This window comes from Plectropomus leopardus, chromosome 24, assembly GCF_026936395.1.
Source record: "Plectropomus leopardus strain MGB_pleo_1.0 chromosome 24, ASM2693639v1, whole genome shotgun sequence".
Lineage (NCBI taxonomy): Eukaryota > Metazoa > Chordata > Actinopteri > Perciformes > Serranidae > Plectropomus > Plectropomus leopardus.
Window position 1 is genome coordinate 4,249,226 of NC_142199.1, and position 288,358 is coordinate 4,537,583.

Below are 288,358 nucleotides of genomic sequence, written 5' to 3' on the forward strand. Positions count from 1 at the left end.
TCGGGATGACAAACAGTGGGCGGCTGATGCTGAAGCTGAAAGTCTCTGACCAGTGGCGTCATTAGGCCTGTGCGTCCGAGGCTTCAGCCCTGAATGCTTTATCAATAGTCCCAGATCTAAATATGTATCTACATATGAATAAATATATACTTTCAAAAATAAGAATAGACTTTAGGACCGTTGTTTATTTTATCTTTTGTTGTTTTTTTATCCTCCCCAAAGCTAAAAATATTTGGTGATTTTTGCTTTAGTGGTCTTGCAGGTTCGGAAGAATTGTTTTCTCTAAAAATTGCAAAAAAAAAGAAAACAGCAAAGAGTTTTAGAAAAAAAAAGGGCCAGAAATTTGACAAAAAAAAGCAACAAACAAATGCCAAAAAGTAAAAAAAAAAAAAGACACAAACGTTTTTTCTCCACTCCAAAATTTTAAAGGAAATAACAATCACTAAAAGTTTTTAAAAATTACCAAATTTTTTTAGATAAAAAAAAAGAAAAAGAAAAAAGAAAAACAAAATCCCCCAGAATTTTTAAAGAAAAAAAAACACCTTTAAAAAGAAGAAAAAAAATGCCAAAAGTTTTAAATATCACCAAAAAATATAAAGCAAAAAAGAAAAAAATACCAAAATGTTTTAAAGAAACAATGCCTTCCATACCCACAGGGCTGTTTTATTAAAACATTTTACCGATTTCTTTTCCCTACAGAGGTTCAGGCTAAGCTCCCAATGTCCTCAAATTCTAAACACCCCTGGCTCTCATGCCCATGCAGCACATTATAAACAAGTGTATTTAAGTAAAGTAAACACACTATAAAAAGAAAATGCAAACTCAAACTGACATCTGGGATAGAGTTGATTCAACATATTGTGGGCCACGAGGATCGGTGGCAGCGAGGAATCTAGGAGTGCCCTGCAGAGAAGCCAATGGAAAGCAGAGCGGCGGTGGCTCCCGGCCGGCATAAAGAAGTCTACTTGGCAGTAAAGCCGGGAGGTCATGTGCCTCCATTTAAATGAGAAGGCAAGAAAAGGAGACGGAGGAGGCAGGGAGAGAAATACAGGCTGAGCTAAGAGGCTGGGGACGCTGCCAAGCCAAGACACTTGAGGAATGCATCAGCAGCGGCTTCGCAGTAATACCATTACTGCTATCTGAGTCAGGAAAACAGCTCCTCTACACTGTCAGAAGTAAAGGCCCCAAAGGGGTTCATCCCGGAGGGCTAAGAACCATTTGCTACTGAAGAACCCTTTTTCCAAGAAAGGATTAATACTTTCATTGAGAACTAAAACTATGGTTACAGGGATAGAGATTTATGGGTAATGGCATAAATTGTTATTTTTAGAATCCCCCCTTGGTGGGCTCGAGATGAAACCCCTGGAGTATGACAGGGTTCTCAATAGAACCCATTGGGTAGGTGTTAGAGTAACCCTTTTTTTCTTTTCTTTTGCTTTATTCAGAACCCATTGAACAAATTGGCTTGCTTTTTTTTGAAAACAAGCAAAAAAAAAAAACAATAAGCAACTTGGCAAGAAGTGTGTTACAAATTGCAAGAAATTAGTAGATTGATTTTTTTATTTAAAAAAAAACTAATGTACAGCATCCAAAAATGTATATATTTCTTTTTGTCTTACTTAAATATTTAAAATATTTTAATGTTATTTTTATTTTTTAAGCACATTTCTTTCCTTGTCATTTACTTGTTTCTTTATTTGTGCTTTTTTCTTTGTTTTTTTTTTCATTTGTTTCTGCTAATTTTTTAGATATATTTCTTAGACTTTTCTTTTTGCTGATTTTTTGGGTACGATATTATAGCAATTCTTTGAACAACAAAACAATATTTGCCGATATCACAAAGACTGCCACGATATGATTTTGATTCGATATGATTTGGGGAACAGCAATTGTTATGAACCAATATTATATGCTCATTTGACAAATGCAAATGCCTTTGGACAAAAAATCAAAACATGTACATAATTGACAATAATTAAAACCGGTTCATTGTGTTTCAAAACACTTTCTGGAAAAAATGTTTTCATTTCAATTCAAACAATGATTTCTTTCCCCAAAATGACAGGACTGTCTGACTTGAAGATAAACTACTCACAACATCCTCAAAACGTGGATTAACAACAAGATTTTTTGACAAAAGTATATTTCTCGGCTAAATAATTAATGTCGAGGTTAATAGACGAAACAGCAACCTTTTAAAAGTCGTGTTTCCCAAACATATACAACATGCTAACAATATTAGCATAAGCCTCTAGCATTTTACATTGTTTACATTAGCTTAGCGGCTAACGGACTTTTCCTTTACTGATAACGTAACCAATTTACATTTATTTCTTATACTTTCTCTTACTCACCGCTGGTTTAAGTCACTTCATCTCCAGCACAGAACAGCACAGATGGTTTTCAGCCCGCATTCACGTCTTTTCAGCCAAACATTTTCGAAGCGGAGCAGCTAATGTTGCTGTTAGAAGTTAGCGAAGTGAGATGTCCGGCAGAGACGCGACACTTCCTGTCTGTTAACTTGTACTATGTCCAAAAATAAACTATCCATTTATTCCAGAGTAAATAGTGTTCTTCTCGTCGTCTTTCTCTTGTCCGCTTGTCATTATTGAGAGGAGTCTACCTGCAGGCCTCCACTGTGTCATTATCTGCCAATGCTGTGTGAAGGTGACACAGAATTTCAAAATAAAAGCGCATGTAAGAAAAGGATGATATGGATCGATGTTTAAACTTTGCATTCATGATGAATGATCATCCCTCATTGAATGAGAGAGGACAACTCCAGAAATTCTTGAATCTATGTATGGATTCTTAGTAGAACGAAACTCTTGGAATAGAAAGGGGTTCTTGATAGAAATTGTTTATTTAGAAAAAAATGTCCAAGCTAATGTCCTAAAACCCTAGAAACGTCCTAAAATTCTAGAAAGGTCCTTAATTCCTACTAAAATATTAAAATCCTTGAAATGTCTAAATTCCTAGAGACGTCCTTTTAAACATCCTACAATCCTAGAAACATCTTCAAATCCTACAAATGTCCTAAAATCCTAGAAATGTTCTAAAATCCTTGAAACATGTATAGGGCCAATGCGACTGGCCCCTGGCCTCCTGACATTTCTACAGAAGTAAGTATAGTATCCCTGACCTATGGAAGCAAGCCGTAGAAACCTATATGGTTCTAGTTAGCACCTTTATTTCTAAGAGTGTCGGCTAGTCAGCAAGTCTTGAAGCCAGAGTAAACAGATAATAGGTAACACCAAACTGACAGAAAAGTCATCCTGACAACGAAATTTGAGATTTCAGGCATTTTTATTTTTGCGTGTTTGCAAAAAAAAAAAAAAAAAAGAAGAAGCATGCACGTGTCAAATTATAGGTGCATGTCTCTTATCCAAATGTCTCACACTGTCTTGTCTTGTCACTGCATGTGGAGGTGTGTGTGTGAGGCATGCCGTGTGTGACTCCTGCAGCTCTGGCAGTTAGTTAATAAACACAGGCCTGTCAACAGCTGCTGGTGATGTAATGTGGAACTTCTCCTTATCCTCCCTCCCCAAACCGCCTCCCTCCACCACCACTAACCCTCCCATCTATTTACAAGTCTTACTGGGTGTTGCTGCAGACTCCCAGCACCGGCAGCACAGATAGTGAGTTTAAAGAGAGTGTGTGTGTGCTTCCCCCTCTGTGCAGCACTTCCAGGGGAATTTACGACAGCATGTTTTCAGCTGCCATCAAAGGAAATTCCACATCATCAGGTTGTCTTCCCAACCAAAACACCTCTGAGAGTCTGGGAGCTACAAACCTGTTGAGTGGAGAAGATCCGGCCGACGCACAGTGAGTTTAAACTCCTGCTTGTTTGTCTTCTGACACTATGAGAGGCTGAACTGATTCACCTTCACTTATAGAGAGGGGACAAGTGGGTGCAAAGCATGATGGGGATTGGTGGCAATTAAGGTAAATTGGCGGCAGTGTGCAAAGCATGTGACAGCTTAATTTGTTTAAGTTGGAGTTCATCTTGACAAAGGATGCAATTTTATCAAGAAAAACAACAAATGCTGGCGGTTTCCCTCGGTGAGTAACATTATATATTTATGCGAGCTCAACTTTAGCATATTTGGTTGTGTTCAAGCACAGAAGCTGTTATAAACGTTTAACATGTGTAAAAAAGAGGTCAGAGCTTTAGAGTGCTTTAAACATTACAAAATGCACAGCTAAATTAGTGTTAGCTAATGTTTTTGTAGAAGTTAACACCCAAAGGGATGTAGCTACATAGCTAATAAGCAAGCTAGCTAGCTGCAGCTAGCTAACGTTAGCTTCAAATTTACACGAAATTAAGCTTTCAAAATTATGCTTACACCCACAAAATGTAGCCAGCCAGATACACAGATAGATAAATAATGAACTAGTGTCCTTTATTTCAAGATAAATGAGAAGGGAATATTGAAAATGAGCTAATATTAGCTAGCTTTAAAGTTATCCTTTCACACCCAAACAAATTTAGCGTCTTATTTGATACTCCAAAACCATTTCTGCTTTTATTTCATCTGTATTGTATTTGCCTGTTCCTATCGGTCTAATCCAAGATTTCAAAGGCACATTTGTACATTAATTTTGTTAAATCCTAAAAATCCCGAAATTCTAGAAAAGTCCTAAAATCCTGGAAATGTCATACAATCCTGGAAATGTCATACAATCCTTGAAATGTCCGTAAATCCTAGAATGATCCCAATTTCTTTGAAATGTCCTAAAATTCTAGAAATGTCCTAAAAATGATAGAAATGTCCTAAAATCTTAGAAATGTCCTAAAATCCTAGAAACATCTTAATATCTTTAAAATGTACTAAAATTCTAGAAATGTTCTAAAATCCTTAAAATTCCCTAAAATCATGAAATCGTAAAAATGTCCTAGAATCCTATAAATGTCCTGAAATTGTCCCAAAATTTCCCCAAATCCTGGAAAGGTCCTAAAATTCTAGAAATATCTTACAATCCTAGAGATGTCCTAAAAACCCTAGAAATGTCCTTAAATCCTAGAAATGTCCTAAAAACCCAAGAAATGTCCTAAAAACCCTAGAAAACTCCTAAAATTTTAGAAATGTCCTAAAATCCTAGAAACATCCCAAGATCTTTGAAATGTCCTAAAATCCTTAAAATGCCCTAAATTCATAAAATTCATAAAAAAATGTCCTAAAATTCTGGAAACATGTAACATGCCAAGTTGATCCCTGATGTGAAGCATAATTTCTAGATTCAGACATTTTTTAAAAGCACAATAAACTTTAAACACACAGCATAAAACCATATAAACAAATCATCGCTACCAAAACAACGTCTTTATAGAAACCTCCCCCAAAAACACTTCAACTGGCGAAAATACCTTTAAATATTTCTTTTCAATGGGAAAAACTGATTGTTTGAGCATGGTTTTAAAATGCTGTTAACACTTCTCTGTGACAGCTGAACTTTTCTGTGAGAAAGAGCACACAGGAAAACATGCAGAGAGATAAACACACACAACACACACTGCTGTTTCTCAAGCTGTCAGCAGCAGCCTGCCGATGAAATGAGTGTGTTCATGTGTTATTTAGTGAGCTGCCCGTCGCATGATGCTCACATACCAAAGTGAGAGGGGGGCACGGTTGTGTATTTTGATAACGGTCGGAAAATTCCTCTGCCCTCTCTTGGCTTGCTGCATCACCCCCTGGGCCTTCTGAGTATATTTTTCTGGCTTTTTTCTACCTGTAGCGCTATCATGAGAGAGTTCAGCACGGAGTCACGCTGTCGGCCGAAGCACGCTGGGTTACAGCAGAGGGTCCCTCGACAGGAAGCACAGTTGATTTTTTTTTTCCAGGATGTATATTAAAGCATCCTACGCATCTGGTGGGATAAGCGTAGGGAATTGCAGGGACTCCCCTCATGAACAGGATGACGACATTGTATTCATTGTTTCTCTTTTTTCCACTAGACCTCCAACCCCTCCCGCCTTTTTAAACCCCCACGTTAAATTACCCGCTAAGTACTGCTGACTAAACGAGATTTAAAGCTGCTCAGACAAGTCCCGGCAAGATTCTTTATCATTAAAGGTGTCTGAGAAACACATTTTCATGTTGGCAGCTTGTTTCCTACAATGGAGGATTAGGGCCACGTTAAAGAAAAAAGTCATTAGATTGTGAGAATAACATCATATTGTTATGAGTGTAAAGTTTCAAGAAAAAGTCGGAAATTTACGAGAAAAATATCATAATATTGTGAGATTTAACCTGCAAATTTATGAAAAAAAAGTAGCAACATTATAAGATTATATCTGAAATTTACAAGTAAAAAAGGTTGTAATATTATGAGGGTAAACTGGTAATTTTATGAGAAAATAAGTCACACATTAAGAGCAGAAAGACAGGTAATATGGTTTAAAAAGCGATAATATAATAATAATAATAATAATAATAATAATAATAATAATAATAATAATAATAATAATAATAATAATAATAAATAATAATCATGACTTTATTAAAGAAAAAGGGCCAGTGTACTATACAAAAACAGACAATAGTTAATATATATAAACACAATAATGCAATAATTGCTATTAAAGAAAACAATAAATATACAACTATGCATTATCCAAGTTAATTTAAAAATGACAAAATTCAAGCGGCTGCACTCACAAACAGACTGGAGCGCTCCACAGTTTGGATGAAAACTGGACTGAGCTCAGCTCAGGGTTGGTAAAATATAAATGAATGATCAGAAGTGATTGATGAATGGTCAAAATTATGAGATAAAATGTTGAAAATATTAGATAAAAATGGGAAATTTTGGATGGGGATTTTACCATATTACCCAACTCCCCAGTCTTACTCCGTGACTTTATTTCTCATAATTTCATGAGTTTAATCTCATAATGTTTTCTAGTAAATGTATGATTTAAATACCGTAATAATACAAGTTTTCAAAAATTAAATTAATTACTTTTTTTCTTTGAATTGACTTTATTCTTGTAATTTTATGACCTTATTCTCAATATCTAACCATTTTGTTTTCTTTGACGTGGCTCTAATCCTGAGTCATAGTTTTCTTTTATCTTGTTTGACATTATCTTGGTTCGGAAGTAATTTTGGTGTTTGCACAACATCTGAGAACCAGTCTGTTCGGTTTTCTCTGAGTACTGATTGAATGGAGCATCAGTCATGCTTGACAAGTAGGCCAAGTCAAATATTGATAATACACTCTTCAAAGAGACAGAATGACGGCGACGGTTGCATGAAAATTTTGTCAAATCCGTCACTTGCCAAAGACAACATTAAAATCTCAATGTGGATGACAGAACCGGAGCATCTGGTGTGAATATGAGCATAGTCGATTAAAAACTGCAGTGCTAGGTGTCACATATTTGTCTGCTTATTGCAAACACGCAACAGATGATTTGCAAAAGCCTCACAGTCCTCCTGCATGTCTCACAGCTTTGTGAAAACACAAAGAGGAGCTCCATTTGTTCCTGATTAAATATACAGGATCAAACTTCACTCCCTCAGTCATGTTGTCCCTGGCATGAAGCGTTTAGCAGGAGCATGGTGGTCTTGTTGCCACAGTGAGTAATGGTTCATTGAATATCTTTGGATACCTTTGGAATATTATGACTTTGTAAAGCACTTTTCATACAAATGAACTGGAATACAAAGTACACAAGACAAACCAGGAACTGAGGAAAGGCTGCCATAAGCGTGGAAACACCAGAGGCATGATAAAATCTATAGATTAAAAAAGTAAATAAATTAATAATGAATAATGAAACTGAATAAATACATAGATACATAAACAAATAAATAAATACCCAAACCGTAAATTAGAGATTAATGACAGGATAACAGCACAAAGTAAAACAGTAAATAAATATGTTTTTAAAAAAATACAGAAAGTAGTAAAACTGTGAAAAAGACTAAAATATATAGATAAATAAAGTTCAATTAAAAGCCAAACTAATGTCAGAGAGGGCCCTGATTCTCCTGTCTGCTCTGCGTGCAGTCAACACAGAGTTTACATACATATGAGGCCCTGCTGCTTGTTACACTTTCTCCTGATTTACCCATGTCTCATTATTATTATTATTATTATTATTATCATTATTATTATTATAGGGGCTACCTGAGTTTATTCTAATGAAGGAGGCGCTACCAATAACAGAGCGTTAGATGCAGTAGGATTCGACCAATCATGGTGCATTTAATAACAGATGACGTATGGCATACGTAGGCGGATACAAAGCATCGGCTCGTCTTCCGATTGGTCGACAAGACCAAAACAAACCGCTGACCTCTCCATGGAACCATGGGAAACCAATATGGCGCTTAGCATCGATGCTAATGCACTTTTACCATCAAAATATGGATAAAATTCTGACGGAAGACACTCAATATCGGATCTATTACTATGTATTTATTGAACAAGGTCCCGTAAAAATATCCGAATTCCCAGACTGGATACTGAGGCTTCTAAAAGAGCTACGATGCATCGGAGTCATCTCCGTAAACGGCACAGACAGAAGCTTTCACCGGAAAAAAGTAAGACGGACCGACAAACGGTCTCAAAATTATTATTATTATTATAAGACTTTTCTCAATTATAAAAATTTTAGAGGTTAAGAAAAGACTATATTTAGTAAATATAATCTATAATGGATGTTTAGGATTCTTGAATCGATTCTGAATCGTTAAAGACGGGATTTGAGATTTTTATGTGAATTGATTTTTCCCACCCTCTTATAATCAGATCATGGAGGTGGCATAATAGCGTGATATTCCCTCCTTGAAAAGAGAGTGTAATTGTGGCCACAGACTCTTATACAACTCTTTTAATATAATCCCAGTGTCATTATTCAGTTGTGTGCTCAGTGCTTCCCCAAAAAACAGCCTTTCCTAAAACTGAAATTAACCTATGCTTTCTTCAATGCCAGACTATGTTGATAAAAACAGTAATTTTACCGTGCTGAACACAGGAGGTACTGATGTAATGCTGCCTCAGTCAGATAGTTTGTTTGTGACGTTGTGTGACTTTGGTGTTTGAAAGGCTTATTTCAGATTTATCAAAGTAACACATAACACAAACTTACTAACTAATCAAAGCAGCGTTAGACCAGCAGCTCCTAGGTTCAAGGAGCTAAAATGACTGTTTTTGTCAATGAAGTCTGGCTTTGAAGAGAGCATAGAAATGTTTCAATTTTAGCTCAGTTCCCAATCAGAGAGCTGTGTCTGTTTGGAAAGTACTGAGCATACAACTTGATAAATAAGACCTGAATTAGTCCGAAAAGGTTCATTTAGTCTCCACTGAAACTTACCAGACTAATTATTTTGTTATCTACAACAGCTGACAGGATACATCACAACATTATGTGACTCTTCTGAGGAAGACAGCTAGAAGACAGCAGTCGAAACATGTCAAGGTAACAGAAAACAAACACCTTAGTAGTCGGCCGATAAGACAATAATTAGTCTAATAATACCTGGATTATACTGCAGGAGATGTGTGAGAGTTTATAAACTGATGTTTTGATATAGTTTTGTTAAAAGTTCTGGCATCTTCCTTCACCGTGAAGGTATGCGAGAAAAACAGTGTAACGGGGGGTGAGGTGAGTAATTGACATACCAAAGGTCATTTGGGGGCTGAGGTATTCCTTTAAATACCTAACATGCACACAAGCTCATGCAGTATGATCTTGAAGGTGATAAAGATTTGCACATGTTCTGCCTGGTCTTGATTAAGACACTCCTTTAGTTGCATCATCAACATTAATTTTGAAGGGAGTGTTAAACTGACCCATTAGCCTTGACGATAAGCCTCTCATTTTCACGCTCATGTGATAAATACTTTAAACTTGTTATGATTACCAGCATGGTTTGAACACTGAGTGAGCACACACTGGAAAAATTCAGAAAAAAGACATTCAGCATAATGACTGGTTTGCTGACAGCAGAAAAACAACAACAGAGCAGTGTAAAATATGGTTTATTGTTCGAGGCTCCCAGACGCTGTAATTCCACGTTAGGCCATGCCAGGCTACAGTTGGTCGTGCCAACTGTACCGGGACACATGCAGAGGCAGGATCAGACAGGCCGGCCAGCAGAGGGACTCAAAACATCCGATCAGCGTCGACCATCTGTGCTGTGAGAATACAGATGGACCTCTCTCTCCGCACATTAAGCCCCACATCAGACACTTGCATGCTTCAATTTTCTCCTCAATGAATGGAAAGTAATGGCACCCCCTCACCGTTCCCTCCCACTTCCCCACCGTGTAGTGGGCGAATTAAAAAGCGAGACTCAAACGTATAATCTTCCCGGTCATTCATTCTTCTCCCCGGACATGGCAATCTGGATGAATCATTCAGAAGAAAAATAAAGAGAGAGCTAGGCTCCGCACCGGTGGGGGATGCCTCTGCGCTGACCCCGTTTCAGGCTCCCCCCTCATTCAAGGCATGGAGACAAAATGAATTGGTTCCTGGGGCAAAAGGGGGTGCACCAATCAATGTCCAATCCCATCCATTTTCAGGCCCTGGCACTTCCTGGCATTGCTCTTTTTTGGGGCGTTATTGATCATAGAATTTGGCCAAGAGGCTTTTCTTTCTTTGTGTTTTCAGCAGGTTTATAATAAATGTGAGCACTAATTGAAAACTCATGAGGCCTGGAATCCCCTTCTCTCAGGCCAGTGATACTCAACTTATGGCCAACGGGCCAAATCTGAACCCGACTGGGTGCTGTGCGGCCCCTGAATCATTTTGAAATTTACATTAAAAATGAAGTGATCCACACTGGTAACTTATTTTTGTACTTTTAGTTTACATAAGGTGCCAGAGTGCATAAAACAGCATCAATAATAGAGCTGGTTTATCAGAAAAAGTGCTAGTGAAGGATCCTCTGCAACCCCAGACAGAGGCCTGAGCTAAACCCCTAATGTCCTAAAAACCTAGAAATGTTCTGAAATCCTAGAAATGCCCTGACATCCTTAAATCCTAGAAATGTCCTAAAATCCAGAAAATGGGCTAACATCATAGAAACATCCTGAAATCCTAAAAAAATCTAGAAATACCCTTTATTTTTTAAAAAGGGTTAACCCTTTGAAACCTGGATTGGCATCACTTTTCTTGTGCTGCATTCAGATGCCTTTACAAGTATTTAAACTTTTGAAACTAGAGTAAGCTTATTTTTATTCTTTTGAAAACATGGGAAAAAGCCAATGGGCAACCTCACAAGACATGTCCTGCAAATTGCAGGGAATTATTACATTTGAAAAATTATTTTTGAAAAAGTTCAGACAAAAATCTATACATTTTTTATTGAGAATTAACATAATTCTATATTTAAGATCTTAAGAAATAATTAGCTTTTTCAAGCATTTAAAAAAAATGTTTATTTTAATGTTTTTTCCCTAATTTTCAGGTAATTTTCTTGTACATGTTACTCTTTTTTCCTATTTTTTTGGGTTATTTTTTGCTCAGTTACTCATTGCCTTTTTTGAGAAATCAAGCCAATTTTCTCAGTTTGCAAAGGGTTAATGTATAACCCGTGACTAAATCATTTCACAGCAAAAAAAAACAAAACAAATGTAGGACATTCATTTATTGCAAATGTCACTGCAGTGGGAGGTTTTGTTTTATGAGAAAAGGGGGCGAAGTTCAAGCCGCACACTTCACCCACTTGATATCTGTGTGTGAACGCACCATGACAAAGATTTCTCACTTGTGGCGACTCTTTACACAGTGTGAAATGAGAAATGCGTGGGTGAATGCCCGACTGTACTGGGTACAAAGGGCAGTATTGTCACTTGTGGCAGAGACTCTGTAACGCTGCGGAGCCAAAAGCCAGAGGGCGGAGCAACAGTGTGTCTTCAGCGGACCTTTTACTGTATGTGCAGGATTAGTCCTAAAAGGTTGGTGATTGCAGTTAAGTGCACAGCTGCCTAATTCTTCCCAGCTTTACAAAGGAACAGTATCAAACCAGAGCCATGACGATCCATATTCATGGACAATCTGGGCTTATTATCGGCGTTTATCCATGAGGCTCACAGTCTGTTTTCTGCGAGGCGATCTCTCAATGGGTTTAAGTGTTATCATTAAGCTGTTATCCCCTCACGTTATCCCTCCCTGTTGTAGTTTGGAGCTGTCTGGGGCTGTGTGACCTCAGCTGGGCCCTTCCTTGTTCCTGGAGCAGATGTTAAAAAAGGGAGTCCCCCCTTTATACCTCAAACAACCTCCCATTCTGTTCTCTCTCACACACACACACACACACACACACACACACACACACACACACACACACACACACACACACACACTATCCCACCGCGCCTCCTCCCTCCACCCTGGCATCTAATTAGGCCTACAGCACAAAGACTCCCAGATGTCAGCGTCCTCCTGGCCTCCTTTGATTATATCCTTTCCACCCCACTGGCTGGCTTGCCGACTGGCTGGATGGCCGGCTGGGGGCCGTGTGGACCATAGGCGTTGACGCGTGTCACTCCGCGTAGGTCAACACCGAACGGGTTTAACATATCTGTAATTGCTTTTGGTGTAAATCACAGGGAATGTGGAGGGGAGCGAGGACAGGCCTGCGCTGCGCAGAGAGGCAAAGGAGCCTTTAAATTTGTCAGCTATGATAGTATCTTAAAGGGACACATCATGCCAAAATCAAAAATACGTATTTTTCCTCTTAGCTGTTGTGCTGTTTATCAGTCTAGATAGTTTTGGTGTGAGTTGCCGAGTGTTGAAGATATCGTCCGCAGAGATGTTGGTCTTCTCTCCAATACAATGGAACGAGATGGTATGCGGCTTGTGCTGCTCAAAATGCCTAAAAAAGGAAGTTTGAAAAACAGTGATGTCTCTTTCCAGAAATCATGAATCAAGAAAATCTGCAGACTTTGTTGTGAGCAGTTTCATGTTGGAACTATTTTCTTTCAGCTTGCAAACATAATGCAAGAAATTAGAAAATTTAGAAAAATATATTCATAACTATCATGATTAAATATTTACAATTATCTGAGTTATGATAATATATTTTAAGGACCTTTTCTAATTTATTTCCCTTTTTAAAAGGTAATTTCCTTTTACTTTTTACTATTTCTTGCAAACATTTTGCTTGTTTCTGTCATTGGTCATTGCCCTCTTCCTGTGTTCAAGCCTGTTTGCTTTGGTTTCAAAGGGTTAAACATCTCAGCTGAATTCATTGACTAATATGAGACAGATTGTCTCTAGCTTTGATTTTCTGGGTTTTGAAGGGTAACAGCACAGAAAAACTATGAATAACTGCCTTTTTCACTGAAATCAATGGGCAACTATTGCATTTGAATTTATTTTATGATCTCGCATGCTAAAGCTTGTTGGAGCTTGAGGGCGGCCGACAGCAAAAAGACTAATTTGGTTTGTTTAATTGTCAAAAGCGGGAGTTTGCTTGGCTTTTATCGCCTGCTTTTATCCGAATACCCCTGATATCTGGCTTCTAATGCGTTTGCTTAATCTTTATCACATCCGATCCATCCACTACCTCATCCCTCGCACTTTCTATTCCCCGAGGAAAAGGGTGTCTGTGTTTTAGGAATCGGGTCTGGGCAATCAGGCACACGGCTATAATCCATTTTAATCATTTACTCTCAATTTCCTATAAACCCCCCACCTCCTATCTCTGCATCCAGGGGTTTTACTTCCTCTCCTAATCTCCAGCGGAAAGGGACCAAACTGAAATGCAATCTAAACATAGACGATTTCTTCTGATGCAATACGCTTGCACAATTAGTCAAAGGCCAACTTAGAGACAGGCAGGAGTCTGATGTTTCTGTGCCATTAAAGACACAGCATTTCACATCCTGTTCACTGATTAGGCCACTTCCTTACACACTGCATCACCCAGGGGTATTCAGAAATGGGGCAGAAGGAGACTGTGTCATGTTCAGAAATCTAGCATCAGTTCTGGATGAAAACGTAGCGGCCGATCGGGTGTCTTCGGCCTCACGTCGATCCGTTTTGACTCCCCAGATTGGCAGTGGATGGAGCGTGTCATGTTGATGTGTGGGGATGTTTGACAAGTGCAGTCACGCTGCTGAAGCTTCAGACAGGGTGTAACAGATATAGCCTGCAGCAGATGCAAAAGGCACTTTGGGACGCTGTTTGGGGAAGTGTGGTTGCATAAGTAGGTTTGTGAGGCAAGTTAACTCAACTGACCTGAAAAAAGTGGGATGAAACACAGTTCAGCCTCGTTCTGAACCTCGTGGCACCAGTGGATCTGGTGCTGAGGGTGGCATGAGATGATTTTAGAAAGTTTGCGATGGTAAAGTGTTTGTTGTAAGTGTTTACTTTGGAAAATACCTTTAGATCATTTTAAACTAAAGGTTCACTGTCCTGTACTCATGTTGTTGGCCAGAATATATGGATATAGTGTTTTTGAGCCATACTCTGCATGATGACGCAGAAGAGATAATAAATTAAACTTTTAAATTGTCATCTATTTAATTTTTCATTACTGTGATAAGTTAATTATGATGGTTCATTCTAAGTAAAAAAAATAAATAAAATATATACATAAAAATAATCTTACCATAAAAAACCCTCCAAGATTAAAATTATACATTTACTAGATAAAACCTGAATATTTCCTGAGATTAAAGTTGTAAATGTACGAGATAAAAACTCAGATATTCTGACATTAAAGTGACAGTTTCACAAGATAAAAAAATTTGGATACCTTTGAGATTAAAACGGTAAATTACGGAGGTAAAAACTTGGAAATTCTCTGAGATAAAAGCGGCAAATTTACAATTGAAAACTCAAATTTAAAACAAAAATTAAACATTATCTGAGATTATATAGTCTTAAGTTTGCAAGAAAAAACTTGGAAATTCTCTGCATTTAAAAAATGGGAAAAATAGCAGTACAATCGCATATAAAACTAATCGATGCACAGATTTGCACACATGGTTTTTCAGTATGTATTTATTGATTGATTGTGTATTACAGTTCACTTGCATCTGATGTTTTCACAGCTGTTCCATTCATTCGCTAGTGAACAAGCAAAAAACATGCAAATGACTCAAAAGTGACAAAATATTTGTTAATGGAGGAGTATAACTGAGCCCTCATCGAGCTAATTGTCAAAGTAAACTGCTGTTCTTCTCCCAGGGTGTTCCAGTAAAATAATTCCTCGGGGGTTTGCACACCTGTTATTAGTTCCTCGGGTGGGAGGGTAAGGGCTAGCGGGAAGTGGGTGGAGGTGGTTTAGACACCTAAACATAAACCTCATAAATACCAAACATTTTTCAAAAATGAAGTCATTTATGGTCTAATTTGATTTGCTTATTATGTTTTATAAATGTACTGTTAAAGAGAGTGAGATGGTGGTGGCGTCCGTGGTGCAATGAGGTTTATTCAACCTTGCAAAATAGGGAGGCACAATATTGACCCATCTGGCTAATAATCGATATCGATACATCCACTTTTTTCATACGCTTATCATGATGGCCCACCTGCAGATGGAGACATGAAATACGATGCTTTTCAATGTATGTAAAATTAATTCATTGTGCAAAATAAGGAAAAGCGTGTTTGCTGATTCCGATACTTTTCTTCATTTTCGATCTTTCTAAGTCTTGGTAACTTCAGTGAACCTTATTGTGCTTTATATCTGTACTCTGCCTGTTGCAAACCAGTCAGTCATATTTGTATTTTCTCAAACATGGTCAAAAAGATGTCATAATTGGCATGAATCCTCTTTGTGATAATCAAGTGAAGTCTGACTAACTTTGTGTACTGAAATTGCTGTCACTTAGAAAGAACAAGGTGATTCCACTTGCCATTTTTAAGTTGCAACAACATCACAAAATTAAGTAAATACATTTAAATTTCAAGAAAACTAAGATTTGTAGTTATATTTACTTTACTTTACTTTCCAAGATTATAACAAGTTACAATGGAATCTCTTTCTTATATACATCCAGGATTTCTTCATGCACATCTGCACTCGGTACCACAGGTTGTGTTGTACAGACAAGGTCTCTGACCCTGACGCGTCCATCAGCTGACCTTTGACCCTGTCCTCACCAATGAGGAAATGGTGTGCTTACTCTGTGCGCCACCGCAGTGACACTAAAGCCCGGGCTCTTTGTAAGGGAGTAGTATGCGTGAAGTGAAGTGTTTATCTTCTGCTGCGGCCTCAGTCAGACCAGGTCGGACTGGTTCCCAGCACTGTTTGGAGAGGCCTAGAAAAACAAAAGGGCTGAAGCTCAGGGTCTGAGGGCGGGATGCCTGGGTGACGCCGAGAGCAAGCAGTAAGATCTAACTGGAGTTTTATGATCTCAGAGTCCTGTCAGGCCCTAAGGAAAAGTCTGCACTTCCGCTGTTGTCACAAAAGTGTGTCTGAAACTGCTGCCTCTTCACTTGGACTCTGATCTCTTTAAAAAGGTGAAAGCCCCCCCTCTAACAGCTGAAACGTGACCCACCGGACGTGAGGTGTTCCTTGTTGACTTTCTCCCTCTCCCCGCGTCCTCTCACTCCTCCCCTTTTCCCTCCCTCCAGGGCTTCCCAGGTGTGCGGATCGCTGCAGGGCCGAGGCAACATGAACAGACACCTGGAGCGGAGAGAGCAGTTAAAGAGACTGTCTCTTGACAGCAGCCTGCCGGTGAGTCAATACCCGACACACGCTGTCTTAAGTTGGTCACTTAGTCAGGAAGGAGACGTCGTGGTATGTCCTCATTTTGTCTTGATGATGTATTGCTGCACTATGGATCTCATCCCCAAAAGGAAATTCTTTAAGTTTTTGGAATTTAGGCTTAGCTTGGTGTAGACTGCAGGAAACTTCATCAAAAGATTTCAACCATTAATCGCTCTACCTGTCTCCCCCTGCCTCCCCACATCTCAACAGTCATATCCTCTATTTGTATTTGTGTTATGTATGTTTTCTTTTTGAATTTCATGTAAAGGGTATTTGAGTACTTAGAAAAGTGCTATATAAATCTTAAAAATTATTATTATTATGATTTCTGTGTATACTGTCTATCAGATCTCTTTTTTGTTGATGTCCTTGCGACCATGCTGTCATTGCTGTGGCTTATTTGGAGTGCGCTTCCCTCTGATTAGGGAGGGAAGTAGGGAGTTTGATTTTGATTTTGAGAATCATTTAAGTTTACTGGTTTTGATATTGACTGCTAAATCAAAGTCAAAAAGTCAAAGTCATCTTTATTGTCAATTCTGACGTGTTTGTTAGACATACAGGAATTGAAATTGCGTTTCTCTCCATGCCCACGGTGCAAACAGTAAAAGGACAAAAAGAGAATACAGAAACAAAGAGAAAAAAGCTAAAAATATATATGTCCATAAATTAAATGCAACCATATGTTATGGACATACAGACAAAATATGTCCCGAAGATATCGAGCGCTTGCACTTACACGTACTCTGTTCCTCAGCAGTGGACTCGCTTAGTATGAAAACGTTTAAATAAATGGATGTTGGGAAATATGAAGGACATATATACATACAGACTGAAAAAGACTCTTTGCCTTGTCACTGGGTGCCACAGATGCAGAGATTCAAGCGTTAACATCGAGATGAAAGTGCACACAAACACACACACACACACACACATCCACGTGTCAAGCAGCATCAGAGAGAAAAAACAGCCTCCCACGACTGTTTGTGAAACACAGTGTGGCCGCCGGTGATTGACAGGCTTATCTCCACGCCGCGCCGCTCTCCCGAATCACAGGAGTGGAAACTTGTTTTGGCTGAGGGTTAACTGAAGGTGAATCTGCTCACAAGTAGCCTCTTTGGAATGTCAAGTGCGGACGTATAGCGGCTGCTGTGTTGTGTCTGTGTGGTAGTGCAGAAGCTTAATTCCCCTTTGGTGCGTACAGTGTGCAGTCAGTGCACGGGAAATAATACACAGAGAGTCTTAAAATAGCACTCTGATGTAGGAAATGCCATTTAGGACACATTAGTTGCAGATTAAATGTCTGAAATGCGCTGATAGCAGTCTCGCACTGTAACTAATTAGAAAGAGCACTATATAGCGCTGTAAAACCGTGAAGTAAAATACAGTTATATGCTGCAGTTCTGGGGGAATTTTGGTTTATGGTGCATTTTTTTGCAGATGTCACTGACTGTGAGGCTTTAATGAAGCTGAAAGATGTCAACACTCTGTATTGACTTGACCTGACTTCATGACCTGTGTTAACCCACTGCTGACAGGCAACAGAGTCGCAGTCATTACAGCTCTGGTGACCTGCTGAACTGATTTCATAGATCCTGGATATCTTTTTGTCCAACCACAATGTTTTACGTTGTGTCTGTTTTCCCCTGTTTAAGCTGATGCACATATATTCACTTTTAATCCAGCTGTCCGTGGTCACACCATCTCACTGTATCTCAAAGTGCACTCTGGGAATTGTATGAATTTACTGTTTGGGATGAAATTTGAATTTTGATGAGAATCTCACTGTGTAACTGCTGTTATGACCTTCGTCTGCTAACCAACCAACAGAAATGCAGCATGAAATGAAGCACTGATCAGCGTAACACTGCTAAATACTAAATGCGAGTAGATACTAATATACTTTGAGCTCTCAAAAATTGGCGTGCCAAGTTGGTCTCTTGTCCTCAGTCATGACCGCATCGACGTTCTCCCCCTCCTCATCCTCTTCTTCACACTTTTTTTACACATATAAATATCACTATAGCGTGGACTCAATTTGTTTGTTTACATTTTTCTCTTCTTTCTCTTTCTCATTCGAATTCATGCCAGTTTTTCCCAAACATCTATGCTTTTTCATGTCATGTGTCATACGACGTCAGAGTGGTCCCTCGAAACTACAGAGCTGCTAAAGGCCGCCACAGTCACCGGCTAACAGAGCCTGACTGCCAGGCGCTTTCTGACAGGGACTGCCTACATTTTTAACCCTTCCATGACAGCTGTTGTTTTGAGGTACTAACAGAGATATTTAAAGAGTAAAAGAACACATTTTTTATGTGCATAAGATGAGAAATATCGATAGTCTTTGACAATTAGGCCCATTGTGGTGTCATATATTTTAAGGCAGGTGGTGAAGCCGAGTAAAATGTTAGCTGACAGCGGTTTGAGAGCAGCAACATGATTGATCACGGCAAAATTTGAGCGATCCCCCATAATGAGCTGATTGGGAGAAGCAGAAGGAGTGAGATAGAAAGAGAGAACTGTGATTGAATGACGCATTGAGAAAGACTTCCTGATTGAACAAATTCCTGTCTCCCAAATGTGACATTTCTTGTTACACTTTCAATGTGTGTGATGTTTTTGGTTGCATGTGAGGCAGAAAGATTGATTGAAATCTAAACATAGTCATAGATACACCAAGAAACTAAATCATAAATATCCAAAATAACAAAATAACTTCTGTGATCCACAGAACATCAAAAATTAATCAACTGTCAATCATTTCTTTCTTAAACAGCGACATGAGAGTGAATCTAGAAGGAGCACTCGAGCGACACACTTGAATCCTCTTGGCGAGACGAGACACCGCCTAATTCATAATTTATCCACAGCGGTTTGTGAATATGTAACTCGCCGTGACACATTGAACGATTGCTTTTGTGCTTGTTCTTATCCGACGACTGTGTGATTCATAAAAGCTTTCCGAACACTATCGCCGTCATTAACAGTTGATATGAAGTTTACTGTGGTTTTAATTGCTTTAATTGGACACAGCGACCTGATTTACTGTGAGGGAAGTGAAACTAGGTCATATTTGTGATATGGGTTTATGATTCAACATGCGCACATTTGTCCACTCGACTATCCATGCATGCACTTTTTCTCCCTTTTTTCCTTCTTTTCGCCTCTCTTGTGCACTCATTTGACTTTCTCATTTTTGTCCTCTTTTAGCTCTCACTTTCTCTCCTCTTGCACCCTCACTCACATCTCTTTGTCTTTACCTTTTCCCCCTTTTTTGCTCTCACTTGTTCCTCCCCCAATGACTTGCTCTCACTCGGGGCAGCAGGAGCAGAAGGGTGCTGGGTTGTTTTAATAGTGGGACATGAGGAGGCCCGGAGCATTTTGGGAAAGGTCCAGCATAGATCTGGTGGCAGTGTGCAGATTTGATTCCATGGCATGAGCAGCCATGAAAAGTGCATGCTGCTTTTGTGATTGGTGAAGCAAATTTAGAGTTGAAGACGAAGTTTCAAAGTGTGTTTAAAGGGTTAATGTAATATTTTTCGACCTGGACCCTATTTTCCCATGTTTTTGTGTGTAAGTGACTATCGGGAACAATTTATTTTCAAAAAATTGGTCCAGTGTTCAGCGATAGAGCTGCAAAATTAGCTGCAGTGCAAGCACTTGGAGCATTTGTGCACCGTCAGTTTACGTCCACTTAAAGTGCCTGTTTTTGTCACTAATAGGCTCAGATTTCAATAATCTGAATCAATTAAAAAAAAGGCCATTAATTATTTAGGAATACATAGGAAACTCAGGGCCAGGTTGAAAAATACCAAACTTTCCCTTTCATATATACATGTATGTTGTTCTTGGTGTTCACAAAGGCAAGGCTATCCAAAATCAGTGTACTTGATCCTAGGATCAAAACGTTGTCCTTATTAAACTTGTGTGGCAGGAGCAGGTGTGCAGGCGTTACTTTTTTCCTCAGGAAATATCACTTCCACACACCATAAAAGACAGATTCCCCGTCGTAACATTTTATCTGAAATCATTTTATTTAATCAAAAGAAGCATTAATTCATGCTAAATCCATGACACAGACGTCATCATCACCTGACTCACTCTGTGATTTATGTACCACAGATGTTTTAAAGTTACAGTAATTTAAAGACATGCTATTTGTGTTATCACTGGTTGCTATACAGGCTTTTGTTCAGCCACTAGTCACTCAGTTTGAGGCCACTGAGTTTGTCTCTTAAATGTGGATCTTTATCCTTCCAGTGCTGATGGGGGACTTGATGTCTCTGGCCCTTGTGGCCCTGCTGGCCCTGGCACAGATAAACCTACTAAGTCCTGTAAACACTCCTTTTCCTGGGAGGATATGAGCCTCCGATACATTTATTTTTTCAGGCATCTGAGAAAACACACGAGGCCGTCTCTGACATTCCGTCAGACGCCAGGCATGTTCAGCTTTCCCCCGTGTCACCTGCAAACCAGTTTCATCCAGTCGTCTGAAATTTACAGAGACAAGTCTGCTAACGATGCACTTTACAGAACTCGGCGTATGACCTGCACAGATGACCCTACGTGATCCAGCGTTTTGACAGAGTGCTGCTCATCCCGTTTTGTCACAGGCTTGGGGTAGATTACACTCTTGTTTCACACCGAAAATGTTTGGCTTTGCTGCTTTCACAAGGCATTCCATGTGTTTCACGGCCTGTTAGGATGATGAACAAGAGAGCTTCTCCATAAACTGTCCATAAATCTCTGAAAGAGACATAAACTAACCAAAAAAAGATACAAAATTACCTCAAGGAGACACAAAATGACTACAAAGACTCGCCAAACGACACAAAATTACCTCTAATAGACACGAAAAAACAAATAGGATACAAAATAACTTAGAAGACTTACATAATCAAGTCAATGAGTTACAAAACGATCAAAAAAAGACACAAAATTACCTTTAATAGACACAAGGTTACCTCAAAGAGACACAAATAGACCAAATTTGTCAACACCAGAAAAAGACACAAAATTACTAGAAAGAGGCACAAGATCACCAAAAAAAATCCCACAAAATGACCTTGAAAAGAGAAAAAATTACACCCTAGACTTAAAAAAAAATCTTAAAGAGATGACCAAAAAAAACCCAACCCAAAATTACCTTGGGATTACCTTAAGAGACTTACAAAATTATGTCAAAGAGACTCAAGAGGACCAAAAAAGATACTAGATTTCCTCAAAGAATAACAAAATGACCAAAAAAGATGAAATGACGTCAATGAGACACAAATTGGAAAAAAACGACACAAAATGAAAAAAAAAAAAGACAAAGAATGACCTCATGGAGACACGAAGTTACTTCAAAGAGAAACTAAACAAATACAAATAATAAAGAATTACCTCACAGGGACACCAATTGTCTAAAAAAGGCATAAAATGTTCTCAAAGACACAAATTTAAATCATGGACCTGCACAGATGACCCCATGTGATCCAGCGTTTTGACAGAGTGCTGCTCATCCCGTTTTGTCACAGGCTTGGGGTAGATTACACTCATGTTTCACACAGAAAATGTTTGGCTTTGCTGCTTTCACAAGGCATTCCATGTGTTTCACGGCCTGTTAGGATGATGAACAAGAGAGATTGTCCACCGGGGACGCCCCTGACAGATTTTCACTTCACACTCGAGCACAAAGCTCGAGACAAAATACCATATGTCAGCCGAGGAGCAGGTAAAATATTTATGTCTGCTCCTCTTTGGATGGATTTCATGGCCTAGCTTCATGCAAAGCTTCTATCAATCGTGTGTGGGTAATTTGGTGAACGTAGGGCCTGAATGTCAGTCAGGACCACTACCTCACACATGCATAATGTATCGAGCGAGCATATGTTTCCTCAGTGTATGCAGGCGAGGTTTGAGGGAATTTTCCTCAGTGTGTTTGCGCCAGAGCTGCTCAAAGCTAAGTAATTAACCCTTTGAAACCTGAGCAAATTGGCTTGATTAGTTTCAGTAAAAACAAGAAGGCAAAACTAAACAAGAAATGGCCCCAAAATTAGCAAGAAATCAGTAAAAAGTCATTTGTGGGATATTTCTCTTGGTCTCAGGTTTCAGAGGTTTAAATGCTGTCAAAGGGTTAACTGTGTGTTTGTTTAAAGTGCTTGTGGTCCTGCACATTTGTAAATGAATTGGATCCTGAGTCAGCATTCCCAGCACCTTATCGATGCGTTTTATTACCGCGCTCGCCTCCTGCAGCATGATGGGTGACACCATCTAATCTGGATCAGCTTTACAGCACATACAGCCATGCTCCCGAGTAACTGGGGCAACATTTGCATTACATAACCGCCGTGTTGCTGGGTTGATTCTCTGCCTCTATTTATTTTTATCATTTGATGCTCGCCCGCCCGCGGATGAGACTCTCTTCGTCATGCAGGGACGCGCACGGTGAGCCCGATGGCCGTGGACGGTCTGTGAGCTGTTGCTAGCTGCTGCCAGCCAGCTTTAACTAGGTCACGGCAGAAGCTCTGTCAGAGGTCTATGCTATACAGTAGAGGCTATCACGGGGTCTGATGCAGCATTTCCATGGAGGGAAACATTGGAATAATCAGCACTGAGGGGGGTCATCCACAGAAGCAGGGGTAGATGCTAAAAGTTTCTGCGCTAGGGGTCATGAAGCCCCTAAATTTGGTGGTGAAAGTACTTTTTTTTGGCCCAATTGCAAACTTAGGTAAAAACAATGCAGCAAAGGAAATTTAATGCACACTGCCCTCCTTAACTGTGACACCTCAATAAATGCAAATATATTAACAGAATAAAAACAAAATAAAACTGAAAAAGCAGCAGAAAACCTACAGTACATATTTCCATATGTTTTGTTGCTGTTTCGTTTTTTCATAGTCTGCCTCTTGTGCTTCTGGTTCTTCTGTAAGATTCACGTGAGCAGTTTAACTGTTTCAAGGAAATTAGTAAAAGTACAAGAAGATTCTCGAAAAAATTGTAAAATAAAAAAAGGGAAAGAAAATAAAGAGTAAAATAACAACTAAACAAAAAAGAAACAAGGCACAGAAGACCTGGAAAAACATGCTTAAATTGTTATAATTCTGTAATGGTTTTAAGTATGTTATTAAGGTGATTATAGATATAGATTTTTCCCTACTGTTTTCTATTTTCCCTAGACATTTTTTTTTTAGGTTTTTTAAAAGTAATTTTCTAAAAATTACTAATTTCTTGCAATTTGTGGAACATTTCTTACCAAGTTGCTCATGTAGACCACAGGGGGCAACCTAAGGGGAATATTTGTGGACCACGGAGTTGGTCTACGTGCCATTTTTTTGTATTAGCAGTTATCAAATAATAACAAAGACTAAAGTTAATTGCCGTGTTTTGACATTTTATGGATGCTTGACGTGAAAATGATTCTGTTGTATTTTCCGTGCTCTCAAACTCCCGCCACAATTTCTCACAAATGCTCGGTTGCACCTTTAACAGATTTGAGAGGGAAGCGAGATAGCTCATATTAAAACTACTTTTATTGTCCACTCAAAAAAAAAAAAACAACAGCAGCTTGTTAATCTAATTTTTTTACCACTTGCCCAGTTAGGCAAGTTAGTTGCTAGATTTACCAGCTTGGCATTTTACTTGCTCTGCGCAATTAGGCAATAAAATAATTTCTCTTATTTAACTGAAAATGCATTTACATGTAAGAAGCATCTCTGTGTGCGCACTTTAATTGGCAGGAATGTGGAGAGAAGAACGTACATGAAGCTCTGCCCATTTTTACACCTATATGCAGGCAGCCCGACTGTAAGATTTGGATTTTTGGAAAGTTGGCAAAAAACAGACATCCTTAGTCCAACCCGAGATGAAAGACCCCTCTAAACTGGCTAAATGGATGTGATGAGTGTCATGTCACATTCTCAGACAACACTGGATGCTTATCTTTTCCAAAAATCCTCTCTCATTACCCTCTTGTCCTCTTGGCTTTGTCTTGGTTCGTCTGGAGCAAACGCTCTTTTCCCTCCAACAAAAGAGCCGCATGAGTTCTGTCTAAGATTTGCAGTCTTTCCTCAATCTGTGAAGTAATACTCATCAACCCGAGGATGCCTAAACTGCTGAATGCACATCCTTGTTTTCTCTTCCACACCCTTATCCCCGCCGACATTTATAATGTGTGCAGCCGTGCAATCATGCTCAGAGATAATTGATAACAAAAGGCCAAATTGAAAACTCTCTGCAGGGGAGGGTTAATAATCAAGTGCTCTACATTACTGATTAAACGCTTGCTGCATAGTTGTGAGTTGTATTGAATAAACAGCATGTGGTAGTGCTTTCCTGTTTATCTCCAAAGCGTTTTGGGTTTAGCTAAATCCCCCTGGCTTTTGTCGGGCCTCCTCCTCGTATAAAGTCTTTTACGTGCTGATTCGCTGCCATGCTGTTATATCAGGCTACAACTTGTTTCACTGGCCCAGTTGCCACCGGCAAAACTATAAAATTGTCCCAGAAACAAGCTCCACAACAGACAAATTAGTTTGGTTTATGCTAAATTTAAGTGCAAATGAATTAGATGGTAAGCCAGCATGGAGTCCTCTTGGCAGGTCTGGATTTCCTCCTTCTTCTCCCCCCGCAGCCCATTACAGCTGGTTGTTACGATGCAGAATGGAGACATAAAACTTAGCAGGGGAGCGGGCTCTGTAGCTGGATGGGAAGAAATGCTCAGTCTAATCTGATTGGCTGCCACATCGTCAGGCAGACAAACGGCGAGGTTTGATATTATTACTGAGCAGCTCAAACTAATTGAGTGTAATTATACAGTAGAAATCCACCGACAATGCCGTCCTCTGCAAGGGCCCTGTTCTCACGCCATGTGTGTTACAGGATGCCAAGCTCAGGGGACGAGAGCTCACTCAGTGTGTCAGCTTGATTCTTGAGTAACTGGTGTAAAGTGCGGCTCTGAGGCCGAGGCGGATCGGACAATTTGGATGGGAGCTGGTTACATAAAGAGCTTTAGACTCTTCTTGGAGCAGCTAGAGAGCTCAGTTGCTCACATGGTGTACTTCAAGAGGACACAAAATGACCAAAAAGACGTTACAGTACCTCAGATTGACACAAAAATACCTAATACAGAGATGTGAAACTACCAAAAGACACAAAATTATCTCAAAGAGACTCAAAAAAACCAATAAAGACTCAAAATTTCCTCAGAGACACAAAATCAACTGAAAAAGACACAAAAATGGTCAAAGAAGGACACAAAATGACCTTAAAGAGATCAAAAGCAAAAGACACACGAAAAAAGAAACATTACAGACAAAATTAACTCAAAGAGACACATAATCAACCAAAAAAGACACAAAATGATCTTGAAGAGATGCAAAAGCACCTCAGACACAAAAGCAACCTGAGAGGCAAAAATGCCCTAAAAAAAACCGTCAGACAAAAAACGACCAAAGATGACACAAAATTACCTCAGAGACTCACAATATTGACCAAAAAAGAAACAAAACTTCCAAAGAAAGATACAGAATACCCTATAAAAGACACAAAGTGTCCCCAAAGAGACACAAAAACAACCAAAAAAGACAAAATCAAATCAGAGAGATAAAAAAAAGAAAAAGACACAAGAAATGTCAAAGAGACACAAAGCAGCCAGAGCGCTCAGTCTCTCACACTTCATCTTGAGTGTTTAAATCAAGTTTCTCAGCAGGGGTGTACCAGCTTCTGGCCGGGCTCTGACAGCTCCCTCAGTGTGCAGGTGACATACCACACATACCTGGGCTCACCGCGTGGGTAGCCACGGGGCCCGCAGGGTGTGGGAACCCGGCAAACTCTGGGCCACTCTGGGTTTTTCTCTCCCCTTGTCTCATGGGAACTCTCTCATGAGCCCGTCGAGGAGTGATTACAGCGTTGGCTTTTCCCTAGACTCCAGTCTGAAACCAAACGGCTTCCCCCATGTCCAACCACACGCTGTGGATAACACTAAGCGGCCTCCATCCGCTTGTAAAATTGGTTTAATAATTGTCGAGGCTGTTTTGATATGAGCCATTCGTCTGTTTTTCCAGCCTCCACGTAATGAGATTTGGCAGTCCCCAGTTAATACCTAGCCTGTGTTTTTATTGGGGCAATTAAATCATATTTTATGGATCTCGGCATCACATGTAGCAGAATTAAATGCCTCTTTAGTTTTCTTGATCGCAACATTTTCCCCAAAAGAAGGTGAAGAAGTACAATCACTTGAACATGTCAGAAACTTCGTGCACTGGTATCTGCAGAGATGTGCCCATAGATGTGGGCATCATGGGCACAGGCCTAGGAGCCCCAAGTATTAGATGACCCCCTGACCTTCACCTATGAGATGAACTCACTCAAATTAACATGTACCGCCCAGGCAGAGACTCAAAGTGGCCACAAACAGACTCAAAAAGTCCACAAAGAGATGCAAAGAAAGTGTAAAGAGACACAAAATAACTACAATAACGGGCAAAAAATCACCACAGAGACACAGCATGTCCAAAAATAGACAAAAAATGCCTCTAATAGACTCGAAAATACCGAAAAAGCGACAGGATTATCTCAAAATTATGTCAAATAGACAAAAATTCATAGAGAAACAAAACAAATTAAAAGTGTACAAAATGACCTAAAAAATGCACAACATAATCTCAAATAGATACAAAATGACCAGTAAAAGATTCAGAATTCCCTTAAAGACCCACAAAATTACCTCAAAGATACACTTATGGAACAAAAATGTTGCAAAATGATTCCAAAGATAAATGAAAGGCCCAAAAAAGACACATTACTTTAAAGAGAAACAAAGGGGACACAAAATTACCTGAACGAGACACCAAACAGACCAAAAAAAAACCCCCTCAAATTTCCTCAGAGACCAAAACAAACAAACAAAAAAAAACTGAAAAAGACATCCAAAAGAGACACAAAATGACTTTAAACAGCCACTAAATGACCAAAAAAGACACAAGTTTAGCTCGGAGAGACACAAAATGACTTCAAAGAGAAACAAAACAAATAAAAAAATGTACAAAATGACCTAACAGGGAGACAAAATGCCCAAAAAAGGCACAACATAATCTCAAATAAACACAAAATGACCTCAAAGAGACGCAAACAACAAGAAGAAAGAGACAAAACCACCACTAACTCTGTGTGTCTTGCTCCTATGTAGCAGAGGTGGTGGGGCCTTTTGCATATCTGTGCCCAGGGGCTCACTGTCACACAGTACGCCCCTGAGTGAGTACAGCAAAGCATCACCACACTGTGCTTTGGGTGACACTGAGGCCAAACAGAGCAGCTGACCTGCTTCCTCTCAGCTTAGCATGTGAACATTTTCTGTGCCTGCCAATGACTAACTGATGTGTGCTAACGTGTGCTGAAGTCTCTGACCCGTGTCACACGTTGCGTGTATGTTTCATGCCTCGGCAATGATGATGCATGAATTGCACGCTTGCCTGCTGAACAGGTTAATGCTGTTATCTTCGAGGGTTTATCGCTCGCCGCTAAATCAAAGACACTTTAATAGTCGGTTGGGGAATAAAAGAGGAAGCTTTTGGGTCTGATCCAAACACAGTGAGGAGGCTTTTACTTTGAGTTTCTGTGTGTCGCCTCTCGCTCAGGGCTTTGTGCCAGCTCTTATAATTGGACGTCCATTTTCCCCGCGTCCAATGAAACCGTCCTTTGTGCCCTTTGAGTCGTGGGGCCGATTGCGGTCTCTCGTCCCAATCGTGATGGAGATCAAAGCTGAAGCCGTTACCGCGTGCAGTCCGAGTCACATGCGTTATTCTCCAAACATTAGCGCTTACGTTCACCCTGAGGTTTCCCTCAATAGAGCGGCGCGCCGGGGACACAGAGGGTTTCTGAGAGGACTGAAGTCTGCAGGGACAAAAAGAAGACAAGTCCTCTTTATCTGTTATCTCCTGACAGATCAAACAACCACTCAGTGTGTCTGCAGATTTACTCAAGTGGAAGTTTATCAAGATAAGAGAGTCACGCAGTTAAAGAGTAAATGTGTCGTGAAGGTGAAAACAGGAACTGGTTATATTTCACTTAAAATAAGACTTTGATGACATCACATGAAAAAGTGTGATCAGATCAGACGCCCCGAAGAAGTTATGTAATTACGGTTCTTGTGACTCTAATTCATAATCATGCATTCGTCCTTAATTTAAATTCCAAAAAACAGCAATTGCATTCATTTGTAGCTATAAATCAGGTTTGGTTTTATATCTAGAAATCAAAGTCTCTTCAGGTCAAGTTTTTCACGCAATTATGCAAAATAGAGAGTTGCACATTGGTCATTTTAGGGCTGCTGAGGTGATATTTGTGCCAATAGTGTACGGTTCGGGATGTAACACACACAGAAAGCTTTCTTGCTGATAAATACTGTGAAATATTATGCTATTGAGTATATTTTCCATTTTCTTACATTAGAATAAAATTAAAAACAATACGTTCACTCAAAATTAAATTATTTAGACTGTTTAACCTTTTGAAATCTGGGCAAATTAGCTTAAAAAAAAAAAAAGTAATCATTTACTGCCTCTATTATATGGGAGCTGGTCTCGTCCTCTGATCGGAAGGAAAGGAGCTCCTCTTTTCTCTTTTTCCCAATCTGGTGGCGGCGCAATTTTCCTGCTTTGAAGAGGCAGTAGAAAAGGGGCCATCTCACACATAGCATGTACATGTCATCTTGGTTTTATTAATATGGTCATAGATTATTAAAACCAGGCAACAAAAATAAAAAAATTAACAAACCTTGAAAGAAAACTGTATATTTTTGCAGTTAATTCACAAATCAAGCTGGCAAAGTGTGTAAAAATAACACATCTCTCCCATTTAAAACCCACAGTGTTATTTTTCGGGTTCACTGTGTTGAAATAGCGGCTTGTCTGAGCAGAGAAACTTGAAACCTGATCCAAACCCAGCAGTCAGCAGAGCTTATCTCGGGGTGTTAACCCTGTCCACCTGGCGTGGACGCTTCGTCTCCGGGGATGTTTGTTTATCGCATGCAGATGAGGCACCATCTTTGGATCCAACGTTGGCACTGCAGGTTTGGGTTTGAAGCGGGCAAAACTGGCAGAGGGGCGGCTAACAGGATTGGACGTGCAGATTAAGACCCCGGTGTGGTAGACGGAGGAGGGGCTGCATCTGTCAGCAGCGCGGGGAAGCCCACCTCCTCACCTTGCAGCTGGGGCGGACAGGCTCCCTCTGTGGCGTCCTGGCAGATCGGGTGTGGGTGTGAGAGGCAGAAGGTGGTGCGGTGGCGCGTCCTGTCTATTCTTCGGCACAGTGGTCGTCCTGTGATCACATCCTACTCATCAGGCGCAGAGCCAGACCCTCAGCTGGGACCTGACAGAGCTCTTTGATGCTCCGTTTTCTGAGTCCATGGTGAAGAAAGTGAAGTCCAGGGTTGCTGTTTGTCTATAAATCAGGGTTCATATGGTTATGAAAAACTTGTCAAGGAATTTGAAAATAGCAATTTTCAGGCCTGGAAAAGTTTTGGAAAACTAAATATACCCTGAAAGTTTTGGAAAAGTCATGGAATTTGGTTTTACAAACATTGTGTGTTCAAGGAATGTGTGAAATTTGACAGTCCAATGATAATTTCTGTTTTGACAGTTTCAGGCTGTGATAAATAGTGTTATTTTTATGCCAAAGCATTTTTCCTTAAACAAACAAACAAACTCACAAAAAAATCACCAAAAATTAAAAAAAGCCAAAATTATATTTTAAAAAAAGAAAAAGAAAAACAGCCTTTTTTTCTTTAAAAATCTCTTTCCACGACACACCTTCAATGTTGTGCCTTTTTTAGAATAAAAAAAAAGAAATACAAATTGTCAAAATAATTTATTTTTTCTCTTACAAGTAAAAAAATATAAAAAAAATATTGCCCATATTTTTAAAGAAAGCAGTCCTTAATAGGTGGTAAAATAAATAAAAAATACCTTTGTCTCCTGTCGAAAAAAAAAATTGACATGCCTCTCCCTTTTTGTTTTATAGTAATGAAAAAGAACTGATAAAGAGTGTCAATGGTCAATTCAGAGAATGTATGGTCTTTAATGTTTGCCTCAAAATCATGGAAAGGTCGTAGAAATGTATTGGTAAAAATGTGTATGAACTCGAGTAAGTGCCTCCGAGGGTTTTTAAAGCGGCGACACACATCCTGAATGTTGTGCTGCTGGAAAACAATGGATTACACGACCACGTCCACAAACAAACAGAGAATTATCACCCGTTTTTGCAGTTCTACGTCATGTTTCAGAGTCTTCCCAGGACTCTGTGTGGGTTGGTGGTCTGGGAAGTGCCACAGCGATCCTCTATACCCAGTCCGGGGAAATATTTACATGTTTCCGCATTAGCTGCGACCGCTGAGTAAATACATACAGAAACCACTTAAAATCTAGCATGTGATATATGGCTCCACATAAGTGCTCAAGGCCTCAGTTGTTTGTTTTGATACGAGTTGATTGATGACGACTGAGCGTGTGTTTGTGTGCCAACATGTGCATGAATACGCTTACCAGCATTTCTGCATGCAATTAATGCCTGCCATACACTGGAAGACTTTGAAAAGATGTTTCAAAGAGCCTCTCACATCTAAAGACAATCTTTTAGTCACACACTATAACATTTTGCCCAGACTGGGATCTTTTAGGGTCATAATTTAGACCAAAACTAGATCCTTTTAGAGATTATTTTCCATCCTACTCCTGCTGGAAAGTATTACACTCCATTTAAGAAAAACAAAATTAAAAAAAATCCTTATGCGTCTGCAAAAACATATAACTCAAGAAACATAAGATAAAAGACGTAATATGCCGAGTATGTATGTATGTACAAGCGCTTATTTTAGTGAGAAATCTCCATATTTAAATGGTTCGTCTCTCATTCCAGACCTTTCTCATTCAGAAGTCTTCAAACATCGCTGCTTTGTCAGTGATTTTGGTGTGATATTGATGGAGTACGATACGCTGCTGGATGGCGTCAGATTGAAACGCTGCCGGTAACGATGTATTATAAGGAGCTGGATGGTCCCTATAGGGCTCGAGGTGCGGTGGACGAATCCAACAATCTCCAGACTTTCAGCAGACAGCCCGTTGTTCACTTCCCACGCGCCAAAACATAATGTTTTTTCCAAAATCAGAATCCGGTGTTATTGCCAAGTACATTTACATATACAAGGAATTTGTGTTGATGTTTTGGTGCAAAACAATTAACATAAAGGAAGAATAAAAAATATTGAATTTAGATAGTATAAGAGAAGCAATTTGAAAATATAAAGTGAAAAAACAGAAAATAAAGAACATGAAATGTATGCACAAAAGGTGCAATGGTGGAAGTACAGATGTGCAGAAGTTGGTTTTACAGTGCAGATATCGACAGTCTAAACCTCACCTTGTGCCTCTGTTGCCTAAACCTGTCCATGTGCTTTTGTTAACATCGTGGCATACTGGGGAATCAACAGCTGACACAGGAGGATACCTAGAGCTTAATATGTAGACGCGAAAGAGGACAAAGCGGCGATATGTGACTGTGCAAATGTAATATTTGTACGCAAATACAGTTTATCTTTACTAAATATACTGATGACGAATTGAAGAAATTCTGTCAACATATGACGCCTTTTATCGTGTTTCTACAGTTATGTGTTATTTGAACACGTAAGGGAATGTCAAAATGTCTTATTTCTTAAAGAGGGTTTGGTGTGATATTTCCCAGCAGGAGCAGGATGCAAAATAACCTCAAAAGGGATCTAATTGGAGTCTTAACAGTAATGCTGCGAGATCCCGCACCTTTGTAAAATCTTTAAGTGTGTCTTTAGTCTAATCGTTTTAAAAGGCGTTTTATGTTTTATCTTTATGTGACTCTTAAACGGGGTTATTACCACACATGTTTATCCCTGAGGACACTGGGACTCTTTATGGTTGCAAAATAGATGCCTTCCAGCACAATCATCTCAACCAGTGGAGGCTATACTGGTCGGGCTGGTATGGCGAGTTCCTACCAGGTGTTCACACAGAGGAGTGGTGCTTCCTCGCACCTGGTGACCTCGTTGTTTTTAAAGGGTTAGGGGTTAAAGGGGGTCGGTTTTATTTTTGCTCAGCACATTCTTACCGACATTGACGCAACTGCTTTGGAATTTCGGCACCTTGTAATTTGCAAATAGTTTCTAACTTGACAAATGACAGAAATTATTTCGTTATTTCTGCCTCAGGTTTCTCGACCGCTCCAAACCACAATGATTGCCCTTAATTTGTTAAATTATATTTGTGTGATTTCACCATTAATCTAATTGAGGCTTTGACAAATGGACCGTCTCATTTGCTAAAGATGCATTTCCAAAATAGTCAGTGATTCCAGAACAGATTCAATTTTCTGGCCAAAATCATTATATGAGTATTAGTGTCATGATGCCTTCGCGCTGATAAATGAAGCGTCCATAAATCACCAAAGGATGCATTATTAAAACCGTTCTTATATAGACATGGCTGCTCATTCAGAGCGCTCATTATGTCTTCTGCATAGACTGGTTGACTGCCGTTATAAATGGTTTATACTGGTCTGATACACTTATGACTGGTGGCATTAGCGTCAATCGAATTGGTCATCTTTAAACCAGAAAACACAAAAGACATTTGGCAGAAAACAATTAGTCACTTACAAGAATGTTTTTCAGGGCAGGGCGTTGATTTTTACACCTGCATCACACAACCTGGCCTCCACGAAGCGTCATAAATTCCTCAGCGCGGCTCGCCCAGGCGCCTGCTGAATGACGAGTTAGTAATCTGTGTTTGAGCAGGAGCACCACCTGTCATTCAGCAGCCATCAATCACAGTGATAGCCACAGGGCACAGGCTCAATTCTCCACGGGGAAAAACACAGCTCATGTAGGTCAGCGGGAGCAGAGGATTCATATTCAAGGTCTGCGAGATGGAGATGTGTTACCTGGTGGAAATGGCACTGAGACATCTTTTTTGATCATACAGTGAGCAAATGAACTCTAGAGGATGGGGTGAGAAAAAGCTAAAAGCAACAACAACATTCAGGGAGCCTATCGAGTCCTGAGCAAGCCAACAGGAAATGCTTTCGCTCTGAAAATAGTGTGGAGGTGCACGAAGCTTTGCCAAAATAGAGACGTGGCGAAGGGCTTTTCAAATAAATGACACATCACTTGTTCGCTGACATACCGGGTAGGTAAGGACATCATCTTTGGGAAACACTGAACCAACCGGATTGCTCTCACTTTCACAACATGTCCAGTAAGGACGAGGTGAAAGGACCAGGACACACTCGGCCCTCGGTGAGCATCGGTCACCTTACTTTTGGCTATTTGTCCCAATCGGTGGCACTAGTCTGCAGTTGTTGGTTGTTTTTCAGCCAATTTAGCCAATTTAGCAATTTAGTTAATGAGTGGTGGAGCCTGTTGGTGATAAAAAATCATTTTGATTGGCAGTTTAGTTCAGTGCACGAGAAGATAAACGAGCGTGGGATCAAAATGAACTTGTTCTATTAGGTTTGGTTATTTCATTTTTATCAAGCTCTTTAGCAGAAACAGTTTGTAGTTGTTTGTGTTATTGTTTGTATGTGCACAGTAAATATGACTTAATATAATTTCTCTCCATGTCTTGAATCTGTCCTGTCACTCTTCTGGTTTCCCTTTTTGTATGACAAATACAAATGACCGCTACCTGCTGGTATGGAGAGATATTACCTCTCTAAAGCCCAAAAATCAGGCCGTACCCTTTAAACCCAAACCCAGGCCATAGAACTGCACCGTTTCTGTTGTCCGATCCAAGCCCCTGGTGATTTTCCTCCTTTGCTAGTTGTTTCTTGCGTTTTTGGTGACCAGAAAGGTATGCTTGTTCCATTGTGCTGACAGTTACACTTGTAATTGTATGTATACAAGTACACGGAGCGACCTGACTCTTTTACTAACAGTATGCAGTTGTAATATGGTAGCGAGGCACCGCTGAAGGTTTTTCGAGGCAGTGGCGGTTCACTGTGTAGTGCCTCTATGGGTTTAAAATTTTGCCAGTATGAGTGGCCATTGGGGTGTCTTTTCCAGAAATGTTTTAGATCCCTAAACGATTTACTGTTTTGCCTCTCCTGATGGTGCGCCACTGCACGAGCCTGGCGGCAGTTTTGGGCCTGCATGTTACACACATCTCTCACAGAGCCACCTTGCAGCCCCTCTCTCACTGTTTCTTTCTCTTTTTCTCTCATTTTCCATCTCTCTTGCACGCTCTGTGGCTGTCCCCCACTTCTTCACAATATTGCTCCGTATTTCCATCACTCTCCCCCTTTCTTGCTCTTTCTGTCTTGATTCAGTCCAGCGCGACTCTTGCTATTTACATGCGAAAACTGGCACTTAATAAAAACAACAAAGGGTGGTAAATTGACAACCCAATTCAAAACTCGTGAAAATATTAAATTATAGCAGTTTCGGCCCAGTTGAACTTGGGCGGAGAATCAAAGCTCCAACCCTTTCACACCGGCGCAGAATGTACGTGTTAGTTTTCCGTTGGCCGTCGTCTTTGCGGTGTCTTCAAGAGCATCTTTTTGGGTGACATGAGGCAACACAACAATCAGCCTCGGTCACCACTAGTTCTTTGAGGACGGTTTGGTGTGTTGGGGCCTGAAGTGGCTCGTAGTGCGTAGACTGCAGATAAAATAGCTCTAACTGCTTTGTGTCTTGTCAAAGTGTCATCCAGTGAGTCCGTACTTTTCATCATAAGTCCCTGGATAAATGCACAAGAGACAAGATCTGCCCTCCCACTGTTATCCCCCATTGAGCCACATGTCTTCCCAGTGAAAAGTGAATTGACCAGTACAAAGTAGCTGGATCAAGCTCCTCTCTTTTCCTGCCAGAGCTCACGAGTCATACAGCATATTTGATGTCAAACAGTGAGACGGGGGGAAAATACCCCCGAGGCAAATGTCAAGGAGCCCTTTCATTGGCTGTTTGATACTCCTGTCGCTCTGCCAGTCAGCTGCATGAACACACACACACACTTTTTTCTCACTTTTTCGCTGCCAAGTCTGTCTTTACGTTGCCTCAGAGTGTAGTGTTCGAGAAGCAGCCAGTGTGCAGAAGCCACATCATGCCTGAGTGTGAGTTTTGGACGGAGTCTCAGAAAGAGGAGAAACACTCCGAATTAGACCCCTCTCTTGACATGTGTTAATGTTTTATGTCTTTACATGCGTGCACACACAAAAACACACACTCTCCTGGGCAGCAGACCACTGTCGGTCTTGCCCAGGTGATTTAATCCGACCCGACTTGCTGGTTAAATATTGACAAGAGCTGATGTGGCCTCGCTGAGGAGAGATTCAGACGCTGCTTTTCGCTGCCAAGGCTGCACGACTGCGTGCTGCATCATCATTCCAGCACACATACACACCGCTGAATGCACACATACACACAGCGGCAGGCAGCAGCTGAGACTCAGTTAGGGCAGAAGTGGGGAACGAGGCGGAAGAAGAGGAGCAGGATGAGCCAGTTTGCGGACCACGGCGTTGTGTCGGTGTGCGGGAGGATCCGAAACGTCCCCCTGCTAGAGCTGCTGGCGGTGAGTTCTCGATCCATACGCTTCTCCCTCCGGTCCCTCCATCCCTCCAAGCTATCCGTCCGTCTAGGAGGTATCTGGGGCAGGAGGCAGGCTGTCTGGAAGTGGAAGTAGGTCTGACTGGGGTGATAATCAGGCTAACATCCTGCCCTGCGGTCCGCCCAAATTCACAGCCACCTACATCGCTGGGGTGGCCCAGACAGGAGGCAGGAATAGCCCGGGGTGAGAGATGCAGGGCAGCAGGAAAGGCAAAGTTCAAATTTATCAGGAGGAACTTTTGGTGAGTGAATGCTGTATTTGCTGGGCTTAAATGAATAGGTGACAATTTTGATTGATTTATTGTTGAAGTCAAAGCAAAATGGACAAGCACTTACTGCTTCCAACTTCTAAAATGTGAGAATTTGCCCCTTTGCTTCTCTTTAAATGAAATGTTTTCAATTTTAAGTATTGGTTGGACATTTGGTACATTTCACAGCTAAAATGATTCATTTATTTTAAAAAACAACAAAAAACCAAACATCTATAGATTAGTTTTTCTTGGATTGCGTGGTGTGTACATGCAGTATTTACACTTTGTTTTGTATTTTTGTGTGTTTGTTGTCCTAAAAACAAATAGTGGATGATTTTTGATTGATTTAATGGCAACGTCAAGGAAAAAAAAAGACAAAAAAGTTCATGTTTTGCCATTCCATAGACAAAATGATTCACTGATTTATTCAAAAACAAATTTGGTGCACACAAAACGAGTAATGGATGATCAAAAAACACTTAAAAGGACTCATTCGTCGGAAAGGTGATAATTATTCTGAGCTTTTTTGCTTTGCGGTCCAACACAGTGTGTCTTCTCTTGTCAAGTGTACAGGAATGCAGAAATCCTTGACTGTGTGCGGAGCATCTCGCCACGTTCCATATGTAGGTCACTCGTCGACAAGCCAGTATGACTACCACTAATTATATGCAAGAATCGAGCTTGTTTCACGTTTTCCGATACATCTCCAGAATCTGGGGACCCGCCTGCTGTCTGCGCATGTGGTTGAGCTGGATTGTGACATTTGACAGTTTATTACAAGGTCGCCTAATGAGCAGTTTGTGTGTGTGTGTTATGTGTGTGTAGACTGGAGGGGGGAGAAGCCGGCATTTGAATGTGTAGCAACAGCCAGATCTAAAAATATCACCTAGGTTTGAGGGTGTTTTTAAGAGCTTTGGCTCTTGACTTTTATTTCAGTTTTTTTGCCTTCATGCTGGCGATTGTTGTGATCAGAGGCATTATGTTTTCGGGTTGTCCGTTTGTCTACCTCATTCTGGTGAACACAATGTTTCAAAAATGCTGTGAGGGAATTTCTTCAAATTTGGCACAAATGTCCAGTTGGACTGAAGTATGAACTGATGAGAATTTTGAGGTCAAAGGTCAAAAGTCAAAGTCACTGTGACCATTTGTTATTTGTCTAATTCTCGTGAATGTGATATCTCAAGAATATTTTGAGGGAGTTTCCTAAAAGTAGGCACAAATGTCTACTTGGACTGAACAATAACTTATAGTTTGGTGGTCAAAGGTCAAGGTCACTGTGACATTGCATCTGTCTCATCTATATGAACGCAATATAATAAGAACACGTTGAGGGAGTTTCCTCAGATTTGGCACAAACGTCCACTTCATTTGAATTTGACAGTTGTAGGTCAAAGGTCACGGTGATCTCACAAAGCATGTTTTTGGCCATAAAGAATTTATATGCTGATTATGACAAAATTTAACAATAATATCTAATAAAATAAAAATTGTGATGTGAATTGTGACATTTTATATCCATAAAGTCAAAGGTCAACTTTAGTGCGAAGTCTTAATGTTCTGCAAAAACACTTTTCTGTCCATTATGAAACACGACATTTCAGAAATAGAAGCGGAGACAACTGGTGAGATACTGAATTGGTGACACTTATCTTGGGGGTAACTTGTTTTTATATTTTATATTTGGGATCTTACGTGCTTCGAAAAAGTGATTTGTGTGCTTCTGGAGACATGGCAAGATAAAAAACAAAAGAAAATGGATTATTTCTGTCTCCGTCCGTCTTTCCCTCCACTTCTGAATTATTGAGCCAGAGGTGTTTTGTGGAAATCCAGGGGTTCTTAGCCTCTGCCACCGCATGGACGCAATTATGCAGACAAATGTCTCCGCCGAGCTCCGAGGCTCCATATATCCTTTATCTAATTACATTAACAGGAGCTGGATAGTGACTAATGGCTCGTGGAGGAGAGGAGGAGGAGGAGGAGGGGACACGACGAGGAGCTGGAGAGGCCCGGGATGCATGATTGCATTTTTCCATCTTATTTCACTCTCTTGCTTCTCCTCGTGCCCAGATCGCTCCCTGTGCTCCGTTTAGAAATCCCCCCCAACAACCCCAAACCTACACACACACACACACACACACACACACACACACACACACACACACACACACACACACACACACACACACACACACACACACACACACACTGACCCACTGAGCCTTTTTCCAGCCTGAAAGACTTAAGCAGCAAAAAATACTTAAAGAAAGATTTCTTTCTGTCGTTCTTTTTGGCTGGAATGCATTGTGGCATGGATGTTGGCATTACGGCTGATGTTCTACACTGTCCATCACATTTCGGCATTGCATGAGGCAGCACTCAAAGCCTCAAACAAAATAAAGCTTTGTCAGGGCCACAAGAGGCTGTTAACATTGCTTTTACAGTGAATTGAATAAAAGTGCACCGAGGCTGCGAGCGTGGCGTGCAAACCACCTTGAAGGTCCAGGAGTGCTTTTTCTTTTGCCTGTGCTGCCAAAAAAAAAAATCAACCAAAAATGCCTTATCAACCTGCCCGTGGCAAAATGCACCACTCCTCATGGCTGAGTCATCCGTTTTAGTCATCGCAAAGCAAATCTCTTTTCAGGAGGAGCATAGTGTTTTGCATGCTCTAACCCATTAGCTAATAAGTACATAATCCAAAGCATACCATATGATATTAGACTGATTAAATTCCTTCAGTGAAGTAATTGTTTTCCATTCATTATATATGGACTTGCTCAAACTTGCCCGAGAAAGGTGAGGTTTCATTTTTAGAGAAAGTGATCTTATCTCATTGTGGTAAAAGAGTTGCAAACAGCTTCTGTTTCGAGAATTTCGTTGGCTGTGTAAATCAACCGCAGAACCTGAGCCGTGGCCTAAATTCACAATACATGCAAATCTTGAGCAGGTTTTGAGTATTTAGTGAGTTCATGTTGTCACAGAGTAAATAAGCACATTGGAACAGTTTTTTGGTTGCTGCATTTGTTCCCCTGATGAGATCCTTTATTAAAGACAAACTTTTCAACTTTTCCCTCGGTAGCAGAGGTGGAACCAAGTCATAGTTTTGCAAGTCACAAGTAAATCTCAAGTCTTTGCACTCAAACTCTAAATCAAAGACTGACAAGTCCAAACCACTAAGGCCTGGAGCACACTGCATGCATGATGGCAGCTCCACTGAACTGCAGCGTCTTTCACGCCGGCGGTGTTCACACTGGCAGCGTTGTTGCTGTAACGCTTCTGCTGCTATGAGTGCAGTATTTCCACTTTTACAAGTACATTTTCCACTAATTTATGAAGTTGTGCAAGCTCCTGCATTGTCAGCAACGTGTTCCTGCAGATATTTCACAATAAAATGCCTTAATGTCATAAACTGAAGGGATTCTGTTGAGAGACGTTATCAAAGGACTTTTATTTTGAAACGGAAACAGGAAAGTTAAAGTAAAACAGATATGTTTGTATTTCCGTGTTTCTGTGACTTTTAAACTTAATTTAAATGTTGTATAGAGTTGATATAATTATTAAAATTCAGTGTTCACTTTTTATTTGTGCTGACAATCTTTGTGTGACGTGGAATAAATACGTGAGCCACTGTTTCTCTAGATATGTTCTCTCCATCACAGCTTCCCAAAATCCTTGGGAACAAAAAGAGACACGAAGAAGAATGATTACTAACGAGCCCAGATGCGTCACATTTAATAGATGCAGAAGCGACTGCCGTGCGACAGTACACCTGGCAGTGATGATGCAAAATAATGATGATTCATAAGAGTCTAAACTGTCAGCTCACAGAGTATCTGTTCTAGGAAAAAGTGACACACTCTTGTTTTTTGTTTGTGCTGTCGTGCCACTTTGCAATACAGAAAGACAAAAAGATGAGCTGCTCACAGCTGCAGAACATTAACGCTAATTACCGTATGGTGGTGAGACGGCTAGAGGAAGATCTTGGAAAACAAAATTATTAAATCTTTGGAAAAACATTTTGCTTTTTTCTTTGTAAAATATAATTGGCAGTGGCATCCAAAGTCACGGTTTGATTGATGTCTGTCTGTGTATAAAGCATCATTTCATGTTTCTACAAAACGAAACCTCATCTGAAGCTTGCTTGAACATTGTTGTTTTAACAGTATTGTAAAGTTTATACATCAATTAGTGATATGGTGATTTAAAGCTTGGGTAGGCTGTTTAATTTTTGTGTCATTGGGTAAAAATCCCACAATAAACATTAAACATCTTATAATTTAGGTTGAGTGAAAGAAAAGAAGACTTCTGTACCTCTGCTTGGCTCTGTTTTCAGACTTAAGAAAAGGAGACTTTGGCGTTCCCATGGGCTCTTTTACAGATTTAGTTGCATGTGTACATCCCTTTAGATGGTGAAAGCCTGATTCAGTGGCAGAGAATCCTGCAGAGAAAGTTGCTTTTTCAGGAACAACTGTCTACACTGCAAAGCAACCAAAAAATAAATAAGGAGACTTATAAGAAAGTAGATCTAATGCTGCATTCACACTGAATGAAACTGTCAGACAGAATGGCAAGACAGTAAAACAAAATGTTGTGAGAGTGATGCTTTACAAAAGAGGAATATGAACATATTGCATGAAATAATTTCATCTTTAATAGTTTTTGTAATTTTAATTGTCCAATTAGTAAGTAAGTAATTGTAATTGTAGTAAAAGTAATTGTAAAATTGTAATTGTAAAAGTAATTGTCCAGATCGCGTGTTTTGTCTTTGTGTGAAAGAGCAGCCTGTTGTCATTTTGTCACATACTGCTGCTTTTGCAGTGCTTTCGGCATAAGATCCAGATGCCAAAAGCCACCTTTCACGTCCACATGATATGCTGCTGGACGTCGTCAGCTGAGAACACGGACAGACAGAACTATTTACAATGTTATTATACGCCGCCCGTAGGCTGGGCGCCACCTGCTGTGGCAGATACATGGAGTTGAGAATGCGGCCAGATGGACACTTTCGTATCCGCGTGATACGCTGCTGGACGGCGTCAGGTTGAAACGCTGCCGGCCCAGTAACGATGTTACATTAGAAGCACGAAGGTCCCTGTAGTTTTGGCAGGAGGGATGGTGGATGGGTCCAGCAAACCCCAGACTTTCATGTGAGAGTCCAGTGTTTGCTTCCCGTCTCAATGTGATGTTTTGTTTTTTTTTTACAAGACAGAATCTATGCGAGATACCACAGATGAGATGACGTAACTAGATCATTACACTTGTGAACTGTCAAAATTAGATGAGAATTGTTGTAGCTTCTGTGCCGCAGTTGTGTTTATACATGCTCTATGAAAAAAGTGGTCATCCATCATGCCGGTGCAGCATAAAGTTTCACTTCAATGAATTAAGCTGGCTATCTTAGTCAAATATCAATTGACCCCGTGTTTACTTTGTCCATTAACTCAGAGACGAAAACGAAGAGATGGAAAACTCTACAGCAAACAAACAGAGCTCAGGAACAGGGAAAGAGAAAGAGAAATGATGGAGATGAGAGAGGTACTGTCTGCCCACCGTTCACAGGATTAACATTATGTTCCTGTTTAAAACTGAGACATTTAAAGGAGTAAAAGGACATATTTTATTTAAGACATGCAGTGGAGGAAAAGTAAAAGTTTGCAGAAATACAAATACTAAGGACAAAGAGGGGAGCGCCTCAAATTGTGCTTTTTCTAGATTTCTGCCTGCCCCAGCATTAAAACTGCATCATAAAAATGATATTTTTTGTTATTGTTTTTAGTCCGTGCAGCATCAGCAGCTAACGCTGTGGTCAGTGAATAAAGCAGGTGTCAGTAGTTTCCTGTTTGTTCCTCAGAGGTTTGCACCGAGGCCTACAGGAGCTCAGCAGTCTGCTGGCTCACATTACTTTATGCTAATATCCCCCAGCTGCAACCTGCACCACCCTCCTGCCTCCTGCCTCCCTGCCTCGCTCACTCTGTCTCTCTCACACACACACAAATGCACACATACACAAAACACACACTCGTACAAGCCCCCGGGACAGTCATGGGAGGGCCGTGAAAAGGAAGCCGAGATGATTAATTAACTCTGCCCTCATTTTGATACCGCCTTATTGGCTTTCAGCAGCCGAAATTCAGCTTCAGAGCTTTGCATGGATTATCTCTCCGCCGCCGCAGCTACCACCCAAAACAGACACACAAACACACTTCTGAAATATTGAGGTCACGCTGTTACTCATGCTACGGTGAATTTGCAACATTGGTTTCTGGGCAGGTTGTGTTGCTCAGCAGAGAGCGAGGTGTTGGCCGTGTTGAATGTTGGTTTTTCACTAATGAGAAAGAAGCGGCTCTTACAGGAAGCTGGCTGCAGACACTGACAGATTTACTGGTTGTAATTATAATATTTGAGGTTGATTTAATGACGTGCAGGTAAATGCTCAATATTCATCACTTTCCAGCGAAAAGATCACACACACGTTACGACAGGCTGATTATGTGCTCTTCCACAGAAACAAGGAATGGTAAATACACTGTTACACAATTCCTCTTCAGGTGGCGTCAGGCGGAAAAATCATAAGTGAAACCAACTCATCCTGCTTCTCAGCTCAGGAGTTGACAGCATTTTTTGCTGTTTTTCACAAAAGTTGACTTTAAATTGTGCTCTAAATCGAATGAAGTAAAAGGCCTTGAGGTTTTTGTCAGTTTTGACAAAACTGTCACTATATTCTGACAGCAGTACACGAGACTGTTAATCCATGACAAACAGTGTCATAATGCTCCTTCTTCTCGCAGTGTTTTCACTTGAATTTGCATCAGTCAGCCAGGCCTGAACAAAAACAACCAATTCGATTCAAGAGTCACAGTGTCAACTGTCAAACTAGGCAGCGCTTTAATGTGAGCCACGCTTTGTTACTGCATTGACTATTTCCTGCTTCAAGTATTTTCAGGCACATAATATAGTGTACTGTTTAGCTGTAAAATGAGAACGTAAAATGAGTCCCTTCGTTTACAAAATTGAGCTGAGCAGAAGCACACTTTCTCATTTTACACCTTAACAGGACACAAAATATATTACTGAAAACGTTTAGGTTGAGCAGTGGCAACGTGATCTCATCCTTATTTGTCATATTTTATCTGAAGCCCGGAGTTGTTACTAAAATGACTCGGGGGCAATCCTCTGCGTTTTGTCTTGAGGCAGAGGGGATGGCAGTAAAAAGGGATCAGTGGTTATGTTTAGGCAACAAAACTACTTGGTAAAGGTAAGGAGATGATTTCAGATGTTGCTAAAAAACTCCAAGCTTTGAGTGACACAAATACCACAACTGTTATTGTTGTTTATTTGCTCTCCAAAGTCCAGTGTTTGTTGGACGCATCCACCTCCCTCAGAGGAGTAGCAGCTTGTTGCTAAAAAAACACCCGGCTTTGGGAGCCACAAACAAGTCCAGAAAGGCAACGACAGGTCGCTAAAAAACACTCAACTTTGAGTGGTGTACCAAACACAGCCTAAATTGCAGAGGCATACCACAAAAAACACCCCGCATTGAGTGCCACATACAGAGCTGAAAAGGCAGCGTTGTGTTGCTAAAAAACCTTACTCCTGAGTGCCACAAACACGGCCAAAAAAGCAGCATTATGTTGCTAAAAACACTTGGCTTTAAGTGTTACACACGTGGCCAAAAAGGCACCGGCGTGTTGCTAAAAACAACCCGCTCTGAGTGCCATAAACGTGTTCTGAATGGCAGTGGTGTGCCACTAAAAACACCAGGCTTTGAGTCCCCCTAACATGGCTGAAAAGGCAGTGGTGTATGGCAAAAACATCGTCACAAACGCAGACAGCGCGAAGTGCTACAAATTCAGCTAAAAAACACCTGTGAGTGTGACAAACACGACCGGGATGGTAGTGCCGTGTCGATAAAATGTCACCAGAAACACCCAGTTTTGTGTGGCACAAAAGACTTTACGGTCTCAAACACCACTCGGCTGAGTCAAAGTTGTAGTTCGTTTTTTTTTTAACTCGCCCACCCTCAGCAGACCTGTATGTCCTTTTAAACTTCGTCTGTTTCTCTAAGCTGCTAATAATGACCTACTCAATGAGGATTTACACTGGAGTTGGTAGAAAGCCCAGTAACCTCACACAGATGCTAAACGGTGCCAATGGCATCATAATAGCGGCATTTTTTTCTTTTATGTCGCACAAACTATCTGTAATCTGAAAAAATGTGTCTAACCTCAGTGTACAAGTGATACGTGTACATGCCTGCTTATGTGTGCATTCATGTGGACTCACTATCAGTGTTCCCTCGTGTGTAAGCAAATATATATGTTTAACATGCCGGGTGAGTGTTCTCCCATGCAGTCACCTCACATGTAGTTGTGCTCGTGCATGTGTGTGTGTCTGTGAGTGTAAAAGCGAACACCAGGTGCTCCAGCTGGTCATGTCCCCGCAGTGTCCTGGCCCTGACCGACCGTCCTCTGGTCCCCTGTGCTTTTTTTCTATTGATGACAGCGTCTGAGTACAGACAGCTCGGCAGCTTTAAAGGGCCTGTCAGCTCCCTGCAGCACAGCCAGACACAATAGTGCTCCTGTATGTTGTCTGCACACTGGGGAAAACCCTGCAGCACAGCTGTCTTTCATTTTTGTGTTTTAAACTCTGTTTGCTTCTGCTTTTCTCCGTCCTGTCTGTCTCACATTGTGCACACACAGAGAGTCATCATCTCTCTCCCAAACAAAAGATCACCTGCCCGGCTGCGTGATGTGTCACAGGGAGGGAGCCCTGAGGGAGAGCCCGCAGCCTCATGTGGAAGTTTGTTAACCCTTTCAAACGTGGGCATATTAGCTGGATTTCTGTCAGCAAACCTGGGAAGAAGGCAATGACCGAAAGAAATGAGCAAAGAAAAATGAGTAAAAATCGCAAGAAAATAACCTGAATAAATGCACAAAAAACCCAAACAAACAAAAAAAAAGAAAAAAGACAAACAACAGAAAAATAACAGATAAGTTAAAAAACTAAACAGAAAAACAGAAAACCTGGAAAAAACTGCTGAAAAGTATAATGATTATGTAAAAATAATATTAAATATATAATTGTGGTACTTGGAAATATAGTTGAATGTCATCTGAATACAGCATAAGGAAAGTAACATTGATCCAGGCTTCAAAGGGTTAATACTGAGTCATAATGGGCTCCTATTATCTCCCAGAATGCACCACAGGCAATTTTACCCACTTGATGTTGTGTTTGAACGTGTGCGTCACACTTTTTTTGTATTATTTGGTGTAGCCTCTGCCCTTTCTGGTGTGTGTTGCTCGTCGTGAGAAAGCGGTTTTAATTCTGTCTGACATGTTTTAAAGAAATCCGCCGGTGGTTATTTTCAGGGCATGAGCCATTCGCCTCCACAATATCCTGCGCTGGAACTCGCTCGTATGCAAACACGGCAACAAAGCAGAGAGATCTGCCTTGCCTCAAACTGCTGCAGTGCGCTGCATTGTAATAAGGTGTTGTCTGCAGGGAACCTGATTTCGTCTGACGTGTCTAATGCGCTCTGTCAGAAGCGTTTGCGGCTGATGCTAGCCTTGTCTCCGCTCTGCGAAAAGTCTGCGAGAGGGAGTTCAGCTCACCACATCCGCCTGCCGGCAGTCAGGAGGCGGTGACCTTCATGCCACTCCCACTGTCTGAGGAGTCAGGTGCTGTCAGGGCCGATAGGTAGACTGTGTTGATCTTTTCCTGCCTGCTAACACAGTTCTCTAATCACACTGCAGGTTTGATATCGAGCCGGCAATTTGCAATTTCCACATGGTCTTCAGTTGTGTTATCTCAGGTCGCAAAGCGCTCATCATAACTGCCGACACATTATCTCAAATGCCAAATATCAGTATGAGGAGAGCAGAGTCGTTACTGTGATTAGTAAGAAATTCACGCAGGAGCTGTTTGATGGTGCACCGTTACAAAGAGTCTGGAAGATTGGGCGTTTGTGCAGATCCAATTTTACAATGCAAGAAGTCCTTTGGTTTCATCAGCAGGGTTCAAGAGAAAATGTGCAACATAAATAAAAAATTAGGTAATGATATCTGCTTTGAGGATTTTAAACTCCATTTTTTCTATGATTTAATCAATTTTTGAGGTGCCTTTCCCCCACCGTTCAGTGATATTTTCCAGTTGGAAAAGCACAATAAGGATGTAATTTTGGGTGAGTTTACCTTTGATAGCCCAACATCCATAAACCAGAAACTAGTAAAGTAAAATAAAAAAAATACCAAAAGAAATCTCCACTATTAAATAATCAGTAAATAATACATGAGTGTAAAACAAAGGGAAGAAGAAATTATAAGTAAATAAATAAATAAAATAAAAATAAACCAAAGAACATCACAGTTTAATATTGCTAAAATATATTATCACTCAATTAGGGATATTTTGGAAGTCCTGTTCTTCTGTGTACTCGAAAAAGGGTCCCACGTCATGAAAAATTTTATCTTCTTTCCAGTTTGTCTAAATTAGGGACTTCCCTAGTCTGTTGAGTGTGCAAATGATGTATTGGAGACTTCCACTTGAGCTTGCTGTGCATTTCCAGCCTTTAATATCGCTCATTGATTCTTGAGATGCAGTCATCTGGAGGCTTTGAAAGGCAGGCTATCCTCACACAAAGATCTATGAGAGGAATCAATATCATCTGCATGTAGCAACATTTGTCGGCGTGAGTCATCCGGCGAGCTGGAGCCACTCACATTATAGAGTCTCAGTCACTTTCTAAAGAGATAATATGATCTGCATGCCTTTCACAAGTCCATAACTCAACTTTATGGTGATGTGCTCGTGGCGCTCAATGATTTTCCGGGATCCTCTCTCGGCGGCGAGACATCAGAAGAGTGATTGGGGTTTTATGAGGCGTGCTGAGCCTCAGGTGAGCAGGATTGAATGAGGGATGCTCTGCACGGGACCGTTTGACCCTCAGGGCTGATTGTGTGTGGTGTCAGTGGTCAACGACTGCCTTTGTGTGTGGTCACGGTGGCCACCGAGGGGCTTTTGTAGGAGCCCGTGGCAGCCAGGGGGCAATCGAGCCGCGGCGTATACGTCCATCTGGCACAACAGCTGGAGCAGGAGACATCCACACAGGAAATTATGCACGGCAAACAAGATTCCTATGATTATTTAATTACGTTCATTTCTTCAGGATTATCATCATTTTGCAGGAAATGGATCAGAAGTGCTAACAGCCCAACAATCTGCATTTACTCTTTATTAAATATTTCAGCACGACCCCGCCCCTCCAATTCATCACATACAAACAAGCTTTATTTTGGAGGCATTTCCTGTCTGGATTTTCTGTCTTCCCCGCCCTTCCTCTGTCTCATTTCTGCCTCCAACCAGCTGAATTAGTGCATTATTAAGCCTTTCTCCCCCGACTGCTCGCATGGCTCGACTCCAGCTCGGGGTCTGTGTACACTGGGAACATGGGAAGCTTTTGAATGGTCTCAGGATACGTTTCCCTGTAAATGGACCTCTTATGTGCAGCAGAGAGGATGCTGGAATGAGGGGATGGTGAAAGCTCTTCATTTTCTCATCAGGCGTCCATTCAGAAAGACTTAGTCCCTTTCAGGCCTCAGTGCGCAAACAGCGCGATCAGGTATCACTCTGTAATGTGCAACACAACAAAACAGAAAAACAGCAATTTGTTCCTTTGTGAAAAGATGGTGAAAGATACATGCTGCTCATTTACAGCTGAGTGCTCCCATTATTGTAATTTAAAGGAGCTATGTGACATTCGAAACATTAATATAATAGCAAATTATCATTTGCCTTGTAACGATGTAACGGCGTCCTGAGCAGAGAGTGAAGTCACGCTCCCGCATGATGAAAAGTGTGATTCCCCGAGAAAAAGTAATGCATCAAAATTTGTATATAACCCAGGTAAGCAGGATATCATAGGCGATCATATGAACAGTTGTATGTACGGTAGAGCAGGGTTGGACATTTTTTGTCCGTCTGACACTGTTTCTGGTGGATTCCAAAATCTTATTTATTTATTTTGCTGGTTTATTCTGCTTTTTTTTTTACTAACAGTCCAAATCCCCAAAACATGCAAAAACAGTGACATATTCCCTCAATGAGAGGCTTTAATCATTAAATATATTGCACTTTCACTGATAAATGGTTGAACTTTTAAAAAATGACCCCTTATAAATGCAAAACCCCTGAAACATGCGTTCACTGACATTCAGTGTTTTTTTTTCCACATTTAAAATATGTAACAGCCATATTTTTACCACACAGAGTAGATATCTTGTCTGTTGACCTCCATAAATAATACAACCAGTGCGGTCAGTCCAACTTCTGACCTACAAGTGGAACAAAGCAGAAGGCTCTGGTACAATGCCCCGCGGTAAAACAGGACGTGTATAATACCATGACTCATGCTGAAGGTAATGCTTTCAGGGGTCGGGGGCATCTGATGGGCGAGCTATTGTAACCCCTCAGAATGAAGCCGCTCGTCACTTCAATCAGCCTATTGGAGGGAGAAACCGCTTCCAGAGGGTTCGGAGAATGCGAGCGCGTCGGCTAAAAGGGGGGCTGCCCCAGATAAAGAGGGTTAGCCGAGTAAACAAATAATAATGATAGAACAGTGTTGTTATTGTAAGAGCAAATAGCTGGCCTAAGCAGAGGAAATTTGGGCCCTTGCACTGCGACATTTTCCCACAGTAGCCGAATTATCACATCTCAGGATATGAAATCCACAAAGTTTCAACACAAACAAACAGTTGAATCGAGGTTCCTGTCAGTTATGATAACGATGGGAATTTCATTTATTTATCAGATCGACCTCTGACGCCCAGTTTCATATTTTTTTAAACAGAGAAATTCAATATGTTTAAATCAGAGAGAGATTATTCGAGTCCACTGATGTCACCCCGTCTGAGAGGCTTAAACAGAAACTGATGTCAAATTCTTCCCCCCCGCTCCCATCTGGAAGAAATAAAACAAATATGGCTGCTAAAAATAAGTCTCCACTTGAGATGATAACAAGGATTTAGTGCCATTAACTGTGTAAATACAGTGTGTGGTTGGCCCCGGATTCATATTAAAATTCCTTCCCAACCTGGATGAGCCCTGACTGTAAAAAGCCCCTCGAAATAGGCTGCAATAATGCCTCTGAAAAGTCGATGATGGTGGATTTAAATATTTTATGCTGCTGAATTACTGGACTTTCAGTCCGCTCGCAGATCACTTGACAGAGTGCGGCGAGCTTCTGCACTGAGAGGTCTTTGTTCACATTAACCCACCAAATGGATGCAGCCAAAGTAGAGTGCAGATGATCTCTTCAGCTGAAGTATAAAGAACAAAAAAAACTTCCTGTGAGCTTTGTGGTCTGTCTGCTGTACGGGAAACCTGTTTTATATGCAAATGGTTGCACTATCATGTTTCATAAATGTCACTCGCAACTTGTAGAAACAAACTCTACGGTGTTGTTTCATGCTTAATACGTGGGCTGAAAGTATGCTTTTTTTTGATAAGTTAAATGTGTCAAAATGCATGCTGTCAAACAAAAAACCAAAGGTCGAAATGCACAGAAATATTGTAGGAAGAGGTGTTTGTTTATATGTTTGCAGGCACAAGATTTTAAGCCATCTCATGTCATATCTTTTTTTTCTTCCATCCTTTCTGTTGTTCGGTTTATGTTGCAAATTAAGTTTTATGACCAGTAGATTTCAGTAAATGTGTCATGATGGATGACCACGGACTGTAAAATAATGGATGTAGCTACTGTAATGGCACCAGTCGCTTTGTCATCTCCTGTTTTGAAGCCTTAAGTTCGGCATTACGACTGTCAACATCTTGGTTTTTGCGGAGCCAGAAGTGACGATATTTGGATGAGAAGGTAGAGCTGTGGAGGAGTGAGGGCTGGATCTGACTCACAGGCTGTAATGAGTTTTCAGGAGTCTGGAAGATTAACTCAACTAAAAATATTTCATGTTTAGCTTATATGTTCCATTTGGTTTAGTTGGGACTGTAAATCTGCACTTATCAGGATATTTCACATAAACAGTGGGTCTCTGCTTTGCAGGTTATTCGCATGGCTTTGGCTAAAAATATCCGTTTTAGTAATTTGGTTAGTGTGACCATTTAAAAGTGAAATTCTGCACTTGTGATCCTCACATGCTCACTGTGTTGTTTTCATCCAAAGCTCTGCAATTTAAGGTTGAAGCTTCAGTGAACCTTCACAAAATAAGCCATTGTCTAACATGTATTATTTAACAAGGCAGGTTCACTGAGGACATTTTTATTTACAGCGGAGCCTCGGGGCGGGGGTTACCTAGATTTACACCACCTACTCCTGCAGTGTTGTGTGTAATGTAGGCTACTGGGTGACTCCACTGGTTGCACATATCTGTTTAGGGAAGTGTGTGCATTACTCATTCACTCCCCCCACGCAAATTTGGTAGTTGGCCCTCAGATTCAAAGAGGCAACCTTTTGGCCACAAGTCTGTTTTGTTAACCCCGAGGCTGCTGCCACCCCCACATCTGTCTGGGAAGATGCGCCGAGCGAGACCGGCGATCACCGCCTCTGCAGAAATAATTCATGACCACGGGAATAATCACAGTGCCGAGTTCTGCAGCAGAGGTCAAAAGTCACCACAACCCATCTCTTTTTCATTATTATTCCTCCACCGCCCTCATTTTAAAAAAGAAATCACATTGATCCGCTCTCCGTCACTGTCAGGTCAGATAGGAAATGTGGATCTGATAAGCATGAGTGGCACAGGTGGGTTCAGAGATGACAGCAGCGCAAATAAACAGCGTCTTCTTGTCACATTACCATTTCTCCGGTTATGGTTGCTTGCATGCCCGCAGGCGCTATCACCGCTCCGCATCCTGAGGCAGAGGAGAAAATCAGAAGCTGACGTTAATGCTGTTCCAGGCAGGAATGCAACGCCTCGCCCCGACATCTGCGCGGCACCTGGGTCGGCAGGCTCGGCGCACAGACAGGCCCCGTCAATAAATCAGCCTGTGGATTAAACAGAGGAGAAGCCGTGATAAAGCTGAAGCCTGGAGCGAATGCACGAGAAATGTCAAAGAATCTGACAAAGAGTCCCGGGCAAGAAATATCTCAGAGAAAACACACGAGGTCACGAGACTGTTGCTGTTTGTGGGTTTATCCTCCCGTGTCCTCACAGATGAACTTTAGCAAGTGAAGTTAGGTTGATTTTTTTATCGGTTAGGGCCACAACACAAGATCGCTCTGTGCACGGGTTGATTGTAAGACAGCGGGCTCCTTGGCACTGATATGCAAAGGCCCCATGACCTCTTCAACATAGAAGCAACACACAGACTTTGTGGTGTTTTTGCATCTTTTTTGTTGTTACTTGTATCTTTCAGATACTTTTGTGTCGCTTTTTGTCATTTTGTGCCTTTTTGAGATCATTTTGTGCCTCTTTGAAGTAATTTTGTGTCATTTTATTTTACTTTGAGAATACTATGTGCCTCTTTGAGGTTGTTTTGTGGGTTTTTTTAGGCAATTTTGTCTCTTGTCTCAGGTTGTTTTGCGACTCTTAATAGTTTTGTGTCTCTTTGAGGACATTTTGTTTGTCTAGGAGGTCATTTTGGGTTTCTTTAGGGTAGTTTTTTGTCTTTGAGGCAATTTGTTTCTGATTAAGGGAATTGTGTGTCTTTTTAAAGTAATTTTGTTTCTCTCACTGTGTCTCTTTGAGCTACTTTTGTGTCTTTTTGAGTCATTCTGTGTCTCTGTGAGCTGGTTTGGTGCCTCTTTGAGGTCATTTTAAGTCTTTTCCTTAGTGACATTTTGCAGGTAAAGGCCAGAGAGGCCCCTGACACTTTGGGCCCCTGGACCTTTGCCTGGTAGGGCTCTGGCTCTGTGCGACGTTTTAGGTTTTGTTGGGACGTTAACGTTTCGACAGTATCTGAGTATAATTCTGGGCCCGTAGGAAGCGCCATTGACAAACCAGTGAGCTGGAACAAAACTACTAAAGCGTAATGTGAAGTAAGCATTGGCCAACATGATGACACAACGCATCAAACTGTAATGAGAAGAGGCGAGAACTGCTGGAGAGGCGAGCTGTGCGCTGCAGATAATGCTGAATGAATCCTCTTGAGGGCTTTTTACTCGATCTATAATGTGCCTAATTTCCCGTGAAGGAACACTGCTACTTGATCAGCTCTCTCTCAGCTCTCGCAGGCTACAGTGTTGCTCGGTAAGGTGGGGCGCCTGTCCGTCAAGGCCTGCATAAACAGAAGCCTAACTTCCCCTGTGAACCAACCAACATCTGTTTAGTATCAGCGCTCCGCTCTGATCTGCCCTTCCCCTGTCACTTTCCAAACTCTCGCTCTCCCGTGCTCTTTGTCTCTTTCCCAAGTATTCCCTTTGATCCGGGCCGCACTGATGTTGGGATTCAGTCGTTGACATCATCGACAAAGTGTCACGGATATTGTTTATGTGTATGACATAATAACAGCTGCTGTTGTTTTGTCATCAAGTCCCGCTTTTGGGCTACTTTGCTGATCCGTTAACCCTCGACATCACTTTTCATGTGCTGCATTCAGATGCCTCTGAAAAGTATTTAAAGCTTATAATACTCTGAAGAAAACTGGTCTGATTTCTCCTAAAAATATGGGAAAAAAGCCAGTGAGGAACTTGATTTTGTGTATCATGCTGCTTGGTCTTCCGCCAGAGCAATAACACCACCAGCAGTTCTGTATTCTTAGCTGAAGCCATCCAGCGGCAAATCAATGACACATTTCCCCTTATATGAATGCAAAAGGTGGCTTTTGATGGTTGGATTGTACGCTGAAAGCACTGTAAAAGCGGCGGTACGGGCTGACGTCCTCCCGATTGCCATACACCTTTTGTCCTCTGGGGTCATTCTGACCCTGCCCTTGTTTGACTGTTTAAAGTGAATTGTATAAATTGTCAATCAAGTCTGTGTTACAACTTTCGTCTTACATCAGCCCAACCCATTACCACACATTTTTCCCTTCGTTTTGGAATTTAGGGCCAATAAACCTTGTTTTCATAAGTATAAAAAACATATTTTGATGGCAAAGATTTCATTTGGGGTCAGAATGATGCCAAGGACAACACGAGGGTTAACAAAGCAGCAGCGACTAACATCCAGCATCGAGCTGACTCTGTTGCTAAACCCACAAATGACCTTTTATGTTCATGCCGCTCACACTACGGCAGCAGCAGCTCGTACAGTTCATGTTTTGATGAAGTGAAATGGGGTGTTCAGTTCGGCGTACCATCGAAAATATGGCTATTCTACACGTCACTCCAACTGATAACTGCGGGGGACTCATCGGTAGAATCCACACTTCGTCTCTCTAACCTCTCTGATCCTTTCTGTCTCTCTGACAGCAGCCTCTCTGTGTCCCCTGTGCTCCTGTGGGTTGCCAGGTCCAGGTTTCCTTTTCATTTCTGTCATCGCCACTTTCCCTCCCTTTTCCAAACTACACCTGGCTGAATATTGGCCCCAAGATGATAATAAAACCCAGCAACCCCCAGGCTTGTAAAAATCTGGGCAGGGGCGCACGACAGAATCCCCCCCCCGTCCGCTCGCTGTTTCCTCGATTCTCATCCTGTCTGGAAACATCGGTACGAGCATGGACACACCGTGTGTTTGTTTTTGTTCCTAAAAGCGGCATTCCTCGAGCGCTCCTCCCTCGTGTGTGTTTTTGCAGATTAAGGCTGAGAGTGAAAGGGGAGGGAAGACATAGTGGAGACAAAGGAAACAGAGAGACGGATGGACATCGTAACTGGAAAAACAAGTAAACGTGTGCGTGAGAAATATTATAACAAAGATTGATTCATTGGATTAGCACAGGGAAACTACACTTGCTTTGCTGAAGGGCCACAAAAATGACAAAACGACAGGAGGCCAGGGGCCACTCGCATCAGCCCCATTTATGTTTCTAGGATTTAAGAATGTTTTTTGGATTGTGGGACATTTCTACGATTTGAGAGCAATTCTAGGATTTTAGCATGTTTCTAGGTCTTCAGATTTATAGGATTTTATGACATTTCCCAAATTTAAGGACTTTTCTCGTATTTTGGGGCAATTGTCAGTTTTTAGGACATTTAGAAGATTTTAGGACAATTTTAGGATTTTAAAACATTTCTAGTGTCTTAAAGTGTTTTAAGAGGTTTTAGTGTTTTGGGACATTTCTCAGATTTAAGGACATTTCTAGATGTTTCTAGCGTCTTAGGACAGTTCTAGGATTTAGAGATGCCTCAATATTAGGATGTTTCTAGGATTTTAGGACATTGCTTTTTATAAATAAGTTCTATTTTGACGTTTTTTTTATGCACTCTTGAACATTATGTGCACTAGAAGTAAAAAAAACAATTTCCAGTGTGCATCACTTTATTTTTATTGTGACTTAAAAATGGCTGGGAGCCACCCAGCACCATATCAGGGGCCAGATTTTTCACCAGGTTAGGGTGGATTACATTTGGATTTTGGGATGTGAAATCAGAAACAAACAAAGGTCAGAGATAAAATGAAGCAGATATGACGAGCTACATGGCAAGCTCTTCATACCTTTCTCTGTTGATTGTTATTTGTTGGGGCTTTTATCTTGAAACTCTAAGATATTGCCACCCAAATTCCCCTGCTTGGGATGAAAATGAACATGACTGGTCTGTATTCAAAGACTCAAAACTGCACATTCATGCACCCGCGTAGATCTGTGACTCCTTCCACACAGGTAGCTCTGTGGAAGAGATCGAATAGCGATGTCAGCTCCGATGTATTTCATTCCTCAGCTACTTTTTCACCTCTCCCCTGTGAGATTTGCACGGCGAACAGCTTTGCCACTGTTCCCCACAGGCATGAATGGCCCGCTCTGTCAAACCCCAGAGCGGAGGAGGAGCCCGAACAGACGGGGGGTTATGTGAGCGTTGGACGTATCTTAATGTTTGGAAAGATAATCTGCGGGGATTTGGATTCCTGACGGTGGCGAGGTGTTGATGTTTGGGCTGGGCCGGGCCGTAGGTGCTGCTGGAGGAAGAACATCAGATAACCCAAACTGCTGAAACTCTCCCTAGATGATGAACAGGCTCTCTTTTGTATCTGCAGTAATCCATATTCCCCGACACTCCTCTATGTGGAGCAGGTAGGCAGATGAAGAATATCCTGCTTACTGGAGGCATTTGTTACACCAATGTCCTCCACTCAATAAGGCTTCTGTGTGAGGCAGCTTCACAGTCATTGAGCTTTTGACTACAATTAAGCAGTATAGTGCTCAGCTCAGTTTCAGCTTCATTTATTGAGTGACGCTGTATTAGTGGTGAGGTTGTAAGAGCTTTATTATTATATAGGGTGCCTTGAACGTCGGTAACAGAAGCTGAGGGTCACTGAAGAGGCTGCCGTATTTGACAAATAAGACCGGGAGGCTTTTTCTGAGACAGTAAAATGAGGAGCAGAAGAGAAAGTCTCTGCAGATAAATACACGACCACACACGTCATAAGTGATGACTGAGAGGGATTAGTTCTGTATGAGACTGTACATTGTTTTTTCTTATATTCTACATAGTATATCTTTAAGGTTAAGCAACTAAAACACTTGAGAAAGAATTGTGCCTACGAACTTAAATCTATCAACAATTTCCTTTATGAATCTATTAAATCACTGTGATACAGGAAACAGCCTTTGCACGACAGCGGCTTGATAAAAACATCCATCCCTGACACCGAGTCATACGTTACAGATCAAGCTGACAGCACACAGATCTCAGTATCTTTTTCCCAATTGAAAAATCAGACGCATTAACCCGAGGAGCTGCCCCCTCCACTGATAAAAAGCGGGGCTATCAGCTGAGTTATCAGGCTCTGAGGATATGAGAGCTCGATGGCTGGGCTGATTCGATGACACCAGGTCTTTGGGATGTGAGTAACGACCTCGGAGTGAAGGATCATCAGCACAGAGCCTCAAAACATGCTGATAAGACTAATGAATTTAACTGGTTGATATGCGGAGACCTGCTACAGGCTGAGGCAGGTTTCTAAAAATCCAAGGCCATTAGTCATACTGATTAGTTCATTACCTCGCTGCGATAGCACCACGGTCATTTTGAATCATATTGGCAGACGGGAATACGTTTTCATTGATTGAATTTGCTGCGTCTTTGCTAACGATGCCCGCATAAACTTTGGAGTATCTGGCTGCAAACCAGGGCGTATCTTTGGCAGGAGGCCAAGACTAACAGCCGTATCAGATGTGATATACCGCCGTGAAAAAGTCACTGTCATAATTCATTCTCAAGTGTGCCGTAAAAATACACCCAGAAAGAAATCTTAAATTCTATTGGCATAACCTTTGACTCGCAGGAGCCCGCATGGGAGCTCCACTAACTGTCAAACCAGTGGATTTTACAGTCCCAGAGGCGGCGCTGGCATGTCATCAGTCTGTTTGTGGCAAGCAGAGATAGTTTGGGGATGAAGTGGGTAGAGCAGTGATACTCAGCTTACAGCCAGGTGGCCCTCCAACTGTTTTCGAAATCAAAAGGAGCATAAAGTGATTCACTGGGAGCTGATTTGTTGTCTTAGTATACATAAGATGTCAGAGTGCATAAACCGCATAGCAATAGAGCTTGTTTATCAAAAGTATCAGTGAAGGACAGAGGTCCTGGCTGAACTCCTATTGTCCTAAAACTCTTGAGACATCCTAAAATCCGAGAAACATCTGAAATCCTAGAAATGTCCTAAAATAGGAGAAACGGCCTTAAATCCCAGAAACATCCTAATATCTAAGAAATTACGAAAAATCCTAGAAACATCATAAAATCTGACAAATGTCCTAAAATCAGAGAAATGTCCTAAAATCCCAGAACCTTCCTCAAATTCAAGAAACGTTCTAAAATCTTAAAAACAACCTGATAAACGTCCTAAAATACTAGAAACATCCCAATATCTGAGAAATGTCAAAAAATCCTCAAAACATTATAAAATCAAAAGAAATATCCTTAAATCCTAGAAACATCTAAAATCCGACAAATGTCCTAAAATATGAGAAGCTGCCTTAAATCCGAGAAACATCCAAAATACGTAAGCCCTGAGGGGCAAGTAAGAAACTTTTTTTTCTGGTCCAAAAATTATTTTTTTGTATGAAATAGAATGAAAAAAAAAATTTTGTGAGAAATATTTTTTTTAGAAAGATTTTATTGTTTTGTTTGTTTTGGCGTGAATTTGTTTTTGTTTTTGTGAGAAAAACATTTTTTTTTTTGGGCGAGAAAAAAAAAAATCTGAAAATCCTTGAAATGTCCTAAAACCCTGGACACATTCTAAAATCCAGTGTCGTAAAAAAAAACAAAAAAAACCAAAAAAAAACTCAGATCCTTGAAACATGTGTAGGGCTGCTGCGACTGGCCCCTGGCCTCCTGTCATTTTGCAAAAGTGGCCCGCAAGCGAAGCATGTTGAGTGTCTCTGGGGTAGAGGTTGACCTTGTCTTTGACAGGGTTTTATCCTCAGAGCTCACTGCAAGGTGTCTTATCTGCAACGCCAGCCTCTGATCTATAGACACATCACGGTGGTGGAACCCATCACAGCACGGACCTGGAGGAAACCTGACCTCCGCTGCAACTGGGTCAGAGTTTTATCGAGCTTAGGGTTTATTTGTTTTCCCCAGTCAACTCCAAAGACGCCTGTATGAGAACCAGACGCTTTTTTAGGATGTGAATCCATCCTGCTTAATCTTCAAGAATGTGCGAAAGCGTGCTAGTGAGCCTCAAACGGATGAATAATGCATCTGATGTTTTATTACTGAAAAATCTGGACCATTGATCTTAAACAGATTGCATTGGGTTTGGTCTGTTTGTGAGTCTTTTAACAGAAGTGTGTTTTCTTTTTATTTTTCTCTCCCCCTCCCTTTCTCCTCGGAGCAGTGGGGGACGGCGCACACTTTTTAAAATTTCATAAAGGCACACGAGCAGTTGGAGGGGACGGGATGTGGGACTCTAGCCGCGAACAAGGCAGGGAGCACTCTCCCCTCGGCAGCTACCGAGCGCCTCCTTATCAAATGCTCTCACACACATGAGTAAACATGGCCGGATAAACATCAGTGAGAAGCTGCGGTCATAGAGGGGGAACATCAGCAAACACATTACCTGCCAGGTTAACCCGGCTTAGCCCCTGCTCGCATCATAACCGCAGAAATCTATAGCCTGTCAGATACCGGCTTTAATTGAAATTTTGTGAAATGTGCAGTTTCATCTACAGCTAGATGGGCCATGGGTGACCTTGCTGTAAACCCAACACCTACAAAAATGGCATTTTATATCATCAATACAATTTAAAGGCAAAAAGTGAATTTACTCCCATGCAACTGGAGATGTATTTCTCCCTTAGGGAGCTGATAAAATGAAGTACAAATTTTAACAAAAAAGTACAAATATGAAGAAGTACTTACAGAAATATGAATTTTTGCCCTCTCAGAAATTACAAAAATGAAATCCAGTAGGTCGTTGTCCATAGCATAAAAATTTGGACATTTAAAGCGCTTCACCAAAATTATATTATTTTTGTGTAAGTTTGGTATTTTTCCAACCTGGACCTAATTTTCCATGTTTTTGTGTGTAAATGAATAATTTAACTTGTGAAACCACTTCTGAAATTGGTTCATGATTGGAACAGGTTGCAGTGTAACAACTCCAATTATGTTTGAACTGTCATTTTAAATCAAAAAGTGGCTCAAAAAGGCTCAGATTGTTATTTTAAGTGTCTGTTGCATTATGGAAAGGATCCATTCAGAGATAAACCTTTTTGTTAAAGATGAAGATCATTTCTTTTTAACTAAAAACAGCCCTGGAATTGCTGTCGATAAACCTGCCAGACTCCATTTTAATAAACAGTTATTTTAGCATGTATGGAGCCAGCGTATTTTCACATCTAACTGGGTGAATTAAGGGTTTATTCAACCAAACCAGAGTTGGCGATTGTTGAAATACTTCAAAGACAAACCAAGAGGGTTTTTGTGAGTTTAATTCTGTTTTTCTCAACATGTAATAAAGTGTGTTTTAGGATGATGAAATTGCTTTTTTAAATTGTTTTTAATGGAATCTGGTGGGTTTAGCTATAACAATTTCTGTCTGTTTTGCTGAAACAAAAAGGATCATACTCTTTAAAAAAGGTATATCTCTGTAACAAATCTTTTCCTTAATGTTGTCAGACACTTAAAATAATCTGAGTCTGTCAGTGGCAAAAGCAAGCACTTTCATTGGACGTCAGTTGACCATGCGAACATGCCTCAATGGTTACTTTGCAACTGTCTTGATCAATACTGGACCAGTTTCAGAAATTGTTGTTCCCATTTGTCCCATGGACACAAACATAAGGCTGAAAAATCTCAAAATTAGTCTTTAGTAAAAAAGAAATCACATGTTGATCAAAAGCCCACCTAATTCAGCTTCATTCACCTCAAATTCCCCTGTAAGTCTTCTCGCTGTCTAGTAAAGTATATAAGGATTTTTTAAAAACCTCTTTATGATTTAGTGTACTTTGCAGGTGATTACGTTCTCCTTATGAGCTTACAGCTCTCAGGACGTTTTAACCACGGTAAGGAATTGTTGGCCTGCTCTCCACGGCTCCTAAGAAATATGCGTCCGATAAAGTCTCCAGTCGGTAAATTCAGTGTTTTTTTCGGTCTCCACGTGAGCACCTGGTCCTCGTGGGAGCGGTGCAGCTTTCACTCGTGCCATAAAAGCGTCAGAAATAATGCCTGGCTGAAGATATAACACGCAGCATTACATACATGAGTCATGCTTTAAATCTCTGCTTTAAAGACCCTGCCATTTCACATGACAACAAGCACGCTGCATTCCCTGCATTCCTCCATGTGCGCCCAGGATTATTTCGGTGCCCTGTCATTAGGAGAGGTCTGTGCGATGACAACACAGACTCAGGCAGCTTTACTTCATGTTTGATGTGGCCTGTAAATATTTCTCCTGACATGGGGCTTTCACAAAGAAGGTTCCCCTTTGTGCTGCAGCCGTAGTCATTATGGGATCGTGTTGCTAATGGTCCTTCGGAGACAGACGTTTTACCCCAGACAGTCTGAGAAGAAAGTCACACATTTTTCTTGATGAGACGGCAAAGCGAGAATGAGGGTTTCAAATGTGTTCTGTAATTAATAATGCAGGAGGCCTCGCTGTTACTGCTGAACAGAAGTCTCTGATATTTGGAAGACATTCTGCGAAACACATTTCACAGCAACCAGCTTCAGCCCATCCACCCACGAACTTAGAATTCAGAAGAGCAACATAAGTGTCATTTGTTGTTGTTTTATATCCTGCAACAGCCCCAAGAACGCCTTTGGGAGAATTCTTTAAATTTGGCACAAATGTCCACTTGGACACAAGTACTCAACAAAGAACTTCTTAGATTTTCATGATCTAATGTCAAAGGTCAAAGTCACTTTCACACTTTTGTTTATCTCATTCTTGTGAACGCAATATCTCAAAAACACCTTGAGGTAATTTCTTTAAATTTGGCACAAACATCCACTTGGACTCAACAATGGACTGATTAGCTTTTGGTGGTCAAAGGTCAGGTTCACTGTGACGTGTAGTCCAACCATTCTTGCGAATGGGAAACCTCAAGAACATTTTGGGAGATTTTTTAAAATTTAGGCACAAACGTTAACTTGTACTTAGCGACGAACTGATAAGATTTTGTAAGTAAAAGGTAAAATTCACTTTGACCTCGTTTCTTTCTCATTCTTTTAGACACGATGTCTCAAGAACACCTGAAGTTCTTTCAGTTTGGCACAAACATCCACTTGGATGTAACAATGACGTGATTAGCTTTTGGTGGTCAAAAGTCAAAGTCACTGTGACCTTGTTTCTGCCTCATTCTCATGATGTCTCAAGATAGCCTTGAGGGAATTTCCTCAAATTTGGCACAAATGTCCACTTAGACTCGAGAAGTGATTTAAACTTTATGGTTGAAGATCACTGTTACCTTGCAAAACATGTTTTTGGCCATGAAGTGATGACATTGCAACTTCACAACCTCCCATTATTTAATGCCATGTCTCAGAAACAGAAGAAATTTGAAAAGATACTAAATTGTTGACACTTATCTTGAAACTGTGCTGACTGTATGGAAATTTGCAGCTTTTTTGCTGCAACATCTGAAGCATTGCCAACTGTCATGGTTTCATATGAGTCTGAACAGACTCGAATGTAAACGCTAACTTGATTGGTTTGCAGAGGCAGGGAACTGTGAGGTAGAAATTCTAGTTTGCTATTGATCAGCTGCTGTTGGAGCCAACGGTAAATTTAACTTTGGGAACTTAGCTGAGCACTAATGGCCTTCCAGCTTTGGAGTGAGTGGCGCTCTGGCTGCGTGCTGTGGCACTCTGAGACTAGCAGATGGCTTTGGGGCACCGTTGCCCAACACTGCATTTGGTCACTTTCCAAACATGAAAGATTTGTCACACTGGTTAAGTCGAAATTAATGATGATGGAAGAGATGATGAAAAGATTATTTTGTTGTCATTTTCTTTTAATAGTGGAAAGTTTGACAGGAATTGGAAAATGCGGCACCACGCTGAGAAGCATCGATCTGTTGTCGAGCTCTGGCGTCGGCCCCTATTTGCCTAATGGTCGCCCAGAGTGCCCTTGACTGGCGACTCGGCAGGACGCCTGGGCTTTTGCCATGTTCTGCTGGCATCGAGGGGCAAGCTGGTGGTGATGGGTGTCTTTGAGTCGAGTGGCGGTCTCAGATGTGAGATTAAGTGCGATAATTGCTTGAGAAGCAGCAGCGGGAGAGCGGCACCCTGGGAGGAGCGGGGAGACAAAACAACGGCACTTACTGTATTTACACCAGCAGCTTGTGCTTGTGAACATCTGGACTAATTTGAGTTTACACTCAAGGCCACAGGTTAAAAAAAGCCCATGCAGTGATAGCATGAGCACTTAAAGTCTGGTCTGGCCCCAGAGGGGGTCATAGAGAGGTCAGAATCTGACCTAAAGTGAATTATTAAGTTTTTGAGCTGGGTTAAAGGCTTGAAAATACATGTACATATACCCTATGTACACTTTGTATTATAATGCATCTGGGTGATTGGATCAATAGAGTGTATGTGAGTATGAAAGTCCAGGTGTGAACGCATCTAAAATGCAGTTAGGGACACGTTGTGGATACAAATGCACTTGATTTTTTCAATTTATATACAACTATTTGGGCATTTATTAATATTATTTATTTACATGTCCCTTTTCATAGACATAGTCACTAAGTGCTTTACAAGAGCAATATATAACTTAAAAGAAAGACGACATACAAAGTCAAGCAAACACCTAAGCCACGTAGTTAAAAGGGCAAAAGTATTCGCACATTAGATAAAGGACGAGGTGACAGGTGGCTGCTGTCCACTGACAAGTTGCTACCACAGTCACAACATTGCCTAAGTGTCATGAGTTCATGACAGTTAAGACCCTCTACGGTTGCGTTTCCAAACCTGTCCTACAGTACCACTTGTCCTGCATGTTTCAGATGTCTCCCTGCAGCAGCACAGCTGATTCAAATGATCAGCTCGTTATCAAGCAGCTTCAGGAGCTCCTAACGAGCCGATCGTTTGAATCAGCTGTGTCGAGGCAGAGAGAGATCTAACACCTGCAGGACTACTGTTACTCCAGAGACTGGAAACACTCGAAGGAGTTACATTTTCAGTTTCACCAGAAAGTACATTTTGTTTTAATGGTTTAAGCTTCTTTTTCATGAGTAAAAATGAACTTTAGCATTATTACAGCTAACCAGAGCTGTAAATGTTCTGTGCTTATCAAAGAAGCAGTGACAGCGTTGAGGTTATTTCCACCTTTACATGTAAATATGATTACATCTGGCTCCAAAACGCAAGATGGCAATTCAAGCCCAACCGATATTGGATTTTTGGGGCCAATGTCAATACCAATAATGTGGAATAGAATATTCCAATATTGATATTCTGGCCAGCATTATTTCATATATGCAATTATGCAACGCAGTTATCCCTTAGATATGGTTAGCAAATCCAAACATATGAAACTGAGGCAGAAAAGTTTACAGTTTAACAAAAAACTTTATTGTCAAAAATGACATTATTGCACTGAAACCCACTGCATCATATTATTTTAAAAATAATTGTTTAAATTGCGCATATTGGACAACATGTAAGCCAATACTGATATATCTGTTATGGGCCGATATCAGCTGATAAAATCTGCTGACAGATATAATGCCAAACTTAAGACTTAAGACTTAAAAACGAGTCAACAAACCAGTGAGTGACACACAGTCTACACTTAAATCGTATCTTGACAATCAAGATATGAGATGCATTTTAATGCAAGGTGTAAAAGGGGGTCATAAACATTTTTGAGGCTGTTGTTTGTTGTGTTGCTGTTTTTAGTTGCATTAAAAATTCACAGCGCGGTTCCCCAGAAATGTGGTTTGTTTTGACATCTCTGTTTTGATGTTGTTGTTCCAAAAGTCGCATTTCCATACAGACCCAACTGCTTTTTGTGCTTCGTTCTCGTGCTATAACAACGGGGGGTCCTCTGAAAAAGTTGCTGCAGGCACAGTGTTTGTTTTTCCCGTGGTTTCAAATGTTATTTTTCAAAAAAAGAATGTGTTTGTGTTGCACAGATGGGCTTTATTTTTGCCAGCGACTAATTTGAGAAGGGAGATTACAACAGCAGCAAAGAAAAATAGATGCTCAGGGGCAGGAAAAGTGAGCGAAACAGAGGAAATAAATGGCTCACAGATACTACTTTTTCCTCTTAGACTGAGATTCCTGGCCTAGTGACCTCTTCATGGGAATCCCCATAATTCAATTACACTCTGCGAGCACATGACCAGAGTGTCTAGAAATCAATGGAGAGCATCTGTCCCACTGAGATAAGCGTTTACCCAGGAGATGTGTCATGAGCTGTCAAGCTAACATCTAATTAATTAGTCTGAAACTTAGACCGCACAGATCTGACAGCATCGAGTCACAGCCGGCTGTGTTATGTACTGTAGGTAAACCTCAAATGTCTGAAAACCCAGATGGATGAAGTATGGTGCCTATGTGGCCTATTTCTTACAGTCGCACTTCCCCCTTTCGCTTTATGTAGTCGGACCACGAAGAGGCAAATCATTAGGCCGCAGCCAAGAAATCCTGACATCTGTTTTTTCCATTCTGCTCTCAGCCTTAGCTCATTTCGTCCGCGCTGTAACTCAGTAGCACACGTTTTGTGAGTGCGGGCTATTCCCAGCTGACATTACACAGCTGGGCTCGCTTCTGGGCCAGCCGTTAGAAGTTACCCAGAGGTGCTTCTGGAGTTACACGCACAGAGAGGAGAGAGAGAAAGAGAGGCTAAGCTGATTAATTGCAAAAAAATTAATTATTTTTTTTTTAAAGGACTCCTGTTCTCTGTTACTGTTTTTTCACACATGTATGAGAAAAAAAAGGGGAGGAAATGCACAGTAGAGTCATGTTTTTGCACCATCTCACGCAGCACGCTTAATTTATAACAATGATTGGCAGAATCTGCTAGTTTTATTTTATTTTGTTGAAAACAACTTTACTTTCTTTGCAGTAGAAAGATGCAAACACTTTTAAAGTTGGTGCTACATAAACAGAGAACAGTAATGTGAGCTCATTCATTTTGACACAGAATAATATGATGAAAAAAAATCTTGATTACAGTGAAACAAGTGCACAAAATATGTTTGTGAGAATTATTTAGCCAGCACAGTAACAGAGTTTTGGTTTATATTTGATCTGCACTGCTTAGTTTACTGTTTGATCTTAGTTTTTTCAGCCTCTGTTTTTACAGGTATCATGTCATAACATGAAAGTTCTGGGTTTGTTGTCCATCCAGTGCCCCTCACGCCCACCAAATGTGGACCTTCATACTGCTTATATTTTGTCATTTGTGGCAGCATTTCAACCTGACGTTGTTCGTCGTGCAGAGGTGACACGTTCTACCCAGCTTCGCTGTAAAGTGACACCGCCATCATGCTGCCGCAGCAGGTGCCAACTGGCTGTTTGGCGGCATTTAATAACACTGCGAACGGTTCTGTCTGGCTGTGTTGTCATCTCATGCGGTGGCAGACAGAAAGGTGCCTTTTGATGTGGCGCTCTGACGCCAAAGCACGGCTTTGACAGTGCTCTTATGCAAAAGCACTGTCATGAGGATGGGCTGGTCACTGTTGGTTTGTTTGTATATATCTGTGTGAACAGGAAGCAAACCACAGCTAAAACACAACACTTTCTTTTCTTTTTTTTTTTAGCCTGGTCTGGACCAAACAAACCAAACTGCAGGTGTTAAAGCATCCGATGTTTGTAGAGGCGAGCGTAAGAAAATGCATAAATCTGTGCTTACTTTGTAGTTTGATCAAAAACCCTCGACCCAAACGCAGCATCTGATGTTCTGTCGCCAGTATGAGCATTTGCACACTGGCTACATTGTTTACTTTGGCTTTTCTCGTCTCTCCCCGGCAGGAATACATGGACGCCAACAAATGCATCGACGAGCTTCTCAAACAGCTCGAGGAGGAGCGCCGAAACGTCCGAAGGTAAGAGCTTCTTAAGATTTCTGGGCAGATGTTTTATTGCGGAGCGGACATCAGCAGCTGCCTGCAATCCATTCCCGACCACAGGCAGCAGAACAATGTTGTTTGGTTTTGAGCTCGAGACAAGCTTTGTACGCCGTTCTTGAGAAATGCTTTTTGTGTTGGAAGCACACTAAAAAAGTGGCAGACAAAGGGGAGACTCTGGTCCCAGTGTGGGGTGGACCGGGAGCATTTCTCATGGAGGTCTTTTGGAGCAGATTTTGCCCAGACAATGGGAATGAAGAGCTTATGGAGATGCCAATCTAATGACCTTGTCCCCTCCGTGCTCCTACCGTCCTGGCCCTTCCAGCGATTCTCTGCCCCCAAAGAAAAAAAGAGACAATTTTTAAACTTCACCCTCTTTTGTGCGGCCCTCTCTCCATCTCAATGGAGCTGTATTCCCTCGGCTCAAAGTAATTTTCCCCCTGAGTGAGCAGAGAGGGGCTGGGGGTTGGACTCTGGGGTTTAGGGGTCTCAGGGTGGGTGGCTGGGGGGATGGATGACCACTGACCGTCCCCTTTACTAGGCCAGGGCAGCCCCTTCATAAAGGAAGTGATGTGTAAAGGAATGACCCTCTCGTCTGTGTCGTCCCCACCCCTCTTTATAAGACAGGGGAGTCATCTTTGGTGAGTGACCTAATGGTCACTTAGAAGGACCACGGTGTCTGTGTCGGGACTGACCCGTGATAGCACCACAGGAGCGACCGGTTACAAAGCTGTGAACTTGTAATGACTCCAATCTGACGGCTGTTGTACCTACTGTACAATACTTCAAAACCACAGACATTAATTCAAAACTTTGATGTGTAATTTTTGGTTTATGTGCCTTTGCCTTTTAGATCTGCAATTGTTCTGTCACTTATTTCAAAATTTAAATAGGATTTTGTTATTTAAAGCGCATACTTCAAAATGATCAAGCTGCAGACCACTGTTTGGGACTAACAAACAAAACATTTCTTATTTAGCGAGTAATTCCTGTATTTCCAAAAGTTTTTACTCACCAAACATGGGTGTTTTGTAGCAACCGGCTGCTGTTTTTCTTGTGGCAATATTTGCAAGAAAAGTGGTTCTTTACCAAGAACTCACAGTTTTTCTGCTGGTGATAGTGGCACAAACAGTGGTTGTATTCTTACAGCTATCGCTGTATTTCCTGCCAGGATACTGGAATAAAGAAGCGGTTGCTTTTTATTGAAAACGACATTGCTTCATTTCCTGCTGGGAATGTGGCGTGAAAAGTTTTTACTAAAACATTGCTGTTTTCCAGTGGGGAAAGAGGCACAAAAAGTGGTTGTTTTTACCAAGATATTGCTGCATTTCTTGCTAGGAAACTGGCACGAAAAGAAATAGATTTTAACAGAGACATAGCTTGTTTTCCTGCAGCTTTTTAAGGAAAAAAAACTACTTAAGTGTTGCCCATCTCTGTTTTTACCACAAGGACAGTGCCACCTAAAGTGCCTTTTACCAAGACATCAGTGCTTTTCAAGAGGGGATAATGCCACAAAAAGCAGTTGATATTGTATCGAGACATTGTTGCGTTTCCTGATGGGATAGCAGCAAGAAAAGAGGTTGTTTTCTACCAAGACATTGCTGCGTTTCATGCAGCTTTTTAGCAAGTAACATGGATGTTTTATCGCAAAGTGTGGCTGTTTGTCATGCTGGGATATTGCCACAAAAAGCAGTTGTTTCTTACTGAGATATTTCTGTGTTTCCTGCCACGATATCAACAATGAAAAGCAGTTGACTTTAACTCAGACATTTCTGAGTTTCCTGCAGATTTGTGGCAAACTCTGTCTTAAACTATAGGTAAACTTAAGCTGTTGTTTTTTACCGAGACATTGCTATATTTACTGCCAGGGTATTACCACAGAAAGCTGGTATTTTAAACCAACACATGATCTTTTCCAACTCTTAACCAAGTGTTATTTTGAGCCTGAATCTAACCACGTGTTAACCACAGCTTTGTTAAAACATGAAGTTTCACGGTATTCGCTACAGAATAACATGTAAATGTATCTGTGGTTTACAGAAACACACAATGCCAACATTTATTCTGGCAGTTGAATTGGTTTTTGGCAGGTTTTAAATATGAAGACAATACCAGCCTCCATTTGGCACCAGCGCTTCCTTCTGTCTTCCACAGGAAACAGTGCCACTTCTGCACCATTTAGATGCAACAGCCATTGTAAAGAGACCCCCACATATTCAGTCAGTGCTCTCAAAATCCTTTTAAAGCACAGATTTTTTTTTAGAAACAACATACCACCAGACTTGGATTTGTACTCATTTTTTTCCAGTGTTGGTCAATTCAGGGTGTAGACAGTGATAAATGACTTCACAAAGGCTTTTGTTCAGCTAAAACATAGGCCACAACTAAGAAAACGCCTCCTTCCCCTTATTAAGCAGCATCTCACGGCGCTATAGATGTCTCCCCCAGAATATGGGGCCCATCAATCCGTCAGTCGGAGAAAGAGAAGCCCTCACATTCCTCCAGTTCTCCGCATCCCTACTTCATGACCCAGTGACCCGCTGCATTCATGTCTCTCATTGTAACGTATTATGGGGTAGTTTCACACTGTTGAGGTACACAGATTTGACAATCATGACTTGTTTTTAAACCAGAATACTTTTTTAGGGATAGTAATGATGTAGTTAAATCAGATATTCCTGTCAAATAAATACGCAGGACATTTTTCTTTGTTTTCCTCTTTTTTTGTGGTTTGTATTTTTCTCCTTAAAGAGGACCTATTACAATTTTCCTTATTTTCTTTGATATATATAATGTCACAGTGTTAGACGTTAATATATAACGTGGCCACATTCTGAATACATCCGAGGTTTTTTCTGCTCTCAAGAGAAGACGTCAGCTCGAGATGCATTTTTTCATTTGGTCATCTGTTCCAGGCAGACTTCTGCAAGTGTTTACGTAGCCTTCGCTGCTACATGTAGCTCCATCATAACGTCAGAAAAACATGTAATCTTGCTCAGCGATATTATTAATTTGGGACCTTCCCAAAATTCTGAAGCCCTTGTAATCTGAAAAATGTCCAACTGGACCAACAGCCCATTATCCCAAAACAAAACCCATGACTTCAAAGTACTATTTCCCCAAAAATACACACTTCCTGCTGTTAAACAACTAAATTACCAGAAATGTTTTCACACTGTACGTTTCTGTAAACCACAGATATGTTACGTTTGTCAGCAATGCTGTGGTGAATGTGTGGTTAAGTTTAGACTCTAGAAACCATGGTTATGGTTTGAAAAAAAATTATGTTTTGGCTTAAAAGACCCACATTTGATGGCACAAAAGTTCCGAAAAGGCAGAGATGGGGGGTGAAAAATACCCAGGTCTGGTGGCTTAAAGTCCACAAGGAAACGCTGCAAACGGTAAAAACACCTGGAATCAGCGTCTCAAATACTGTCGGTGAACTGAAACTAACTACAGGAAGTGTGTATTTTCAGAGAAATTGGTAATTGGAAATTGGGCTTTCAGTACAATGGCACATTTTTCAAACTAATGGGGCTTCAGAAGTTTGGGCTGTTGGAACAAAGGCATGGCAATGTTCATTTCCGCCCGATTTCAGCTCAGATTCCTGCTGAAACATGTCTGGTTGTAAAGATGGTGATTGGTGTAGAGGCACTTTTTGGTGATTTTTAATGGAAAGTCCTGCGATACTTGATTGCAGTCATTCCCACAGCTATGATGGCAGAGCAGGGGCGCCCTTGATGCGTTAATTTAGCAAGTACATAGTATTAGCCAATCATAGCACAGTAGGGCGCAAATAGGCGAAACATGCTTGTAGAAGGAAAAAAAAAGAGAGATGCAGATGACCCGGAAACGTTGACCAATCAAAGCAGACTAGGCTTTTCCGGGAGGGGTCCTTAAAGAGACAGACAGAGGGTGCATACAGGTTTTCCAGCACAGACAGTGTGAGGAAACAAAGTGTTTTTGAACATTAACATGAACATGTAGTAGTAGAGACCCAAAATACATGTATGAACCTTAAAATTAACATAATAGGTCCCTTTTATGAGCTGCTGCCCCACCAAATATCCATCCTCTCATTCCAACAGTCCTTTAATTTCAAACCTACAGGTGTCGAGTATTTAAAATAGAAAGGTATAGTTTGAATACACACTTAAAAGTGTTCAGCTTGTTTTTCAATTCTATGTCAAAATCATCTGCTGCATCCTCAACATCCCAAAGCCGCTCACACACTCACGCACACACACACACACACACACACACACACACACACACACACACACACACACACACACACACACTCACACAGTCCCTGGCGCTCAGTCGCAGCATCATTGCTCGATGAAGCACAAAACCCCAGTGGGACGCTGGCCGGGCTTTCCTGCTCCCTCTATTCAATGTGACCACGTCCTTGACAGACGGAAACAAAAGCGCCGCGGCACAGTGTCAACATCAGATGGAGCAAATCCAAATTTGGCAACAGTAGCTGCAGCGTACAGTAGGACGCTGACCCGGGGTTTCCAGTTATTCAGTGTTTGTTTGCAGCCATTAAATATGATTAAATGTCTTTTTAAAAGCTTCATTAGTGGCGGCAGTGAAATGCTGGTGACGCACAGTTGAAAGTTAGATGGAAAAATGGAGTTTATTAAAGACTTCTGCTGAGTGACGGACATGTGTGGGAGACATATGGATGTTCTGCAGCGTTAAAAAGCATGACGGGCGGGGAGTGAGTTTGCGCGACCTCTTTCTGACAAGCTGCTGTGTCAAGGCACCGTGACTGTGTAATCTTCCCCGTGGATTAAAACAATGCAGATTAGATTTTTTTTCTGCTACCACCCATTTTCCCACTCTTGATGAGCTGGTCTTTGTTTTTCCCTGAATCTTCCTCTGACCTTGTTTAAAGTGGGTCGAGCGCGGCCAGCATCAGGTCACATGGCTCCGACGCTGGCCTCACCTGCCATTTTCTGCCCGCCGGAGCAGATGGCGCTTGTGCATGACCCCTTCCACACCTTGGAGGACAGGGAGGAGGGATGAGGAGGGTGGCCGAGAGGCAGGGGGCCCTGCTTAGAGGGACGGGGAGGTGTGGAGGCGGAGGCAGGGGACTCAGCTGGAGATCCACTGGGTTTAGCACAGGTTGTGTGGAGCGGGCAGCTGCAACCAAAAGGACATTAGTGACGACATCTGCTGATCAATAAGCTATTTGTCGTGTTCATAGAGCAACAACGCTTTCGAAGATGGCAGAAAGCGGAGGTCGGATCAGATGAGCGCTTAGCTGAGGGATTATAGGTAATAGGACTTTCTTTGTGTAAGTGACTTTGCTTGTGGGTTGAATTGAAAATTGACCAGTTTTGTCCTGTAACTCAACATTTCTTCTCATTTACCTCTGTCTGTTCAGACAATTTGAAAGCAACTGTCAAAAACTGACTGAAAATGTTGTTTTTTTTTGAACAAACCTGAACAAATTGATCTGATTTCTTGCAAAAACATGGTCTTAAAAAGATTCGCCTAAGAAATGAAACACAAGAAAATTACCTGAAAATAAGCACATAAGAAGTAAAAAACTAAGAAATTGAACCCAAAAAGTGCTGAAATAATAAGAATATGAATTGTAAGTATATTTCGTAAAAGACTATATGAAACTGTATATTTCTTGTGAATTTCTTAGTATTTTTTGAAAAGACACAATGAAACTGTGTTGGTTTCACACAGGACACAAACACAGTTCTCCTTGGAGAAAGTGCTGTGTTTGTTGGACCTTTCCAACCTGCGTCCTTCTGCAGACTTTAGCTCTTTAAACTACTTCCTTCTTTACTCCTGTTAGTCATTACGTGATTGAAGTCTTCACCATTATTTTGGTTATATGCAAAATAATTTGTACAAATTGGTTTACGTATGAACCGTGCATGAGAACAGCCTGTGTATTTTATTTTAAAATGTCTGTCCTTTATCAGTATTAATCCCTTTGTGGGATTAACTCATTTCAAATATTCCTAGTTGTTTAAGGTATTAAAATTACAGAGCCACTAATCACTTTAGTCAACACAAGTGAACTGAAGTTTAAGACTTCAAAAATGTCTCCAAAAATCCTTTCAGTGACTTTGAGTGTTCCCTAAATTGGTCAATTAGGATGTAAGAAAATGTCCTTGCACTCCTGTGAGGACGGCAAGGTTAAGTGAGGGGGCGAAAAAAATGTGTGAGTGGATACACACGAGAGAAAGAGACCACAGGAGCTCGGAGCTGGGAAACAGCTTTACAGATCTGGACCTTGCTGATGTTACTACAAGGCATATCTGGCCTCAAAGACGCCTGTGTGCTGCCGGCGGTCTGAGCGAGATGAAAGGCTGTAATCCTCGGCTGAAGTATGTGGCGAGGCCTGTTCTGTCGATGAGGAGGTGGATAGGGTTCAGCCTCCCGCAAACCCTGCAACGCCCCAAGGCTGTGCCGTCTCGCTTGGGCGAGAGCCATGCATTTTACAACTTTAATTGGATAAGTTGACCGGTCTAATGCAATAATTTGATCATGCTAAGCTCCAAAGAGATCTAATACACTCCCAAAGTATGTTTGTGTGCCCTCTGAAGTGAATGACTGAGCCTAATCCATCCATTAGAGGTCACTTTACGGCCCAGGAGTCTAGACTCTGAAATATCTCAAAGGAGCCATCAGTGGGCGAATAAATCAATCCGTGAAACCTTCATCGGAAACCTTCAGGCACTGCTGGAATTTGGTAAACAGAGCGTTTTAGCGTAGCAGCGGGTGTTTTTCCCTTAAATGTTTTTTTTTGGGGGGGGGTTAACTTCAAAAAATGTATTAAAATCAAGCGCCTCTGGTGCTGAAAAATGAAGCCAACTTGGAAGTGCCAAAAACTGCTGTTTCTCGAAAGACCACTTGAGGCTGTCTCCAAAGAGAGTCAATCCCAGTAGACCCAGCATGTTAAAATGCCCAACTTGACAGCAGAAATAAACATGATTACAGCCTGGTGCAAAAATTGATTTTGATCTTTATGACTAATTTGAACATTCAGGGCAGCTGTATGGGTGGTGAAATCTTATATAACTCATCCATTTAAATGTTATTACGGCTTAAAGTTATGCATAAATCAGGGTCTTGTTCAGTCTTTGGTTGAACTAAAAGACTGTCTGAGGAGTCAGACGTTCAGTTTTTCTGGTAAGTTTATTTTGCTTCAGTGGTTTGAAGCCTGTTTTTCACTTGCAAAAATTTGTGAGCCATAGTGAACCATAGCTGGAAATGCACCATGCTAACCAGAGATTTCAATGGTTAACTGCCAAGAATGTTTTGAGCATATATACATGTCAGTCTAGAGATTAGTTTTGCCATTCATCAGTTTCCTGTACTGTGCACCCGTGTGGTGGGAGCTAGTTAGTAGCACCTCTCATTTAGCTATTACTCAGTCATTAAGGATTTAATTGAGCATGTGAAATTTAGTTGATTAATCGATAAAATGCCGTCAAAATATATGCAATATGTTGCTGTGAGCTTTGACTGAAGATAAAACCAGCTATTACCACCAGTAACGCTGTACCGACCCAACAGCATTGCTGTGAAAACATTGTGAGCAACTTTGAGTTTCCCATGAGGTTGCCCCGGTTAGTAAGCAGCTGAGTTTTGTTTGGTTTTGGTTGCACTAAACCTCTAAGGCAGCGTTTCCCAAACCTCTCCTCGAGGAGCACGATTCCTACATGATGTAGGTCTCTCCCTGCTGCAACACAGCTGAATCAAACGATCAACTCGTGATGAACTCTCGAAGGTGCCCTATAACGAGTTGATCATTTGATTCAGCTGTGTTGCAGCAGGGAGAGATCTAAATCATGCAGGACAAGTTGAACTCAAGGAGATTATTGGGAAATGCTGCTCTGAGGAGTCGAATGTTCAGTTTTTCAATTAAGTGCATTTTTTTTCACTGATTTAAAGCCTTATTTTTTGTAAACACAGTAAACAGAAATTTTGCCCCCTCAAACAGCGACAGAGATTGAAAATAATTTGACATAGTGGTCAAACTGCGGAATTACAACTTCAGTTCATCACGTCGTGGATGGTTCACTGAACAGGCCTATCAGGCACACACCCATGGGCCAAAAGTGTCAGGGGCCCCTCCGGCCTCCACCTGCAAAATGTCATTCAAATTAACATGTACCAACCAGGAGGAGAATGAAACTGACCACAAAGAGACAAAAAATAACTACAAAGAGATACAAAATAGCTACAAAGACACACAAAATAACTACACTGAGACACAAAGCAACCAAAAAAGACAGATGTACATCAAGCAGACATAAAATGACCGGAATTGAACACGAAACCACTAAAAGATCTATATAAAGAGATGCAAAATAACAAAAAAAGAGGCAAACTGCCCAGTAGTCTGCGTGTCCTGCTCTAGCAAAGGTGGTGGAGCCTATATCTGTGCCCAGGGGCAGCACTGGCTCAAAATCCATGTGCATCACTTAATACCATTAGGCCCCAAAAGCCCTCTCCCCATATTTCCTCACAGACATCTGTAAATCAGAGGATGTATTTCAACCTTTGTGAAATGACTTGTTTTACTGTCAAGATTTGACCCATTTAGTCCGATAAAATTTTGAAAGTCCTGAAGAGCAGCACGATTCAATCATTTGTACCTCCGTTCAAGTCCGCCACTTGGTCGGCAGAGGTCTCTAGTGCGCCTGCTCTATGGGCTGCAGAGGATTCTGGTTATTTTAGACCCCAGAAGTCAACCTTTCTTGTCTTCATGCGCCACTGAGCAACGTGCAGTTCTCCTTATACATCCATGACCCAGATGTACGGTATTCTAACCGAGCTAGCAACTTGCGTAGGGAGTTGTTCTACCCTCTTTTCTAAATATTGTCACTTCTGGCTCCTAGTTGGCAAAGGTTGAAATGCCAAACTTGTAGCAAACCAATAGGTTACATTTTACACAGTCTGTAATTAAAATCTACCTTACCTAGGTTGTTTGCAGATTGGCATCTTGTTTATTTTCTCTCTACTTGTCTGTCAGTGAGGACTTATTATGATGATGAACTCCCCGAAGCAATTAAGGAGGCGACTTGGCCGCTACCCTGTGACACAAGTCAATGCTCACTAGTTTATCTCCGCAAAGATTCACTAACTCTGTCTGGCTTTGGACACAATCGTCTCCCGAGTCCCGTAAACGCCAAACGCTGCAGCCCTGATTCATGCGCAAAGTCCGAGCTCGGCTAAAATACATGCATCAGTTTTATGGAGCTTATGAGAGAAGAGGTTAATCGAATGGGTTAATGAAGCTTTTTACCGACGTTCCCTCAAGGTCGTTTCATTGCTGCATTCCCACACTGAGTGCTTCAGCAGTGATACGCTATGGCTGTCCCCACATACCGTTCACCACAAACCTTCATGTTTTTTTTTAGTTTTTGTTTTTCTGGTGCGTTCAAGGTTTACCCTTTACGACCTGGACCAACATCACTTTACTTCAACATCACTTTTTCAAGTATTGGTTTGCTTTCTTTTGAAAACACGGTGAAAAAAGTTAAAAATGAGCAACTTGACAAGAACTGGTCTGCAAATTGCAAATGTTCCCAAAACTATATTCAAAATGATCATATATATATATATATATATATATATATATATATATATATATATTTTTTTAGATTTATTCAACTGAATTATTTATTTATTTATGTTGTTGTTGTTTATCCCTTAATTTTTAGGTAATTTTCTTGTACTTTTTAGATTTTTGAAAATGTATCCATTTTTATTACTATTGAAGTTGTTCATTTCGTTTTTCCATTTTTTTCTTTTGTCAAGAAATCAAGCCAATTTGCTCATGTTTCAAAGGGCTAAAGCTAAGCACTTATTCTGAAAAATCTATACTTAACGTAATGGATCTTGCCCTGCAGCTACAATGTTGCAATCAACAGTTTTTGTTAGCGGTTTCACAACATGGATATTCAGCATTTTATAGGACTTGTGACACGTACTCTTGGCGTTTGGATTGAATGGGGTATTATCTGCATTCCTCGAAGCAATTAGCTAAGTTTAAGAGCTGAGTCTTACATAATGGCTAATTAGCAGTGTTGTTTGTCTAAGTGAGTTCTCAGACACTAATTTGAATGCATTGTGCTGCAAGGAAAAGCACTTTTATTATGCATTGTTTCAGAATATTACATTTTTTATCTGATTTCCAGTCACTCTTGTCAGCTGCAAGAAACACTCAGGTCTATTAACTTCCGTTGAGTTCTTCTCTCCTTTGTGCAGTGAATTTCTGTTATCAAGATCAGCTTTGGAGAATTTGTGATGACTCCTTTTGTGCTCCTGAAAGCGTGCAGTTATTTTGACTAATGTGTGCACCGCGAAGAGTCTCTGGAAAACATCCTCACATCAAGATAAGACGAGCGATAGATCCTGTGTGGTTTTTTTTATTGTTTATAGATCCTGTGTGGGTTTTTATTGTTGAAAGATCCCGTGTGGTTTTGGCTGGTGGAAGTCACAGTGGTTGCATCCACGCTATTTACCTCCAGCTCAGGGCTCTTTGGAAATGTCCTCTCATCTCTCTGAGGGAACAGGAAGGAGTGAAAATGTGTGAAAATCATAACAATTCAGACATAAGAGGGCATTTCCTCTGTCAGTGAGATGGTGATTTATAAAATCTGATCTTTCTTTTAAAACCACTGGAGATACATAACGTCATGCCAAAACCTCTAGATTGCATTTGGGAATCCCGTACAGAGGTAGATTACAAATGTTTTGGAAGATTTAAACTCTCTTGCTTCAAGTATGGCGTTTAAAAATATCCAGCTACTACCACATTGAGTCTGAGACATAATTGGTATTGCAGACTCATCTATCAGTCAGTGCATTTTAAGTTGCGTCTACTAACTGGTCTGATTTGGGAGGAAATCTGCTCAGTTGCTTTTTGGCACAAAAGAATGATTCTTTGACTGACTTGATTGAAGTATTTCATTTAAACATCAATAAACTGCTACCACAATGAGTTTTAGATAACATTGAGGCTGTTTTTATGCATGTTCATTCATATACCTACGACAAGTAATGCACCATAATTTTCACGTCACGTAGAAGACGCTGCGATAATGTGACCGACGTGTTGACAGAAGTAAAGAGGGAAGTAAAGAGGCAGATTTTTGGTGGTGGACGGATCAAGCAATCACAGGACTTTCCCTAGGAGACCAGTGTCTGTGAGTGTTGTGTTTTTTTCATGTGTGAAACTTAGTCAACTTTGAGTTTTTTTAAGGTACGTTGTCACCAAATATCTTTTCCTAAACCTAAACAATGTAACTTTACTTTACAAAACTTAAACTATGTAACTTTATGTTAAGTATTAAACATAACAACAGCATTTGTGGGGTGCCAGTTCTTTAGATATCATACCGAAAGAGGTATGTGCCTTTTTCTAACATATAATATGAACCATTGTATGAGGAGAACTTGCATAACATTTATAGCCAAATCTCACGTATTTACATCAGTCTTCTGGGGACGTTTTTTGTCCCCAGACTTTACTGCAGAGTGAACGCTCTCGACTGTCAAGCCACTGTGCTGCAAGGCTCAGAGATAACGTTATTTCCTCTCCTGTATTTAGAAGTGGCGAATTTGCAGCTCACAGAAACTTAATACAAAACAGACTCTGGCTTTTGTTTGATATCTAGTGTCGGCAAGAAATGTTGTTGTGCATTTGCGATCCCTTGTAGCTATTTAACTACACCACATGAATGTTCAAACTGTAAAACAATATCTGGAAAAACAAACAAACCACAGTATTCACATTTAACGGCTAAATCTTTGACTGGAATAATTCTGCATCGGGTACAGCCCTAATACATGTAATCTGTGAGGAGAGCATTGAATTGAATCTAAGAATAGATCTTCCCCCATCCATACTGTACACTGTTTCACATTGTGTACTCTGCTTGGTTACTTTACGGCACTAAATAGAATAATGGAACAGTTTCTAATGCTAGCAGTGAAAAGAGTAAATGCAAACGGAAAAACAAGGACCTCGTTGTGACAGGAAACAACAGGCTTTTGTGACTGTAAAATGTGGTGTTAATTTGTCTACAACCAAGAGTACCAGTGGTGAGAGATAGAGGATGCCACTGGAATTAGTCATGGTATAATGGCCCCATTTGTTTACCGTAATCACACGAGGAATGCTCAAGTATTTTATAAGATTTACACAAGATTAATTAAAGATTAACTCCAGCAGCGTTAATCCCGCTCATTCCAGCCTCCATGCCTGTAAGCTTTTCCTGAGTTCCACAAGAAATCTCGCCGGACCACCATCTCGACTAGCGTTCAGCCCCCATCCCCCTGCTTAATGAAACATGACGGAGGTGCATTATCGCGCTCGTTGTATTACACTCCTCATTTTGCCACACAGAAGTTAAATGACACGCACACGTATGCACAGTCTCTGGAGGGGCTCTTGCAGCGTGACCCATCATGTGATTTGCATCCGTCTGGGCGTTTTTAGCGGTGCAGATCCTGTGTTGGGTAAACAAACATGCCGCCTGTCTACAGCTTGGCATTTCCTTTTACTCGTCTTGGTGCAGAAAACACCCCCACCCCCTACACCACTTCCCAAAAGGAGTCTAGCCATGTTGACAGCTAAATATCTCCTGGATGGATTGTGAAGTACCTCTGAAGTGTTTCCAAACGATTCTACACCCCTTACTTTTCCTCGGCATGTCTAAGCTTAAACACAGCATAAATGCTAATCGTCTTTAGGGTGCTAAAGAGACGGGAAGTTTTTCTTCTCCTGTGTGATTATGTCTGTCTCGGAACACACACCTCGACCGCTCGAGTAATGAGCTCAAGTGACGCGTCTCAGCCTCCCCCGGCCGCTTCTTCTGGTCGCTCATCTGTGATCAGGCTGCAGGAGATTAATCACAGAGGAAAGTGTGGCTGGTGGCTGCAGCCCGGACAGGATGTTTGTGCATTCATATAGATCTGTTCAAACTTGACAACATAAACATCCTAAATGGGTCCCTTTGTATTTCCTGTTTAAATGATCTAGAAAACCGCTGTGTCACACACATACAAATTAACCAATGAGCAAACGAGGGCAAGAAACAGTGTAGATATGAAGAGAAAATGGTTATGTCTTGTTGTGTTTGAGGGTGCTGGGTGACAATAAAGAGTGGAGAAAGTTGCAGGCTTTTCTAATTTTCTGTTGCGCCACAGAATAAAGAAAACAGCAGCTTGATTTACTCGAAACTAGCTGTTAGATAGATAAGTGCTTTCTGTAAAACACAGACAGGTAACATTGTACATTATTATGCAGCGCATATATTGAAACGTTGTGTTTCAGCAATGCTGTGGTTAACTCATGTTTAGGCACAAAAACAACTTAGTTATGGTTAGGAAAAGATCATCTTTTGACCTAAAACATGCTCCAATCGCTGTGGGGAAAACACTGAGTTGCATGATGAAAAAACACCCCATTTTCGTAGCACACACGTCAATGGGACAGCTAAGATGTGTGGCTAAACAGAAACATTTTGGCGGCATGAACATCACTGGAAACGATGCAATGTGTAGCTATAAACACCCTGCTTTGGTGGCACAAACTTCAATTTTGTTTTTCTATTTGGTATGCCACCTGACCAGACAGCACTTGATGTTGTTGCATTGTGTTGAGGGAAACCTTTTTTGTCGGGTTAGTCTTTTAAAAGAGTCCTTAAAAGACTTGAAAATGATACATAAACTTTGTAAAACCTTCCACATAAGCTGCCAAGTATACAATTTACATACGTAAAAGGATCCATACTTGTAATGGCTGAACTGCTACTTTCACTTCAGTAAAGCATCTAAATACTTCTTCCACCACTGAACACACACCACCACAACCACCAGCATCCCTTTAACTCGAGCCACTCTACACCGCACTTCAAAGGTGCTTAAACTCACACGTATCCTCCGTGTGCACACACATGTGCACGGATTCACCACCACAACCACGAGCATCCCCTCCCCTCAGACCACCCTGCACCCCCATCACAAATCCATATCGACCCGCCGTCCCTCCAGCCGCTGTCCCAGCACCGTCCTGTCTCCCCCTCCTCCCTGAGGAATGCTAACCTAGCCTGAGTGTGTGTGTATGTGTGTGTGCATGTGTGTGTGACAGTGGTGGAGCCAGGCTGGCTGTGTGGGCGGCCGAGTGTTTCCAAACAGTGGAATCTGTCACTGACACCCCTGGCAGAGCAATAAGCAGCGCCTTAATGAGCTCAGCAGATCACTCAGCACACTGAGCCGACACACACACTCTCACACACACGTGCACATGCTTATAGCTGCACGAATAAATATTACGAATACAGACACACACACATTGTCATAAATTGACATAATTAAGGTTGTGAGAGCCTATATACACCCATACATGTATGGGCTGTGAACACAAATACACATCAGTACACACATTTATCGTTGCATGCATGCACAAACCCATACTTTGTATATGCTTTATAAACCCCCGCGCACACACACGCACATACACACACACACACTGTGAGTACACAATGACACACACACTCGCAGCACTATACAAACACCCAAAGACTCTCATTATCCAGTTAAAATGGGAGAAAGTGAAGCTAAACAAACAAACATCGACTGTTTTCTGATTAAAGGAAAGAAGCTGCTGCGAGTTTTTCTGACACAAACACCACCGCTCCCAAACTCTGTTGTCTGTTTGGCTACAGTCTGCAGGCAAATCAGATTTTCAAATCAAATCTTTAAGACAGACTGTTATTTGCAAGTAATTAGATCAGATTTGTGTTTTCCAGACATCATCAACCCATCTGCAGGGGTTGCTGTTTTAATGGCGTATCAGTAACTGCATAGCTGGTTGTCTCGCAGAGCCAGATCTAACGTTACAAGCAGTGCTTAAAAAAGGTCTGGAATCATTATATAACTATTCTGCTGAAGGAGAAAAAAAACTTGGGCTTATTTTTGTTTCTTTAAACCAATCACGGTTGTCCTGGGCAGTGCTAAGTGCAGGATGCAGTAATGGTGCGCGTGCAGAATAGTGTCGGGGAGGAACGCAGTGACTGGGCTAACTCTGCATCACACGGCAAACTTAACTTAACTTAACAGGTATTCACTGATTTAATAATAGAGTCTAGACGTTTTGGTATCTCCGAGAGTTTGTTGGGACCATGTAACGGCTCAGACTGTATAAATAATCGATGTAGCGACCGTAACGTCACCCAGTGGTTTATGGACTGCTATTTTGACGCCTGGAGTTCAGGATTTTGGCTGTGGCAGCAGTGATGCTGGAGCTGTGAATGAAGCCGAGGACACTATTGACAGGCAGCCTCTCACTTAAAATGGACCTTCCCTTAGTTATCCTTAAGTTTGGGGCTTAATAAAATGTAAACATGCATGCCATAGACGTTGAAATTAGCTATAGAAACCAAAACCATTTTTTTTGTACCAGACTGTTTATTTCTGTTAGGCAAGTTAGGCAATAAAGTTGGCTGACTTGGGTGGTCCAAGATGCGACCCCCAGCCCCAAAAGGACCATATTCAGGTACTATTTGACTTAAGACATTTGAAAAAGATGAGGCAAATGAACTCCGACTGGCCGCGTCAGAAAATGGATCAACATCGAGCATTACAGTCCTGCGAGAGTCCAGGTCTCTCCAAGGTGCATTCACATGTATTTTTTTTAAATTTGTTGTAGATCTTTAAAACAATTCACCTGAAGAACAAAGTAGGCATGTCTTTTTGCACGGTGCAAATCTTCGTCAAAACTGGCCATGTTCAGCTTGTTGTTAGCTTGGAGATGGTGGTTCCTCGTTTCGAAGGGCATTTTGAAAACAGAAACACCCAAAAAGTGGAAGGAGGGGAGAAAGGTGGTTTGACTAACCAGCCAATGGCCGGTTTTATTCACAATCTACATCCCTTTAAACAGACTACATAGCTATCTGATGACACAGATACATTAAAAGTCAAGGTTCCTTAGTTTTTTTCCTCCAAACAATTAACTGTGATGTCTATGGACGGCTGTCCCTCATGTTGTCCTCTGTAGAGTTTTGCTAGTAGCAGCAATAATCTGCTCAGCACTTTTGTCTCTCTTGATTTGACATAGTGACTCTGAGTTGTGTTCAGAGACACTTTGAAATCTGATTTAAGAGTCCAGAGCATCCTGACTGAGATGCATCTGTAAAAATCTGATTTGTGTTTCTCTGCTCGCTCCTAAAATCAATCAAGACATGCAAAAAAAAAGGACCGGCTGCAGTCTGAGCAAGGCCTTGGTCGCCCTGCAGACAAGAGCCATCGCTCAACAACCGCTGATCAAATTAGAATGGAACACTGCCTTCAATATTTCTCGATTACGCCGCGCATGTATATGTTAACGCTGACTCAGCCTCACATTTGTCTTTTTTACCCAAATGGCACAATAGTGTCTAATTGGTGACCACCTGCTCTTAGAATCAAATCACACTCGCTCTGTATTCAGATTTCCCCGCGAGACAGCTGCGCTTATGATAAACACAATTACCCCCTCTGCATGACATTGCACCCGCACGCGCAATAATCAGGCATCATGAATCTATCTCGAGTTTTACGATGACAAATGTGGCGGCCAGCTTTACGAGACGTCTGATAACAAGAACGTGACGGGACGTGTCGATTTTTTATGATCTCCGTTGCCAGATTTTCCAGCGTGAAATCTCCAAACTGGAGTGACATCGCTGCGTGTTTATGCTTCCCTCGACTTCCACACCCCCTCCTCGCACTCTCCTGCAAACTAATTTTCTCACATGGTTAGTGTCATTGTTCATTTAGGACATTAGTGACAGTGAATGTGGGGCAAAGTGGCAGCGATGGCCCCGGCTCTAAGTCAGCCCCGTCCTTTCTTTCCCCTCTTTAACTGAGCGCTCCTGTCACAGGGACCCTTTTAATTCCCCCTTTCACCCCTCCGGTGCCCGCCCCCTCTCGCACTGGTCCTATTGGGAAGCAAACAATAGAAAGTGTCCCCCCCCCCCCTTATTCTGCCTCCTCATCCCCCCTCTTCTCATCTCCCTCGGCCCTTGCAGGCGTCCTGCCTGGTTGAGACTCCGGGCTGCAGTTTGTCACAGCCATTCAGCTGAGACTGATTGTGATTGCGGCAGATGGGCTGGAGCCTGCGCCGTCACTCGGCCCAGGCAGACCCAAGCACTTCACTCTCCGCTTTTTTCTCTCCTCTCTGGCTTTCAGATTGTGTCCTTCGCTCTCTTGATCTCCTCCTCGGTTGTCTCTATCTGTCTTTTGTCAGTGTCTTCTCTTTTTTTTGCTTGGCGTTGTTTTCCAACAGTTCTGTGCCCCTTGTGCAGACTAAACTCGCAGGCAGTGTTTTCAGTTTGTTTTTCAGGTTTCAAAACATCAGCTTTGTGAGAGCCAAAGGTCCATTTTTAAATTAGGGCTTTAGTGTGCTTTACTAGAAGTGCTTGTCATATTGTCTCAGAATAAAACAACCCTTTGTGCACCTATTTTAGGGTGAGGACAAATTTGAAGTCAAAGAATTGACCATTTTGATGAACTTGCACAGCCTCTTTGCGCAGTGGTTGGCCAGGTGGTGCATCTTCTGAGGTTTTCTTTACAAAATGCCTTCCATGACTTTTTGTGTGGGTAGCCTGAAACATACCCTCATGCTACATTAGCACCCATCAAATGACATTGTCATGTTATGTACTTTACGTAAAATCATGTAGGGTAGGTTTAGGGACAGAAATATGCTGAAGACATACCTTAAAATAACCCAAAGTTCACCTGGTTTTACACAATTCTGAACACTGGCCTCCTTGGGGAAAGTCTTGTGTTTGTTTGTCCCTTCAACCACCACAACCTGCCTCCTAATGGAGATTTCAGCTCTTTATACTACTTCCTTGTCGTAGGTGCACATATAAACAGTGCACAAGAACAGCCTGTATCATTTCCACGTACATGTACAGCTGTGGACTTGTACTAGTCTCATGAATGGTTTCATTCAGGTAACAACTGATGGATGATCTGCAGCACTTTTAAGTTCCATGCATGTGCATTCCCCGCCCCATATTACAGTTGGTGGCGGGAATGCACCATAATGGCCAACTGACGTAAAAATCAAGACAATATGGAGCCTCTAAAGTCCTGAAAGGAGATATTTTTTGTGTCTCATGCACTTGTGAAAACAGGTTATTATCTTGTGCACACACGTCTTTTATCGTGTGCAAAAGTAAGCCTATTATCCAGTGTGATTAAGATAATTACTTGTTCCAGAGAAGATAATACCGTCAAGATAATTGTGCGCATAGTAACTTGTTTCCATTAGTAGCGTATGTGGACAAATAAAAAACTAATACATTGTCACGACTGCAGGGGCTTTGTGAGAAGAAGCATGCATCAGGAAAGACATTTGCAACGTTGTGACAGCAAGAAGAGCTCCTGTGATTGTAGTTTATGGCTGAGCAACAAGAAAAATGCAAAAGGAGAAAATATAACGTGCATCCACTTTGCAAGAATCGGACCAGTGATGAGGAATTTAGTACATCAGTGCAACAGTCTGCACCGTCAAAAAATTTTGGAACATCACGGACATGGGCGGATGACGAAATTTACGTCACTCGGACCCTCATAGACATGCAGAAGTATGAACTTTTCTTAATAAAACACCATGGAGGCTGCTGCATTCTTGCTCCTCCCTATAACGGCAGCGTTTAAGCTCTTCTAAACAAGTGTGGCTGGTCAACACATCATGCCTCGTGTGTTTTTTTCTTTAATGTGGAAGTCGGTCTTTGTTTTTGTTTGTTTTTTGGCTCTTCTGATCTCCTCTTCTGTCCTTTTTGTCACCTTTTCTGCCTCTGTCTCTGTGCTAAAAGAGCCCAGTTAGTGGAACATCACAGACTGGCTGCCTCTTCACGTCCCCTTGTTTGAGTTAAACCCCCCTCATCACTGTTGTCACCCCCCTAAAAAACTCCTCCTCCGCTGTACAAACCCCCACCCCAACCTCGCCTCTCCTCCCCTGAGGAAAGAGCCACCTTCAGAGAGGCAGCAGCGCAGCCGTCTCCCTGAACACATGTTAAACGTCCCGCAAACCCCGAGGAGGAGGGACGCAGGCAGAGACACACTGACAGACAGAGAGAAAGAAGCAGACTGAGGAGGAGAGGAGCATTCGGAGAGATAAAGCCAGGAGGCGTGTTGGGCGAGGGGGAGGCACACAGCGCTGTGTGTGTGAAGAGGAGCCTCGGAGCGTGTGTGTTAGTGAGAGAAAGCATAGCGCAGAGGGAAGGAAGAGGAGAGCAGCGTCAGGAGAGTCAACGCATGTTGCCAGATTGAGAGAAGAACGAGGACTAAGGAGGAGGAGAGGGAGCGTTTCGAGTGCTTGAGGGAACGTAGAGGAGAGAGGCAGGGAGGAGAGGCAGTTTGGTCTCAGTCAAGTAGACAGGCAGGCAGGGAGCAGTGTAGAACCGGCAGTGCTGCATTGTGGATGTAAACTTTATCATCTGCGGGATCAGCGGGGAGCAGCTGCAGAGCAGGAGGAGAGCGTGCCGGTGGATTACCATGTGTGTCCTCTGAATGCACCAGGATGCTGCATCTCCACCGGGGTAAGAAGCGACAGAAGAGAGTCGTCAGCGTACAACATGACCCAAAAATGCATTATTTCTCCTCACGCTACAGGATTATTCTGTGTTTTTAAGCTGTGTACATTTTTCTTGTGTATGTATCTATTCAAATGTGACAGTTGAATACATGCACACTTGCTTAGTCAAGAAGGCTTAATGATTTTCTTCCTGCGGCTGCACCTCCTGCAGCTTTCTCACTTTGTCCCAAGCTGCAATTTTATTATAATCCCCAGAGGAGGGGGCATATTTCATATAGCAGCATTGTACACATGTGCAGGGGATGATCTGCGCTGAGCCCGATTAGCCAGGAATTGCGTGTCCTGTTGCTAGTGGCAACAGCATGTGGCGTAAAGATTCTCATTGATAACAAGAGAAAACAGATATCCGTCGTTTAGGTAAAACAATCAAGCGTTGCAGGGGATTTGTATGTGCAGGAATGTTTTTCTGCCCACTGCTCCTTTTCTTTCCCCTCTCAGGCAGATTAAGATTTCACTAATCCCACACTGGAATGACTGGTGTTGAACTGGGTACAGCAAAGTGGTGGCGAATATGGATTACCGGGCCTCTCTGTTATGATCAGCTTCTCTGCAGCTCTTTATTAATGTGGCGTGAAGTGCTGCAGCGCCAGTGTCCATATGTCAAAGTCACAGCAGGTCAGAGGTCTTTCCCCGTACTCAGCCATATTTACAGGACGAGGCTAGGATGCTGACAACCAGCATGTCAAGGATGCCAAATGTAGGATTCAGGACACTGGCTTTGTATTTATAGCTGGGTTTGTTATCTCTAAAAACAGAACTGTGAGGGAACATGAAAATGAGAGCATGGGAGAGCATGGGAGGTATCATCGCTCTCTGGCTGGTGTTGTCAAAGTGCCAGAGAGAAATGCCATTCCCTGTCTTTTTTGAGTTTGAGTTTTGGGGATTTTTTTGCCCTGGGAACTGGTGCTTCCCAACACAAAAGCAAAAAATAGAATCCACAGTGGAGTGGATGCTTTATAATGGGATGGATGTTGGCAAGAGTAGTCAAATAAAAAGGGGAACAAAAGCACCGTGTCCTTCTGTAGCGATACTCAATAGCTTTACAACAGTTGTGTTTCGGAGAACCTCAGCTGTGTTTTCTCCTGTGTTTGTGGGGCAGAAAATTGCTGGGATTATTTTTTCATGTTCTTTTTTAACAAATTTGGGTGTTATTAGCGCCACATCACAGCATTTCCTGTCACTGTTTGGCCCACTGAACCTGGGTGTTTCTACCAGTAAATCACAGCATTTCTTACTGGAGTTTTCTGGCTGACTTTGAGCCACTCAACCTGGGTGTTTTTCAGCATCATTACGGACTTTAAACCTTTAAACCTGTATTTTTTAGTGGCATATTGTAGATTATTTCTCAGTGGTGTTTGAGACACCAAATTTGGGTGGTTACAGGCGAACATTGTGTTGTGCACATTGTGTTTTCCAGTGCCATTTGAGCCATAAAACTTAGGTGTTTTTCACCAACACATTGCAGTGTTTCCGAGTTGCATTTGAGCCAAGAATTTGTGTATTTTTTACCACCACATCGGGATGTTTCTTAGTGCCATTTGTGGCATCGAACTTGCGTGTTTTTCACAGATACATCACAGCATTTCCCAGCACTGTTTGCGCCAGTGAGCTTGGGTGTTCTTTTCCAACTCTTGTGCAGCTTTTGTGCCACTGAAAGTGGGGATTTGAAGCCAAAACATGATCCTTTTCCGAGTATAACCGAGTGGTTTTTGTATCCGAACCTAATCACACCTTTACCACAGTGTTGTTGAGAAAAATTTCAACACTTCAAAATACAACATATCCGTGGTTTGCAGAAATGTACAATGCCAGCTTTTTTTTCTGGCGATTGGGTTGTTTACAAATCCAGCATTGCCTCATAGTGAAAGTTAATATTGGACCGACCTTTAACCCAAAAAGCTTTACAGTGGTTTCACTGGAAGTCATACTCACAATATCAGCATTATAAGGGGCCTCGAACTGTGACCTGACCTCACACACCAAGTGTCATCAACAGCAAGCATGTGACCAATCATCCCTTGCGTGTTTTGGTCAGTTATCTGAGGGGAATTCCTCTGTAACTACTGTACATCCTTCAATAGCACCATTACTGTACTTCCCAAAGGCTACAGTTTAGGCATTTGGTCCAGTTTCTATTTGTCCATTTTAAGCCTTTATTGGGAGCAGGGCAGCAGCCGGTGATATCATCCCGCCGCCAGGGCAGATGTGTCGCTGCGCTGGGCAGTTTGAGCCCGCTGCCCTCTGAAACCTACCTGGGGATTACGGCATAAGAGGATTGCCAAGTGGAGGGATTTGATTTTATAGAATTAAAACTGTAATTCTCTCCATCCCGAGCATGCACGCTGCAGTGCAACCATTTCTCCACATTATTATTTTCCCCCTGCTGCCATGTTCGACCGACACATTCCATTACTGCATCATTTGTCCTACATTTAAGCACTTTTGATTTTACATTTGCTCTGTGTTTTAGTGGAATGTCGCAAGTCTCACACAGACTCTCTCGACAGCGATGGATATTAAAAGTTCATCACTGTGTACTGGGACATTTCTGACGCCAGTTGCTCTGCCAGTTGGCTATACAAATGTGATAATCATTACCCTAGATACCAAATTAAGACTCACACATCTGATATGCAAACCAATAGCCAAAATGAATGTTGGCATTGTGTGTTTCTGCAAACCATGGATATATTACTTTTGCCAGTTATTATGTAGTGGATACACTGAAACTTTCAACTCTGCTGTGATTAATGACTGGTTTTCTTTAGGCACTAAAAGGACGCGGTTATGGTGAGGAAAAGACCAGGTTTTTACTTAAAAAGTTTGGTTGGTGGCACAATTCTGGCAGGAAACACAGTCATACCTCAGCAAAAAACAACCAGTATTAGTGCCACTATCCCCGCTGGATTCACAGCAATGTCTCAACAGATGTTTTTGTGCCAATACCGCAGCAGGAAACGCAGTGATGTCTTGATAAAAATGAAGCATTTTTTCTGGCTTTATCCCCACTGGAAATGCAACAATGTCTTCTCTTAATGGCCTCTGGAAATGCAGCGATGACTTGTTAAGTCATGATTGGTTTTGTTGTTTTTTGGACTCAAAGAGTGGTCTGCAGATTGGCAGGTGTCTCGCGTAGGTTATACACCATCCCCTCCACCTCCAGTCAGTTCATGTACTCCGTCACTCATGGAACATTGATATGATACGTATGAAAATGTAAAATTTTCATGGTTTGCAGAAATGTACAGTGTCAGCATTTTCCTCTGGCGACTGAGCTGTGATATTCTTGCCCGTCACTTTGCCGCCCACTCCTCTACATCCGATTTTCCCAACTTTTCCTCCTCCCCTCTCCTCTTCTCCCCGTATGTGGCTCTGTGTATTCGGTGACCCTCAGCGAGCATATTTGGTCCAGGTCAAACTGAATTACTGAGGAATGTTCCCCTGTTCAATGGCCGGCCCAGTGGGCCTCAGCATGGGAGCACTTCCCCTTCATTGACAGCCAGGGGACTTTCATTTTCAAGGAGGGGGAGCGGCTCCTTCCAGACAACTTTCCCATATAATTCCCACTGTCTCCGCTTTGGTACTGAGGAGCCATGAGCCAAAGCAGCCGGTTTAATGATGTGTACGTGTGAGGCACATCTCAGGATCTCACCAAACGGAGCCTTGTTGAGACGCTCTGCCTCTGTGACTGCAGGCCATCCAGCTCAATTAAGGGTGCTTTGAATGCATTCCTCCCTTCAGCCTGCTCTACATTTATCTTCCCCCACGAACAGCACGTGGGAACTCTGAAAAAGAGTCCTGCAGAGGCTGGTATGAACCTGTTTTTGCAAATGCAGCATCTGGAAAAAAAGAAAACAAAATAGCTCAATAAAGGATTTTGACGTTTTGCCAGGCTGCGCATTTTTGATGCAGAGAGCCAGAACATTCAAGCTGAAGCCTCATGTGTTCACTAACAAGTTCAAAATCCCCCAAATATGTGACTATCAGATGTCTTTTCTCTGTGTGTCTCCTGTTGGCTCAACTTGGAGAAGTGTCACTCAGGAAAAACATAAAGTTTAATGGTCCGACACAATTTATAACCAATAAAAGGCTTTTATTTGCGAGCTATCAATGGCTTATTGCATGCACTGAGTGTTTTGCCTGGAGACAAAGCTTTGTCCAGACACTCTCGGTGACTGTTAAGTGATGTCATTAGAGACGGAGCATTTTTGTGGTTTCTAAATGGATGAACTCGCTCCATGTGAGTTCAGCAAGGTGCGAAGACTTGTGGGCTGTTTTTGCAGTTACTGTGTTTAAACTGCCTGTTTTTCAGTCAGGTTTAACTCTTTAAAAACAGACATCCCGACTGTTGATGACTGCTGTTTGCATAATCCTGTACAAATATTGATCTAAAATAAGAACCATAATAGCGTGAACATTCATTCTTTTTTCCTGCCAAAAGCTAAAACTTGTGTCTTCCATGTAAACACATTGTTTGCTCAGGATAATGTCATTATTTTGGGTTATGTGTGGTGCAAATCCATGCAAAAACATGTGGTGGTTTTTTGAAGATACTAAAAGAAATGACATCACAACAAGCAAAAGTACCAATGACGGCACTTTTGGACCATTTCTATTGCACTATTTAAGCTCTAAATAGCATGTTTTCCAGTCAGAACTGCCTTAAATGTTATTCATCTTTGTAACAAAGCAGATATAAACTTGTTATCTCGTTATGAAAGGGTTTCGGTTCTTGGAAAATTGGATTTGTTTTTTAGGTCATCCGCCTGCATGCCAACAGTTTACAAGATAATATGGTGTTGTCCTTGTTTACTATACACGGCCTTCCTGCTGACACACTTTCACAGTCGCATGCATCTCACAGTTTTTTAGATGAAAGCAGCTTTCACTCGTTTCATATTTCTTTCCCTTTCACTGTGATGCTTTCAGCGGAGCAAGTGAGGTCGTAAAGGGGGTCAGAGTCGTATTTGAGGTTGCGCAGGGCAGGGAATGTCAACAAACTTCAGCTCCCCGCTATCTGGGCTGTAAATCACGGGATAATAGTTGGAGAAACATGTCGACCGGTGGCTGGAGGTGTTGGCGCAGCTGGCGGGGAAATGGATGGAGGCTGCTGGAGAGGCTCACCTGCAGTAAAACTCTTTTCCAAACACCCCTCGTGTTGGATTTTAGTTTTAGAGTGAATTACAATGAGTGCAGCAGCTTTTAATGACTTTATTACCAGCATGCCAGAGAGCCAGAAAGGGAATGCTATGGTGATATTCCTGTGACAGACATGTAGGAGAACATATTTTCCCTTTATTTCCATCTGTATATCTTGCAGTTTGCGCCCATAAGCAAAAAGTGTGACTAGAAGTTATAAGGTCGATCTAAATCACCGCGTACATGCACTCGGGTGTGTATCAGTAGCAACGGCAGCCCGTGGTTTCAAGTGCTCCTGTTTACCTTACCTTTGTGTCCATTGTGTGTGAAGCAGCCATTTGTCTGCGGCTGTAAAGGGCTACTGTTTGTTCGCCTCTCTGAAAACGATGTGTTGACAGCCGGCATAAAACAGCCTATAGCCGGAGCGCAGTCTCCATGAGTCAGCAGAAGCTTCCAGAGTTACTGTACAGTAGTAAATGTTGATGCTCTGCTCGCCCATTACTGTAACCCAGGCAGCCGGGCTGTAAATACAGAACAATGGATGAAACGTGTGACTTGACTGAAGTATGTGTGTGCCCTTTTACTACTGAGCACGTCGGGCTGAATTAGCGTTTGTTTTCATTAAGCTGACAGAAATTTTAGCATCTTTGGATATAATGATGAAGTGGAAAGGGACAAGTTTGTGGCTTTTAGTTTCATTATGAAATAAATGTTACACAATTGCACAATGTGATGGCTATAGAATAATGACCATCAGCGCGATTGGTTCCCAACGCCACCAGGTACCGAATGAAGGCCCGATTTACGGTGCAAGACAACAACAAAACGACAAGTTGGCATCACATGTCCTGTGTGCACGGTGCAGTAAGTGACCTACCGGTTCTCACGGCAGCAATGGGAACGCTGTGGTTCAGTCATGTTTTGGTCAGAAAGTTATTTCCTCTCCTGCAGGCGCAGAGTGTATTTGCTTGTGGCCATTAGCTGCTGTCTTTGCAGTGTGTTCAAGTGCAACTGCTAGGCAACGTGAGGCGACTTAACAGTCGGCCTACTTCGCAATGACTCTGGGCCTAAACATGTTCAGTTCAAACTTCTGTTCCAACCCTTTTCTTGAAGGAAGTTAAATTGGTCAATCAAGATTTGGAAGGTGTGTGCATCAACTGCCTATAAGAGCAGCAGTATGCTTCATATAAAGTGCAGATCGTCAAACAGCATGTGAAACTCCCAACACCCTGACCTTTGTCAGAATTCAAAAAGCTGCTTACAATAATTTTCATGACAAAACAAACGGTCCATCAACCTCGCACAGCACTCGGCCACGTCTGCAGAAAGATGTTACCTTCTCTCTCAGACGACTCATTCAAACACGTTCATTTCAACCATCATTCTGTGCACTCATTTGCTGAGACACTCAAATGAATCTTTGCAGAAATAGAAAAGTGTTTGTGTCTGTGTCTCCACACAAAACAGGTAAACTCCTAAATCATGAGGTAATTGCAGTCCAGTGTAGAGGGAGCTTTACTTAAACTCAATTATGTGTCAGGGTGTGTGATTCAAACGAGACGATGACTGGAAAACCGAATGCCTTTTGATAACATCCATTTCAAAACATCTGACGGTTTCTCTGTATCAACAAACTTGATCATATCTGTGGTTGTTCAGGTCCAGCAGCTGCGTATCCTTTCATTTTGGACTCATCTCTCTTTCATGATCTGGACATAAAAGATTCACAATCGTGTGAGTGTGTATGCATGTCTCTGCGTGTCTTTGCCAGTGTGTTTGCACATGTGTGTTCATGCATGTGTTTGCAAACGCCCCTCGTGTGTTCACTTCTAGCCTCTCCTTAGCAAGCATGCTGCGGCCATTTTTAAAACACATCTGCTGATCCGCAGCGTTTCGTTTCGTCTGGACAGGAATGCGGCTCGGGAAACAATTGAGGTCAGGCCGCGGCTCGCAGGATGAGAAAACATTTCAGACAGACAGTCAGGGCAGGGGTAATCCACGCATTCCTCCCAGCTGCAGGAGGAGTCTCGGAGGATTCCTCATGTCTGATTTTTGCTGCTTCAGAAGTTGCATTTGATCTGATCTTGACCTACAAAATGATGCATTTAAATCGTTACCCTCGCTCTGATTTTGCAGATTGAACCCATCAATCACGTCCTCTGAGATCATGTAAGTCCCTTTTCTCGAAAAACTACAATAACGTTGCACCAGTGTAATTAAGACTCCCCTAAAGTGCTGATGTTATCGCAGACGGAAAGCATAAACAACTCGGAGCATTCAGCATGTTGTTGACTTTGGATAAATCTCGCTAATCACTTCAACTTGTTGGACTGCATTACTCAGAGCGGCGCACACGTGTCCAAACAAACTCCATACATTAGAAAGAAGTATGAATCAGGGTTGAGTTATGTCAGGGGATTTACATGACCCACATTGTCACGAGACATTCAATTCACGTAGGAAAACCGCTTTTTTTTGTGGCATAGGAATCTACTTCAGGGTTTGTAGGGTTATGAAAAACCCGAAAAAGCCATACAATTTGCAAATAGCAATTTTCAGATCTGGAAAAGTTTTGTAAACTAAATATACCCTGAAAATTGTAGAAAAGTCATGGAATTTTGTGTCACAAAACTGTAAAGTAACACGATATGTTCAAGGACCACTGAAAAACGTAAAAGTCCAACGCCAATTTCTGTTTTTATAGTTTTTTACTGTGATATATGGTGTCATTTTTGGTGATTTTTAAAAGAAAAAATGCCTTTAAAACCTGAAGTCCCGTGGGTTTAGAAAGCATTGTCAAAAATTGTCAAAAATTAATTAAAAAAACAACAACACTTAAATGTTTTCATTTAAACATTAAAAAAAGCTATGTTTTTTGTCAGTAACCAAAAAAATGCCAAAAAATGTTTCTTTAAAAAATATATGGCAATTTTTAAAGAACAAAAAAAGGCAAAATGTTTTCATTTTTCCAAAGAAAACACACCTTCCATGATTTCTTTAAAAATCAGCGATAAAAAATAATTTGAAATACAGCCATTTAAAGTTGTATGCTCCTCCCCAAAGTCACTCGCCAGTGCTTAAAAAAATAATTGAAATGCCTCCCTCTTTTTGCAACCCGTCCCCTCTCATAAATAACAAACAGTCCCTAAGTTTTGTTTAAATATTCAGTTCTGTTTTGAACTTAATCATATTTTTCTCAATAATACACATTTTAAAAAGCTATTATATAGTAATGAAGAAGACAGATAAGAAGTGTCGATGGTCGTTTCAGAAAATGTATTTGCCTCAGTCATGGAAGTCTTGGAAAAGTCATGGAAATTTATTGGTAAAAATGTGTTTGAGCTTTTGAAAATGTGATGAATTTTCTTCGAAATAGGAAAAACAAAACATGTTGATTAGAAATGTCCTCCTCTTTGGAGTGAAGACATCTCAAGGCCACATGGCGGCATGAAAAGGCGTGTGCTCTTTGTGCCTCATCACATTTCACCTCGTCAATAATTGATGGTCTGCCGCGGTGAGGTAAAGCTCATTGTGCCTCTCTGCCTGCCTGCCTGGGTGGGTGCGTTGGGTGTGTGGGGTGATGACATGTGGCTCCTGTTTTTTCCGCTGCCCTCCGGTGCAGACGGGGTCCGTTGCTGGAGACGGGGAGGTCAGGAACCAGCTGTGGGCGAGGCGGTGGAAACAGACGCGGGTCAGGCGGCCGTTCAGCATCGTCTTGGTGATTGATTGGAGCTGCCTAATGCGTTGGGACCAATTGAGCGGTCACAGATGTGCGAGCCCCGCCCCTCAGATGCTTGGAGCTGTGTTTACAATGAGGGCTGATTCTCTGCCATTTCGGTATTTGGTGTTCGATGGCAGAAAGGCTCATTAAAGCCTTAAAGAAACAACACTTTGCTGATGTGTACGGCTGCATACTGTCCACATTTGGCACCTAGAATTCGGTGCCAGCGATGACTTTTTTGTTGGTACTTTACTCTTTCTGTAATGACAAAAAGGTAATTTTTGAACAAGATGCAGTTAAAGGATTCTGCTCTTTTCTGTTTACGCACAGAGCCAAGTCTCTGTCTGTCTACTTGCTTGTGTGAGCTTTTCACTCTCGAAGCCAAAAACCAGAGAATAAAGTGGCGGACTTGTTTTGGGTGTTTAAAGTACATGAATGGAAGCCTGATTTCGTTGAAAATTTTTGTTTTGTTTTTATGCCCAAACTTCGTCTGTGAAACAGCTCCAAAATTTTTACTTGATGACATCACAAATTTGAGTTTTGGAGCTCTAGTTTTGTTTTGTTTTTGTTTTTTTTTATTTGGGAGAGTTTTTCATGTTTACTTCTATTTTTGGACTGTCTTAGACCAAAGGAATGATATGTATGAATTTTGAAAAAGGGCCTAGTTTGCCTTTTAGGAAGAATCCATGTGTGAATCGCCCCCAAAACTTGAGAAACTGCTCATCTTTTGATCTAAAAATATAAACTCAGACATTTTTAGAGCCTCGAGCTGACAAAGCAATTTCTCATCCCATCTCGACTGTTGTCACTCTGTTTTCCTGTCAGCCTGGGTTGGATGTTATAACTTATCAAACGCCTCGGTAAGCTCTTTGTCCCGCACTGGGGACTGGGCTGAAATTTTGGAATCGGTGCAGAAGGTTACATAACACGGCCGTAGCGGGATTAAGGATGGGAATGACCGGTCCGGAGTCAGAGCCAAAACATGGTCCCTCTGAACAGGATGCCCTGCGGTATGTGGGCCACGGGGGTTGCGTGCACGTCAGGGCTCTTAACGCAGCAGGAGTGCAGACGCTAATACATAAATGCATGGCAGCTCTGCTCTCATCCAAACATTTATGCATCCCTGCCGTCCGCTCTGTGTACATTTGTGGTTCGGAATGATTGAAATGTTTAGCTCGCCGTAAGCCTCGATGACAGTATTTGAAAGATATTTATGCATCTTTTATACATCCTGATGCTTTTATGTCAGTGTGAGTAACTGCTGAAGCTTTATGTGGTCTTTCCGCACAGAGCAGAGATTAACCACACTTGATAATAAGATGGCGGAGCACTTTTTTTTCTTTCTCTTTCATTATGTGCTTAACAGCAAACAATGTACAATGGATTAAACCACCTGTATGCTGATAACAGTGATGAAACCTCCCACAATGCAGTTCAAAGCACATGGGTCCAACGTGTCGGCTCAGGTTGGCGAATGTTCTCCTCGCGATTGATCCTCCCTCAGCCCCTGACAGATCGTGTCTTTGCACGCCGCCGTGAAGCAAACAGTCGGCGCGTTGTCTCAGCCGGAGGGGAAAAAAAGGCGTTAGAGGGGTTTGCAGAGTGTCTGAGCGAGGAGAAATGTGTGGAGGAAACAGGATGGTGTCATGATCGCTCTGCGCTCTTCTGTCTGTCTTATCTCAAAGGAAGGGATGTCGAGCTTTTGATGCTGCAGGATTTGCATTTGAAAAGGGAAATTATTTTTGAGGCCGTGTGGGTGGACAGCAGATGGTGTCAACTAAAAATAAGAGAGGAAAACTTTGTGTATGTATTTGTGTGCAAGCAGAAGAACAAACTTAGTGTGGGTTCCTGTATAACAATCCTGAACATTTGCCAAACCTTTGCTTGAATCCCTGAAGTGTCAGTTTTTAGGGAAGTAAGAAAACCTGTCTCTTTTGTGTCTGATTTGTTTAAACTTTACATTCAGTTATTCTGTAGTTAACGTGTGGGTATGTTTAGACACAAGAAAACATTTTTATGGTTAAGAAAAGATCATGTTTTGGCTCACATAACTGTTTCTCCTGGCACAGTTACAGTTGTAAATGCTGACTTTAAAACTTGTTTTCATGGCACAATCACCACATGAAATGCCGCCAATGTCTCGCTAAAAATCACCTATTTTGGTTTGCTGCTGGAAATAGCACCAGTGTCTCACTGAAGAACACCTGATTTGGGTGGCACAATTGCTGCTTGGAAACGCTGCTGATGTGTTGCTGAAAACTTTGGTGGCACAATTACCAATGAAAATGCCACCATTGTCGTGCTACACAACACCCATATTTCGTGGCACGGCTAGAAATGCTGCTGTCTTACTAAACAGCAACCAGTTTTGGTGCACAATCACTGCTGAAAATGTCACAGATGTCTCACTTATGGTGGCAAAAAAAATAGATGGAAATTTGACTCATGTCTTTTTAAAAAAACTGAATATCCACCTTCAGTGGCAAAATTGCTGCTGGAAATACTGCAAATGTCTTTCTAGAAAACACCAACTTTTGAAGTCACAGTCATGATGATTTGGTGGCACACTTGGTCCAGTAATGCTGCCAATGTCTTGCTAAAAATCCCCCTTTTGGTGGCACTGCTGCTGCAAATAATGCAGCCAATATCCTGTTAAAAACACCTGCTTTTGGTGGCACAACCATAACTGGAAATACAACTGATGTCTTGCTAAAAAAACATTGCTCGTGCCACAATCAACACCTGAAATGCAACTGATGTCTCACTTTAAAACAAGCGGTTTCAGTGGCACAGTTGCCATGAATGCTGCCAATGTCCTGTTTAAAAATGTGGCAATATTGTCACTGCAAAATGCCTTCATTGTTGAAAAAAAGCCATCTTGGTGGCGCAATAGTGGCTTGAAATGCCGCAGATGTCCTTATGCTTTTTGCTGCATTAACTCTTGATGCATAGAAACAGTAACATGCAAGAAAACGTGAGTATGGAAGAGAAGGGGGGGTGTTGCATTCGGGGCTGTCAGCTGGTTTGGCCGGCTCCACTGGAGCTCGGTGGGGGAAAAGGCCTCCGGTGCTGTCAGGTGATTCCAGGTCAGTGGGAACGGCTGGGGGTCCACGTCGACACTGCTCATGATTGGCTGCTGGAATTTACTCGGCCAAGCTTTTACATCGTGGCTCGTAGAGGAAGAAAAACAGCAGAGGAGGAGGAGGAATGTATACACGGTCAACTGTCAGCTTGTGCTTTCATCACATGCTCGGATGTACAGCATAAAGGCATGGACTGTAGCCTGAAATAATTCCCATTTGGTCACGGTCAAGTGTGAAATATACACAACGTGCACAGAGTACAAATAGATACACTGAGAGCTTCCAGTTTTCCTTCACAATGATGGATTATTACTGACATGACGGGGGGGCGTGCTTCTGATTTTACCTCCGAATATAAGTTCACGTTAGTTGGAAAACCTGTTGGCTAAGCTGTCTGACTGCTCATGTTTCTCACCCAGTAAGACTTTGGCATAGCGATGCCATGTTCCCCAGTTTCACAAATGACTTTACCATCAGAAAATGGCCAAGTACTGCAAGACCAGGAGCTGTGGTGAAATTGTGATTATTTTTAAAGATAAGGCAGTCAACAACTGGAAACTGTGTTGCCTTGTTCTGACCTTTTTGGTGCCATTTATGATGATTTTACTTTTTAATCAATCATCATTACGAGGGGTACAAATCAACATTAAACACTTACACGATTATTATGATTTTTAAAGGCCTAGTGTGTAGGATTTAGTTGCATCAAGTGATTAGGTTGCAGATTACAATCAAGTGAAACTTATCTCGTGTGCCAAGCGTGTAGGAGAACTCAACTGTGACACAAAAGTGCACATGGGCATATCTAGAACTAGAAAAGCAGCTGAAAAGGCAGTTGATTTTATTATTTTAGTGGGTTACCAATAGCTTATTCTATGTACCGATGGGCTAATAATGAACAAAAACAACGTTTTTTAGTGTCCGATATGTTCCATGCCAGCCTGTTGAACCTCTTAGTGCTGATGAGCTCCTAACATTTGTGACGTAGTGCAGCAACGGCACTAAATGAACAGTCACCCAACAACAACACATTAAAATGATATTTCATCTTTATGAATGTAATCTCATACATGATGAGTGGTAATGCATTAAGGAGAAGTGTTTGGGGCGGGCATGTACTACAACAGAGTGTCAAACTGAGAACATATTTTGCAGAAATTATCAAAAGCTTTGATACATTTGGATTCAGTCTGACTATTTTGATTGGGCCGTTGACACAGCTGTAAAAGTTTACAGAGTGAGTGATTGGTAAAACATCTCAATGCAAATAACAAAGCAGAATACGTCCAACATCTAACACAGAATCTAGCAGATTACAGACTTTCACTTGACTGCAGTTAAAATATCACATAATTCCACGTCAGCATCGTTTTGATGCAAATGTCACCGGTGAGCGTTTTTCACGAGGTTACTGTTTTGACTACCACTTGTGCCAGTTACTATAATTATGTTTAACACAGAATGTCAAATTGCTCTATATTTGGAGAGGATTTTTTTTTTTTTTTTCTCCGGGCGCAGTTGGCTCATGCTCGACTGCTCCTGGAACATGCCTGTGCATAAGTGGCCTGAAACTTAACCCCTTACAGGGCTGACGCTCAGCCATAACACAGACTGGAGGAATGCCAGGGCCGGTCGTGTTTAACAAAACAATATCTGCAGTGAGAACTTCCAGAGACGCTTTTTTCCCTTATGGAGGTAGTGTAATGGTTTGAAACACAGAGCATGTTGTAATCGGAAGAGACACATTGTGTAACTGTGTGTGTTAGTCAGTCTCAGGTGTGCAGCATGCCGTCACACAAATTGGTCACACGTAAACAACACCTTCATTTTTATGGATGCATGTTCCCACACCCATATTTATGAATGCACGAACTTCTCAAACACACACCCAAACACACACCCCTGGTCTCGCAGCCTTGCTTGACTTCCTTCTGGATTTGTCACCATTTCTTTCACAATCGGTGTGCCAGCCAGGCTCGACTTTGCCTAATTCAGCCTGGTCCCTTTAGTTTATAGCTCAGCAGCACACGCTCTTTTCAGTCCAGACGGTCGATTCATCCATCAGCTGCACATCCCCAGCTGCCTCTTAATCACCCACGTTTTTTTCCCAACAGGTAAGCCGCTCAGGAACAATGATGTCTTGTCAAAGGCGACGATGTTACTCATGAGTTATTTTGGGGGATTTCAGGGAGGTTTGGAGTCGGGTTTGTGTGTCTGCTCCGCTGAAGAAATGTGAAAAATATGCAGGTGACGGTGATTACTTGTGGCTGTCTGCTGTATACACTCCTTTATTAGGTCCCATGGTCCCATATTAGGTGGCTTTGAGAGTGTGATGTATTTTTCTGGAGCAACTCTTTGATGGAAAGTTTCCTCTCATACACAATACATGCCCTGATTCACTCTGGGTGCTTTAACCCTTCTGTTCAAAGTTTATTACATGTTTTTATTGTGTTTTGTGGTTGATTTTTGTACTTTTTTTGTAATATTAGTACCTCTTAGCTCACTGATTTAACTGTAATAAGAGATTGTTTGTTACCTGTCGGCCGGCACGATGTTTCCTGTGAAGAAATGTCCCAGTTCAGTTCAATTTATAAAGTACTGACATTTATCTACTGCATCAGCAGCCTTGTATTATAAAAAAATACCATCTTTCCATTAGTGTATCCTTCTTTAACAGGTTGTGTCCATTTCAAGTTGAAACAGTGTCTGAGCAACACCTGAGTCCAAGACAAATTTCCTTTGGGATGTCTAAGTATGTCTTATCCAGTCCTAAATATTTGCCAATTAATGCATTCATTATCTTAATGAGTGACTTAATTAGCATACTAATGCCATGTATGTAAGGGTGATAATTGGCGGACATCAGGCAGCTCATGTGCCTCTTGTGTCAACACACTGAGTTGACATTTAGAGCCCCGTATTTACATCTTTATGAATGCAGCTTTTGACATGAGAATTAATGATTCTTGGTCTCGAACCAGCAGATTGAGCAGCTTCAAACACATGTAATACTGCCAGAGGAGGCGTTTTCCTGCTCGACACATTGGTTGTACGTTCAGACACCTCCAAACACTCGCAGGATGACAAGCTTTCAACGAACTGTCAGATGCAGGCGGGGTTGTCCCAGAGCAGTGTTTCAGTTGTTGTGATACCTCAGGCGAGGCCATAAAACAGGCTTCTTTATTATCTGCGCTTGTGCGCCAAGATTTATCCCATTAAAGTCTGGAATGCCCTCACGTGGGAAACGGATTGGACGTGCACAGTCAATTTCTTTGTTTAGCTTGGTTCACGTGTGTGTGTTTATGTGTGTGTGTGTGTGTGTAAAGAAGAGTGAGTCTGTTATGAGTGTGTGTCTGGCGCGAGGATGCCCTGCTTTTTGTTTCCTCTGAGCTATTTTTGTCTGGACAGAACTGCAAGCTCTCTGTTTTGCGTGGTTAGCGGACGACCTCGTCTCCTCGCTGTGTGTGTGTGTGTGTAAGTGTGTGTGTTTATCTGTGTGCGTATCTGCTGATTTGCTGGCAGGCCTGTAAGGTTTTCTCCCGTGAGGCGGAAGGCAGACAAAGATGAGGCTTTTTCTCCCCATAAAGAAAAACATTGATTTTCTGCAAAAACAGAAAATGTAAAAGTTTTGTCTATGAGTACGACTAAACTTTGATCGCATGTTGACTCACTCATTTTCTCTCTTCCTTCCTCCGCTTTAGGGAAAAACTGGCCGTGGCTCGCCTTCAGAGGGAAGTCGCACGGAGCAAGAGCGAAGGAACAATGGTAAAGTACAGTCCAACTGCCCGTCCCCTATAATCTGCGCAAAGCCAAAAGAGCCGCAGTGTGCTCACTTCACACACATACACACACCCACACACACAGTCAAGCCGCGCCAAGCCGTCAACATCAGCCAAAGTCAATCTTTCGCGTCTCAACACTTCATCAGTCGATCTCAAAGAAGATAATTCTGGAGGATTTCGTGTATTAGCTGTTTTTTTTCAGCAGTTTGGTGCAATACTAAACAATAACAACTGTGTCAAAATCATTTACAGTGTCAAAGAAGCAAAATTAACACCCAAAATAAGCAAATGTATGATCAAAAAACAAGTACATAAGACAAATAATCCATGCATCTATCCTTTTTTGTCAGTTTTTGATAATCGGTACCATGGACAAATATTTGTAGCTACTAAAAAACGTGATTCCTTACTTTTAGCCCTACCCTTTGTTTTGGAGGATCAACTTGCCCTTCATAACAAGAGGTAGTGGTTTAAGTCTTGCCTTTTGAAATGGGACAACCCCTCAAGACCCTGATACGTCCTCAGGACTCATTATTAATGGTGTTAACACGCGCGGCTACATTTGCCATTAATCTGATGGAGGTAGAAAAGCATGGATGTGAATACTGGAGTCCTGCACGAAAGTCCGTGTTGGATTCATCCATCACCGCGCCCGCAAGCCCTCTGGGGATCTTTGTTCCCTTTATATTCATAGTTATTGGCAGCGTTTCAACCTGATGCTGTCCAGTGACATATCATAAGGACGCGACAGGTTCTGCAGGTGCTGTCCGGCCGTCTGCTGGCGTATAATAACACTGCAAGTGGTTCTGTCCAGCCATGTCCTCGGCTGCACAATGGCATATCATACAGCTGCGAAAGGTGGCTTCTGGCATCGGGATCTTATGTCGAAATCACAGCAAAAGTCGTGGTATTAACAAATTCGGAGTGAGAACGGACTGGCAGCCCATCTAAGAGAAATCACCATCGAACAAAACAGCATATTCACAATTTCCAGCAACACTTATCAAATCTAAAAAGGAGGGAATGATTTCAGTTCTTATTTCTCATGCCAATAAGTCAAAACCAAAAATTCCAAGGCTCACTTTTTTACAAAAGTTTAAAAGGCTTTAATAAATTGGCTTGACATGGACATAATAAATACCAAGTCAAACCTCTCCCTCTTTTTTTTGTTCTTGAATCCAAAGACACACACTCCAGCACTCCTCAGCCAAACTTAGACTTACTGCATCTGTAATTAGTAACTGCAGAATCAGACTTAGACAACTATGACATATCCGGGTCTTGAAAAGTTTCATGAAGGAGTTTTAACAACTAGCCCTTGTAACTCTGCTCCGAGGAACAAGGTGGCACTTTTAAGATATAGGGGTAATAATGTGAATGGGATTAAGCCTTTACCTCCTGTGTTAGCTGCAGGTTGGATAAATTCCAGCATTTTGCAGGAACAACAGGTACTCTGATGCGTGGTCAGGTTGTGTAACATTATAAAGCTGCAGCTGCGGCTTAACCTGTCAACACGGCATTGTGCTAAGCTTTACTGGAAAGTGCTGATATTGTGCTTTCACTTCTTTTTCAAGAGACCTTGTGTAAGCAGTTTAAGAACTCAGGAGGAAGATATCTGCAGATAGATGTGTGCATATCTTTATTTCTCTTTGTCTCTGAGCGTGTGCACACCGTACAGCATGTGTGTCTGAGGGAGGTCAGAAAGTCGGACCACGTGACGCAGCGGCGCTCAGCTGATTGCAGCCTCCGAGCAGAGGCTGTAACCACAGGCCCAGCTGTTCGGCTGCACCCCAGTGACGCCTCTGATTCTCTTCATGGCAGCAGGCCTAAAGCAACAGCACACAAGGGCTCATACACTACCAGGTTTTTTGCACTATTTTGTCTGTTTCTCTATTGATCCCTGAAGGAGGGATGCTTGTTTTTTTTGTCTTGTGTCTCCCCGTAGTCGAGGAGGTTATATCACGGGGTCAGATACAGATTGGCGCCTCTGGAGTTGAGCTGGGGTACAGTGGGTTGCTCAAGGGCACAGTAGATTCTTACTGTCATGGAGGCTTTGACTTATTTTAGACGCAGCACAGGAGATAAATATAAACTGTATGGGTTGATGGAGAAGGGAATCTTCCGCGTGAATGGTTGTTCTTGCTGCACAGTCGCCTGAGGAAATGCTGGCGCTGTATGTTTCAGCAAACCCAGAATACGTTAGGTTTGTATGTTTCATATCATATTAATGTTTCTAAAGTGACAGTATATAAGTTGACTTTGTCACTGGGAGTTGCAGGGGATGGTGGATGGTGTGTGAGACACTTGGCAAGCAACAAACAACAAAAATGGCTGTGTTTTAGCGAGTTATTACTTTTTAGGCACCAAACATGTTTTTTTCTTTTAAGGTATCAAATGTGGGTGTTTTTTTGGCAACCCATCACTGTTTTCCCAGCAGCCTTTTAGGCATAAAATATGTTTGTCACTATTTTCCAGTGTTTTTTTACTGTACTTTTACTGTGTACTAAACGTGAGTATTTTGTCGTTTCAAACAGCTTTTTAGGCACCAAACATGGTTGCTGTTTGTTGTAACTCGTAATTTTTTTCCAGCAATAGTTTAGCTTCCTAATTTGCATGTTTTGTAGCAACTTGTCACTGTTTTTTCAGCAACTTTTCTGACACCAAACACGGTTGTTTGGTAACGACCCGCACTATGTTTTCAGCTGCCTTCTAGGCACCAAATGTGGTTGTTTGGTGCCAATCCTTCACTGTTTTTCCAGTGTTTTTGGTTTTTTCAGCTGCTTTTCAGGCACCAAGCGTTGGTATTTTGTAGCAAACCCTCCCTTCTTTTCCTGCTGGGATTCAGCCCAACAGGGTGTTTTAAGCCAAAACATGATATTTCTCTAACCATAACCAAATGTTTTTTTGTTCCTAAACCTAACCAGCATATTAACCACAGTGTCAGCGTATTCGTGACATAATAACCGACGAATGTCAGGTACCTGTGGTTTTCAGAAACAAACATTGACTCTGGTCACTGTGTTGCTTCTTGTGGCACATCACATTACACATTACACATTACACATTAGCTTTGCATCAGTTCATAAATGTAAGTGGTTAAGACAACTGACCCATTTCCCCCACTTTGACCTAACTCCCTGCTTCCCTGACCTCTCTGTGACTCTCCCGGCACTGTCATCCCAGTTATGCATGTGTATGTGAAACAAGAAGGTTCAGCATTGATTTCCACAGAGGGACACGCTGTCGATGAATGGAATGTGTGCGTCCTCCAATGAATCCCACATATCACTGCTGACCGTCAGAGTCATGCACAGCTTGACTTGTATCCAGTGATAATAGTAAGCCACGTTAAACGTGACTGAACTGATCAGTTAAGGTCACTTTCACACCTGTATGGTTCACTTGGTCCAGACCAAAGAAACAGAAGTAGCTGCAGTCCATCCCATGTCCACACTGACTTATTATAAGTGACCCAAGAGGTGAAAAATAAAGAATTGACAGGTAAGTCATCTGTTGGACAGTTTTGGTGCATCATCAGCGCCACATGGCCCCAAAGAGAACACTTAAAACAGTTTATTCTGGCGGACTGACAGCACGTTTCTGGGTTTATTTGTGGTCTCTGGTGTTTGCAAAAGAGGCCACAAAGACAAAAGGTGCAGTCTGAGTGTGGACAGCATGAGTCATGAATAATGACAGACGGCTAGAAACAGGACAGTAGCTGTCAAGTAGAACATTTGAAAGATCAAATGATGTAGGACACAAGCTCACACATCTTTTTACCGCCAACTTGTAGTGTTCATGTCTCCATGGATACCAGATGATCTCCTACATTACACAGGAGATCATTTCTTGCATAGTTGCCAGGATTAGATGCGTTAATTGTAATTTGAAATCATACTATGCAGGATAGTCGGTTGCTGTGTGAAATCGAAAGACGTGAAAGGTTCTATCTGTTTCTATCTGGCCACGTTCACAAGTGTTGCCGCCTGTCTGCCTGTGACGCTGTCCTATGGTGGCGTTTAATGACATCACAACAGCATTCGCAGCTGATGCTGTCCCGAGGCCTTTTATGTGGATGCAAAAAGTGGCTTTTGGCGTCAGGATCATACACTGAAAGCACAGTCAAAGCGGCAGTATTTGATGACTTTAGAATGAAAACGGATTTATAAAACAGACAATTAAACTGATTTTTTTGATAATAGTGACTCACTGCAACCATGAGAGATACTTGAGCGTACAATCATAAATGTGCACACAGAATATTAGGCTGATTGGTCGAGATTAGCTGCAGACAGACAGGTTATGCCTGGTGGAGGTAACGATACGATAAAGGCAGAGGAAGAGTCTCTGCTGTTCAGTACACCACACACCCCGCCAGTGGATCAGAAGTGATGATTACACATTGTTTTTTTTAGGATAATCCTGCTTAGTATATTATAATAGTAGGTTAGTTTCACTTTTTCCTTCTCTTTGGTATCAGTGTTATAATTCAGTGTGCACCTCCTCCTGTAACACTAACCTTGCATGCTCTGACCTCGATGTAGCCCAAGAAAAATATACCATTCTCCACACTGAGACTCCATAAAGGCCCGGCTCTCTCTCCGACTCACGCGAGTGGATGACATGCTAATTATTACTTTAGAGTGGTGTGTGAATCGCTGTCTGCGCATGCACAGGGCCGAGAGAGAGAGAGAGAGGGATGAGTTATCTGTGCCAGACAGGAGGAGGGTGAGGAGAAGGGGAGTGTGGAGGAAGAAAGGGAGGAGGGGGATATCACTAAGCTCCATTTGAAATTGGGATTATCCCCCGTCAGAGTCCCCTTGCACTCTCTCTCTGGCATTCCTGGGAGGCTTCGGAGCTCAGGCACGGTCCTTCAATAGAAATGAAAAAGAGACTGCTGCATCAAGGAGATAATTGTCAAAGTGCTGGCGGTGTGCAGTGGGAACTGCTCACCAGCCGCAGCCTGTGCCCCGCAGACCCCCACACCCTGACGCCCACTCCCGTGCCCACTTCCCCCCATCTTCCCCTGCCAAGGGACTAACCCAGAGAGGCAGATTAAAACAGCCACGGACTTTTGAAGTGGCTCTCCCCCTCCTCTGTATCTGATGCCTCTCTTTAACAGCCTGCCTCGGTCTTTTCCTCTCTACATCCATTAGTGTCTTCTGTGTAACGCGATCAGAGACACAGAGAGCGGCGGTGCCACCCATCGCAGCCCTGCGCTGGTTGCAAATGCTGAGTAGCTCCGCGGGGACGTGTAACGCCGCACTATTACTACTGCTTTGTGTTGCAAAAGAATGTGAGAGGCATCTTTATGATTGTGCACACACTGCTGCAGTTGTACGCCTCGGGTCTCGCTCGCACAGTGAGCGTAAATGAAGCAGCATTAACAGGAGTTTACTGAGGAGCGTGTGTTTTTAATTGCATCTCCTGTTGTGAAACACGCAGCTACTGGCAGTGCTGAAGTACAACACTCTTTTGTTGTGGATCATTTTGGGCAGGGAGAGTCGACATGCTTTGCTTCGGGGCCACTTTTGCAAAATGACAGAAGGCCAGGGGCCAGACGCAGCAGCCCCATACATGTTTCTATGGCCTGAGAAATTTTTTGAATTTTAGGACATTTCTAGGATTTTAGGGTGTTTCTAGGGTTTTACGAATCACATGAAACCTTCTGGATAATTTTCAAGCTGAATTGCAGCATCAAATATGGCCACACAAGTAGTGATATGGTCCAACAACCACCAGATCTGTGTCTCTTAGACCGCCGTTTGTTTCTTAAACTTTTTATTAGGGCTCAGACATGGTGCTTTTGGCGTGCGATCTTTAAAACTCGTGCAAGAAAAACAGTGGATTTCCCGTTAGGTGTTTGATAAAGCACAGGTCATTCTGTGAGGTTTCTGCGCAACAAGCCTGCCCTGTCTGTCTTGAGTGAAACCGCTCATTCACAGCCTCGTCGCTGCTGTAGGTTTTCTCTGGAATTCCTCACACCCCAGCCCCAGAGGCGTGGTGCAGCCAGGGCAGGGCTGCTCTCTGTCTCCCACTCTCCTTTTGATGCCACTCTGAAGTGCAATCTAAGTCTGTCAGGGAGCAGGATGCCTGGTTTCCTGTTAGGGGAGAAAACAGAAGTGCACATGTAGTCTCGTAAATGCAGCAGCGCCTGCACCGCTCTCCATTTAAAAGGCATTTAAATCTGTTAGGTAAGATTATGACCAGTGGAAACGGCTGTGTAAACAACATGTGAAAATAAACTCGCTTTGAGTGACTTTATTTTGCTTCAGGTTTTGCGGACGCTCTCTGATATCTGAGCTTAAACAGATATGAGTCTCACACATACAGCAGTTTTTTCCCCCGTTTGATTCGTTCACGGCGGCAAACACAGTAACGACAACGGAAAAGGCTTTTGCTTGAACTTTGGTTAATTGTTTAACTGGCTTATTTAAAAAATCTGATTTCTCCAGAGTGTTTTATGTAGAAGTTAAGATACGAGCGGAGCTGCTGCACTTCTGAATATAAAATAGGAGCGGGTGGCACAGTATGGTGAAACAGGCCCCGGAGCCAAGATAGGAATCAGCTGAAAACAGATTTCCCATGTGCTGCAGTCTGCAAGATTCATGTGACACAGTTTGTAACATTGCATGAAGGAGAACGAACTTATTTAAAGACTGAATGTGCTTCTTAAAGGAATCGCCCCCAAAGGCAATTTGTGTGTCAGTTACTCATCCTTTATTACATCCAGTTTGTGACAAAAACTGTTCTTTTATTGCACGCCTCCACCAAAAACAGTGACTCCAAAATAGAAAGAATCCTCAGTAAATTGACGTCATATGGGGCCATGTTAAACAACAGCGAAACATCCGTTTAGAGTCCAAGGCTCATTTATTCATTGGTATGCTTAATGCTTCCCAAACAGACCACAATTTCTAACTGAAACTGATCTAAAAGTTAAACCTATCCATGCTCTCCTCAAAACCAGACTCCATTGACTAAAACAGTAACTTTACCTCACTGAACACAGGAGCTGCTGGTCTAACGCTGCCTCCATCAGTTAGGCAGTTTGTGTTATTGTGTTACTTTGGTGTTAAAAGGCTTTCTTCAGATTCAAAAATGTCACATTGTAACCCCAGCAAACTAACTGATCCAGGCAGTCGTAGACCAGCAGCTCCTGTGTTCAGTGAGGTAAAATTCCAGTTTTTATCAGTGGAGTCTGGTTTTGAAGAGAGCAAAGATAAGTTTCAATTTAAGTTAAGTTCCCTGAAGAAAAAGGGATGTATGTTTGGGAAGTACTGTGCATACGAGTAATAAATAACACTTGGACTGTACTGCACGAGCTGTGTGAGAGTGTGTAAATGAATGTTTTGCGATATTTTTGCTGCTGTTAAACCTGGACTCCATTTATGTAAATTCATAGCGAATTTTGTCAGTTTTTGGATTCTCATCCACTGTGGGGGGATGCAAGAAAAACAAAGTTCTCTTCACAAATTCAAACTAACACTGGGTGAGTAATTGATGGTGAAATGGCCATAAGGGGGCTAAAGTATTCCTTTAAAAAAATAACAACTGAGAATTGGCATCCTCCACACTGCATCTTTTTCTGAACTGGGTCATATTTATACAAGAAATCTTGTGGATTGCAAAGCTTTCCAAGTTGGACAGCAGTAAATTGGCAGTGATAATATTTAGCACAGTTCCCCTGATGTTGTTTGAGTTAGGGCTTCCACTTGGCATAAATACCATTTAATTAGTTTGTGTTAATTAGACCATATCTTGGTTTATTTGACAATGATTTATTGATGTTTAAACTCCCATAAAAAGCATCGCCAGGATGGACATCCTTTGTTGCGTGCTTTCAGTAGATAAAGAAAGGTTTTCGAGGGGCTCCCAGATTTAAGAGACTCCGGTCCTCATGGAGATGCAGCGCTGAGGGACCTTCATAGAGTGTTTCTGACAGCTGTTTGGACGCTGTGTGACAGCGTGGAGGTTTGGGGACTCAGGTGCTGTCTCCGCAGATTGGCCTTATCAGCCACGGACAGCGGCGAGGGGTTCCCCCCAGCGCTCGGCACATTCACCGGGTGACGAGCGCTGACAGCCAGGCCCAAATCGCATCTCCACACCGTCCCTTTCACCTACTCTGTGACTGAATGACTCGGAGTGCGTGGGCTGGTGTGGAGGGGGGGCTCCCTTGGCAATGATAAATGGGCCACTCGTATGATTTAGCATATTCCTGGGGTGTGTGTATTATTTGCTATAGTGCCTGCGGCGGTCTGAAGGAGAAGTGGTGCTCTAATGTAGTGGCTCTCCATGATAATTGAATTGATGGAGCCCTGAGGGACGCCGACTTTTACTGAATAAAACTGCTTTATTTCTAAAACAAGTCATCTTAAAGGAATAGTTCAGGGATTTTAATAAAGCAGCATTGTATGGGCTACTTATTAAAAGACAGTATGTTAGGTACAGTAGATGACAGTTGACACAGCTCCAGTTTGAAGAAGCAGACTAAAGTCTGACACTAAAGCTAAGCAATGCACTGCTGTGGATGGGGGGCCAGCCGCAAAATGTATTTTAGCCACCTAAGAAAAGCCCCACCTAAAATATAGGAAACAAAACATTAGAAAAACATAATGTGCAATTTGGCAGCAAATGTGCCACAAAGTGCAAAAAAATTGTTAAAGATGAAAAAAAGAGGAGATCTTATCAAAAATATCTAGAAACTATTATTCTCAAATAATCACAATTGTATAATTATGCAATTCAGGTACAGAAAAAAAGGCCCTTTTCCTGTTTGTTTTTACTTTTCTTTTTTTTTGCTTTTTGTTCTTATACTATTTCCTTGTAACTTTTGACTAATTTAATGCATTTTTTCTTGCTTATTTTTATTATATATTATATTATTATATATTATTTCTTGCAATTTTTGACGAATTTCTTGCTAACTGTTGTGAAATTTATTTTTAAGTTGCTCATTTCCTTCTTCCCATGTTTTTTTTCTTTTTAAAGAAATCAAGCCAGTTTACACAGGTTTCAAAGGGCTCCCCATCTGTGCTCTTATCAAAGCCACCAGACTCCATTGACTAAAACACTCATTTGAGCTCACTGAACACAGGAGCTGTTGGTCCACAGCTGCTTCGGTCAATTAACTTTTTTGTGCTATTGTGCGACTTTGGTGAATCTGAACTAACTCTTTGACACATCAAGGTTAAACAATAACACAAGCAAGTTAACTGATCGAGGCAGCAGTAGGCCAGCAGCTCCTGTGTTCAGTGATGTTAAATCACTGCTTTTCTTGGGGGAGTCTGGCCTGAAAGAGAGCGAGTTAATGGCTTTATTTTCCAGTCGGAAATTGCTGTCTGACATGAAGGTAAAGCAGTGAAATTACTCTAAATATAACGTACTCTTAAACTGATATTGATTCTTTTTTTTAGGTTGGACTTTTCATATGTGGCTAAAATATTTTTTTTCACTGCCCCCCATCCACAACATTGCTTAGCTCCCATGTCAGACTCCAGCCTGCTTCTTCAAACTGGGGGCATGCCGACGGACATCTATTGTATGTAATACACTGACTATTGATAAGTACTTCATACAAACCCCCTTAAAAACATCTGAACTATCCCTTTAAATAAACACATATCAATAAACAAGCACATATAAACACATAACACTGTATCCTGAGATTCAAATACACTTTTTGAAGCATAAATACCTTTGTTTTTATCCGACCCGGCGTTTCACATGTGCCCCGCGCGGCCAAAAATCCTCCTCATGTTACACTTTCATTTGAATTGCTGACGGGCGCACATGCACAAACAGCCATGTTTTATTTATGAATGAAGAACCTGCGCGGTGTATTGTGTCCCTGATGTTTGCTTTAGCAGCGAGCCAGAGATCCGCTCCCGGCCCTTTGATTAGGCAAAGAGCTCCGAAAACCGAGGCGAGGGGGGGTTTGTGTGTAATGAAGAGATTATTGAGCCCCCTGAACTGTACCCCAAACCCTGCATGAACACAGTTGCAGATGGACAGAATCAGAGCCACTGTATGCACTTAACCTGATAACACTGCGGCTCTTCTTTTACAGGAGGCAGCATGCAGGCACAACAAGGAGAGCCAGAGGTCTCTAATTAATTTAGAGTCCTCTGTGGATCTTGGAGGGTATCAGGGGGGTTCGAGTCTACTAGTAATTCAGCTCGGATGAATACCATTACCATCTAATGCAGTCCAATTACAGCAGCATGGCTCATTCTGCAACTAATACAATTTTAGTTGATATAGAGGTGGAGGAAGTGCTCCCCATATCTCTTTGATCCCATTTATTTAAATACACCCAGTGCACTGAAATCAATAGCATCTCATTCAATCTCAAGCTTTACATGCTGGTGATAAATTCTGCCATATCTAGATGGTTAAATTTTTTTTATCAAGCAGGAAATGAAAGCAGCAGCAGCAGAGGTCAAATTTAATCCCAAATCTGGACTTGTTTCAGATATATGGCTCGGTATAAAATCCTGCCTGGGCCATTTTATAGATTACTCGGCCTATTCAATCTGATATTGCTTTTTTTTTTCTCTCCTCCAACCGGTTTGTTAGGAGCTGGCTTTGTTAGTGTTTTATTCCAGGAAAATGTTGCCCTCCACAGGAGAGACCGGGTAGTGCAGGCCATTCAGAGAGTGAAGAGAGAGGATTATCTCCTCAATCATTGGATTAACTCGAGTAAATGTTCTCACTGAAAGTTGCAGAGCGTGTTTTCATCACGGCGTTGACTTTGAGATATCCTCCCAGCAGAGGTGTGGACTGGAGGCAGACTAGAGTCACGTTTTTGATGACTTTAGGTGATGATGATAGATGACCATAGGAGAAACACACACACACTTGTGTCTATTTCAGGTTTTTTTGAGGTAATTTTCTCTCTTTAGTTGTTTTGAGTCTCTTTGTGGTTGTTTCACAAATTTGATTACTTCAGACTCGACCAAAAAAAGCCCTGCAATCTGACTTAGGCTGTAAGACCAGTGAGTCATGACTTCACTTGAACTTGAGACTTTTGATTTGACAATACTTGACACCAGGGTTCTTACAGTTAACCCCAAAATCAAAGTTTTTTTCCTTTTTATCCATTTTTGTAGTCATATTGTGGCTCTTTGCAGTGCCTTTGCATCTCTGTTTAGACAATGTGTTTCTCTTTGTGTACGTTTTGTGTTTCTTTGTGGTTGTTTTGCCCATTTTTGGAGACATTTTGTGTCTTGTAGTTTTTTGGGCTATTTTCGTAGTCATGTTGTGTATAGGACTTGGTTGTTGTCTTGAGATTTATCAGCATTGATTGGGACTTGACTTAGGACTGAGCAGCCCTCAGATCAGACTGATCAGGTTTTGCAGTTTTTGTGTCTTATTGTGGTTGTTTTGTCCATTTTTTGCAGTCATTGTGTGTGTTTGCAGTTGTTTTGTCTACTTTTGTAGTCATTTTGGATTTAGGACTTGGCACATTACTTGAGATTCATCAGTTTTGGGTGCAAAGACTTGAGACTGCCATGTGACTTGCAAAACAATGACTTGGCCCCTCTTTTCATCCCAGTGCATTGATAAAGGTTTTCTGCCTTTGTCGAGCTTATTAAAGAATATGCTTTGAGTTACCACAGAGGAAAAAAAGAAGTTGGTTCACACAATAAACATTTCAACCCAAAGTAACTGTAATGTATTGCTGGGGATTTCTGGCCACATAAGATATGGTAATGTTTGATTTAACAGCCTTGTTAAACCACTGAAATTATACATTGAACAAAAGCAACAGAGAGCTTTTTTACTACAACGCTGGCCGTAAATCCTGCGCTGTTATTGAGGCTGCTGGCAAGACTGTGTCAGCAGACTCACAGTGGTCGTGGTTTATGCCGGGGGGCGTTAACAAAAATCAGCACTAAAGCTACCGTGCTTTTGTGAGAATCCAGGCCAATGTTGCTGAACAGTATTGTACACACTCATATTCAAAGAAAAGCCCTTTGTGCTTGTTTGCACTGAGGTGAAAATCAGCTAAACTGCTGCATGCTGGAGGCTGCACTTGTAATTAGCAGCTTTTTAGTGCCTTTATTAAAAATATATTTCCATCCTTAAGGAGAAAAACTTTGCTATGTAAGTAAATATTAGTAATCTGCTTGCAAAAGCTGAAGGGATTAACACATTTACATCTCCATCTCTTGGCCTGTTTATTCTCAATTGGACAGTCCAACCCTAAATCAAAAATACTTCATTTGATTGTTCTCAGTATACTTCCACGAGCATATGATTAATGTACTAAAAGTGTGTTATATTTGATGTACTAACAATGTTCTCAATGTACTAACCAGATGTCTTTAGTGCTAGTAAAGATATACTAAAATATAATTAAATGTACTTGGCCCTTGCTGTTTTGAGACAGGATTAATATGCAGTAATTTATACTTAAGTACAACTTTTTCTAATAATGTTGTACTTTTTAAAAAAATATATGCTATCATCCAAATTTGTTTATACTGGGAGTATTTTTTTAAATTATATTTTGAGTGCACTTGAAAGTTGTTACAACTAAACTATACTTAAAATGTGTTTAACAACTCAGTTATAAATATATAAATATTGGAATTTATCTGCAAACTGGATTAAATACAATACACTTAAAATAGGGGGAACAAGTTCAATTTTAAAAGTGCAACATTAGTGAAAAAAAATGTACCATTTGAATCTGTAACTGGATCATGATTTTGGGAGAGAGACTTTGCTTTAGTGTTTTATTAAATTATTATTATTGTTTTGGCACTTTAAGCACCTTAAATTAATTGAGTGCCATCAGAAGGCAGAAGTCTCTACGGCCGACATCTCCAACAATCAGCAGCACACACCAAAACAATCTAGACTGAAAAATAACACTACAGGTAGAAGAGAAAATGTCAGATTTTGGGGTGAACTGTCCCTTTAAAGAGAGAAGAAGCCAGAAAGTGATTAGTTCTGGTCCAGATATATCGGTCCAGCTCTTGGCAGGGGGATGTACCACTTTATGCCTCTGTACGGCTGGATTTACAGCGGCCATTACTCCTGACAGGGGGAGCCTCCCTGTTGTGTAAAGAGCCGCTCGGCAGAGCGGTCCTGAATTTACGGCCACAGCGAGGAGCAGAACTGGTTTTAATGGTGACTCGGGTTTAATATTCTCTCTCGCCGACCCAGTTACAGTCTGCTTTTGTGACAGAGTCCCTGCCAAGCAGCAATTCACTGTAATGAAATATGATTGTATACTATGGTCACGGTGTAAAATGGCAATTTTCTTTCCAGTTGCTTTTTTTTTTTGTCTTTGCAGTTTAATTTTATAGTGTGGCTTTAAATCGTGGTTGACATGTTGATAAACAAAACGTGATTTTAGGGACTTTTTTTCTGTGTGTACATCTTTCAGTCAGTATTCTTTCACACCACTAGATGTCCTCATAATGCTTGTGTGTGAAAGAGCACTTCAGCGTCTCGATACGCTGAATGATGACACCATGAGTGGTGCTTAAAGATGAGTCCAGAAAAAAACAGATTCAATCTGAGTTTTTCTACCGTCCAGAGAGACATTCATTTTACGTGGCAGTGACTGATCTCCCCTTTCAAGGCAGATAATGATGTATAATCTTTTACCAAGGACTGACAGGATAATCCTCTGCTAAATTTACAGCCAGAAAGCGACACTATAATGATTTAACTCCTTTATTTTCAGATTAAATCATCTACTCTTTGTTAAGTGCAAACTCAAATCTCTTACTCAGCAATAACTGGTTGCAAAAGGAGCAACTCACTTTCGCCTCGGACCAGTTATTTTCCAATCTCCAGCTGATATTCCTGACAAGACAGTGACAGATGGTAGATCACTTAAACCTTCCGCCAAGAAAATGGAGCCAATTGCTTTGTCATAAATTGTCAGCGGCACAAGATGCCAGGCTTTGTGCCGAGACTAAGAAAATGTCAGCTAAAATCCTCAGCCTCTCTGTGAGCGGTTGCTCAAAGCTCCTCCGCACTCAAAAAAACTCACTCGCAGTGCCAAATTTTTCCTCTCCTCAAGGAGGGAGCGTGCCAGCGCAGGGCCGCAGACTTTGAAGTTGGGTTTGAGGCGAGGACGTTTCTCTCTTTCGGGAGCAGGTGGCTGAGGCCATCAGACTGAGAAGAATCCAATTAAAAAGTGGGAAAAAAAGAGCTTTCATTTTGGAATTGTCTCTGGTGAAAAAGGGACAGATAAAAATGGTTATGTGATCTGTGGAGACCCTACACATCACAGACTTCAGAAACTTCACCAGGATGATCGGGTTAACTCAGATGAAACCAAACTTGAGAGAAAAAGTCCACAAAAGTTGAGAAGTTCTGTATGTAACTTTTTTACCATATTGCCAACGGGTGAACCGGTTCTATCGTCGCATAAAACCTGAGACTTTCTCCAACTTTCCCGTTTGCCTGAAACTGCCGGTGGACTGACTTATTTGAAAATAACTCAGATTACACTCCAGGTGTCCTTCTGCGTCTGCTGTTGACGTTACGTAATGCCGCTACGGACGCCAGATGTCACCAAAAGCACACGGTGGGATTATGCGTATACAACGTACATCTGGTCGCGCTCTCAACTGATGCCGCCCTTCACGTAACATGCTGCGGCCATCTCGTGACGCATCATAACACTGTGAACGGCTCCGTCCGGCTGCATTCTCCGCTGATGTCGCCCGGTGGCGTATCGCGCTGCGAAAGGTGGCTTTTGGTGTCAGTCTCTCCTGCCAAAATCACTGTAAAAGTTACCTGCCAAATGGCTAACTGCCGCCAGCCGAAACAGCTTACTTCCGGTTTAGCTTGATCCTGAACTTGAATTGAAATGAAATTATTTAATCTTGCAGCTCTTCTAGACTTTGTAAAAGTAATCAGACAGAAAAGATCATATCCTGATAGTAAAACTAGCTATTTTAATGCTGAATTTTGTTTTTTTACAGATGTCTCTTTCACAATGTAAGTTAATGGCAAAAAAGTGTTTTTGGGCCACAGGGCATCATGTGACATTGTAATTACACTGGTCTCTTTAAAAACTGTCTTCTAAGCTCAGAGCACTTCCTGGTTATCCCTGACAAGATACTGTCTGAGTGGATTTGTTAGTTGCAAATGACTTTTTCAGCTAACATCAAGAAGCAACTGATCGATTTTGCCAACAATAAATCATGAAACGGTAGTCTACAAGCGCTTTGCACTAGTTGACAGCAATGCAGTGGTGGCCATTGAGTTACGTGTAACCTCAGCTGACGTTAGTGAGCGAGCTGTAACGTAGATATTCTGCGTGGTTGCTCTTTATGTCAGCTGATGTCAATCGCAGACTGTGAGCTAAAAAGTATCATGGAGCCAGCGGCCACAAGAAATAACTTTGCAGATAGAAACAGTAGTCTAAATAGGACTGAAAGTTTTTTAAGTTTCACATAGATACTTCAAAAAACAGCACTTAAAAGAGGTGAAAAGTATGTAGGATGGAAAAAAGACATTTTTTTTGTTATTGAGCTTTAATTTTGCACCTTACTTGAGCCTCTTCACTTCTACTATCATCCTCTCACTGATGAGCTGAATTCGAAATACATCAAAAGTTAAGTCAAGTGAGGTCATATTTACTCATAAAAATCGACTTTTTCCACAAAGTAACTAAGCAACAGCATTGTATCAAATAAATAAAACATGCAAGAACAGAGCACAGTCTGTGTGTGGGGGAAGATAAGAGAGACGGCTGCCGTTATGGTGAGCTATTCATAGTTATTTCAGCGTTGGTGCACATCTTCTGAGGAAGGGAAGTGTGAAGGCTCGGGGACCTTGATGCTGTTGATATGCACGCTTAATTTCGTAGCTCAGCGCTGAAAGTAAATGAGGAGAAAGATTGAGGTGTGCGAGACCAGGCTGTTGCTTGACATTTAGTGTGAACTTTCTGTCATGGCAACAGACTGAAGGGGAGGATCATTAAAACATTTCAAAGTAACAACAAACTATGGAAATAATGCCAATCAGGCTGCTTAAAATGCCATCGTGCCCCTCTCCTCTTGTTTTTCATTGGTGGATATTAAACTAAAGGATTTTTGTAGACTTTTTATCACAGGTTTCTTGGTGATGTTTGAACGTTGTGCTTTCACTTACCTTTTTCCAAGGAGAGTCACGAGCAGAAATTACATCCTCTCAGGGATTCGGGGACTTACACTCAAGGAACCATAAATATAGCACGTATGACTTCGGGATGATGAGGGATGATCTTTTGAGCCTTTAGGCCACACACCACTGGCAGATAACCGCTCTTATTTTTGTGTCCGCAGCGAGAAAAGCTGATCCACGAGCTAGAGGAAGAGCGACGCCTGCGACTGGAGAGCGAGAAGCGTCTCCGGGAAGTGACGGAGGAGTCCGAGCTGGGACGGGCGCAGATGGTCTCACTGCAGCAGCAATTCTCCAGGTAAAAGAGGCTGAAAGTAGACAGCACTTGATGTCATGGAAAGACTGCAGTGAGCATAAAACCCTGTTTATCACCCATAGATGATTCGTTGCTAAGTTGTTTTTAATAGCTATAATATTTAGGCTGTGTGTTGTGTCGGTAGGTGGACAGTTTAGGGGGACGCAGGGGACACATCCCCCACGATGTTTAAAACTGCATTCATCCAAGACCCAAAAAAAAAACATAGAAGTAGCAGAAGACTTTCATTTATACAAAATTGAAGACATTAGGACCATAAATTGATGCAGAAAATGGTAGAAATTGGTGCATAAAATTTTTTTTGAGAGGACATTTATGGTTGTGTCAACTTGTCTTCTCAAATTCAGTCAACGTAAGACTTTAAGGTAAGGACACTAACATTCTTCAGTTCAAACAGATAGTTTCTTTTTGCAGTTTGAGTGTTTGATGTTAGAAATTTTCTGGTGGAGGTCCCCCTGTTTCTTATGTGTAGGTATATTTACTCAAGTATTATAGTTATGCAAGTATGTGAGCATTTTAAAAGTCTTGTATGCAACTTTTTTTACATATATTTGCTTGTTTACCAATGGGGGAACAGATTGTAATATTACTTAAAATCTAAAACCTTCCCGACTTCCTCATTTGCCTCCAGCAGCCTTTTAACTGACATCTATGATGAATTTTGGATGAAATTTCTCGGACGTAAAGTCATACATGCTCACAAATGCCTTTTCTCTCTACAGCTTCGCTAAAGCGCCAACAGTGTGCAACAGTAGCTCATGTTTGCTAAGAAAGTGAGTCTGTTAACATCAAAAAACAATCAGACACCGTAGCGTCAGGGTTTGAGCTTAATGAATTCAAAATACTACAGCCGCTGCCCAAAAAGGTCCGTCCCCAGAACTGCCATCCGCCCCCCGGCGAAGAAATTCCTTCGAGCTGCAGAGAGTGAGGTGGATGCACTGCAGGGTGCACCAGCTGATTTTTGTCCAAAATACAGTAAATTGTAAAATTAAGTACTCTACACTATATATTTATTGCCCCATGTGCTGAAAAATCCCATAGTAGGCGATATGTAAAATGTTTTGTGATGTTGTTGTTTTTCACGTTCACGTGTTTCCTCTAGGATTTTTCAAAGTCCAGATGAAATCGCTGATGTTTTTCACTTAACACAAAACTTTGCTAAATTATCTTGTTGGCAGTTTTTCTGCACAGAACCTTTAAAATGATTTTCCAGACAATAAGACTCATATTTGAGGCCATGGTATGAGTCAGACTAATAGACATCGAAGGCTAGAGGGTAGATTACATCATAGGTAGTTACGTCTTACCATTTCCCATCTCTCTTTTTCCACATTTCATGTTATCTCTCCATTTTCAGGTAATAAATAAAAACATAAAAATGTCCCCAAAATACTAAAAGTACAGATGTAATAACCAATATTTGAAAGGTGGAACAGACAAATTAAAAACAAAAGTTTCTGGCATTTAACTTCCATTTCTTTTCGACAAAAGTCGTCGACTTTTGGCAGCAATATCTTGCAATCAGCACTTTCTCTTTATAACCTGAAGAATCAATACGGCTTTCTCTCTCTCGCCATGTCTTTGTTCTCGCCATTTTGTCGGAGTACTTCAGTGATATTTCTCTGCGCCACTTGACCTTGTCATCAGGAAAAGATGGGCTGATGCATCGCTTTTTGCTCTCAAAGGGAGAACTCCTAAAGCGTGAAGTGCTCAAACAATGCTCTTGTCATAACTTGAGTATAACCTCTAATTCATGAGCTGTTCCTCCATCTCGCAGCCGCCGAGGTGTGACAGTGTGGGACGGCAAATCAGGAGTCGGAGCCGAGTTGATGCCTTAATTAGGCGATAGGCATTCAGTGCTTTACTTACTCAAAAAAAAAAAAAAAAAACGGAGGCCAGAGGATTTCACATTAACTGCTTATCTTCTCATTAAGTTGGTGGAGAAAATCCTGTACATTTTAAGAGCAGACGAGGGCAGAGTCGCCGCCAGGGGAGGAATAAAATATTTAAGAGCCATTACAAAGATTTAAAATGTTCCACTGATGCCTTTGAATTTAACTCACTTATAGTCCTAACATCCTTTTTGTGAAAGAAACTCCTCATATCACATTTATTCAGTTCAGTAACAACAGCCTTTTCCTGCTGTTATCACAGGGGTTAAAGGTCCTTTCGCTGCAGTTTTAGGGCATTTCATCCATTTTTTCACCCTTTTTTCTCCAGGTAATTTCCAGTTATCATGCCTTTCTGATCAGTTTGAGGTCACTCATTCTTGAGAAGCGGGACAAAAAATTAATTTCTTCTCAATTAGGCTGTGAAAATGCATTTTACATATAAATGCATAGTTAAAGAGACTCATGTAGATCTGTACTTTATGCACCTAGCAGCTTATACACAGTTTCTACATTTATCATGTATCAGGTCTATCAAATAAATCAAATAAAAAGTTTCAAAATTAACAAATCAAATTTAAAAAAACTATCAAAATTGAAAAGAAAAACACTGTTCTTTGAATACATAAAAAAACAACAACAACAAAGCAACCAAAATACCCTCCACCCTAAATAGTAGGCTGATGATATATTGCAACAGGGATCTTCATTTTTGTGCCTTAAATATGGTGGTTGTGACAAGTGAAGCTGAAGAGCGGCAGACTCAAATGCCGTTATCAGGCATACAACATGCTCTTAATTGATAATTGATGCCGTGTGCCAACTCTAAAACCAAAATATGAAAGTATGAAAAGAAATAGAAAACTAGTCTTGCAAAAAAAGGCTTTTATGTCAGAGGCCAAAAAAGCAGGTGCTCGAGCACCACCTGCTTGTGCATGTGTCTGTTCATGCAGCTCAGCTGCAAAAACAGCCTTTTACAGCTTTTACCGCCGGGTATAAGGGTCCTTCAGGCGCAGTTTTTTCATGGAATTTCATCCAGTTTTTCTTTGTTTGGTTTGTCAGTAGCAACCCAAACAGGACATAACCTTTTACAGGTAATTATCATGACTTTCTGCTCAGTCTAAGGTATATAAATCATCCTGAATAAACACGTCTGAACCAATTTTATATCTCCAACATAACTGCACCTGTTCATGTGTGCACGGATTTTACTGCGAGAGACATTGTCTGACCTGTGTGTCGACACCTCGGCAGGAAATAAGCGATAATATTTGCAGAGTACATTCCCTCCTCGGGTCAGACTCTTAAAGGGGGGCGGATGTACTGTAGTGGTGAATGAGTAGATAGCAGAGCAGCAATATGAGAGTCCATGTCTCGCAGCGAGAGAATGCACCGCAGTTCTATTAGAAATATATAAAGCTTATCCCTGATTGGGTCCTGCACAGGTCCCCGTGGAGACAGCTGAATTTGTCGCCATGGCAAGGGTCGCCCAGATGGATGATTCTCATTGGACGCCTGGCGAAACTGTGCCTCTGCAATATAGACAAAGATTCCATTATGTGCTCAAAAAAGCGCTTATCGAAGACGGGGACGTTCAGGCGTTGTCATTCCGGTGGCGTTGCTCATTGTCATCATGTTGGATTGCTGTAATTTTGCCGCGTCGTCAATGGTTTTGTGACTCTTTGGGGGACTTCCCTTTCACAAGTTATGTCCCCTCCACCTGCACACAAACACGCTAACAGGATTTCAGTCTAACTCTTAATCTTTGTTTAAGCGTTGCTGAGCACTTATCTGAATGTGAATGAACGAGTGAGCCGAGTGAGCATCCGCACATGCCAGCAACGTGTGTGTGAAGTGTGTTTACCTGGAGCCTTCAGTGGATTAACATGCTTACATGGCAGCCAATAATCGGTGGCTCTGCGCCGTGGTGCCAGATGGGACATCAGTGAGGTCACTTTAATTAGCGACTTACAAGCCAGAAAAAAAAAGGAAAAAGGAAAAGATAACTCGGTCACCGGGCTACTACAAATGTGAACCTTTGCCCGACACGTGCGTGCTTCATACGCACACTCACCAGCTCGGCGAGACCTTCATGCATATCTCCCGATTGATTTTGTCTTGTATTTGTGGGGCATTAGGGGAATAGAAACCTCAGTTCATCAATGTGTCTTTTGAGATAACACCCGCAAATCATGTTTAAGTGGACATCCAATCTTTTAAATAGACTGCAATCTGTTTGACCTCAGGCGACGATTGATTTGCGTATTGCTAATTAATTGAGGCTGTGCTTTGAATCAGGAGGATGGAAGTGAAGTTATTCCAATTTAAAGGATAAAAGCCAGCCAAAGCTGAGATATTAAACGCTGCACCAGTGATACTCAACTTATGGCCAACAGGGTGCCAGTACCCCCCCTCCCATAAAGTGCCAGAGTGTGTAAAACAGCATCAAAATAGAGCTTGTTTTTCACAAAAAGTGTAAGTTGCGGATCACCCATACCCCCCCCAGAGGTTCTTGCTAAGATCCCAAATGTCCTAAAATCTTGTAGAAAATTCCTAAAATCCTAGAAATGTCCTAAAATTCGAGAAATGTCCTAAAATCCCAGTAACATGTATGGTGTTGCTGAGACTGGCCCCTGGCCTGTCATTTTGCAAAACTGGCCCCCTGACCACAGCAAGCTGAGTATCCCTGCACTACACAAATGAGTGTGTTCAATGGGTTTTTCTCACATTGCCAAAAATATTCAGATTCACTTAATAGTGTTTTTTGTAGCTTGCACCAGGAGACAGTGGTGTTGTGTGATGATATGAGACAAAAGGTAATGAGCTGCTTGTTACAGTATCACACACATGAACAAACACAACAAAAAGGAAAAGATCAGACAGTTAGAGGAACTCTGGGAAATCTCATCTTCTTTACAGTCTTTGTTTGCGAGCCTCTGTAATGCTTATTTTTTTTAATGTAATATAAGGCAGAAGTCGCCCAAACTAGAGCAATTGGCCTTCTTTTATTTACTTTCACCCACTAAAAAAGCTCAATTTGCGTCCGTTTTCTCAGCTGAGAGCCCTGCATTCCTCAAGTGACTCGTGGCCGTTTAGCTCCAGACATAGGTGCACACACCCTCCCCCCGCCTGCTGTGGGTCACATGCCCAGCCCCTCCTGACTTGGGTCAACCCCCCAGGGCTTCACCACCACTAGCATGGCCTGCCGTCATTAAACTCCCAGCGGATTAGTGGGAGACTCCAGCCCACAGCCCCAGCAGCCCACCCTGGACGTCCCACAAGACATTTTAAGAGCCAAGGGCAGGGACAGAGGAGGTGAGAAAAGATGGGGACACAGCCAAGAGTTCTTGTCCTTAAACAAGCGAGAAAATGAAATTAATTGCAGAGACAGAAATATAATCCATCGAGTGCATTTGGACGTCTATTCAGCAAGGACACTTTGAGGCCTTGTGCACGTCCTGTCAGACTGGACAGGATGACCGGTGAGCAGACAGGAACATGGGGGCCACTGGGGGCCCTACGTGGCCTGAAGATGAGGGAGGCAGTTTTCAGGTAATGAGCAGTTTCAATTCAAACAACAAACTCAGAACCAGTGGCACCCGCAGATAATTTAAATAGAGACGGACACTGAAAATCTTGGGGTGGCACACCAAAACTAAAAGTAATAACTGAATTTTCGGATTTCGATTATGTTGTTGTAGTATACAGGTGGAACTCAAAGTGTTAACTGTACTAGTATTTGATAAAAAGTAATATTACTGTAAAAGAAACAAAGTATATCAGAATGTGATTTCTTATTGACAAATATTTCCATTATAGCAAAAATTCTGATATGTACCTACACATGTTATGCAATTCATTGTTGGTTGTTGGCTGGTTGATCTTTCCTTTAAAAGACAAATATGCAACTTTAAACGAGCACATTGAATGTAAGAATCAAACATTTACTAGGAACAAACCTCAAATTTAATGGAGACTACCGGGTACACATAGAACCCATTTTCATTGTCCCGTTTTACTTTGCCTGTTCATGTTGAAAATATCATGCTCCTACTCTGCCGTGACGTTCTTGATAAAAGGTATGATCAGGGAATCGAGGAGTTGTCTCGCCTTTAAGGCAGCAGCAATGTCTGTGTGAAAGGGACAGCCAAAAGAAGGGGACAAATATAACCCACTAAAAAGTCGTCGTGATTACGTGATGTATGCTCGACCCACCTCGGGGAGATTTAAAACACATCCAATAACAGTGAACAGCTAACTCAAAGAAGATGAACAGCAGCTGAAGACGTTCACAAATTGGGGAGAAAATGAGGTCCAGGAGCTCCTTACCATTTGAGGAGGGGGCGAGATCCTCCGCCATATAACAGAGACAGTAAATGATTCTTACTGCCGTGTTAAACCACTGTTATTGTTTAGAAAACACTGCAGATGAGTATATTATGTGTCACTAGAGGCAGATGCAGTTGCGTTGTAAGTCACACCTGTTTTGTTTCTGCGATGCCAGTATGCTGTCTAAAATCACACACTGGAGCAGCATGATTGTTTAGCTGTTTGTAGAAATGCAAAGGAGGTATAAAGAGGGGACTTGTAACAACCTTTCGAGTGTGACCTACGTGTAAAAATGGCAGTTCAGATATCTTGAGGTGAAAGTTCAGGGGACAACTTTGAAAATGGTTATTCCAGGTTTTTCCTTGCAAACGTTTACCTGACTTTGTAGTGTTTTTTTGGCCCCCTTCCTGACAAGCTATGCTGATGTTGTTGGTACCAATGGTTGCCTAAGTTGTCTAGTTTTACACTACAAATAAGCATGCCAAAACCTTTTAAAGACAGCAATGTCAGCTGTGGACCGGGGTGGCCATGGCCCCCCACTCGGGAGCGCCACTGCTCGGGACAACTTTCTGAAGTAACTTGTTTGGTTTTTGCTTACACACTCATCCTCTTAAAGACTTTATTGTAGTCATCCCTTTGCCTGTTATGGAGATTAGACACTTCGAGAAGGGGAAAAAGAGAGTCCTTTTGTTGGCTGCTGCTCATAAGTCTGCTCACACACCAAACACAGAAGCTCAGGTTCGATATCTTGACGTTTGCGCTGCTCGGATTTATCTGTCTTGTTTTTGTTGCTTTTGTTCCCCGTAAGGCATTCGAGGTAAAGGTAGTTTGGAAATAAATTCCTCTTGGCTTCATTGTGATCGCAGTCATTGTCACCCAGAACACACGTGCGCTCATCAGCAAAACCGGGACGTTTACAGCCGACCCGGTCCACTTGACTTTGAATCATCGCCGTCTTGAAGGGCCCTCTTCGTGGCAGGATATGGGAGACTTACAGCTAGACTAACAACAACAGCAGACGATGACCGCTGCCTGCAGATTTACGGCTCGACAGCAGATTCTCTCTGCAGCATTACTCAGTGCGTGAGAACATGTGTGTGTGTGATGCAAACAGGGAGGAATGGCAGCGTTTTTCAAGTCTGGACGTGTTGTTTGGACAGTCACGCTCAGGTTGAGATCCCTCCACGGTCCGCAGAGTGAAGTTGCAGAACCGTGCATGCATTCATGTGCTACTCTCATTACGGCGGCGGCCTGCACAGCTGGAGCGCGCAGAGAGAGAGCTGAGTGATTGCACTCTGTTTGCAGATCAATGCCCTCTCCTCTAATCATCCAAGCATCCAGCCACGCCTGGACCAAGTGTTTTAATTTCATTCCAAATGGCCCCCCTGCATGCCTTTGGCGGCTGCAGGATTTAGCCGGATGAATCAGGGCCCTGTTCAAGACGACACATCTGGGGTCATTAACAGGATGGAGGGGGGTCAGTCTTTTTGAAGTCACTTCCTCGCTCCTGCCCAATGGGGACTGCGGCTGTTAAATAGATAATAGGTGTCTGGACTATTTTGGGAGCACCTCATATTTAGAGGATTTATTGGTTCATTCCAGCCCCTCTCTTTAACTTCCAAATTTGAACAGGGAGTTATGTCTGATTGAGCTTAATTTGGGTTGTTCTACAGCAGGGACGCTCAGCTTGCTTTGCTCGGGGGCCACATTTTGCACAACAACAGGAGGCCAGGGGCCGGTTGCACCAGCCCCATACATGTTTCTAGAATTTTGGAACATTTCTTGGATTTTGGGACATTTCTAGGATTTTATCACTTTTCTAGTGTTTTGAGACATTTCACAGATTTTAAAACGTTTCTATTATTTTGGGACCTTTTTTGGATTTTAGGTTATTTCTCAGATTTAAGGACATTTCAAGGATTTTAGGACCTTTCTAGAATTTGAGGATGTTTAAAAAAACCTCTATTTTAATGATGTTTTATGCACTTTGGCACCTTGTGTGTACGAAAAGTGCAAAATAAATTCCCAGTGTGAATCACTTTATTTTTATTGTGAATTAGAAAATGCTTTGGGGTCACTTGGCCCTCTGTCAGGGGCCTTATTTGGCCCATGGGTCATAAATTGAGTATCACAACTTTACTCTATCACATGCGCTAAATTACCACCCCACAAGAGAGCTTTGCCACCAGTCTTCCTTCTTTTTCACAAAAAGTCTGTTGACTAACTAAGCACCACGCTGGGTTTGTGGGTCAAAGTGCGACCTCGTAACTATGTCAGACAATCACAAACACTTGTGTACACACACTCTACCCCTGCGAGCTTCCGCCTTGGATTAAACATGCTGGTTATGATGTTTATAGGCATGCTGAAAGAGGTCAGATTACAAGCTTTTGGGGAAGTAGGGCATCCATGCTCACATCATGATAGCTCGTCTGCTCTCTCTCTCCCTGCTTGTGAAGCTGGTGCTCGCAGATTGTAGCCTAAAGCCAAACAGCATGTAATTCAAACTGACCTCATGGTTGCAGTATAGATTTGGTAGTCTGGCAGCTGCTCTGGTTGACACATATACTCAGAGGCTGCTGTTATGCTCTGTGTATCGTGTTTTATAAGATAATTCTTTGTAAATGCATCATAAAAAGAGGTTTTAATGAAAAATTCTTGACATTTGCGGGGTCAGTTCACTCGCCTGCCTGTGTGATATCTTGGCACATTTGCTTTAAAATGACTGTAAATTTTAATCAAATATAAAAATTAGTTCACTGATACTGAAATGAATACGTCACCCCCCAAATTTGTGAAGAAACTCTATTTTTTCTTGCACGCCTCCAGTAAAAGAAGGATCCAAAAAACTCAAAACCAATTGATGAATTAAACACACAACTTGTGCAGTATAATCAAATTTTCATTAAGCCCTTTCCAACACAGAACTAAACTAAAAGTAAAACTTATCTGTGCTCTCCTCAAAGCCAGACTCCACTGACAAAAACACTCATTTTACCTTGCTGAACACGGGAGCTGCTGGTCCAGGCAAGGCAAGTCAAGTTTATATGTGTAGCACATTTCGGAAACTCAAAGGCAATGCAAAATGCTCTACATAAAACATCAAAAGCATGAAGACAGAGTGCAAAAGAAACATGGTAAAATGCAATTAAAAACACTGCTATATAGCCTGAAAATTAAAACAAGCCAAAATATACTGAGACAGGCATAAAACTCAAGAAATCATATTACAGTGTAGTGTAAGAAATAAAAAAAACACAAAGCAGACTTGTCCCAGCTAACCTGAGAGGTCTCGATGGTTTATAGTGTAAAATAGGTCAGAAATGCATTTGGACCCTAAACTATTTAGTTCTTTATAAACCTACAGTAGTAATCTAAGATTATTTAGGAGAAAGAAAGCCAGTGTGAAGATCGATGTCTCGATCAGCTAGTTTGTTCGATTCAAAGCCAGACCCCATCGAGAGTTGGAGAAAGTCGTCTGTTTGGGTGTGATTGGATAAATAATACGGCACGAGTTAAATGAGAGTTTGTAAGCAGAAGGTTTTAATGTAGTTTTGCTGTTGAAAGACATGGACCCTGGTGATTTTTATTTATTGAAAGTTTTCTCAGGTTTTTTTGGACTCTTATTCACCATGGAGGCATGCAAGAACAGCAACATTTTGCTCAACAATTCAATTCAAATTCAGTCATTTGCCAGGTGAGATTCTCCTTTAATATAATCATTTAAGCTCAACATGCAGCTTGACATTTGGATTTATCCATACGTCATCCGCCCCTCCAACCTGACCCACCACCTACCCCATCCTCCCGGCTCCCGGTGTAAGTAATGGACTCCATGCTGTCAACAAGGTTTCCCACTGGGATGTCTTCCTCAGTCTCACATGTGGAGCACATATGCCTGTTGGAGACACAAGGCTCCTGCGAGATGCTCTCGAGAAACAACGGCCTCTTCATTGCTAACTGCTTCCTTTGGCCAGAGGTGAACATGTCATGAATTTGCACTCTAAATCCTTCCAAATGTAGCGGGAATGCTGGAGGGATGAAGAACTTAAATCTGGTTCTCTCCATATGTCTCTTTTAATTTATACTCTCGAAAGACTTGTCCTCAATTGCATCAAGTCAGAACCTCACATTTTAAGACGTTTCTATGAAGTGGAAATTAGTTAGACTCAAAGGAAAAAGAGGTCGGTAAACTATTCATATGAATCATTTAATCTTGAGTGTATTTCAGTGAATTACTCTGATGTTAAATAGACATCTTGTGTATAAAAAAAGCTCCTTTTCACAGCAGTAAAATGTAAAATAGCTGAAAATAGTTGAAAATCATCAACGAATATACAAAGAAAAACAAGGTGACTTACCAATTATTTATAACACATGCTAAGACCATAACAAATAAATAAATAAATAAATAATAAATATAACAAAAGAAATACAGAAAAAAGGGTAAAATAAGAATCCAATAATTTAAATCAAAAAACTATTAAATAATGAAGATATTAATGATAATTATTGCAGCAATAATAATGATGAAAATAACAACAATGATAAAAAATATGTACAGTAATAATATTTTAGTAGTTATACATAATTTTAAAAAAAATCATGAAAAAAATGAAAATAAAACTTGAATATTTATATGAATCACTTAATCCCATGTGTATTTTGATATAGTTTTCTGATGTTATATAGGCAAAAGCTCCTTCTTTTAGTAACAACTAAAAAAGGAAAGAAAAAAGGTTAAAATAATTGTTGTTTAGGGTAAAAGAATTATGAAAATAATAATAGAAGAAAACAAAATCATAAAATATCAGTAATATTAATGAAATAAAATTTTATTAAATAAAAAACTGCTGAGTGCTAAGAGTTTGGAGGGAGTGAAAGAAAGCACCAATATTTATATGAACCATTTATTTGTAAGTGTATTTTGATAAAGCACTCTAATGTTAAATGGGCATCCTGTGTAAAAGAAAACCCAGAAAAAGCTCCTTTTCGCAGCAGTTGGTCAACAGATATCAAAATGAAATACGACTGTCGAAGAATACTAAACGCTTTGGCCTCTTGATCTCTTTTTTCTGTGGCATGTGTGTCTTGTTGATCAGGTTAAAGGTCACGAGGGGCACGGACCCTCGTAATGCTACCCCGCTGTAACACGCATGACTGATGTGCATGACTTTTACAGCTCTGAACTGTCCTCGAGGGCTCGGACTAAACCTTGACCAAAAGCATGTTGGCTCCCTCTTCATTTGGGTCACGTCGAAGAAAGGGTCTCCTTTGCATGTTTTCTGCAAAACAGCTCTAAGAGGATAAGAGTGGCTTAGGTTAAGCTAGGCAATCACCCGGTGGGCGTACATAAGTGATTTGCCGGAAAGGGGAGAAGAATGGAATATTCTTGTGCCAAAACGGACAGTTTCGCAGGGCCTCGGCGCGGTCAGATAAGGCGATTGCGGACGCCGATGCAGCAGTCACGCGAGGGCCCCCGATGGCCTCGATTCAACCGCACAACCAGGTGATTGTTCTCCCTATCATTTCAGAAGATTAAGGATTTTACAATCGTGCACCGGTCAAATCTGATTAGAGGGTCTCGGGCCGACCTGAGCCTCTGACAGCGCTGATAAAGTGAGAGTCAGACTGAGAGAAGCTGTTGCATCTCCACTTATCTCTGCATCATTTGAAGCTCTTGTTAAGGTTAAATAGGTATGGTCATCCAATTCTGATGAGAATTAACCCTCTGAAACCTGGAAGGACTTCACTCTTCTGTGCTGCTTTTAGACACGTTTCACAAGTATTTAGAGCTTTGAGCCCTGAGTAAATTGGCTTGACTTCTTTCAAGGCGTGGGAAAAAGGCAACAAGCAGTTTGGTAAGATATGTTCAACAAATTGCAAGATTTATTTATTTATTTTTTTTAAAAAAAGCTAGGAAAAAATGTCCAGGAAAAAAAGAAGAAGCTAGAAAAAAAATGTTATGGGGGGGGAAAGGGAAAAATGTTGAGGAGAAAATAGCAAAAAGCTATATATTTAAAATTGTATTAAAAAATTTCAACTATTTTTTAAGCACTTTTCTTCGGGTCGTTTCTGCTTTCACTGCTCACTGCCTTCTTCCTCTGTTTTTGAAAGAAATCAAGCCAATTTGCTCAAGTTTCAAAGGGTTAAGAGGTACGTTCAAGTTATCTTCCTCAAGTTTCAAGTCTTCTTTCCAAGTTTTCTGCGATAAAGGCTTTTATTTTTAATTCAGTATATAGACAGGCTGCTGCCAAGGATTCCTGGCAGCCCAAATCTCCAGCCATAGCGGGGGGGTGAGGGAGGGGGGTCGGCTGCTTGGTCCGAGCTGTGAAACATGCAAACATGCAGGCGGTCATTGGCAGGAGAGCGGGGACTAAAATAAACAAGCCAGCATTTAAATCAGGGATACTCAGCACGCTTCGCATGGGGGCCACTTTTGCAAAATGACAGGAGGCCAGGGGCCAGTCGCAGCAGCCACATTTAAGTTTCTAGAATTTCAGGAAATTTCTCGGATTTTAGGTCATTTGTACGATTTTAGGACAATTTTCAAATCTTATGACATTTCTAGGATTTTAGGATATTTCAAGGACATCAAGATCTTACCAGGATTTTAGGACATTTCTAGGATTGTGGGATGTTTTTAGGATTTTGGGACAGTAGGGGCTTAGCTAGGACCTCTGTTAGGGGTGCTGGGGATCCTCCACTGGCACTTTTTGAATAAACAACCTCTATTTTGCATGCTTTTTTTGTTTCTGGCATCATATGTTTACCAAAAACCCAAAAACAAATTCCACTGTGAATCATTTTATTTATTTTTTTCTTATCTGGGGCCAGATTTTGCCCGTGAGCCTTAAGTATCACTGGTCTAAGAGAAAAAAGGTCCTACGGAGATCTCTGGCATTCAGCCTCCTTGTTTGCTCCTTCTTGCACGGAAAGTGTTGATTCTAGCGAAGCCAAAGCCTCTTAATCACCAGTGAAGACCCACATGACTGCGCGCACACACTCGTACACACACTGGCTGACAAAACGGGGGATCCCTGTCCTTAGCCGCGCTTCATCCCTGCAAGCTCCATGCTGGATTCCTGTCTGATCCAAGACTACCGGCCTGCTTGCCTCCCAGCAGGGATCCCTTCTCCTTTAGAGAGGGCTTAACGTGGGACATATGGGAAAGTCTTTGCCTGCCAGATCACTGTCTTTGCACACTGTCGGATAATGACACACTGGAGACACGGCAAGTAGAAAATGAGAACAGGAGGATCTGCTGTCAGGGCTGACTCCAGGCCACGGGACAAACCACGCTGTCTGTCGATTGAGCGAAAAGCACTCAGGCTTATATGATGACTGCATGGCCTATTTTAGCCCAGAGACCCACATTTGAGCGATAGCGTCTGGGTCACTTAAGAGAGCAGAGTGGTTCGGATGCCGCTGCGTATGGAGCTCAGGGACGTCTGCACTGTGTTTCTGGCTTTTTTCCGTAAAACCTCTGGCATTAAAAATGAAGAGAAACTCAAGATGGGGTAAGTTTTGAGCTCAGATTGTCAGCTTTTCAGAGAGGTTTGGAGGGCTTTGATCACTCGCAGGTCTGTGAAGGAATTTGTCATTGAAGGCTCGAGCTGTGGAAATAGGAATAGTTCCCGTCGTTTGAAGTCTTTGTGACTTTGGACAGCGAAACGGCAGAAGAAGAGGGGAAGTTTTTCACATAACCACACAGCACTTCACCTCTAATTGTCCCGCTGCGTTCTGATGATGCATCACTCGGTCACATCAAGACGAAGAGAGGGGGTGTGTTGGCTTGAACATCGTCAGACCTCAGGCTGAAAATTGATTGGATCCTTAATTGTATATCCCGGACTGCTGACGAACGTTTAAAAATTCAGCTTGTGTGGCGCGAGGGGGTCAGAGGAGTCAGAATTTGCCTGCGTCCCTTCAAAACACACATTCGTCTGTCCTTCCCTCTCTCCTTCCCTCTCAGAATGATGTTTTCAGCAGGTCGTTGGCGAGCACTTTGAGATTAATCACGCCCAGCAAGTGTGTTTTTTATGTAAAGTAATGCTCTGTCATCTGAGAGTTATAGTCCATCCATCATAAGCATTTAGCAGACTCTCTCACACATATAAATAAGTTTTAGGAGGCTGGATTTACAGTAATGACAAATTACACTGTTTATTTTATGGGATGTTTCGGTGGATGTTCGTCCCACTCTGTTGTTTGCAGGATTTACTGCTTAGTTTTCATCATTTAAATGTACATTTTTAATGGTTTTATCGCTTTATAATTAGTTCTCTTGCTATAAGTTATTGTGCTGTGAATGAAAAAAAGTGCCGTTAAATAGCAGTTTGTTGGTTATAGTAATCATTGTAGTATCGATAGGGATTACAGGGAGGTAATTGTGCAGGGCATTTTGGTTTTTTTTTTGTTGCACTGCATGAGTTATTGAGGAAAATTAGATGAAAGGCAGATTATTCACCTCGCCACAGAGATAAAACATTATATATGTCTTTTTTGGACAACTTTAGGATTTCTCAGTGGTTGCAGGTATAAAACTGGTGATTACAGTGGAGCAGGGCTGTGCATAGACTTTTAGAGGGCTGGCGCTCAAAATTAAAAAGGGCCACCTGAAGCAGTATTTAAAAACCAGACATAACTTAACCTATATAACCTGATAAATTATCAACAGAATGTAACATGGAACTGTTCCACAAATAAATACCAGGAACTTACGATTGTTATTATGTTATTTTAGGTGACTCTCCCCATAAATGTCTGAAAAATATGCCCAGTAAAATCACACAAATTTTGACACAGTCAGGATCATCCCTTTTAGGAATACTGCATATAACCTTTCATGGATTTTTTTGTGTTTGAAATTTCTAATATTAGGAAATTATGAATGTATTATAATGCAATATGACGTGAAAAACCGTACAGTAAAACAATATGAATCTTGGTATGGTTTTAGTCAGCGTCGTCTTTTCAGCCAACCTTGAAGTGAAGGTTTTAGGCTATTTGATGATATTTTAACTTTGGAGCTCCCTTTTTCCTAGACACTGGTATTTGATTGATTGTGACGTTGAAGAATTCACTGACGCCATCTGTATCTTACGCCAAAATCACTGACAAAGTGACCTTATTTGATGACTTTGGAACGAGTACGGGCTGGTCATTTTATTTTAAGCCTATCTGTTTTACTTGATAAATACCCGACAAAAGGACACAGTCAACATCAAGGGGTAAAGAGGCAGGTGATCGAGCACCTTCAGTCTCCCCCTCTGCACACGGAGAGCACAGAGGAGTGTTACTTTATTTTATTCTTTTTTTTTTTGCCTAGAAAAGAATAAATCTTCCTTCCAAATGGACTTAGTCTCTCTGTCTCGAGTCCCTCAGCAGCACCACTCAACTTCAAAGTCTTTCAATTCTCTCTCTCTGCTGTCAAAAGCAACAAAGTCTGTCCAGCGAGAAGCCACACATCTGTGCTTTGCTTTGAAATGGAAGCGGCATGGAAAGCGAGGCAGCTCCATGTCTGTTTTAGAAACACAAAGGGGCTCTTTTAGGTGTTTCAGAGTGCCACAGACCCCTCAAAACGGCCCCCGCTGATGCACCACACCCACACCCTTCCCTCCTCCTCCTCCACCCAAAACATGGAGCAGGCAAAGTGTTTCCTACCATCCCACCACTCTGTGCAGAGGTCATTGAGGTCAGCTCCCAAAGCAAACAGTTGAGCCATCCGTTTGATGTTACATTTATTGCGTCCCTTGCTCATTTGGCACTCGTTTTTGTTCATTAGAATAATTCTGACTCCATCTGGCGGCTCGCTTAATGATATTTCTGCTATTTCTCATTTCAGGTTTGATTTTAAAAGCCCCGAATTTACATATTTATTCTATGGCTATCTCACATTTCTTCTGCTGCCAGCTTGTAACAGGTTTTAGTGGACCAAATTGACACAATCAGAAGGGCAATATATGAGTTTGCAACAATTCCTCTGATGGAGACAGAAATGAAAAACCATTGAAAGTGTGTCTAGCACATTAATAGTTAAATCTGTAGTACCAAGTTTGTTAATTTCCTGTATCTTTTGGCTTATTTTTATGGAAGTGGTATTTGGGAAATGGATTACAAATCTTTTATTTTGCAGCAGAAAGTGGAAATAGTTTTTGAGTCTTAATAAAATAGCTTTAACCCTTTCAAACCCGGACATCACTTATCATGTGCTGCGTTTAAATGCCTTCGCAAATATTGTATTCTTTTACTATTAAGGTTTTTTTTGGCTTTTTTGGGGCTAATTTTCAGCTTACTTTCTTGAACTTTTTCCCCTATTTTGGGGTAATTTCTTCTGAAGTTGCTAGCAGATATTAAGCAGTTCACTCCATTTTTTTAAAAAGGTTAAACCAGAGTTCAAGACTTTAAAACAACCTTCTGGGTTTTTGCAAGATCACCAGGGATTTATCTGTCAGAAAAACAGATGCTCACCTCTGTGACCTGATTGTCATCATAACACACCAGAGGCACACACTGTGGCTGTATCTGTCGGTGGTCACCTGCCCAAATCCCCTCAGACCAAAGAACCGCCCCTACTTGCCATGCTGCTCATGCTTGTCGGCTAGACCTTGACCCGCTGTCAGCATCTCCGGACTTTAAAGCCGTCCGCGTCACGTCCTCTTTGCTCCATAGGTTGTGCTGATTAAGGGCGGCATTTAAAGCAGGAACTGGAGCAATCTGCCACCAGCTCTGCCTGCCTACCGCCTCGACTGTTCAGTCAGCAGCTAGCGGCCTGATTACAGCCGGCTTTATGGCTCAGCCTGGACAGATGGTGCGACTCGCACCGTCCTCCCCTGCCCCGGCTGCCTGTGCTCATTCTCACCCGCTGCTGCACAAGAGTCAGGGCTGATCAGTGCAGAATACTACCAGGGCATTACGATACAGGAGTAAATAAAACCTATGCATACCACAGTAGTATAAATGTACTGTGTTTAAATGATGAAGCTGTAAAGGAATAGTTTTATTTTTTTCTAAAGTTAGGTTGTATGAGGTACTTTTCTATAGAAAATGAATTACATATAGTCGGTGTCAGTCGGCACGCCCCCAGTTTGGAAAAACAGACAGGAGTACGGACATGGAAGCTAACAATGTACTGCTGTGGATGGGGACAGCAAGAAAATGCATTTTAGCCACCTAAAAACTGAATAATAGTTTAAGTGTGCTCTATATTGAGAGAATTTTCGCCACTTTACCTTGCCACAGACAGCCTTTCTGATGTTGGACTGGAGCTGATCTGTACTGTCTTTAACGTCACCAGACTCCACTGACGAAAACAGTAATTTTACCTCACAGTACACAGGAGTTGCTGGTCTATTATATAGTTAAATATATATAGTTTGTGTTACAGTTTGTGTTATCGTGTGACTTTGATAAATCTGAAATAAACATTTTAAGTCATACAAAAACACAAACAAACTAACTGATGAAGGCAGCAGTAGACCAGCAGCTCCTGTGTTCAGTGAGGTAAAATTACTGTTTATGTCAGTGGAGTCTGGCTTTCAAGAGAGTGTAGATACGTTGTACTTTCAGTTCAGTTCTTTTAAATTCACCGTGACTCAAGCAGTAAGAAAAGAAGAAGACAGTGTCATGAAATTCAGATTATTCCCACCTGACTCTGGCAAAGCCTGTCTTTGTCAAGATGCTCCTTTTAACAATACCTGGCTGTCACTCTTCATCCAGCACTGCTCCTGAATGTCACTTTTATCTGATCATTTACGTCTACGTGATCCCAGCTCGGTCCAAGATCATTTCTGGTGCTGCTGTGGCTTCTTTGTACAGAATGAGAAACTGAATGCATGCAGGGTTAAAGTTCGCCGTGCGGCTCGAGGGATAAAGACAACATGTGGCTCTTTTATTCAGATGGAAATTGGCCTTTTGGCATTTTTCACATGCACTGTTAAACTCCTGTTTTGCATGCATCTTGCAGTGTTAGCAGCACAAAATAAAGCTCAGATTGTTTTGAGCAGACCCAGGACTTCAAGATCAAGGTCACTCGCTCGGTGTTTGCTGCTGTGATTGCACTTAGTTCAAGCCATCAGCACACACACTCACACACAGACACACGATCACAAAATCACACAATAACTCAGTAAGTACTGTGTTTTTGCACATTTTGTACTCAATCTAGTGTTCCCAGCATTGCGATCTGAGCAGAAGTTGGATCTCAGTCCAGAAAAAAATCATCCATCTTGTGTCTCTGGCACCAATTCAGTCCTTTTTTATTATCACTTTGTCTGTGTGTGTGTGTGTGTCTGTGTGTGTCTGTGTGTGTGTGTGTGTGTGTGTGTGTGTGTGTGTGTTTGTGCTTGCTCATGGAAAGTGTAAAAAAGAACAAAAAAACAAAATTGAAGGATGCAATGATCCATTTCAAACAACAAACCATCTAATAAAATTGTAAAACAGCTTGAAAATAGATCTCATTTAAGGTGTTTATAGTTTCATTTTGAACCAGCTGGCAGCACATCATTGCAGACATTTTAACCCATAATAAGCCTGAGGTCCTCGGGCAGGTTTGTACCAACCGTTCTGCAGTTGAGATTAAAAACAAGGCACGTTTGGACCTTTTGTATTGCTGTTACACCTTGGAGCAACACCCGAGGACATCTGCCTGCCTAAAAACTGCTGCTGGCTAAACAGAAATGTCTTACAAGAAATATCCCAGTGTAATACTTTTGTTTTATTATCTGAAGATTTATGTGAAACTGAAAGGTGTACTTCGATTCCCTGTATGTACATCAGTTACGCAACTGTCCATCTTGGAGAGCTTTGCCTCAGTTTGCACGAGGAGAACTTCTGTTGTCTTTGAGTTATATGTTGTACAGCAATGCAAAAGATTTATTGTAGAAATCTGACTTAATTAAGGGAAAGATGCAGTGTAAAGCATCCCAGTTCTCAGTTGGTTCCTTTGAAAAAATATTTTACCCCCCAAAAATGACCATTTGTGTCTCAGTTACTCACCCTGTGTTACATTGGATTAATGAAGAAAACTTTGTTTTTTTCTTTCATGCCCTCACAGTGAATGAAGGATCCAAAAATAAATAAATACATTTTAAAGTGAAACTTATTTATGCTCTCGTCAAATCCAAACTCCACTGATAAAAACAGTTATTTTACACCACTGAACACTGGAGCTGCTGGTTGAGTCTGGCTTTAGAAAGAGCATAGATACGTTTTACGGGTTTTAGTAAAAATGCATGTGTTTGGGAAACACTGAGAATATGGCTGGATATATGAAACTTGAATATTACTGAACATGTTGTGTGAGAGTTTGCAAAGAAATGTTTCGATGCAGTTTTGTTGTAGTTAAACTTTCTAAACTGTTTCTTCAATTAATCAAGAAGTTTCTCAGTTTTTGAATTCTTCAAGAAAAACTTTCCTCACGTATTCAACATAACAGGATGTGTACTTGAAATACAAATGATCATTTTCGAGGTGAAGTATTTCTGAAATAACAAAATGTGTTGTTTGTTTAAAACAGTGTTTTATGTTGTGTGTGCAGGATGGAAGAGACGGTGCGTTCGCTGCTGCAGAATCAGGGCGTCGTGGAGCAGACTGCTGTGGACACAGTGGACATCATGAAGGCCTACAAGGTAAAATACAACTTTCTGTGTTCATTCAGTGAAACTAAATGTGATAATGTCTGGAGAGAGTCCAAAAGAGCCTTTAAGTTCACTCTTGATGTGGAAACATTGTGTATTTTTACTCACTGATATGGCAGTAATCATTTCACAGGAATCTTCAGTTGTATTGTTGCTTTTCTTCAGCTCAGACAGTGTTGAATAAAGCTAGACTGAGCCAAGGTGAGAGCGCTCATCGCTGCCCCTGTTACATAAGAGAAATAGCTGCTGGGATTGAGCAGAGAGGCAGAAAGAATACCACGTATTTCTGAAGCTCGGGGTCACATTCGGGGTCACACTTCACAATTTGGAGCTCGACATGTTTACACGGCGTTCCAGCGCTGTAATGCTGTTGCCTCAGTCTGTTTATCATCAGTGTGATGTTGTTCGCTCCCATCTGAGAGCCTTAAAGAAAAGTTTGCTTCAAACTATGTGCGATTGATTCATTTTAAAATACCTCTTCAAGTATTTATCCAACATCAGCAACACACAGAGCTTTATTTTATGTCGAATTTGAGGCATATGATGGATTTAATGTCCATTAAGCAGAGATCAAATTAGTGTTTTTAACGTCATCCAGAGAATAAAAGAAAAGGGCATCACTAGTTCAGCATGTATGCAATAAAACAAGTGTCTTTATAAATAACTGCTTGCGTTCATCACTGTGAGTAAAGACAGAAATAGACACAGAAAGTGAATGATGAGTGCAAATAAAAGTGGGCAGTGTGAAAAACGAGCACTGTAAGATTAAATGTCAGCTGCTTTACGAGAGGATTGTGGAACGTGGGATTAGCAGCAGTGATAATAGACTGATTCGCTGTAAAATGTCCTGAGGTGCCAAAGCTTTATAATGAAAATATGACTCGGTTTGAAATATATGTGACAGGAATACAATGTGTCAATATGCAAATAATGCTCTGTGTGCAGACAGAGTAATCCTTCCCGTGGTTCCCCTCCACAAACGGATTATGTCGAACAGAATAACAAGTGGACGCTGAAGTGGTGTATGGATGCGTAAATACTGTCAACTCGGGGCACCAGGGCTCAAACCAAACTAATACAGTATTATAGTGAAAAACTGCTATTTTTATCCAAAATCATTGCTGGTACTGTTTTCATGGGTAATCAGTTAATTGCTTAGTCTATAAAATGCTACATATATTTAATTAACAGTGACATAAAACGTACAAAAGCAGCTAATTGTCACATTTGTGAAGTTGGAACCAGCAAATGTTTGGCAGCTTTTGTAGATAAAGGACTCAGATTATGACTTTTTTTTCTATTATTTTACCATTGATTGAATGTTTGATCAGTTAATATACTAATCATGTCGGCACTGTTTCAGCTTTTGTTGATGCTGCACAAGAGAGGCGTTACAGCTTTCTAATGATGAGTATAAATAGACGTTCCCTGTTTAGGAAGACAATCTGAGTTCAGCGTGGGAATGGCAGACCCCGCTACTACCAATAAAACTACTAAAAATAGAGTTAATTACTGAATGTAAAAACAAAGAAGACATGTTTGCACTGTGCTGTGGATGTGTTGAATCTGGTTTTGGTTGCTAAAAAGCGTCCAGTTTCAGTGCCACAGTTGCAGCAGGAATTGCTTTCACTGTCTTGCTAAAAAGCACCTGATTTGGTGCCACAATTACAGCTGGAAATGCCCGGATGTCTTGCCGAAAAGCACCTGTCTTTGGTGCCACAAACGCTGCTGGAAATGCCCAGATGTGATTCTAAAAAAACATCTGGTTTTGGTATCACAATCTTAGCTGGAAATGCCCTGATGTTCCGTTAAAAAATACCCGTTTTTGGTGCCACAATTACAGCTGGTAATGCCCGATGCCGATGTTTTCTCAGTCAGTGATCTGTAGTGGTCCGCTGTTACAAATCTGAGCTCACGTACATGTAATCAGAATTTATAAAATGTTAATATGCTACGTATTTCACAAACATATGCACTCCAAAAACGTACAACATTTCTTGTGGTGACGGGGACAGATTGTGAGTTGCTGTCACCTCAGCTTTAACTCCAATCTTCCTAAAGTGCTCTTTAATCAATTAACCTTCACTCTGATATTAAGTGTAAGCTAATTTTTAGCCATGCCAGCAGCTTGGCTCTGTGGGGACGCTAATGTCGGTCTCTGCTTTATGACCATATTCCTGCAAAAGCAATGACATTACCATCAGCCTCAGATGCACTTAATGTTCAGTGCTAATTAGCCTATAGTATCAGCATGTTAACATTGTCATTGTGGGAATGCTGACACTAGCAGTTAGCTCTAATCCAGTACTTGTAAACCTTTATGGAGAAACATATAAGTGAAATTTAAGTCTACAAAATAGAAGATTCTCAGCTATAGGAGTTAAATATTTAAAGAAGTTAGTTTCCACTCTGTACAGTATTTACCGTACTGCATGTAGACATACTTTGCTCTCCTGTTCAGCAGTCAAAGAGGATAAACTTGGAGGGTTATTATGGTATTCCCAGTAGCTGTATAACTGAACACCGTCCATTCCTCTGCAGCGACGCGCTCCTGCTGCGGCTGCATTCTGTGTGTTCAGCAGACAAACTCAATAACTTGAAAGGGCAGCGTGAGGGACAAGGTTTCCTCCTCTCTCCCACTCCAGACTCTCTCTGCGGAGATTATTACCGAGCCCTTTAACGCCGTCTGATGAGCAGCCTCTCAAAGCAAACCGCAGACTCCACAGGCTAGCCCCAGCAAACAAAAGCAGACTTATAAAGCGTGACTTTAAAGAATTGCCTCGAACTCAATTGTCTGATGGAATCAAGCAAGATTGAAAACCTAATATATGTCTAGGGGAGATTGGATCAAGCTGAAAACAAAGTGCTCTGAAGGACATTATTTCCAGCTCCTATTAGCAGAGAAAAGTATCTTCTTCTGCGCTGCATTTGGATATATAAAAGACGAGCTGGAGCCATCCATTACAGCTGCTAACCTTAGCTTCGTCCGGCACATTAACCATAGATATCTTCAGGTTTGACAATTATCTGTCAAAGCTCAGCTCAGGGATGAAAAATGTGGTGGGTGTGCACGGTGATACATCACACACGAACAACTGAATAAGTCATTTGAGGAAAAGATAGCACTGCTTCATTCACAGCATATGTCAAAGATGTTTTGCTGCTGAATTTAGATCCTTTTCTTCTTACTTTTTCAAGCCTCTTAGAGATATTTGGTTTAGAGGAGGAAATGTGTTTTTAGTGTAATTTATAGCCAGAAAACTGGACAAAAAAATCCCTTTAATGGATGGTTCATCCACAAATCAATATATATATTTTTCCCTCTTACCTGCAGTGCTGTTTGTTAGGCTAGATAGTTTTGGTGTGAGTTGCCGAGTGTTGGAGATATCGGTTGTAAGGATGTATGCCTTCTCTAGACGGCACACAGCTTATGGTGCTCAAAGTACCAAAAAATCCATTTGGAAAACTCAACAGTGATGTCTCTTTCCAGAAATCATGACCTAGCTAGGATGAGCCACAGAACTATTTTCTTTCTAATAAACTGCACAAACATATCACAAACATGCACAGACGGAAATAAAAAACAAATCCTTAATTCACTGAGATACATGTGAAAATATTATGATCTACAAGAGAAACAGAATAACAGTTACAGTAATATTTAAAAAGTAACAGATTGTTGATTTGAAAATGTAACGTTATTTCTCCACTGCTCATTTGGTCATTACTCTAAAACCTAATCTCAGTAAGTTCACGACTTGCTAGTTTGTTTGTCTATGGAAGTAAGCGGTTAAAATGGCAACATTAAACATGAAAATGCCTGTTCTGACCATCCTGCTACACTGATTTGAAAAGAAATGTCTGTTCTACTCTTATTCTGTTTCCATTTCTCCAACACTTTGCAGCTCACACTAAAACAATCTACATTGATAAATAGCGCTACAGTTAAGAGGATGTAAAATGTGTGAATAATGTATTTTTGATTTGGGAGTGAACTGCCCCTTTATAATATAAAAACATAGCCATCAAAATGTCCCAGAGTCCAAGGTGACGTCTTTAATTTGTTTTCTCTCTACCAACTTTCCAAACGCAAATCTAATCTTAAACAAAATCTAAATGATTCTTCTGCTGCTGAAATATTTCTTGTGAGGTGGTGGAAAAGTTTTACCTCTGCAGACCTTGTAACAGTTACTCAAATGAAACAGTTCGAGAGTTTTAGAGGCAAATATCACTCTGTAGTTGAACTGCTTTCAACTCACATATACATATGAGCCATATTCAACTTGTGAAGAGTGGTCACGGCCACTAATTTCCTCTATAAAATAGAGAAAATAGCAAAGAATGCACTTATAGTTTCTCAAGAGCCTGAAGTGATGTTTGAAATTGCTTGTTTTCTCCTTCAATAGCCTATAAACCGAAGATAGGCAATTTGCAGTGATATAAAAAACAGCAAACACTCACATTTGAGAAGCTGAAACAACTATACATTTGGCGTATTTGCTTTAAAATTGAGTTTAAAACCATTAATTATCATATGTGCAGTCATGTGCTCTTTGTATTGTTCTGGCGAATAGATCTTCAGTGAACAAGTCCACACTTTCAGGCTCCAAAGCTTCCTTGAAAAAAAGATGAATTATCTCTCGAGTGTGACAGAGAGCTCATTGTTTTCTTTCTACAGTTTGGTGCGAGCCAGCCATTGCCTAATTAGAAGCTAATTATTACCAGTAGTTAATTATCGCAGATGCCAGGAAGCCAAAAAAAGAGAGGAGACGGAGCTGGCAAAGAGAGAGAAGGATCCCCGTAACACAGACGAGTGAGAGCCCTCAAGGTCACCGCCACTCTTTGGAAAACAAGTGAAACATGATTAGGGATTAGGGGATGTTTTGGAGCTCTGTTGTCGAAGCTGCCTCCCCGTTGTCCCGTCTGCCCATCTGATCCTCTCCCTTTTCTTCTCTCGCTTTTCTCCTTCCCTCTGATTTCTGTCTTTCACGGCTCTTTACCCGCTTCTTGCATCTTGCCCTGAAACATTTGTCGTACCTCACTTCTGAGCGCTTTCTTCCCATCTGCTCAGGTTTTACTTGCCAGATTTCTTTCCCTCTAACCCTCGTTCTGTTTTCTGCGCGTCAGGATAAACTCTCTGAGGAAGTGCGGAAGCAGCACGACGACCCCGAAGAGAATGGCTCCCAAACGGACCCCGGGCTCGATCCTGATGCCAGCCAAGCAGAAGAGGACAAAGACAAAACCAAACCCCTTCTGGATCGCCTCAAGGCCCTGGAGGTAACCACCTTTTTTCTTTGTTTCCTTTCTTTCTCGACCTACCTTCTTTGTTCTTCTGCCTCCTCTTCATCCGCGCTTCCAGCCACCCCTGGCTATCCTTTGTGGCCGGCGCTGTCTGCCAGTTGTCAGAGTCTTTGCTCAGTTGTGTCTGAAAGCATGACAGCTCGTCACATTCTCCAGTCTTCTTCGTTCGGAGAGCAAAGTCATCCTACGAGAGTCGCCGCGGGGGCCTGGGGCTGCACTCCAGCTTTGGTTTGTTTTGCTTCGTGCTCGGGGGATTTGAGCTGCATTCCGCTATGAGCAAAAGCCGAGGCGGAAGCACAGTGATACACTCTTTTTTTTTTCTTTACTGAAGCCACCGGACACTTCCTTTCAGATCTCTTCAATTACAGACTTAATTAAATTAGGCCGCAAGACTTACCTTCTCATTACTAACCGGCTCCACGTGGCCTCTGGATGTTGGTAGATGGCATGTGACATAACAGCTTTATCTCATCTCAAATCATCTACAGCCCCAATTCCAAAAAAGATGCGACGCTGTTTAAAATGTAAATAAAGACAGGATGCAATAATCTTCTGCTTCATAATGCGCCAGACATTTTCAAAGGAAGGCAGGTCTGGATTGCAGGCAGGCCAGTCTATGATACGATACGATGCGATGCGATGCGATGCGATGCGATGCGATGCGATGCGATACGATGCGATAAGATACGATACGGTACGATACGACATGATAGGACACAACGCAATATGGTACGATATACTTTATTGTCCACATAGAGAAATCTTGATTTGGACTCAGATGCTGCACCCAAAAATGCTTTCACAGTTACAATAAAGCAAACTACATATAAACAAAACAGCACTAGTTTTAACAAATCACACACAAAATATTGCACATACACTGCACAGAACAGGTATTGCTCACACTCAGTGGTATAACATCATGAAACTATTGCACAATCTCTGCAGCCTTCAAGCAGCATTGCTTAAAATCTAGTACCTGCACTCTTATACTATGAAACCAAGCTGTTGTTTTGTGCCTTTTGGTAGTCATTCTGTGTCTTTTGTGATCATTTTGCATGTTTTTGTGTCTCTATGTAGTCATTTTGTGTCTTCTTCTTCTTGTTTTGGGTCTTTTAGTAGTCATTTTGTTTCTCTTTGAGGTCTGTGTGTGTCTCCCTTTGGTTATTTTGTGTCTTGGGAGTCGTGTGTCTTTTTTGGTCATTTTGTGCGTTCTTCTGGTAATTTGTGTGTCTCATGAGTAGTTGTGTCATTTTTGGTCATTTTATGGTTGTTTAGTGTCTCTTGGAAGTCATTTTGTGTTTCTTTTAAATCTTTTTGTGTCGTTTTTGGTTGTTTCGTGTCTCTTTGTTGTCATTTTGTGTCATTTTGTAGTTCCGTACTGATAATAGTGATCTTTGTACTCTATTCAGCTGAATGTAGCTCAAAAAACATTAACAAATAATTTTATTCTGATTTTATTTTTACATTTTACACAATGTCCCAACTTTTTTTGGAACTGGGGTTGTACACACCCCAATCCCACACCCACCTAACAAGGAATTTAAGTAATCTTTCAGTGCACACACATAAAGAAAGAAAAAGCCCTCCTGAGAGAAAATAGACCCTAATTACAGCAAAGTGGCAGGTAATTGCCTGTTGCTCCTCAGCTGTAAGTTATCTTCCGAGACTGGCAGGAATTATGGTCAACCTGTCCCGCCAGACCATCTGAAGAAGCACATTACCCAAACATTACATTTCAAACGGCTTTATCAAAAGTTATCTGCCATTTTTATTCCATTTGGTCGCACCGGTGATGGATGCACCGCCGGCTAAAGCAGCAAGAGCAAAGCAGAGGCAATACATCACTGCCCAGCGTTGTGCATAAACTCCACTGACGCTAAGTAAGCACTGCCCGGCTCTTATTTCTCCTGCTCAACTGATAGTGTTCATTAAGTTGGCAGGCACGCACTGTGGTCTATAACTGGGGCTTAAATGAAAACACTCAGAGTTTGGGAGAAATGCCTGCTGGTCATCTTACTTGTTAAGTGATGAGAACATAAGTGCTAAAATTACCATGTGGCCCCAGAGGAACATTTATAAAGTTGCTCATGATAAATCTTTGGCTTGGACTAAGTTGTATTTTGCAGTCTTGCAGAGTACATTTTGTGTTTGTGTCCTCATGTCAATACAAAGAAAGATGCTTTTAATGTTTAAGTCGATTGGACTTCTTTTTTTTTTTAAGTGTAAGTTTGGTATTTTTCAACCTGGACTCATTTTTTCTATGTTTATATGTCTGAGGACCTAATGGAGACTACAGTTTCTTAAATTGGTCCTGTATTAGGCAAGAGCACTGCAGCAGTGAAAAAGGCTGCAAACAATTGTGCACCGTCAACTGACAGCATTATAGAAATGATTCCTAAAGATATAGACCTTTTGTTAAAGAGTCAGATCCTTTTTGTTTCACCAAAAACAGCGTAGAAATTGCTATTGCCAAACCTACCAGACTCCATTTAAATAAACAGATATTTTATCACTGTAAAACACACTTCATTCAAAGTCGACAGAAACTGAATCAGACTCACAGAAACCGTCTTGATTTGTATTTCCACTGTTTCAACAATCAGCAACTCTAATTTGGTTGAAATAAACAATTCACCCAGTTAAATGAGAAAATATGCTGTTTTTTTCTGCACTTAAATTAGAGTTTATTTAAATGAAGTGTCATGAGTTTGGCAAAAGCAATTTCAGGGAAAGGATTCCTCCAGGGACAGACCTTTTGTTCAAGAATAAGATCTTTTTTGTTTAACCAGAAACAGCCCTGAAATCACCATCAACAAACCCACCAGACGCATTTTAGTGAGTACAGAGAACCAAACCAGAGCTGGTGATTGTTGAATCAGTGGAAAGACAAACCAAAACTGTGAATTTTGTTTTGTTTCTGTCTGTCTTTGAATGGAGTGTGTTTTACAAAGATCAAATCACTGTCTGTTTACATTTTTGGCAATAGCAATTTCGGGGCAGTTTCTAGTGAAACAAAAAGGTTCTTAATTATCAACTAAAAGCGCTATATTTTTAGGAATCATTTGCATAATGTTATCACACACTAAGACCAACAATCCGAGCCTGTCGGTGGCAAAAATAAGCACTTTTTGTGGACGTTAATTGAAGCCACATTAATGCCCCAAGTTGTTACGTTGCAGCCTGTTTCTCAGCTGCTTAATGCTGGACCAATTTCGGTCAAAAAAATGTTGTCACCATTAGTTACCGAAGCACAAAAACGTGGGAAAATATGGTCCAGGTTGAAAAATACCAAAGTTACCGTTTTACTATTTTACCTTGAAACATCAGGCGTTTCTTCCACCTTTAATTCGCTGCCACTCATTCTTGCACAGTATGTAAACAAATGCCACAGCAACATAATCCATCACAGTAAACATGCTTATTGCTTTGCATTTATCTGTTTCTTTGTTCCCGAACTGACAGTTCACATGTCAGAATGTGCATTGCATTGTGCTTGTGGCCAATCACCCGAAGCAGCAGCAGAGAGAAAATGAAATAATCCCTCAAATCCGTGTCACTTCACAAATTTAAATGTCACATGCATGTCTCACTATCCAGTGTTTCTAAGCCAAAATAGTGATAGAGAACAAAATGATGGTATTATGGTATGTAATGCATCCATTAATAAATCCAAATGAGATTCACATTTCAACCTTTTAAAGGATTTTGTGTCATTGGACAATAAAACAGTAAAAAATGTCAGGGTTCAGGTAACAAAATACCATTAAGTTGCATTTTGTAGCCGTGGTCTGCAGAGTCAGATAACACTTCATATTACAGCTACTTCAGTTGGAGAACAGAGCTGTTGTGTAGGTGTAGTGCTGGCCACCAACACATATTAAAAAGTGATGCTTTTTTGTTGCCGTTGAGCAGCATGGGCGAATTATGAGACAGTGGGCCGCCGGGCACTGATATGCAAAGCTGTGTCTCTTTGAGGTCATTTTGTGTCTTATTGTGGTTGATTTGTGTCTCTCTGTAGTCATTTTGTGTGTCTTTGAGATTGTTTTTTGTCTCTTGTTAGTGGTTTTGTATGTCTGTGTTCATTTTGTGTGATCTTGTGGTTATTTTTGAGGTATCTCTTGATTGTTATTTTGTGTCTCTTTATAGTCATTTTGTGTCTTTTTGTAGTCATTATGTGTCTTGTGGACATTTGTGTCTCTTTGTGATCATGTTTTGTAGTTTTTTTTATCACTTTGTTTCATTTTCTGTTTTCTTGTGGTCATTTTGTGTCTTTTTTTTGGTCTTTGTGTTTCTCTTTGAAGTCATTTAGTGTCTCTTTGAGGTAATTTTGTGTCTTGGTAGTTGTATTGTATGTTTTTTGGTTGTTTTGTGTTGATTGGTGTTTTTCATCTTGTATCTTTTTTAGTCATTTAGTGTATTTTTGTAGTGATTTTGTGTCTTCCAGTTTTTTCCCCCTCTTGTGTCTTGGTAAGGATGTTTGGTGTCTCTTTAAGGTCATTTTGTGAGTTTTTGGTCATTTTGTGTCACCATGCTGTGTCTTTTTAATGGATGTATTGTTTCTCTTTAAGGTCATTTTGCGTCGTTTTGTAGTGCTTTGTGTCTTCTTGACATTTTTGTTTCTTTGTTGTCGTTTTGTGTTTCTTTTGATTGTTTAGCATGTCTTTGTGGTCTTTTTGTGTCTCTTTGTGTTCACTTTGAGCTGGTTGCTACATGTTTGAGTGACATTTTGATTGGATTTTATCTTAAACTTGATACAATTCATTACAGGGCAAGTTTTAATTTTGTATTAATCAATAAACTGTGATAATTAAGACATGGAGGGATTTCTCAAGTAAAGATCTTCTCAAAATAGAAATTCCATTCACAAAGATTTCTTTAATTATCATTCATTGCATTTGCATCGCCCATCACCGGGCTTCAAGGCTTTAATTAGTCCGTGTTTCTCTCTGGCATAATTAGAATGTTTTGGGTTGTAATTATGTTTCCCATGTTTTCATCAAGGGATTGGTAGTTTCTACTAAAGGGCAGAGGGCGAGAGAAGCACGGCTGGCTGACAGATCCTAATATGCTGCCTGCCACTGACAAATTGGAAACTCCCCGAGATCAATAGGGCGCCGCCTCATCGCTTGGCAAGTGGAGGAGATATTCTTATTAGGTCCAAACTCCAAATGGCTCGCTGCCGCCCCAAAGTTCAGCATCATAACTTCCATCCCCTTGACCTTTCTCTTGGTGCTACTTTGTAAATTTTTTATTGGCCATCCAGCTTCAGCCCTGACACCTGACCTTTGTGAAGCAGCTCTCCCGTTAGCTGCAGCTGGGCCTGATTGCTGTTGTTTTGTTGCATCACATGTAGCCACTGCGAGGTTGCATTGACCCTGAGTGTCTGTGTGTTCTTCGCAGGAGAAAAATTCTGCCTTGGCCTTGGAGAACGAGAGCCAGAGGGAACAGTACGAACGCTGTCTAGATGAGGTGAGTGTTGTTTATCTCGTCTCACTCTGAGACACATTCAAGGACGCCATATGACTCGCCAGATGTTTTACTCGCCTTGGAAAGTTCACAAATGTTCCTTAAATTAGTTTTGACTTCGTGTGAACGAGCAGTTTTATTGAGTTTTAGGTTTTAATGAGGACCTGAGGCTCCCACAGGTTGGCAATTTACTCAAGCACAGCTTGAGGGAGGCAGAGGTTAATTCTCGTTATTAACAATTAATTTGGAAAACAGTGTCTCATTTTTCAGGCACTAAAATCTCTCACTTTAATAAAGAGGCTAGCATGTTTCAGCAGGGCTTAGCTAAATCATGCCTAAATTTCTGTTAAAGGTCCAGGGGGTTACAATGGTATATAATCTAATAATCTAATCAAATGGAATAAAATCTAATAAGTATGTTTTCTTTAGTGTATAATCAGATGAAAATAAAGAATTGTTGTATTTTTGTTACAATAGGATGAGTCATTTATATCACATAGGTTAGCAGATCCTGGTCTACAGAGTCGGCCACCACGGTAATCAGCTACTCAACAACAAGCAGAGGTGGGAAAAACAAGGATTTGTAATGTGAAAATGCTTTATTCAGCGTTTTCACCTGTTTTAATCATCAGATCTGTTTGTTTTGGGGATGAAGAGGTAATTTGGCTCCTTGTAAAAACCTTCAAAACAATGAAAACTGAAGGAATTCTAACCAGGAGAAGTTTCATCTGGTTGCAATCTGCAATCCTTCAGCACTAAACGTCACTAAATCTTCTGCAAATCACAGTGACTGACGCTGAAACTCGGACATATTTAGAGCCTATATTTGGTTTGTTTTTCCCTGCATTTACCCCGTAGGCCACTGGACACCTTGAAAAAACTACCTTGCAAAAAAATCAATAAGGGCTCTTTCCATTATGAATTTTTGATCCATGGAGGTTTTATATTTGTAAAACTTTCCTTGACCTATCAGGGAACAAAAAGTCTAACTTTTGTTGGCCAAGCACACCTAAGGAGCAAAAATAGCACACCAAAAAACACCATTCCCCGAGCTCCCATGGGGTCAAAAAGCATTTCCCAGCCTCTTTTTTAACAGCTTTGCGAACATAGCGGCAGCAAACCTAGAAGCTAGAGCCTTTTTTTTTAGCATGTGCGCCAGGCGAGTGACTCCTTCGGACTGAGCAGGTGCCATCTTGGCATCAGGTATCTACACATATTCATTATTATACATCTATGACAAAAACCAGCTTCTTCTTTACATATCAACAGCTCATTTTTGAAGGTGGTGCAATAACAACTATCCTTACTGTCAGGCGATTGTACATAAAAAGAAAATAGTTTCTATATTAAATTATATTTTCGCCTATACATCCCCCTAAATCCTACACACCGTAACTTTAAAAACTTTGAAAGCGTCTGGTATGCTTGTTATTTTTCATACTTTTTAACGCACAATTAAGGTGTTTTTAATGTCAGAAGGACTTTTGTTGATGCTTGTATTGCAGCAATAATGCAAGAGAGGATTTTTAGCACTCATAGCACTTAGCTGTGCAGTATACAAATGCACCACCATCATACCTATATCATACCTATATTCACTGGTCACAACAGCTTATTGTTATTATTATTTTTAGTCCATATTAAAGTGTAAAATACGAGCTGTTAAATAACCTTATCCTGATGTGAACTGGTGTTAAAGCAGCGGTTTACGTAACAATGGCACTTGTGTGCCCTCTGGTTATTTGTGAGTGTTTGATAAGTGCTGTTTAGGGAGCCGCATGAGGGAAATAAACCAGCCTCAGCTCTCGGCTGTGCCTGCGTGCTGAATCACTCCAGGAGGGGAGGGAGGGGAGCGCTGCTACGGGGAAGTATGTCCAGCAGAGACAAGTTGCCCAATTTGTCCTGGAACCAAGCAGACTGAGCGGAGCTGCCGGAGGGCGGGAAAAACGAGAGAGACAGAGGAAGAAGAAAGGAAGATGGGAGATATAAAAAAAAGAAAAGAAGGGGGGATTTAGTGATGCAGCTGCGTTAGAGCTTCCTCCGTGGATTGTATTTGGGGTAAATTCAGTCCTCGTCTCCTTTCTGCTTCCCTGCCCTCATTAAGATGGCTCAACTGCTGTGTTTACTTGTCAACTGTTTTCCTGTGTGGTGACTTTTGTGGAAGGAGCTCTCTGTAATGATCCTGCTCTGATGACGGAGGCTGCCTCTCTAACGACTGCACACAACAACAGAGGAAAACATTTGCTTTGTAACAGAAGGGACAATTATATTTTTTTATGTCACACCAGCTGCTTGTGTAAATTTTTGTGCATTTGTAGTTTAATTACTTATTTTGAAGTCATGGGGTGTTCCTTTGTCCGACTCCTCAGCAGCAGGGCTCATTTCACCATATTTACTCTCATTTCTCCTCATTCAATAAACGAGAGCGGGGGCACTCAGTGGCTTCACGCGGTATTAATGAGCAATCAATGGGCAGTAATCGGAGCCGCTCCTGCATCGGCGCTGTGGTCTGAGACTTCGGGCGGTGTTAGCCGCTGTGAGACCCAGACGCCTCTGCTTCTACAGCAGTCTGTCGATACCACCATTAGGAAGTGAGAGTTAAGAATCGGAAAAGACGTGTGTGTGTTTACAAAAGACACACACCAGATACTAGATCTGGATGTTCATTGAGCTCATGACAATTCATCTTGTGTGTAAACTGGCTGAGGATGTGCAGCGTTAGCACTGTAAAGCCGGTCTACAGAGGCCTTTAAGGGTCACACGAGGTCAAGAAAAACTTTTATATCATTCAGTAACACTTTGTTTTTCTCTCTCTGCCTGTTTCAGGTTGCCAATCAAGTTGTGCAGGCGCTTCTCACCCAGAAGGTTTGTTTCTTATTTTCATTTTGCTCCTTACCTTTAACACTTTTAACAGCATTACCGTTGTTTAATCTCAGTCTACATGAATACAGATATTGTTGAAAACTGACATTTTCTCCCCATCCACACAACCTTCGTTTCACAAAATATCTCCGTTCACAGTAGAACTTCCTTGATATCAGACTTCGTTTCCATCTTCAGTCTGAAATCGCATCCACGCTGACCAGTTTTGGTTTAGGAGGAGGGTTCGATTTTCCCTAAACAATCACTAAAAACCAACGTATCTGCCCAAAACAAACATCACTTTTAGTCCACACTGATGTGTACTCATGCCAACATACAACTTGTTTTGTCTGGGTTTTAAAAGTGGAGTAAAGTGAACCAAAACAAAAAACGATGTCAAGTGATATTAAAAAGAAATGTTCATTTCGAACAGCCTTGATAGCAGTGTCTGTCTTGTGTAGAGTGCTCACCATTGTTGTTGTTACTCCTCATTGGTCCCAGCTCACCGCTTGACAACACTTTGCAACATCTTAAGCTGCTAATTGGCCTTTTATTCCTACCGCTGCAACGATCTTTTGTTGTTTTTTATTTTAACCAAAAAAAGCTGCTTCTTGTCATGATGCCAGAACAAAATTAATCAATTGAACTTGCTGGAATGGGCTCATTCAAAGGTCTGGACCCCGGCAACACGAGGACACAAAAGCGCTCACTGACCTTAGCTGTCTTCCACACTCTTCCCCTCTGCGAAGGTAGTGAAGTGCACAGACTAACTTTTTCTGAACACCAACTAGAGATCACTTTAAGATACAAATGATGCTCTGGACATGCAAAGGTTGCTCTATCGCTCCTCATCGACAACAAGCCCACTCTCAAGTGTGTCCCACTATCTGCTGGTTTGACCAGGCCTGATCCAAAACTGGAATTTCTGGTGAACATAAAACAAAGGATACTGCAGCAGATGCATCTGTTCGTCCATGAAATGATGCCGCAGCAATACTAAGTTTAAAGTAGTCATTAGACCAAGCAATGTCATTATTTAACTTAACTTTAAATGTAAATAAAGCCATGATCTGTTGTTGTGGTTATAGTTTCTGGGACTTGCTTATTAAACAAAGCAGCAATAAGTTGTGATGTGTTATAAATGCAACACCATTTAAATGCAACATAAAAACTGTCAGTGTGGAAAAGACCAAGATATTAAGTTGTGTTTCAACAGTACATATGAAACGGGGCGTTTGAAGCTCAAACACTGACTTTCTTGCATTCTGGAGAATTTTTCTGCACCAATTTTTGCCTTTTCTGCATCAATTTGTGGTGTAAGTGTCTTTAATTTCATGAAAAAAAGTCTTCTGCTTCATTCATAGTTTGATTTGTGTGTACAAATACATATGTTTTAAATATTAAGGGGGCATGTCCCCTGTGTCTCTGCCAAAAATCTGCACTCATGGATCTGTATACATGTAGACAGGACCCAAAAAAAACCATTGTCATCTTAAATTATTAGATAAATAATTCATGTGATGCTCAGTGCTTTTATACCTCATACAAATACAAAAACTGAACATCACATACACAAGGAAAAACACTTTTCTTATGCTCCCTGTGTTTCTTCTCACGCAGGATCTGAGAGAGGAATGCATGAAGCTGCGAACTCGAGTTTTTGACCTCGAGCAACAGAATCGAGCGCTGGGAATTCTGTTCCAGCAGCGGATCAAGCCCGCCTCAGACCTGCTTCTCCAGGTAAGTTCCCACTCTTAGTGCTGCTAGTGCTGCTATTATTGCTAAATTAGCATATAGCATACTTGAAGACTCTCTACCAGTTTCCGAGCGAAGCCGCAGCTCCTCCAGTAAACAAGCCCGAGCGCATACTCCCATGCATTTGAAGTTGTTTTTCATTTGGCTTGTTATTTGGCGGCTCTGGGGTCTCAGCAGAGGCTGCGGAGAAGACTGTAAGTACTTTGATTTAAAACACAAAAAAAAACTTCTTCTACATCAATCTTTATGAATCTCTCATCAGGAGCTGTTTTCTGTTTTGAAGCGGAGGTAAAGGCCGTAAAGCAGAGATCCCTTGTTGTTGTTGTGGTTTGTTTATCATGCATCACGGTTCAGACTGAGGTTGCATGTGTGCACTGTTAATGTTTTTATTTAATGGTTGGCGTACGGAGACGTAGATCAAACTTCCTGAAACTGTTCAAAAAACTTCCAGAAAGGCAAACTTAAATTTCCTCCCTGGTGCCCGCCAGTAAGTACCCTTAAAAATAACGATGCTAACTTGAACCATATACAGTTCTTTGTTTTGTTACCATAAGAGAACCTCTTTTGTTCTCTTTTGTTCCAACTCAAACACTTCCAGAGGGGTCTACCTAGAACCCAACATAAAGGGTAACACCTCAAACAATCTGCAAAAGGTTACACCCAGAACCCTCTGTGAGAGATAAAACCCTCTTATGGTGTGATGTCTCCATTCAGAACCCTCTCTGGGGGTTCTGTCCAGAACCTTTTCACCTTCTAAAGGTGCTAACCAGAACCCAATCAGGTGGCTCTACAGAGAACCCTTTCATATTCTGAGGGTTTCATCAAGTATCCACCCAGGCGATTCTATCAAAAACCCTTTTATACTTCAAGGGTTTCATTTAGAGCTCACCCAAGGGGTTCTACTGAGAACCAATTTATGTTTTTAATTGCGATTACCACAAAATTTGCCCCCGGTTCCACCATAAAATACATAAAAGGCATGTCTCAAGAACATAAAACATTCCAAGGGTTTTATCCAAAAAAACCACCCAGAGGATTCTACCAAGAAGGGTTTTATCTAGAACTCAACGAGGGCGCTGAAAAATAGTAATTGATTACATAACCTGTCGATCTCTCTCCTAAACTCATGGTCTTAGTTCTCAGTGCAACTATTTGTCATACAAGAACCATTTCTTCAAAAAAGGGTTCTTCGGAAGCAAAGGGTTCTGGGTAGAACCTCAGACATTCAGGATAGACCCTTTTGGACCTTTTACTTGTAAGAGTGTACAGTAAATCAGAATAAAATATGCAGCATAGATGTGATTCTAAGAAATGTTTCTCCTACAATAAAGACGGCTTGTCTCCTACATTAAAGACAACTTGTCTCCTACATTAAAGACAACTTGTCTCCTACAGTGAAGACAACTTTCTCCTACAGTGAAGACAACTTGTCTCCTACATAAAAACAAAGTTACGAACCAGCAGCTGTCTCGTCTCTGCTCTGTAACCAACAACAACAACCACTGTATTTATATTCACCAAAAACCCCACATTCTCTTATTTCGAGTGGCTGAAAATTGCCTCAGTTCATCTTTTCGGTCGCTTGGAAAACACCAATATACTGACAACATGTCCGCGTGTGCATTCCAGCGAGATTCGCAAGGTGTAATTGTGAGACAGAGACCTGCCACTTTCTGCTCCCCATCTATTGTCAGCGGTGATATAGCATTGCAAGGTCAGCTTGGATAGTAGGGTTTCACATAATTGTGCAAATTGTGTCTCCTCGCTGTGGATATAAAAATGCAAAAAAACAGAGAGAGAAAGTGGCAGAAAAAGGAGCCGTCAGTCCGTCCAGACTGGAGGATGAAAAGAGAGGAAGCAAGCAAGGGTAGATAAGAAGGAAAGGACGGGAGGGTGGAAACAGAGAGAGATGAGATAGATAGCAGAGAAGACGACAAGGAGGTGGAAGTGAAAAACTAAGGGCAAAATAAGAAGGGGCAGATAAATTGTATGAAAAAGAAGATAGAGAATAATATGGTTCTGGGTGTGTCGTAAAGCTCTCTGTCACTTCCAGCGCCATTATTGGACAGACAGGAACATTGTCAAGCGAAACTGCAATATAAAAGGCTTCAGGAGGGATATTGATTATATCTGCAGGGACAAAAAGGTGCAATCTAGCCGGTGAGACGAGAATTAAGGCTCTGTGTCATGTGTTTTTCTCTCCTTATGATTCATCTGAAATGAGCATGCAGCGTCGATGATTTGGTGTTGATCTTTAAACGTGTAGGTTTGCTCTTCACTTGATAAAAAACATTTTCACCATCAACTAACTGTTGATTCAGGGTAAGAATTAATCATAATGTGATCGCGCTGCTTCGGATGTTCTGTACGTCCATCATGAGCTCTCCAGTCATGTGTGGGAGAGCCGTTAAAACTTCTATATTTATCACCAGGAACTGGAACCTCCAACAGTATGTAAATCAGAAATGGTCCTTGTTTTATTTATTTAGCTAGAACCCAATAGCTCAAATGATAAAACCATCAAATATATTTTAAAAAGCCATATTTTTTAAGCAAAAGTAAGAAAATGAATACCACTGTCATGTCTGTATATGCAAAATGCAGTGCATGGATTCATTATTGCTGCATTGATGTGATGTCAGAAGGTCGTAGTTTGTAAGTCCGACTTCATTGTGTTTATTTGCTTTGAGGTCGTAACGTGGAAACAACATGGACGCTACAAACAAGATGAGTTGCATTATAATGCTAAGAGCATCTAAACAAGAGGTTGATAGCTGTTTCCAGTTTATTTATATTTTTATGTATTGTTTTTTTTTTATGTATTATATTTTTCTATATTTTAACCCATGTCACTCTACATGGACAGCAGTTAAAGTTAATGCCATATTACACTTTATATGTGATCAAAAATGTATATTTAATACATAAATTAATTTTAAAAGTTTTACGAATGAGCAAACGGTGACTTTTTCCCGCCATGTTTATATATTTATGACATCAAGTCTGCAACTTGTGTTACAAAATAACGTTGTTGTCAACGGCATGTTTTGTCATTAAAAGTTGACTTGCTTGATAGATTCATACAGTAAAAGGTGCAGCTACTTTAATTAAATGATAGCTACTAGGAACATAACAGCAAAATGTATAATTTTGTACCATCAGTTACTGACACAATTCACGTGCTGTCCGACATTTCTGCTGCTGTAAATGTCACGCAAACGTCACACCTCGGGTATCATCTTCTCACTGGTAATTAGGAGAAATATATCTGCTAATGTTTTGAACATCTACTTGGTATGTTATTGCAAGAGGGGGAGTCTCATAACATCCCTCAGTGGAAACGCAATCACCTCGCAATTGTGTTTTAACGACATTTTGAAAAAATTGCTTAAATTTTGCTCAGATCCGTAATGGAAACCCACGTAGAGACACTGTTTGACCTTCATGTCTGACTCTGTAACATCAGGAGAATCTTAACTAGATGTCAATGCTGGTCGGAAAATGTTGTTTCCACCTGTTTTCAGTTTTTGTGCTTATCTCCGTTAACTGTCTGCTCCTCCGCAAATTACACTTTTAAGTTCTCCGAATAAACGGAATGAATTGGAAGAATTAGTGAATTCAACCGTAATGGTGGATTGAGAAGGATTATTATGGTACTTCTTAAACCAAACCTGCACCCTGGTGTAATTACAGCCAGTTTCACATCTCACTTAATAAGTCATCCAAAATATCTCATAAAAATATCGAAATAAAAAGGCTTTAATTTCTTCTCTCTCCTGGAGCCTCAAGCACAGAGAGACTTAATCACCCCTGTGAGTGCACTGTTTCCTATCTAGCTCTGGACTTTTTGCTTATCAGTAATTAAACGTTCTCTAGTTTCCCCCGTGGGCATCTTGAGTTTCTCTGATAAAGAACCATCGCGCTCTAATGGGAGCTTCACCAGTTGTTCACCTTCGCCAGCTGAATTGGTTTGAATCCAAAAATGCTACATATTCATTACAGAAAACTTGGACATTCAAAAAAAACAATGAGGGTTGTTTTCTCAAACTATTTGCAAGCTGAGAGAAAATAACTGGTGAGCAGTCCCGTCCACTTATGCTGTTTATCACATGTGACAGCCAAGTGGCAACTGAGTCGCCCATTACCGGGACAAATCCTCGGTGTTTCTACCTCTGGGCCCCAAGGACACAGCACGAACGCCATGACCTCATTACTGCTGGTGCAGTTTTGTACAGTCAAACGTGGGTTGCTGCCATGGCCATCAGCTGAAAGTTCATGTGGAAAAAAAGTTTGAAATTTAAACAAATGATGCCACTTTTCAAAACTAGTGGTAAAATAATTTGCTGTGGAGCTTTAGAGATATTGTTTTTCATATATCTCACCTTAGTCCCGTCATATTACAGCCGAGCCTTCGTCTCATATCCTTGTGTAGTTTAACGGGCGCTGTGTCGCCGGAGCTTTAGGAAAATCCTTCGTGATGAGTCAGACATATAGATCGGGTCACACAGGTGAGCATTATGTGTGTGTGTGACTTTATGTGTGTGTGGGCGTCTGTCTTCTCTCTCTTGGCTGCTCGTCGACCCGCCGTTGTACGTGTGTGTGGGTAGTTTTTGACAGCAGTTGCCAATACTGATGTATTTGTTTGGAAGCTGCCTATTGCTGCTATTCCGGGCTGATATTCATTATCTTAAAATATGAACACCGTCGAGCCAAAAACGACAAAGAACAAAAACAGGAAGACTATTGCTTTTTCTTCTAAAAACCACATGAAACTTCTCCGTTGGCTTCCAGACGATTATGGATGTTAACTAAAAGTTTAAGGGGACTTATTATGCTTTTCCTTATTTTCTGTTACATAGGCCTATTTTAAAATATGTGATTTTCATATTAAACTTGGCCGAAGTTCCAAATAATGAGCAGAAACCTCAGGCTTCAGATTGCTGTAAATACTCTATTTTAAACCTTTTTTTCACTTTGGTTGCAAAGTGATGTCAGCTGATGATTGAAATGTATATGTGGTCGTCTGATTCAGTCACGCTACGTCAAATGTTTTTATCACATAACCTTGAATGCTACATGTATAACATTTAATCTTGGTTGCCAGTGCTGTTAACTTCTCCCCAGTTTTGGATAATATATATGTCCGTTTGCAAAATTCTAGTTTGAAAGATTTTAATTGTTAATTATTTATGGAGAAAGCAGCACTGTATTCAAATAATTAAGTCATTAATTAAGCTGCTGTAAGAACATGCTAAGATCAGGAAAATATGTAATCTTAGGTGCTGATTTTTTAAAATTTTTCCCTGATTTCTTCATTTTGGATCATGACCGGTTTTGTTTAGAAGCTTTTATTTTACAGTCATTGCACAGCCATTGATGACATTGCATAAACCTGGACGCACTGACCAATCAGAGCAGACTGGGTTTTTTCAGGAGAGAGGCACTTAGACAGAAGGATTCAGACAGAGGATGGACACACTTGTTCCAGCACTGCAGCAGTGAAGAGTTTTTGCCAGTTAAAGCATGTAAACATGTTTTGTAAGAGGCCCAAAATACGAGTACGACCTTGAAAAGAAGTATTTATAGGTCCCCTCTAATAAAAGGTCAAATTTGCATAAAATATTACAGTCTTTCATGCATTAATTTATGACTTTGATCTTGGCCTTGAACCTCCAAAAGTTCAAGAACTGTGCACACGGCCTTGTCATCTACCGTTTCCTTCGACTATCTCCCCCCGCGACCCTGTGACACTATTGACTGAATGCTTGATGAGGATGCTGAGGAGGTGAAATCCTGCACCCTACGATAAGATCAGAGCCTCCCGTGACACCTCAGCCACTCCCATCTCCGGGTGGACAGCAGGGAGGCCTGGCGATGCGGCATCAGAGCGGCACGAATTTCAGTTTCATGGCCTGAGATCATGGCTGCTTTGAGGCCGAAGTAGTAAACTAAAATGACACTGATACAGCTTAATAATGTTTCATTATCAAAGAGCAATGCCTTCCTTTTAAATACATGGGAGGAAGGCAACTTAACAAGATATGACCCAAAAATTTGAAATAAATTAGTGAAAAGTTACAAGAAAATAACCTGAAAATTAAAAAAACAAAACACATAAACAAAAAAATGGATAGTAAGATAGTGACCTGAAAAAAGTGCTGATAATAAAACAATATTATCAGTTCTGTAAGATATTTTTAATATGTAATTGTAATAATTATAATTATAGTGTCTGGACATTTTACCCTTTTTTCTGCTAGAGAATTAAAACCTTTTAGAGGTTTTAAAGGATTAAATACTTGTGAAAGACATCTGAATGCAGTACAAGAAAAACTGGGTTAATGTTTATAGTGCAAAACTGCCCAGTTATGACCTGGAAAAAGCAAAAATCACTTTTTAACGAAACCATATTTTAAAGATCATGCTGAGCTTGATGTTTTATGATTCCTAAAAATAGTATGAGCACCTGTCTCTGTGCTGAAAAGGCACTGAAGGTGGGCATCGATCGGTTTCCATGGCACCCTTCCCGCCTCGTCACTGACGGTAAAAAATCTTATTCACATGCTTGCACTAATACAAAAAGAAGCTTTTTGGTTTTTGCTGAAAGTTGAAGAGAAAAATGTGGGATGGTTGTGTTTTGGCCACAGGCGAAATAATGCAGGTTGTTTGGTCTTAAGAGACAAAAGACGCAGTGAAGTTTTGGTATCATTAGGAGCTGTTTTCTTTCTTGTTTTTCAACCAAAATGTGTGGAGGACGCCTTTCACAGCACAGAAAACATCAATACAAACCGTCAGCAAAGAGCTTTATAGAATACAATGACACTGAATCCACCAGCTTTTATTTTAAAATGTTGCGACATTGATAGAAAATTTGAGCAGTTGCTTTTCAAAGCTCCATTTGCTGAAGGTGACTTTCACTTTTATGACGTGCAGTTTTCTTGATAGATACTTTTCTCTGCTTCAGGTGCACAGCATGAGACGTGCACGTCATTTCAATGCCAGGAAGAAAGACTAAAATATATCAGAGTGCAGAAATACACACGTGTGTATACATATATTCCCCCAGTGAGCATTACTTTTACCCTTGGCAGGAAACGCAGCGTAAGATCAAGGGCTTTGTTCCGGCATATTTCCAGTTTAAGTTAATTTGAGCACAGGGAACCCGATGTAATTAAGTTCTGAGATTAACACGTGGAAATGTATTTGGTTTTGTATCCGTCCCTCTTAAGCATAAGTAACAGAAGAGACTGCAGACGAGCATATGAATATAAAAAAAATCAAAGGAATCCCTTACTCCCTGATGCAATTATTTCCTATTCACATTAATTTTTTTTCGGCTGATGACATTAATGACTTTGAGCGAGGGGTATGAATCAGGGCTCTGTGTGGCGCCAGTGGAGGGAATCTGACGGGCCGGTGAAATGTTGCTCAGCCATCACTTACTGTGTGGTTTTTACAGATGTTGGAAATCGAATTCAAATGTTATTTTATTTCATTTTTATTAGTATTTGTTGATCGATTTTTACTTTAAGTGATCACTAAGTGTTAAAAAATATTTCAGGTATTCAATTTAGTCAAATTTGAGTATTGGACTTGATAGGAACAGAAGGACAGAAAAATCTCCCAATCACTATGCAACCAATTTCAGCCAATTTTATGGGCTAAATTTCACGTTTTTAAACCTGAACCCTATTTTTCCGTGTTTTTGAGATATGTGATTTAAATATGACTCTTTGTTCGCCGTACATGGACCGCTCAGTGACTGTAACCTGAGGTGTCGCACATTTGATCAGCTTCTCATGTTTAATTTGATTGTTGGAACATTGAAAAGACAAATTAGAATGACTTTTGTGATTTTATTTTGTTCCTGTCGACTTTGAAGTAAGTGTGTGCTGTTATGATGAAATGTATGTTTTTAAATGGAGTCTGGTGAGATAGGAGATGGTGGTTTCGGGGCTGTTTCTGGTCAAACAAAAATGATCTTCCCCTTTAACAAAAAGGTCAATCTCTTTCGGGATCCTCTCCATAATTTTGTCAGACACCTAAAACAATAATCAGAGCCTGTCAGTGGCAAAAAGCCAATGCCTTGACTGGTTACATTGCAGCTTGTTGTCCATGAGTTTCAAAATTTGTTGTCTCTATTAGTCACTCAGACACAAAAACATGGAAAAATAGGGCCCAAGTTGGAAATAAAAACAAACTTACCCTCTGTTGTGTCCTTCCTGTTGTCTTTCAGAAACTCCACTCTCGGATCATGGATCTTTCTGCAGCAGATTTGCTTCTGGAGCCAGAGAGAAGCAAAGCCTTCTTACTTTCCAGGAACACAGAATCTCCCTCCAGTGTAAGCTTAATGGGAAACATGCATTTTTTTTTTTCGTCCAGCCATATGATTCATCCAGGTAGCATAACCGCACCCCCACCTCAACCCCCCTCAAGAAATCATTACAAGATATTAAAATACAGACCCGACTATCTGAAGCCGTGACCCCTGCTCTGCTCAGCAGGAAGAGCTGGCAGTATCACTTGGCTCTAAGAGGAATAAATACTTGTCATATTACCAGAAAACCATCGATTGAGACTCGCCGTCAGTAAAAACGACTCCGTAGGACACAGTGGTACATTAGTCATCTTATGTATTATGCATTAAGGCCTGAAAATGAGTTTGCTGCCTTCTTTTACCCTTTTACCCCTCTGAGAGCGCCACCTGATAAACTCTATGTTTTGAGAGTGCCAGAGGAGCAAGAAAATGAAATAATAATGGCAGAGATATGGATTAAAAATCATCTGGTTATTTAAATGTGCAAAAGTGTACCTTCTCCTCACACACAAGTGGCATTTATATGAGATTAGTTGCATACAAATGCTTCATTTAAAAATAATTTATCTCCATAGACAAATTCAGATGCTAATTTGGAGAAACATCTGCTGTGTTGCGATGGCTGCACATGGAAGTTTGATTGATATTTTTAAATTAAGTTTGAAAAGTGCATCGCTTCAGCATTTTGGAAAACTTTCCCAAAGTTTGATTGGTCTGTCAAGTCTTTGTTAAATATCTCTCAGCACAAAATTAACAGCAAGATAGCCGTTAGATTCGCAACGCTACCCGACGGCATACATCAAATTGTCTTCATGCAGCAAAAGCTTTGTGACTTAGTTGCGAGATGATGTTCATTATGTGATAGTTACGAAGTTATCTGACACCAAGATGGTCTTATTTTTTATTGATTTTCCCAGCTCAGATACCTGTACATAACACAAGGTTCATACAGACATAAAAAAAACAGGACAAGTCATGAAATTTGCAAATGGTAAGCTCCGAGCCTGGAAAAGTTTTGGAAAACTAAATTTACCCTGCAAGTTTTGGAAAAGTCATGGAATTTTGTTGCACAAGCTTGTATGATGTGTTCAAGTACCATCAGATATTTGAAACTGCAAGGATAATGTCTGTTTGTACAGGTTTTTGCTGTGACAATTGTTACAATTTTTGTTTTATTTTTTAGGGAAAAAAAGTTTTAAGAAAAAAGAAATCCAAGTGCTTTTTTTTATAAATCGCCAAAAAAAAACAAAATCAAAAAAATCAATCAAAAAAATTGAAGAGAAGAAATAGCAATTTTTTTCAGAAAACATATCATCCAAACGCATGGGCCTGCAAGTTTTAGAAGGCAAGTTTTCTTTAAAAACCAGCAGAAAAACAAATACAAAATAGGGCAATTTAAAGTTGCATGGCCCTCCCTGAAAGCCAAAATAAAAAACTTAAGTCCCTCCCCAGTGCTTGAAAAATGATTTGACAGCCTCTCCCTTTTGTCAGCACCCCCTCCCTTCTCATAAATAGCAAACAGTTCCTAAATTATACTTGAATATTCAGTTTTAATCCTTTTGTCAATGAAAATGAGCATCGATGATTGTGTCAGAGAATTTATGGCCTTGAAAATTTGCCTCAAAATCATGGAAAAATCATAGAAATGTATTGTTAAAACTGTGTATGAACCCTGATGGCAGTGCATTGTCATGTGTCTTCTCTCTGTCTCACAGGAGGTTCAGTTGAACGGAAAGGCAGGTCTCCCCGTGGCCAAGTGTCTGAGCCAGCTGAGTCTGACAGTGCCGGCGCCTGTATACCCGCGCAGCAGCTGTAGCAGTAGTGAGTTGTCCCTGTCAAGTGCATGCAGTGAATTCTCCAGCGGCTCCTACACCTGGAATGATGGACGCTCCTGTGGGAAAATGGTAAACCTTCTCACTCTATAATAGAGACAGGAGCTGTGGAAGTACAGTTGCTCTTCAAGATCCCTGTTAGAAGAAAGACATTTTGATGTCTCTCTTTTGAGAACTGAATTAGTCCTTTACCTGACTGTAAAAGTGTGCTGAATATGACTTCAAATGGAGGTGAACATGAGCCCAGTCGCCAGAGGAAAATGTTAACATTGTACATTTGCATTGTACACATGCATTCTATCAACATTTCTAAAGTGGCATAGTATATGACTTGGCTTTGTCATGGAAAGGTGGAGGGATGGTGGATTGCGTGTCTCCAAGGTGAGACCAACAGAACAACAAAATTGGTTGTGTTTTAGCAAATCATTGCAGTTTACAGTGTGTCTTTAGGCTCCAAGTGTGGGTGTTTTGGATGTTTTTTGTTGCTTTTAGGCATAAAAATGGGACCCATCTGTGTTTTTCCAGCAGGAATAGTGGCACAAATAATTGTTTTTTGACAGACATTGCTGCTTTTCCGGGGAGGATTTTGGGTATTTTAAGCCAAAACATAATCATTTCCTAACCATAAGCAAGTGGCCTAAATGTTCCTTAAATCCTAACCACACATTAACCACAGCATTGTTAAACTTTAAGATTCAAAACATCTACACAATAATGTTCAAATGTAACGTATCATTAACGTAGTTTGCAGAAACATAAAATGCCTACATTTATTCTTTGTATATACATTTTATAATTAACTCTTATTATCTGTTGTTATTGGTAGTGGCGGAGTCTGCCATGCTGGATTCACATTGCCTACCTAAGCACGGGGGAGTCACAGGAAATGATGCATGCATGTAATCCACCGTGCATTTATCTAAGTGATATCAGTGTCACTGATTAATATCCATTAAGATGCTGCAAAACAGAACATTTGCAGAAATTGTCAGAGCCAATATTTTTTCAGGTGCTTGGGTTGGTAAAGATAATTCAGGAAAGAAAATGTTTTCACCCATGCTGACACAGTCTTTGTTTTTAACCTGCAGGCATCTCTGACCTGGGAGAAGAGGCTGAGTTTGGGTTCGTCAGCCCCGAGTAACATCTGCGCCCCTCCGGAGGAGCCCACGAGGCGCAAAGAGAGCAACATACTCGAGGGACTGAGAAAGCTCCAGAGGAGGAAACACAGGAGCTCCTCCGTGTCATCCAAGGTCTCCAAGTCAGACTGCATGAACTCCAACGAGGGTATCTACTCCCTGGGTATCAAGAGTGGCAGTAAAGGGGTGTCCAAGCCTGCCCATGTGGGTCGACCTTTAGCTGCTGGGGGCAAGAAGTTCTCTTATGACTCTGATGACGCTGATGACGAATTGGCACATTCTAGTCGAGGAGATAACATCCCCACCAAGGACAGCTGGTTTTACTGTAAGAGGCTCTCTCGCAGCATCTCGGACAGTTTGTGTAGCTGGGAGGGGATGCAGGACAGCGGAGGTGGAGGTGATGTTAGCTTAGTGGCTGCGAAACACCCCTCTGACTGTGACTCAAAAGAGCGTCCTGAGAAACTCATGAGTTTTATAGACAGTTTTCTCCCTGAGAGCGGTCGGAAATCAGCTTTTACAAAACCATCCTTGCTGCGCTTTAACCAGTCTGAAACAGACGGTCAGAATCACCTCTCTGACGTGGATGATCCAGAAGAACTCAACTCTGAGTCTAGTGACATCCGAATGTCCTTTAGCCAGCCACCTGAGCAGGCGGAGAGGGACTCCAAGAGGGTGTCAAGAGACGCCGCCAAGCTGCTTGCACAACAATGCTTACGCAGGGAGCAGGGACGCACCCAGTCTGCAGACGGGAGGCCCAGGCCTTTCAGCCTCATAAAGGAGCCCAAAGGGGCAAAGTGTACTCAGTCTGAGGAGAGCATATTGGCGATTTTTGATGCAGAAGGAGAGCCGATTGAACTTTGTGCTCAAAAGGTAGCCGCTGGGCTTCGAAATGACATTCACAGTATCAAGGTAGTTCCTGATTACACAGAGCTTGTGCCCCAAGAGAGGCCGACAAGGCAGAAATCAGCCAATGGGAGAAACTACACTGTTCTTGAGTCTCCAGAGAAGCCATCGGAGTATCAAATTAGGTCTAGCAAGACAAGCAATAGCAGGGAAGGCAGTGCAGAGAGGCTGTCAATGCAGCTGACCCCACAAAGGAAACTAATCAAACCGCCAAGCAGCCGACCCACTAAAGTCTACTCAATCCCTCCCGCGAATGATTCGACTGCTTCCAAGTCCGGTGGTTCAAAGATACCGGGTCGTAACAAACCTTCAGGATCCCCGCTGAGATTGTCAAAGGGCTCTTCCACTGAACCAACAAACAGTGGAAACTCAGGACCTTCCAGTCAGGAGAAATCCCCCTCCTCTCCTGCAGGTAAGATGTCCAGGTTCATTAAACAACCAGGAACCTGCACACAGAGCCCAAAAGCGGTGAACTCCAAGCTACCGAGCAGGGCCGATTGGAGTAAGAGCTCCTCCTCCAGCTCCCCACAGCTCTCAAGGAGGCACCTGGATTATGCTGACAATGGTGAACAGCCCACCAGAGACAAACACTGTGAAACAAGCAAAAATAAACTCAGGTCCCCGTCTCCTCCCCCTCCCCCGGGCCGCACCACCTCCTTACTGATCAGACCAAATTATGAAGGGTCGCCTCAAGCACATAAAACATGGGTGGCTCAAACATCCACACCAACCACTGTGAGGGGCCCTCCCCCAAGTTACCACACCTCAATCGTACCAAATATGCAAACGACGCTGCCCATCAAGGATAAAGACTGTTTAGACTTGGATGCAGGCTACGGGACTGCACTTGCACCTCAGAAACTGGTAGAGAAGACCAGTCAGCACCTTCAAAAGTCCCCCGCCATGACTCAGACACCTACAAAAGGCACTTCCAAGAGGATGACCACGAAAGACTACCTCCCTTCTGCAAACTCAGGGTGTGCTCCAGAAACTGAACATGCACCTAAAAGCTCAAAGAATGTCCCTCCTCCCTACAGTGCCCTCAGAGGGTCGTCGCTTCAGAACTCGTTTGCAAATAAAAGAGGATCAACCCAAGAAAATGTTCATCAGACAGTGCAGAAGACATCAATTAGTTTACCAATATCGCTTCAGGACACCCCTCAAAGTAAAGCAGAGCCACCAAAAGCTGTTGTCAGTCCTCCGTGCTCTGCTGTTACTTCCCCAAACACTGCAGAAAAAGCCTCAAAGACTCGCATCCCAATGGGGTTTAAAGCTTTTCTAAAATCTCCCCCAAGCCATAAAAATACTCCCTCTATTCCAGGCAAGCAAGAGAAAGATCATATCAACTTAGTCTCCAAGGAAACTGTGACTTCAAATGCTACGACTCAGTGTGACAGCTTGCAGCCAGCGTACAGTATTGATTCACCCAAGATGTCAGAGGGGAAAGTTGACGCCCAGTGTCGCTTACTGGAAGAAGAAGACGCTGTAGAAGAAGGGGAGGTTTGCGATAAAGGGAAAAGGAGTAGTCAGCTTTTCTCTAGATCCATATCTGTGACCACCAAACCTCATCTGAAGCCGGCTTTGGGGATGAACGGTGCCAAAGCTCGTAGCCAGAGTTTCAGCACTAACTACATTGAAAAACCCAACATCAACGCTCTAGATGGGCCGGGGAAAATCCGAACACAGATCATCACCAACTCAGGTGAAAGGGGGAACTCTTTGTCAAGGCAGAGTTCGTTAGAGGTACCGAGTGTTGAGAGTCCTATCCATTCTCCGAGGACTCGGCTAAGCCACTACGGAGGCATGACAGGGTCAAATAGTCACAACGTCCTCCCTGAGAGAACTTCCAAATCTGGCTCCAAAGGCGAAGGGTCACAGGGCATAACAAAGGGCGAGGCAATCAGTTCACCTTCTCAAAAAGAGGCGCGTAGCTTACCCATTAGTGATCGCATTGGTTTAAACAACATCCGTAAGCCCTCAAAGGTTGCCTCCCATCCACAGTTTCAGCCTCCATCCTCTTGTGTGTATAGTTCGGAAAACCCAGTGCGAGAAACAGGAGATGTTGCAACCACTCCTAATGAACCAGACTTTAGGAAGGAGGTCAAAATACAGACAGATTCTCCAGATGCGGAGGAGAAAAAGATCAGCCCAACAGCCTGTACCATTGAGGAGAAAGTCATGATGGGGATCGAAGAGAACTTGCAGAAATGTCAAGAACAAGAGAAGGTCGCCGCCAGCGAGGCCAAACAGAAAACAGGCCCCTCTCTGGCGAACTGGTTTGGCCTCCGCAAGAGCAAGCTCCCCGCTCTGAGCGGCAAGAAAGCAGACTCCCCCAAGGCAAAAGAGGAGAAGAGAGAGCTGAAGATCGGATCGGTGCTCGGAGGCAAACAGATCAAGTCTGACAAGAAGAAGGATAAGAAGAAGAATGATAACCAGCAGAGAGACAGTCAGGAGGTGCAGAATCTGTCCGAGATGAACAACAAGCTGAGCTCCATCATGGACCACTGCAACAACCAGATGGGCCAGATCGCCAGCCAGATCCAGTGTACGACCACCTTCATCGGCAAAGACCAGCTCGTGAAAGAGCTTCTTGGCAGGTGGGTGAAATATCTTTGTCAACAAGAAAATCAAGAATGAGTTGCTCTTAATTGATCAGAAATTGATTAAAACTTTACTGAATACAAAAACATAATGGCTTAATGTCATGTACCGTCATGTGAAATCCATCATGTGACTAACGTTGCCTACATACACTAGCACACTGCCTTGTTATTAAAATAACTCTACTCACTCTTGGTTTCACACGGAAAGGAAACAAAAGTCGTGTAAGTCCAGAGTTTGTTTGAGTCATATTCCTCACCACTTTCTTTCTTGTTATACAACAGTAGATGCTGTCAGTAACTGTTATTATTTAATTATTGTTATTGATTATGTGAATGCTATGTGAATTTGTAAATAGTGTTTTGTATTGTATTTATATGTGTTATAAGTATAAGTTAATATAGTTAGTATATTTAATTTCAAGTTCAAATTGGCTTGCACAATTTTAAAAAAAGGCCATTCTGTCGTGACTTTGATCGTTGTTTTGTGCTTTATTTTAAAAGTAGTGTTGGTTTCGGCACTAGTACCGTTATAAAAGTATCGTTTTGGCACTCGTATTGGAAAAACCCCAAACAATACCCAACCCTAATGTTTGACAAGTTGGGTTGTTGACAGCTACATCAGTATCTGCCAGCATTCGGTGTGTATCTCACCGCCGCGTAAGCTGCCTCTCTGCATCAGTATTTGACGCACAGATCACTTACAAGTGACAGTATGTGAGGAGTTGGTAGTGAGGACCGGCTGAGTGTCCACATCTGTAACCTGCGTCATTGCTTTTTGAAAACAGCTCAGTGAGAGTTTGAATTTGAAAAACACGTGAAAGACAGCAGACGAACTCACACTTTAAATGAAACATGAGCCATGGCTGCGTTAAACCTGTGTGTTTAGAGATAAATAAATGGCACAAACAGAAGCTGTCTGTTTGAGTTATGACTCCACTACGGGGAGCATAAGCACTTCTCGCACCGGCATCCAGACACATCGTCAGTACACTGGAGGAAAAGCACATCTCATACTCCTTCACTTCATCGATTCGCTACTTCAAATCGCGTCTGACAGATTTATATCTCTTGAGCACTTCACAGAGTTTGTTAAACGTTTGACGGCATTTCTGCGTGCACATATGTTTGCATCCAAAAGATCAGGTCAATGCAATTCAGCAGCAGGCTCGCTTTCCACCTGGCGAGTTGATAAAGGAGGAGCTCGGCACGCAGATATAAAAACAGATCCAATCTTGTTTTCCTCACAGGACCGCTGTGAAGGGCAACTGTGTGTCTGCGTCGCCGCCTGGGATGTCCACGCCCAAGAAACACAGCGAAATGAAGGGAGATATGGAGATCTGTCCAGATACTGATGTAAGTGAGCAAACAACAACACAACTGACTGCGTCTGTGCTGAGCTCCGCTTATTTGTCTCTGACGGTGTTTTGACAGGCTGTTGGCACGTACGCACACATGCAAATTCCCACAGGTTTTCACACTTGTACAGTACATGTTCACAAACACATCCACAGCAGCGCCGCCTCTTCAGCGTTAAACCCCCCTGAAGGCTCGCTATTGATTCACATTGTGCTTTGACTCCTACAATTCATCGCCTACCTTTTCATTATCCGCCCCGGCCAGTGTTGTTGTTGTTGTTGTTGTTGTTCCTGCAAGGCTGAAAGTTTTCAAACCACATCATCAGGCCATGCATGTAGCTTCTTTAAATCAAATCACTTTGTAAGCAAAAGGCCAAAATTGTGACCTTGCGGTTCTTTTTTATCTGTCAGTCAAAAAAATAATGGAGAGTGCTTGCGAGAGCCTGAATAAAAAAAAAAGAAGGTGTAAGGAGCAAGCTGAATGGAGGAGGAGAGTGACACAAAGAGAGTCTCACTGCATAATGTAGGAAATTTAATCCAGATGATGTGGAATTTTGATAACATGGAGGAGCCTCTTATCGCAGGCACTCAATTTGACAAAGGGGCCATTTAATACCGTCCTCCGAGCGTTCTCTCTATCTTCTCCCCACAGAAATACAACAAAAGAGGGACACTTTATGACCTACAAGCTCCCTCTCTTGCACCACCCTAAAAAACACTTCTTTTTTTCAAATAACCCAATTAAAGTAAGACAGGAAAGTATGACTATTGCCTTACTTCTTTGTGAACAAAACTTTAAAGAGAAAGGAAACCGTGTAACACTGAGACGGTTGTAACTGCTTCACTTTCAACGAGAAATAATGACCTGAGTCATGTAATACGTTTATTGTATGACCATTTAAAAAGTTCAGATTTTACAGCAAAAATACAGATTTTCGGTGGGAGAGTCTATATATTGATTAGTACTGAAACTGTTGAAATTGGAATTATGTAGGGAAAGACAGTCAGGTATGTCCCCAGGTCCAACACGTATTGAATGTGTATTGTGATAAATGTCTTGTGTATGAAATGTCTCTATTGTCACAGCGCTGCATTTTTATTAACGGTAATGGTTGATTATAAAGTCATCACCCATGTCCAGACACTGCCTCACTCCATCCTTTCTTTGCAGTTCTTGCACTCCTACAACTAAAGTTATATCAACTTCAATTAACATTACTGAATCAAGTCTGTAAAATAGTTGGATAAGTTAGAAATACTGCTGTTTGTAGTGGACAAAATAATAATAATTCTTAAATCTGAAAGTATTATAACTGATCCGTTCTCACTTTTCTTCTGCAAAATACCCCAAAAGAGGCTTTATAAATGAATATTTTATGTTAAGTAACATTTGTAGACAAACAAAGGTACATTTAGAATCTAAAATACATTTATATGCTGCATATTTTGGTGAATCCTATTTATAATTGCACATTTTGGCTGCTTTTTGATGTTTGTATCACCAACATGCAGTGTTTGTTAATATTTTAGACCCTTATAATGACTCAGAAGATCAACCTGAAGGCTGAAAATGAGGAGGGACACATCCCAGACACAGCCTGTCAAGACCACATGATAGGTAAGCCCATGCATTACTGTTGGTTCTAAAGGGGCATTTCTACTACTCACAAAAACAAACAAAAAACACGTTTTTATTTGAATTTTACAAATGTTCAAATCCCATCTTGTGTGAAATATTCTTTTTTTTCAACGTTTGCTCTTCTTACTTCCACAAGTTGTCATGATGTTGCCTGTTTTAAGCCACTAAGTTTCATATTTGCAAGTGTTTACCTCACCCAGTACAGTTTCGTTGAGTACCATACGTAGAGCTGTCACTAGCCATCACAAATCATCCAGCGCAACGGAGCATTAACACATTTTACAGCTGTGATTTCCTGATGTGATTGACAATTCAATTCCTTCGCCAACTAATTCCCCTCGCTGCCAGACTTGCCATTACTGAGGGGAAAAAAGTAGCAGCTGCAAAAAAAACATGTTGACAATCTAGTCAGGTGATTGATGTGCAGCGGGGTGATATTTTACAATGCCTGAGCAGCTGAGGAAGTGAAAAAATAGATGCATCAAACAATTTGTGAGACGGGATGATGATTGTTATTATTGCATTGGGACAAACTTGCATTGTAGTATGTGATGCGGCATGCAGAGAGAGGGTGTGACCGCTGTTTCCTGGAGCGCAGCGTGTTTGTCACTCAGTTGTCACTCGGTTGGATATTTGAGAAATTGTCGCAGTGATCCATCTCAAAGGTCGTAATGACTCATCTCTTGTAATATAGCACCGTAGCGAGCAGCGGGAATTGAGATTAGCTGGAAAGAGTCCCTTTTTCAATAACTTGAGTCAAAATTCGAAGGGAAAATAGTCCTGTTTTTTTCATACATTTAGTATTTTGAATTGTAAAAGGTTCTGTATGTAATTTTAAGAAAATCCTTGTTATTAGAGACACCACTCTGCACTCTGCAGGCACATGCGTCTTAATCTACTTTTTTTTTGTAGTTTGTGGAACTTTTCCTACCAAATTGCTTATTTCCTTTTTTTCCACGTTTGTGATAGAAATCACACCAGCTTGCTCAAAGGTTTGAATACGTGTGAAAGGCTTCTGAAGAAAAGTGATTGTGCTGCAGGTTTCAAAGGGTTAAAACCATTCTCGTTTATTTCATTCTGCTTCAATCCTTATTTTTATATAATATATTACTAACTGGCTGTAAAAGTTCTTAAGCCACTTTCTAATCCCCAATATACACACAGTGCTTATTGTGAAAAAATAGACTCCAACTTCAAAACAGTGAGTTCTTATGTATAATTAAACTATGTATGTTTTGGTAGGCTGAGTGTTGTTCTCAATGGAGCCAAAAAACTGATTCTCAACTTCACTTCTTTTTTTTTATTTTTTTTATTTTAGGTTTAGCTGAGAAGTAACTTTTCAAAACATGTCAAGAAATAGTTTTGGCTCGAGCAGCAAGTGTGAAAATGAGCTCATGATGGGTAACAGCCACAGCGCCAAAAAAAGGAAACGCTTAATTGTGTCTGTATTCTGATTAACAGACTGCCTTTTTTTATATTCCACCAGCTCTGCACTTCCAGACAGTATGAAGTAAATATTTCATAAAGGTTTCGGCTGTGGGTGCTTAATGCTCCTCAGCGCTGCTTTAATGTCACGAATCTCCAAAGTGCAGCGTTCACAGGCCGAACTCCAGACAAACACATCCATCATATAAATAGTTTACATCCAGCCAGTTTATGATGCAAGCAGCTCGAGCAAAATCCACGTTATGAATGTGGACTTTGAAGTTCACTCTGTGCCGGTCAGTTATTGTGTCTTAGCAGAACTTCCCACAAGGCAGTGTTTTTTGTTTTTTTTTTACTCACACAGAGACAATAAATAACATTTCGACTGGCTCACAGCACAGAATGACCCTAATATATCTGCAAGGGTTTGACGGCATCGTTGATCAATACCAATGATTCAGCAATTATTTCACTGGGTGCTGATCTAAACTCTATTTTGGAAACTCACAGGGCTACATGCAAGCAACCACAAGATGATGCAAAGCATCAAATTATTGCAGTAATTCTCAGCAGATCTTACACCGTGACCTTTAATGACTCATAGGCTCCGTCGCAGACTCCTATGTAGCTCATGTTTTGGCAGTAAACGGTGTAAATTATTTTAGAGTATCACAACCCATCAATATTACTCATTTCACTATCAGAATTTGATCAGTTTGGTCTGAAAACATTCGCCAAGTCTAGAAGAGCGGCACGATTTAATTATTTTATCCCAGTTCAAGTCCTCACAGGGGTAAGCTGGAAGCTGGATTGGTTGGCTCACTTCAAAATGTGATTAAAGTTTGCATTTTTAAAAAAAAAGATTGGTGTTGCAACCATGACTGACTGCTGTTCGTATGCAAGCATCCTTTCCCAACCTGAACCGAGCAGTCCGCCTCCCAAATCTCTATTGTAAGAATGACTTTAAAATTTGTGTCAACTATTATTGCATTTTCATCTAATTGCTGACCCAGAAATATCTCCTAGATACAGTTGTGCTTTTAGTGATGACTCTCTCTCCTCCCTGTGACACCTCCTCATTGCATGAAGCTCATTTCATGCTATGGAGGTATCAACAAACCTGCCTTCTCCCCTCCAACCCCGGAGGTTGTATACAGAAGTGATAGGGAGCTCCTGAAAAACTACATTACGTCCAGTTGTTGTTGCCTCTGGGCAGAATTACTGTGGAGCTTGTTATGGTTTGGTTATAAGGGGCATTTTTAACTGCCAGGCTTGGCATTCAATTATACAGCTGTGTAATCTATGGCTCTCTGCACCTTTATTTTCCTCACACACGCAAATAAGCACACGTCTTTGCTTGTATGTCAATTATATTTTCATAGCAAAGGTCCTCAAGTGACTCAAGCAACAGGCCATCTGTGCAGTGAACCCGGTGTATGTGTACATCCAAACACAGAGGACTCATTTTCACAGGTTCTCCGTGCTCAGTATGGTGTTGACTGTCAGAAACAAGTCAGGGAAAAACCAAAAGTACACGTAAACAACAACACTGACAGCTCAAGTTTCAACAAGTTTTAACAAATATATGAATTCCCTCATCTGTGAACGCATTGACAATGGTTTGGCATCCAGAGGAGAACGCCGTTGTTCCTTCAGCGCATCACTAATGGCACCCAGAGACAAAATGGATCAATAGTGTAAAGCTTTAGATCCAAATGTAAATGCAAACCCTTGAAAGTCAGCTGTAATACCCAGCAGTGTTGAGGGAGAACTTTTATCCATAGAAGGAAATGCTCATGAGTGAACTGTGTTTGTGCTTCGGCATCCCATCGAGACAAAGCTATACAGCCGAGAAGCAGAGCCTGTCAATATCGATCCACCAGAAAAAATACGTCTGCTCTCAGAGTTTTCACTCACCAGTGTTTTGAGAGCAGAACTGTTGTCTGCAGAGGACTGGAAGATATGATGCAAAGCAACACAAAAAAAGATCAAACATAACGAGCTTTTCCACTTTCACAAATCTCAGCAAAAAGTTGCAAATTATTATCTGATGTGACTGTTGGCCGTGAGCGTTCACAGTTACAAGGACCTGGGCTGAGCCCAATGGCCGTCCATCTGTTCCAGCCCGAGTCAAGGCTCTGCAAACTGTGGCTTCCAAACGACGTCCATCTGTTGCTACTCGCTGTCGTTTCTCCTGATTACGACCCAGCGTGCACTTTGATGGATCCAGGGAACGTGGCCTCGGGCTGCGGCTCAAATGTGTGTTTTGTTCAGAATTACTGGCAGCGGGTGCTTTATTGTGTCATATCATGTTAGGGTTGTGCATCTGTTTTTATGGCTAGAAATGGTTTTAACAAGAGCGTCTGATAGGGACGATATGATGAGGTGCATCAGGGTGGAGCCACCAGCGGCTATGACTGCAGTTAGAGAAGTCATATTCTGTTAATTCTGCTTACAATAGCCCATTAACCAGTAAGTTACAGGTTAATTTTAAAGAAAAACGGCAAATGAATCAGGGCACAACGTTAACTTTGTTTGAGGATTGGAATTAGTCATGCAGTCGTCAAATGGGACAAGTAAAAATGCATGTGATGTCTAATGAAACGTTATCTCAAAATAAACTGCACAATGTATCACTGAAGTAGAGCTTTTCCAGCTAAGCTACGCCTCACCACTTAGTGCAGGACTGTTGAGAAAAACCTGACTTTCTGGATACTGTAGAAGCAACCTGAATGCTGGAAAACATGTTTGCATTGTGCATCTCTGAGAAACACTGATGGGCTACATTTTGTATTGTGTTGTAGTGGATACCTTGAAGTGAAGAAGCGTGAAAAGTGTGTTTAGGTTTAAGCACCAAAACTACTTATGGCGGTTATGATGGTTGGAAATGATCGTGTTTAGTTGCTCAAAGCGGCTAGAACAGCTGGGATGGGGTAGTAAACCACATCCAGCTTCAATTGGCTTAATTATCTCTATGAAACACCACAATGTGTCAGTCAAGAACACCCAGGTTCTGTGGCTTAAACGCTGAGGGGAAATGCTGCAATCTGTCCGTGAAAAACACCCAGGTTTCGTTGCTCTAAAACTGCTGGGAACAGCTGCAATGTGCATATATACTGTAACACTTCAGAAACACAGATATGATACGTTTGAAACCTGCAAATTTAACATTCGTAGTTTGCTGAAACGTACAATGCCAACATTTTTTAGTGGCGACTGGGCTGATAGACGTTCCCTCGGTGATCAACAATGTTGTATGTCATTATGTTACTAATGTTGAACATCTCTGGGACACTGGGACTTTTTCTTTTTTTTAGCCATCATGCCACTCTTACGCAACTGTTTCCAGTTCAGAGGCTTTCTAATGCAGCCTTGAACTACCGTGTCACTTCGGAGATTTTATAAGTCAAGTCAAGTCAAGTCAATTTTATTTATAGAGTCCATTATCACAAAACATGGTTTGCCTCAGAGAGCTTTACAGAATATAAAATAAATCCAGAATGATAAATCTGACACTGGATGTCTTCTGTGAATATTTATCCATTTGTTGACCAGTCCAGGGCTCATTTGTCGACTGAGCTGCAGCTGTGATCTCAAACACATTGCACAATGAAATAACAAGCAACAATAATAATTGTCCAAATCCCTGATGATTTTGTTTATATTTTAATTTAATAGGCCTAAATTTTTCTTTTTAAGTCTGTTGCATCATGAAGCTGCCGGCAGCAACTGTTTTTTCATCAAAATTGTTAAATTAAAATTAACTCATAGACCCATTTGCACAACTGATCAAAAATAACGTTGACATCCCTAAATGCAATCCTACTTTTTTTTAATCTGAAATATTTCTACATCAAATTAAACTGCTTTCTTTTCTCCCTTCTCCTGCCGGCCTCGTGTTACTGAACCTGCCACAGACGCCCTCTTTACTCACAACCCTTTCCGTTGCATGTGAATCCAAGTCCTCCTCTCTTCTCCTCTGTTGTTGTCCCCGGCTTCTCCCAGACGTCACTCTCCTCTCCCTGTCACTTTAGGCTCCGGCTGTCAGATGAGAACCCTGGATAGCGGCATCGGCACCTTCCCTCTCCCCGATTCCGTCACCCGGGCCAGCGGTCGCCACATCCCCAAATCTGAGTCCAGCCCGGATGGGGTGACCGCCGGCTCCTCTGACCTCCATCGGGAGCCTCCCTCTTCTCACCCAGACCCCTCACAACCTGATGTGAAAGTGCCTTCCCTCCCAAAAACCCGCCCGCATGTCCCCAGCACCATGGGTCACTCCCTGTCCGACCCCAGTGTGACGTGCAGTAACGACACCCAGAGCCGCCTGCCCAAACTCGCGTCCTCAGGTAAGTCAGATAAGCTCAGATTTCAAGGTTTAAATATTTGTGATGCCGTCTGAACGCAGCACGGTTCAAGGCACCAAATGACGAAGAACAATGCCTTTTTTTTTATTTGATTGTATCAGTCAAGGCCAAAAAGGGAAATAATTGAAATGCATGTCTATAAAAGCAACTTTTATCAACCTTAAAAGCCTCAGACGGCTTGTTTTACCTTTCAAGAAGTAAGTGAAATATTGAATGCCACTGTACTTTATGTGAACACACTTTCCTGCAGCTCAAGGCTCCCAGACACGAGGAAGTTATTAGACTCTGATTAAAAGAAGAACCTTGTTTGTTCAGCTAATTTTGAAGCTCATGCATCAACACTGACGTCTGAGATGACAAACGGGCTTTGTGTCCTTATAGAAACCCACACACTTCCCTGCCCCGAGGAAATCTAACAGATGCAATCAGATAAGCATGTCAACACAGCCATAGATCATAAAGCACCTTCTGCTTGTGTGTTTGGCGTGACGCGCGGCAGAAAAGGTGGCGGGTAGGATGCAATCAGATGGCTGATTAAAGCTACAATAACACACAGGGATGAGCGAGCACACACTGGGTTTTATGCTTACGGTGCATCTATTTCGCCTCGGCGCTGCGGTGGCACTGCAGAGGCAGCAATTTGAGTCACAACTGTCGGCGGCTCCTGTTGAGCCTTCCCCGCGGTACGAGTTGATTAAAAGAGCCTTAACTGTATTTCTTTATCATATGTTTCTATCATTATCAGAATCACAACGCTTTGGGATGCCAGAAAAGAAACGGTCACATTGTTTGCTTCTTAATAGGCGAAGGGGAAAAAAAGGTGAATGGACTTTAATGATCCTAATGCAGAGTTTTCAGATGGCGACAGAGCTCCGGCCAAAAGCGGGCAGTTATTGTAATGCTGCTGAATGTTAAAAGAGACAATTATATTGGCGTCTGTCCGAGACAGCAGTGGGCAGCAGAGTGATAATAAGGCAGCGCTTCGTCATTTGGGGCCGACAGCTGAAAGCTGTTATATCTGGGCTGCCAGGAGTCATGGCGGGGAACAATCGCAGCGTGGACGCCGTTAATGTTTGATGGCGTGGATTGTGTGACTCCATTCACATGTGCAGAAAAATGGATGTGTAGGCAGTTGGATGAGTGAATGGATGTTTTCATTCGCTGTCTGCTGAGAAACAGAATGATGTTTTCATTTTCTCAGTGTATATGCAGATACCAGAGCGTGTCTTTTATTTACTGTACGCCTCATTTCTCTTTTGTCTCGTTTGACTTATAGATGCAATCAGGACAAAGAGGTTGAGTCTTTGTGCTCCACGCAGCAGCATCTCCACAGAGGACAAAGACAAGGAAACAGAGAGGAGGATGAAAGCCCAGGACCATGATATGCCCGGTGTAAGTCTTTTACATCACAATGGGCCTCATGCAGAAACATGCTTTTAATTTTCTCTCATATTTTCTGTTAATTTTCTGCTCCAGAGGCACCAAACGTTCTTACAATCGAAATCTTGTCTTATTTAGCTGTGTTGAATAATGAATCTAGGGCTGTACACGACTGAGGGTTTGAACGGGGCTCGGCGAAAAGTTCAGAGTGACAGCGACGTTCATGTAATATTAACACGGTCTCACAAGTCATCGCATATTGCCGCCTTGCAGTAGATTTCCATGTCTACATATTACGCTCCTGCTAAGTCTTCTGTTGATGTTCTGGAACATTTTAAGCACTCTACAATATATAAAAATCTAAATTTAAAGCACATTTTTATCGCGTTGGACAAACAGTTTGTGGACTGTGAGTACAAGATGTTTTTCTCTTGTCTCAGGAAGCGTGCTCTTGACTACTCATATGATTTTCTCCTAGAAAATAAGAAAATAATGGTTAAACCTGGAAATCAATAGGAACTGACAAAACAAGAACAAATGGTGGGGATGACCAAAAATAAGAGATAATTTGTTATCAAATTGCTTCCTGCATGAGGCCCAATGTGCACAAATCTGTATGAAAGTATTCAAAATTTACAGGTTTTAGAAAGTTAAAAGAAATCTAGACAAGACACTGTTATTTTCTAACAATTGGCTGCAGGCGAAAAACTTCACAAAGCTGTTTTTAAAGATTTTTGTTGTTAGATTTTTTTTGGTTCACATTCTTACTTCTTTATTCTCTCCACAACTGACAACATAATAGAGCCGCTCTTAGGCTTTGAAATTGCCTCATATCTGTATTTTAAACCGTTTTTTTGTATCTATGAACAGGAAAGAGCTCTGCAAGTGTGCACGTACTCTGGGAGCAGCAGCGAAACCGAGACTGAGCCGGAGGGAACCGGAAGCTCGCCACAAAGGACCCTCATCAACAGATCTAAGAAGAGTGACTCAGGTCTGGTTCATGAAGTTCATGTATTCATTAACAGGCACCGATAAAGACATCAGCTGCAGATTTTATTGAGATCCTTTCTCTTATTTTCTATAACAAGTTATTTTGTTCACAGTGGACCAGAACGAGGAGACCCTGAAGAGAAGCAGCGTGGAGAAATCCTTGTCAATCATGGACTACTACCAGCACGACATGTACTCACATCTGGAGAAGGACAGCAGGAGGATTTCTCAGTACAATTTGTTGCACAAGGAAGCGTCCCTGGATGGCAAAGCAGGAGACAGACTCAGTGTGAGTATTAAAACAACTTATTGTTCACAGCTCGTTGGTTTTGCCCATAAAGGTGCTTTACAGGCATGCTGCTAGTTCCTATCAAGCATTTTATTTGCCATTACAGGCTGTTTTTAGATTTGAAGACACTTAATCAGATGTTTCAGTGTATAATATGCAGGTATGTGGCTAATGTCTGTAAACAGTATAGCCAGTGAAAGTTAAAACAGCCCCCCAATCTGTGTTTTTTTCTGTGCCATTTTCGTGATTTTTGTAGCTTCCTTTTGGATGCACCTGGTCACTACCTTTTTATGAAGTCCTGAACTCACCTGTGCACTGTCCTCGTTTGCTCGTTGAGAAATCTAGGAAGTCACCACGAAATTATACAGACTTTCGCAAAGCAATCGCAAGTAAATAAAAGATTGTAAAGACTAAGTTGGTGCAGCAAAAGATCAAATTCAGTCGATTAAAGAGGTACTGGCAGATGCCATTAACCCCACAAGCTCATGAAATATCTGTACTCATAACACCAGCTGGCCTGTTCTCTCACACAGTAATGGGATTTGGCTTACGTAACGCACTATTTATATTTTAACAACTCATGAATTTGGTCGGTAATGGATTTTAAGGTTGCATTGTATATTTAGATGATATACAGAAGGAGCTGGGAGGATCACCTCAGTTGTATTTGTTTTGATTTGTTTGAACAATTAGCAGATGCTAATTTAACCGTAAACGTACCAGGTTGAGACACCAGGAACTTCCACAGCAAAAGCAGGGAAATAAGAATAAAACTAGATGAGTGCACTTAGTATTGTGCAGATCTTCGCCAGCTGGCCGCCTGAGCTGATTGCAGCTACTATGGGCAATTCCTGCAGACCTGCAGAAGTGCATTTCATGGGCGTCCCCCCAAAAAAACGCCACCACCAATTGTGAATTGCTGCAACCTCAAGAGTTCCTTTAGCAAACAGTTATACAGACAAAACATTCGGCTGATTGGTCCAGTAGTTAGAGGGGAAAAGGGGAGTGAGGAGTCAGCAGTCAGTGACGGAATAAAATCCTCAATAAAGCAGGTTTTTTAACATTTAGAAATCGCCGCAAGCACCGTATAATAGGAAGATTTGGGCAGATAAATACCCCAACATATACTTGAACTGTGTAATAAATGGTTATTGAAACGGACTACCCCAGTACGAGTCATTACAATATATAACAATACAGTACGTTGTATTGTTTTGGGGTTTTTTGGGTTTTTTTTTTATAAATCTAGCGCAGCATACATTCAAGATGTGTTGCTAAAGCTCATGTTCCTGTAAGAGGGGCATTTTTATGCATGATATTCAAGTTTATTTGAAAATTATTGATTGTTTGGCCTCGATGTATCACGTTTAGGAGATAATGTGCTGCACTCTGAGTTGATTGTTTGAGAATAAATCAGTTTCTTCATTTAATGGCGCGCGCTGGAGGCGGTTTAAGGTGATAGAAAAGCGGGGCAGCCCTCCGGTGTAGATGTATGCAACTTTTTACAGTATGAGGAAAATGTGTGAGTTTTTTGAGAGAGTCAGAAAAAATAGCACCTGCCCTCAATGAAAGTCTTCCCAGGATACAGGGACACACACTGTCACAGGGTTTGCATAATTTTTCCTTTCCTCCCGGCAGAGGCATGAAGATGAATAAATTGAATTTTTTACCATTCGTGTATGTCACAGACTTCGGCAAGAAGACTTTTCAGATGGTCAGAGCAACTCTTGTTGAGTTGCAATGTCAACTTTACCTTTGAAATACCTCCTGAGGTGTTAACAAAGTCGCTAAACTCTGGGGTTTTTCTTTGCCACCGTTGGAATTGTTTGCAGATTTTCATAGAAAAAGACGCCTAATTGCTTTCGATCGCCTCGCCCTCTTGTGTCAGCAGGTATTTGCCTATTAGTATTTAACGCTGCTGAATGACAAATGAGGATCAGAGACCATGAAATGGCCTCCAGCCTGCTCGCCCCGGCTCTATTGGGCGGCCCCCTCTCTTACTCTGCTGCCGCCCCAACACACACCCTGACACAAAAATCCATAATCTGAAAAAAGACTCAATACAAGTTCAAAACACAACTGTGTATGAGACTGGAGAGAAAAAAAATCTGAATTCATTCTGTGAGTTTGACCTCAGGAGCTCAAAGCGAGGATCAGATATATGGGTTTAAAGCATTTACACCCATGAATTACAATAATTATGCAGGATTTGTAGGTGGAATATGCTTCAGCTTTTATTAGCACCATTATATATTCAAATGTTTTATAGGACTGTAGCACGGGCGCTGTCATTTTGAGCTGCACTGCATGTGCAAAAATGTTAGTTTCACGATTATTTTTCATTATCTGCAAGAAAATGACAAATTTGGCCGGATGTTTAGCAGCAGGGAGGTGGAAAGAGCAGCGAGTAAACACTGCTTAAGTGTCCTTGACTCTACCGTTTGACCTCCCGAGCAAAGGCAGAATTTCAAACAGGTATTACATCGTCGTACAAGGCAGAGTCTCACTTTAACAAAGAGAGATTTTTGATTCTGATCCGAGTCCCAGCAGAGAGGCAGCCAATCGAACGGGACGTTCGATGCGGTGCTGCGCAACCGAGCTGCAAGCACAACTCCTTTAGCTGACATGCAACGCAGCTCCGTTCGTCTCATCCTCAGACCTGCCTGTCATTTAATTGGCTGCGGTAGGATACATTTCTCAGGGTAGTGAAGTGGACTATAGTTCTCACAGCGACCAAAGTTTTTATTAGAGGTCAAAAGTTAAACCCAACAGTAAAACACAGGAGCTGCGCAAGCAAGTGCTTTTACTCACACACTGCACTTCAGAAGAGTTTTGAGGTACTAAAACGTAATGTTTCAATGATACAAATGCTAAATTGTCGTGCTCCTTGGACGGTCCCATCTCCTGAGTTGAGAAGTCGTTCTTCTGACATCGCTGCTTTCATGAGATTTTAAGTTGTAATGTGGAACTTCAGAGAGGATGCTTCAGAGAGGATGTGTTGTATTTTGTTGCTCAGAGCGTTCAAACATCACGTTGATCACAGTTATATTATAAAAGAAATTTGTCCCACACTTTTGGCGGCACTAATGCATTCCCTAAAACTGCGAAAATAGTTTTTTTTTCATCAATTTGTCATCAGGGTTTATGCTAAATACATGACTTTTCTATATAATTGAGGTACCTCGATGTGGACAGCAACTATCCACATTCCAAATTTTATGTCAGTGTTTAATTGATATGAAATACTTTAATTAAAAAAAAAGTTTTTACTATCAACTACACATTTACTTTCTTTTGCCACAAGTTGTTTAATTCTTTGAAGATCTTTGCAAGAATTAACTAGAATTTGCACGATCCAAATTTTCGTCAAAACTTTTTCTGACGTGGCAGAGGTTGCTGTTTTTACTGTGGCGGAGGGGAAACTGAAAATGGTAGCTGCGGAGAGCAGAGGGGGCGAGAATGCCAGGACAGTTTCCATCCTTTGAGTCAGACGAAGAAAAGATCAGCATGACTTTAGGAACGCTTCCTTTTTTCACCGTTTTTCAGAAAACAAGACTTTGAAGAATCAATATTCTTTCATTCTTGGACAAAGTTGACATCCAATAACAATAAGCGTATTCTTCAGCGGTTCCATAATGATGGATGAGTGCCGCTGAACCTGTTTAACCTACATTATTCCCCGAAAAAAGACGATCCATCCGCGTGTCATCACCTCCTCGCTCCTCTCAGCACACATCCGTACCTGAGGGCCCGCTCTTTTTTTGTCGCAGCTCGGGAGCTTTTTGACTCTGGAGTCGTTGTCATTGGCGGCAGTTTGGGGAAGTTTGGTGGCTGGTAGCGGGCCCGTGTCAGAGCCTGGTGATTTAAGCGCCTTTAATAACCTTTCACAAACACTCAGGAGAGTGATGTAAAGCTCAGCGGCTCCCATCAGAGCCCTCACAGCCCGCGCTGGCCTCCCATTCATCATCCTGACAGCACCTGACAGCCCTGCTAACGGCGGCCCCCGCCCCCTTCTATCCTCTCCTTCCTCCGAGTCTCTCTTTCTCCCGCGTGTCTCTCCTCGTCTCCCTTTCAGTTTTGCCTCTCTCTATTTCTGTCTCTCCCGCACGACTCTCTCCGTCTTCTCAGTTGACCTTTCACGCTTTTGTTCTAAACATTTTTTTTAATTCCTTGATTCCCCTCCTCGAACTAACTTTTCTCATTTTTCCTTTCCTGCTTACTCGCTCTTTTCTTCTCACTGTCTCCATCCTCTGTCTGCATGAGGGGGAAAGAAATTGCTGCAAGAAAACAACAAACTTGTGCCAAGTTTGGGAGATTCCTGGGGTTTATGTGACCCGGGTCCAAAACCGGCACACAACAAATCAGCATGCACAGCATCTCCCCGAGCGCGGAGCAGCTTGTTACCTTGAGCAATGATTACATGGCGAGGGAAAGGGAACATTTCGGTTGACATGTAATTTGAAACGGGGCCACTGGATAACCAAAACTATATCAGTGTACAAATAAATATCAGCAGCAGGAATATGCGCTCCAGATTGATAGCCGGCGCGATGCGGGAGTCAGACGGCTCGGACACAGAAATGGAATTCCTGCCGTCAAATTATTCGCACAAGTGTGACGCATATTCTGAGACAATAAGCATCAGTATCAGACAGACAACATTATGGACACAATATTCAGATTCAGATTGTATTTATGTCAAACTCTCAAGTTTTCCAATTACCTTTCTCCTGCCTCGAAAGTGGCCAAACCAAACTTTAGTGCTGTTGTCTTCAGTAGAGACAGGACATCTTGCTATCATCTGATGTCACTTTCCTACAAGATTCAAAACTGATCCGCTGACGACAAAATGTCTTGTTTAGTAGACACATTTTTAATCGAAAATCATTAAAAATTAGTGAAGATTTGCGATGAGACAAATGGAAATTTGCAATGTGTCGTTCCAAAGTCGTCAAATACCGACACCAAAAGCCACCTTTCAACCGCACGAACTGCTGCTGGACATCATTAGCTGAGAACCGTCCACTGTGTTACACGGGCAGACTGCACACGCTGCTACCGCATGACGCGTGTACGAGAGGCGTCAGTTGATAACGTGGCCGGATGGAACCTGTCATGGCTGTATGATGCACTGCTGGATGGCGTCAGGTTGAAACGCTACCAGTCACAATGTGATATGAGGCGCACAAAGGTCCTTACAGGGCAGGCGGGGGGGGCAGCGTTCGCTTCCTCTCTGAATTTGATGTTTTTTCTGCACCTTACCGTGTGCCTCCTCTGCCTAATCCTAACCGTACGTGCCAGCGCGTGCCTTTGTTGACGTTCCCGGCGTTGGTTGCCATGTGCTTTTGTTGCCCAAACATAACCACGTGCAGCGTAATCCCACCATTCGCTTGTGTTGACATCACAGTAATGGCATCCTGCAACGTCAGCAGCAGACGAAGGAGGACACCTAGAGCGTAATATGTGGACGTGGAAGTCCTCTGATAAAGCTGCATCATGTGACAACTTGATATCAGTACGTCTTGGCTGAGAACATATCGTAAGATGAAAGAAACACGAGGGAAAGGTTAGACTTTTAACTTGTCTGTAAGTCATAATCAAAAAATACCAAGGCACGCTGCTTTGCCAAAGTTAAAAAACGTTTCAGTCTTCAATCTGCAGCTTCAGCACAGGAAGCTATTCTGCGATCATGTTCACGCTCACGTGATCATTTTATGTATATGTTCATTTTATATGGATGTTTTTGAATGAAATTGCAGGAATATGTGCTGTCATTGATTGTTTGCTGGTCTTGAACACAGTGGTGCTTTGTCGGGTCTCAGCTGAGTGTGTGTGCACACACTCTACATCGATCGCACCTGTGACAATTATCCAGCGCTGCTCTGGTTTCCTGACATCAGCCTGCGAGCTGCCACTCGTTTTTATTTGCTGGTATGATGAAGACTGTCAGTTAAAACATGCAGGCGCCAAGCCCATTTTTTGTCTTTTTAACTTTTGAAAAGCACTGTGCCTCGGCTTTGGTTTGGTTTTTATTTATTGTCAAAGAAAAAGACAAATTAAAAGTAGTAAAAACAGACGAGTATGTAACTACTGATGTGTGAGATTTGCACTTTATTAAGTGGCAAACACGTTGAAACTTTTTGTCTTAATGTGAACAAAAAACTCTTGGTTTATGGTTAGAAAGATCACGTTTTGGATTAAAGTACAAACTTTCGGTGTCCCAGTCAGGGCCGGAAATGCCACGATTTCTACCTTACAACACTCGGATTTGGTGAAAGTTATTTTGGGTTCCCACAGTGGTCTGCAGCCAGGCAGCCATCTCATCGATGTGTTGCACCATCCATCATACCCCCCCCCCCGATGAAAAACTCAGCTCGTATGCTACTGCACCTTTAAAACATTGATGCATTTCCTATGAAACATACAAATGTAAGAAAAGGTACGATTTTGTTCTTGTGACTTGGCTGAAAAACAATGAAAGGCACAAAAAAAAGGAATTTGATTTTTAAAATCTTAGCTTTGAAGCACATTTTTGTCATCTGTACAAGTGAAAAACATGAAGGAAAAGAAAAATACGCAACAGCAGAGGAAAAGGAGAAAATATGTCTCGCTCAAGCCACAATAAAAGACCCTTTCAATAAGCTTTTGTAGCGAGCGGGTCGACTGAATTCGAGTTTAGACATCCCATTACTGACATGTGATGCAGAACCAATTGCCGATTTGGCCCCTCGTGTTTTCAAGTGGGAAGCTCCGGCTGAGACGTCTGCCTGCAGCCTCGCTTCTGTGTGCAGCCATCATTTTGGCTGAACCCGCAGGTGGTACAAAGACCTGCACCGGGAAGCTTCGATCCGCTGGTAATTGTGTTCCTCCAAAATCCAATCCAATCAGCGATAAGACAGCCGTTCGCTTTCCTTCTTCTTGTTTCCGACCAAAACGAGATATAGAGGGGAGACCTGAGGACCGTTCCTCACTGTCACGCCGCTGCGCTAATCACTGATCCCCATCACGCCGTGCGCGCTCTCGTCTCCCAAGGCCATAAAATGACAGTTTTCAAAGCTGACAGTAAAAATAGAGTTGTGAACGGCACCGTGTGGGTGTTTAAGTCCAATCTGCATTCAACATGTGTGCCTAATTTAAGCTCATCCTCCACACCTGCAAAAACCTAATCAACATTTTATATCGGATGTCATCCTCGGGCACAGTTTCTTCTAACTGCTCTTTTGATTCTGTCTTCTTTACAAATTTATTGTGCTCGTGCCGAGAGAGGTCACGTCAGGGCACGCTGGCGGGATTTTGGGGCGGAAAAGTTGAATCATCAAAACACGACATCACAGTTGGAGATGATTAAGTAATTTTTCACGGTTAGAGTTCAACTTAAAATTTTCAGCCCAGTCTCCAGGAGAAAATGTAAACCTCAAATACTTTACATTTGCACTTTTGTAAAGCGACGTCGTATATGAGCTGACTTTGTCATTTCCTGCCACGCAACCGCCACAAAAAGCAGATGTTTTTATTGATAAATCTCCACATTTTCTGCTGAAAAATTACGCAAGAAGTGCAGCGTTTCCTTCTGGGACACTACCACGAAAATAACTTCTTTTTACTGAAACATCGTGCATTTACTGCCAGGATAGTTGCACAAAAACGGTTGGGTTATTTTTCAAGGCACTGCTGTGTTTTCTACCAGAATAGTTGCGCAAAAAGTGGTTGTTTTTTACTGCGATATCACTGCATTTCCCACTGGCAAGTGGCACCAAAAATGGTTGTTTTTTCTACATATCACTGTTTCCTGCCGGATAGTGCCACAAAAAGTGGTTGTTGTCTTTTAAAGAGAGAATTGCTGTTTCCTGCAAGGATGGTGGCATGAATTTTTTCTATTTTTTACACAGCACTGCTCTGTTTCCTGGATAGTGGCATGAAAAGCATTTTTTTGAGTCATTGCTTAATTTCCTCCCAGGATAGTGGCACAAAAAGCTGTTTTGTTACCAGAAGTTGTTGTTCTGCCAGGATGGTTGCACACAAAAGCGTTTGGTTTTTACTGCGACGTCAGTGCACTTCTTGCTGGGGTTGTGCCCCCAATATTGGGGTATTTGAAGTGTTTTTTGTGCCTAAACATAAGCACACATTAACTACAACATAAAGTTTCAATGTATATATACATAACATTCACATTTTTTTACATACTTGTGTGAAATTGAAGTATAATGCACTTTTAAAATATTTTATTAATGCACATATTTCATTTATTTATTATCTCTATTTTTATCCTTTTATATTTTTACTTAATTCTTACTTTCATACTTCTTATTTCTACTGTTTTCTACTCATTAAAAAGTTCTATGCTTGGACTGCTGTTTTTAACACTGTAGTGATTTTCTTTTTCTCTGACAGAAGCTTCAGTAAACCAGAATTTTATTCACATACGAGATATTTTGAAAAAGACAATTTCCCTCTCTTGCTCATATTGTGCAGCAGTAGCTGTGATACTTTGCCTTGTGGGCTCAGAGTCCTGCTGCTGTGCTTCCTTCCCCCCACTCACTGAGTGGTTGCACCTGGGTTGGCAGGTGAATGCAATTAACTAGCTGGTAGCGGAGAAAGGCAACGAGGCTTCAGGCCCATGAGGAGCAGCAGTGAAAACAACAATCAGGATTGTTTTTAGTCTTTCCTCCTACACAGGTCTCCTCACATACAGCCGAATGCAAAAAACTTGCTGTCTTTGTAGATGTCAGAAAACATTATGGAAAATGTAGGAAAGATGCAGTTCAGGGAATATTCGATTACCACACAATTTCTGGGATGAACCAAACCAGAATGAGAACACGAGTCTCTCGGGGTGGATATTTTTTCAGATTTTTACACATACTAGTAAAGTGACGGGAGAGCAGCTGCAGCACCTGTGTGGCTCACTGACACTGTCAGCATGCCCTGGAGGAAAACTCTAAAAGCTGTTTCACAACAAGCATGGATTTTTTAAAAACTTGCACAGAAATTTAGTGTAAGAAAAATAAGAGACAAAATAACACGTTCATGGTTTAGGTTTGCACTCTGATTTTAAGTGAAAACTCTTTAATAAAACATCCTTTTGTGATCGTTGATTATCAAAGAGACACTTTGATTTTGTACAGCTGGCATGGCTGCAACTGAAACTAGGCTTTCGTGCAGATTTTCAGATGGCTTTTACCTGATTGCACGGAGAAGAAAACAACGCAACAACAGAAAGGCAAACAGCCCGACTGAACACAAGCGAGATGAAACAAGGGTAAAGTTAAGATCAAATTAAATCAAGAGCACAAATATTGCAAGATGAAGGATAATGCATAATAATTGCATAGTGTCAATATAAAATAATACAAACAATTGGACCAAAACCAACAAAGGCAATAAAAGCAATAAAAGCACAAATAAAAGGAAATAAACTGATTAAACTTGAATATAATAAGTAAAACAAAGAGAAAGAAACAAAAATACAACATTGCATCAGAATCGTCGATACAGTGACGTCTTTCTTTTCGCCCGAGCTTGTTCTAAAAATCTGCAAATAAAAACATCCTACCTCATCTCTTTTACTTCAACTTTGTTAAATAATTGCAAACTTAAATCATGATAATACGGGCAATAAAAAGGAAAAATGAACTTCAGTTTCGATTTCATTGAGATCGCATAAATAACAAAGTCTGTCTTCCTCACTTTTCCCCAAAAGATCGCACCTTATGACTCTTACTTTAGGCTCACTTTTATAGTGAATTCAATAGTGAAAATAAACTATTTCTCATTTTTCTGGGGACTCTCTGGAGGTCCCTCAGGGGCCGCTGGTTGAAAACCTCCTTTTTATACCACTGATGCCGCTGTGTTCGTGTGTTCGTGTGTTCTCGCTTCTCGTGTGAGTCGTTCTGGGTTTATATCTGTTGGGAGACACTCCTCGCAGCTAAACTCTAAACGTTCCAGGTTTGAAGCGTCCTCGGAGCTTTCTTGAACCCTCCAGCTATTCCTCTGTGTACTTACCGCTGCAGAAATACCTACGTAGACAACTGCTCTCCCAGGCTGGAGCTGCAGCCACCAGGAGACTGGAGTTTACAGCCTCTGAGGAGGGATCTGGATGCTGATTGCCACAGTAACTAGATCCCTGAAGTACCCTTTGAGACGTACAGTGGAGATCACGAAGAATACTCAAATAGTTCAGAAACAACAGCTGAGTTTCTTTAGCTTCGGTGATGTGGCGTGTATGATAAAGAAAAGAAGCAGATGGTTGCATTTTCGTCGTTGGGTCTAATCACTGCTGAGTTGCCTAAAGGCGTGTGCCCTTGAAAGGCCAACAAGACCGGATCCGGTCCGCTGATAAGACCCTCAATAATAACATTCTTCAGCTCTAATACCTTCTTAACTGTCACGACTGCGAGCACATGTAGTCGCTCTGATCATTAGGATGAAACTGCTCCGGCTAATTGAAGCGGTGTTAACAGATAGCAGCTTTACACGCAACATTTCCCCCGAGTAACATATTCCAGACTACACTAATCTGTAAAACAGGCTGCCACAGGCTGCACAAAAGAAATAATACATCACACGACGCAGTTAATATAACAGGGAGAGTGGGTGAGCCCAGATGCCCGGAGATGCATGCCTGCCAACACCCAAGGCATACATTTGGTCCTCGAGCGTGATAAAAATCTCAATATAGATCGCTGTCATGCTCTCAAGCGGCGTCAGTCTTATTGCTTTGCAGCACAACACTGCAAACGAGATGAGTTAGACGGAGCAGCGTTCGACGGCGGGCCTCACTGCGTCCGTCAAAGCAAGAGAAGTGAGTGTGGAGGTACACAGGCGTGAAACTGAGACCGGGAACTAGTTACAGGACATTCACCAAGTCAGAACGCCGTCACCAGAACTACGTTTCAGAAAAAACCGCGGTTAATGTTTGGTTAGGTTTGCGTGCAAAACCCACTTGGTTATTGTTAGGAAACAATAATGTTTTGGCTTTAAATGCCTGGTTTAAGGGAACATTTCCTGACGGTGAAAGCAGCGATGTCTCAGAAAAAAAGCAGCTATCCTGGCAGCAAACGCATTTTCTTAATAATGAACATTCGCTTTTCACGCCACTCTTCTGGATAAGAAACAAAGCGATAAAACAACCACTTCTGTGCCACCATACCCTCAAGAAACGCTGCTTTGTCTCAATCAAATACAGCCGCTCGTCATTCCACGATCCCAACAGGAAATGCAGCAATGTGTTGATAGAAAACAAGTGCAAATGTAACAATGTCTCGATAATATCAACTGCTTTTCATGCCACTGTCCCATCAGGAGAAGCAGCGATATCTCAAGAATAAACAGCCACGTTTTGTGCCACATTCCTGTCAATAAATGCAGTGATATCACAGAAAAACAGCTGCTTTTTGTGCCACATTCCTGAAATGCAACAATGTCTTTCTGATGAGTCGCTAAAAAGCAGCCAAGCTTTGTACCTAAATTCCATTAAAAATGTGGCGTATATATTGCAACATCACGTTTCTTTATGTTTTAGCACAAAAAGCACGTTATGGTTTGGAAGAGAGCATGTTTTGGCTTAGTCCTCCCTGGAAATACAGCAATACCGTGGAGGCATTTTCACAGGCGGATAACAGTGACGGGTCCCGAAAAAACAATGTTTTTGTTGTTGTTGCTGTTGAACACTGGTCTACATCCAGCGTCCCACCCACCTCCTGATGATACCGTCAGCTCATGTAACACAGATGTGGTCTGCAAAAATGTACAATGCCGTTTTATTCTTCTGGCAAATGTTGCATCTTTAGATGAGCGTCTGTGCTGCTCTTATTGATCGATGCTCCTTTTCTCTCTGCAGAAGGAGATTTCCTTGGAGAAGACGCCCGTCGGCGCGAACCCGCCCCTCGACTTCTCCCTGGAGTCCCTGAACAAGCTGAATCACAGCAGCTCCAGCAGCGGCAGCCTCTATCCCGACGCGAGCCTCGGCAGCCGCAGAGGCGACTGCCGCGCCGACGCCGGGAGGAGCGGCGAGGACTGCTGCAAGGTGGACGAGCCCTCCTCCTCCAGCTTCTCGAGCAGGCCCGGGGCGGATCCCGCGGGCTCCCTCAGTGACTCCCTGTACGACAGCTTCTCCTCCTGCACCAGTCAGGGCTCCAACGAGGTGTAGGGCATCGAGAAGGAAGACAGGGCTGTACAGTGTCCTCTGACAACTTGGACATGTCCGGTTTTTGTCCTTTCTGGTCAAATTTTCTTCTTCGGAGTTGATTTTCAGGTAGATAACAACCAACATAAATATTAGTGTTTGCAAGTAAAAAACCCTTCAAAAGGCGACCCAGTTGTCAAAAAAATGTTGTTCTTGTTCCTGCAAACCATGAATACATAACATTTCTATATCATCATGTAGCGGACACGTTGACGCTTAAGCTTTCAGCAATGCTGTAGTTAACATGCTGTTTCGGTTATGGTTCGCAAACATCATGTCACGGCTTTGAGTGGCGCTATCCGTGCTGGAATTACAGTGATGTCTGTAAAAACTGCTTTTTAGGAACCAATCCTGCAGTGTTGGGAGGGTTACTTTTGAAATGTAAAAGGTAACAGATAACCTTTTTAAAAATGCAATAAGTAATGTAACTATTTCAATCACTTCATCAAAGTAATGTCCTAAAAAAGCACGAGTGCAGAGTGCTGCACTGGAATTAGTCGCAGCAGCTTCGCTAATCAGCAGGCTGTCGGAAATATGTCAAAAAGACGGCATTCCTCCACGGCGAACAGAGTGAATGTTATCTTCTACGCAAAAGCTTATTACCAAAAATAACATTTGGATGTAAACCCTGTGTTACCACCAACATCACAGTTTGTTTTTTTCACAGTAACTGTAGCCGATTACAGTCACATTTATTTTTAAATGTATTTCTCTGTTACATGTAAGCAGTTTTTCCCAACACTGTGATCCTGGCAGGAAAAGCAGCGACGTCTCTGTAAAAAAACCACCACTTTTTGGGCCAAAACCGAGGCAAGAAACTTGAGAACAACAAACAAAAATGAAAAACCAAGAAAAAACAAATGAAAATCAAACAAACAGAATCTCCTGAAATTGCATTTTACAGAAAAATACAATGAAATATGAATAAAAACAACAAATAACCTCCGTGGGTGACGCGCCGTCCGCCACCTCATCCAGCTGTTGTTTGTTGGCGGTAAAGTCACTTTGTTTGTTTTGCGCCACTTTTGAAACGTTGAAATAACAAACATGCAAATGTATTATTCCTGGTTTGCAGAAACACAAGTTGCCAACATTTTTTCTGCTGAATGAACCACAACCAGACTTGTTTTGTTCTGGTTTTGCTCTCAAACCCCTTTGGATCTGGTTTGGATTCAAGCTTTTCCCAAATCTTGGAAAGGACTCAGACTGGTCTACCGTTGCCTTGACGACAGCCCTGCCACAACACGTGGCGCCCCGCCCTCTCTGCATACGACACGAAGCACTTAGTGGAGCTGAAGCTCGAAACCTCAACCCGAACACCAAACCAGGACTTTGAATATTTGGACTCTGGGTGCGGTGGACTGGACAGCAACACCCGACGTTGTCTCATTGCAAATGTTTTCCTCCCGACGCTGGGAACTTGTTATCATTGCACTGTAACAAATACTGTACAAAGTTTGTAAGGAGTGTAAAGATTATTCAAACGGGGCGTTCTTCTTGGGGCAACGCTGATTGGCGCAACGAAATTGTTGCTTTGATTGCATTCCTGTTTGCTATAGATTTAAACCTAAGGTGTCATTTTATGTTTTGCTGCTAAGTACGTTGCCCGTTGAAGTTGCCCGTGTGGAATCACAACCCATCTCCTCTTTTGAAGCAATACTTTTTAAAAACTAACATCTTTCATTTCTGTTCATTTTCAATCATTTTTAAGATTGCCAGCTTGTCTTTGTGTGTTTTATTTTGAGCAATTTTGCTGGCAAAAAAAACAAAACAACAGAAAATCATGCAAAAATGTTCTTCAGATGACAAAAAACATCACCTTCCAGCTTATTTCTAGCGTTTTATATTTCCACGTGGTACATAAAGTTGATTTTCTGGTACATATTTACCGCAAACGACCAACTTTTTTGTCTTGAACGCACCCAGTGTCATTGTTGGTAGCTCAGGGAACATACTGGACTAATGTAGATTGTAAGAATTAAAAGCCGTCAGGAAAACAAACACAAAATGTAATCTTTTTTTTTTTTTTTGTGAGTTCCTGATGCAAAACTCCAGAATCCAAAAGTTTATCTCATGTAGCGTAGCAAACCTAACTCTCCAAACCTCAGTTTTCCTCTCATAGTTGTATATTATGTTGTATATAAAAATAAGTTAATATCAGAACGGGCATTGCTGATTGATATATGCAAATGAGAAAAAAAAGATGTTTGCCAATCACTCAACCAAGGTTTTAAGTTTTGAAAATCTTTAAGGGTTCTTTGTTTAAATCTTTATTTTGATCGATATGACGAAAATATTTTATCACTTTATTTTAAAGACATATTAGGTGAGCCAAATTTCTCTCTGGAATTTGACCAGCTGGTGCTAATCAACAGAGCCGACTGTGTGTTTCGATTTTTCTATGAAACTGTTAATATTGTATGAAGAGAGTCTGAAGTGTGTATTTTTCTAGATGTCCAGTATTTATACCCACATTTTGTACTGTCAGACCGTAGTGTGACTGTCATGCTTCACCTCTCTCCTTAAATGTCCCTTTGTAAAGAGAAATGGTTACCAGCAGTGTTACTTTGGTAATTATTATTAATGTTATTGTTATTATTATTATTATTATTACTGTGTGCAATTTTGTCTGTTACACCAGACTTTAATGCTATATTTTATGTAACTATTTCCTAAATAAATATGAGATTTCCTATTTCAAACTGCAAAATGTGTGTATTTGTATTTGTGCGTCACCAGGTGATTCATTCATACATTCAAAGGTTTGGAGGAAACCCGAAATCTTTCACCCCCAGGGGGCATGGCGTGTAATCACCGCTTCCTACTCTCAATCTGTCAGCAGGAGCCGGAGCTGCAGAGCCGGCGACTCCCAGACTCCAGATTTATAACCATTAGTCCCTTGATGGGTTATTATGTGCGTATAAATAAACGCAATTAGTCGACGCACGCTTAGATGATTTCTCTCTCCGGCTGCCTCGCCACACGGTAATAGGCTCAATGTGTATTGATCACTTCCAAACAGAATCAAATTACTGTATAAATGTTGTGATTCGGTTTGTGTCTTTGATATTATGGGATAACGTGAGGTGGAAATAAAATGTCCTACAGGTAAAACAGTCCACAATAATACCGTTTAAATGGACACTAATGTATTCTGGACGCAGCTGCAGAAGTAAACATGTCATAAAAAGGACACTAGAGGAGGGACGAGGGACGGTTGCACTGGGGCCCATGAAGTGGGGGCCCCAAAGAGACAGCAAGCCCTCCGACAACATGCTGCAAGTGACTCAGAGTAAGAAAAACTCGTGCCATATGTTGCTACATATGTCCCCGAAAAGGTAAACACATTTTCATTCTGGTTTCTTTTTTTTGCGACAGAAGCTTGATGATAAGTTTATTCAACGTAAACTACTAAACTAAAAAAAATAATAAATATGTGTGGAGAAGGCAATAAGCTCTTTACCAAAGAAGCATGGCTGAAAAATTAGAGGGAAATTTGTAAAAACATTTAAAAAATTTAGAAATTTAAAAAATTTAATTTTGGTCATTCGACCTCACAACTTAAATTCAACTAAATATCAATGACGTTGTTTGCTAGCTGGGCAAAGTGTAAAAAAAAATTAATTTTAAAAATCTGAAATAAACATAAACTGTTGATAATATGTGGTATAATATGTGATACTATATCGTTTCCTGGGTTGCATTACAGTAAAGTGGTGTACTTTTCTCAAATTATCAGACAGTACTACTTGTTTTAATGCTTGCCTTTACCCACTGAATCATTATATCTACATTAGTAATGATTATCAAAAATGGACCTTTAAAAAAATATATATTAATAGTCATTCCTACAATATTGTCACATCAAATAGGGAATTTGATTAAAAAAATAAATTATTAAATTTGATTTTTTTTAAGTCTGTCTCTCAGTTCTAGCATTAATGAAGCTTTTTGGTGAGACTTAAAAATATTGAAAAAAAGTTTTTGTATTGCTATATAGCCTAAAAATACTGCAATATTATTCTCAGCCAGTGAAAAAATTGTGGGTGAAAAGAGGGTGCATGTTTTGTTTCAACATTATTTGGAAAAAGGGAAATCCTCTGCAAGAAAATTTGAAGCATCAAACACAATGCATCCTGGTGAATTAAAATGCATCGATTTGCACCTTTTCTGCCTCACTTGATGATGTAAATGTCTTTAATTTTGTCAAAATAAATGCACATGTTCTAAAAATGCAAATGTTCTAAAAATGTAAATATTAATTACTATTGTTATTATTTAGAAAAAAAATCTACAGTTGGGGTAGAGGCAGTGTTAATATAAATCCTCTGAACTTCTCCAACAGAAATATCATTTACGTGTCAAAAAACTACAAAATGCCAAATCTCTGTGAACTCACAGCGCGCAGAAAGCCTATCACCGCCATCTCTCTGTCATCAAGCGCCCGAGATATGAAAATGCCAACCGCGAGCTCCCGTCACGTGGTGCGCTTTATGATTTCTGCGCTCCGGGTTTGTCTCCAGTTGCGCTGCTGGAGAAGAGACGCTTCACACTTTGCGGAGCTTTTTTTTCTTCTTCTCTCCTCTCACCTCAGCAGAGCCGGGAGGATGAGCGGATGTGGGTTTCCTCTTCCTCCGCGGCGCTTCGTCCTCCATGAATCCGCCTGAACAAGTTGGTTTTGGTCTGATGTTTCCCCTCCGAGCGGCAATTGGGAGAGAATGCGTCTTCTGTTTTTTGCGACTTTATTCGGAGTCCTTGTCGACGCAGGTAGGTGACAGTTGGAGAGACTGCGGGGACGTTTCAGTCCGTCTGGAGCGCACGAGTCTAGTTTGCATGTTAAAAACAAGCGCTGATACTGTGGTATGTGCTTAAGATATACTTCTTTTCTACGTCGACTCGTGCGCAACGGAGGATTAATGCCCAGATTTCAGAAAAAGTATCCATGCATGATATTTTAAACCATTAAATCTCGCTTTATATTGCTTCAAAATGACCTTATTTGGATGCCTTTACATTCAGAAACCATTGCTTATTTCCTCAGCCTGCGTGAAGTCTGTGCGTAAAATCGGACCTCCTTGTCTGCATTTACTGGCTGACGTTATATAATTTTTGGGAAACTTAACAAAAATTGATTTTAAAAAGGTAGAAATTAACCATAATGTTGCGTTTTTGGTGCTCGTGTTACGCGCTCAGGGCGCAGAGTTTTGCTTCGATCCCTCTGCACTTTTTTTTTTTTGGCACAGACATAAAAAAAGACAGATTTACGATTATTTCCAAAAAACACAGTTAAATCTGTGATCATTATTCACCCATGAGCTGCTCTTTCCTCTTTTCTCTTGTGGTTGCATGTGCTTTGAATGAGGGATTTTCTTTTTGCAAGCAGAAATGTTAGCAAACATTGTCAGGATGCTGCATTTTTGTGCCATTTTGCTCTTTTTTGAAGTGCAGTTTCCAGATCTTCCAAACATTGTTTTGTTGTTTTCCTGTGCCTTAAGTGTTTATGTGATTGTGTTACGAAGATATTGGTTTTGTACCTTCTGATTGCAGTTGTAAATCTCCCGTATCCTCTGTTTTTGTTGTGGAGAAAATAACTTTAAAGCAATTTTTCTTTAACTGATAAGCTGCTCTTGGATGCTGGTTTGTGCCCTCCAGCCTGACAGTTATTCCCCCCAAAAAATAAGTTCCACAATCTGCTTCCAGGTGATGGATGGAGCTTTCAGGCTGCTTTAAAGTAATTAGGCTGAGGTTGTGATGTTTTATGTGGACCTTTATCTGATGCGTTTGACAGCGCTGTCGGAGCGGAGATTAATGTTTGGTGCCATTTCAATAATTATGCTGCTAATATGTCAGCTAGGGACAGATAGGCTGTGTGGGATATTTTGGAAAGAACGGGAAGGTGTGGAAGTTTTGATTGAGTGCCTTGGATGTCTTTAAGAAATGCTAATTGAATCTGGCAGGTGCAAAAACATTCAGAGGTTGAAAAAGATTGACATATTTCACCTTTAGCTATGATGCAGTGGGTTGCCAGTGAAAATATGCCGAGCACTTTGCAGAAAGGTGTTGCAAAAATGATCCAAACATGATAAACATGACCCTCTTTTTCCATTTTTCCTCCCCTGGCTTGATTTCTGCAAGCCTTTTCTGCAGAGTCAAGACAAATGATGAAGTTTCAGGCAATAAGAAAAGCCCACCCAGGCTGCTTTAAAAGCATCAGATGAAATTTGCAAAAAGCTGCAAAAAGCGGCTGTATATTATCTATACGAGACAATGTTGTAGCAGTCAGACACTCATTTTTTACTACCTCCGGGTATGGGAATTCGCACAGGCAATCTCTACCCCGGCAGAGTGCATCAACTCTCTCTTCTCGCCGCTTTGTATTGTAAATGGAGTTTTATCACCTATAAAAATCCACTGGTTTAAAGGGGAATCTAAAAGCACCACTCTGCTTTCTTTACAGCTTTTTCTCACATCGATGTGTGAATCTATAACCTCGCTGTTGACACTCATGAGACAGCCGATAAAAAGATTTGAATTGGCGAAGGATTGCTTGTGTGCTTTGTGAAGTCACAAAACCTGAACACTGCCCTTCTGCTAGCGGGCGTAATGTCACAATACTGTGCAGAGGATAGAGAAGATGACTTTGCACTCTCACTGGGTGCTATTAGTCTGGTTTGGAGGTGTAACGCCATCAAATGCACATAGCAAAATCTATAAAAGCCTTTGCAGCTTGACTCTAAGAAAACATAAAGAGAAAAAAGGATTCACAAACGGTTTGGAATGAAAATATCGTGGACGGATGTCAATATTGAATTCCAGCGAGAGAGGACAAAAATAACGCATCTGGTCATGAAGGAAAACATTCAGATCAGAGGCTATATTCAGTCCGAGTCTCTAGTTCTCCACTGCAAATAAAATCTGTTTAACATACTTGTTAAAGTAGAAAATACACATTTTTTGCTTTAACTTATAATTATGACGTACATGTCGATTGTAGAATGTAGTGAATGAACAATAATGACACCGTCGGTGTTTAGCATCTCAGTCACCAGACAAAAATGTACACTTCTGCAAACCTCAAGTGCCAACATTTCTCCTGCTGACTGGGTTGCGTTTTGGAAGAATCTCCCCGGGAAATTAAGGCTTGCTTTACAAAACAAAGGAAGTGCGTCAACGATTGTGCAATCCAAACAGGAAGAGGACGGTGCTTTTGTTTTTCCTGTTAATGATCAGTAAAAAGTTACAAATGTAAGAATTGGAGGGGAATGTAATTCTTCCTAACCAATCACAAGAGTCCAACGTGTCCATCTGAATCTAATGTTATTTTAAGTTCTCACCAGCGTGAGTCCTCACATATTTGTTTATATACATGTAGTTTTTATATCCGTAGCCCCCACATCCCTATAAATGATCGGACCGTCCAGATGTTTTTAGTTCAATTTTTATGTCATTTTTGTCTCTTGGTCATTAAAAAAATCTGTTTTTATGCCCTCGTATGTAGACGTGAAATTCCAATGACAAGCAGATATTTGACTAACTAACTGCTGTACCTTCAGATCTATCAGTCGTATTAATCTTTCATCAAACTTTTAGATTTTGACAAGAAAGCAAACAAGCATATATTTCAAATTATCAGACTATTTTTGTAACCAAAATGTTTCTGTATCCTTGTTTGAGAACACGAGCGCTGATGCTGGAGCGTTTTTTCACTCTTATTCTCGCTGCATGCTGCAGGAGATGCCCTTCAGATCCAGTGCTACCAGTGTGAGGAGATGAAGCACAATGACTGCTCCACGCCGGAGTACATCGTCAACTGCACCGTCAACGTACAGGACATGTGCCAGAAGGAGGTGCTGGTCAAACCCGATGGTAAGAGACACTTTGCTGTAAATCTGTATGAATGCTCGGTGCTGATGTGAATCTGTTTAGATTTCTGTATATTTGTACTCTGTGTCAGAGACAGCTGTGGCTGATGGCGTTATGTTTTTGTGTTGTCTGTCCCATTTTCATGAGTGCATTATCTCAAGATCACCTGGAGGGAATTTCTTCAAATTTGGCACAAACTTCCACTTGGGCCTACCAATGAATTGATTATATTTTGGTGGCCATGTGTAAAAGGTCATGGTTACTGTGACCTTATTTGTTGGATTCTTGTGAAATCAATATCTCAAGAACAGCTTGAGGGATTGTATTCAAATTTGGCACAAACGTCCAACTGGACACAACAATGAAATGATCAAAGGTGGTCAGAAGCCAAGGTCACTGTCACCTTGCATCCGTCTCATTCTCCTGAATACGATATCTCAAGAACATCTTGAGGGATTTTTTTTTCAAATTTGGCACAAATGTCCACTTGGACTCGGGGATGTTCTGGTTACTCTCACAAAGGCAGTATTGCAAGAGGGCATTAAAATGACTTATTTTCAAATTTTGCACAAATGTCCGCTTGGACAGAAGATTGAACTGATTATAATTTTGTGGTCAAAGCTCAGTTTGATCTCACAAAACACTTTTCACAATAACTCAAGAATTCATATGATTATTTCACACAAATGTCTGATAAGATGTAGGCGAGTATGTTTTTTAATCCAAGTGGTCAAAGGTCAGTTTTACCATGACCTCATAATGTTCTGCAAAAACACTTTTCTGACCATTATTTAACATCATAACTGAGGAACTGAGGAGACATTTGGTCAGATCCTGAATTGTTGACACTTTATTGATCTTCGGTGCTGCCGGGGAGAAGATGATTTCACGTTTTCACAGACATGAATGTAAACTGTAAGTACAACGTGATTGGTGCACAGAGACATACAACCACCAGGCGATTATTACAGTCTCTTATTAAAATACAAACTTAGAGGCATTATGCATTCATGGCGGAGTTAGACTCCCTTTTCCTTAATGGCATCCGGGACAGAGTCGACTGAGATTGATGGATGTAAATGCAGAGGTCGGGTCAGTCAAACATATCCAAGTAGAAAGTAAAAGTTCCTATTTATCCGCAGAACAAAGGTGACCGTCTAGAAACCGGAGACAGAGCTGAGCGCAGTACTCAGAAGCTGCGCGACCTCTCAAGTTTTATTTCTTTGCCATTCAGATGAGGGTAGGCAGCATTATTAAGCTGCTAAGCACTTGCAATTTTGTTGATGTACAATAGAGCAGGCAATTAAGATAAATTCTGATGTCTCAGCCGGGATGAGATGAGACGCAGTCGTAAACAAGGTTGTCTGGAAATCAGCAGGTTGGAAAAATCTCACTTATGAAAAGTTTTTTTGCTATAATGTGACATTTATTTCAAGCCGTGCAAGTGCAAATAGCAAATTAAATCAGCTGTGATGTCTGCACCTGTTGGCTTTTTAAAATTCTCACTGAGAACTATCCTTTTCCGTCCTTGCAAACACCTTCAAATCCTCGTGTGTGACTTAGTGACCCAGCAGGAGAGGCAGAGCAGGTCACAACAAATCTCCTGTGGTTTTCAGTGGAATAGACATTGTTATCTGTTATTTTGTTCCTTTGCTCGCCTTCAAAGATGGAGACAGAAGCACTGACTGATGTGTGGAGGAACAAGCTGTGTCTCGCAGACAAAGCAATGTGACACATCAGTTTTTTTTCCCTGTGACGCATTATAAACCTACACAAACACATGCTGGGCCCTCCATTGTTTTTATTTTCACTTTCATATGATGCATCTCAGTGTTGTTGTGTCTCTCCAAACACCCTCTCTCTCTGGACCGCTTTATTCGGCTCATTCGTCAAAGAGGAGAGACTTTCCTTCAGCTGCCTCCGACACAACATTAGATTAGTTTTGCTCTGTGTTACAGAAAATAAAATGATTCAGCCTGCAGGGTGCCGCCTGAATCGTTTTGGGAATTTGGAGGGTGGTGTCCTTTTTTTAGCCTCTCCCTAACCAGAGACAAGAGCAAAAGTGTAAAAAATCTCAGATTTTTGCAAAAATATACCCAAAGTTTCCTGCTCCAAGTGATCATTTTAACGCAAACCATTATCTTTCCGTTATCCTAACCAAATGTTTTTGTGCCTAAACTTAACCAGACCATAAATAAACCCGTGACAAACCATAAAAGAGCAAGACAAGGATATTTTGAAGCAGCTTTGCAAATTGAGGGTAACTATCTATCATGAGCATGAAGCCAAACAAAAGTTGACATCCAGGGTATAAAAATACCCAGATGTTGTGGATCATTGGGCACATAGAGCAGGCGACTGCAGACGTTAGTGAGCCGAGCGGCTAACTTCTGATTTCGCTCTTCACTAACATTAATGGGGATAAAACGTGTGTTGCTCCTTTAGACATTTAAAATGTTTTCAACCGAAAAATCAAAATGTACAGAAGCCCTGAGGGGCAAGGGAGATTTTTTTTTTTCTGGTGATCCATTTTCTATGTTAATTTTTTTTTTTTTTTTTACGTGTGAAATAGAGTGAAATTTTGCGTGAAAAAACTTGGTTCCAAACTTGATTTTTTTTTTTGAGAGAGTTTTTTTTTTAAAGTCCCCTGGTGGAGAAATGAAGGAAAAAAAATCTTGCAAAAACAACTTTTCTCACAAACAATTTTTTTTTTCACATTATTTCACACATTTTTTGTTCTTTTTAATTAGAAAATGGGCTACCAGAAATTCTCACTTGCCCTTCAGGGGCAAATTATTTTACAGAAAGTTGTGATGCTCCAAAAAATGTATCAATGTATCATCAGTATTTTAGGGCCCAATGGCTTCACATGAAGTACCCGGATGTTGTAATTTCACTTTTTGGAGGCTAAGAATTGTTGCTGGAAAACTTCCTTGGAGCCCAATTTATGGAGTCTGGTCCTGGAAACAGAAAGGTGAATCCCTCCTTTTTCTGTGACCCCTTATTTCAGAAAAAAGCACACAGTAATCAGTGGCAAGAGGCAAATAACTATTTGATCGCGTTTTGGTTGTGCCTTGAATCACACATTTGATATTTGTCAGTTTTTTGTCATAGTGCTATTAAGGTCTGTTGAAAATATGAAAGGTTTTTAATAACATTGTGTTATTGTTATTGCTCACTGTAAAGTCACAAGCTGATCTTACTTTTATAAAGAGAGGAAACTTTCCTTGATAACAAGGAAATGCAACTAATAGTTTTGCAAGTTGACGTCACAAAATGAACTAAATACAACAAAATTATAAGTCAACCTTACAAATAGATATAAAGTAAACACACTTGTTGAAAATCTATTTATATATATATATATATATATATACCATTATTATTATTATTATTTTATATGTTCAACATGAAGTATATTTAATTCAAAAATAAGAAGAATAGTTGTGCTTAATGACCTTTTTCAAGGAAATCATATTCCCAGATTTTAAAAATTTTTTTTAATGTAAAATGAACTTCCTCACAGTCTCTTTTTCAGAACCACAGTCCTGCATGTTTTATATCTCTCTCTGCTGCAACACAGCTGATTCAAATGATCAGCTCCTCATCAAGCAGCTTCAGGAGCTCCTAACGAGGACATTTGAGTCAGCTGTGCTGCAGCAGCGAGAGATTTAAAACATGCAGGACTAGTGGTGCTCGAGGAGAGGTTTGGGAAAGCTGTTTCAGCATGAGAAAGTTTCAGTGAGGCACATTCAACATTTACATTTAGACATTTACCTCAAATTCTTAAGTGAGATGTGAAAGCATATTGTTTGGCCGGGTGACTACTTTTCATGTGTTGCAGAAGATATCACACTTCATGGTTAGACACATCATCCTGTAGCTTTAAGTTTGCAGGTTCAGCAGCTGCAACAGTAGTTCTCAGTCACTGAACCTGCAACACTGCAGATGTTAATTTTATGCTTTGTCTTGTCAAACGTGCGCTGATGCTTTCTGAAACGTGTACGCCAAACACGAAGACTCTCACAGAGGAAAAATGCTCAGTTGTGCATGTTTCTCCTCCTTTACCAATTAAAAAAAACTCTGTCTGGAGATTAAATGTATCTGAATTTGATCCAATTATGTTTCTTGTCCTGTACTCTGAAATGTAATTTGCTGAAAACACAAAATAAACAACACAAGAGGAATGATAAAATACTGGCTATAACATGCCATAGAATCACATAACAAATAACACCAATATATAGCAAATGGAGAAACGTCACATGATAAGGGAGCCAGTGGCTCCGGAGTGCAATAAAAAGTTACAGCACTACAGAATATGAGTTTTCCTCTTCATACGAGCATACAAATTGTTGCAACATATACCACGCTGACAAACATCAGTTAATAAGAGCGGACAGGAAGCCAATAGCTCCGCAGCCCTGTAGTGCAATAAAATTCTGCAGCATTGCACGGCTCTTATACATCTTCAATCCAATCTAATTACAGCACGGGGAGATGAATCAGTGATGGTATATTTTGCAACATGAATGAATGGCCAATTTATCGTCTGGACACTCGATGTCTCTGGTTGTTTTTGTGCAGGAATACATTATCGGAAGTCCTGCGCCTCCTCCGGGGCTTGCCTCATCGCCTCCTCCGGCTACCAGCAGTTCTGCACCGGCAGGCTGAACTCAGTGTGCATCTCCTGCTGCAACACCCCGCTGTGCAACGGGCCCAGGAGGAAGCGCCCAGTCCCGTCTGTGGCGGCGGCGACGTCCAGCAACCAGCTGCTTCTCTTCCTTGTGACTTTCCTGCTGCTGCTGCTGCTGACGCTCCCACCTGTGACGTAGACTGAGGATCCCGTCACGTCTCCACTGTACAGTTTATTTTCTTTGCTCCAAAATCCAAGAAAGCTCACTCTGTTGCTATTATTCTTTCATTAAGTTTCACACCTCCCCGTTAGAATTAAATTAAGGCTTGTAAACAAAAAATAAGGAGGCAGAATCTTGGCATGTCGTCCCTGCAAGGTTAGAGATTTTGGCAGCGGGAGGGGGAGTCAAATCTAATCAGGTTGTCCTTGCAACTTCAGCTAAACAGGATTGACTTGTTTGCACTTTTTGCTGTAATCTATGGTGACCTATACAGAACGAAATAGCTGCGTATAAATGCAAGTTCAGACCACAACTATAGGAAAAGTTTGACATTTGGGAAACACACACTCAGTGCTGTTTAACAGTCTAGATTTTTCTGTTTTTTTTAAAAAGTAAAACTGAATGTCTCACCTTGAGGAAATCTTTTACATTTTGGCACAAATGTTCACTTTGAATTTGTTGGTCAAAGGTCAAAGTCACTCAAACCTCGCATCAGTTTAATTTTTGTAAACTTCCTTCTTATTCTTGTAAACTCAAGACCAGCTTGAGATTTTTTATTTTTATTTTCTATTTTACACAAACATCCACTTTGACTTAAACATGAACTGATTGGATTTTGGTGGCCAAAGATCAAGGTCACCCATCTCACTCTCGTAAATGTGATACCTCGTGAACATATTTTGAATTTTCTCCAAATTTGGCACAAACGTCCACTTTAAGTCAAGGATGAACTAATTAGAATTTAGTGGCCAAAGATCAAGGTCATTGTGACCTTGCATCCATCTTATTCTCGTGAGCGCCATATCTCAAGAACACCTTGAGGGAATGTCTTCAAATTTGGTACAAACATCCACTACAACTCAATAATGAACTGCTAATAATTTGGTGGTTTAGGGTCAAAGGTCAAGGTCACTGTGACCTTCCGTACAATGTCCACTTACAACCCCGAGGCTGTTATTCTAGTTTTAGGTTTTCTTTTGTATGGATTTACTAAATAAGATATAGTAAATTGTTTCTTGAGCCAGGAGGTGAATTTTTATACTTTTTTATGCTTTGTTACGATCAAACTGCTCTTTTAAGGAAAATCTACAACATGCAATAATAACTGATGCACATTTTCATTGTCACAGGTTCACTCTGGAGTCTGGACCTGCGATCACTGCTGTGATAGACTGAAGGAGCAGTTTTGGACACCACACTGGCTTTGTTTCCTCTCAGCGTTGGCATAAACTGTTAATCTGATCGATGTAACACCGTAACCACTGAGTATGACACTGGAAAAACTGGAGAAGTGGAAGCATATCGAGCTTTCTGAATCATTTATTGCTCTTGTTGCCAGTGGAGGATCGCAGTCGAGGCATCTCTCAATTTCGTTGCTTTTTGTGAAGTGTGGAGCGTTTCGTGAGGAAAGTTGTTTTCTGGTTATTACACGCTGTAAAAGATAGAAGTTATTGTTAAAAAATATATATATTTATGCTTTTATTTTGTTGGCTTTTGTTGATTTTTGAAACAGCACTGTTTGGTTTCTTTCTTGTTGACGCTGTTGTTGCACAGATTTTGAATTAGTAATGACAGAACTGACATGAACCCTAAATATACTTATCGTCTTCATAGTTATGATGAAGAAGGCACTATGATTCAGGCAAATATGAATTTGAAGGATTCTGAGGTCTTTTCACATATGCATATTTCCACTGCCGTACAATATTGATCAACATTTCTGGAATGTAGAAGATGCTAAAATCTTTCGGAGAGACTATTTGTGTTATTGCTTATCCGTCCTCAGTCACAAGAAGCTGATTAGATGTATTAATTAGACCTTAATACTCCATGTATTCTGTTGAAATGAGATATTAGAGCTAAACTTGGAGACGTGGTACAGTGAGTTATAAAATGTACGTTACATAAATCTAGTGCGGTGTAAGAGCGAGTCATAAGCACAAATATAGTCTCACGAGAGAAATGCTTCAGGGTTATATCAGCCTCATTTCCCCTTAAGTTCATATTCTTTAAGAAATTCATATAATTATGCCCAAATCATAGCTTATATTGCATGTAGCCAATGCTGTAGACCAAATACTGTGTGAATCCCAATAAGAGTAAATTTGGCTTCCTGTTTAATTTTGTCAAAATTAGTTTATAGTTCCCTTTTTTCATGAAGTTTTCTTTTATTTCTATTATTTTTTGCTTTGTTTTTGCAGTGTGCATAATTATATTTATATGTAGTGAATGTGCTGTAAAAAACAACAACAACGCAGACATTCTCTAACTGTATTTTAACCCTTTGAAACCTGGACATTACCTTTCTTGTGCTGCATTTTGACGCCTTCACGTATTTAAACTCTTGAATGGGTTTGCTGTCATTTAAAACATTGGAAAAAAGGAAATAAGCATCTCTGCAAGGTTGGCAAATTACAAGAAATTAGTCATTTTAAAATTATTTTTAAAAAAGAAAGGGAAAACGTCCATAAACTGTATTAATTAGTTTTCAGAATTTTATATTTAAGGTATTTTACAGAATTATTATTGTTATTAAGTACATTTCAAGTCATTTGTTGTTGTTTTTATGTTATTTTTATTTAATTTTGGGGTCAAGTTTCTTATTGCTTTTCCTTATGTTTTTTGGGGGAAAAAGGGCCAATTCATTCAGTTTCAAAGGGTTAACACCAAACATGATGACAGTATTAAGTTGAGCAAATGCCGTGCAGGAATGTCATATATTAGTTAATAAGAGATATTTCAGAGAGGAGAGAGATGGCCCATTCGATAAATGTTCACGGCAGTTTTTTGACTGGTCTTCTGTGAAGAGTAACACTGTATTCTGCTGATGTGTGATGTAAATAAATGTTGCAGAAAACCTGACCTGTCAAGATGCACACGCTCTTATCATCTGTTTATTGTAATTATTGACAAATATGTTTCCAGCTAAATGCGAATTTTTGGTTTGCAGGGCACGTAAACATTCCTACATTATTCAGGCATGATTGGAAGCTTTATTCTGTTTTCCTGCAGTCTATCCAATTTGTTGCATTAAGTTCTTGCTTTTACAGACTAAAACAATATTAAGGTTTTGCTTGCAGTTAACTTGAAGTAATTAATCAAAAGTATACCTATGAAAACTGTCTCCATTTTCTCTCTACAGAATTAAATTATGAACTTTTAAGTTAATAGTTCCTTTTTTTTAGAAAATTTAAGGGAACTATAGGAGCTTTAAATTGCAAAATAGACATAGTATATGATTTTTGTGACTTTTTTAGAGACCTCTTACTATTTTTCTAGCTGCTTTTTAGCTCCCAAATGTGCAAAGTGACTGTTTTTCTGTGCAACTATTTTACCCCAGACGTGGCTGTTCTTTAGCCCCGAAGAATGACTTTTTTTAGGGACTTGTCACTGTTTACTCAGCAGTCTTTTAGCCCCCAAACATTAGTGTTTTTTTGGTACCTGACACTTTTTTCAAAGGAAGATGATGCTACAAATTCATTCATTCATTGACTCTGCAATTTTTCCAGTAAAGACTGTACTCCTTAAATCTTGTGTATTTCAGCCAAAAGAAAATCATTTTCCTTCTGATTTTTTTGCCTAACCAACTGTGAACCACAACGTTGTTGAAATCAGATGTCCACTACAAAGTATTATGCAAATGTAAATGTCTGTGGTTTGCACAAACTTACCATGCCAACATTTTTCTGACCACTGGGTTGCTGTGGGCTGAGAAGAATTTTTAGGGTTATTAATTACTTCCAATTAAAATTAACTGGACGTAATAAATTGGAAGTATCCCGATGTGTCTCCATTTCCCTTTACAGTAATTAGAACCAAATTAGGTCCTTTAAAATTGATCGTAACGTTTTAGGAAATTATAGGAAAAAAATTGTCCTCAGAATGCAAAACACGTTAACGCCTTTTCCTTTATTGTAAAACCAAGAAAAACACTTTTTGATGTTATAAGACATGTTTTTTTGACCTTACAAAAGGGAGCACTGTCCCTGCAACAAACTCCACAGCTTAACATCAGAATTCACCTCACCTCAGGTATAATGCATGAACTTTGGGGGGTTCAGAGGGAGGGGATGACTTTATTTGACTCTCTGGGAAATGAAATCCAGCACTGCTGGTGCTCCCCGGGAGGTTATTGGGACCTAAATGTTCTCTGCGTGTCTTTAACCTTCACACAGCCAGGCTGAGGACGACATGGGACCAGTATTTTATTAAATTCGCTACGTTTCAGTGTGCAACCATCACGCAATTACTCATCTATTGATTATTTTGTGCACTGTGCATCCTCTGTGGTTTCCACATGAGCATGCACACATTTTGCTGTATTTTTGCAGACTTTCTTGTGCTATAATTTATGCATTATTGAGTCTTTTAGTAGAATTTATTCTACATTTTCACACTGAACATGCTTGAGTCTATCTGTGTGCACTTTCAATTATTATAGTGCTGTCATCGCCAGCCTGCACTAAAACTGATAAAAGCCTTGTATGAAGCAGGAGATTAAGGTTTTTGTCAGGAAGAGCAGTGAATACAGATAATCCACTCTGTATTACATTTGTCCTACAATAGCTGTTTTTGTCTTGTGGCGGATTCCAGCAAAATCCAGGTAATTCAGATGAGATGAGATATGAGAAATGTGCCCCAGTCATACTGGACTCAGAAAAACACCAAGCACGTGAAATACTCTGTCAGCTTTTCTATCTTGTAAATAAGTACTGAAACTGGAATTATTCAGCCAAGTCACCAGAGGAAAATGATGGCATTGTATGTTTCCTCAAACCACAAATACATTGCATTTGCACGTTCATATCAAGGTTTCTTATGTGATGTTGCATATCAGCTGATCTTCTTTTTAGTGTTTTTTAGTGGCTTTTTAGGCTACAAAATTTGTTGCTCTGTCACAAACAATTTGTTTTTGCAGTGGCTGTCGAAGACCCAAACACCCGCATTTTGACTAAACATTCAATGTTTTTCCTGCAGCTTTTAAAGCTCAATTTGTGTGGTTTTCGAGGACCCATCTGTGTTTTATAAGCAGCTTTTTCCAATGGCTTTTTAAGCTTCTAACGTCAGTGTTATGTAGCAATCAGTCAATTTTTTTTCAATTTATTTGAAGATACAAATGTAACTGTACTGTAGCAACCAGTCAGTGTATTTTCAGCAGCTTTTTCAGCTTTAAACGTGGGTGTCTTGTCAGTTTTGGTCTGCTCTTTTTTACCCACAAACCTGGATGTTTTGTAGCCACCTGTCACTGTTTTTCAATCAACTTTTTAAGCTTCAGATGTAGCTGTTTTGTGATGATATGTCTATGATTTTTAGGCAGCGTTTTGGACACCAAATGTTTGTGTTATCTAATGACCCATACTGGGATTGTCCCAGTGGCGACTGTGCCCCCAAACCCAAGTATTTTGAGCCAAAACCTTACATCCAAACCATAACCAGGTGGGTTTTGTTTTCCTCCTACACCCATGTTAACAACAGTGTTTTTGAAGCGTAAAGCTTCAACATATCTGCCTCATATTAATGTGCACATGTAACCTATATGTGGTTTGCAGAAACATACAACACAAACCTTTTTTGTGACTGGTTTTAATTATTCCCAGTGGTTTTAAAGAGAGACAGAACTTGTCGGTCCAGTGTGGCTGTGACGAGCATCAGTAATGCTCGACTTTTAAGTCCCATAATAGTGTTTCCAAGTAACCGTTCTGCAGTTATTTTCTTAACAATGCAGCGGTGCATTGTTCGAGACACAATAGAGCAGCTCCCACTGGATGAATCCTGCAGCAAAATCCACAATAACTTTCCGGAGAGACACAGCAGATCAAATGAACATGGCTGCGTTATCAGATGAATTTGGAGTCGAACCTCGTAGCTTCAACTGTAAATTTTATTAGCAGCAGAAGCGTCCTGCAGCGTGAGGGCGCGGCAGTATGACAGAGCATCATTAAGCCTGAACACAGAGGAGGAGGACGAAGAGGACGAGGAGGAGGACGAAGAGGAGGACTGACGATCACAGAGGGGAAGTGCCGACTGCAGATCTCCCAGGATTAAGAAGCAGCAAAAACAGGAGATTATTAAAAATAATAAGGCCCACCTCTGCCTTACTCTAATGACGTGAGCGCAAACCACAGTCACATTAGGGCTCCGGCAGAGGAAATACTTCAGTTGATGAGGGACCTCAGCTCATCTACTTTGTTTACTGTGTAGGCCAGAGTATTGGAAATGATCTGTTCTGGTGTGGGCGGGCCTTTTTTCAGGTGCAGATCGCAGAACTAATAGATCAGAAAGTCAAAAAACCTCCAGAGAGTCAATTACCTTCAGTATGTGCTTTACTTCAGGGACACTCCATTTGTTTTGCTTGGGGGCCAGTTTTGCAAAATGGCATGAGTACAGGGGCCACTCGCAGCAGCCCCATGCATGTTGACATTAGGATGTTTCTTGGATTTTAGGATGTTTAATACTTAAGGACATTTCTGGGATTTTAAGACGTTTCTCAGATTTTGGGACTTTTCTAGGATTTTTGGCACTTTTTCAAAATTCTAGGACATTTCTCAGATTTTAGGACATTTTTAGGACTTAAGCACTTTTAAAGGATACGAGGACATTTTAGGGCGTTGCTCGAGTTTTAAGGTGTTTCATGGATTTTAGGAAATTTCTCTGATTTCGAGATGTTTCTAAAAATCATTTCTCAGATTTTTTGACATTTCTAGGATTGTGGTCTGTTTTTAGGGTTTTAGGACATTAGGGGCTGTGTCAGGGGGCGCAAAAACAGTTCTCAGTGTGAGACACTTTGTATTTATTGCAAATTAGAAAATGTTTGGGGGACCAGATAAGTTGAGTATCACTGCTGTACACTATAAAATGAATCAGAGATAGTGCACTTAAATGCATCTAATTTCATTTATTTCCATTCATGAACCAAATGTATCGAACATCAAAAGGTTGGTTTTATTTTTAGTGATTGATTAAATGGCTCAATTAAATTCTATAAAATTCCATTAAACATATTATATTGTGTATAAGTAAGCCCGAGGAAAGCGTGCATGGGCTTAAACAATCATCCTAAATCTGATGACTTAGCAACCCGATACAAGCTACTTCACCAGAGTTTATTTTCACTCCAATCCACTTTAGTGCAGTAACACAAATCTTCATTCCAGTAAGTAGGGCCAATAAAGAAAAGTAAACACAATTAAACCCCCCTCCCAAAGTTACAGCGGTGCAAAGGGGAAATTAATCTGCGTCCGTGGGAAAGTTAACAAGCATAGTGTTAAATATGTTGCATCTCTGCAAGAAAAGAGAAATAAAAGAGAACTGGCTGTAAAAAAAAACCCAAAAAAGCTCAGTCTAGCAGGGGTGTTGTGAGAGATGTAGTGCAAAGACACTGAGCCAGCAGAGGCGGAGCTGCACTGCTTGAAACAAATGTTTTGTGTGTTATTACAATGATGGTTTGAAATGCTTCGGGTTGTTTCTTTGAAAGTGAGAGCAGTGGTGCCCTCTAGTATTCAAAACAGTGACGCACATACTTTTACTGTCATATCATTGTTCTTGAACTTAACATAAAACTCACAAAAAGGAGAGTGTTATAAATACAATTCAACTTTACTGTGATCAATTTAAATGTTTTACCCAAACGAGCATAAAATATATATCTGTATTTCAAGTGTGAGGTTAATATTTATGTTACTTAAAAGGTAATATGTTCTATCACATACATAAATAGCTAATTAGTTAGTTAAATATGAGTTTCTTTCCTGTATTAAATACCCATAGTAAGACGTATGTGCATAAATTAAGAATATGAATTTTTATATGGTATTATATGTTGCTTCCTTATACGTAAACAACATATATTTGACATATGCATGTTTATTATTATTAATATTTATATTTAATGTTATTTTATTTTACTCTGTCCTGTTTTATTCTATGTTAAGTGCCTTCCTTTGTATATATTTTTTATAAAGTATTTCTTTTCTATTCTATTCTAAAAATCACATAAATTGTATAAGCTTATATTGTTCTTTTAAACATATCTGATAACACATATAGGCTTTTTGATGGATAAAGCCTATTTACATAACATATATGTCAACAAAATAAACATATTACATATGTACATATATGAAGAATATTCACATACATGTCTATCTCTTATATTTAAATGTATAATATCAACTTATATTGATGGGCTTTGGGATGGATGTATATGCACGTAACATGTACATATACATGTATGTAAGATATGTGTAAGTAGAATGTAAAAAATGTTTTATACATGAAACATGATATATGTCAGTATATGACAATTTTACAATTTCTTTTTATATATAGTCTGTACATATAAGTTTTCCCTTCAGATATATATATATATATATAAGCTACATATATATTTCATATATGGGAACTCAGTATACTACACTCCTGTGTGGGCAAAATCATGATAAGATATTTTTATTGCATTACAAAGAAAGGACAAAAGATAGGCTTCTACTTGTGTTTTGTACAATTCTTCTCTGTGATGTTTAAAGGAAAGTCCGTGAGAAAAGTCTTTGATAGCGTCCTCTGGCCAATCTTTTGCTGCTGCTCTGACGCAGCTGAGACAAATTGTTTCACCCACAGGTCCTGATGGAGAGTTTCCATCAAGTGGCCTGGCTGCACAGCGAGGACTGTTTCTATCAGCAGCAGCAGAGCCAAGGGCTTTTCTGGGAGCGTCAGCACGCTGAAGAGACTCTTGTGTGAATGATGAGTCTGCCTCGGGACAAAGGGCCAATGTTCTCGGGCCCTCGGATTGGTCTTAATGTGGTAAGGCGCTCTGCAGCCAGAATCAAACCCTAAGCGCCCTCATGCTCATATATCGTCTTTATCAGTGGGTCTCCATGCAGTCATGGAGGGTGAGGACCATTTCGTCTCTGATGGCACCTAAATCACTGATATCATCTGCTGGAGTCAGCAGGCCAGAGGAGGCTGGTTATTTTTTTTTGTTCAATGGAAAACACAGAAAAAAGAAAAAAGAATATAATTACAGACCTGCCATTGCTTTTGACACTGAAACAAAAAGTGAAAAATAAACAAAAAATAAAAACAGTATACACAATACAAATTACATAAATTAAAATGTAAGTTCAATTCTTAATTATTAAGCACATTAAGCACATTTTTACTGACTTTATTTACTTACTTTTCTTATGTAATATTTTCAAAGTGGGACTTTTTCTTTTGCTTTACTTTAACAGAGTGGTATTAGTACTTTTCCTTCAGTACTAAATACTTAATACACCACTGACTGTTGCAGTGGTGAAATGTTTATAATGTTGTATTGCAACTCCAACAAGTAAACTCCTCTACAAAAAATTATTTTTTCATGTTTGCATATTTTTCACTGTCTGCCTTACAGTTTTGACTCTTCTTTTTTTTTTTTTACAGTTTGTATTCTAAACATGTAAATAATATGTATTTTTAGACATTTTTACATTTATATTTCATATGCTTATTATCCTCATCTTAATTTGAACATTTCATATAATAATAATAGTAGATTTTTATTAGAAAAAAATAGAAAAAAAATATCTAATAATATAAAAATATCTATCTAGTATCTTGGGTTTCCTGTTTCATTTTTTAAATTCATTTTCTTATTTTAGCTTTTTCTTTATGGGGTACTAACAACACATTAAATACTGATTATAGTCTACAATTATTATTACAATATACTCTACAATATATTTTTTACTCTTTGTCTTACAATTTTGACTGTTTTTTAAATTTTTATTTGTATTTCATCTGCTAATTTTCCTCAACTTAATTTGAACATTTCATTTAATAATAATAACAACAACAACAACAACAACAATAATAATAATAATAATAATAATAATAATAATAATAATAATAATAATAATAATAATAATGTGGATGCAGTGACAGGCGCCGTCCACCGGGGGTCGGTGTTGCGCCTCTGAACCTGCTGACTCTGCACTAGAAGAAATTCCACCAAACCCGGAAGCGCTCCTGAATCGGCCGTGGCTGCTATTCATTCAGCCTGCTGCGATTCAAACCCGTTACCGTAAAGATATCCGTTCACACCGGGCGCCTGATATATTCGCCTGTAGCGAGACTAACGGAGAGCAAGCATGGCTGGTCGGCTACCGGCTTGTGTTGTGGACTGCGGCACGGGGTAAGTGACAAAAAGGGGATGCTAGTTAGCATTAGCCTGGCTGTCAAACTTCCAGCTAACGCCCCGTTTAGGTGTTAGCATGAAGGAGCTAACGTTAATCAGCCGCGTCTGTTTACTTTCTTATTCATATGCTGTCTTTAAGATTAAATGCTGCAAATAACAACAACAAAGCACGCGGCTACTTTAATTTAAATGCTTTTATTCTCATTACTGCTTAATCATTGCAATTAGCTGCTGCTAGCAACCGAAGCTAATGTCACTTCCTGGACAATCCTCAGCAAAGAGCATAAAATCCACATTATTTTGGGTGTTACTTAATTAATGTAACTGTTTATAGTATCTGGCAAACACTTTAATTAAAAGGATGCAGCTGTAGTTAATCATGTTTCCTCGTTTTGTTCCTTTTCAGTTACACAAAGCTTGGTTATGCAGGAAATACAGAACCACAGTTCATCATACCTTCATGTGAGTAAATGAAAACATGCACAAAACACAAAAATATGTGTGTTTTAAGTGGAATTTATCAAATGACACGTTAATTAATGTAAAACACAAGACATATTTTATCTTTATAAATGTGCAATATGATTATTTAAAGGTTACTAAACTGAACAGACACTGAAATTACATATTAAGTTTATTTTTCCATTATTTGGACTCTGTTTTTGTTTTTAAATGTATATGACAAGAAACTGTTAAATAAGGAAAATTATTTTATTTTTGTATTTTTTTAATCAAACTTTATTTATCTTTTTATTAATTTGAAGTTTAATTAATTTAAAGTGACAGATAAGAGACAGCTGAGTCAAATAATGCAGTAGACAAATTATCAACTCATAATAATGATGTACAGTAAATTCATATGATTTACTCCTGAAATTATCCTTGAGCTTGACTGATTTTTGGACCTAAACATTTTTTTTTTTTAATAACCTCTGATTTTATTTATGTATTAACTGCTACGCTGCTGTATCCCTGCAGTGATCAATAAAGTATCTATCTATCTATGTATCTATGTGTCTAATCATATAAGCTTTTAAAGGCTAAAAAAACAAGATTTGACCACCTTTTTTTAATTGATAAGTGTGTTTTCTGCACAGATAATTATCTTTTAGCCCTCGTTCCTCTTTTTTTAGGTAACTGACTTAAAAATAATACAAGATAGGGAAGTCAGAAAGCAACCTCCTGATGATAAGAAATATATTTTTAAAAAATGCCGGCCTCATTCTTTGATGATGACTCATATTGTGATTTTATCTGTTTTTTCAATCATCTCCAGGTATCGCAATCAAAGAATCAGCCAAGGTCGGGGACCAGGCTCAGCGCAGGATGATGAAGGGTGTCGACGACCTTGATTTCTTCATCGGGGATGAAGCCATCGATAAACCATCATATGCAACAAAGGTAGACAAAAAAGTTAAACTGAGTTATAGAGGTTTTTATCTTTCGAAGCGCTGTGGTTTAGATATTGATGTTCTGTCTTGGTTTCCAGTGGCCGATCCGTCACGGGATCGTGGAGGACTGGGACCTGATGGAGAGATTTATGGAGCAGATCATCTTCAAGTATCTGCGGGCAGAACCTGAAGACCATTACTTTCTTTTGGTAAGATCACAGCTGTCAAGCCGAGACATTCAAGAACCGGCTGTGTTTCTGTTTATGTGTTTATTTATTTAACTAAATATTCCCATGCAGCTTGCATTTCTTCCTTCTTCTTCCTTTTTCCTGAAAACAAAATGAAAAAAACTGGCTCGTGCTGCGTTCATGTATTATCGGGAGGTCGTATTTTCCGAGTTTGGAAATCGTTTCTCCGACTTTGTTGTGTTCATGTGGTTTGAGGTCATAAAAGGGAAAAACATGGAAGCCGCAAAGAATCTGAGTTGCATTTTAATGCACAGAAGTTTTCAATAAGAGGCAGATAGCTGTTTATTTTTGTATTTTCTCTATTTTTTGTATTTAATCTAGGTCACTCTACATGGATAACAGCTAACACTGATACCATATTACACCTTACATGTCTTCAATAATTCATATTTAATACTGTATAGCTAAAAACGTTTCTTACCATTGTCCAAACATTGACTTTTGCCCGCCATGTTTATGCATTAAAGACGTCCAGTCGACAACTTTTTTTTAATAAAATAACGTTATCAATGTTAGTATACTCGCCTGGCATACTTTATAGTTAAAAGTTTGCTGCCTGCTGCAGCTGATAGAAAAGTAAATGACACTGCTGACACCGTTTCCATGCTTTCTGCTTTTCCACTGCCCGGAAACATCATGCAAATGTCACAACTTCGCAATCTCCCGCTTGTGATTACGACTTTGGAAGGCCGTTGTTGTGCTCATAACTCTCAGGAGCACGTGAAGGCGGCGTTAACGTCATTCTGTGTTCACATCAGTTTTCTGTGTCTCTCTGCAGACAGAGCCTCCACTCAACACACCTGAAAACAGAGAGTACACAGCAGAGATCATGTTTGAGTCCTTCAACGTCCCGGGTCTCTACATTGCTGTTCAGGTAGGTTTCTAAAAACTTTCCAGCACATGAAACAAACACTTGCCATCAGCCATGTGACCCAAAAGCCAACCTGTCCCCTCTAAAGTCTACCGGCCACTCAGGCTACTCGAAAAACCTCGTTGGGCGTCAAACAAATGACCCCAAACTTCAAATCCGCAGTGACTTGAAGCACATTTGAAACCAGACTTGTGGGCTGTAGATAAAAATAGATTTGACTGTTTAACTCAAAACGTAATGCAACTCAGAGGTTTAATGGGGAAATGCTAGATTTCACTTCTTCTTTTTAAGATTCGCAGACGTTTTTAAAGTTTTCCACTGGATTTAAATTCTGTCGTCATTCTGCATTTGTGAAATCTAAAGCATGAATAATGTATCATTGTTGCTACACTGTTAAATGAGGCCTTAAAGTATCCAGTTTTTTGGTATTTTGCGCCTCAGGCTGTCCTGGCGCTGGCTGCCTCCTGGACGTCCCGACAGGTGGGAGAGCGGACGCTGACAGGGACTGTGATCGACAGCGGAGACGGCGTCACGCACGTCATCCCAGTGGTGAGTGGCATTTTTCAGGATTATCTTTTCTCTCTTTTCTCTAAACGCTAAACTCACGCACGTTCGTATTCCAGGCTGAGGGCTACGTCATCGGTAGCTGCATCAAGCACATTCCCATCGCTGGTCGAGACATCACGTACTTCACCCAACAGCTGCTGAGGGAGCGAGAGGTCGGGATCCCCCCGGAGCAGTCGCTGGAGACGGCTAAAGCTGTCAAGGTCAGTGTGCTTCTCTGCACTCTGAGTGTTTATTTAGAAAGCTGCTTAAATGCTAATATTTACCAACCCGGCAAACATTACAGTAAAGTGACAAAACAGGAGGAACTTCTTATTTTGCCAAGTGTGGCTCGCTTTTTGTTTTTAACTCTTAAAATCCACCCAAAATCTCCTTAGTATGAAACATGATGCGGAAATGTTTCATACTACGGCCTCAGTTGGTGCAGCTTTTTATGAAAGTTTAAGGGTCACCGTGGATCCTTAAAAAGTCTTAAAGGGTATTTAATTCTTTCATCTAAAAATAAGGCCTTAATTTGTATTAAATGGCTTAATCTTTGAAAAGTTTTGAAATTGCTCAGGCATTTGAGGTAGGATTTTCTGAATCTTTTTTTCTGAAGTCGCATTGTAAAATCTTCTAATGGCTATTAAAATCTATTTTTATTTTATTTTTTGTTAAATAATTAATTGAATTCCTTTTCCCAAACTCACCATGATTGAAATCCAAACAGTGGAATCTCACATGCAGATTGAGAAGCACAAAACTGCCCAAAAAACAGCCAGAAATGCCAGATATTTCCCCTTCTGGTGGTAAACTAAATAAATACCTTTATGATAATATAATACACTCATTGTCTTCATGTGTTCCTCCCTAAAAATGGTTATTTTTCTCAACATTTGACGCTGATAATCCAAGTTTTTCACAGGAGAAAAAAAGGTCATGTTGTTTCTGACAAGAAACATTTGGGCAAAATGAAATTACAATTAATCAGAAAATTGGTCTTGAACTTAATTCTGAGTGGCATCAAATAAAATCTTAAATCTTCCTTGCCTTAAGCTGCAGGAACCCTGTGTTCTTGCATTTTTAGATTCTGTTTTTGGACTGAAACCTCCAAAAAAAAGGCCCCATAACAGGAAGTGATACCCTCACCAGATGATTGCGGTTGTGTCAGTGCTGTTGTGCATTTCTCAGTTTGGCCACTAGAGGTCAGAGCAGCGACAGAAGCTGAACACCTGACGTGACCTCAAGCAAACATTTAATCCTCCGGTTGTATTTGGTTTAAATTTGACAAGTTTTCAAATTTAGATGCGTGAAACAACACTTGATTTTTTACATCTTCAACAGTGGCCTACAATATACAATAAAACACATGCTGATTCAAGCAAAGGCTCTCCTTTTTCTCATCTGCAAGTACAAGTTAATTTCCTCCTATAAAACACAATAAATGATACAATATATGCTCATTTGAACATATAAAAAAACCCAGCAATTTAGGGTATTATTTGGTTCATCATCTCTTCACTGTCTTAGGAACAGAAAGTTAGTAGAATAAAAACATTTTACTGAATGATAATTAGTGGGGTTTTTTCAGTGCTTGGTAATAAATTCACTTAAGTTGTAATAATAATGTTAATAAAAATGATGATTCAAATCGGAAAATATAATTTACTAATAATAATAACAGTAAAAACAACAATAATAATAATAATAATAATAACAGTAAAAACAACAATAATAATAATAATAATAATAATACTGTATGGCACTTTTCTTAAAAAGTGCTTTCCAGAACAAAAGTAAAACGGTATACACTGTCAGGATAAAACCAGACAAATAAAAAAAAAAATAATAAAAATAAATAAAACATAACATAAGACCAGATAAAATAGAGTGTGTTGTAAAAACTAATAAAAGTGATGAGTGATAGAAACCACACAACAGATTTACTGTAAAAATAAATAAATTAATAAAAAAGTCATCTGTGAACTGTTCCCAATGGCTGCTCCATCGTTGTGTGTGTGTGTGTGTGTGTGTGTGTGTGTGTGTGTGTGTGTGTGTGTGTGTGAGAGAGAGGTTACTGAGTAGCAGTGGTAGCAGTGGCAGTAAATAGGTGAATGTAACTTGTAGTGTAAAAGCGCTTCGATCGGTCCAAAAACATAAACACATTTAACCAAAAGTTTAGCTTCACTTTATTTTCTCAACATTGAAGGTGTCGTCTAAATGTTGTATTGTTTTGTGTTTTTTCAGGAGCGGTTTAGCTACGTCTGCCCCGACCTCGTTAAGGAGTTCAATAAGTACGACACAGACGGCTCCAAGTGGATCAAACAGTACACGGGCATCAACTCCATAACCAAGAAGGAGTTCACCATCGATGTCGGCTACGAGCGCTTCCTGGGGCCTGAGATCTTCTTCCACCCCGAGGTGCGATACATCGATATTATTATAACATATATTTAATCACCTCTGCTGCTGCTGATAGATGATGTAGTTTAAAGTATCAACATGTCAGAGTTAAAATGTGACTTTTATCAAAAATAATTTCTTCTTTTTTTCTGATTTTCTCTTTAAATTGAGCAGTTTTAAAGCAAATCTTTTTTCTTTGTTTTTTTTTTGCATTGTACAAATGTTTTTTTGCCTCCAATATTTCCAGTTTGCCAACCCAGACTTCACCCAGCCGATCTCAGAGGTGGTGGACGAGGTCATCCAAAACTGCCCCATCGATGTCAGACGTCCGCTGTACAAGGTACAGAACACAATTTTTAAAATTAATTTATTAGTTAAATATAATAAAAAGAAAAACATTATTTATATCGCACCTTTAAGACTGAGTTTTTAATGTACTTTGACAAACAAAGCAAAGCAGAAATAGGATACAGAAGGAAATACAACAACAGAAAGCCAAACACAAGTGAGACGAAACGAAGGTAGAGTTCAGATAAAATTAGGACAAATGATGCGCGATGCGGGACATACGTGTCAATATAAAAGAATACAAAGAAATACACCAAGAACAACAAAAGCAAATAAAAGCAATAAAACTGCAAATAAAAGGAAATAAAATGGATAAAATATATAAAAAGACAAACAGTCACTTAAACTGTCAGTCTGTTATCAACGTCTCTTCGTGCGGCAGAACATCGTGCTCTCCGGAGGCTCCACCATGTTCAGGGACTTCGGCCGGCGCCTGCAGAGGGACCTCAAGAGGACCGTGGACGCACGACTGAAAATGAGCGAGGAGCTGAGCGGCGGCAAGTTGAAGGTGAGGAAACAGGAGGAAGATTCATCCGACAAAAGATCTTTGAAATCTTGAAATACGCTTTAAAAGTGTGCAGAAGTTTTTGGAAGTTGTGTTGTGTTTTCGGGTTATTGACAAAGTTATTTTCTGTTTTCTTCGCAGCCCAAACCCATTGATGTGCAAGTCATCACTCATCACATGCAGAGGTACGCTGTCTGGTTCGGAGGATCAATGCTGGCGTCTACTGTGAGTATCAAAACAGCATTTTCAGCTCCTTTTATACATCATCATCCCTCCTGCTGCTTTTAGCAAATGATGAAAAACGAAAATTGTGACTGTTCCTTTGTTCGGGACGTTCATTCGAACAATGTGATATATAAATAAACAGCAAAAAAAGCTAAAGTTTTCCCACATGCACCAAACTTCTGTTAAACATTTTTTAGTTGACTAACACGGCACAAAGTTATATTGTTTTATATTCAAATGGAAAGAGACATGAGCAGAGTTAGGCAGGGCAGAATCCAAAAACTGTGGCAAAAAAATATATCATGGTGACAACAAAACATTTTAATAAAAAAATATCTTTTTCTTTTATCTTTTTTTACAGAAAAATATCTGTCAAAAACAAAATTATACAGACAAAAAAAATTAACAAAAATAAAATAGAATAAATAATAATAATGATAATAAAATTCAAATTCATACTTGAAAAAAAAATATTTATATATATATGTATTACGGCAACAAAAGAATTATAGTGACAAGAAATCACAGTGAGAAAGAATGATTATTGGGAAAAAAAGAAATGGTGGCAAAACATAATACTGAAAAAATAAATTTACAAAAACAAATTGGTACTGACAAAAGATGCATGCTGCTGACAAAAATATGTATATGAAATGACAAAAAACAATGTTGATACAATTTTTTGACAAAAAAAATATTGACTGATTTAACTGCATTTTTACCCTGTTCTTCAGTCATCAGCACAGGAGACAAATGTATTAATAAGCTTTGAAAATTGACCTTACCTAATTTTTTTTTTTTTTACAAATCACACTTACCATTTCTGTTTCGGCAGCCCGAGTTTTACCAAGTGTGCCACACCAAGAAAGACTACGAGGAGATCGGGCCGAGCATCTGTCGCCACAACCCCGTATTCGGAGTCATGTCTTAGGCGTCGGAGCGGCGCATTCAAGCGGAGGCGGAGGAGGGGAAAAAACAAAAACGGAGGAAGCGCCGCGGAAGACCTCACATGCTGTGGAAGTCCCATGAGCCTTTGCACGGATGCTCCGACGGGCCTGTTGATTCGGATTGAGCGGACCAAACAAAACTGCCAAAATAACGGCGGCAATCTCCTCAAAAAATTAAGAGGAAAGAGGTGACTCAGCCCAAAGGATCCTCAAATAAAATGTTTACTGCAAGTAGGTTAATAATAGGTGATAAAGTTTAATTTCTGCGTGCCTCGTATATGTACTTATAATATCCTCACAGGGTTGTAATATGTAATTAATCAACATGAGTCCTGTATAAATGCACTTCTCTGTGTATATGGGTTGGGTTCTTGCTATATGTTTTAAAGGGTTTGTTTCAGGACATGCTTAGCGAGACATCATCGAATATTTTTTTGTCATCAAATGGGTACAAAAAAATCACCAGGCATACTGACCATTCCTTTTTTTCTTTTTTTGTATTTTTCTTTTTTAATGTCCTTGGTAGGAATTTATTTGAATTTAGATTATTCAAACAAATCAGGCATTTAAGAAAAATATTATTAATCTGTTCAAATAATTTCCCCAGGTTTCACTGTCTTCTTTTTCTTCTCGTAGCTTTTTTTAAGTTTGTATTAATCATCTCTTGACCTACCTGTCTTGAAACAAAACAAACAAACAAAAAAAAGTCGTATTAATATATGAACATGCAGTTTGGATGACTGTTGTCGGACCGTCACTGTTGCCTAGATCTCAGTTATACTGGATAGCCTTGTACTGTACCAAATCTGGATTTCAATGCTGGCATTCCAATAAATGCCAAGGAGATATTTCTACATGTGTGGGTTCAGTCTTTTAAGAATCACAGGAGTATTTTAGTGTCTATTTTGACCGTAACAGTGCTATATTTGTGTGAGTGTAAAGCCCCTGTAACTGTACCCCTTCAGACCGACCAAAGCATGATGCAAGAGGTTATTTTCATTGAGCCACTTCATGCACGTTATTTGTCAGCGTCGTGAGCGAAATGTCCAGAGGCTTGTGTCCAGAAAAGTAAAGGACACTTGAATTTGGCAGCTGTTTTGTAAACAAAAAATGATTTTTTTTATTAAGGGACTGCTGAGACAGGGAAGACTGAGTCATGACTCCTGCTGAGAGGCTGAAGGTGCTCCTGTTTTTGGCTCTGTTCTTCGGAGCGACAGGGTTTCTGTTCACGCTGCTCTCCTGCGGGACGGAGTACTGGCTGCTGGCTGCGGAGACCTGCAGCCGGACAGAGGACAGCCATGGAGGACAGAGAGAGAAGAGCGGAGCCGAGGTATTTACACTGAACGCTGATGGAAAGACGTGCTTAACTCTGTAAGCTCTTTTCAGACACAGGCTATGAAAAGAAATGCATCAGAATCATTCAAACGTTTAGGTGAAATAGTATGTTGCAAAAAATGCAAAAACTCAAAGTAAAGCATGTTAAGAAAAATGTTGAAAAAAACTGCAAAAACTGCACTGTCATAGTATAGTATATTGAAAAACATAGTATGTAAAAATCTGCAGAATAAGTAAAAAAAAATGCAAAAAAATAGCATAGTATGGCATGATGAAAAAAACCTCATAGTGTAGTAGGTTGAAACAAGTCATGGAAAAGCAAAAATTTGAATTTGATTTTTAATATTTTGGGAAAAATTACAGGATGCAATCAAAAATATTCAACAAAACATATATATCCATTTCACAATTATTCAACCCCTTTATAATACTGATATTTTTAAAACCTTCCAGTTTTTAGTCATGCCCTTAAAATAAATTAAGAGACAAGGAATCGAGCATGAGTGCCACTGTAATTAGAAAAAAACCTTTTTGCAGTAATATTTTGGAAGTTGCTTTTTTTTCCCCAAAGAATTAGATTTAGCTATGGATGACTTTTTATCAGTTGAGTAGAAAGAAAATGTATGCGTGAGTGAGTGGGTATTATTTTTCATTTAACTTTTTTGCTGTTGTGTTTTTATTCTGTTTGTTTTTATGTGAAACTTCATGATCTCAGTGGGACTGCTCCTGGTTATATACATACATACATATACATATATATATATATGTATATATATATATATATATATATATATATATATATATATATATATATATATATATATATATATATATATATATATATATATATATATATATATATATATGTATATATATATATGTATGTATGTATATGTATATGTATATATATATAGGCATGCCACAATAATTGGGAACTCTTATTGACCTTAATTTGCTTCAGCTATGATGAATATATAAACTCCACCCCTGACGGTGTTCAAGGTGAGCTGCGATCGAAAAGTGTTCAAAGGAGCAGAGTGGAAGATACATCATTGCATCTGAAGGGCTTTGGGTATGAAAATATTTCCCCAAAAATGTAAAAATCCAAGAGACAGCATTGGGAGCATTATAAAGAAGCTTAAAACTTATTGCAGATCTGCAAACCTGCACTTCAGGTTAGACAAAAAAATACGTACATTTGATATTAGATTGAACTGTCCCTTTAAAACTTGTGAATGCAATAAGAAGAGTAAATTCTCCATTATAGTCTTATTTCATGAACGCACATGGACCGTCCAGCTGGCTGCAGTTGACTGTCTTCACTTTCCACCATCAGTCAAACGCTGTGTATTTACAGAAAGCTGACGGACACATTCTCTGCAATCTGCTGTTGTGGTTCAGCAGCAGACTGTGGACGCCCCGACACCTGCTGAGTCTGGCTTTATGTGCCGGGACGTTTACATGCTCGTGTTTAGCATTATTTAGTTACACCAGACTGTCTGCAGAGGCATTATCTTCAATTTTATCACCATTTTTTAGACATTTTTCTGATTCTTCAGGCTATAAACCAGATGAGGATCTTCCATGAGGGTCTGTTTTGGCGGTGCTCCTTTACGGTTGTTTCTTATGATTTCACCATGTGGGACCTTTGGATCTGTAAGAACATTCACTCTGCAGTTTTGTCAAACATATGTGCTTCCAAATTTGGAGAAAAACTGCATCATAACTGCCTCCTTCTCCTCAGCAGATCAGCCATCTTCCAAGGTCTGCCATGCCGCTTTCCTCTTCCCGTTTCCTGTTTACGAGCGGATGCCATCACGGATGGAGCCACACGGTTTACCCACAGAACCGTATGAACATCACTCTGCCATCGGTTGGTTTTGTTTTCTTGTGTATGTGATTTATTTTTTACATTACAGTGGAAAGGCTCATTTTTGTCACCTCTCAGTTTTTAGGACCTTCTGGAGCATCTTCCTCGTCGCAGGCTTGGCGGCTCTGATCATTGGTGGATTTGTTGTGACCTGTGCCGGCTCACAGACCAATCACAGGCTCTTTAAAGTGGAAGGCGCTCTTCTGCTTTTTGGCGGTAAGAACTAACAGCCTAGAAGAAAATGTTGCCAATGTAAATTTGTGCAAGCCACAAAAAAGCATCTGTTTTTAGACGTCGCTGCGTTTCTGTCAAGATGGCAGCATAAAAAAGTGGTTATTATTTTATAGAAATGTTGTTGTGTTTCCTGCCAAGACAGTGCCACAAAAAAGTGTGTTTTTTAATAGAGACATTGCAACAATGTTTCCTCCCGCATTGCACCTCAAAAAGTATTTATTACTTTATAGACATCACTATTTCCGGCCAAAATCATTTTACTGAGACGTCCCCGAGCTTCCTCCAAGATAGCGCCACAAAAAAAGCTGTTGTTTTCTACCAAGATGTTGTTGTGTTTCCTCCATGACAGAAATACTAAAAAAAAGTTTAATTCAGTTATCAAGAAGTCGATATTTACTGAGACGTCTCTGCATTTTCTCCCACATAGTGCCACAAAAAGTGGTTATTATTTTACCAAGAAGTTGCTGCGTTTTCTGCCAAAACATCACCACAAAAAGTCATTTTTAACAGAGACATCGCTGTGTTGCCTGCAGGAATAGCGCCCCCAAAAAGGAGTTTTTAATTGAGACGTCACTGTGTTTCCTGCCAAGATCATGCCACCAAAATGTTTCCTGCGTTTCCTCCAAGACTGCGTCACAGAAAATTTTTTTTTTTTTTTTTTACCAAGACATTGTTGTGATTCCTGCTTGGATATTGCCACAAAAACGGTGTTGTTTTTTACCCAGATGTTGCTGTATTTCCTCCAAGAGAGCACTACAAATAAAACGTTCATTTTATTATTGAGAAATCACTACCTCCAAGATAGAGCCGCAAAAAGTTTTTTTTAAAACCGAGACGTTGCTGCATTTCCTGCTGAGATAGCGCCACGTAAAAGGTGTTTTTTACTCAGATGTTGCTGCATTTCCTGCTAAGATAGCGCCACGTAAAAGGTGTTTTTTACTCAGATGTTGCTGCATTTCCTGTCAAGAAATTGCCACAAAGGAGCAGTTGTTGTTTTGCAGAGATGTCGCTACATTTCCTGCGAAGCGCCACAAAAAAAAAAAATGGTTATTTTACTGAGGCGTCCCTGTATTTCCTCCAAGATATCTGCACAAACAGCCGCTGTTTTTTTTTATAGAGACATCTGTTTGCTTTCAGTGAGATGGTGCCTCAAAAAAAAAAGGTTATTTTAAACCGTTACATCACGGTGATCCCTGCCCGAATTGTGCTTGTGTTTTTACAGACACATCGCTGCTTTTCCAGTTGGGAATGTGACCCCAAAATCCGTTATTTTAAGCCAACACATAATCTTTTCCTAACCATAATTATGTGGTTTTTTTGTGTAAACATAACCATGTTAACCACAGTGTTGTTGAAACATAAAGTTTAAATTTATCTGGTAGATAATATGGTGCATATGTAACATATCTGTGGTTTGCAAAAATGTACCATACCAACATTTTTTAGGGGTTGCATAAAATATTTCATTTAGTTTTTTGAATTAGTTGTATGGCCTCAACACAAACAGATCTCACATAAAGCAAGCAAGCAAACTTTATTTTTACAGCACATTTCATTGCAGGTGGAAGCTCAATGTGCTGCACAAATTTAAGACACAAAACACAGCCGATAGCTGTCCATATAAGTAAATCAAATCTATTAAAACAAAAAACAAAACTCAAAAAATAATTATTTAGCTGGAGAATAAACTAATAAAAGACACAAATAGTCAAAACTGATGAAAAATAATAATAGAAATAAAATTAGACCATTAAAAGAGGATAATAGAAATGACTTAAAGAACTAAAAATAGAATAAAATAAGATAAAAGCACATGACTAAAACAAAAAAGACCAAATAAACCAGTAAGACAAAAAGGTCAAAGCACACCTTAAAAAAAGAAAATTAATAAATTAAATTAAATTAAATTAAATTAAAAAATAGTCAAACCATTATCATGAGCAAAAATACACTGTTCAAAAAAGGTGGCAAATAAGATTTTTATTTATTAGGGCTCAGCTTGAAGTTAATTTGACAGAAGTTGGGTTTTACTTTTTGAGTCTGCTGGTGAGCAGAAGCCTCTCGTTAGGTGTCATTGCTCACAGCTGAGCTTCAGTCTGATCAAAAGCTCAAGAGACTCATCAGTGTAACATTTTTTGGTGTTGCATTGCTTTTCCTCATTTTTAAATACTCAGAATAAATCAATTGTATGTTTATTGTGTGCACCAAAAACTAAAGCTAATTCCATAAATGTTAAAAGCTACTTTGTAAAAAGAAAATAAGAAGAAGTCACTAATTTTGTGCATGATTTCAGGTTTCAGGCTGCTGCTCGTTAGGTCACATTGCCTTCAGCCGGGCTAAATCTTTAAGCACCTCAGTGAGGCTGAGCACGTGTTTGGTGGTTGTGTGTGTGTGTGTGAGGAGGAGACGCCTTCAGTCTCACTCCGTTGTGTGTGTGAGGGGGTTCGCTGTGTGTTTTTGCTCCCATTTTTCTTCAGTCTCAAAAGTGCGTTTGGTTTTCGACAGGGAGGTGGCTGCTTGTGTTCCCTTGTTGAAGCTTTTGGCGGAGTCTTAGTCTCCTGAGCTTTCCTTTCGCTCCAAATCTGAGGTTTTTCGAAGGGTGGGAAGATTTTCCAGAGTTATACTCAATAAAAGACTGCAAATGTTCAACAAGGAGACTAAAGTTGACCATAATCATTTTAGAAAGTCCTGAAGCTGGCCTCAATGTTACAACACAAACCCATCACCCATAATCAATATCCTCAGTCTCCGTTGATCCAAGCTGCTGCTGTGCCAAACCATAAAAATGTGATCGCTGTCTCTGACCATAAATCACATGTTTTACTCCAGAACATGATTTCTGAGCCAACATTTGTCTCAGATTATACTCAGTGTAAGAGATATTGCAAAATAAGGCGAGACGCATTAAGTCAAGGTCCAGGTGTGAGAGTTAAAGGCCTTTAAAGCTTCTGCAAAGACGATGGTGCAGACCGACATCCAGAAAATAAAAAACAAAAAAAGCGGAAAGCTGAAAATGAAAGAAATGTCCCTTGAGATTTTGGTTTTGTAAGATTTATTTAATTTTTTCATGTAACACAGCAGCTTTTTGTGTCTCGAAACAGCCCAAACAGCATCAGCATTTCCATTGCAAACATGCCTCGTGGTGGCCATTTCACTTTCTGCCATAACCAAATAATGTATTTTTCACCATAGCTCCTGGAGTATTTTATATTTTTATCAGGAAAATAACAGCAAATGAAAAAACATAATCTGCTGTGTAACTGAATCCAGATCTGCTGGTTTCTTGCTGTTTTGCAGAGTAAAGAGCAATAAAACAAGTGCAACAAACAGAAAACAAAGACTGAAGATGACAAAGTCACCCCATACACTAAAAGTGTTAGAAATACGTTTAAAATGTGACACCCTCTCAAATCTTCAGATGATGTGAGGTTTTTTTGTCACACACTCTAAGATTTTGCAAAGACTGAGTCACTATTTGGACTAAAACCCAGATTCCTTTTGAGTTTATTTCCCACCCTGCTCCTGGTGGAAAATATTACACTAAACTCCCTTTAAGAAATGTGACATTTAACAATTTCTTATGTGTCTGCAAAACACAAGTCTAGAAATACAAGCCTGAAGGCATCTTATGACAACAGACTTCTTGTCAATTCAGCATCAGTATAACCCATACAGAAGCTATATTTGCATACATAAATTCTGGATTTTGGTGCCTCAGCTTGCTACTAGCCTCCATTGCTTAGCTGCACTATTTTACTGAGAGGAGAAGATGGGAATGTGAGTGGTAAACCGTTTAAAAAATCAAGATTTCTCACTAAGTGCTGTTTGGTGGATCAGATGCAAATTAAACACAGTTTCTTGTTGACTCCACAACTCAAAGTATTTGCATGAGCCGAGACTTAAAAACTGTTGTTTTGTTGGAATGGCAAGACCATAATAAGACTGATTTTAATGACCGCCTGACACCAAATGATCAAGGTCACAGGAGGATGCCACAACTTTAGCAAAACTCATTTATTCTGACATTAGAAAAATGTCTGCAACACTTCAAAAGTTGTTTGTGTGAGGCTTGCATAACCGTCGGCAAAAGCTTATTTAACCCTTTGAAACCTGGCTTGATGTTTTTCAAAATATATGTAAAAGGCAATGAGCAGCTTAAGAAGAAATTACACAGACATGATGTGTATCACAGTGCTTGTTTTGCACAACAAAAAGCAAAAAAGAAAAAAAAGAGAAAAGAAAATACTGTATGCATGAAACGAGCAGAAACAGAAGTGTATTTTGAAAAGACACAAGAACAGTAAAAACCTCCTCTGTGTCTGTCAGGTCTGTCTCTGCTGGCGGTGGTGCTGATGTATCTGATGTGGGTCCAGGTCCTGGACACTCTGGAGCAGTTTGCCCTCCATCACAGCGTCTCCACCTGCCCCTCCTTCCACCTCAGAGTCCAGCACGGTCCGTCCTTCCTCCTGGCTCCGGTGGCGGTCTTCTTCTGCCTTTTGTCTGGCGTCCTCTTCATCCTGATGGGCCGGAGCGTTCAGGGGATGCAGAGGAACGAAAGAGACAAAACGACTGAACTTCCAGCTGCTGATATTTATCTCTGACTTCTTCCTTAAATACGGAGAATCCAGTTTCATCAAGTGCAATGATGGGAACTGCATGAGATCAACAAACATAATCTCTCACCCGGGGTTTAACCCTTTGAAGCCTGAGCAAACTGACGTGTCTTCTATCAAAAACATGGAAAGCAGGCAACAAAAGAAGACATTAAGAACTGCAAAGAGATGCAGAGGAACCACAAAGAGAAACAAAATAACGACAAAGACACAAAATATCCACAAATAGATGCAAATTCACAAAATGATGCAAAACAACAACAAAAAAGTGGCAAAACCACCCCAAAGTCTTTGTGTCTTGAGTTTGCATATCTGAGCCCAGGGGCCCATTGTCTCACAATCCTCCGTGAGTCCACTGCTGCTTACTGATGCATATAAATGTCAATTTTGGGACTGTCTTGTTGATTCATACAACCAGTTTTAAGGAAGATTTTACATCAAGTGTTCTGCAGAAACAGGGTCGTGAAACTCTTTTGTAGGAAAGATAAACAGGAAATTTTCATCCTAAATACAAAACACAAAAAATCTTAGTCGTTTGTACCAAGATAAAAAGCCCACGAGTCAAACTTTAATGGAAAATCAGAGACAAAAACATACACAGTATGATTGACAGGTGTCCACTCAGACTGCACAATGACCAAAATCCCAAATCTTTCCATCAGTGCACATAATTGGAATCCTTAATTTGAAGTCGGTCATTATAAACGATTTTTCTAATCTATTAAACAGATCCCAATGTGATTAATACTCCAATACTCTCCCTCTGCTTTTATTATAATTGATAAATCAATTTTGACAAAAGTGGAGAGAAGAAGGCTGGAGGAGATTGAGTGTGACCGCGGCTGCCTGTCATCAGGACGTCAGGCTGAAGCTGTGAGATACTGGGTCAGAGGGACGGAGATAATAATAAATTAGACTGTCATAATCCATTTTGTGACAGGAGGGCCACTTCAGGGACGTGTAAGACACGAGACAGCCACTAGAGGACAGTGTTGACTCAGAGTAAAGTGTTTGTAACCTCATTAAATCACCTTACAATGATGTCCAACAGCATTAGAGCAGAATGCAAAGTTGCAGCGTTCGCATCAGATTAGACCTGCTGAGGATAGGAGAGAAATTTGTAAGTGATAATTAATTCCTGTAATTTTCCTGACAAACAAAAGATTTTTTTTTCTCTCCCAAGTTCAGTATAGTTAACATTATATGAGAAGGAGGAGGGGAGCAGTCACACCTTGATAATTGGAAAAGGCAAACAGAAGTGAGACCTTGAGATGTTGCAGTGACAAAAGGGAGCGAGGGGAGGACAGGGAGGAAGAGAGTTGACGCCGCTCATCAGCGACTCTTTCAATATTCCTTCATGTCTGACGCTCTCCGTGCCTCTCCATCCCGACTCTTCTTCATCTCCGCTGTGAACTAGGTGAGTATAATTACACCGGAGCACGTCAAGTTCACTTCCCCCGGCCCTCAAACATCTCTCACCTCCTCCACCAACAGCCAACGTGGTTTTAAAATCTTTATTTTCTAATGAACATAAGAACATCCAGGCATCAAGACTTTTTTTCAGAATAATGGCAGATTCATTACTTGTGGTCCAGGAGTGGATTTACTTTTTTATATTATTCACACTCCAGTAGTGGTCCTTTGCACCACATCATCACTGTTTTTGTCCTCAGTAGATAGAGCTGTCCACAGCAATTACAACAGAGGCAACGGAGATGTCCAAACTAAAGACAACTCATCTCTTTTTCCGTATAAAGACATTTCACTTCGAAGTTAAATTTACTTCTTGTAAATTGAAGGGTTTTAGTAATCGAGACGCTCAGTTTTTCAAGAGTTTGGAGGTGTTTTACTTTCTAGTTTTTCCAAAAGCAAAACAGTGTTTATTTAGTAGCATGGGTGTAGATTTCAGGGGGGACACGGGGACACAGGGGACACATCCTTCTCAAACCAGTTGCAGGTTTGGAGGTTCTGAATGCAGTTATAAAACAAAACAAAATACAACCATTTAAAGTTGAATATTTCTCCTCCAACCCAAATTTAACAAAAAAAACCCTCCAAGGATCTTGAAAAATTATTTGAAATGCCTCCATCATTTTGCACCGTTGCCTCCCCGCTCATTAATAATGCACAGTCCCTAAAATAAGCATAAAGGCAGATTAATGTATGCATATAATGTCACAGACTCAAACACAAATAATGTTGCATGAGGATGCTTCTGCTTTCATAACATAAAAAAAAATATCATAAACATCCATTGAAAGCTGGACATTTTCTGTGATCCCTCCGCCCTCCCCGAACCTCCCCCTGCTCGCTCTCCACGTTGGTACGCTCCGCTCTACCTCCACATTACCCAGAGGCCAACCCAGGGGGCGCAATTATTCAGGCCTTTGCTCAGCCAAGTAGAAGAAATTAGCCTCTTCTCCCGAACCAAGACCTTCTAACCTGCACCAGGACCTCGGGCTGCCTCTCTGACTAGCATGACCCCCTGTGACTTCCCTCTCCAGACCTTGTTTTCCATACATATGAGCCCGAGCTGGCCGAAGCCACGCTTGGCTGCCATATGGGCTCTCCTCGCCCCGGCTTGGCAGAGATGGGCCGGGGAGCTGCGGGCGATAAAATCCAACACCCCCACACCTCGGTGCACCCCTCCTGGAAGGATGCTGGTGTCCTCGGGCTGATGATGCGCTCTTATAACAATTCAAGAAAAAAGAAAAGATGGAGAGCAGCTGTGTCATTCACTGCTGCAATTACAGAAGGAATTTAATTCAGGAACAAGACGAGAACTTAGTTCGCTTAACTATAGTTTTCACATCTAAATGAGCAATTTTATGTAAGAAGAAAGTTCAGTGATTCTCTTCTTATTCCTCACTCGATCTTTACTGTAATTTGCCCTCATTTTTTTCTTCATTAAACTCATTTTGAGTCACAGGTGATTCCATTTCCTCCCCTCTTACCTCACACTCCTCTTCTGCCATCTGTCTTTGACTTTTTTTCTCCCTCTTTCCATTTCATCTATTCAGCTCGGTCAGTGGTGGATAATGAGGTCTGTGGCCTGGCGCTGGGCTTCCCGAGTACTCTAAGAGTTTGAAAATTGTCAAAGCTTTCAGGTTGTGTCACAGAACCTTTCTGCCACCTTGATTGTTGTGACGGGTCAAAGTACACCAGGAGACGAAATATATCAGGATCCCAAACAGTTAAAGCCACATCAGAGGAATCATGATTTTTGTCAAGTGCTTATGCTGGAAGTACTGAGTCCTGAATAAAGCAAGGGGGATAATAAGAGAGGTTGGTTTGGTGGACAGTGTAAAGCAAATCTGACTGTCATGCAGCAGATGGGAGTTTGTGTACAGACCTGCAATTATGTGAAAAATGTCATAAAAACAACAGTAAAAATATGGTTAAAAACAACAACAACAAAAAAAACAACATAATTTTTAAAGTTTCATCTTTAAAGCTGGGGTAGGCAGTTTTATTTTGGTGTCACTGGGCAGAAATCCTGTCATAAACTTTTACCATAATGTCATTAAAGTCGTTAGAGAGAAAATTTGACTTCTGGACTTCCTCTTGGCTTCGTTTTCAGGCTTTAAATTTAGCACATTATGGGAGACTTTGACCAATCGCAGGTCGTTTCGAAGAGAGGGCGCTCCTTTAGGCTGTTTTATAAATGCAGATGTGTGATCCTGCAAATGGTAAAAGCCTGATTCATTTTTTTTTCTCCCTTTGTATTGTCGTGGCTCCCTTCTCTAAATTCGTAGGTTTTTGTCGATCTGTGAACTCAGTGCAGGCAGAGCTCTTCAAAATTTCTTTTTTTCCTCAGCAGCAGTTTGTGACTTGTTAGGGTGGATAATTGATCAGTCAATCCACTAAGAGATGATCAGATCTGTAAGTGAATGCAAATTTTTAGACCCATTAGGATGCATGGTTAACCCTTTTAAACCTGAGCAAATTGGCTTAATTTCTTAAAAAAAAACATGGGAGGAAGGCAATGAGCAACAAAAGAAAAGTGATGCAAAAATCAGCAGGAAATTGGCAGAAAGCACAAGAAAATTACCTGACAATTGATAAACATCTGTTTTAATGTGTTTTTAGTGTTTGGAGTGCTGACGTTTAACACGTGCAACCACAATGTAGTTCGTGTGTAACCTAACAACAGCTTTTTGCTTCTGGCAATTTAATTTCAGCTTCAAAACACACAAAAGTGGTGTTCATCTGTGAAGATAATCACACTGAACAAAACGTGTAAATCTCATAAACTCCTTGAGGAGGGAACCAGTGTGATGCCAACTTCCTGGTTGGCCTACAAAAATACGTCATTCCTTCGCCACTCTATGGGATGCATGAATTACCTGAAAGCATAATGCCTTCAGCCACGGCTGTCGCCAGTGCAGAGGCATAAAAATGAGGAACTGACAAAGCCTGAAGTCAAGTCTGCAAACTCTGTTACACTTCTTATGGTCATCAGATTATTATTCCAGCAGCTGTTCAGCCTTAATTCCAATATGGCTGTAAAAATGTCTTTATTGCAGCCCCAGTTACTGATTTCACTGTATAAAACGGGTGCATTTTGACACTAAGACACTGCAGCTATAATAAAAGAAAATGTTGGACGGCGCCGTGGAGAGTGTCCTCTGATTGTTGACATCAGGTGGTTTCAATCTGAGCTCTTAATTCTGTCTTATTTCATTCAATGAGTGAATATCCCTCTCTACACTCCTGTCTCCTCCTCTCAGTCCACTCTGTTGTCTCTCTATCTCTCCTTTATGACAGGCCTTTTACCTTGTGACTACAGATCCCCGAGAGCTGAGGGCCTTATCGTGGCGAGGGCCAAATGAGGCACAGGAGGAACCGATGGCTTTTTCTTTATCTTCGGCCCCTCTCTCCTCTCTGGGCCACTATTTCATCAGGTCAGCGTGTGTACACTCGGGAAGGGTAAACTGATTCTATTGAACCAGTCCACAACCAGCTCGCCTCACCTGGGCCTCCAAATTCCATTTTCTCCCATCTCTCTCTCTGCCTCTTCCTCATTCCTCGCCCCCTTCTTTTCGTTTTCTTTTTTTTTCTCCCGATCGACACCGTGTACTGGAAGAGAGAGACGGCGAGAGAGATTAAATCCAAGTTTCTTTCATCCATGAACGCTTTCATCTCTTTTTTTTTTTTTTTTTTCAAACAGAGGGAATTATCAGCAGCCGACACAGGCTTTTGACGAGGGCGATGGCGCAGGAGGAGGGGGAGGAGGAGCGGGAGATGAAGAGGAGGCGAGGGGCGGGGTGGGAAGTTAGGTGATCGGAGAAGGAATCCACTTCCCGTGTAGTTTATCTACTGAAGGCCAGGGGTGCGCCTCTTTGTCTCACCTTAAGAGTCAAAAGTCAATACCTCACCCCGACTCTCGGATTGAGCGTAAAAGACTCAAAACAAGCGAGTAGCGTAAAAACGGTGACTAATCCACGTTTTCCAAAAATGTAACCAAAACGAAATAGATGATTTCTCCCTCTCCTCCCTTCTGCGACACTTGGCATGACGTCTAATCTCCACTGTTCTGAGTGTTTTTTCATTAAATTTGTGTCAAGACTAATTTCGAGGGGAATGAATACAGATGTCAGGATGCCATCGAATCCCATCGCGGGGCCCTTTAATGAGATAACAGGCTTTCGTCAAAGAATTAGCGCTATTGGGAAGAGAGGCAAAAAAAATGAATGAGATTAGTTCAATGGGATGTGGATACGGAGTGGAACGGGGACTGTTCAGAGAGAAAGAGAGAGAGACCAGAGTCATATCAGACCTGCCCTGCCAAATCACAAATCTATTTCCGACACTGGTATTAATTATCAAACTAAAGCTGCTGTTGCATATTGATTCATCGGGGTGCGCACTTGTATTATCTCCTATTAAGCAGGGGGAAAAAAAGGAGAGATTATATGAAGCCTTCGGGGGCGTTTTATGGATCCTGTGAGACTGTTAAACCATGTCACGGACTCCAGAGCAACAAGCTCCCCGTGTTTGTGTGTGCAGAGTGTGTGTGTGCGTCTTATGTGGGCTCCAATGCATTCTTAAGCTTTAAATTTGATTATTTTGGTGAATATTTTTCAATTAGCCCCACAATCGTGGCCTGGAATACATTTCTGTTCACAGAAATGCGTCTGCATGCAAACATGAGACACAAGTGCAGACGGTATTGTTTGGGGCTCAATGAGGCAGCTGTGCTTTTATTTTGGCGGTAACGAAAGTTGCAACTTTAATATGAAGTCATGCAGCCAAACTCTAGTCAAAGGCCTCTGCGTGTGGTTAGCAGAATGAGCTATTGTAACCGCACGGCGAAGAGCCATACATAATGTAGAGGTCGTAGACTGTATATAGACAAAAATAAAAGCAAAAAATCTCAGATACAGCCGCTGGCATATTGTGCTTTTGCAGCTAAAACCTGTGGAGATATGGTCCTGTCCATTTATCTGTCCAATGGCAAGCAGCACTATTGGTCGCATGTATACCGCTGTCAATAATGAGTTCAGCAACAAAGTAAATTTGTATGGCACTTATCAAAGCCAGATGCATTACCAGTTTTTGGCAGGACATGCTAATATCTGGCAGTTTATGCATCAACATTTCATATAGAAGCCACTTGCAATTTTTCCCCCTTTCGAAAAGACAATGAGTAAGAGCCGGTTGATCCGGAGCTTTGATGAAACTTCTCACCATTTTGACATGTTATTGTTTGCAAATGAGGTCATTGCCAAAAAAAGGTTAAAACTGTTTCTCCTTCAAAACAACAATGGTTGACTCCAAACACAAATGCAGAATAGTCACCGAGTGGGAGAGCTCAGGAGTCCTTTGAGTCGACTCAAAGTGTGACTGTAGTGGGCAGTGAGGCGAGCTCTGTGTGATAACACCACAGCGATTGTCATTTATTTCTCACCAAAAGAAAACCGAAGAGCACGCAAGGTGTGAAAAACAAAGAACAATGAGCTCATCTACTGCTGTCCGGTGGAATGACAACTCCATCTACATTGACCAACGCGTTCCCAGAGGAAGGAAGGATTTGTTTCGCACCTCGAGTCGAACGAGGATTGTTGGAAATAGAATCCGACGTACATTACACCCAGCATGCAAAAGATTATGAGCTGAGGAGGTATATTACATAGTCACTGTGACCGGTGTGGGTGGCACAGCCAAAGTGTTGAGACACACATCGCGAATAATGAGACCTCCAACGGTGTGACACCCATTTCACACATGGATGGCATCTGTGATTGGGAAACATATGTTTGTATTGATGTATAATTATGAGCATTGAGTTCCTCTACTTCCTCTAAGTTGGTGGAAATGACTCCGTGGTGTGTATGATTGAGCGCGTGTGACGGAGAGAAAGACAAAGAGAGCAAGTACGATGGAGAAAGAGCATCAACACCCTGCTGACTGCACTCAATCACTTTCTTTAATTATACAGCGAGAACACAAGTCGCTTTCTGTCCGGAACAAAGTCACAAATTCGTTGCGAGATATCATCTTCTGTATCACATCGTCGCTTCCCACCTACCGTCGACTGTTCAGGTGTTACACAGGTAGCGAGGCTGGAAATTATACAAGAGGCGCAAAGATTGACGTTCACGCCAGCGTTGTGATTGGGCAAGACTGTGGGTGTCCCTCTTTCTCCAGGAGAGAAGGTGCAAGAGAAACAAAAAAAAGGAGGAGCAGAGGAAACCTGAAAGATTTACAAATTTCAGGGCGAAGTGGGATGGAAATGGGAAGAGAGACAGACAGATTGGAAGGGGGGGAGGGTGGCGGTGGTTAGAAAGGGAGGAGGTGGGTGAGGGGGAGGCGTCGAGGAGGACGAAATGAGACCAAATTTTCTTTGGCAATCTCCGTGTTCCTGCTGCAGGTGCTGGGGCCATTTCACTAAAGCAGGGCCAGACGCGAATGTCATTAGTTCCTGAGCCCCAGGTGAATTTGCCACAGTTCCACATGATTAACCCAGATAATTGTGTGTTGATAGCGAGCATGGTCGATGGAATACAATTTTCGGGCCCAGATTCCTAAACAAACAGCTCAGCAGCAGCAGCAGCAGCCGTTGTGGTGAGCCAGGGAGACGGGATAACGGCGGCGGCTGTGGCGGTTGTGATGCTCGGCGCGTTCACGTACAGAGGTTTACAAAGAGGGAGAAAGGAGGGCAAAGAGGGAGGAAGCTTCCTGAAGAGGTGGGGAAAAGAAAGGTCATCTGTGGGTGACACTGAGAGGAAGTGTTTATCATTTCATTCAGTTTTAATTCACTACTGTCATTTTTAAACGTAATCATAACTTTATTTATATAGCACCTTTAAAAACAGAGTTTATTAAGTGCTTCGACAAACAAGGCAAAGCAAAAGCAACATAACAATAAGAGTCAAACAATCATGCCGAACTCAGGCCAGACAAGATATAAAGTAGAATTAAACGAGAGAGAAGTAATTACCAAACAGAAATAACAATAACAATAACAACACATACAAACAAGAGTAAATACAATTCAAAGAATAAAAGCAGTAAAGACAGAAATAATAGTACGAGTAGTAATAGTAACAGTAGAATTAAATATGATTGAGACAGAATAAAAGAATCAATTAAAAGACAAACAAAAATCATTAATATGTAAAACATCCTATCATTAATATTTTGTTTAACATTGTTTTCCATTGCAAAAGACAGATTGAATGTTTGTTTGAATCTCAGATTTGAGGGAAGTGCATCAACATGGCCTGCTCCGGTGGAGGAACGTGGAAACACCTTCGCACAAATGCCAGCATAGATCATAGTAAATTTAGAGGACATAAACAGATGACAAACACATTTCTGAGTGGATGCGATCTTTAATTTTAGTCAAATTTACCTGCAGCTCCTGATTTTTTTTTTTTTTTTTTTTGGCCACTTGGAGTTTGAAACAACCTGAGCACACTGACATATTATGACCTTTATGTTCATAAGTGTGTTTCAAACTTCTTGCAAACCTTTTTACACATCCAGCTAATACAGAGCAACATTCACGTTTGGTAGCTGTAGCCCCGATTTCAAATAAAGTAATTAACACACAATGAAAAAAAAATTCCCATAGGGTTTGTGTGGATCGTCAGATGTCTGTTTTACTTTGCTCTCTGCACTCCCCCTTGCAATTTGCCTGCAAACTTGCTGAGCAAGCGTGAACGCCGTGACACCTGCTGTATATTCTCTGGCTTATACGATTTATAGCTTGATGTGCTGCACTATGGAATTCATCAGCAGGGTGTGAGAATTAGCTGGAGGTGAGAGACTGAGCCGAGTAAACACACAGAGGATACAAACACATACATCTCAAAGGCGATAGAAACTTGGTGGTGTGAACGTACAGTATTGTCTTCAGCCTGACTCCCATGAAGCTTTAATGCACTCTCACACACACACACACACACACACACACACACACAGACACACACTGATTGAGAAGTCTTCATATGGTTGATGTTAGATGGACGGAGCCTTCCTGGCTCCCTGATCTGTAATGTAATTTCCCATAGTGCCTTGGGGTTGATGGGACATGCAGTTGAATATTTAGCTTGGTTAGAGATGATCAGTGTCCGTCTACTTTCTGCAAAAGAGAGACTCTTGGCTCCACACACCTTTAGTATAAAGAGTTATATAAGTCTTTATTAAATGCATGTACAAGGGAAATAAACTATTAACTAAGGATTCAACAAAATGTTTCTTTTTACATGAAATAGTAATAAAACAGAGTTTATCAATTATGTTCAAGTACAGCTCACCAGACCAGCAGAACAGGGTTTTCTTTTTTACAAACAGTTGGGACATGTCATGTATTTTTAACTAAGGTTTGGGACATTTCCAGCCTCATTTGAAGTCAACAGAGTTGGTACTTTTAAACAAGAGTTTGGGAAATTCCCAGCCATGTTAATAGTGAAAAACAGGGTATTTTAAATGAGAGTTTGGGACATTTTTTAGCTGTTTTTGTAGCAACAAAAGTGATTACGTTTTTATGAGCAGTCGTGACATTACCAGACATGTTTATAGTGACTAAAATAACACATTTTCTCTTTATAAAAACTTCTTATATAAGAATTTGAGATATTTACAGCTGTTTTGGGGGTTTTTTTGGCAACAAATGTAGGTATTTTGAAGCACAACCATGATGCTTTCTTATGCTACCACACATTAAACCAGTGTTGTCACAACATAAAATTGAGAATTGAAATATAAAGAAATGTTTCCTTCTTACATGACACGTACAAATGTAACATATCCATGGTTTGTAGACATGTACTATGACAACATTTGAGGAAAGTCAGACTTGTGCAATTGATGCATCCTAAAAAGAATAAATGTCTCTGTGAACAAACCCCTTTCCTCAGTCTTTGCTGCAAAACATCAGTATCCACTGTCTTGTGAGGCAAAGTATGAGGATTTCATCAGGTAAGAAAAAAGAAAATTCAACCTGTTAGATACTGACAACACCTGTTTTACGAGCGGTATGCACCTTAATCTTGTTTTTAGGCACGCGCGTGCAGCCTTGAGTCCTAGGAAGACGGTTGCTGTAGCCTGCCAAGTGAATTTGTAAAACATCATCAAAGAAGAGGATGAGGAGGAAGAATCACTGGGGTTTGTGTTCCCACCAGCAGAGAGATAAAACAAGTCAGGGAGCCAGGTACGGAGGGGAGGAGAGAGTGAAGGAGCAAGAGAGAGAGAGAGAGAGAGAGAGACTGGCAACAAGAAGAGAGGAGAAAGAAAGAAAAGAAGCAGAGACAGCCAATCTCCCTGGTGCATTCTGGGAGTTGAACCTGGCAGGAGAAATTAGCGCCGTGCGCACTAAGTGAAAGGGATAATCCCTCTCTGACGGAGAGGAGAGGTGGGGAGTGCAGTGCAGTGCAGCAATGATCCCTCCTGTGTTCCTGTGATTTTTAGGTTCCAGGTTTATTTATTAAGAGGATAAGCCCTTCCTCTGTATGCAAACCTCATAGGCGAGAGCGGTTACCGTTACTGCGATGCCAAGACGGTGTTGATTTGAGGGTCTGTTACTTGCCATGACGCTGGCTGACGGCCCGGACGAGGCGTTCACTCGAGCCAAGAAGGGCTACAGGTGGAGTCAGACCTCCAACAACATGAAAGTTAATAAAAACTCAAGATTATGGGAACAAAAAAAGGCAACTGAACAGTTTCTTGGTCACTTAAAGAATGCAGAAGTGATATATTGATAATAATCTAATATTATTGTATGATTTAATAATCTCTAGAAACAGATATCTGCATACTGGTATGCAGAATCTGAGTCCGTGTGGAGAGATGGCTGAAATGCAGCGGAAAAACAACAGTTTAATCACAAGTCTTAACCTTCAAGTCTCAAGCAAGATCCAAATTATTGTAGTGAGAATCAAGCAAGTCAAGTCATATGAAATTCTGTTCATCTGGTCAAACGGTGTTTTTTATCGTATGTCCGAGTAGGTTACCAGGTTTGTGCACATTACACTAGAACTCACCCACTCAGGTTTCAAAGCAAAAAACCGTAGTTACTTGCCATGTAAATGCAGATTCAGTGGTTTGTGTATATGTGTCACAACATATGTATATGTTTTGACGAAAATTGCAAATTGTTTTAAATACACATATTTGTTCATTTCCCTTGAATATATTTAAAACATTACATATTTATGTGTGCATCAGACATGTATTTGTGAATCTCATCAATTTATATGTGAATTATTTTTAAATTTATATAAAGTAAGAAAATATTTGTGAGTGCATTAGAAATACATTGGTGAGTCTTACTGCATGTGTGTGTGGATTTTTTGAGCGTCCTTCGATTCACACACAAATGCATTTTTTTTCAATGGGGAACACGGTGTGCTCTGGTGATTGGCTAAAAGGAGGGAGACACCTGATTGGCTACAGATTGTATGTTCCCTATAGTAGCCGCTGGAAGTACCACACCATGTGAAATATCTCTGTGTGCATTATCCGACTTTCACAGAAATGAATGACCGCTTCAGCTGGAGTCCCATCAGTACCCCTGACGTACGTGGGGGTACGAGGGCCCTTTCATTGCTGCTTGCAGCTTTAATTTTGAGTTGTTTTGTAGAAACACAAAGGTCAGTGTTCACCAAATTAGGGTAAGAGCGCTAATCTTAAATCTCTCCCACTTCCAATATAATCGTTTTATGAAAAACAAAATGAGGACTGAACAGACAGAACAGTATTCAAAAGGATTTATACACAAGGCGACCAGCTGTTCTGTAACCCCCTTAAAAGCCCCAAAATGTCAGATTTGGACAGACTTAAAAGATAAGACACAAAAGACAGCCCTCCCTCACGTGCGCTTCCCACTTACTCTGCGTTGATTGAATGATATCAAAGGCTAACAACACGAGATCAACCCTCCTACACACACCTCATAAACAGATCTCACTCTCCAAGTGTTTCTGTACAGTACACAAGATATGGCAAGCCAGTGTATAAATTATGACAAGAGAGAAATGAAAACTGAATGCATTGCAAACACAATCTATTGAAACTGAAAGAGCGTATCAATTGCATAAATGTGTTTACTTGTATTGTGTGAGGACGGTAATGACATCAGAAGCAGCGTAGTCTGTCTGCGGATGTGTCCGTCTGTCCATGTCTGCTCTTGATCACTGCCGGCACAGAGATCACTTCTGTACTCGCACAAAGTTTGTGGATGTTATTATCCACGCAAATGGGAACATTATTCAGTGGAAATTGTGTTGAAATAACAAATGATCATATAAACACTTCCTTCCTCTCAACTTGAAATACATATTCATGCTCTGACAGCCTCGCGCGTCTTTGTCCCCCCACATTGATGAAGCGATATTTAGTTTGTATGAGAGCCTGCAAGCCAGATCCACTCATGTGAAATGGCGAGTGAGTGAAAAAACATTGTTTTAATGAATTGTGACAAAACTGCTTCATCACCAACCACCTCTTTTCCTTTTTTTCCCCGTTTTGAGCAGGAAGTTGAGACTGAAAGCATCCAAGTCACCATGGAGAGGTTTCATTTTTCCATTTTATACATATTAACATTTCTGCAGTGAGGCAGTATATGAGTTGGCTTTGTCATCAGGAGCTGGAGGTTATGGTGGATAGCTTTTCTTCTCAGTAAGTCATCTGACAAGCTGCAGACCACTGGGACAAACCAGACCAACAAAACAGAACCGGCTGTGTTTTTTAAGTTTTTTGGTGACCCATCTCTGTGTTTCCAGCAGCTTTTTGGGAACCAAACATGGGTGTTTTTAGTAACCCATTGCTGTTTTTCCGGCAGCTTCTTAACCACCAGATATGGATGTTTTGTTTTTTGTTTTTTTTTAGAAAACTTTTACCTGTGTTTCCAACTACTATTAGGCACCCAAGGTGTTTTTTTATTGTGACCAAATGCTTTTTTAGCCCCAAACATGGATGTTTTTCTCAAGACATGTCCATGTGTTTCCAGCAGCTTACTATGCACCAAACATGAATGTTTTTATTGACCTATCACTGTTTCTCCAATGGCTTTTTAGCCACCAAGCATGGGTGTTTTTCAGAGACCTGTTTCTGTATTTACAGTGGGGATAGCGCCATGAAAAACAGTTGTTTTTGACTAAGACATTGCTGCTTTTCTAGTAGCATTTTAGCTACTAAAGCCAGGTATTTTCAGCCAAAACATACAACCACCATGAAACCACAGAGTTCTTGAAACATAAAGTTTTGACGTATCTGCTACAAAATCACATACAGTCTTCAGTGATCCACTACAACTGAAGACTTTTGTCCATGCAGGGCCTCTGTATGCATTCTAGTACACGTTACGCCTCTGTTTGCCTCATCCACGTTTTTTTATTTTTATTTTTTTTCCAGTTCTAGGCCAATGTCTTCTCCGAGCAGATGAACATCCCTGGGCTAACGAGCGCCTCATCGATTTGTTCAGGACAAGGAGAGATAAGAGAACAAACAGGTTGAGAGGCGAGGGAGGGGGATGGTCGGGTAAAGAGAGAGAACAGGCGAAGAAGGAGAAGAGGAGCAGCAAGAACCAGGAGCCCAGACAGCCATGTTTTCAAGCTGAAAGGTCCTCGGTTCGTTCCACCTGCAAATCGCCTCTGAAGCAGATCTGGATGAAACACCTTATTATATGTTAAATGTCAGGGCTGTGTCATTAACAGGCTGCTCACTTGTATGACTGAACAATGATTCACTGGGCTGGAACTGTTCCTGGTGACACCTAAGTGTGGTGTTCGTGTCACATTACCACTGTACCTGCGAGGAGCATTCACGCCGCTGATAAGTTCTTAATGATATCATCTCTCTTTTCGTCTGCAGGGAAGCCTCGCGCTAACAATGAGCTGACAGAGTCTGTTGCACCAAGTGACAAACTTTTTGTTTCAACTTGAGCAAGTTGAGCTGTAGACTTAAAGGGAAATTCAAAGCTGGACTGAAACGATTTCATAGGCACAAAACGGGCCTGAAAGTGACGTTTCGTCAAGAGTTGGGAAATGGACATGTCAACAGCAGTTTGTGTTATCTAAATCTCACTTTTGTGCCTCTCTCCTCACTCCAGCACTAATGTCACACAATCTGCAAATATTTGCTTCATCTTCGGCACAACCAGACTAAAAACCAAAGCTCAGTTTGAGGCAGCTTCCTTACAATGAAGGCTAATGTGACCATATGGCAAATCAAGACAAAGCTGAATGTGTAGATATCTTGATGTGAGCTGAAAAAAGTAAAAAGTTTTACTAAATTAGTGTCTGAAAAACCTTTTAAATTTCCAATTAGATGATGTAGTTTTGCTCTCTTACACAATTACAGTTATCTTTTTAAGGAAACTTCTGTTCTGTTAATTAATATAAATGCATAACCAGGGTTGGATTGTAGAGTGTGTTAAAGTATTCGAGTGCACATTTGTCTTGCATGCGTGCATACACATGCATGGTAAAGTTGCACATTGAACGTAATGCGCGTAACTACCAGAGTCGGAGAGGTTATAATTTAAAAACAAAAATGTTATTTGTAACCTATTCCATTTGATTGCTTAGAATAAATTATGTATTTTAAATGCTGTATGATTACTTTTGGAATACTTTAAAATCATCCTGCTGGGCTAATTTTCTAGATCTTATATTTCTGCTCCTAAAAGTGTCCCAGTGCCTCTCCATTTCCATCGTTATGGTGTTTAGCAGCATGCACAAATTGTTGCATATCTTTTAAAGAATATACTTTTTTATGAAAAGGGTGTGCCCCATATGAATTTTAGAAAAAGTGATACCATAAAGTAAAATAATTGTATCGATAGTAAAAATAAAAATATCACCAATTTTAAATGGTACTGATAGAGATTTCAGTTACTCATAGCATAGTATTTAAAATACATAATAGTGTACATAATAGTATTGTATTCTGCCACTGTTCCTACAGTGGCAAGTTTACATATATAAGTCAGCTACAATTAACTCAAATGTTAAATTGACTTTATGTTTAATTTTATAAAGTAAAAATGTCATGATACTGTTTTTTTGTTAATATTTTGTTGTCTTTTGAACTTTTTATTGTATTACTTCCTGCCTTTGTCTGTTTCCCGCCTGTTTTCTGTCACACCTGTTCTGCATCAGCCTCTTTAGTCCTCCCTGCTCCTCAGTTTCTCCTCTTTAGCTCCCTGCATGTTCTTCTGCTCATCAACTGATTCACCTCAACTGAGCCTCTCTGCCCTTTTTCTCCTCCTGCACTTCATCCCCTAATCGATCTGATGTGTACGTAAGTCCTGGTTTTCAGTTCAGTCTTTGTTGGACAGATTTAAAAGGCTTACTTAAAAATGAACAGTATTAACTGACTTTCAGAAGAAAAGTCAGACTGATAAAGAGCTACAGTGCACAGACAAAATATGTAAATAAAACATTTAAAAATGAACAGTGCTGCCTTTTAGGAAAATTTCTGAATCTCACAACTAAAAACAGCCAACAAAATGATTAAAACCAAAACCCTCCAATGGAATTATTTTGTCTTTTTCCCACTCAGGAGGATGTAAATTAATTAGCACTGCACCTTGTTGGAACATGTCAAACCTGATCCTTCAATGACGCCACACACACCCACAAAAGGGAATTAAATCCTTTGTAAATATCAAACTAAGACCTCCCAGTCACAACAAGGACTCTCCTCGATCGCTGTCTCACAAGCAGAAGCTATCAAATGAGGCGGGTTGCTTGTTTGGGGGTGGTGGAAGGAGGGACTAGGATGAGGGCCAATTCTTCTTAGTGTCAACGATAAAAATCCATCTGATTGAAATTGCTGGCCATTATGATATGAGGAGTAGAGTGCTGGAGAGATGGGTACAGACGGGGGAGAAAGAGAAGAGTGGCTGCACAATTGCTGAGGTGCTCCTTTCTTTTCATTTTCAGATGAAAGCTAATTACGCGGTGTGGCGAGAAGACGGGGCGGCGTGCACGATGCAGGAAACGGGGAGCCGAGGTGGTTAATTGGGGTATGTGATTACACAGGGCTGTAGTTAGAGGGAATTAGGCAACAACACACTCTGCAGCACAGCTCATCATGGGGAGAGTGAAAAGAGCAGGCGATAACGCTGATATCCTCTGCACTCAGCAGACCTCGCCTGCAGTGGAAACTCTGTGAGGCCTAAAGACTTTAGATTTAAAGTAAAACTACAAGTTTACAACATTTTTTCTTGGTTTCCATCTTTGGTTTCCCCTTAGAGGTCACACAGCATTAAAAATCTTAGCCAGTTCTTTAACATCTCTTCTTGAATTTCTTTTTGCCAGATTAAAAGTGACACTCAGTGATTTTTAATGTGGGACAGATAAAGAAATGTCACAGATGCTACTTTTATATATATATAAAGTTGTATTTCAATACATTGCATATCTAAAACACTTCAATAGTATAATTTATTTGTGGGGAGAAATTATAAAGGCTAACAAAAAAACATATAAGCACAGAGTGAAGACCTCTTCCAAGTCCAAATGCCTTTCTTTGAAATGTAAATGGAAGTGAAAAATAATTTGTGTATTCATCCATGATTTAGATCTGCTCAAAATTTTAATGTTTTTTTTCCTTCCCCCCTGCTTTTCCACCAATTCCCATGAAAATCTTCTGAGTAGTTTTTCCATAATCAACTACAACAACAACCTACCAAAAGCAAAACAACCAACAACCATTGCAAAACCCAGTGATTAAAAGTAAAAAAAACAGTACCTTACTCAGGGCTCTAGTATTCACATTTCCAACCAAATATCCACCATTGCCTCAAGATTCAAACCATCAACCTTCCTCTTATGAGACAATCCTTAAAGTTCCTGCAGAGCTTTGAACCCCATCAAAGAGAAGGCCTGACATAACTGCACCCTCACTCTTATGTGGTCAAACCAGCCGTGTTGCAGGATGACCTACAGCGTGAACCCTTTCTCACGATGAGCACTATCGATGACACTTGAACGACCCGCTCTCTAAATTACCCCACATTACCTCCGTGCTAGATGGTCTTTATTGATCAGCATGTTATTCAAAGTGCCTCCCTGCCTCTCCACGTAGAGCTTTCTCCTTTTATGTTGAAGAACAAAAGAGCCGGTCATGAAAAGACGTTGGAAGGTTGAGTTAAGGGCTGTTACCCTTCTGCGACACAACTAAAGGGAGCGTTCGACTGGTTGTCACTGGTTATAAGTTTTGCCAAAGACGTATTTATGGGGTTGTGGAAAAGAAACTGTAACTCCAGCAGCATTTATCTTCCGGTGCCTTTATCTCTTACCCTCAATGGCTGGCATCACTCAACTCAGGTCGATACAGATCACCTGTGAATGCGTGAGGAAAAGGCTACATACAGACAGCAGAGTCTTGAGTTTGGATGGAAAAGCAACTGTCAAAGAATTCCTTTATGATCAATGAAAAACTTTGGGAAAAGTTATGTTTGGAGGAAGATGGGGTGGTAGGTGGCGTGACACAGAGGCGTGGCGTCTGACAAGCCAAGACCACTGTTGAGATAAACTAAACACTGGTTGATTTTTGGCGAGATATTGACAGCATTTCCAGCTGCAATTTTGCCACCAAAAGTGGATGTTTTTTTTATCAAGACGTAGGTGGCATTTCAAATAATCGAAATATTTTGTTAGCATACATTTTTTAGCAAAACCGAAGGCAGGTTATTTTCTAGCGAGACATCAGAGGCATTTCCACCAGTGACTGTGCAACCAAAACAGTGTATTTTAGCATTTGTAAGTGGCGATGGTGCCACCCAAAGTGAGTGTTTTTCAGTGAGAAAATTACAGCATTTCCAGCCATAATTGTGTCAGCAAAAGTGGGCATTTTTTTAACGACATTTTGGCGGCATTTCTGATTGTGCCACCACAAGGGAGTTTTCAAGCAGCAATGCCTCCACCAAATGCAAAAGGGACATTGGTGGCATTTAATCACTGCAGACATGAAGGGCCCCTTTCAGTAATCATAAAGTGCATAGTAGCCTTGTTGAAATGTAAAAAAACAGATTCTTTATATACATAAAAATTTACTCATGTTAAATATTCAGTTTCCAGAAATGTACAATGTCAGCATTTATTTTACTGACTGAGTTGGTTATTCAGATGCTACTTTTTTTGAATTGTTAAAATCTCCAGCCTGTCTTAGAGAGCTGTTTATTATTCAAACATGGCAGCCAGAAAACAAGGTTAATTCACCTGAAAGAGCTCTATTGTCTCCACAGCTAATGTACATGTTGTGTGATCTTTGCATGAATATGGATCTCTGCCACTTCAGCTCTCTAGCGTCTGGTTCTTGCTCTTCTTCCTGTCGCGACCCGGCCACTCTTTCCCCAGCGGCCTGTTGTGTCCGGCGAGCCCTCTTGACCAGAAACGCTGACCTCTTGTATCAAAGCAGAAGAAGTAGCACACATCAAAGGCCAGCCTGTCGTCGGACAGCCCTTCGCCTTTGAACCCCCCTCCTTTTATCGCGATCTGCGTTACAAAGCTTCAATTAGCCACAACATAGGAAGCGGCGTTTTCCCCTCCTTCTGTGTCTCATTCTTGATTCACAGACGCTTTGTTTTTGGTGAATTATTCCTGCCTAGTCAGCTGCTGTTATTGTTAATCAATCTTAACCACCCACACAATGATGAAGGTAACTCACACATGAGAGCAAACATAGGCAGATTAGGCTGAATGCATTAGAGGCGTTGGTGGATGTATGAAAGGGCGGTTAGCATGATGCTTATGTGCATCAGTTATTGGTTGTTTTTAGAGATTTTAAAGGGTGTTTTGGATTGCAGGTGAGGGTTGGAGGGAGTATTTTGCCGACATGAAGAGGGTCCTCACATAAAAGTAGGCCGTCTCTGCAGTAGAAGGACACAAATACTTTGGTGCTACATGAAAAAAGAAATAAAGGAATGTGGCATTGGCTTTTGCTCAAAAGGTAGAAATCCTTCAACTACCAGAATGCATCAGACTCCTGCTGGTGGGTGATGTAATACATCCTTGTTTGTTTGACAGAATAGCAGGCGGCCAGATCTTGTATAACAGTTAAATGTTAAACTAAAATATGTCTCTTAAAACATTTGAGGCAATAAATAGACAGAATTTTGGTTTATATTTGATCAGAACTGCATTAGTTTTACCAATTATTCTCCATTTTTTCAGCCTCCATTTTCACAGCATAGGAAGCAAAGGCGCTAAAGTATGTTTCAGAATACATTTTAGTTAAGAAATAGACAATACAGTAACAGAATATTTGTTTGTATGTGACCCGCGCTGCCTAGTTTTACTGATTTATCACCATTTCTTTAGCCTTTTGTTTTTACAATACAGGAAACTTCTGCTTCCTGCCTACAAATTCTCATTCTACAACTAAACAGTGCACTAAAATACGCTTATGAAAACATTTGAAGTGAGAAAAATGCCATTATGCCAAAAACGGGACATTGATATATGTTTCTGAAACTTTGCCAAAATATGCAACGCAGTTTTATAACCTTGATTTATTTTTGATCAGTGCTGTTTAATTTCACCGTTTGATCAGATTTCGGTCAGAGCTTGAGAGCAATAGAGAGGAGCAGGCATTTCTCTTTATCAGCTCTATAATGTTTGTATCTGCAGTGGTGGGCAATATGAAAATGCAGAAGTACAGCCTGCAGTTGGTGCAGTAGCCCCAAGAGAGCAAATTTCTGCCGGATGATTTATTTTACAGTTCATCTACATATTCTGCCCACAGTTTGTAGAGATTTTAAAGGATGTTTTGGATATTATATATATTGTTTTGGTTAGTGTTATGATGCATTTGGGATAAACACTGGAAAAAACAATCAGAAAGACACAATGGTTGTAGTTTAAATCTTAAAATGCATTAGATTGCATCTTGAATACATGTTTGTGACCTCATATAAGAAGAATTGCTCAGAAAAATCATCATTTTGTGTATTTTTCTCAAGAAACACAAATAATTATGTAGAAAAGGACAGAAAACTTGGACTTATTTGGCATGAGTCATTAAAAATATAGTAAATATACTGTAGTGCAGTATGGAGTACAGGAAGGGTTGTGGTGTCATGAGACAAATCGCCACTAGATGTCACTCTAAGATGTGATAAAAATCTAAAGCTCGGCCTGCTGTGCCAGAGTCTCCTGAGTGCATTGATTCTCTAATGAAATATGTGCAAGTATTGGGTGCAATGTAATAACTAATTAAATACTAGAATTTAACACTTTTGCTTGAAAATATTTTATACTGCTGGTTTAAAAAAACTTAATGAAAGGAGAAAAAAATACATGAATTCTGCAAATATTTTTTCTTTTTTTTTTTGGTTTATCTTGCTGCTGTTTTCACCACTAAAGAGTTTTATTGTTGTCACTTTTTAGATGAAAATCTTAAGCTAAAATAAATGTTTATTATCACTTAACACATAAAATATTGACTAGAAAGTAGCTTAAGCAAACTGTTCTTATTACAACATTCCCAGATGCTTAATAAGAGGTTTATTTGGCAGTTGGTCTATCATTTTTTATTCATTTATTTTTTAAAATCTACTTCTAAATGGTGGATATTGCATTCTGGAGCAAAACATATTCATTTTGTGTCGGCCACCCTAATAAATGGCTCCAAAACCAGATGCTTTTATTATCCATTTTTTACTCCGAGCCACCTAGTGCTCACAGTAAGCCACCTCTCCTCAACAGATTGCCATTCAACCTAATTTATGCAGGGTAACCTTTTGTAAAATGTCCATATGCTTGATATGCCTCCCTTTGCACAGGCGTGTGCTAAGCAGCTCCACTGTTAACACAGATGGACCGAACTGCTGCAGAAAATTGAGGTGAACATCTGTATGGAAGAGATCTAATGTAGCCTATTGCTGTTATATTGCTGTCCCATATGGAAACAATCCTCGGTGTATGTGTGTGTGTGTGTGTGTGTGTTAAATACAAGTGTGTGCAAATGCATGAGACAGGGAGATGTGCATGAAGAAAAACTCATTTAAAAAAAAGGAACAATTGTTTTATTTAATCTGATAATAAATGACATTTATGGAGTTTTTAATGTCTAAATGGTGGATTTTAATAATGTTGTGTTGAATGTGTGTCTGCACAGCCAGCCAGTGATTGAGTTCAAACATCTTCCCCTCAGAAAGCTGACTCAAGGCGCACAAAGGCCACTGATGAGGTAAACGAGTTTTCCTCTCCCCTACAATCTCCTTGTTTTGCTGCCATTCTGAAAAAAAGACATTTGAGGGGCTCTCCATTCACATTCACACCTTTTTTACCTCACTGAATGAGGATTCCTGTATTATAATTTGGCCAGAAAATTATTAGGCAATAGATTGCTGGCTATCAGGAGACACTGGGCGACCATGAATGGCAGAAATGGCATTATCTCAGCCTTTTCAAGGAGCTGCAGGTTTCGAACTGCCGGCTAATGAGTGAATTAATTCGACAAAAGCAAATGATGTTTCTCTCGGTCTCAATGGCAGCCGCGCTGGGAAAAAATTCAAAGAGCAATTCTTCAGGTGCCATGTCATCTTCGGGGGAGAGAATAGTGGGTAAATAAAACAGAAAAAGGAAGCGTTTACAATTTAAATAGGCATTAGTAAGTCATAACCCTCGGAGCACGTCTCTCATCCAAGCTCCCGCAATCCATGTTTAGGATTCACCAAATTTAATATAATAAATGCACTGTTTATAAATTTAGATAAACCCATGTGACATTTAAGTGTAATTCTCATTTAAATGGGACACTTTGCCTCCAAGTAAGCAAACGTGTTAGAATAACATGAAATCTGCATTCTATTACACACACCGAGTGCCATTGAGAGCGTGTTTTACATAATTTCACTGACTGTCTGAGAAAATGAATAAACAAAGAATTATGTAAAATGTTGTGATGTGAATTACTGAAATAATGCACATGATTAAGATGCGTGTAAGGGGGTGGTGTGCTGGCGCTGTGCACAGTGTTGGTGGAAGTGAAACAGCAGAGCACATTCAACTACTGTACCAGTGGAAACTCGTATTTATAGGGAGGAAATTAAAAGACACATATTTCATTACTATTTTCAACTAAGTTCCAGCAATCACACGCTATTTATTAGAGTGTTAACTACATTTGGATGATAAAGATTTGTGCCAAGTGTGTGTGCAGACTTGTAAAATGTGTATACAGACCTCGAAATTATTTTAGCAAGTTCTGCAACCACATCATAACACTTAAATTTTGCACCATATTCTGAAGCAAAGGTGTAAATTTCTGGGGGGAAGCAGGGGGCAAGTTCCCCTCAACATTAAAAACATGTGCATTTATTTTGACAAGACATTTAGACCATAAATTGATGCAGAAAAGGCACAAACTGGTGCATTAAAATTCACCAGAATGCAAGCAATAAATTATTTGAAGACGGCATTGTTGTTGCATGATTCTGTTTATATCAATCTAAAATAAAAATTATAATAAGTAGTTTATTCATTTTTTTTGCAGCAGAAAGCTCAGGCTTCTGTCTTCTCTGTCATCATGTCTTGTGATAATGTCCTTATGCTTACATGTGGTGCAAAACTATGCAAAGTAACGAGAATACCAACGGAATAAATGACAAATCAATCATAACATATTTTTACTTTGCTCATAAAAATGTGCCAAACTTCAAAAACTTGTCAAAAACTTCATAATGTGCATTATTCTAAAAACATATGGAGGGTCAAAAAATAATTTCTTCATGTTTCTATATTTAGAAATCTGTGCATCAGTATGTTTTGTTATTTTGTAATATCTGATAATAAAAAACAATTCCTATTTTAATGACAAAATTTCAATAATTTTATCAATGTTTATAGTTCATTGACATAAATGAACTTTTAGAGATATGAAACTTTTGAAGATATGAATAAATGTCATATAAGCACAAAAGCAATGTATTAACCATTTCTGTGATAACTGGGATGAGCAGAGCAAAGATTTAAGAAACCACTTGTTCCAGAGCTTGCAAAAGAAGCCATTTGGCATGTTGATTCTCTTTTATGTGGTAATTGTAGAGATGCAGCCAAAAAATCTGCATGTCTTGAGCCAATGTATCCTCATACAACAGTTCGTATGCAAAATTAGTGCTCCATGAAGGACGTCACGTTAGTACTGTAACTAAGTAAGACTGTACTGTAACTAATATAAAGTTACTGTGGTTATGTTTAGGGAAAAAAAACAACATAGTGACAGCCGTAAAATGATGCAGTTGACTCAGTTCACTCAAAGTTCAAACTGTTGCAAACACCTGTCTCCTGGGGAAAGTCCTGTGTTTTGTGACAGATCATATGTCTAACCTGCCTGCAAACTGGATGGTTCCTCCTTTACTCCCTTCAGAGCACTGGTCACATTAGCCTGACAAAGTATGTGGATTATGCACAAATTACAGGATAATCATTGGGTGTGATCAGTACATATTTTGGTGCATTTTGGAGGAAAATCCTCAAACAGTGCATGAGAAAAAAGCCTCACAGCTTTTGGCTACAAGGTGCCATAAAATCATGACTGACATTATTTTGGAATACCCTGTTAAAGACATGTTTAGTGTTTTTGTTAATTAATTATATTCGAGATGATGCATTGAGTCCATGTGAGCAGCAATAGTCCAGAAGTTGGAGGATGTTTGTTCATGAATATTTAGATTACATTGATGATTTAATGAACTAATAACTGAACTGATAAATGGATTTAACCATCAGAAAACAAACCACACATCATCAGAGTTAGAGTTAGGGTAGTTAGTGGTTTATGGTCTGAAATTTTGAAAATATTTGACATGGCAACATATTTTCTTTAAAGAATTATAGCAGAGATGTGCAACTTTTGAAAATAACACTTAAAGTCAGATTTTCAGGTGTTTTCTTTTTCCAAAAAGTGTCCCAGATTACCTGACTTCACCCTAAGTTTTTGATATTTCTAACGTGTTTCTGATCCAAACGAATGTACGCAGATCAGCTGTTTTCCTTTTGAAATTACCTGTGTTAAGTCTCTGTCGGTGGCAGCTGGAGTCGAGCTGAACTTGTTGTACTACATCAAGGCGATATCCAAAACAAGATGATTGAACTTTGCCACTGGCCCCGCTGTTGTTTTAATGGCGACGCATGGATTTTCTTTAACGTGCTGCCAAGAGACTCACATTAGCATGCCATTTAGAACCTGCATCCTTGCCTGAAATAACACTTATTGCATAATATCCCGATGAACAAGCTCTGGTAATACACCACAATTAAGCCCGGAAAGCGTTTTGCATCTGCCAACCCTCCACTAGCCACAATTATTTGGCAGTAGGTACACAAAGGGTTATGGGCAGTCGTTTGATGGACACACAGGCCTTTTGATTTTTAATTGTAATTGTAATCCTCTCCACTTGAGGACTTGGAAATGCATCGTTTGAACCCCCCTCCCTGCCTCGCCACACACACACATCCCTCTCCCCCCCAGCTCCTCCTCCTCGTCCTGTTGGAGATGTGGAGTATTCAACGGCTGCCCACTTCTCGCAGGCGTGTAGCATTAAAAGGTGTAATCCCACTGAAATGTAAATCACAGTTCTTGAAAACAAATTACGTGCAAAGATAACAGGGGCCAGCGCTCTATCAATAAGAAAGGCCCCTGAGCTGTGTCTGTGTTTTCTCCTTTAATATATATATTTTCTTTGGGGTCCAAATTGCAGCAGACCTGTTATCAGGGGTAATGGTGAGCTGTCAACCAAGCCAGGTTGATTACAAGTAAACAATCCCGTCTAACTGCTGCGGACAGACTGAAAAAAGAGGGGGACAGACGAGGGGCGCACATCACATTCATCAAGCAGATTTAAACGAACGCTCAGGGGTTCGATGGGTGCCATCACGGGCTCCCTCGGTCTCTCTAACTCATGATAATTGCCCCTATTTCTGCACCTCCTCTGGTGATTTTTCTCTGCAGACCTTCACTTAGTTATCCCATCTCTCCATCAGAGCCGGCTGTAACATTACGAGGGATGGAATTTGCGTCAATTTGTCAGCTGCTTGGTTCTCGATGAATATTGGAAAAGGCTCCATCTGAAAATGATGGTGATGAGACAGAAAACGTGTAAACACACGATAGCTGGCAAAGTATGACATCTATTGGGATTCATTTGACATCTCATTCCGCTCAACATTTATTTCCGTGAAGTAGATGCTTACGATACACCTGTTGAAGACAGCGTTTATTTCCATCTTTCATACATGTCTTCTCTTAAATCTGTCTTGCTGTGATTCACTAAAGACCTTTTTACACAGAGATCGAGCCATAGGGCTGCTTCTCATACTCCTTTTCCATCAAAATTTGTGGGCAGTTTTTTTAAGTACGGGTTAAGATGCAACAGCGTGCTCTTGGGTGAAAGTCCAGGGTTTGTTTGAGCGGTCCACCGCCACTCCGCAGCATTTCAAACTGACCTCAACCAACATTATATAATACTGTGGTGACAGTAGCCATTCAGCCACATTAGATGGACTGACGGTGCCACAACAGTTGCCGTCCAGATGACCAGCAACGCATCATAACACCGCAAAAGGTTCAGTCCCGGCACGTTACAAACTGATACCGTATCATACTGCCATGAGAGGTGGCTTTGGCATCGGTGTCCTACCCCGAAATCACTGACTAAGTGCTGTCATTTGACAACTTTGGAACGAGAATGGGCTGGTCACTCAAAACACATGTTGTAAAAAACGTCACATTTGTCCCATGGTCCTATCATGCCCGCTGCCCTGTTTATACAGACACCGTTTTGGTGCTATTACTACCTCCTGGGGAGGCTTAAAGACAACTTTGACTTACCATTTCACAACCATACCTTAAAATTATGGTTCCCAACTGTTGGTCATGGTCCAAAGGTGGGTCGTAAGGCCATTTTTAACAGACCAGTGACTCTTGAAATTGGCAAGTTTATAAAAAACCACACTTCATTTTGAATTACGGTTAATTTCCAGCACAGAGTTTTTACTTTGAAGTGCTTTTTCTGTTTATGTTGCATTGCGATAAGTTTATTTTTTTTGTATTCTAAGCCAACATGTTGTTTGCATTCTGTGAAGTAAAATTAAAAATGTGGTAATTTGTCTAATGTGTGGACCTTGAACTCATGGCATTGATGGAAACACAATACCTGGGTGATTGTGCTAATTTCAGTCCCCTTATTTGCAAGATGCAATCACACACTGGCAAAAAATACCGCCTGTCTCCGCCAAAACAGTGCACAACATAAATTCCGAATATGTAAAAACTGAGACACTGAATAAGTAAGAGATATCTAAAAAGAAGTAACCACCTTAAAGTTTTCACTGGCCTCAATTTTGCTTTCTACTATTGTTTTCTTTTTTTTGTTCGGCCACACACACAAACACACACACACAGGAAGCGTACTCGTCTGCTGTGGGCCTGTGTACACAGCTCTGTTCCACTGGCAATGGAAATGAGCATATTTAGCGGGGTTGACTGCATTTAAAAAACACAGGTACAGGCGCCTATTTTAGTGGGAAAGGGTATTTTATAGAGAACTGCAAGGCGGCATAATGGCACAATATTTGTCACCTTGAAGAGGCAGTGTAAAAGTGTCTTTAGATGTGCAGAGTTAGTGTGTATTTACAGGGAGAGCCAGCCTTCAACTGTGCCATTATTGAGCTCAATCAGCTCCTTGTTAGCGCCAAAGTCATTCAATTAAAGCGAGCTGGGGAAACAAATTTGCGACAAATCGAGCTCGTTGAGGGAAAGGTGGCGAGGTGGAGGGTTAGGGGGAGCGAGGATTCATTTCGGCGAGGTTGCCCCCTGTCCCGAGTCCTGATGGTGAAGATACACAGGCTGCCAGGGGTAAGAGGCCAGGCTTTCTTGGGCCTTCTCCATTAAGGTTGGGTGGAACAATCGTCTCCGTTGTTTCGTCCGGGAAAGTGATGAGGTTGCAAATGGAATCCCGCAGAGGGAAACAAAAGATGAGGAGATCGTTTAGTGCAACCGGACTCTCGGGTAGGTGCCCCTCTTGGACACGTTAATTGATCTCATTTGTTACCCATACCTGCCCGATCAAGCTGCTATCATTGCCGGTAGAAGGGGGGGCTGCTGGGCAGACTTGCAGTGTCATGGATACAGAAATGATACTGAAGACAAACCAAAGAAAGGTGGAGAAACTGAAGCAAATAAGCAAGAAAAAAGTAAAAGTGAGACACAAAGCGAGAGCAGAGGCGAGCGAAAGGGCAGTCAGACACTCTAGTCTTACAGGCTTCATTTCCCCGCAGGGCCCTGAAACTAGACACTCCCAAATATCCCAATTACACCTGCACTTCTTGTCCTTTTGTAATGGGAATTCTGCTTTTTTTTCCCTCTCCTCCCCGAATCTCCGTGAACACAAAGTGGACAATTGTCCAGCATGGAGCTGAGACGACCTGCTCAAACATCCATGTCTGTTTTATTGGAGGCAGGCGGATCGGATGTGCTTTTAATGGCCCTAATTGGACACTGTATTAGTCTGCAGTAATGTAAGTAATAAGGATTTGATTCACATTTTATGTGCTGCAAGAGGAAATTCCTACTGTCTTTTGTGCTGTATGTTCTTTTCATTAGACAACAGAGAAACATGCACACAAATATTCAATTCAAGAATCAGGCGATCGCAATGTTGCGATGGCAATAATTCAACGTAACCCCGCTAATTCTGAGCATCCTTGCAATTTTGTCCAATCACCACCAACTACTGCAGGTAACTGTTTACACCCATTAGGATGTTGCAATGTCAAGATCACAACAAGTAAATTCAACCAGTTCTCATGAATTCTGCACAACCTTGCAATTTCATCCTCCACATAATGCCACCAAACTCCTTCTTTCTGGTTGTGAAAAGGCAGACACGTGTGACACAAAAGTCTTACATTTACTGCCAAGAATTCCTCATAAAGACTGCACAAGGCTGCACAAAAGTGGAGGTGTTTTGCACCTTGTGCAGCACTACAGTGGAATAATAACCAAAGTTATTTAGATTAAGCATGCATGGTTAGTGGTGACCATGTGTGAATGATGACACTGGGATCCTGGACACAGATATATAATTGTCCCCACCACCTCTTTTGATTACAATGGTTTTGCCTCTTTTTTATTTATTGATGTTTGCATCTATTTGAAGTCATTTTTTCTCTCTTTAGGTAATTTTGTGACTCTTATACATCACTTAATGTCTTTTTGTGGTTTTGTGTCTCCTCCATCATTTTGGATGTTTTCGGTCTCTTTGACATCATTGTGTGTGTCCGTTTTTGGTCATTTTTTGTCTCTGGGATTGTTTTGTGTGTTTTTAGATCATTTTGTGTCTTTTTGGTCAATTATTTTCCCCTTTTCATAGTCCTGGGTTTTTGTTAACATTTTGTTGTCTTTTGGACATTGTTTTATTGTATTACTTTCTGCCTTTGTTTGTTTCCCTCCTGTTTTCTGTCACATCTGTCCTACATCAGCCTCATTAGTCCTTTCCTGCTCCTCAGTTTCTTCAGCTCCCTGCCTGTTCTTCTGCTCATCAACTGATTTCCCTCACCTAAGCTTCTCTGCCCTACACCTGCACTTCATCCCCTCGTCAGTACAGCCTGTATTTAAGTCTTGCCTTTCAGTTCAGTCTGATTTGCTGGTATGATGTTCAGTTGCTGTTTGCTAGAAATATAATGGGATCTTTTGGTTCCCTGTTGCCTCCTGCAATACCTGCTCCACACTACATGACACTTTGCAGTTTTTTTGTTTGTTTGTAGTCATTTTGAGTCTCTTTGGGCCCCCCAGTAATCAATCCAAGGTGGAAAAGTCAGTGTCATATAAATCCCAGATTCAGAAAGATGCAGTTTAATGCACACTAGAACATGTTGCCATTGATTTTAAATAAAGTATGCACACACACAAAAAAACGTAAATCAACATGGTATTGCATCATGCATTCACTGCTGTGAAATTAGGCATTTCAGGCTGCAACAATTCCCCCAAAAACCTGCACAGTCCCACAGAGACTAAATTAAGCTCCAAAGGTCCAACAAAGTGAGGAATACTTGCAGATTCTGATGTTAAAATGTGACTTTTTGCACACTGAGAGGTGTCATTGCCATTATTAAGGTCACTGGTATTCTTCCCACATTCCTATTCATCTACATTGCTACTTGTGGTCGCTCCAAACTTTTTATTACCCATTGAGAGTGATGTACTGACTGTGCACAGGACAAGGGGGCAGAGGAAGTCTCTGAGGACTTTAATGTTTTAGTGAGCTGATTTTCTGCCTCCTGGTTGAGCGATGATGTGCGTATCCTCTCGCCCTCAGCGAGACAAAGTGCAAGTTTGTTTGTTCAAGGTCCCCCCAAAAAGTGAGCGCGCAATCTCCGGCTGTGCTATTTTGTCTTGGCGTGTCTTTTGCAACTTTGCCCCCACCTCCCACCGCCGCCGCCGCCCCGCTCCTGCCGGCATGTCTTCTGAGCTGGCATGGCAGGGTGAGAGCTCTCCAAGCTGCCCGCAGCTTCTCATGCATCCTGTGTGGCTGTCACAAGACGAGATGGGCGCCATTCAACCCAATTAGTAAAATCCACTCTGATGTTGGGAAGGGGAAAAAAAAAAAGAGAATCAAATTTTTATTTCGCCCCCTGTCCGTCATCTGCCAATTTCACTGGAAGTAAGAGAGTGGCACCAATTAATGACCATAGGCCGGAGGCGGCACCAGCACTGGCACAAGAACAGCATGTTTCAAGCGTCGGGTGGCATCATGCAAGGCCTGCTTCTCTTCCGACGCTAAAGCAAATGAAATGAGACTAATAGGGAGCTCGTTTCCAGCCGCTGATTAAAAGGCCTGGGAGCTCCTGAGGCATCGCCCACGTCCAGGTCTAGTCCGGGGCCTTCACATTGCTCCTGTAATGTCATTTCGGACATCAGCACGTCTGTCTCCCTGAGGTCATCCTTCTTCAGACTCATTTTTGTTTGTTCTGCAGCAAAAGGCGGGCTCGGAAATCTACACTTTCCTTTGGGGTGTTAATTAAGGGGAGCATCCAAAATTAATCAGCAAATTCACTAGGGCGAAGGGCGATGTGTCTGAAGGCCTGGAAACAAAGTCCGTGAAGCGCCCGCAGAGAAAGGAGCCCTCGGCTATGGCCAGGCAGAAAAACAAGTGCACAGACGGCGATCTGACACAAAAATTCATGTATGTATAAAATTTTACACTCATTTTCCCTGTCAGCTTGTCACAATGAATTATAAAGGTTGATTCGCTTATCTGGCTAAGGGAGATCACACACGCCCGGTCATCTGAACACCGTCATATGGTCAACGTCTGCTGGTGGAGACCTGCGCTAACCAAGCTAAAGCTACATCGGTCGAACCGTGGGAGGTCGTCCGTTGGGCCCACTTGTATCGATGATCAGTGGTGGAATGTAACTAAGTACATTTACTCAAGTATAGTACTTAAGTATGAATTTGAGGCACTTGCACTTAAGTATTTTCTTTTCATGCTACTTTATACTTTCACTAAACTACATTTAAGAGGGAAATTTTACACTTTGTACTTCACTACCTTTATCTGACAGCTTTAGTCTCTTTACAAATTAAGACTTTTGCATAAAAAACAAAAGAGGGGTTTTTAAATAATATTTTGTAATAAATTATATTTCAAGTAAAGCTGCAATAATTAGTTGTTTAATCAATCAGCTGATTCACAGAAAATTAATTTCCAACTATTTTGAATAACATTTAAGTCTTTTTCTATTTTCTCTTAATAATTTTGAGTTTTGGGAGATATTATTTTTAATGTTTAGAATTTTGAAATTAATTATGCCATTTCTTCTTTTTTTAATAATTTTGAGTTTGGGGGTGTTTTTTCTCTTTATTTTTTAAATAATTTGTCTTACTTGGGTGTTATTTTTAATGATTTTGAGTTTGCTGGGTGTTTATTTATTTACTTTTAAAAGATTTTTATGCATTGGGTACTTTTACTTTTCATACTTTAAGTACATTTTCCGGATTACTTTTACTGAAGTACTATTTTCAATGCAGAACTTTTACTTGTAACAGAGTATTTTCACAGGGTGGTATTAGCACTTCTACTAAAGTAAAGTATCTGAATATTTCATCACTGTCGACGATTTGTAATAATTAAGACTGAGCACATTTCAAAATCAAGAAACTTCCTCTTTTGTTTTCGGTTTCTACCTTCAGTAAAGACTTTTCTTTTGGACGCCACTTCCTTTCTCCTTTCGTTCACCTTATCCCCACTTTCATTACACCGGCATACTTAGATAACTCTCCATTTTTGTCTTTCAATTTATCTTTGGAGTTTTTTTGCCACATTCTCTAATTAGCACAGTGCCTGCAGGCTATTTGTGACCTTTCCATATGTAAATAGATGGATGCTTCCCTCCCTCTCCCCTCTTTCTCTCCCCCTTTCCTCTCCCTGCCTCTGACTTGCAGTGACAGGATGAGTGCAGTCGGAGTGAGCCAGTGCTCATGTGTGGATGGATGACACCACTCAAGGCATGTTTGGCAGCGGCTCCGGCGATATCAGGGAGCGAGGTGTTTCGAGGAGCGCGGTGATTGACAGCTGCCAGGTGTGACACTGCCAGCCTGACACAGTGCGTAGCAACTGTCTCCTGTCACTTCCCCTCTCCTCATCGCCCCTCTCGCACCGAGGCGCTGCGTCACTCACGCCGTCCTCTAAGCCCCTCTCGCCCAGGGTGCTTCAGCTACCGTGCAGCTGGAGTGCACTAACTGCCGAGTGCACTTCGGAGAGGCCTCGTCGCTCAACAGCTAGTTTCTTGATCTAGGACATGAGTTTGTTTAATACGCCAGAGTAGTTATTTTTGTCAAGTTGATATTGACTAGTGGTGGGGAGAGGACACAGCTTGAAATCTGTTTGTTTCTGCACAGACATAAGAGTCTTTTCTTGCTTCTATAGAGAATCAAAGTCTTAAATTAATTCCGAGATGTGTGATCAAGACGAAGAGGCTCCTGAAAAATCTGCACCAAATTAGCTCTGGTTTTGCTTTATTTTTAGGGGGAGAAGCTTTGTAGTCAAGGACGGAGGGCGTTGCACAATGGAAGTGAAGTGTAGTAGCAAAATCTTGGATCACATTGATGACATGCAAGTTTCTGTTCTGTTCTAACAGATATTTGTTTTTATCCAATACAAAAAGCATGAACCAACTACTATTAAGACTACTCTCTGTTTTTCCCCAACAATTTACCACTTGACCTCTACATTTTTGCCTTCTCCATCCTCTCTTTCCAATCTGCAGAATATGACTGATGTAGTCATGATTCACACTTCAGGTTAGAAACATCTTGCTTTTTTGGTTCCACTTGAGAACCTACTTTTTGGTTTCTAAACCAATATATTTTTGTCAAAAATGCTCCGATCTGTTCAAAATTAGGTGCAGCAAAACTATGCACAACAGTCGGCCACAGATTTTCAACTGTGCAGAAATGGTGGCCCAACAGTGGCACCACTCTTTGAAGACCATCTATAGCAAACGTTTTACGTCAAAAAGAGAGTTAAAAGAGTTTTTGTTTCACTGATAGCTTTAACATAACACATATGCAGCAGTACGATTTTCATTGATATTCCTGCTCTAGCAGCTGATATCTTTATTGTGCATCCAGTGCAGCTGAGTGAAAGAATAAGGTTACATGGAAAAACAAATCAAAGGACGCTGCGAGTAGCCAGCGCTGGCAAAGGCCCCGCTGAGTTTGGGCTCGAACACGAACAATTCCTTCTCACATCTGAAGTCGAGTTACACACAAGTTAATGTAATTCAGCCTATAAAACTGGTGTCAGGACCCCGGTTTGAATAATGGGCTCTCTGGCTACTCACCAGGCTCTCGGCTCACAAAGACAACTTTTGGGGAAACAATATGAAAAGAATACATATGAAGTTGGTGAGACGCCCTGGCTGCTGAAGAACTTTTCTCGGGTGCCAAAAATGGAATACGCTGCCGGTATGAATCCCAATATGGATTCTTATTCCTCAGAGACAATCCAAAGTGTTTTTACTCACATTAGCATATATTACAGAAGAGGAGGCGAGATTGCCAAACCGGATCACTTTAAAAGACAAATGCATATAGCGGATATGAAAGTGAACCCAGTTATTATGGCATATTAATTGATGATAATCTTTTGTGCCAGTTCACCACTTAGAAATGGGCGATCTCTGACCTGTGCCGGTGATAAATATAGATTGGGAACAGGAGGAGGCGACGGATAAACACAACTGAGTGCAGCAAATAACTTAGAGTTGTCATCGTCTGCGTACACACGCCCGACAAGACGCAGCAAGTAAATAAAGCTGAAATATATGCGGCATAATTGTTTTACCCAGGCGTTACATTTAATGCATGAATAATGTCTACAAATGGCAGGTCTCTTGCTTTCATTTTCCGTAGAGAAGTGTATTTACGGACTGCTGGTGGTCCCTGGAGGCCCCCTGTCCCCCCCTCAGCAGTATTTAATACCTCTAAAGTGCATAATTGCTGATCAGAGAGTCTGCGATGCTCTGTTTGGTGTGTAAAGGACTTCTTTCAACAAGGAGCGGAGAAGAGAAGGGGGAAGGAATGCTACACCTCTGGTATCATGTGCCATATTTGTTCACGGAGAAACACAACGGCAGAGTGGTTGTATCAATAGCACGCCGGTGTCTCTTTACTGGGGTCTTTTTGTGCGAGGCTTGGTTGTAGTGCTGGCATCGGGTGCACAGAAAGCCACTTAATAAGTAAAGGCTCACAGTGTGATTCTGATCTGACCTCTAGAGAGGCACACCCACTGGCTCTCTGTGTCCCTTGGTGTCCATGTCCCCCCCAACCACAATGGACGGCGGGGGACATGACATCAACATTATTTCCTCCCGAACTGAGCACCTGCTCAACCCCCAACCCCCAGAGTGGTGTCCCCGGCCAGGGCCAGGGCCACGGCGCATTCCAGCCCGACACTGATGCGAGGTGACCGGACTGGCCGGTTCACACGGCCCCTCCAGTGGCGCTGGGGCCGCAGCCAGAGTCGCACGCAGACAGCTGGAGGAGACAGAAGAGGAGGAGGAGGAGGAGGAGGATGCAGGGCACAAACAGCCATAAGAGAGAGAACAAGTAGAGTTAAAGTTGACAGGTTCAACAGAGCAGCTGAATGTCAGAAACAGCAGCCAAAGCAGCGCGGAGGAGTGAACAGACAAAACTTGAGAGAGTGGCAGTCCGTGTTTATTTAATCTTTAGCTCCTGTCTTTGGATCTTTTGTTGATAAAGTTTGAATATCTGTACCTGCCATGTTGCTAAATTGGGACGATCTGGTAGATTTGTAGCAGTTTTAGGTTTTGATGTCATTACTCAAAAACTCTTCAACAACTTGGATTTTTTATGTTGGTAACTTCTATCTTGTAGCATTTATTCAAAACTTCAATTCAGTTATTTGAAGTCTATTTTGTTGTCAAGCTGGACACTATTTTAATGTTACATTTGCCGCCCAATCATACTATCGCTGACACGAGTTACCCTGCTGGCTGAGGGGTTGTTTACATGGCAATGAATCTTGCATGTAATGTTAAAGTTTTGTTGCGATTTGGTTGTGTGTCATTGCGAAGTTACACTGCTAACTGCTGGCTTTGCATGCATACCACAGCGTTTTGGGTTGTTTTGGCAGATCTGTGGACAAAAAGAGCATTTTTAAAGTGTTTTCATATAAACGCAGATTAAAAAAAAATGCAAAGGAAAGACTTCCATTCTTCGAAGAGCCGTTCTCGTCTAAACGTGGCCTAAAAAGAATAAGAATAAAGAATAATAAAGAAAATTTGCAATTTGTAAAACATTTCATGAATATGCCATGAAGTGGTCGCATGTTGTTTTAAATGTATGATTTATTTATATTTATATACGTTTTTAATAAGGTTATCTTGTGTTTTTAAAGCTATAAGCCTGTCTAATGTAGGCTTGTTTCTTTTTTGAGCTAAACTGTCAAAAATTTGTCTCTGTTTTTTGGTAATTTTTCTTTCAACTTTAGAAATAAAACAAGATTTGGAAAAAAAACAAATATCAAATATCAGGCAGCATTAGGAATAGCAAAATGAACGAATACTTTCATTATACAATACTACTTTCAGTGAGCCAGTAGCTTACTGCTCCAGCTGACATGTCAAACCTGAAACTCTCCCGTGTCCTTGTTCTTTGTCTATGGCTGCTAAAAAATAAAGCATAAATCCAAGAGGGCAAGATTTTTTTATTGAAAGTAATTCACTTGAATCTTGAAAATATCATGCTCTTATTGTGAGTCTCTCTGCTTTACTGTCGACTAAAGAGTTGTTGACTGGAGAGGATAATCTTGGGAAGAGGATAAAACATTGAGAAGGTGGCGCGCTAAAGTAGCGCTTTGCACCGACTCAGTGGTGCACTTAAATATTTTCAATCATGAGGTCTATTAATTATTTATAGAAAACTCCTGTGTTCACTTTTTGTCATTGTTTCACAACAAAAGACTTGTTAAAAATTGTATCTTTTTGTCATAAAATGAGGCAAAAAATGTTGCTTGAACACCAAAAAGACCAATTTATTTTAATATTTGAATAATTAACAACTAATTAAAAATAACAGTGATACAAAAGAAAGCCGAGCTCTGTGTTTTAATTAAACATAACTGCTCTCAGGCATATTCTGTCACCCCCACAAATATTTCACTCCTTCTCAAATGCGAAGATGGGTAGCTTGTGCTATCAGGAAAGTGTTAATTAATGAAAGACAAACCTTCTTCAGCTTGGTGCACATATGCAGGCATAACCCCGGCTCTCGCCTTGCACTCAGGCGGCCACTTATACAGTCTCTCCCACACACATACATACACACACACACACACACACACAACCTTATTAGCCGCCGTCCTTATGTGGGACCACTGTTTGTCGGTTGCTCCACTTTTTTTCTTTTTTTTTTTGAAGCGAATGAAAGAGAGAGGCCTGAAATAATTTGTTTAATTTGGAGCAGCTCCCAACTCAGCAGGTGAGAGGAAAGGGGAGAAAAGAGAGTGTGTGTTTTCTTTTTGTGCGCCGGTCTTCTCATCATACGAGAAGTGGGGGGGCGGGGGGGAGATCAGGGTCTCACTTCACTTGCCCCAGCTGCAGACCCTCGGTTTGTTGGTTTGGGTCATGATGACATGTAGAAAGCAACTCCCTCCACCACCACCCCCCCGGACCCTCCAGCTTCGCCCCTTTCCTCCTCCCCGACCCCGACCCCACTGCCACAAACCCAACTCCTAATTATCTCTGAATAGCAATTTTATTGAACCCTAATTTGTAGTAATGAATTGTGATAGGTGGCAAGGCAGAAAGAAAAGAAAAACTTCACCCGCCCCCCCACATCCGCCTAACACATGCACACACACCTCCCTTTGTTAATTGTTAGGGCACTCGCTGTCAACCGGAGCTGTCGCAGATTATCAGTGTTATTCTCCATGTTTGACCCTTGCTGACCAGATAAGATGTTCAATTCAGGTTTAGTTACATAAGAACAAATCTAAGGCATTAGATGAATGCTTAATACTCTTTGGTGGCTCAAATTTGACAACCACACTAGAAAATCCAAACACCGATGTGTTGTTTTTTTCATCCGAGGGCACTCCGGACCCCGGATCTCTCTTTCGGCACGGCTCTTGAAAACTAGCGATTGAAGAGGTTGGAGGGCACTCGAGCCGCGGCTGCAGCCCAGGACGAGGCGATGATTCAGTCCGGCAGGGACCCGCCGCAACAGGGCTCTCCGTCGTCAACGGAAACAAGAGTTCTCATCAGACGGGCCGGGGTCACTGGGTCAAACCAGCGACGGCCTCGGCACAGATGAGCCTCTCTGTCTGTGTTTTCAGTGTTTCTCTCTGGGGGAGAAGCAGGGAAGGGCGGATGAATATCCAAGAGAGACTGGGTGGATGTAGAGTCGTTTTTAAGGCCCTGTTTTTAACATCTGCAGCTCAAACATGTCACGAATGTATGATGTGGTTTGAAGATATTAAAGGGGTTTGTAGCAGATTTGAAATTTTATCTACATGCAGACATGAACTTGTTTGAACAGCACAAATTTTGTTTGTAAGATCTAATTCAAAGTTGTAAAACCGATGCAAACTTTGCAAAATTGCAGATCTGGATATTATTTGTGACCTTTGTGACCCAATTTGTACATTTGTAATAGATTGTGAAATGTGCAAATTTGGAACTGATTGCAAATCCTACAAATTTGTAAATTTAGAACAAAATTGCAGATCTGGATTTGTTTTGTGAATCCGTACATTTGCAACAGATTGTGAAATGTGCAGATTTGGAACTGATTGTGGCTGATTGTGGCTCAAATTTTGCATCGGATTTTGAATTGTGCGAATCTGTGAATCCTGCAAATTTGCAGATATGGAACTGACTGTGATTTGTGCAGATTTGGCAGATTTGGAACCGACCATTAATTGCACAGATTTGGAACTGACTGTGAATCAGATCTGAAACTAATTATAAATTGTGCAAATTACCTGATTTGGAACTGATTACGAGTTTAAGCGAAGGTTGGATAGTCTTACATGCAATATTTTGAAGGTTTTTTTTCCAAATTGGCTGCACAATTGCATGCAGTTTTTCTGCACATTTGTTTTTATTTATTTTTATTTTTGTGAAAACAAAAGTGGATAGTGAGATGAGCAAATGGTAAACAAGATCCAAGCTATAAAAGTGATTGGTTCTTTGCATGTCATCTGGTTTTAATTGTAAACTTGAAAATTGGCACAACCAAAGTGCGATTGGACTGTCCATTTTTCCTCATCTTCTGGCCCTGTCTTACAGAGAGGGCCTGTGTCAGAATCTATTTTTTATTATATTAGTTTAAATTTTATTCACATGATGCATGTACTTTAAGTTGTGTTTATAAGAATTATCTTGCAGTATTTTCACTGTGGGACCCCTGAGAACTATTTTAAATGCCAACATTTTTACTTTATTATCAGTTAAATCTAACTAAATATCCCTTTAAACTGCATTTATTTGAAAACCAAGAACATTATCCCAAGCTATGTGATATGTAAAAACAAAAAACAAAAACTGAGGCTTTGAGAAAAATCCCAATAATTTAAACACAAGCTTTGTTTCCTTTTCTTTCTTTTTCTTACCTACCCAGAGCGAGCAAAGCCCCACCGACGCCAACTTTCTCCTCGTGATTGGAAGGGATCTCCAGCCTATATCTGGTCATACAAACACTGTTTGCTCTGGGCTTCCTGTCTGTGGACTTACATTACAATGTGTAGATTTAGAGATTGGGAAACTAAAGTCGCCCGGCTTTTCAGTTGGATAACGGCTTCCTCTCTCTCTCCCTCTCCCTCTCTTAGACCCCCCCCCCCTCCCCTCCTTCTCCAGCTCTCTGTCTGTCACACTGTCGTCCAATACCAGATGGTAGGCGTTCAACACGGAGACCAGCACCGCAAAGCTAAAATACCTGATTACAATTCACCAATACAATTCAAATATCATGGGCAGGCTTAAGGATAATACCTCTGTAACAATATCATTTATTTTTCCCCCTGTTCCCTTTATCCTTGTTTTACTGAGAGAGGAGACTGCAAAGCCCTTTCTCAAACAGATAAAAGAAAAGATAACCTTTTTTTTTTTTCTTTTCCCTGTGTTCCTGAGGGGATTATTTATTTCTCTTCCCCCTCTCTATGCTGTGATCTGATGTTATTTTTTAGAAAGTGCCAATAAAAATAATAAGAAAACAATATTTTAACTTTGACTCAATATTTTAGGGAGGCAAATAATTGAGGTGAAAATATTTATGGGATGTAAATTGCGCCCTGGCTGACATTTTGGAGGCATGACAATAATGAATTAAAATGTTATGCCGAATTCATATTTATGCTGTTTATTCATATTTGACGAATATATTCAAGTGCAGCAAAGTCATACATATACATTGTGTTGTTGTAAATGCATGAAGTACACTGGTAATTAAGCTTCACATTAGTGGTGACATATTAAATAAACCTAAGGGCGGTTTGACTTTATGTAAAAAAATAATAATAAAATGATAAATATACAGCTGTACTTTGATTTAACATTTTTATTATAATTTTGTTTAATCTGAAGTATAATTTAGACACAATTCAGCTTGAATGAACAGTAGGTTTTATTTTTATGAATACAAAATTATGCAAAAAAAAAAAAGATTCCTAAATTGGAAATAAATATTTAAGTTTACACACTTTGGTTGATTATTTCCTTGAAATCAACAGTATAATACATTCTTCTTGTGGATGGACTGTTTTGTCTCTTCATTAATGTCATAATCCTCTTCAATTATTAAAAATAAATATAAAATATGTTTTCACTTGTACTGCATCCTCTGTTGAGAGGGTTGCAAAGCTTTTTATTAACAGCAAACAAATTGTATATACTTATAATGCTGTTTTTCCACAGTGACTCATTCAGTCACAAATGCATAAAATCCAGTTTAAAAAACAATAAAATTCAATAGATTCAAGGTGTCATTTGTTATAATAAACATGAAAAACAGTTGTATTTTACAGTGTAATTGGATTATAACACTCTGTTTGACGTGCCATTGCACATGTTATAAGTCATTCTAGTATACTGTCAGCAATAAATAAACGAAAATAAAGACAAAATGCTGGAAAAGTTCACAAAATAGCAATATTTTCTTTTTTAGGGGTCACCATTGATAGTTTTCAGATATTAGTAATGATAGCCAGAATTTCATTTCAGGAGGCACAGGCAGGAATTTAGTAGATGGTAAATCTACATTAAGCTGTTTTGGGTTTTTTTCAATGGAATTTCCTCTCTTATGAACCGTATAATGAGTTCATAATGCATAAATAGCTTTACTGGAAATTCAAAGCAAATTACAAGAAAAGGCAGGAAGGTGCACTATTACAGGATATACGCCTTAAAAAATGAATACAGTATGACTGAATGGACTTTCTTCTCATTTATACTGTATTTTATATATTGTGTATCATGTGACCTCATAATGCAAAGACAACTTTATTGTAAATTAACAGTAAATTCCAAAAAATATAAATAAATATTTGCTTTTAAGGTGTACCATTTATGTGGACCATATTATACTGCATAATATAAGCTCATGATGTATAAGTAACTTCATTGTAAATTCACAATAAATTTGAAAGAAAATAGCCACACCACAAACGACTTAAAATATACTTTACTCTGGTTTTGCCTTACACTGTACATTTATTCTCGCAGCAGAGCTGATGCTTTTAATACTTTATAATTTGAGCTCACATTGTAAAAATGACTTTCCCCTAAATTTGCAGTCAATTAAAAGAAAAACACATGAAATATTTGCTTTTTGAGGTGCACCACTATAGGATATATGCCTTATGCCATGAGAACAGTACAACTGAATGGACTTTTAGCTCATTTATTTTATATTTTATACTTTATTATGTGAGCTCATAATGTATAAGTACATTTACTGTGAATTCAAAGCAAATTACAAGAAAAAAACATAAGAAGTTTGCTTTAAAGTGCACCATTATGGGATATATGCCTTCAGTTCTCCTATTGCTGTACACTGTACTTTTTTTTGTCTAAACTGCACAGATGGATTTAATAATTTTTACATAAACCTGTATTGCTGTGAGCATAACCTCCGTGCAGACCAGATGCCTGGGCTTAAATTTAAATAGAACATTTTAAAAAGTACACAAACTGAGATCCCAATCGATGTGACCCTCAACTTTTTTGGCGACTTTTTGCTTCAAGGAAACTCAATCTCAACTCTGCGTGTGAAGTAGCTGCCTAATATACATACACACTGTGCTGTGTGTCACTGCTGTAGTGTTAAAAACTCGTTTCTCCAAAGAGGAATAACAGTTTTGACCCCGGCGTGCATGGTTTTTATGCAGCTGGTTTGGAAAATGTTATAGGCGTTGTAATTTCCCATCACCCAGAGGAGGATGTAAGGCTTCAGCCGAGCCCCCCCTCAGAGTTGGGAGGTTTTTCTACTGACAGCAGCCAGAGAGAAAGCAGTGGTTGCTCGGCATTTGGAGGCGAGCATGTTATTCTTCCATGGCCAGAGAGTGTTTTTCTCTGAGTGTGATCCCTGGTGTGGGCAGAGGTGCGTCTAGCCGCCCACACCACTGGCACTCCTGCCCATGTAGCACCCATAACACCGAACCATTAGTGGCATGGCAGTCTACCCACATCTCCACCACCTTCATTAGTCATTCAGCTCCTTATTTTTGTTTGGTTTCCCCTCTGGCTCCTAATTAATGCTTAATCGAAACTGCTGAACTGAGCTGGTAGAAAATTCATGAATATTAAAATCGACCCTGACGTTTTTTCTCGCTTTCTCCTCTTTTTTTTTCCTTTTTTTTTTTTGGCTTGTCTACAGTAGTAGCCAGACGCCATTTATTTTTGTTTCTCTCAGAGATTTAAGGCGTAGTGTTTCTTTCCCACTTTTCATTGTAGCAGTGATGGAGGATAGAAAGCAGCGAAGCCGTATTTTGCCAATTTGAAGTGAACCCAGAGAGGTTTTTTTTTTGTGTCACTTTGATGCTTTTTTTTAAATTGAGGGGCCACTTGAATGTAAGTTTGCTTTGATAGAGGGCTGAAGGAGACATAGACACCCAGTGGCGGATCTTCTTTTTGAAGGAGACATATGCACCAGCCAGGTGGGGGGGGGGGACCAAATAATATTTAATTTTTTTTAATCTAACATTTGGGGGGAAAAAAATCAGAGTTCTGGCAATGCAGTTCACCTTACTGTGTTCATCTGTGAGACTTAATCATAATATGTGTTAGGGATATTAATATGTGCTCAAAATGTCCCCACCAATATATTGCTAAAAGTATACAAATAAAAGAAAACACTATGCTTCAACAGGCAACAACATACCAACATCTGAAATAATTATTAGCAAATGTTATAATAAAAAAATGAAAAATAAAAAGTAATAGAAAATATGTCATAAAAATAACATAAGTTATTGTATGGTTCAATTTGTCATTAAAAATGTCAAAGTATGTCATAATAAGTTATAAAAATGTCATGAAAATAATAAAGAGTCATTGTCATTAAGTCACAAAAATTACATTAAAAATCATGTCATAAAAAAGTCATAATGGTGTCACAAAAATGTCATAGTATGTCATAAAAATTAATTAAAAATGTCATAAAAAGTCACAGAAATTTCATTAAAAAATGTCACAGTATGTGATAAGAAGTTATTTTAAAAAGTTACATTTTTGTGACCCTCAGTCATATACTGGCTGTTTACAATGACATTCAAGCTCTGAGAACGCCTGATATTAGATTCTTGAATCAATACAATAAACATCAAATATTTTACTGCCCAGGGCCCCGAAAATGCTCAGTCTGGCCCTGTAGAAACCATCTGGGTTTAAGACTCTCAAACTGCCATAAACATAACTAGATAAACACATAATGTAATAAAGCACAATCCCTCGATGCCTTTTGGATTTTTCTTTAATTCACAGCGGAAACTTGTTATAGAAGTTTTGTTCCAAATCGAATCCCGCAAAATAGATTCCTATTGACCCGTGCTGACAGGGCTGTTTGCAGCCTGGAAGCTGCACGACATCCCACAACCCAATATTTGTTTTATAAGTTTGAAAGTGCAGGCTCAGCATAAGATCTAATATGACCAAGGTTTTCTTTAAAATCTCCTCTGATATTAGTTTATGGATTGATCAAGTTTTGAAGACCACTCCTTTTGGCTTGGAGATTAAAGGATTAAAGGAGGGCATGTAACAAAGTGAAGCTTTAATATTTCATATCATAATCTGAAAAGTTACAATTCAGTTTCAATTTGTTTGGGGAAACGGAAGTCCCTTGCTTACTCCAAAGTTTTTTTTTTTATTTGAGATGCGTACAAGGAGTCCTTATTTTGAAGAAAACTTCCAAATTAGATATGTTAACAAATTTACAATTATCCAGTTATTCATGCAGCTTCTAGACGATCACTTCCAAATGTGTTTTCTTGTTACCTCTAATGGAACATGATTATTAATGTCTCCTCCGAGGACGCCCTGTCAACTCTCTTCGAGGAGCAGAAAATCATTTAAAAATATACGCTAACCACTGCTGTTTAACATATTTTATTAAAAAACTCCCAATCCGAAATAAATTTATTCAACTGCGCAACTTTTTGTTCTTTCAAAAGCGCACACAAGATGCTTATATAATAACATATGATTGTTAAAAAATGCCTCCCACAACAACACAATCATGTTGCTCTTTGTGAGGAAACATGTCTATATTTGTTCTGACTAAATTGATGGTGGCATCGCAGGCGAAAGCCAAATTGAAATCTTGTGACAATTTCTCTGAAGTTACTCAAACACAATTTGACTTCTGACAAGGGGATGCAATTTATAAAACAGAGCATGCCATCAGTGGAGCCCGGCATTTGCATAATGAGGATACTTCCATTTCCGCCAGCAATGTTTTTGACAGCCTCTAACTAAAAGCCGCAGTGGAGAGGAGTGAGAAATGTCGATACAAATAATCCAGAAGAGGCAGAAAGAGGGGCGATCAGGGCAGCCACCGGATCCATCAAAGCGCTGGCGAACAAAACAAATGTTAAAAAAAAAAACAAGTGTGCTGAAGCTGCAGTGATGCTAGGTGACCCTGGCAGAAAAGGGACGGAGGGGCCTTGTGCCCTGAGCTACAGCCTTGACTTTGAACGCACCGGAGAGGAGTTGGACCGCAGGAAAAACTACTCCAGAGGTTGCTCTGATAGGTTGACAAATATGGCTGAACTGACGCTAATGCCATGTAGCTCTTTTGCTCTAATTGTTGATTCAATTTGCTAATGACTAATTTGATTTAAGTGGCAGGCACATCTCCATGTGTGCAGGACATGGAGGAGAGGAGGAACAAAAAAAAAAAAAATGGACTGGAGGTGGCGTGATGGCTTGTCACGCAAAGGCTGCTCGCCTATGAATATTCCATGAGAGTTCACACTTAATTGTTTCTGATTTGTTTATTTTTTTCAATACAGTGCTTTCGCGCACACTCCATCAGTCCCTGTGTTGACACCCCGTGCACCCCCACCCCGTCTCCCCCCCGCCTCCCGCTCATGCCACCCTCTCCTCACCATCCCCCACACTTTCACAAGTGGTGCTCAGATGTCCATCAAACGCAGCAATGAAGGATCACTATAAGTTGTTGGGAGCCTGTCAACAAAAGCACTCTACCACTTTGTCCCCCCTGTTCTCTCCTTGTTGAGCCCGCTGGAGATCTCTGATGTGAAGGAGCAGATGAATTTCTAACATTTTCGGAGGGGGCCCCTATTGAGCGCCCGCTACCTGTTGCCAATGCAAATGGACTCCGAAAAAGATCCAAAAAGGAAGCATATTGTTTCCACCGCTGAGTGTTTGAGTCGGCGTTGTTTGCCTCTTGGTGTAGATCAAGAATAAAGGTTGACCCCGCGCTTGCACTGTAGCGAGTGAGCGGCAGCACATGGCAGTTCAAAGTGGCTGTCTTTCCAGTTTTCCAGCGGTGCGGACAGAAAATTACGACAGCCTGGGTTTTTCGACTGTGAAAACTGTTTGTGCAAACGTTGATATAAATGTGTTCCAATATGGTAACATAAGCTGAGTGCAAAGACAAGAGTACTTACCCAGATGAAAGCCATGAGGGACCTGAGCTTACTGGAAGCATCCGTTTGTTTGTAACCGCTTCAAGCCTGTTGAGTGTTCTCCGAGGTTGTTTTTTTCTCTCCTAGGTTAGTTTCTTCTCTCGTAGGTTGCTTTTTTCTCTCGTAGGTTGGTTTCTCCTCTCCTTGGTTGTGTTTTTTTCCTCCTGGGTTGTTTTTTTTCTTCTCGGTTGTGTTTTTTTTTTTTTTACTCGTAGGTTGCTTATTTTCTTTCCTAGGTTGTTTTCTCTCTCTCTTGTTTTTTTTTTTTTCAAAAATCCCTCTCTGCCCTGACTTTCCTATACGTTTGTACTTGCCTTGTTCTGGCCGGACTTCCAAAGAAGCGAATCTCTTTCCTTTTTGCCTTTTATCCTCTCCCTTGATGGGTCTTTTGCGTGGCATGACTTGCAAATCACTGCATGATATTGAATGGGATTGACATTTTCGGATGTAAATACATAGAATATTTCATATTTGGTAATGGGCAATGGAAAGTGGTTGAGAGTCTAATTATTGTATAATGATATTTTCTCCCTCTTAGATCTGCCGAGAATGTGTTGCTATGGAGATTATGAATAAATATGTCCATGTATTTATGTATTAATTCGTGTGTGTGTGTGTGTATATTTGTTTGCTCATGTATTCATGTATTAATTTATACATTTGGGTCTGGACAAACAAGGCCGCTCTGATATAAAGAGCTTCCCTCTGATTTTTTGTTTGAATCACCGGAAGTTGGAGAGAAGCGGCCAATGAAATGAGACGACACTTCTTTTTTTAACTTCCCAGAAAAAAAGAGACAGAGAGAAAGAAACTTTGCTCATTTCTGTAAGTTTCTACTTCTTTTTTCTCCTGTGTGATGATGCAAAGCCTGAAGAAATCCGAGGCAGGTCACAGGAGAGCGACAGTTTAGGGCAGTTTATATTAGTATCGATAAATAAACATTATTTAAAACATCTGTCAGGCCCGGTTAAATATCCGTCGTGTGGTTCAGTAGCTTCACCAACCCAGGGCATCGAATATTTAATTATTGTACTAACTGAATAATGAAAAAGTCAATTTCCAGACCGACGCCCCGTATGCAGGAGACAATTGCATTTCTAATATCTGCATGTGAAATCTTCTTCACACACCCTCCCCTCTGTCCCGTCTCGATGCCTCACAGGGCTACGGAGTCTCCTACATTACCATAGCTCTCTTCCTGACTAAGTCTGTTCCTCATATTCACTTGTCGTGGCTAATTACGTGTTTAACCCTGTGCTGGCGAGCTTGTTTTACATTCAAATTTATGGGGACCTCGCTGATCTGAAGGAGCAGGAATGAGCAGGGACACGACGGCGGAGATCGGTCTTCTGGTAATTGATTATCCTCTTAGAAAAAGGGGCAGCTTCCAGGGGGGCTGCCGTCTTGGAGTTGTTGACCTTTGACCTCTGGCGGGGTTGGCAATATAAAATGAAAAAGTCACAGGTGGATGGTGTTGGTAGAGGAAGAAGTTTACATCTATATCAGCAAATTTTACTGTATATTTGCATTTTACAGTATTTTTATTGTACTTTTTCTAAATTTTGCCATTTTTCTGACATTGTATGCTTTTATCATCACTATTATTAATATTTGTTCTGTAATGCGATTTGCATTTTTATTACCAGCCAATGCAAATATTTCTGTTTTCATATTAACACGATGCTGTAGCAATAATTTTCTGATCTTGTTGCTCGTGGAATAAATAATTATGCATATGTTGTCAATATTTACATTTCCACTGTTTAATTTAATTCTAATGGAAGTCCCTGGGCGATACGAGCAGCAGCTAATAGAAGAGAAATGATTAAAGCTTTCTCCATAATAACCCTGCTGAAACACAACTTGGTGTACCGTAATCTAATGTAGCATTTCAGTGTTTATAGACTACGGCAACTTTGATCACTTCTATTGTTGATTTAATTTCCCGATGTAATTTTGCAAACCCTCTTTAAAGGACATCTCCTCTGATAGGTTTTATTAGTTCTGGAGCAAAATAAAAACAATTGTTTGTGTGTGTTCCTGCATCGTAAATACACTCCTTGGGTGCATGTGTAAAAGCCTGGACTCGCTTTTTTAATCATTGCCACGCACCCTCTCCTCTGTACAGTGGTTCCATTGTGCTGTAAGCGCTGTGGATGGTGTGTGTTTGTGTGTGTTTGGCATGCAGTACCAGGCCGGGTCAAAGCAGCTTAGTTCCGATCTGTTGGGTGACCTGCCCGAGCCTTGCCGGCCTCACTGACCCGCATGATTTCATTATAGAGAGGTGAGGCGCATGGCCTCTGTACACACATGCACACACTCAGCAGTCACACACACACACACGCACACGGAGGTATAGCTGAACATGATGTGCATAAATACAGTTGAGGCATGTATGTACACTTGGGCGAACATCCACGAAACAGGCATCTAACATATGCATAAAAACACTGTGAAGAAAAGTCACTGACATTCACTTCACAACATGCCTTTCAGTGTTGCTGCCTGAAGAGCAAACAAGTTGATTTCTGATTATTTTTCATGTTGTCACTTAAATTCAAAGACAACATTTCAAATAAACTAAACAGTGCATTCAAATATGCATTGACAAAAAAAAAACAAAAACAAAATGTATTCATGAAATACTATATATTCTTGGTGAACCAAGGCTGTAATGAATAAAAGCAAAAACAAAACAAAAAAAAACAAGCTATATCTAGTCCATCTCTTGCATTGACAGAAATCCAAATAAAATGTGGTATTTCTGAAATGTCAAACATTTATGCAGATACAAGACATTCATGATATGATGATACAATGATATGATACAACTTAAAAATTTTTTTTAAAAAAGTGACAGTATTGGTGCATTCAAAATTGTAACATTTTTCAGATGCAGTCCAAAACAATAACAACATGATGCAAAAACATGCTTTACTATCTGGTACATACAAAACTGCACTGACAAAATGCCAAAAAATATTTCTAAAAAAAAAATTACATTTCACAGATGCAGTACAAGATACTGATGACATATACAAGCTCTGTTCAAAATTGCAAAAATAAAGTTGCATTTAAGGATATGATATATACTGTCTGGTACTTTCAAAACTGCATCTTCAAAATGCCAAAATAATTGTATTTCTGAAACCTGGAAAGCTACAGTATTTTCAAAATTTCTGAAATCTTAAACATTTTGCAGAAACAAGAAAGTGACAACAGCAGCTCAAAACAAGCAATTAGCAATATTTTATCATTCCAAAATTGCATTGACAGGAAGGTCTTAAAATTTTGGAGATAGAAAGCAGCAATAATATGACAACACCAAAAAAGAGCCAAAAATAAGGTTGTATTTGTAAAATCTTTAACATTTTGCAGATACAAGCGGTAAGGATATGATACAGCAGAAACAAGCTGCAGTATTTGGTACATTCAAAACTGCATCAAAGAAATGCCAAAACAAGGCTACATTTTAAATCCTGAACATTTTGCAGATAAAGTAAAATAAAAACACAACACAATAAAACAATAAGCTACTGTATCAAGTCTATTCAAAACTGTGCATTTTGTACTTGACAAAAAAGCCATAAAACTAGATTACATTTCACAGATACAAGACAGTAAGAGCATGATACACCAAAAAACAAACTGCATAATTCAGTACATGCAAAACTGCACTGACAGAAATATCAAAAATAAGGTTGTTTTCATGAAATCTTCACATTTTTTTTAGATGAAAAGCAACAATGACACCACAGCACCAAAAACAAGATACAGTATCTGGGGTATTCAAAACTGCATTTTCAAAATGCAAAAAGTTGTCCTTCTGAAACCTTAAACATTTTACAGATAGACAACAAAACAGAAAGGACATGATACAACACCCAAAACAAGCCTCAGTATCGGTTGTGCATTCCTGACTGTGTTGACAAAAAGCCAAAAATAACACTATATTTCTGAAATTTTAAAATTTTGGAGATAAAAAAAACAATACTAAAAGCAAACTACAGTTATCTCCTGCATTTAATATTGCAATGAAATAAAGGACTGTATTTCTGAATTCTTTAGCATTTTGCAGAAACAAGACCGTAAAGATATGAAATAACACCAAAAACAAGCTGCAATATCTGATATATTCAAAAATAAATAGTCAAAATGCCCCCCAAAACAATGTATTTCTGAAATCTTTAACAATTTGCAAGACAGAAAACAAGCTACAGTATCAGATACATTCAAAATTGCATTGACAAAATGCCAAAAATAAGCTTTTAATTATGAAATCTTAGGTATTATTGAATAAAGACAGCAGTAAATACATGTCAACGCTGAAACCCAGCTATTAGGAAGCAGACATATCTCACAGTTGCATGCAAGTTGCAACTAATGATTCCATTGTTCATTTCCTAGAAAACCATTCCTGGAAATCAGTAATTTAACTGTCACCAGACACAACAAGAACATATTGATCCTCCATCTAACAGCCAGTCAACTTTTCTGGATGGGATGATAAATACACTTTCAGAAAAACAGATTTTATTTGTTCTTAATTATAAACAAACAAAGAAAAGCTCTGCAATTAGACTCCAACATAAACACACTTAAATATTAAATACCTTAAATCCCATACAGACATCCTGCTGATTGTAAACATTTCTTTAATTTGTTAACATATGTGTGTGTTGAGGTTGATGTTGTGCTGAGAGTGATCACTAGATGGCGATCCAGGTTAAAGCAGCGTGTAGGCCTGAATGGCAGTGAGCACAAGGCCTGTCATCTGTCCACCGTTCTGTGGCAAGTGATCCTCCTTATTGAAGAGTACACACTCATAGCATGTAGAGCTGTGGAATATGGAATAGGATTTGGTTTCACTTTTGCTGGGATTGGAGATTTTCTTGCGGGTGGGGGGCATGTTCTGAGTCTGAGAGCACGAAAACAACACCGCTCTGAACAAATTTATCACCCCGGGTGAGATCACATCACAGCTAGTATCTGATTCTTAATTAAGTAAGATTGTTTTTTGACCCTGGCTAAACCAATTAGGATTAAGCTAGAAGAGAGTGACGGTTTCATGTGAATTTTTCTTCAGTTTGTTGATTTGTGATTTAAAAAAAGATAGGGAAAATGTGATGAAACACATGAATCAAAAATGTGTTGGAAGGTAGAGTTCAACTAAAACACAAGAAATTTGTGCTCGAGAAAAGGATAAGCACTCAACAAGGAACCTAGGATCTAATCAGCTATTATGGCTTAAATATAAAGGCCAGTGAGCAGTGATAACTAACAAGTTTTTGGGGTCATAAGGTGGGAACCTCCTTTCATCAGTGTTTTACCTAGTTAGTCCCACAATACCTCCAGGAAGCTAAGCAGTGAACTCTAGCATCCCAGAGCCACTCCCCTAGTGCCAGGTCTCACTGCTCCTATACAGCCCAAACAGCTCTGCCACCTTCAACAGGCTCCGTTTATACAAGCTCCAGGTAGTGACAGTGCCGATGCTACCTTCCCTAGCAACTGCTACATACCATCTTACCTTACCTCTCTTACCACATGGCTTATCACAGCCTAAACAGCATTGCCACCTTCCACGGACCCAGGCAACATTTATGTACGCTCCAGGTAGTGGCAATGCCGATACTACCAGATACAAGGCTAAGCTATCACATGGCTATCACAAATACAAGGCTAAACTACCACATGACTATTATAAATACAAGGCCAAACTACCACATGACTATCACAGATACAAGGCTAAGCTACCACATGGCTATCACTGATACCATGGCGAAGCTACCACATGGCTATCACAGGTACAAGGTTAAGCTACCACATGGCTATCACTGATACCATGGCGAAGCTACCACATGGCTATCACAGATACCATGGCTAAGCTACCACATAGATGGCTATCACTGATACAAAGCTAAACTATCATATGGCTATCACACGTGCAAGGCTAAGCTACCACAAGGATGAACAGGCAGAATCAATAAACAAATTTACTTGGGTGGCAGCATGATCTCACACAGAGAGACTCAAACAGGCCACTCCCACTCCTAATTAGCCTCACACTTCCTGGATTTTCTCCTGAGAAGACTGATTGGTGGATCTATTCACCTGATCTCAAAGAGTTGTCCGTTCAGTGGGTCACCCTGCTGGCCCCCAACTACCATTGTTTCTCCTAATCCCAATTCATTGACTGGATTTAACTGCCTCATCTGACATTTCCCTCACTGTCTTCCTCAAACCCTGTCCCCGCACTCCCAGTTCCCCCAGGAGCGAGACACCTGATCCTGCTACAAATCCCCTACATCCCACTTCAACTGGCCGAACCCTAGCTTTCCATCCTTTCTGCTCAGCTTCTACCTCTAAGTCTCAGTTTCTTCCTTTCACAGGCTTTTTCCACAGAGGGTTCCCAAGGAATAGTTAGCTCAATGAAAAAAATGATACATTGACTCACCGACCACAGCACTTTGTCAGGCCTCAAATTCATACAAATTATTTCCTGGGGAATAACAAGCTTTTATGATAATAAATCTCAAGATATAGAGGCAAAAAGTTTTATTAATCCCAAACTATATCATGAGATTTGAGAAAGTATTTTTTTCCAGGCACAACAAGGTGATCCCATGTGCAATCTGAGGGTGACCAGACATCCCTGTTGGCCTGTCCTCGAAAATATCCCTGTTTTTACCTGCAAGGCTGTCAGTTGAACGTGAGACTCATGCAATTGTCACTTTTTAAATGCAGTCTTGTTACACGTACATGTACAGATTATAAAACAATGGGCCCCTGGGCACAGATATTCAAAAGGTCCCATCTCTTCTAGTGTAGGCCAACACAATTTATCAGCTGCACCATAGTTTATTACAGTTACTGATCAAATGACACCTGAATTGTACTTCTTGTTTATGTCATAGATATTTTTTTTTTTTTTTTTTTAAATATTTTATTTAAATTTTTCATTTTTAAACAAACAAAACAAAACACAACAAAACAACAGGGCTCAGATGCATAAACTATCACCAGTCAGTTACAAACATATGCACAATACAGAGGAGAGGCACAAGACAAAGTTGTTGGGACAGGAGCACGGTTAGCCTATTTTGGCCTTTTCAAGGTGGGCAAGAAAAGGGTTCCACAAGCTGGTAAAAGTCTTCATTGAGCCAGTATGGAGTTTTTCCATTTGTATTAGCGATAACATGTCTATGACCCACAATTGGAAGGAAGGAGGATTGGGAGACTTCCACTCCTTCAATATTAGTCGCTTTGCAACGATCAGTCCCAGTTCCAGTGGTTGTCGCATCGCAGCAGGAACAATTCTCATTGCTTGTGTGCAGCCAAAGATGACAAGTCCAGGCTCGGGCTGGAGGGGGCTTTTATAAGCTTTGGAGTACCAGTCAAATATTTTTGACCAAAAGTTTGTCAGTGAAGAGCAGGACCAAAAAGCATGAGACAACGTACCTTCTGAAACATTACACCTGTCACACACTGGGGAGACCGAGGGGTAAATTCTGTGCAATCTGACTTTGGAATAATGCAGACGATGGACAATCTTAAATTGGATTAATTGGTGTCTGCTGTTTACAGAACAAGAGCGGATCCTAGACAGACATTTAGTCCACAGGGATTCAGACAGTTCTATACCCAACTCCTCTCTCCATGCGTCCCTAGTCCCCACAGTGTGCGCAGCAATGCAGTCATCAAACAAATGTACCATTTTAGAAATAAGATGCCTGGAGTCAGGAGGGCTCTTAAAGACCTTGTAAATTTCATGTTCTATTGGAAGATTTTTGAAATTTCCAATTTTTGATTGGATGTAATGCCTAACCTGCAGATACCGAAAGAAATGTGAATGAGATAAATTGTATTTCTCCTTCAGTTGACTAAATGATGCGAACTTACTATCAATGTACAGGTCACTGATTGACACCAAGCCCTTCTCACCCCAGTCATGGTAAGACCTGTCATGCCAAGGAGGCACAAAACAATGGTTAAAGCATATAGGTGTTTGTACAGACGTATCTGGTAGTGTCAAAAAGCTCCTAATTTGGTTTAAAATTCTTACAGACTGCTTTATCACGAAGCACAGATTCTTATTGGACTCTGGTTTTTCAAATTTGGAGAATAGCATAGCTGGCAAAGAGGAATCATTTACAGAGTTGGCCTCCATCTTAAGCCACAATGGGGCTGTATGTGTCTGAATGTTTGGGGTCCTCTGTTGCCAAAATATTAGCGCCCTGACATTGGCAGCCCAATAATAATGTTTAAATACTGGCAGACCCAACCCTCCTTCTGCCTTGGGTTTCTGTAAATGTACCTTCGAAATTCTGGCATTCTTGCCATTCCAAACATAGGAGAGGATAATTGAATCCAGGTCCTTAAAAAAAGCCCCTGTGAGATAGATGGGTAGATTTTGGCATAAGTACAAAAATCTGGGAAGAGAGATCATTTTAATTGAGTTTATGCGTCCCATCATTGATAAGGGTAGAGTTTTCCAGCATTCAATATTCTGTTTTAATGCAGATATGAATTCTGCAAAATTCCATTCGAATATCAATTTTGGATTTTTAGGTATAGTCAAACCAAGATAGGTAAAATGGTCATTAACTAATTTGAATGGAACATTCTGTAAAAAACCTGGTGAATAGATACTAGAGAGAGGCATAAACTCACTCTTTGACCAGTTGATGGTGTACCCTGATATTTTACCAAAAGATGTGATCAGGCTGAGTAAAGGAGGAATGGATTCTTCAGCATTATGTAGGTACAATATTACATCATCAGCATATAAACTGATAAGTGTCTCCACACCTCCAACCTGAAGCCCCCTTATATGTGGGTGCTCTCTTATTGTTGCAGCAAGGGGCTCCAATGCGATGGCGAAAAGCGCCGGGGACAGTGGGCAGCCCTGCTGAACTGAACGCTGTAGAAGGAACGGGGCTGACCGATCACCATTTGTCAAAACAGAACACGATGGGTTTGCATATATCAGTTTCACCCAAGATATAAAGGTTCCACCGAAACCGAACCTGTGCAATGACTCAAACATATACGGCCACTCGACCTGGTCAAAGGCTTTATGTGCATCGAGAGACAAAATAGCAGCTCCGTTAGTGCTACTTTGATCAGAGTAAATAGTATTGAGCAGCCGCCTGACATTGGAAAAGGAGAGTCTGCCGGGAATGAACCCCGTCTGGTCAGGGTGAATGATAGAAGCCAAATGCTTGTTCAATCTAGTAGCCAAAATTTTAGTTATTACCTTGCGATCAAAATTTTGAAGTGCAATTGGCCTAAAACTAGCAGGATCCGTTTCGTCTCTGCCCTTTTTTAAAATAAGTGAGATGTTGGCTTCGTAAAGGGTGTTTGGCAGTTTTCCTTCATTTTTAGAATTGTGCATCATTCTGAGTAGAAGTGGTGCAAGGGTATCGCAAAATTTCTTATAGAATTCTGAGCTATAGCCATCGGGCCCACCTGCTTTGCCCGATGGAAATGACTTTATGGCAGTGATGACTTCCTGTAGGGTAAATTCAGAATCAAGGGATTGCCTAGCCGCTTACTCAACCTTGGTAACAGAAGAGAGTCAAAGAAATCGTTAAGATTGGACTGTGAAACGTTGTGTTTGGAGGAGTAAAGTTCACTATAGAACTCACTGAAACGGTGGTTTATGTCAGTGGGATTGGTTAAGAGAGTGCCCGTTTTAGATTTAATGCTGTGAATCGCTCTCGAAGCCTGAGCACCTTTAAGCTGTCGTGCTAACAGTTTACTAGGTTTATCTCCAAGCTCAAAATGTTTCTTCCTTAATTTCAGAAGTAAATTGTTAACTTGATCACTCATAATACCATTATATTCATATTTAAGCTTTAGTATCTCTTTATAGTCATCAGGTGATTTGGAAACTTGGTATGTTCTTTCCAAAGCAGGAAGAGTGCTGTTAATCTCAAGTAATCGCTTTTCTCTTTCTTTCTTAAGGGCTGAAGTGTAGGAGATTATATCACCACGCAAAACTACTTTTAATGTTTCCCATAGGGTAGAGTCAGATACTTCACCATTGTCATTTAATTCTATGAAATCTTTCAGTTTGCCTGTTATGTTTCCCACAAATTTGTCATCACTAAGGAGGTTTGGGTTAAAACGCCAAGAATAGGCCTGTTTGGGGAGGGAGAGATTTAATGTTATTGTTAATGGACTGTGATCAGAAATCAATATGTTATGGTATTTAGAATCGGTGATTTGTGAAATAAGGTTAGAGCTGATCAAAAAATAATCAATCCTACTATAGGATTTGTGAACATGAGAGTAAAACGAGTACTCTCTGCTTGTAGGATGCTGAATCCTCCATATGTCTACAAGATTTCTGGTTTTTAGCAGATTTTTTAAAAGCCTTACAGATGCAATTTCTGGTGGTGGTCGCGTAGATAGTCTATCCAGAAAAGGATCTAGATAGCAATTTAAATCCCCGGCAATTATTATGTTTGAGTCATTACTGTCTGGAATCAGGTCAAAAACCCTCCTGAAAAAGTTGGGCTCATACCCATTTGGGCCATATACATTAAGAAGGGTCAGTGGAAATGAGTTTATAGTACCAGAGACCATTATATATCTACCGTGAGGGTCATTGATTACAGAGGTTACTTGAAATGGGATGGTCTTCCTAAATAGTATAGACACACCACGTGCGTGTGAAGTGAATGGTGATTGATAGATTTGAGATATCCAATTGCACTTTAACCTGTGTTGCATTGCTGTTTTGATATGGGTCTCTTGTAAGAAAATGATATCTGCAGATAAAGATTTCAAGTGTTTAAAGACTTTTCCTCTTTTGACTGCACTGCCGAGCCCTTTAACGTTCCATGAAATCAGTTGTAAGTCTCTGCCTCCCACCTGCATATTACCTTGTGCACTACTCATTTAAAGCCGATAAGAAAAATAAAGCAGTTGTGTGCATACAGATAATCCAAACTGGTTGTTGTAGTAGTACAGTACAAAAAAAATAGAACATGTGCATCTGAGCCACAAACATAAACAACACAATCCCAAAACCACCCTCCTCCCCAGCGTCCGCGTCCCCCGAACCTGACGCGTAGTTCCCCCTCTTTATCTAAACAGGAGCTGCCGGACATACAGCAGGCCTAACCCCAGTCACGGCGCCCTCCACCACAGCAAAAACACTGATTTGAAAATATAGCAGCATAACACCAATTAAAACAAATGAGAGTAGGCCTTCAAGGGGAATTATTCTGCGCTAAGATGTATCAATAGTGGCGATGCAACTGGACTATTAGTCACTTAACTATAAAGCAGTGACACGCAGTTCAAAAGATAGTCCACAGTGCGGCGTATTTAGCCTGATATAATGAACACTCTCACCTTGAAAAGGCTGTAGGAGTTATTACAATCATCTACCGTCCTTACTCGTCCACAGAAACACTACGTTTCTTCACTAAAGCCGCCTTTGCTGCTACTGGATCGTTGAAAATCTCCGGTGCGTCCTCATCGCGCCAGTGCACATGGAGCTTAGCTGGGTAGCGTAGATAGTGCTTAATTCCTCCGTTTCTCAGGGCTTGCATCACGTCTCGGAAGGCACGGCGTTGGCTCATCACTTCGTTGGTGTAGTCCGGGAAAATCAGGACTTTGTTTCCGTTGTACTCCATCGGCTGCGTCCGGCTGAGGCGTAATATCATCTCCTTCACCTGAAAATGGTGAATTCGAGCCATGATGGTGCGCGGCCTGTCACCCGCTGCTGGTTTAGGCTGCAGAGAGCGATGTGCACGATCTACTTTCACTGAGTGTGGAAAGTGTTGCTTGCCCAGCAATTCAGGAATAAGCCTGGAAACAAAATCAGTTGGCCCTCCTTTTTCTGAGCCTTCTTTTATGCCAACAATCTTGATATTGTGTCTGCGAGAACGAGCCTCTAAGTCCAGTACTTTGGTTTGGAGTTGGTTGGCGTACCTGGTTAGATCCTCATACTTTGCTTCCAGCGCTTCTACACGTTCTTCAAGTACGCTGGTCATTTGCTCTTGACTGACCAGGCGGTTTTGCAGGTCAGTTTGCACGGAGAGAACTGACTGGAACTTAGTTTCAAAAGCATCAAAACGTTCGTCGAGCTTCTCCAAGATTGATTCGGACATTCCCTTACACATTTCCTTGCATATTTCGTAGGTTTGGGTTTTGTCATCCGGAGCGTTAGCCGTAGCTTTAACAGGAGGCTCGCTGAGACGGCTATTGCTAGCATTAGTTCCGCTAGCATTAGCATTGCCAATGTATCCGTCGATGGTTTTACCTTTAGCTGGAGCGCTTGACTTCGGCGGCATTATTCAGATTTCCAACGTTCACCAAATGAGACAGGTGCGCAAGCAAAAAATCTCGACTCCTGAGCGGGTTTACTGAGGTGTAAAGCAATTTTATAAAAGCTGCGGTGGAGAGCACAGGCTAAGAGCGTCTACATCCCACGCATGCGCACTCGCTCCCCCCCTTTTATGTCATAGATATTTAAGTTACATATTTTAATGATATTGAAAGCCAAGCAGAAAATAATTTCCAAAATCTGGTCACAGAAAGTCCACTGTTTAGTCATAAAACAACAGGAAGGTAATCCAAGCTCTGTAGCTGAAAATGAAGCAAAATTTCTAGGTTTGATTTCTTTCTTTCTTTCTTTCTTTCAAAAACACTGGAAGAAGACAATGAGCAGCTTAACAACACACAGCCAAAAAAAACAAACAAAAACAACCAGCAAGAAATTAGTAAAAAGTTATGATACAATTAGAAAGTAAGAAATAGAAAATTAAAAAAAGCAATCTGGCAAAAGTGCATTTTTTGGTAATGTAATTTTAATCATACAATTATAATGATTTTAAATAGTTTTTGGTAATTTTCTCACAATTGTGCCCCCTTTTTAAAACTAATTCAGGTGATTTTCTTTGTGACCTTTTACTGATTTCTTACAATCTTTGGGATGTTTCTTGCCAAGTTGTGCCTACCTTTCTCCATGTCAAAAAAAATCAAACCAATTTGCCCATTTTTTAAAGGGTTAAATAGCTCCTGAAAGGCATCTGAATGCAGCAAGATATTGAACCAGGTTTTATAATAATCATAATATTAATGAAGTTTATTTATATAGCACTTATCAAAACCAACAATAAAAAGTGCTGTACACTTGAAAATCACAAAAAAAATGTTTTTTCATTTTTTTTTAAAAACACAAAACAAAAGAAAAAAAATA

The 288,358-nt window shown here is 40.7% G+C and overlaps 4 protein-coding genes across 10 annotated transcripts; all 4 read left to right on the forward strand.

Moving 5' to 3' along the window:
• Positions 1-3,624: 3,624 nt before the first annotated feature.
• On the forward strand, positions 3,625-194,290 carry LOC121962709 (nck-associated protein 5-like). Of its 6 annotated transcripts, XM_088074809.1 has the most exons (21): positions 8,402-8,552; positions 9,355-9,430; positions 16,544-16,646; positions 66,004-66,077; positions 101,385-101,448; positions 117,767-117,900; positions 137,677-137,767; positions 142,904-143,053; positions 148,481-148,549; positions 151,373-151,411; positions 153,029-153,148; positions 161,400-161,504; positions 163,196-163,384; positions 164,401-167,948; positions 169,202-169,307; positions 170,840-170,927; positions 176,408-176,719; positions 178,014-178,129; positions 178,988-179,108; positions 179,221-179,396; positions 191,236-194,290. In XM_088074809.1, the coding sequence occupies exons 2-21, from the start codon at positions 9,423-9,425 to the stop codon at positions 191,542-191,544; spliced, it is 5,922 nt and encodes a 1,973-aa protein (XP_087930935.1). In that variant the 5' UTR covers positions 8,402-8,552; positions 9,355-9,422; the 3' UTR covers positions 191,545-194,290. The 6 variants fall into 6 exon arrangements, with proteins under 6 accessions (XP_087930937.1, XP_087930933.1, XP_087930935.1 ...); XM_088074807.1 differs by lacking the exons at positions 8,402-8,552; positions 9,355-9,430 and adding an exon at positions 3,628-3,825; XM_088074808.1 differs by lacking the exons at positions 8,402-8,552; positions 9,355-9,430; positions 16,544-16,646 and adding an exon at positions 36,104-36,244.
• Positions 194,291-196,079: 1,789 nt separating this feature from the next.
• LOC121962938 (ly6/PLAUR domain-containing protein 1-like) lies at positions 196,080-207,173 on the forward strand. Its single transcript, XM_042513274.2, has 4 exons — positions 196,080-196,347; positions 199,312-199,446; positions 204,031-204,304; positions 205,430-207,173. The coding sequence occupies exons 1-3, from the start codon at positions 196,299-196,301 to the stop codon at positions 204,276-204,278; spliced, it is 432 nt and encodes a 143-aa protein (XP_042369208.1). The 5' UTR covers positions 196,080-196,298; the 3' UTR covers positions 204,279-204,304; positions 205,430-207,173.
• A 7,101-nt stretch (positions 207,174-214,274) lies between these two features.
• Positions 214,275-222,808, forward strand: LOC121962949 (actin-related protein 3). Its single transcript, XM_042513288.2, has 12 exons — positions 214,275-214,470; positions 214,880-214,935; positions 215,750-215,874; positions 215,963-216,073; positions 216,891-216,986; positions 217,425-217,532; positions 217,607-217,750; positions 219,774-219,947; positions 220,177-220,269; positions 220,660-220,785; positions 220,924-221,007; positions 221,843-222,808. The coding sequence occupies exons 1-12, from the start codon at positions 214,427-214,429 to the stop codon at positions 221,936-221,938; spliced, it is 1,257 nt and encodes a 418-aa protein (XP_042369222.1). The 5' UTR covers positions 214,275-214,426; the 3' UTR covers positions 221,939-222,808.
• A 141-nt stretch (positions 222,809-222,949) lies between these two features.
• On the forward strand, positions 222,950-230,286 carry LOC121963019 (transmembrane protein 182-like). Of its 2 annotated transcripts, none has more exons than XM_042513378.2 (5): positions 222,950-223,284; positions 224,849-224,945; positions 225,034-225,162; positions 225,238-225,375; positions 229,720-230,286. In XM_042513378.2, exons 1-5 carry the CDS (start codon positions 223,111-223,113, stop codon positions 229,992-229,994), a joined length of 813 nt encoding a protein of 270 aa, XP_042369312.1. In that variant the 5' UTR covers positions 222,950-223,110; the 3' UTR covers positions 229,995-230,286. The 2 variants fall into 2 exon arrangements, with proteins under 2 accessions (XP_042369312.1, XP_042369313.1); XM_042513379.2 differs by having other exon boundaries at positions 222,955-223,284; positions 225,037-225,162.
• The last annotated feature ends 58,072 nt before the right edge of the window (positions 230,287-288,358 follow it).

Excerpts from the sequence above, each read along its gene's own strand:
- LOC121962949 (XM_042513288.2), top strand. The coding sequence starts at position 214,427 with ATGGCTGGTCGGCTACCGGCTTGTGTTGTGGACTGCGGCACGGG. Across the intron at positions 215,875-215,962 it reads AACCATCATATGCAACAAAG|TGGCCGATCCGTCACGGGAT; the intron begins GTAGACAAAAAA and ends CTTGGTTTCCAG. Across the intron at positions 216,074-216,890 it reads AAGACCATTACTTTCTTTTG|ACAGAGCCTCCACTCAACAC; the intron begins GTAAGATCACAG and ends GTCTCTCTGCAG.
- LOC121962709 (XM_088074807.1), top strand. The coding sequence starts at position 3,707 with ATGTTTTCAGCTGCCATCAAAGGAAATTCCACATCATCAGGTTGTCTT. Across the intron at positions 16,647-66,003 it reads CTCTTGACAGCAGCCTGCCG|GAATACATGGACGCCAACAA; the intron begins GTGAGTCAATAC and ends TCTCCCCGGCAG. Across the intron at positions 179,397-191,235 it reads AAGCAGGAGACAGACTCAGT|AAGGAGATTTCCTTGGAGAA; the intron begins GTGAGTATTAAA and ends TTCTCTCTGCAG.
- LOC121963019 (XM_042513378.2), top strand. The coding sequence starts at position 223,111 with ATGACTCCTGCTGAGAGGCTGAAGGTGCTCCTGTTTTTGGCTCTGTTC. Across the intron at positions 225,163-225,237 it reads TGAACATCACTCTGCCATCG|TTTTTAGGACCTTCTGGAGC; the intron begins GTTGGTTTTGTT and ends GTCACCTCTCAG. Across the intron at positions 225,376-229,719 it reads CGCTCTTCTGCTTTTTGGCG|GTCTGTCTCTGCTGGCGGTG; the intron begins GTAAGAACTAAC and ends TGTGTCTGTCAG.
- LOC121962938 (XM_042513274.2), top strand. The coding sequence starts at position 196,299 with ATGCGTCTTCTGTTTTTTGCGACTTTATTCGGAGTCCTTGTCGACGCA. Across the intron at positions 196,348-199,311 it reads CGGAGTCCTTGTCGACGCAG|GAGATGCCCTTCAGATCCAG; the intron begins GTAGGTGACAGT and ends TGCATGCTGCAG. Across the intron at positions 199,447-204,030 it reads GGTGCTGGTCAAACCCGATG|GAATACATTATCGGAAGTCC; the intron begins GTAAGAGACACT and ends GTTTTTGTGCAG.